General features: G+C 30.9%; 9 protein-coding genes across 23 annotated transcripts; 6 read left to right on the top strand and 3 right to left on the bottom strand.

Annotated features, from left to right (window-relative positions):
- The first annotated feature begins 5,096 nt into the window (after nucleotides 1-5,096).
- LOC109596345 (ELAV-like protein 3) lies at nucleotides 5,097-54,500 on the top strand. 9 transcript variants are annotated; one of them, XM_020011871.2, is made up of 8 exons: nucleotides 5,097-5,401; nucleotides 28,841-29,326; nucleotides 33,860-33,901; nucleotides 41,850-41,953; nucleotides 42,388-42,541; nucleotides 45,900-45,965; nucleotides 52,441-52,672; nucleotides 52,742-54,500. In XM_020011871.2, exons 2-8 carry the CDS (start codon nucleotides 29,122-29,124, stop codon nucleotides 53,064-53,066), a joined length of 1,128 nt encoding a protein of 375 aa, XP_019867430.1. In that variant the 5' UTR covers nucleotides 5,097-5,401; nucleotides 28,841-29,121; the 3' UTR covers nucleotides 53,067-54,500. The 9 variants fall into 9 exon arrangements, with proteins under 9 accessions (XP_019867430.1, XP_019867428.1, XP_019867434.1 ...); XM_020011869.2 differs by lacking the exon at nucleotides 5,097-5,401 and adding an exon at nucleotides 24,163-24,463; XM_020011874.2 differs by lacking the exons at nucleotides 5,097-5,401; nucleotides 45,900-45,965 and adding exons at nucleotides 24,164-24,463; nucleotides 48,649-48,687.
- A 9,642-nt stretch (nucleotides 54,501-64,142) lies between these two features.
- On the top strand, nucleotides 64,143-78,567 carry LOC109596347 (nipped-B-like protein). 3 transcript variants are annotated; one of them, XM_049963142.1, is made up of 16 exons: nucleotides 64,143-64,628; nucleotides 64,701-64,887; nucleotides 67,145-67,313; nucleotides 67,374-67,489; nucleotides 67,989-69,682; nucleotides 69,749-70,888; nucleotides 70,941-71,465; nucleotides 71,521-72,171; nucleotides 72,225-72,489; nucleotides 72,544-72,734; nucleotides 72,791-73,102; nucleotides 73,157-73,303; nucleotides 73,360-73,583; nucleotides 73,695-73,866; nucleotides 73,929-74,099; nucleotides 75,527-78,567. In XM_049963142.1, exons 2-16 carry the CDS (start codon nucleotides 64,824-64,826, stop codon nucleotides 75,722-75,724), a joined length of 6,039 nt encoding a protein of 2,012 aa, XP_049819099.1. In that variant the 5' UTR covers nucleotides 64,143-64,628; nucleotides 64,701-64,823; the 3' UTR covers nucleotides 75,725-78,567. The 3 variants fall into 3 exon arrangements, with proteins under 3 accessions (XP_049819099.1, XP_019867438.2, XP_049819104.1); XM_049963147.1 differs by having other exon boundaries at nucleotides 64,603-64,612; XM_020011879.2 differs by having other exon boundaries at nucleotides 64,143-64,887.
- An 8,637-nt stretch (nucleotides 78,568-87,204) lies between these two features.
- LOC109596341 (uncharacterized) lies at nucleotides 87,205-88,249 on the top strand. The gene is made up of 2 exons (XM_049961003.1): nucleotides 87,205-87,359; nucleotides 87,567-88,249. The coding sequence occupies exons 1-2, from the start codon at nucleotides 87,357-87,359 to the stop codon at nucleotides 88,170-88,172; spliced, it is 609 nt and encodes a 202-aa protein (XP_049816960.1). The 5' UTR covers nucleotides 87,205-87,356; the 3' UTR covers nucleotides 88,173-88,249.
- A 26,687-nt stretch (nucleotides 88,250-114,936) lies between these two features.
- Nucleotides 114,937-155,406, top strand: LOC109596340 (twitchin). Of its 2 annotated transcripts, XM_049965830.1 has the most exons (57): nucleotides 114,937-115,088; nucleotides 115,298-115,656; nucleotides 115,737-115,758; nucleotides 115,964-116,126; nucleotides 117,291-117,432; nucleotides 119,683-119,906; nucleotides 119,966-120,544; nucleotides 120,601-120,780; nucleotides 120,839-121,099; nucleotides 121,166-121,240; nucleotides 121,673-121,768; nucleotides 121,852-121,905; nucleotides 121,967-122,017; nucleotides 122,076-122,243; nucleotides 122,331-122,369; nucleotides 122,445-122,978; nucleotides 123,194-123,229; nucleotides 123,308-123,442; nucleotides 123,686-123,859; nucleotides 124,062-124,268; nucleotides 124,383-124,427; nucleotides 126,193-126,343; nucleotides 126,807-127,043; nucleotides 127,102-127,238; nucleotides 130,456-130,581; nucleotides 130,635-131,685; nucleotides 131,738-132,085; nucleotides 132,168-132,335; nucleotides 132,387-133,583; nucleotides 133,945-134,553; nucleotides 134,612-134,914; nucleotides 134,977-135,258; nucleotides 135,321-135,929; nucleotides 136,147-137,034; nucleotides 137,116-137,697; nucleotides 137,753-138,055; nucleotides 138,114-139,883; nucleotides 139,940-140,221; nucleotides 140,311-140,616; nucleotides 140,674-140,976; nucleotides 141,040-142,809; nucleotides 142,925-144,388; nucleotides 144,453-144,755; nucleotides 144,812-145,090; nucleotides 145,149-145,254; nucleotides 145,311-145,516; nucleotides 145,573-145,875; nucleotides 145,932-146,089; nucleotides 146,147-146,876; nucleotides 146,934-150,773; nucleotides 150,830-152,150; nucleotides 152,313-152,465; nucleotides 152,519-152,745; nucleotides 152,802-153,092; nucleotides 153,148-153,816; nucleotides 153,870-154,172; nucleotides 154,230-155,406. In XM_049965830.1, the coding sequence occupies exons 2-57, from the start codon at nucleotides 115,344-115,346 to the stop codon at nucleotides 154,865-154,867; spliced, it is 25,911 nt and encodes an 8,636-aa protein (XP_049821787.1). In that variant the 5' UTR covers nucleotides 114,937-115,088; nucleotides 115,298-115,343; the 3' UTR covers nucleotides 154,868-155,406. The 2 variants fall into 2 exon arrangements, with proteins under 2 accessions (XP_049821787.1, XP_049821793.1); XM_049965836.1 differs by lacking the exon at nucleotides 121,166-121,240.
- A 1,374-nt stretch (nucleotides 155,407-156,780) lies between these two features.
- LOC109596339 (small glutamine-rich tetratricopeptide repeat-containing protein alpha-like) lies at nucleotides 156,781-158,546 on the bottom strand. Its single transcript, XM_020011864.2, has 6 exons — nucleotides 158,410-158,546; nucleotides 158,021-158,350; nucleotides 157,561-157,844; nucleotides 157,389-157,509; nucleotides 157,274-157,336; nucleotides 156,781-157,222 (listed from the first exon to the last, which is right to left on the bottom strand). Exons 2-6 carry the CDS (start codon nucleotides 158,344-158,346, stop codon nucleotides 157,063-157,065), a joined length of 954 nt encoding a protein of 317 aa, XP_019867423.2. The 5' UTR covers nucleotides 158,347-158,350; nucleotides 158,410-158,546; the 3' UTR covers nucleotides 156,781-157,062.
- Nucleotides 158,547-161,778: 3,232 nt separating this feature from the next.
- Nucleotides 161,779-184,069, top strand: LOC109596349 (plastin-2). The gene is made up of 6 exons (XM_020011880.2): nucleotides 161,779-162,009; nucleotides 181,272-181,699; nucleotides 182,022-182,493; nucleotides 182,549-182,756; nucleotides 182,809-183,338; nucleotides 183,395-184,069. Exons 1-6 carry the CDS (start codon nucleotides 161,935-161,937, stop codon nucleotides 183,563-183,565), a joined length of 1,884 nt encoding a protein of 627 aa, XP_019867439.1. The 5' UTR covers nucleotides 161,779-161,934; the 3' UTR covers nucleotides 183,566-184,069.
- Nucleotides 184,070-184,107: 38 nt separating this feature from the next.
- On the bottom strand, nucleotides 184,108-188,134 carry LOC126264263 (uncharacterized). Of its 3 annotated transcripts, XM_049961271.1 has the most exons (3): nucleotides 187,946-188,134; nucleotides 186,910-187,878; nucleotides 184,108-184,396 (listed from the first exon to the last, which is right to left on the bottom strand). In XM_049961271.1, the coding sequence occupies exons 2-3, from the start codon at nucleotides 187,874-187,876 to the stop codon at nucleotides 184,365-184,367; spliced, it is 999 nt and encodes a 332-aa protein (XP_049817228.1). In that variant the 5' UTR covers nucleotides 187,877-187,878; nucleotides 187,946-188,134; the 3' UTR covers nucleotides 184,108-184,364. The 3 variants fall into 3 exon arrangements, with proteins under 3 accessions (XP_049817228.1, XP_049817224.1, XP_049817220.1); XM_049961267.1 differs by lacking the exon at nucleotides 184,108-184,396 and having other exon boundaries at nucleotides 186,092-187,896; XM_049961263.1 differs by lacking the exon at nucleotides 184,108-184,396 and having other exon boundaries at nucleotides 186,092-187,878; nucleotides 187,946-188,133.
- Nucleotides 184,476-185,532, top strand: LOC109596351 (uncharacterized). Of its 2 annotated transcripts, XM_049961281.1 has the most exons (4): nucleotides 184,476-184,674; nucleotides 184,741-184,843; nucleotides 184,903-185,265; nucleotides 185,326-185,532. In XM_049961281.1, the coding sequence occupies exons 2-4, from the start codon at nucleotides 184,786-184,788 to the stop codon at nucleotides 185,385-185,387; spliced, it is 483 nt and encodes a 160-aa protein (XP_049817238.1). In that variant the 5' UTR covers nucleotides 184,476-184,674; nucleotides 184,741-184,785; the 3' UTR covers nucleotides 185,388-185,532. The 2 variants fall into 2 exon arrangements, with proteins under 2 accessions (XP_049817238.1, XP_019867441.1); XM_020011882.2 differs by having other exon boundaries at nucleotides 184,479-184,843.
- A 1,639-nt stretch (nucleotides 188,135-189,773) lies between the features above and the next one.
- Nucleotides 189,774-218,376, bottom strand: LOC109596337 (fibulin-1). Its single transcript, XM_020011862.2, has 16 exons — nucleotides 218,114-218,376; nucleotides 196,578-196,740; nucleotides 196,359-196,431; nucleotides 196,101-196,305; nucleotides 195,792-196,049; nucleotides 195,431-195,739; nucleotides 195,225-195,377; nucleotides 194,939-195,172; nucleotides 194,489-194,614; nucleotides 191,582-192,178; nucleotides 191,385-191,522; nucleotides 191,161-191,321; nucleotides 190,881-191,086; nucleotides 190,563-190,702; nucleotides 190,388-190,511; nucleotides 189,774-190,335 (listed from the first exon to the last, which is right to left on the bottom strand). Exons 1-16 carry the CDS (start codon nucleotides 218,181-218,183, stop codon nucleotides 189,939-189,941), a joined length of 3,354 nt encoding a protein of 1,117 aa, XP_019867421.2. The 5' UTR covers nucleotides 218,184-218,376; the 3' UTR covers nucleotides 189,774-189,938.
- Between the last annotated feature and the right edge of the window lie 5,486 nt (nucleotides 218,377-223,862).

Genomic DNA, 223,862 nt, shown 5'->3' with positions numbered 1-223,862 from the left:
TTTTGGTGTCTCCTGATGTGATGTAACATATCCTAAAGCAAAATGAATATTTACAAAAATATAAAGAGTGTCTGGTACTTTTTTGTCATTTTAAATGCCAATAAATTTCTTATTTCAAATAAAAATATCATAAAATGTTCAAATTATATGACTTATAATTTTATTTTCCATTAATATGTTGGTTCCATTTGAAATAAGTTACTAACATTTAAAATGGGAAAAAATATTTTTCTATAAATTTAATACGAATCAGTTAAGTGAATTCATCAGTAAATTGCTTTGACGTATTTTCACACTCACTGTAATAGCGAAAAAAGAAATTTCCAATAAATATATTTATATTCTTTGTTGAAATTTATATATTTTCTATTGAGCAGCCTTAAAAAAGCCTAAATGGTGCACGATAAAAAAATTTTTTAAACACGAATCAAACTTAAATAATTCGCGGCAGTCTTCCATCGACTTAACGATGCCGAAACACGTAAAAATTCTTGAGCGCATATGGTAGGTAGGTGTTAGGAAGGAAAATCAATAACTTGCGCCATTTTAAACAGATTCCCGACGTTTCATTCATGAAACGAACCCCTGCAACCTCGCGTCGAGCAAACAGCAAGAATAAAAAAATGTGTTCAAACGATTTTCCAGCACAACACCCCGATAATTACATATTGATTAAATTTCTTTTTGTTTGCTGTATGATTTACATTTATTATTCCACATTTTCACATTAACCGGTTTTTACTTGTTGGAACTCGTACATTTTTCTGAACAATAAAATGTTTATTGTACTTTACGAGCCACGGTCGTAAAAAGTTGAATCGGCAAACACATTTTTACTGTAGAAAAATATATTGTTAACAATATCGATTATTGTTGTTAAAGTGCAAGGTTTATTATATTATATTTTCAGCCACCTATTATTTATTTTATTATAAGAGATAAAATATAACAGGAGGTCTCATTGAAAAATATACATATATACAGGATTATTAGTTATATTTTAACCCTCCCATTTTATTTAAGAGATACGAAAAATGTTTTATATAAAGCTTGTTTGATTATTTCTGAATATTAAACGCAATTAAATTTATAATGTACAAAAGGTTTCATTAAAAAATATATACACCGGATTGTTGATTATATTTTGACCCTCCAATTATTTATTTTATTTAAGAGATACAAAAAAAGTTTGATAATTTTTGGATTTTTATGAAACACATTTAAATTTATAATATACAGAAGGTTCTATAAAAATATATACACAGGATTTTTGGTTATATTTGACCCCCCAATAGATATTTTATTGTAAGACATAAAAATAGTTTTAGATTAAACTTGCACGAGTATTTCTGAATTTATATCAAACGTAGTCACATGTTTATAATATACAGAAGGTTCCATTAAAAAATATACATATATACAGGATAATTGCTTATATTTTGATCCCCCCCCCATTATTTATTTTGTTTAAGAGATACAAAAAAAGTTTTATATAAAGCTTGTTTGATTATATCTGGATTTTTATGCAACACATTTAATATTATAATATACAGAAGGTTCTATAAAAATATATACACAGGATTGTTGGTTATATTTGGACCCCCCTATTAGATATTTTATTGTAAGAGATAAAAAATAGTTTTAGATTAAACTTGCACGAGTATTTCTGAATTTTTAGCAAACGTAATCATATGTTATAATATACAGAAGATTTCATTAAAAATATACATATATACAGACTTATTGGTTATATTTTGACCCTCCCATTATTTATTTTATTTAAGAGGTACAAAAAAGTTTTATATAAAGCTTTTTTCATTATTTCTGAATTTTTATGAAACACATTTAAATTTATAATATACAAAAGGTCTATAAAAATGTATACACAGGACTGTTGGTTATATTTTGACCCCCCTAATAGATATTTTATTGTAAGGCATAAAAATACTTTTAGATTAAACTTGCACGAGTATTTCTTAATTTTTATCAAACGTAATCATATGTTAGAATATACAGAAGGTTCCATTAAAAAATATACATGTATACAGGGTTATTGCTTATATTTTGACTCTCCCATTATTTATTTTATTATAAGAGATATAAAAAAGTTTTGTATAAAATTTGTTTGATTATTTCTAAATTTTTATGAAACACAATTAAATTTATAATATACAGAAGGCTCCATAAAAATGTATACACAGGATTGTTGCTTATATTTGGACCCCCTATTAGATTTTTTATTGTAAGAGATAAAAAATAGTTTTAGATTAAACTTGCACGAGTATTTCTGAATTTTTAGCAAACGTAATCATATGTTATAATATACAGAAGATTCCATTAAAAATATACATATATACAGACTTATTGGTTATATTTTGACCCTCCCATTATTTATTTTATTTAAGAGGTACAAAAAAGTTTTATATAAAGCTTTTTTCATTATTTCTGAATTTTTATGAAACACATTTAAATTTATAATATACAAAAGGTCTATAAAAATGTATACACAGGACTGTTGGTTATATTTTGACCCCCCTAATAGATATTTTATTGTAAGGCATAAAAATACTTTTAGATTAAACTTGCACGAGTATTTCTTAATTTTTATCAAACGTAATCGTATGTTAGAATATACAGAAGGTTCCATTAAAAAATATACATGTATACAGGATTATTGCTTATATTTTGACTCTTCCATTATTTATTTTATTATAAGAGATATAAAAAAAGTTTTGTATAAAATTTGTTTGATTATTTCTGAATTTTTATGAAACACAATTAAATTTATAATATACAGAAGGCTCCATAAAAATGTATACACAGGATTGTTGCTTATATTTGGACCCCCCTATTAGATTTTTTATTGTAAGAGATAAAAAATTGTTTTAAATTAAACTTGCAAGAGTATTTCTGAATTTTTATCAAACGTAATTGTATGTTATAATATACAGAAGATTCCATTAAAAAATATACATATATACAGATTTATTGGTTATATTTTGACCCTCCCATTATTTATTTTATTATAAGAGAAACAAAAATAGTTTTGTATAAAATTTGTTTGATTATTTCTAAATTTTTATGAAACACAGTTAAATTTATAATATACAGAAGGTTCCAAAAAATATATAGACAGGATTGTTGGTTATATTTGGACCCTCTATTAGATATTTTATTGTAAGAGATAAAAAATTGTTTTAGATTAAACTTGCAAGAGTATTTCTGAATTTTTATCAAACGTAATTGTATGTTATAATATACAGAAGATTCCATTAAAAAATATACATATATACAGACTTATTGGTTATATTTTGATCCTCCCATTATTTATTTTATTTAAGAGGTACAAAAAAGTTTTATATAAAGCTTCTTTCATTATTTCAGAATTTTTATGAAACACAATTAAATTTATAAAATACACAAGGTTCCATAAAAATATATACACAGGATTGTTAGTTATATTTGGAGCCTCCTATTAGATATTTTATTGTAAGAGATAAAAAATTGTTTTAGATTAAACTTGAAAGAGTATTTCTGAATTTTTATCAAACGTAATTGTATGTTATAATATACAGAAGATTCTATTAAAAATATACATATATACATACTTATTGGTTATATTTTGACTGTCCCATTATTTATTTTATTTAAGAGGTAAAAAAAGTTTTATATAAAGCTTGTTTGATTATTTCTGAATTTTTATGAAACACAATTAAATTTATAATATACAGAAGGTTTTATTAAAAAATACATACACAGGTATTTTGACTTCACTATTAAATATTTCATTATAAGAGATAGAAAAATAGTTTTAGATTAAACTTGCATGTGTATTTCTGAATTTTTATCAAATATAATCATATGTTACAATATACAGAATTAAAAAATATACATATATACATGATTATTGGTTATATTTTATTATAAGATAATTTTTATCAAACATAATTATATCTCATAATATAAAGAAGGTTATATTAAAAAATATACATTTATACAAGATTATTTGGTTATATTTTGACCCTCTCATTATTTATTTTGTTATAAGAGATACAAAAAAAGTTTTATATAAAATTTGTTTTATTATTTATGAATTTTTATGAAACACAAAAATTCAATTAAAAATTATATAGACAGGTTTAAATTTATTTTAGGAGAAAACAAAGACAAAAGTTTCATTAAAATTTTTAGATATAAAACCTCCCTTAATAAAATAAAAAACACCTTCAAAATGTGACCCCAAGGCACACATTAATAAGAAAGCAAAAAAACCGAAATAAGCATGCACGAATCAGATAAGGATTCCGCCGAACCTATTGGGGCATTTAAATAAAATATAAGGGGGAAAGATCCGGTGCGATGGACGTGCACACGTATGTACGTGTAGGTGTATGAGGCGGAGTGAAAAGTGGCGCGTTTCGTACGAGAGGAAAGGAACGTCGGACAACCGGAGCACAAGGACCGTACGAAACGGAATATGAATGGGGGCGGCCTGGGTACGCGCACGTCGGATCCTTCCCTTCACGCACGATGCTTCGAATTCGGCAACTTTTTCCACCGATGTGGGACACGTTGCCAACTTCAAAAACCCATCAAATAATCTCAGTCCTCACTTGGAAGGGCACGAAAAATTGTTGAAAACGAGGAAATACTCCTAAAATAAAAAAAAAATGACTTAAAAAGGGTTGTGAGGATGACGCCCGTTCCTGCGAGGCCTCGCAGGAAAGTGGTGCGGGGTGGAAACGTGGCGAGGGTCTGCGCCATGTTTTTTTTTTCGTCTTGTCGGTCGTCGTTTTGGGGTTTGTGAATATTTGGGACACCGTGCAGCGTCCCGGCAAATGGCAATGGCAAAAACGGCAGGCAGCAAGCCAGCCAGCCAGCCAGCCATCTCGATCCCAGTCCGGGTCCAAAACATTGAAGAGGGATAGCGCGCGCAACCTATCGACCCAAAACCACCCCTGGCCGACACCCTTCTCTCCAAGCGCCATGCAACACCATTTAGTTATTGCACTCTCTGAATAACACTTGTGTTACGTTTGGTAGTGTACGTTATGTAATAATATCATTCCTTGCATAATTACTTATTACTAATAATTCCTACTACTATTGTCTATATTTAATCAATAGTATAATATATAAATTTCTTTATATTTATTAACGGTTTTCATAGTTCGGTTCATTATTGTACTCTAGGTTGGCTTAATAACCTGCATCATTAGAAGTTATTATATTTAATCGTCTTAAAAAATAAGTGCAATCCTTTTTAACTCTTCGTTTTAAATAATACTCGTCACTCACTACATTTGTACAATACTCATCCATTCTCATCATTACTTCGCACTCCTAGTGGATAAAACACTCTCGACTGCAATCTTTGGGATCCAACAACATCTCTTCATTGGTAAGTACCTCCAATTGTAATTGTTATTCGTCTAAACCCGCATCAGTTCCTGCTGTTCCCGCCTTCCTGCCCCAAAACCCGAGACGTGCATGCTTCACCATCAAAAAATTAAAATGAATAAGGTGCCGGTTTATAGAACGTTTTTGCCCAATTCAACAATTTAATCCATGTGTGCGACTGTAGTAAAATTATCGATGGCAGGAGCCAAAGCTTGGCGGGATAGACGTAGCAGGAGCGAAAAGTGGTGGGAAGGGAGTTTTCAAACGATCAATACCACAGCTAGCCTGGCCAAAGCCCCGTACCTCGATCATCATTTCCACGTTCCGTGTTGCTTTTCGCTGCCGCCACGTATTTTATTTATTTATATTTTTTTGATTGTTTGCCATTTTGGTGGCGAATTTGGCGGCGTCGCTGATTGACGTTAATTTCGGGTCGATCGCGTTGCGTAGGCGGAAGTATGGGGTTGGATGTGTTTCTGGAAAATAGTTTTGATGTGTTTTAATTGATTTAGGCGTTATTAACGGCCACGCAGATTTGGATCATTAAATATGAACAATAACACGAACTGCACTTGGGATGCGGTGTAGTCACGAATTTAGGTTTGGCTTGATTAATTAGCTGTGGTTCAAGTCGGGATTAAGGGAAATGTTGCCTTTTATTGACAAAGAAAGAACGTTCCTATTAAAACCACCTTTGTTTAGTTGTGTAGTATAAATTGCACTCGATTGCACCTGGTTTCATTTTGTTCCTTTATTTTTTAGGTATGTTCAACTCTTTAACGTTTCGTTGTTTATTGATGTTGGTTTTTATCATTTTAAGGTATAAACATTGTTTTCATTAATAATCCTCTCACAACATCCTACACTGAAAGTAAGAAAGTTTAAAATGGAGTAGTTTGGCCAAAATGTAACTGATCAAACAACTATTATCTCAAGAATATAAAAAAGTGAAATATATTTTACACGAAGCTTATTTTCAATCACCTTTGACATTTAAAAGCTTTTCTTTATTGACCTGTCTCTCCCTCTCAATATTTCTTCATTTTCAGGAAAAATAATGTCATAGAAAAATTATATTTTACATTTCCAATTTTTTACTAATTTATTTTATTACATTACATATTTTATACATATATCTGTCTATATTATACACTTTTAAATATTAATTAACAATCTTCACAACTCTTTAATAAAAAAAAACAAAATGTCTGGTTCAGGAGAAGCCAATTTCAAATCAGGCTAAACCACATTTAATTTTCTTATTTCAAAAATCATAAAGTTCTATTATAATTTCTTTAGATGTTTAATAATATTAATTTTTTATACTTTAGATTTTTTAACAAATTCAGATTTTACAAAAACTTAAATTTTACTTCAGTTTAAAGTAATAGTTTAAAATAAAAATAATGTTTATTTTGTTATATTTCATTTTTAATGATATCTGTTATTTCATAATATTTCAGTTTTTCTCCATCTATATCAAAAATTGTTATTATATTTCGAATTTTTAAACATTCCCTTAAATAATGAATAATATTTATTTTGTTATTATTCAGTTTCTTCATCTTCTGTATTAAACAATTTTCCTATAGATCCATCTAATATATTTAAGACTAGATTTTAACAAAAACCAAATTTGGTATATATCAAATAATATTTATTTTGTTATTATCTAGATTTTATAAAATCATACAAAGAATGATAAATAAAAGATTTATTTTGTTATATTTCACTCTTCAACATTAAAGTAGAGTTGCATCAAAGAAAACAAATAAATGACAAAAGATATTTGTTATTTTGTTATATTTCAGTTTTTTCCACTTTTTACATTAAAACTTTTATATTTTTTCCATTTTTAAAGATTTCCTAAATGTTTATTTAATGTATAAGACTAAATTTTTACAAAATGCAAATTTAATAGAGTTTCATCAAAGAAGAAATAAAATATATTTATTTTGTTATATTTCTCCACTTTTTACATTTTATTATATTTTGAATTTTTAAAGATGTTTATTTCATCTTTAATAACACATTTTTATAAAATTCAAATTTAATGGAGTTACATCAAAGAAGGAATAATAGATAACAAATGATACTTGTGATCTTGTTATACAATTTTTCTCCATCTTCTACGTTAAAAAATTTTAATATTAATAATTAATTTTAATAATAATAATAGAATAATAACATTCTTTTAATATTTATTTAAGAATAGATTTTTACAAATTCCAAATTTAGTAATGTTGCATCAAAGAAGGAATAATATACAAAATACATTTATTTTGTTATATTTCCAAATTTTTACATCAAAAATTTTATTATTTTTTGCATTTTTAAAGACTTCCTAAATGTTTATTCAGTCTTTAAGACTAAATTTTTACAAAATTCAAATTTAATGGGGTTCCATCAAAGAAAGGATAGTAAATAACAAATGATATTTGTTATTTTGTTATATTTCAGTTTTTCTCCATCTTCTACGTTCAAAAAATTTCAAATTTCAAAGATTTTCTATATATAATATATTTAACATAAATACAAATTTGGTAGTGTTGCATCAAAGGAAGAACAATAAATAACAAAATATATTTATTTTGTTATATTTCAGTTTTTCTTTATCTTCTACATTAAAAAAATTTTAAGATTTCCTAAACATTCTTTTAATATTTATGACTATAAAATCCAAATTTGACAGAGTTGTATAAAAGAAAAAAATAATAAATAATAAATATTTGTTATTTTGTTATATATCAATTTTTCTCCATTTTCTACATTAAAAATTTTTAAAATTTCCTACAAACTCTTTTAATATTATTTTTACAAAATCCATATTTGGTAGAATTGCATAAAATAAAGCATATTTAATAACAATATTTATTTGTTACTTTGTTATATTTCAGTTTTTCTCCATCTTCTAAATTAACAATTTTAACATATATTTTTTAATTTCCTATACACTTATTTAATCTTTGAGACTACACATTTATAAAATCGAAATTTGGAAAGAATAAGTAACAAATGATATTTGTTATTTTGTTATATTTTTGTTTATTCAACTTTACACATTAAATTTTTTATAAATGTTCATTTAATTTTTAAGATAAGATTTTTCATTATTAGCAATTTTATTTTGTTATATTTTACCTTAAAAAATCGTTCTAAGATAAACCAAATATCTCCTAAATTAAAATCAACGAACAAATATCTTATTAATTAAAATTGTCTGGGTTATATTTTAGATTTTCTGATTTTTTTATAAAAAATACATTAAAGAAGAGACATTTCATTTTACAATGCAAAAATTAATAAAATATGAATCTGGTGGCTTTATATTAAATTTATTTTATTATTTATTTTTACTATTAAATTAATTCAATATTTTTTTGTTCTTAAATCAAATAAAAAATTGGAGAAATTCAGATAATATAAAATAATACTTTGAATTTTTTAAAGACAGATTAAAAAAATTAAAATATAAAGAAAACTGTTTTAGTTTTAGAATTTTTAAATTTTTTAATATATTAAGTTATATTCTTAATTTGACCAAAATTATTGTTATTATTAATCATTTTTAAAATTATTTGTAGTTTTATTTAGTATATGTTGCTTATATGTTTTACACATTATTTACACTTATTAATTAATATTTTAATTATCCTTTGTACATAAATTTTAACCTATGACCATTAAAAACACTAAACACGTACTTAAACAAATTAACACGGATAGTTAACAATTGGTTTCCAATTAGTTTTTCTAAATGTATCTAATTGGAGAGACTGGCACATTTAGAAAACCTAATTGCAACAGCAACACAACGTTTTACAATCTAAATTCAAGAAGATGCCGTCCATAAAAACCGTATCCCAATGTTATTATTAAATGTACGGCGATTATTTGCACTCGCAGACTTTAATTGGCTGGCGTTGTTCGATTAAATTAAATTATAATTTCAATTCAAGGATTGTCTTTAATCAAATTATGAGCGAAACAAATAACTTGGCGTTATTCGATTCATACAATTGAACGAGTGCCGTGTCATGGGTTAAGACTTTTTCTAAATTGGATCTGTGCAACTCTAGACCAAATATACACACATACATTACAGATCTGTCGTGGTGTTTTCTGAATGGCCCATTGTTTAATGGTGGCTGATAAAGTGGTCGATTTTTTAAATAATAAACAACTTATTTTGCCAGATAATGGTTTATGAAATGTTAGGTTTTTAGTTGGATCAATTTTTGTATTACACAGGGTGTCCCACCAATTCTCGAGGTACAAATAGATGGATTTGCCTCATCTTCCTTAAAGTACAAAAACTGACAATTACGGAGATACACCTCGAGATTTTGTGGTACAATAACTTTAAGGCAAAGTAGTAATGAATGCCTTAAAAATGAACCTCAACAAGGTCGCCCTGAAAGCTTTACCAACGAAGAAATTGAGCCAAATTCTCCTTTATTTGTTTGGAAATAGGTTAATCATTAAGCTGCCATAAAATAGCCATTAGAAAGAGGCTTCAATCAATGACTTTTATCAAAAAGTTTGACAAATGGATCCATCAAACTGATGTTGATCTATTGTTTAGTTCCAAGAATACAAAATTGTTTCACTTAGCATGAATTTAGTGGTAGAAAATTAAACTTCTACATTTTCTGGTACCTAATTGGTGACAAAAGCTTCAAAAGCTCTTTTATGTTGAATTTATATGTTCTTATCAATCTACTTCTTATTGGAAAATGTTTTTGTAGTTAAAATTTATAGCTTGTACATCGTTATTAACAAAATCTGATTGACTTTAACCCAACCAAAATTGTAAGGATACATCAGTACAACAAAAAATTTAACCAGTTAACCTTAGTTAAAGCAAATGTTAATTATCAGGAATCAATGTGTTTAGAAAAAAGGAGGTACACGTATCATTTATTCATTATTCAAGCAACATGACACAAAATCGATGAATTAATGCATCCAATTTTCTCTTTGATCTCATTGGAACATTATTGAATCAATAAATGTCATTCAATCATTATCGTCTGCCGTCCTTATACTTCCACCAGTGGGTGAATCATGGACACCTTCATCCACATCCACCCCCGTCGTAATTGCCAATTTGGCCACCCCATTTTTCCAAGATGCTAAGCAAACGAACGCCTAATAATATTCCCGTTTGTTCACTTCGCTTTCAACCCCTTTCGTCGAACGAACCTTCGACGACGTTAACCGCATCTAATTCGATGTTCTGCGCATTATTCCGAATGCTAGACGACTTTTTTCCAACGCCAAGAAAAGAGATTGGCATCTTTGGAAAGGGCAAAGTATGATTTCTGTCAGGTACAGCTTCGAATGTTTCTGACACTCACAATGCGATTAGAATTTTCGAAAGGTTACGGTTCGAGTCGGCTGTTTCTTGCAAATGTCAAGACAGACGGATATTTGTGTGTAGTGGATAATAAAAATTAATTAACCGCAAGACCCACCCCCGCGGAATAGTGGGCGCGACCTCATTAACACGTTCTGGTGGTGTTAGAGGCATTCAAGCTTTTTTATATAAAGGCTTTCACGTTCCCTCAAAACGTTTATATACCTTAAATTACTTTCTTTACATATTTAAAGTTTTTAAATTATTCATTTTAAATATTTCAGCTGTTTAAATTGTTTATTTATTTAAATATATATTAACCTTTTAAACTTTTCTTTTTTATTATTTTGTATTTTTCTAGACATTATTTTTTGTTGCAAAATCAGTAGTTTAAATTTAGATTTTTTACCTAAATTCAAAAAATGCTGAACTTCTTTACTTGAAATTGATTTTAGATTTTACAAAAAACTGTAAAGTAAGTATTTTTATATTTCACTTGTTTAAATTGTTTATTTACTTAAATAAGTAATTTTCAGTTATTTTAAACTTTCTTTAGATTATTATTTGTTGTGTTTCAAGGTAATATGGTATTTATTCCTTGTTTTAATAAATCAATACTTTATTAAATTTTATATTTTCTTGTTAATAAAATTAAAAGTTACTAAAATCCTTTATTTAAAATTTAATTAATTGATTTCAAACAAGAAAATGTGTTCAAATTAATTAATTTTTAAACTAATTTAGTTTCTTTTTCAACTTTATAAATAATTCAGTTGTTCTTTAATTTTGACTGAAATGTTATTTTAAATTAATATTAAATATTTTTCAAAGTTTTTTCTTTATTTTTTCATTTCTGAGTGTAATTAATAATTTTCTTTAGATTTGATTATGTGACTGAAGTATTGAAGAATTTTTAAATTATATTTTTTAGATTTTAACTTCTTTATTTCATTAAACTTCTTAAATACTTCATTTTAGATTCCTTTGAAATCTTATCTAAATATACTAAAGTATTAAATTTTTATTCAGATTCTTTAGTATTAAATAAATTTATATTATTGATTTAAAATAATAAACAATATTAAGTTTTAACTTTCTTTAAAACAAAATTTTACAATAGTTAATAAAATTATATTATTCAAACACTGTTTTCGTTGACTGATTCAGATTTAATTTATCATAAATATTAATTAAATTATTATAATTTCTTTTGGTTTTAACAAAATTTATCTTTTTATTTAATATCCATAACTAACTTAATTAATAATTAAACGTTACTATTTAAACTGATAATATTTTATTCTTTTTTTTTTTGTTTTACTATTATTTAAATTCAAACTTTATTTATATTTATTATTAAATACTTTCTAAATGTAAATAAATGATTTATTATTTCATGAGAATTTAAAATTATGTATTTACTTTTTTGAATACCTAAATTTGAAGACTAATTCCACATTGTTATAATTATTATTATTTTTTTTTAATTAATTAAAAATTGTACTTCCCAATTGAGATTTGTCTGAATTATTATTAAAATACATATGTTTTTATATTTTTTATTACTTTATTTAAAAGTTAAATTGCATGATTACTTATTCGAATTCAGTTTATTTTATTTACTTTGCTTATTATTCATACTATTTAATATTAAATAATTTTGTTGAATTCTAAAGATTGATTTTAAATTATTAACATATATTTATTCCAACATTTATTTTGCATTGTTTTCTTTATCTGATTCATATTCAGATTTAATTTCTCTCATGAATTATTTATAAAAATATTATAATTACTTTAGACTTTATTATTTTTTTATATTCATTATCTTTAATTATAATCTTTGTTTATATTATTGATTAAACGTTTAACAGTTTTTATTTTATATATTTTTTTTGCTATTGATTAAATTCAATATTAATTTAAATTTATTATTAATTACTTTATAAACTTGAAGAATTGATTTATTATTTCTAGTCTATTTACTTTCTTAAATACTTCATTTTTGGGTATTTGAAGTCTAATTTTGTATTAATAATTAATAATTAATTAATACAAAATTTAATTAATAAATTTTTTATTAATTAAATTAAAATCAAAATTTACTTAAATTTATTATAAATTACTTTATAAATTTGAGAAATTGATTTATTATTTCTTGAGTCTTCTAAATTGTTTATTTATCTTCTTAAATATCTAAGTTTAGGGTATTTTGAAGTCTAATTATTTATTAAATTATTATAATTTCATTATTAATGAAATTAAATTCAAAATTTATTTAAATTTATTATTAATTAGTTTATAAACTTGAGGAATTGATTTATTATTTCTTGAGTCTTCTAAATTGTTTATTTACTTTCTTAATTACCAAATTTTGGGTATTTTGAAGTCTAATTTTATATATTAAATTATAATAATATCTTTATTAATTAAATTAAATTCAAAATTTACTTATTAATTACTTTATAAATTTGAAAAATTAATTTATTATTTCTTGAGTCTTCTAAATTGTTTATTTACTTTCTTAAACACCTAATTTTGGGTATTTTGAAGTCTAATTTTATATTAAATTATTATAATTTCTTTATTAATTAAATTAAATTCAATATTTACTGAAATTTATTATTAGTCACTTTATAAACTTGAGGAATATTGATTTATTATTTCTTGAGTCTTCTAAATTGTTTATATACTTTCTTAAATACCTAATTTTGGGTATTTTAAAGTCTAATTTTATTTTAAATTTTGATAATTTCTTTAGATTTTAACAAAATTTATCATTTTTTATTTAATATTAATAATTATTAATTATTAATAATTATTAATTATTATAAATAATAACTATTTTTTACTGTTTTCTTTAATATAATTTAGAACCAGATTAAATTTCTTTGTTTCCATTTAAACTGATTTTAATTAGTTTCCTTATTATTGTATAAATTCAAGATTTTCTTTTATTTATTATTAAATTATTTTCTAATTATAACAAATCTCTTGAATCTCTAAAATTATTTCTAATCAGTTACTTTCTTAAATATCTAATATTTAAATATACATATATTTATTATTTTCCAAAACATATTTTAATGTTTGAGATTATGTAAAAGGCTTTTTTCTAAAGGAAAATTTTAATTAAATCCACCGTGATGATCCCGCGTCGTTTCACCATTAAATATCCTCCATAATCCACCATGGAAATAATGCTCACTGTATCAAATTAAAATAAAAAATCGTTCCTTTGGCAACGCAAATCCATAATGATTGTACATCATCCATCCATATTAATTTCGGTCTCGATCCGCACCGTAACATAAAGGGATGGAAACGACCTTGTGCGTAAGGGCAACCACCCCAAAAATACTTAAATGTAGTCGAATAAATCACGGCACATAAAGAGGGAGAATAAAAAGCCAAACGATAACAATGGTCGGGTAGTATTGATTAAATTTTTGCAAGTTGCCGTTCGATTCAGCGACTGTTGGTCAGTTATGCCGTAGAGTATGGGGGTGATTTCGAACAAACGGCGAAAGCAGTATTATTAACACGTGCCCGATTCACATTCTGAAAACCAGTTTTTCCCTGTTCATTTTTTTTTATTTTCCTTTTTTACTGTTTCGTACCTATGTGGTAATATAATGGGTCAATTTTATCATGTCGGTGAGGTAAAATGTCAAAAACTGAAGAAGTTTATAAAATATTTATTATTACAATTTTTTTAAATTATTAGACAATATTTGCGTTTAATTATTTATCAATAATTAGACACAAATAATTTTAACTTTAAAAAATAAGCATAATTTTAAATTCTTATTTATTTAAATATATTCTTTTATCAGATTTTCATGATTTAGAAGTTGTATAATTCATAAAAAAACAGTATAATATAAAATAATCGACATATTATTTTAAATATTTAATTTTCATTAATTTTGTATAAATATTCTGTTCTTTGATTGTTTTTTAATTTTATATAAGAATACCAACAAAATTAAATTTGTTCGTATTTCTTCATTAATATATTGTATTCCATTTATTGATTTTTTTTATTTAAATATAGTACACAATATATCAAAATTAAAAAAAAAAAACTAAATTTAATAAAATAAATAAAATTAAAGTTAATTTTAACTTAATAAAATAAGAATAATTTTAAAATCTTATCTTTTCTATATCTTTCATCAGATTTTTATGATTTAAAAGTACTAATATTAAAAAAGTATATTTCATAACAAAAAACAATATAATATATACGACATAAATAATTTTAAATATTTAATTTTCATTAACGTGGAATAAATATTCCCTATTCTTTGATTATTTTTAATTTTATAAAAGAATAAGAATAGAAACATACTTAACAATAAGTTTAAATTTGTTTATGTATATTTAATTCCATTTTTTTATTTGATAATATATGAAATATTCATTTTATATTTATCGGTAATTAAGCACAAATTACAATATGATAAATATAGTCAAAATATACCATAAATAAATAATTAAATTTAAAAAGAAACTAAATCTAATAAAATAAATAAAACTTAATTTTAACTTAATAAAATATGAATAATTTTAAATTCTTATTTATTTAAACACATTTTGTATCAGTTTTTCATGATTGAAAAGTTATAAGTATTAAAATTATATTTCATAAAAAAACAATATAATATATATAATTAATCAATATAAATAGATTTTTAAATATTTAAAATCCTTTGATTATTTTGTTCATATATTTAAATACATTGTGCTTCGTTTGTTCGATTTTTTTTATTTGAATATTAATGAAATATTCATTATTATTTATCAATAATTAAGCACAAATTTAAATATAATAAATATATTACAAAATATACTATAAATAAATAATTAAATTAAAAAACTAAACTTAATAAAATATAAGTAATATTAAATTTATTCAAACATATTTTTTTAACAGATTTTCATGATTATATATATAGATATAAAATATTAATAATGTCTGTAATAAACGAAGCAAATATTTTTAAATATTAAATTTACATTAAAAAAATATATAATTTTTAACTTGTATAAAAATTTCTAATTTTAAAATAAGAATAGAAAAAATATTTGTTCATATATTTTAGATATTTAAATTATTTATATAAAAATATTTGAAATTTATTTAAAAAGCAAATTGTTAATATTCATGTATTTGTTTTTCTTTGTTGTTTCTTGGATGTCTTATTTAATTAGTTTTTTATACTTACATTTGTATTTACAATTTTATTTTATTCATAAAATACATATTGTATTTACATTTCTACGTAGTTTTTATGTTTTATTGACTATAAATATGAATATAAACCTACTTAATGCTCACGTTCATTTTATTCATAATCAATGCATTTATAATTTAAATATCTATCTTGTCTTTTAACCTATTTTCCATAAACCTTATGTTTATTTTTATACCAATCAATTTTTTTATTGACAATTCTAATGTTAAATAAATGCTAAGAATGTATGATAAAATTTTATTTAATTTGTTGGTATATTTTATCACATTTTTGGTTTTATTATTTAAATATAAATCATAATTTTTAAACTGAATTTTCCATAAAAATTTAAATAAATTAAAGATATTAAACATATTTGTCTTCACATTTATTCATATTTTTTGCTTATATTTTCTTAGTCATTAAAAATTGTAGGATGTAACAAAAAATCTTTAAAAAATACTAATTTATTTTAAAGTATAATACATATTTTGCTTCCATTTTGTTTCTATTTTTGTAATATTTCTAATGTATTTTTGTTGGAAGATTTTTGGAGAAATTAAATAATATATGAAAAAAAATCTTTTAAAATCATTCTGTTTTAATAATGTTGTTTATAATTTAAAAATTTTAACTTTATAAACTAAAAACTTTAATTTCATAATAATGAATTCGTTAATTAATTAAAGTGTTTGAATATCGAATTTAGAATCTGACATTTTTTTAGGATTTTATCATCATAATAATATTATAATAATTTTATTCAATTTATTCTCTTTTAACTTTCCTCTTCTAGCTGCAACATATCTTATATTTTATTTATTGTTATTCCATTTTATTAATACATTATTAATTGTAATTAAACAAAAATAAAAGAAACAACCACAATACATTCAAAAAACCTGAAAACACCCCAATATACGACAAAACCCGTTATTTTCTACATACATTCCTTTTCACTTTCATTCCCCCTAGAAAAAATCTGCATAACATCAAATCTCAAATATTCTACATCTACTAAGCCCATTATGCAAAGGTGGTCAAGCATACTGCCCATTGTCTTAAATTGAAAGGTGGTTGTCAAACCTAGACAGATCCGATAAATAAACATAGCAGTAGTAAAACGGGTTTTTTTTTTTAATTTTAAATACAAACCGTCTAGTAGAAGTTGCGGCACAGCACGTGTACCATATGGACAGTTCGACCCTCGTAGCGGCACGTGAACTACCGCGTCGCCACCCCTAAGTCCAAATACATGCATGCAAGTATGTGCTACTGTTGGCGGTGTTCCTGCCACCATGCTTATTATTAGACTCTAATCAATTGTGTTCTACTGTCAGGTTGTGGTATTGATTTAATTAATTTCTAATACTAATCTAAAATAGTACATTTTTTTATTAATTAATCAATTAGATTCATAAATTATTAACATGTATTTTATTATTAACTTGATACAATATACTTATGATTTTTAATTAATTAACTAAAATTATTGTAAAATTAAAAAAAATTATACAAATTTTAAAACTTTATTAAACATATTAATCATAAAAAAATATTTAAACTTTAAAATAAACAAAAAATCTATATAATTTCCAAATATTTAAAAACATTAAATTTACATTTAATAAACTTTATTTTTATTTTCAATAAAATAAACATAAAAAAGCATAAATAATATTGAAATTTATTATAAAAAAATTAATTATAAAATAATAAATAAATTTAAAAAACCTATATATAATTTTAAAATTATAAAAAATAACAAAAGTTATTTCTCGATTATATTATACATTTTTCATTATTTAATTAAATTTCATTATTTATATTAAATTTAAAAAATTGCCTATAAAATAAATTAATAATAAATAAATAAAAAAATTAAAAACAACAAATTTATAAAATAATTAAAAATAAACAATAATTGAGGTACATATTTTTTTAATTGAAGGTACGATGATTATAAAATAAAAAAGAAAAAACAATAGATAACAAAATTTATTTCTTGAATATATTATATTTTTTAAACTGTTTAATTAAGTTTTAATTTAAAATATATTTAATATAACAATACTACATCTAAAGATTTACAAAAAATAAAAATCAAAATTTAATGTTTTTTATGTGATAAAATTAAATGTAAATTATAATAAACATTTTGTATAAATAAAAAAATAAATGTTTTTTTTATGTATTAAAATTAACTGTAAATAATAATAAAAATTCTGTATAAAAAAAAATAAATTAAAAATATCAAATTTATAAAATAATTAAAAAATAAATACAATAAATAAGACATTTTTTTTTAAATTCAACATATGATTATTATAAATTAAAAAAAAAAAATAATCTAGTTTTTAAAAATATTTTCTTATCCTAAAATTATTTGTATTATTTTTGTATGTAATAGAAACATTAAATAAATTTAAACATTCTATATAAATATTAAAAAAAAATGAAAATATTAAATTTATAAAATAATTAAAAATAAACAAAAAATAAGCCATATTTTTAAAATCCAAGATATGATGATTATAAATTAAAAAAAATAAGCCATAGTTTTTAAAAATGTTTTCTTATCTTATTATTAATATCTTATAAATATTTAGTTATTTAATTTAGATTTATATATTTAATATAATAATAATTCTCATAAAAATTAAAAAAAAATATATGTATATGTATATATTTATCTTTTTTGATGAGATTTAAAAAAAAAATAAAAATTATAAGCTTAATATTTTTTATATAATAAAATTAGCTGTTAATTTAATTTAATTAAAAGAAACAAATTTATAAAATAATAAAAATTTATCTCACATAATAATATCTCTTTTTTTAAGAAATTTAGCAAAAATAATAAACAATTCAAGGTTTAATTTAAAAAACAATTATAAAATATTAAATAAATTTAAAAATTCTATATAAAATAATTATAAAAAATATTAAATAAATCTAAAAATTCTGTATAAAATAACTTAATGATAAGTCAAAAAAAAAAAATTAATATTAAAAAATATATGTTTATACCTTTTTTGAGGAGATATAAAAAATTAAAAATATATTTTTTTATTAAACATTATTGGCTCTAAATTCGTTTAAAATTTTAAAAATATAATTTTAAGTCTACAAGATTATTAATTGAAATATAATTCATAAAATATTTTATGGTACTATGATCTATCCAATTAAGATTTTCATTTAAAAACATTAAATATTTAATAATCAATTTTATATTTATATAGATATTTTATTATTTTTAATTTTATCATTATTTATTTTCATAATTAAGTCTTTTGTCTATTATGTTTAATTATTTTTTTTTAATTATTAAAAAGAGACAAAACGTACATTTTAACTACAAGAATATTAATTATAAATCTTCTTTGAAGGATTTAGGAAATTATAAATAAATAAAATTAATAGAAACATTATTAATATTAATTTTTATTTATAATTTCCTAAATCCTTCAAAGAAGATTTATAATTAATGATTTAATTTTAATGTTTTATTGCATATGAACACTTCCACAATAAAATTCACAAACTAAAAATATTGAATTAATGATTGTGTTAATTAGTATTAAATTTATGAAATAAATTAAAATAAAATAATAAAAATCATTTTTCTTTTGAAGATTTAACTCAAATGTGGTGAACATTATAGTTAATAATGAAACAATATTGACTGCACTTTACTAAAAACATATTTGGCACGAAAAAAAGTACCATTTTTGGTAAATTTTGGAGCACTTTATTTGAGCACATTTGCAATTTTTAAAAAATTTATACAGTACAGTTAATGTATGTATGTATGTATACAGATAACATTTTGAAAACAGCATTGCGACTTTCATTGATGGGTTTGCACGAGTTATCTGCATTGTTTATCAGTTCTTATTTATCACATTCCATGATAATATTTATGACAATTAACATTTGCGATAACGATAATAATCACGTAAAATATTGCATTTAGTACATACACCACTGACACAGTAAGTTATAGGTAGTGTGTTCATCCAACAGATGTTCAGTGAACGAAAGATAGCATGCTGCTCAAATACCGGGAACACCACCACGAAGTATATGGTTGTCTCCAGCAGTATAGCACACACTCACACACACACACACACACACACACACACAGACCATACTTTTATCGATAATTTCCAGCATGTAGGGGGAAGGGTACAAACTAATGCCTCGGGAGAACAGCTGATAGGAACACAAAGGCCCTTCTTCGCTCCCCTAAAATTTCGGTCTAGCATTACTCATGCTCTCGTCTACGGACACGAGGACGTTCACCCCTAGATCAGTATAATGAGCTAGGTAGTTTTTTTTTTATTTTTGGTCTAGGTGTCTGGGAGATTTTCGCAAAAAGGCCGACTTAATAATGATAAAACTGATTCGGTGAAGGTTTTGTTTTGGGTAAATCAAACAGCGGTTATCTGAGGGTAAATATTTGGGCTTAAGGCAGGAGGTCAGTGCTAGATAAATATGGATAGTGTTTAAAATGATACAACTAAAAATACGCAACGTGGGAGTATTGATAATTAGACAATGGGCTAATAAATATCTTGCAAATTTGAACTTTATCAAATTTTGCTAAATGATGCATAACATAATTAAAAAGTTGTACAAACACTCACTAAAATTATCGTATAATGACATTAAGAAAAAATGGGTATTTTTATACAATAACAATTATTTAATAATTTTAAAATATGTTATATTTTATTACAGTTACAAAATTAAACACATATTACTCAATAATATAAAATTAATTACTACATTTATTAAATGGTAAAAATACAATATTTTATTGTAATATATTTGGCATTTACTTTAATTCACTCAAATAAAAATATAAAAAATTTTAAAATAAATTTAAAAATATAGAAATATTTATTTTTTCATTAAATTAATTATTAAATCTTATCTTAACAAAATATAATTAAGTAAAACTTAAAACATAAATTTAATATTATAATTTATTTGTTATTTACATAATTTTAATAATTTTCACTGTTTAAATAGATGAAAAATTATTTTTTATAGAAAATATTTAAATTAAAATTAATAAAAAACAAAAATTATTAATGATAATCAGATATGCAATATAGTTTTAATTCAAATAAATAAATTGAAAATGAATAATAATTTAATTTATTTATTGTAAATTATCAAATAAATTCAAATCTTAGAAAAATAACAATAAAGTAATAAAAAAAAAGAAAAATGAAATTTCAATTGTTTTACTCTAAAATAGTTAAAATTGTATTATTTAGTAATTTAATATCAATTAATATAAAACATTCTATATAAAAATAAAAAATTAAGGAATTTTTATTTATTAATTATTAAAATTATTCTTCCTTGTATTACATTTAAAATAATATAACATTAAATTAATAATAAAAAAAAAAAAAATTAATTCTCATGTTGATGAAATCAATAAATATTAAATTTTATATACAAGAAACATTAAATATATTAGTAAAAATGAAGAAAATAAATATAATTGATTAGTTTAATTTTTATTCTACGTAAAATAATGAAAATGAGAAAAATTTCATGAAATTTATTAAAAAAAAAAATAATTCTCATGATGATATCAAAACAATAAATATAAAGTTTAAAAAATTAATCATACTGAAAAAAATGAAAAATATAAATTTTCATAAAAATATTTTAAATATAAATTTTTGATTATAAAATTTATATTAATTTGTATCATAATGAAAGAAATAAATATTAAAAATTATTAGAATATCTGTTGATTATTTTAAAGATAAATTTTGATTAGTTAAAATTAAATGAGTAACACATAAAATCTTGTAAGAAAAAGAATAATTCTCATGTTGATATGGAGTCATAAAAAATTAAATATACTAAAAACTCTTGATTATTTTAAATATAAATTTTAATTAATTTATTTTGTGTCATTAAAATATAAAATTTAGTAAAAAATATAATTCTCACATTGATATAAAAATAATAAATGTGAAACCAAATATAATAAAATAAGAAGTTAATAAATGTTAAAAATTAAAAAAAATATATATTAAAATGACTGTCGATTAATTTAAAAATAAATTTTGATAATATTATAAAGAATTTAATAAAAAAAATAATTCTCAAATTTTAACATTTTAAATTTTTGGGTTCTAATAATAATACAGATTAAAATAATTTAAAAATAAAATTAAAAAAAGATCTTATTTCTGATTTTAATATGAAAACAATAAATACTAAATTTTATATATAATAAACATTAAATATATTGATAAAAATGAAGGAAATAAATATTCCTGAAACTGCTTTTGATTATTTTAAAAATAAATTTGTATAAGTTTATTTTATATTATATTTCAAATAATAAATATTACTCACATAATGTATTAAATATACCGAAAATAAATGAAAAAAATAAGCATTGTTAAAAAATATTGATATTACTTTTGATTATTTTAAGCATAAATTTTGGTTAATTGATTTTGTATTATAATTAAAACATGAAATTAATAAAATAATACTAAATATATTAAATTTTACTCATATAATGCATTAAATATACCGAAAATAAATGAAAAAAAAAAATAAGCAATGTTAAAAAATATTGAAATTACTTTTGATTATTTTAAACATAAATTTTGATTAATTTATTTTGAATTATAATATGAAAATATGAAATTAATAAAAAAATAATTAGTAAAATATTAAGTAAATAAATGTTAAAAATAAAATATATATATATATATATATATATATATATATATAAATGTTAAAAATAAAATACATATATATATATATATATATATATGTATTAAAATTGCTGTCCATTATTTTAAACATAAATTTTTGAGAATGTATTATTATAATATATAAATGGGTAAAATTTAAGTTAAAAATTTAGTAAAAAAATAATTCTCTTATTAATAAAAGACTTTAAAGGACAAATTTTATTTAGTTTAATAAATTTCTAAATTCAAATAAAAATAAAGTAACAAAATATCTAAATAGTTGATTTAAATAAAAATGTTCTCTCTCAACTATACTATTAATATAAAAAACTATTTTGATTAGTCGTAGTACTTTAAATATTACTCTTATCTTAATCATTAATTATAATATCAAATATTAAATATAAATAAATAAATATGAAGATAATAAATGTTGAAAGTTTATTAATTTCTTAAAATATCTGTTGATTATTTTAAAGATTATTTTTGTTTATTTTATTTTGTTTTAAATTTAAAATAATATAGATTAATAAAATTTTAAACAATTAAAAAAAAATGATTCTTAATTCTCATGTTAATATGAAAACAATAAATTAAATTTTATATGTAAGAAACATTAAATATATTGATAAAAATGAAGGAAATAAATATTTTTGAAACTGCTTTTTATTATTTTAAAGATAAATTAGTTTATCTTATATTATATTCGAAATAATAAAGAAGGATAATGTTACTATTAATATATTAAAAATTTAATAATTTATTGAAATATCTGTTCATTATTTTAATGATAACTTTTTATTTACATTTAAAATAATATAAACCAATGAAATATTAAAAAATTTAACAAAAATTAATTCTAATATATTTAAAATAATTTAAAAAATAAAATTATTTATTTTAAAATATATAATACGGGATAAATAATAAGACACAATAGGTTGTATTTATTGTTTTGTACAATGAATCAGTTACTGATCGTCACACAAATGTTCCCGACAAATTCCAAATTATCAAACCAAAAACCAATAAATCCTCGTAAACAAATAACATTCGTCCATCAACTAAGCAAAGCAACGCACCGCCGAAACCCTCCGCATCAAGCCGACAAACGCGGCGCGCCCGCAAAAAAAAACCCTTTGTGCGTGGCCGACGCTCGCAAAATTGAAAAATCCCCAAATCCAAATCGCCGTCCGATCGACGGAACGCCGTAAAAATAGACGGCCCCTCGCTCCGGCACCGTCGCGCGGCCGACGGGCCGGCTCGTTCGATCGGTCGGCCGGTGTCGGTGTCGTTACGTAGCCCCCGCAACTAGGCGGCGCGGCGGTGGCGGCGGCGCACGCGCCCCGGCTCCTTTTTTCGAACACACGGGGACGCTTCCCACGGCGCAGAACGTTCCGCGTCCACCGCGTTCAGTACGAATCCGAACGCGCACTGGCCGGTTTCGGTTTTGATTTTTTTTTCTTTTTTTGTTTTCGTTCACTTATTAGATTTTAGTTTGGCTTCGTATATAGAGTACACATATATATATATAATACACATATATTTATATATATATGGTCCAGTTTTGTCGTACCAATTTTTTTGGCTGGTTACGCGTTAGATTTTATTTTTTTTTTAGTCGACTTTTAATTATTTTTGCGGGTGCGCTGCTTTGCAATTGATTTGGCGAGAAACGGTTTAATTTATTAATTTATTTCGTTTCGTAGTTACGTTAGGTAAGTGAGCGAGACGTCCCGACGTCCCGGCATCGATTATTATTTTATTTAATTTAGTTTTGTGTTGTGCTATTTATTTATTTTTTTGTATTACCATTATTATTATTATTTTCCGTCCACCCCGTACGTCGGGCAATTTTCATTTTCAAGTGAATTAGAATTTAAGTGCCATTGGGATTATTAATTATTGCAGACCCCTCCGTCGTAGTGATTATTTAAATTTAAACACACTCCACACACTGGCAAGTAAATTGTTAACATTTGTTTACATCATTAACAACAATCACTAGTGCTAAACAATATCTGACCTGATTTACTTCACATCGAAAATAATAATAATAATAATAATAATAGTACACAAAATTGCCACCCAGTTTATTTTATTTTTTGGTCCTATAATCTAATACACATTCTTTTAAAATTGTGAGTTTGTATATGCTTCTTAAAACTAAAATAGATCCAGGCCTAAAAATAAATTTAAATTCATGTGTGCCTTCTAATGGGTTGGTGGTTTCGGTTTATAATAAATGCTGTCAATTCCTGCAAAACATTTTTTTCAACAAAATATCGATAAAACACACAATTAACATTCAAGGCCTACACCGCACCACACTAAAATTAAAAAACGTCTCCGTCGCCGCACCAAACCATCATTTCGATCCAAATTAAAATCAATCAATCTCGATTTCGACAAACGTCAAAAATCCAAAACCACCAACTTAACATGTTATTTATTAAATCCAAATTTTTCGTGCGCTCGAATTTCCGTCGTGCCAACGGCACGAATATGCAAAAAACTGGAATACCAAATTACTAAGAACCAGACTCGTAAAATCGATTGTGCGACTTTTTGTGTGTGTTTGTTTAAAGGAGAAAAAAAAAAATTACGATATTGTAACTAAACTGCGTTAAGTGCACACGTGTGTTTTCGAATGGGACGCGGTTGCCGGGCAACGTGCGCACACTGAAAACTGGTTTCCGACTTTTGGTGCAGTTCCTTTCGTTTTCAAGTTGCGGGATTTACTGTTTGTTGTATATGGTGTTTTGATTTTGAGGGGTTTGTCGACTGCCATCGATTTTGTGTTTTGTTTATCGGGTAATCTATGCACACGTATTTGAATTTTAAAATTTTGGATGTGTCGTCGTCGGTGTTGGTAAAAATTTACTTTTTGATGGTTTCTTTTTTATTTAAGTTTGTAAACATCTTTGATGTTTTATCTATTTTTAATGAATGACATATTTTATGTTGTCAATTGTATGTTATTCTGCTCGATATCACTCTAAAATGTTACAAATTATTTGTCAAAAAATTAAAATGAACGTTTCACAATAGATTTTCCATCAATTCAATGTATTATTTAATTTCATATTATTGTTCTAAACAACAGAAAACAACTGTGATTTCAATTTATAAAAACAAAAAGTCAAACTGTGACATCATTATTAAATGCAATTATTATTTTCTTGTACACAATAATCAACTAATTAATTTAGTAATAACTATTAGACAGTATAATTATCAACTATTAAATGTTATTATAAATTATGTTTATAAATTAATTAAAGTTTTAATAAATTTAATTCATTACTAGAATATTAAATTTGATTTCAGTTTCAATTAATTTAGAAATTATTAATGTTTTAGTTTATAAAAATACATACAATTGAAGTAAAAATATTCTTAAAACTAATTGTAAGACTACAATGTGTATCATCTTGGAAATAATTATATCAATTGAATAAATAATGCATACAATTTATATCTAACATTATCTTAAATTGTTTGAGAATTTCAGCTACTTTTTTTAATTATAAATATTGTAGTTTCTTTTTAAAACCAAATTAATTATTTATCATTAAAAATATACTCTTATAAGTAATTTATTGTCTAAATTTTGTTACGAAATTTTGAGATACTTATATTAGTAATTTCAGCTGATTAATTATATAAAAATATTCTAATTTCTTATTAAAACAAATTTTGTTGCTTACCATTTAAATATAAATACTTCTTAAGTCATTTTTTGTATAAATTTTCTATAAACTCATTAAGAAACTGTGAAATAATTATATTAATTTAAAGAATAGTATATAAAATTAAAGTTAACAGTATATTAAAGAATTTCAGTCACTTTATTAATTAGAAATATTCTAAATTCTTTTTAAAACAAAATTTATTGTTTACCATTTAAATATAAATACTCTTAAAAGTAATTTTTGGTCCAGATTTTGTGTAAACTTATTAAGAAACTTCGAAATAATTGTATCAATTTAAACAATATTATATAAAATTATATTTAACAGTGTATATTAAAGAATTTCAGTTACTTTATTAGTTGGAAAAACTCTTAATTTCTTTTTAAAATAAAATTTATTGCTTACCATTACAATATAAATACTTTTAAAAGTAATTTTTGGTCTAAATTTTCTATAAACTCATTAAGAAACTGTAAAATAATTATATTAATTTAAGGAATATTATATAAAATTAAATTTAACAGTATATTAAAAAATTTCAGCTATTTTATTAATTAGAAATATTCTTTTGAAACAAAATTTATTGATTTCCATTTAAATATAAATACTCTTAAAAGTAATTTTTCGGTCTAGATTTTGTATAAACTCATTAAGAAACTGAAATAATTATATCAATTTAAACAATATTATATAAAATTATATTTAACAGTGTATATTAAAGAATTTCAGTTTTATTTATTAGTTGGAAATATTCTAATTTCTTCTCAAAATAAAATTTATTGCTTACCATTTCAATATAAATACTCTTAAAAATAATTTTTGGTTCTAGATTTTTATTCATTTAAAATATTTATAAGATATTAATTAAAAATATAATAATTAATACGTTATTTTATAACTGTGTTAATTAGAATAATTTTATGTCATACTTTTTCAATTTATTCATAATCTAAATTTGATATTTCAGGTGAAATGATAAATGGAAAAATATTTGTTTTGATGATTTTAAAATGAAGTATTTAAATATACCAAATGTTAGGCAATGTCGAAAATATATTTTCCCATTTGTTTTTGCATGGAAATATCCATTTTATAATTTATTCAGATCAAAATTTTTATAATTCAAACTTAAATTATTCAAATTTTAATAGAAACATCAACAAAAATGAAGGCAATGGAAGAAATCGAATTTTCCCACATAAATAATCACTTTCACCACTTTTATAAAAAGTTTAACATCTTCATTAAAGACCATAAGTCAAATTTAGAAAATTTGGCAAATATTATTTCGATCACCGACTAAAATATAAAATGTGTTAAACGATACACATTTAATTTTACACGCTAATCCAATTGTTTTGTTTACATTTGTAAGAATTGGCGGCGCTGTTCGTCGAAATTTGCACTTTAAAATAAACCCCAATATTATAAATAACTTCTACACAAATCTACGTTATTCCGAACGCAGGTACTTAATTATATTGGCCCATTTATCACGATTCAAATGCGTTATTTGACCATAAACTCTAAATTTAAATCTTGTCTTGTTAATTAAAATTTGTGTTTTGTATTAGGCACGGGCAAATGTAATTTGCGTTTTAAAATAGATTTTATTCAATGAAGTAATAACCATTATGATCGGTAATGTTTTGGCAAAGTTTGCAAGCACATTTGGGCCATAAGGAAACCATTCTGGGGTCTTGGAGCTGAAGGAAAGATCAAGCTCAGTTTTGGCCTCCTCTGAAGGCCGCTGGACTATGTGGTGGATGTGGTAGATCTTCCCATTTAACATTTTCAAGCTTCCTTTGAGACTCTAGTATCATAAGTGGCCTTGAGTTGTCATGAAGAAGAGGAACCCCTTTTCTATTTAGTAAAGAAGCTCATTTTTCAGCCATTTTTTCATGAACTTGGACATTTGAGTCATCAAAATCTTAAGTTAAGGTCCAAATCATTGTTCAAACCAACTCAACTCAACTAATCAAGTAAATTTGTACATATTATGGCACATTTTTAACCCAAAAAAAAACGTTTTAAATACAATGTAGGACAAAACAAATAGCATGTGTAAAAAGGGCTCTAAAGATAAAAATTTATTCAAACAAATCATGAACCAAAACGTTACTTTTCCGGTGCCCAATATGTACCTCCAAAAAAACACAGCACTTTTTTTTTAATTGGATGCTTTTTTGGCAGATGTTTTTGTACGTTACATATGCTCGTTTTTGATCATTAATTATGCGTGAGGTTGTCAACCCCTTCGAAATTAGTAAGGCACAAATCCACCCCATGCCACCCCGCCACTTTATCCCTTTAATTTATGTGAACCGGTCGATAAATATGCAAACAATGTCGGGTGAAACTGGCGTGTTTTGTCTAAAGGTGTCCGTTCTTTTGTTGCAGATTGTAGATTAGGGTAAATCGTGCGCCCTAGAAGAAGCAGAGCCGAGAAGAATCCAAAATCCAATCTTCTCGCAAACAAAAATAATTAAATTAATAAAAAAATATAACAAAAAAGTTTAGTTCAATCGACAAGTTATCATCCAGTTTCATCATCACGTAAATCCGTACGTGTAAATACGTTCCTTGGAACAAGAATTCCTGACAACAAGATAACCACAACAAGGGAAGGGACTATTTAGACCGATAGATTACGAGTTAATTTTCATTTGAGTGACGCAATCATGATGTCGAACGGATTAGATACCGGTGTTGTTGGCCAACAGAATGGAAGCAGCGGCGGCCAAGTCGGCGGCGGACAGGAGGAGTCGAAGACCAATCTCATTGTAAATTACCTACCCCAGACCATGACCCAGGAAGAAATACGCTCGCTGTTCTCGAGCATCGGCGAAGTGGAAAGTTGCAAGCTGATCAGGGACAAAGTCACAGGTAAGTTTTTGGCCCCCCCAGTCAAAAAAAAAACTAAGTCACCACTCCGTTTTCCTTTTTTACTTTAGTTACCGTTGTTTCTTTCTAGTTTTACTTTTTGTTTTGTTTTGTTTGATAAAGACTTAGGCCAGGTTGCTTATCGTGGCTGAAGGTGTCACGTTGGATGACCTTTAACAATTATTAATACCACTTTTTATTAATTGTTTTCTTTAAAACTACGAAGCAATTAATAAGTGTGCGTAATGCTGTCTTGCTGATTTTAATTGAGCTACGAAAACTTTTTGTGGGTGATTCATGCTGTTGGGATGAAATTTTGTTAAATAAGGGGGTGATAATTGTATAATAAGATTTATCGGCTAAGGCTGAATTGAAAAGTGATCACTAATAACTTGTGATTCATGCATATTAATCATCTTAATTTCTTTACCAACTTGTATTTATCAATGTGAATGTAATACAATTATTACGATTGATTCATACTTTAGTTTAAACTTTATTGTAGTTAGCCATACATTTTTTGTGACAAAATGGAACTATAATAGACTGATATTCTTTGTTTTTGTCTTACAATCAGTATAATAAATTAAATTCTCAATACAATATTTTTAAAAATATTTTTTTATGTTCAATTAGAAACTTTAATATAAAAAATTGCCCATTTCAATTTAAATCTAATATAATTTTTAAATAAAATAAATATAAAATATACTTTTTACATAATTTTAAATAAACCATTTAATATTTTAATTTATGAATTTTGCGATTTATATACCTTTGAAATTGTAGTTTTCTCAGTTGAAATAAATGAAAAATTAATAAGCATTTTAAAAATAAATTAAAATGTTTAATAAATTATTAAATTGTTGTTAATTTCAACTTAAATTATGTGTACAATTTTAAAATCACAGCCACAAAAAAAATAATTATTTCAATTTAAAATTATTACTATTTATTTAAAATAAAAGTAAAAGCTGATTTAATTTTTAAATAAAAAATGACAAAATATGCTGTTTCCAATAGTTTAAATATATTATTTATTATTTGTAAATTGAATATTATAATTAATTTATGTGAATTTACCTTTTATATATTTTTTAAATTGTAGTTTCCTCAGTTGAAATAAATGAAAAATTAATAAATATTTTGAAAATAAATGAAAATATAAAATTATATTGTTAATTTCAACTTACACAATTGTACAATTTTAAAATCACTGCCACAATAAAACTAATAATTTCAAATAAGTAGTTTCACCTTAAAATTATTACTATTTATTAAAAAAAAAAAAAAATAAAATCTGATGTAATTTTTAATTAAAAAATTATAAAATACTTTTTCCAATAGTTTAAATATATTATTTATTATTTATAAGTTTGTAATTTGAAAATTTTAACTCATTTATGAATTTACCATTTTTAATTTTTAAATTATAGTTTTCTCAGTTGAAATAAATCAAAAATTAATAAGCCTTTTGAAAATAAATTAAAATGTTTAATAAAATATTGAATTGTATTGTTAATTTCAACTTAAACTCTGTGTACAATTTTAAAATCACAGCCACAATAAAACTAATAATTTCAAATAACTAGTTTCAATTAAAAATTGCTATTTATTTAAAATGAAATTAAAATCTGATGTAATTTTTTAACAAAAAATTCACAAAATTGCCTTTTTCCAATAGTTTAAATAAATCATTTAATATTTGTAAATTGAAAATTTTATGTAGTTTATGAATTTACCATTTATATATCTTTTAAATTGTACTTTTCTCGGTCGAAATAAATGAAAAATTAATAAGCATTTTGAAAATAAATTAAAACATTTGATAAAATATTAAATTGTATTGTTAATTTCGACAAAATATACTTTTTTCCTAATTTTAAATATATATAATTTTATATATATATATATATATATATATATATATATATATATATATATATATATATATATATAACTATTTTTTATATTAAAAAAATATAATTTAATTTATTTCACTGATAGTTATATATATTTAACAAAATGCCTTCTTAAAAATGGTTTATCAAAACCTATTAACATCAAACTAATAATGAGAATAGTTAAATTTTATATAGTTTTTATCTAAAATCAATATTTTGGAATGTGTTAATTGGTTATATTTTGACAAACAAATATTTATGAACTTAAAGTATAATAATCAGGTCATTTAATATTTTATAGAAAGAATTAGCTGATTATAAAATTGATTTGTTTAATAAAAAACCAACCCCAAATTTCAAAATTTTATTCAAACAAAGTATGAATCGTCGCTGGAGTGAATCACCCTTTATAATAATTAATATTGACACCACATGTGATATTTTAAGTAAATTTAATTTTATAAAGCAGTTTAACTTTAATATGTAATATTATAATGAATTAATTGATGAAAATATATATTTATTATGAAAATGGAAAATATTATAACGAATTATTATCCTAAATAAAAATAACAACAAATTATTCCCAAAATAAAAAAATGCGAAGAAAATTGTGATGTTATGTTGTTTTTACTCTTGTTATCGGTTTTATTACAACAATTACAAAACAGATTTAATATTGCAAAACGGAAGTAAAATTGATATAACTTCGAAACTGTAAAACAAATTGCGAATATATCCTGTCTGATATCAACAGTCCTAACAAAATAGTTTAAAAATAAATTGCTTGAAAAAAAATACATCGAGTTACATAACGATTAACAACTTCCGCATTAATTGCACCATAAAAATTGTTTAATTTAAACGTTTAATAAAGTGTTGTAGTGGAAATATGGATTTGGCCCACTAATCATGACGGTCGAGACTTCTTTTTGTCATACAGGAAATGTACATCATACAACAGTGGCCACAATTATATCAACTTGTTAAAATGTTTTTACTACTTGAGCTGCACTACTATGATACGGGTTAATCTAATTTTATTCTTTAAAAAATGCCTCAATGGGAAAAATTGTAGCAACTTTTTACTTTATTGTGTTTTATTGCCCTCTGTGGATTTAAATCGATTATTTATAAGAAAGAAAATCGATAACTGGATAAAAAGCAATCCAATCTTATAGTCAAATGAAATTAAAGCCAACCTGGAGGAAATGGGACTTGCTGAAGTTAGTTCAAGGGCTGCGAGAAGATGGTTAGTGGATGGGGGTTCGTTTGGCTCCATATCTACAAGAAAAACTCTGGTTTCTACTGAATATGTGAAAGTCGAATTTTGACTTGCTTAGGATCACATTCACTAGACCACAGAGCAGTGAGGACGAGTAGTTTTAAGTCACTAGTCTAAATTTGATTAAAAAAAATAATGGTTCTGCTTATGTAAAGATCTTACAAGAAGAAAACTACACAAAAAGTTTGTTATACCCGCAGTGAAACGTGGTGGAGGTTCAATTATGATTTGGGGAAGCTTCAATTCCTCTGATGTAGGTCCCCTTAGACTGATTTATGTACCAGGGATATACTAAACAACAATTTGGTTCCATATATTGAAGAAATGATGCTCTTAATAAATGTGTTTCAACATGAAAACGATCCTAAATACAAATCCAAAATTGTGACAGATTGGTTAAAAGACCAAAGCATCGATGTTTTGTCCCAATCTTCAGACATCAACCCTATAGAAAACATGGGGGATCATGTTTATAACCAAATTCGACATAAAAATTCTACAAATTTAAATGAACTCATCACAGCAATTCAAGAAGCTTAAAGGAATATAGACTTGTCGTATATTTGGAAAATGGTCGAGTCGATGCCACAGAGATGGGCCAAAATATATGAAACAAAAAGGATATTAAACAAAGTGTTAATGTTAAATTAAATAACACAAATTTAATCATTAAAAATCCCTTTTAAAATTAAAGTTGCTGCATTCCAGCTGCAAGTCCAGCTCAATTCAAAAAATATATGTAACATTTTAGAGAATGATAATAGTTATGACTATAACTATGTACATTTTAAAAAGTTGCTACAATAATGACCACTACTGTATACATGTATATATAGTTTTTTATCGTATGCATAGTACGTTTGCCCTTGAAGTAAATATTGTTTCAACTAAAACAGATGTTCGATTTTTAGCGTTTTGCCCACAGTCGAACTCGACGAGCCAGGCATTTTTAAATTCCATTTTGTCCTGATTTAAATTGTGGTACGTGCCTCCGGTATCACGTTTCAGATCCCCCGCTTTTTTCCCTCCTAATGGAACATCTGTGGATTGTGGAATATGCACACAAAACAATTAAGAAACGATGATTTATTTTGTTCGAGTTGTTCATGATATGTACAATGGGCCAGTCTCGTTCGACTGCAACATTTTGTTTAGGGCAAGAGTGTAAAAAGCCTATTGTCGTGCGAGCTAAAGACAACCTAGCATCAAAATTTTGTGCGAATCAGACAGCTGAAATTGCTTTTATTTATTTCCACCACTGGAATTAGTTACCAGCAAGTTTGCTACAATTTTTGAAGCCTCATAATATTTGCATCGAAAAATTTAAAAATATGTATTTATTTACAGAAAATTCACCTATAATATCAAAGTTGGCGAATGGCACTGAAGGTATTGACACTGTTCTATCCTATTTTAGCGAAATTTAGGGAAAATCTGTTAATAACTCAAATCAAATATAAAAAGCAAACTTATATGTATCGGAAGAAAAAAAAAATGTACTAACAAAATAATTTTTACTAACAAAAAACAAAAAAAAAAAAAAGAGGGAGGGTTAAGAGTTTTGGTTTGGGGGTTTTATACAAGGTGTGCAGGGCTATTGGTTATAATTTGGCCCCCCTATTATTTATTCTGGTTTAAGTCATACGAGATAAAATTTTGAATAAAATTTGTGGGAGTATTTATGAATTTTTATCAGTCGTACTTAAAAACGCAGTGGCGTGCATATAGCACCGGTTCAGCCGGAAATGACATGCCCGACTCTACTCGTAAGTGACATCTGGCAGATTATAAAATAATTAGCTAATTAATTATGCTAATTATTGATAAAAATGGTGGATACTCAAGCAGAAAAAACAGCACGTTTGTTTTAATTATTCTTTATATAAATTTTCTCTTTTTATCGGCATAAATAATTATTAATTATTTCATAATTTATCACTTATGTCACTGAGTTGAGTCGGGCTTGTCCCGACAAAGGAGGCGACCGAAGTCTAAAATATAAATAAATATTATTAAATGGAACTTTAATCTCTGTAATTTTGGCTACAACTCTAAAGTGACTTTATCTATTTTTCTAAAATATTTCCAATGAACCGTCATTTCCGGTTCAACCGGATGTGATGTTAATTTTATTCTATCAAATGAAACCTTAACAAAATCGAACTTGTTGCAATTTGAATCGTCCTCCTATTTATATTTGTTTTTTAGATATTAAATTTTTCCAATTGGAATTCCATTTGAAGAAAAAAAAAAATAAGTAATAGAACATTGACAATATACAAAAACAAGAAATGTCACAGATAGCTGTAAAATGTCAGATTGGTATTTCTTTTATTTTTATATAAACCTCTAATGATCACCCTGTATGTAATATACATAATTCAAAAATAAATTATTTATAGGGTTCCATTTGAAAAAATAAGCTGTCAGAATGCTGAAAATATTTAGAAAAACAGATAATGTCACTGATAGCTGTAAAATATCAGATTAATATTTCTTTTACTTTTATATAAACCTCTAATGATCACCCTGTATGTAATATATATAATTCAAAAATATAATGTTTATAGGGTGTCATTTGAAAAAAAAAAATAAAATAAGGTAACTGTCAGAACACTGAAAATATTTAGAGAAACAGGTAATGTCATTGATAGCTGTAAAAAATCAGATTGATATTTCTTTTATTTTTATATAAACTTCTAATGATCACCCTGTATGTAATATATATAATTCAAAAATAAAATATTTATAGGGTTCCATTTGAAAAAAAAATAAGCTAAATGTCAGAATACTGAAAATATTTAGAGAAACAGATAATGTCACTGATAGCTGTAAAATATCAGATTAATAATTCTTTTATTTTTATATAAACCTCTAATAATCACCCTGTATGTAATATATATAATTCAAAAATATAATATTTATAGGGTTTCATTTGAAAAAAAAAAAAAATAAGCTAACTGTCAGAATACTGAAAATATTTAGAGAAACAGGTAATGTCACAGATAGCTGTAAAATGTCAGATTGGTATTTCTTTTATTTTTATATAAATCTCTAATGATCACCCTGTATGTAATATATATAATTCAAAAATAAAATATTTATAGGGTTCCATTTGAAAAAAAATAAGCTAAATGTCAGAACACTGAAAATATTTAGAGAAACAGGTAATGTCACTGATAGCTGTAAAATATCAGATTGATATTTCTTTTATTTTTATATAAATTTCTAATGATCACCCTGTATGTAATATATATAATTCAAAAATAAAATATTTAAGGGTTCTATTTAAAAAAAATAAGCTAAATGTCAGAACACTGAAAATATTTAGAGAAACAGGTAATGTTACTGATAGCTGTAAAATATCAGATTGATATTTCTTTAATTTCACCCTGTATGTAATATATATAATTCAAAAATATAATATTTGTATGGTTCCATTTAAAAATAATAATAATAATCAAAAGTATAATATTTATAGGGCTTCATTTGAAAAAAAAATAAGCTGTCTCAGGACACTGAAAATATTTAGAAAAAACAGGTAATGTCACACATAACTGTAAAATGTCATATTGGTATTTCTTTTATTTTTATATAAACCTCTAATGATCACCCTGTATCTAATATATATAATTCAAAAATATAATAATATTTATAGGGTTCCATATAAAAAATAAGCTAAGTGACAGAACATTCAAGATAATATAGAATCACACATAGCTATAAAATGTCAGATGCATATTTCTTTTATTTCTCTATAAATTTCTAAATGTAGATAATATATAAAATTCAAAAATAATATATACATATATATATATATATATATATATACAAAAAGTGTGTAATATATAGGGAGTCAATAATTAATTAATATAATAATTCAGAAATACTTCTACAAATTTAATTAAAAATTTTATTTCGTATGTCTTACAGCAAAATAAATAACAGGGAGGTCAAAAAGTAACCATTAACTCTGTACAACACCCTGTATAAAATCGAAATACGCCATAAAAGTACAAACAAGTGTAATTGTTTTGTGTTGTCATATTCGATTTTTTGGATGTTCAATGTCTGTGAACGTCACATTTAATTTATATTAGGATTTTTTTATATAACTGTTATAACTTAAGCAGCGATTACGTGTACCAAAGCGACGAAAAAACATGTGAAACGATTACATCGAAAATGAGTGTATGAAGTGCGTTGACTATGAATTTGTGTATAGGAGGGTTCTATTTAAAGCCTAGAGCAATAAAAATCTGGCTGTCTGACCTGCGAGTTTTTCCACATAGTTTAATGCCTACATATATTGGGCAAAACATTATCTCGATATTTCGTACACGCCACAGTATCATCGTACTTCCGTTAATACGATAAATTTGTTGTTCAAACTCGCTAAGTCGTAATGGACGGAATTTCAGACGTTTTATTCGGGGATTGACGTTTTAAAATTGTATTTTGTCTGGTTTGCTTTGCTCCTAACGTGGAATAGATTACGTACGTGTCCATTTACACTTGAATCGCTCGTTCTTTTCATGACTTTTCCTTTGATTTTATTCCATTCCATTGTAACACGGATAAATATCAGATGTCGAAAATTGAACACCTGGCCAGTGGCACTAAATACGGGTTCGTACCCCGTATCGCATACCTACAGGGTCAGAGAGCTTACGGAAATTAAATACCAGAGAAAACATATTGAAAGCAGATGATACCAAACTGGATTTAATATAAATTAACATGCACGTACTCGTACATATATTTTAAGCGAATGTGTCATAATTATTTACATTATACTCTATAAATAAATATCCGCCATTTCGGTTTTGATAAATTATGCAACGATTGTTTTTCTGTTTTCGAAATGAATTTTACATCATATTAATGATCGTACCACGGTCCGTAGCATCATATGGATTTTGTGGTTGTTTCGTTTACATTCTATTATGGTTGTAGGTGGAAGTAAACATGACTAAATGTTTAACTTTTCCCATCTCGATTCGACCGTACATGTTTAAAAATTGTTCTAAATCCATCCAATTTATCATCTTCAATTTTATTTTTAAACTGTGTTTAATTCCAGACTAATTCCAGCCAAATAATTACGTTCAAACGCTTCCTTTACGTTCCCGCCATTCACGTTCCCACATTTGATTGATCTACTGGCCAATTTTCACCCTCCAAACTTCGTCAATGAAACTAGGGGAACCTTTTCCTTTATTGTCACGTTCTATACATTTTTATCCCCCTTCGAAATCATTATTTTTGTGACACATGACTGAATTAAATCGTTTTTTGTTTTAAATAATGTTCTACATCCTTGAAGCTTGCTAAAATTGATTTTATTTTTCAATTGTATTTGTTCTTGTTGATTCTAAAATCTAAATTAGTGTATTTGATCTATCTCATCATCATAACTCTCGTGGAGTCTTTTCCTTTATTGCCACATTCCAAAAATGTTTAATATCCTCTTCAAATCATTGTTTTTAACTTTCCACGTTTGAAGTAGACTGTTTTTTGTTCCACATCCATGAAATTTACCAATTTTAATATTATTTTTCAACTCTTCAGTTATTCCAACTGAATTATTTATGTTCGAAGCTTCCTTTATGCTTCCACTATTGGAGTTCCTGTATTTGACCTATCTGACCATCTTCCATCCTTCAGACTTCATCAATGAATCATGTGGTGTCTTTTCCTTTAATGCCACTTTCCAACAATTTTTAATATTTGATCATCCTCTTCGAATCTTTCACGTTTGAATTAAATCGTTTTTTGTTTATTATAATGTTCTACATCCATGACATTACCAAATTTAATATTATTTTCAATTCTTCAGTAATTCCAACTGAATAATTAATGGTCGAAGCTTCCTTTAGGCTCTCACCATTGAAGTTCCTGTATTTGATCTGTCTGACCATCCTTCTGACATCATCAATGTCTTCCTTTATTGTCACATTCCAAAAAATTTTAATATTTTAACAAAAATCAATATTTTTAACTTTTCACATCTGAATTAAATAGTTTTCTTGGTCAAAATAAGGTTTAATGTTTATGAAATTAATAAAATTCAATTTCGTTGTTCAACTGTGTTGATTTTTTGTTATTCAAACTAAATAATTAATGTTCAAAGCCTCCTTTGTGCTCCCACGATTCACGTTCCTGCATTTGACAGACCTGGCCAATATCCACCCCCCATAACTCAATCATTAAACCGCAGGGAAAGTTTTCCCTTATTGTGTCGTCCCATAAATTTTAAATATTTGATCCACCCCCACACGAAAAGACCATTTTCAAGGTACACAATTGCAAATTACAAAGTACAAGAATTCGTCCCTCGAAAACGAGGGGGGTGCGTTGATCTCCCCTCGCAGGTTTAGTTGGGGCGTTGTCGTACAGCCACCACTAAAAATCAATACTGCACGTCCACTGTTTCGAAAATTCAAGGTAAAGATAAGTAGGGACGACTAAAGTTAAATAAAATTTAACTGTGTAATTATTAATATTTGAACTGTAGTTAGTTGAAGTTGTGAATGTCTGGAATTTGGACGCTTTCAGGTGTCGATCAGTTTACAGAAAATAATCGTTTGATTTCCTTCCTACGCAACGAGTAAATGGGGATGTTTACTCTTGGTTATACAGGAAGTCAAGTAAATGCTTTTAAATAATGCTATTTTAGTTTACTTGTAGGGAGCGTACTAACAACTCTAGGCCACTTAGACCACTATCTTTAATTGATTTATTTAGAGAGATTCTATTAAAAATAAAAAAATATATATGATTTTATTGTTCATTTTTTTTAGATTTTCGAAATTGGCCACAAAAATAGTTTATAAATCTAAAGTGCTATTTGCATCTTTGTTTTAGTCGTAGTTTTCTTCTAAAAATTTATTACAGACACTAAATTTTTTACATTTATTAAAAAAATTAATCGTATAAACAATAAAATAACATTTAATCTCTTTTCAATTAGACATATTCATTCTGTTGTATCAGTAAATATTTTACTAACATAATAGAATATACAGTGAGGTCGTAAAAAAGCTCTTTGGTTTTCTAGCTCTTTAAATTAATAGGTCATAACTCCTATTTTAGTCGGCTAAAGTGGCTTTTAATAGAGATTAAAAATACGTTTCAAACCACATTTTATATATAAAAAATAGTTGATGTGGGTTTTTTGGCACAAGTGGAAAAATTTTATTCAGTTGTCAGGGAAGAAAGACTTTTCACAACCTCACTGTATAGGGTGTCTTAAATTGGTTGTATTTGATTGTAATTGTATTTCCAGGTCAGATAGAAAAAAATGATTTTGGTGTCCAGAGCTCAATTTTTTAAAATGTTGATATCTATGACTGACTTTTGACATTTCGACAAAGTATATTTATTAATATGATATAAAATGTCTACAATTGTTTCTAAAATATATCTCATTAAGGTTTTACATATCTGGAAACCTTTTTATTTAAAATTGAAACCGTGACTGAATTTCCTTTCCAAAAACATATAATTTGTGATTTACTAAATTATATTTAGCTGAGATATAACGATTGTCAGAAAAATCATTTTGAGATATTTAACGTTGTCATTTATGGAAAGCTGATATTTTTGTTGGAATTTAGTATATTAATATAGAATTTGGATTTTAAAAACCTAAATAATATATTAAATATTAAATATCTCTAAATTTCGAGATATTTAATGAAACATTGAAAATTTAAATTTTAAAATTTTCAGTTAATTCTTCTTTATTTCATAAATGACAATATTAAATATCTCTAAATTTACCAAAAATATTAAGAAATGACGATGTTTCTGATAAATTTCGAGATATTTAATGTTGTGGTTTTTTAAACTTTGAAAATTTCTTTCAAAATTAATCTGAATATAAAATTTGGATTTCAAAAATATAAATAACAATATTAAATATCTCTAAATATACCAGAAATATTAATAAATGACGATGTTTCCGATAAATTTCGAGATATTTAATGCTGTCGTTTATGAAACATTGAACATTTCTTTGAAAATTAATGTGTGAATATAAAATTTGGATTTTTAACACATAACTAAAATAAATTAACTATATTAAATATCTCGAAATATACCAAACATATCCGTCATATCTTAGAGATAATTTAATACATCACAAATTGTATAATTTATAAAAAGATTTTCAAAAACATTAATATAAATTTTTCAGTTAATCTCTCTTCGTTTCATAAATAACAATATTATATATATCTAAATATACCAGAAATATCAAGACATGACGATGTTTCTGATAAATTTCGAGATATTTAATGTTGTTATCCATGAAACATTTTTTGAAAATTAATATGTGAATATAAAATTTGGATTTTTAACACATAAATAAAATAAATTAACTATATTAAATATCTCGAAATATACCAAACATATTGTCATATCATAGATAATTTAATACATCACAAATTGAATAATTTTTTCACATTTTAAAGGGAAATTTGACTTAAGGTTCTATTAAAAATAAAAAAATCATCATATCTCAAAATTTTTAGGGATAATTTCTTTTTTTATTGAGATATTAAGCAGAAAAATGTCTTTAGAAAGATTTTAACGTTTCTCATAAATAAATAAGTAAAAGTTAGCTTTTCCAAAATCAATTTTAAATATTCAAAATATTTCAGAAACAGTCGGAGATATCAAATGAGGGTTAAAACAATGAGCTTTAGACAATTAAGTCAGTTTTTGCCTATCTGGTCTGGAAATACTAATAACAAGTCAAGGACCACTTTGGAACACCCTGTGCACCATTTATAGAATAAATTATTTTATTTTATTTGAGAGTATAAATTTATTATGATTATTTGTAAATAATCAAAGTAGTTAACTAACATTGGTATTAACAAAGAAAATTTTATGTTCTTTTGTAAATACTATGCTTTTTATTAATTGACTAATATACTAACATAAAAAATTAATTAAAATAGTAAGTAATTATAAATGAAATAATAAATATTTCAGTTATTGTTATTTACAATTTGCAACACTGCTTTGTACTTTTTCTTTCCCTTTTTTTTTCGAATAAATTAATTTGATTTACTCATTTGAAATAAATTATTTACTATTTTAATTTGCATGTCGAATCAAAACGTGTCACGTCCCGCCACGATTTGATCGATCCGACTAAACAGACTAACCAGATACATATAAATGTCAAGAAATTTCGATTATTTTGCCGATTTTTTTTGTTTATAATTTTTATAATTTTAGTTTGATTTTGTGTTATTAACACGTATTTTTTTTCGAAATTGATTTCCGACAGTTCCTGGGGTTATCACTAGTCCATTGCTTACAGGGCAATCATTGGGCTATGGATTTGTGAACTACCATCGGCCTGAAGACGCCGAAAAAGCAATCAACACACTCAACGGACTCCGATTACAGAACAAAACGATCAAGGTAAGGATTTAGCTCCTCTCCACCTCGTTACCCACCCATCGCTGAAGGCGAATTAAATAAATTCAAACCGTCAACCGAATTATTCCGATTGTTTACAATTTCTAATTGTCCCATCGTTCGCGAGACCATAAAATACGGCACGGTGACAGGGTCATTCGGTTCGTAAATGCCTGAATAGCTATCATGACCTGCATTTGGCAGGCTAATGTTGCATTCACTTGATACACTCGACTGGCGTGTCGACGCTCATTCTTTGCATACGCCAAAAAATTATTCACGAGACCCGATTATTTATATAACGGACGCCTGTGCTTCGTTTTTTCTTCTCCCGTAAATTTAGCACGTCCAATTCGGTTTTGGTACTAACCCCACCACCACCACCGCCAACTTGAACATTAGATGGTTAATTCGGAATTGGTGTTTTTTAATTGCAGGTTTCGTACGCCAGACCGAGTTCTGAAGCTATAAAAGGTGCGAACCTGTACGTGTCCGGACTGCCGAAGAACATGACACAACAAGATCTCGAGGCGTTGTTCAGCCCGTACGGTAGAATAATCACATCGAGAATCCTGTGCGATAACATTACCGGTAAGAAAACCTTTCTACGTATCGTTCAACATACTTTTGACCAAGGTAGTAGAAGCTGTGGAACCGATACTCGACGTCGCTAGTTCTTGGACGGTAGTACGGTTTCACGGTGATCGATCCACGTCAGTCCCTGATCACGGATGAGTTTGGATTTGTGGCTTTTGACTAAAATGTAATATTCGATCAGGGACTTACGTACGATAGTATGCCACAATCACAGTAACATACATACAAAATACATCAACATACGTGCAGTTTGTTTATTGATTATGTTTTATAATCAGTAAATATTTGGTTTTTATTATTTTTGAATGTGGTAGCTTTGGTTTAATTATTAATATGAGTTACTGTTGAAATTTGGCTTTTAATATTTAATCATATTTGATGGGGAATCCGGTGTTTGGTGAATATTATTTCATGTGACCATACGTTGTTTGTGTATGACTTGTTTGGCTAGGTAAATCACATTCTCTGAAGTGTTAGAGATCACTGAATCACAAAAGAACAAGAATTTTATAATTCATTAATACAGCCGAACTTTGATAACTCTAATGAAGTCGAATTTTTTGATGAATCTTTATGTTCAGATAGAATTTAGATTTACATTTTTCAATGTTCTAACATGTTACCACACATTTATTTTTAGATATGACAAAAAGTATATTATAAAAAATATAACAAAGGTTCTCAAGATAAATACTTAAATGTATTACATGTACCTTTAATTTCTGATAAGTCAGAGGTGTTAGACACTTAAGCAATGATGTTAAAAACTTAAAAATATATATTTTACCTCTTTATTCAGGACCACTTTTTTACCCTTATATGTTTAGTAGTTTCTAGGATATGTTTTACAACCTCCAATATTTCATCATCCAGTATATTCATACCCATTTTGTAATTTATTTGAGAATTCAAAGTCATAATAAGTTGAATCTTTGAAGGGAATCCTAATTCCATTTGATAAATTCTTTTAAAAAAATATTTGTAAGCACTTTGAATGGCAAAATAAATTAACATTACACAATTTATCAGTCATTTTCTTGCTAAATTTATTAAATTCTGTTTAGCTTAATTGAAGTTTTACATTTTTCAATGTTTTAACTTATCACACAATTATGTTTAGAGATATGACAAAAAGAATAGGATAAAAAATGTGACTAAGGTTCTTAAGATAAATATTTAAATGTCTTACATACACCTTTAATTGGAAATTTTGAAAGAAAAATTGATTTTTTTTGCTAAGTTACTGATTCTAGACACTTTAGCCCATCATCTTGAAAACTTAAAAATATATATTTCACGTTTTTTTTGGGCCACTCTCCTTAATAATATTTTATACACTTGATTAGTACTTTCTAAGATATGTCTTACAACCCCCAATATTTCATCACTCAGTACATTCATACCCATTTTGTAATTTATTTGAGAACTCAAAAGTCATAATAGGTTGAATTTTTGTCTGAATTTAGACACTGTAATTAAGTGATGATTTGGAATAGCCAATATCCTTTTTAAAAAATATTTGAAAGCACTTTGAATGGCAAAAAATTAACATTACACAATTTCATAGAGCGGTTTTATTAGTTTTTCTAACGACCGATGTAAAAAATGTTTAAAATATCGAAGATGAAGCAAAGAAAACTCTTCTTTTTCTTGCTAAATTTATTAAATTCTGTTCAGTCAAATTGAAATTACAAAGTTTTATATTTTTCAATGTTTTAACTTATCACACATTTATGTTTAGAGATATGACAAAATGAATAGGATGAAAAATGTGACTAAGGTTCTCAAGATAATTATTTAAATGTCTTACATGCACCTTTAATTGGAAAATTTGAAAGAAAAATTGATTTTTCTGATAAGCCACTGATGATAGACACTTTAGTCCATCATCTTAAAAACTTAAAAATATATATTTCACGTTTTTTTCAGGGCCACTCTCCTTAATAATATTTTTTACACTTGATTAGTACTTTCTAAGATATGTCTTACAACCTCCTCCAATATTTCATCACTCAGTACATTTATACCCATTTTGTAATTTATTTGAGAAGGCATAATAAGTTGAATTTTTGTCTGAATTTAGACATTGTAATTAAGTGATGATTTGGAATAGCCAATATTCTTTTTATTAATTAATTGAAAGCACTTTGAATGGTAAAAAAATTAACATTAGACAATTTATCAGTTTCACAGAGGGGTTTTGATAGGCTGATGTAAAAAATGTTTAAAATATCGAAGATGGAGCATAGAACACTCTTCCTGTTCTTGCTAAGTTTATTAAATTCTGTTCAGCCAAATTGAAGTTACAAAGTTTTACATTTTTCAATGTCTTAACTTGTTACCACACATTTATTTTTAGAGATTCGACAAAGAGAATATGATGGAAAATATGACAAAGGTTCTCAAGATAAATATTTAAGTTTTACATGTGCCTTTAATTGGAAAATTCTAAAGATAAATTGATTTTTCTGATAAATCACTGATGTTAACATTTAAGCCATCCTATTGGAAACTTAAAAATATATATTTCACGTTATTTTCACGGCCACTTTCACTAATGATATATTTTTATACCTTTTTAGAAGCTTCTGAGATTTGTCTTATAACCTCCATTATTTAGAGAAGTCATAGTTAAAGTTATCGAAGTTCGACTATTACTACTACAAACAAATCATTAAAAAACTTTTTTTGTGTAACTATTATTTGCCTATTTATTGTGTTTCATAAACAAATAATAATTACACACACATATAATTGTATTAACAAAAAAACATAATTCCAATGTTATACAAAACGTGCAATTGATACGAAACTAGAAAAACGCTAAACAGCAAAAAAGTTCGACCTTTGACATATTTTAAGGTGATTCAATTCAATCCACGTGGTCAATAAATTTAAACCTCGTTAGTTGTGCACGTTTCATTTGAAAATTATCCGAAATATCCTAAAAATACTTATCTAAATCGCCAGATTATTAATATATTGGTGAGCTGGACCCCGAAAAATCACATACAACAGAAATAATTCACGGCTTCAGTGATCCCTGGACTGCTAAAATTTCAATCATAAACAAAATGTATTTTAAAAATAAACCACTTAGCCAAACAAAGAATTAAATTTAGATGATTTATTTATCCTATACATTTATTCCATTGTACTTTTCGTGCGTTACATTTAACTGTAATCAGTGAAAAATGCAATGATTTGTTTTTATTACAATGGTGGCAAATAATATGGAAACCATATTTTTGTAACAACACTCGCTACATTCACAATAAATGGAAACTAGCACCTGTCTTTATTTTAATTGCAATTATTTTTGTTACAATCATGATTGTTTTTAAATTTCAAGAAAATCAGAAAATCGGGATGGATTTTATGTCGGACGATGAAAAAGATATTACCGACAGCTGCGTAGGTATGGCTCAATTTTACAGATTTACGTACTCAAATAAATCAAACACGCACATTTTTTCCTGTTTTACTTTTTTTTTCTTTATTTTTTATTTATTTATTTAGTTTCCTTTCACTCTATCATCTTTTCATTGTTGTTATTTTTTTTAATTACTTTTATTAATTAATTAATAATACAAATGAACGACGATCTTTCTTTTCATCTTTTTTTGTTTGGCCGTGTTTTACTAACAAAGAAAGAATAGTAGTTACTTAATTAATTAATTGTAGGCTGGATAACTTTACCTTTATGCCATTACTGACCTTTAACACTAGTTTACATGACTGGAAACTTAAACGTAAAATTTTATGTAGAATTTCAAAATGTTTCTTTTAAGTTAGCCCCCATTTTTGAAATATCACCAAAAGGCCACACCTATCAAGTACATGGTGGCACATATTGAGTTGTAAAAATGGTTTTTTGTTAAATTTTAAATGGACGAACATTTTAAACCATTATATGACTCCATAACTATGGTAGTTCAAGAATTATGAGTAATCGAAGGTGAGATAAGGTATTTATTTCCATAGTTTCTAATTTTAAAGCTTTAAGAATCACAGATAACAGCTCAAACCCAAAGATTTCTCTCCTTAATTGTGTAGAAGGCTCTTTTAGGTTCATTTTGAGCCCTCAGACATGCCTCTAGTCCCTCACAAAGGATGTGATGTGGACATTCTACTGAAACAGTGTGTTTATACAACTTTTCCTACATTTTCCTTATTTTTATATATTATATACAATTAATTTGGCCAGAATTTAAGAAAAGAATTCAAAGTAAGTTGCTAATCCGGCTCTTATGGAAGGAAGTAAGCAGAGTAATATTAAATCTCTTCAAATAAACCTCAGCCTGATAAAAAAACTGAGTATTTTCAATATCTTATCACTATTTTTGTGAGACTGTCTTTCTAAAACAATAAAGAATGTTTAAATGTATGTTTAAGTCATCAAATCGATAAGCTGATGTTAAAAGAGAAGTTAGAGTATAAATAAAGTGAAAATGAGGCACCATCTTGGTTCTTCATGTTTTTTGAGACAAAAGTAGTTGATGATTATATAAAAATTGTTAAGAACTTACTGTTTTTAAAACTACTACGTCAGTAGGTGTCAGTATATTCTTTAAAAGTATATTTTCATCACTCCCATCAGGAAATTTTCCTTCTAATTTTGGAGCTGTTCCCCTTGTTCATCATTTTCATCAAAACTTAATTACTGTGGAAATAAGGTGTCAAAATTGATGGAAAGAGGGCAGCTAGTTATTTCAGGACTGACAGACACGAGAAACTGATTATAAGAAGTATTAAAAAAATTCAGCACACACTTTTTTCAGTACAAACTATGAACAAAAAACTGACATTAAGTTGAAAATAAAAAACATTTAAATGTAGAAAACTAAGGCGAAATTTGATTTAATTTCAGTTTCAGCACAAAACAACATATCACACTTTTCAGCTGAATTTCTGATACTAGGTATATGTTTATGGGCTCAAAATCCTCATAAAAGACACTAAGTTATTATTGACTGAATGTTGGAAGATGTGCTGAAAAATATGAAAAAGTGATTGTATTTTTACATTCTAAATCATAAAGTTCTGAAAAAAAGGTTTTTGTTTGTTTCCTGCCATTATTATTGACTGAAAGTTGGAAGATATGCAGTAAAAGATGAAAAAGTATTTTTACATTCAGCTTCCCACAGTTGCTGAACTCCTATAATTATCAAGTTGTACCATAGTTAAAAATGTTTTCCCTATAATTAAAAAAATAATCCATAAAAAATACAGTTTTTACAGACCAATATGTACATAAATATAACTTCTTAGAGGATATTTCAGCTATTTAACTGAAAAAAACGTTGACAACTTCGAAATTCTACAGAAAATTTCACCCCAGAAAGTTTGTGTTTCAGGAAATGCGTATGAAAGTACCAACAATATGTAAACTAGTGTATTTAGTCGCAGACGTAACTTTAGTTTTTTCTGTTATTAACGCTTTTAGGCCCTAATTCATCCTCATTGTTTTGTGCAATTTCAGATCAGACAAACTTTTCGTTCGTCTGCGAACTCCAAGGTTGAATCTCTTTAATTATTTTATGGCTTTAATTTGAAATTAAATTCAACTACTATTTGAAAAAAAAAAAAAAAATGGTGTATCGTTAAAGTTTTCGATAAATTTGTGCTGATTTAATTTGACACGTGATCAAACAATTGATTTTGTTTTTGTTGTTTGGTTTATTTTAATTCAAGTTATGTTGAGTGTTCACAAAGAAATAAAACAATCGAATTTAAATTGAAAGATTAAAAATGAGTCAAATGCAGATGTAGAAACTTCGTCAGAATGCATTTCTCCAGTAAATCGTCGTGGATTTCTACAGTAAATAAGGTACAGGTGTAAAATATGCTTGAAAAACAAATTAAAATTTATCCTCTTTTAAACGACACATTTTTCTACCCACTCTTGTACAAAAAAAAATCAGTTTCCATATGGTTTGACCGCCACCGTTTTTTGTTTTCCTTTTTTCAATTAACTAATTGATTGATTAACGTTTGAATTCGAGTAAAGTTCATCAATCACCGATGGTTGCCCCGAAAATTCGTCATAAATTTTTGTCTTACTGTAGCTATATTTTGAGTTTTTTTCTTCTCTTCCCTAGTACGTCAATTTGTCACGGGGGCCGGAGAGAATTTGCCTGGTACGTACCTCTCTCTACCATAATTAAAAACACCCAAATGAACACCACCCACAATTTTTTTACAAAAAAAAAAGAGTCTTAATTAATTAAATTGAATAAATCCACCTTCTGGTTATTCTGGTTGTTCTGTATCTTGCGCGTAATTACGACAAATTCCAACTAAATCAGCACTAAATTCAATAAAGAAATAAATTAAAAAATCGAGTACTTTTCGAAAAAAATAAAAAATGTCAACGATGCACCCCTCCCCCAGATTCAATTGACGAACACTTATTCCAAATTCACTAATTTCTCCAGTTTTAATTGTTTATTTTTGTTCTGTTATTTTATATATATATATATATAGATACCATGATTTCTTTTTTTATATTTAAAAGCTTCCGTTTAATTATTTTATTTATATTATTTTGCATCGTGGCATGCTGATTTTTAGTTGCTCTTTTTATGCGTTTATTTTCCTGATGTATATGAGCAGAGCAATCACTTTATCCACAAATAACACACTCAAAGAAAAGAAACCGAAAGAGTGCCGCAGCATCGGCTCGGATGCTCCGGACCTCTTCCCTCTTAGCTGTTAAGGTTTTCAACGCAACGTTCTGAAAGGCCGTTTACGCGTTGCGCTCCTCATTTTTGGTTCGTGCCGTTTATTTTCGTTGATTGTTAACTGGATTCGTGGACGGTGTAAACGGCCTTTTTCGATTCTGCGTTTGTGCCGTATGTTTAAGGATGACTAATTGAGCGGGAATCTCGATTATTATTGTAATTTGTGTATTTTGTAACAACAATGAAATTTTTAATCCAATTAACGCGACTAGATTTATTTCATTATTGTTCATTAACAGTAATTGAAGATAGGTTTATCGTAAAGACCTTTGGTACGATAATTCATTTAAAATAATGTAATTACATGTCGCTGGTGATATTATTAATTTATATTATCATTATCGTAAATATCGTGTGTTAAAATTTTCAGAACTAGATGTGAAAACAAACAATATTATTTTACATCATGTTTGTTTTTATTTTTTTGGATGTTTGTTGAAACTTCTGCACACATTATTTGTTCTATTTAGGTTGTATAATACCAATATAAATAATAATCTTGATTATATGTCATTATTCACTATGCACTTATTTATTTTTATATACAAGTTTTAAAAATAATTGCTTCCATACTTAAAATTGTTTTAGTCACTACTTTGGCAGACCAAGAGATCAATTTCATTTATTTTATTCATTTTGGGACGAAAATAAATAGTTCAGAATTAGAAAAATTATAAAAATTTATTGCTCACATTTAAAAGTATGATTTTTTTATAGTAATATTCTTAATTTTATAAATATTACAGTTTAAATAAATGTAGAATTATAAATATTTTGAATATGAATAAATCGAATAAATTAATAGTTTTTTGTATCAAGACATTTAAATTGTTATGTTCAAATTCCTTTTTAAATATAAATTTATTTTACTAATTATGAGGAGAAATAATTTATAAATTAGAAACGTTTTATTTTATTGTTAAAAAAATATAAGAATTTATTATATACATTTAAAAATATGAATTTTTTATGATAATATTTTTAAATGTTTTTTAATCTATTATATTATTTTAATAAATATTACAGTTTAAATAAATGAAGAATTTATAAATATTTGAATATAAATTGAATTAAGTAATACAGTTTTTTGTATAAAGACATTTAAATTGTTATATTTATGTTCATACGACAGAAAAATAATGTATAAATTATAAACGTTTTAATTTCTTGTTAAAAAAGCATAAAAATTTATTGCTTACATTTAAAAGTATGAATTTTTTATGTTAATATTCTTAAATATATTTTTAATCCATTATATTAATTTATTAATTAAATGTAAAATTTATAAATATTTTGAATAAAATAAATAAAATCATTTAAATTGTTACATTAAAGTTCTTATTTAAATGTTAACTTATTTTACTAATTACGAGAAGAAAAATAACTTATAAATTAGAAATATTTTAATTTCTTGTTAAAAAGTGTGTAAAATTATTGTTTACGTTTAAAAGTATGAATTTTTTATGTTAATATTCTTAAATATATTTTTAATCCATTATATTATTTTATTAAATATTATAAATATAAAATTTATAAATATTTTGAATATAAATTGAATAAATTAGTACAGTTTTTGGTATAAAAACATTTAAATTATTATATTCAAGTTCTTATTTAAATGTTAACTTATTTTACTAATTACGAGAAGAAAAATAATTTATAAATTTGAAATATTTTAATTTCTTGTTAAAAAATGTAAAAAATTAATGTTTACGTTTAAAACTATGAATTTTTTATGTTAATATTCTTAAATATATTTTTTAATCCAATATATTAATTTAATAAATATTATAATTTTAAATAAATGTAAAATTTATAAATATTTTGAGTATAAATTGAATAAATTAATACAGTTTTTTGTATAAAGATATTTAAATTGTTATGATCAAGTTCCTATTTATATTTTAACTTATTTCCTTAATTACGAGAATAAAAATAATTTATAAACTAGAAATATTTTAATTTCTTATTAAAAAATATAAAAAAATATTGTTTACGTTTAAAAGTATGAATTTTTTATGTTAATATTCTTAAATATATTTTTAATCCATTATATTAATTTAATAAACATTATAGTTTAAATAAATGTAAAAATAAATATTTTGAATATAAATTGAATAAATTAATACAGTTTTTTGTATAAAGATATTTAAATTATAACCATTTCCTATTTAAATTTTAACCTATTTCATTAATTACGAGAATAAAAGTAATTTATAAATTAGAAATGTTTTAATTTCTTGTTTAAAAAAATGTATAAATTTATTGCTTTCATTTAAAAATAAGATTTTTTTGTTAATATTCTTAAATATATATTTGTTATATTAACTTAATATTTATTAATTTAAATAAATGTAAAATTAAAATTAAATTAACTATTTTTGTGTAAAAAACATTGTTATGTAATTTTTATGTTGAAAGTACTTATTTATATATTATTAATATCTATAATTTATAAATTAAGAATATTTCTATTTACTTTTTAAAATTAGTCATTTAATTACATATTATAAATTACTATAAAATTGAATTTTCTATAATCCTGAATAAAACATTTGTTAGTTATGAATAAATGAATGAAATATTTCAATTAATATCTGAATTTGGTACTTACATAGTTTTGAAGTCGTAGTTCTCCCTGAAATAAATGAATTATTTATAAGTAAAATATACTAATTGTTGTATTAAATAAATATTTAAATAGTCATGTAATTTCTATGTCCTTGTTTAAAAATTGTATAATTTATTTTACTGGTTTTAATACCAAAATAAATAATTTCCTGAGATTTTATGATGGTCTACAGACTCAGTAGATATTATACGAGGAGGAGTTTATTAATAATAGACTACCAAAATCAATTTAATCTATGTACCTTTTAGTAGTAGATGATATTATCGATGAAAGACAGTTTTAAAAATATCCAGATTGTAATTATAATCAACCATTAAAACCGGCGTATTGAGGTCACATTCAAAGTCTTTTTATAGAATATGTCACAAAATCAATCTGATCAATAAAGCTGGTATGGTATATAAATAAGTGCACCGACGTAAAGAAGTAAACAAAACCAATACGATTCCGCTCAATTGGACAGCCTAACGAAGACGATCACCAAAGTAACTAACGTATATAAATTTTTTTCCGGTTAGGCCTGTCGAAAGGTGTAGGTTTCATAAGGTTCGACCAACGTTTGGAGGCAGAACGTGCCATCCAAGAGCTGAACGGGACCATACCGAAGGGATCCACCGAGCCGATCACCGTCAAATTCGCCAACAACCCGAGCAACAACAACAAAGCCATTCCCCCATTGGCAGCTTACCTCACCCCTCAAGCCACACGCAGATTCGCCGGTCCGATCCATCATCCAACCGGAAGATTCAGGTACTAACTAACCGACTAACCGAGACCGGTGATCTTGGTGACTGACGTCCGGCTGTTGTTTAATTGTAGGTACTCTCCGCTGGCCGGAGACCTGCTAGCCAATTCGATGTTACCCGGTAGCGCAATGAACGGTTCCGGATGGTGCATCTTCGTGTACAACCTGGCCCCGGAGACGGAGGAGAACGTTCTGTGGCAGCTGTTCGGTCCATTCGGCGCCGTCCAGAGCGTGAAAGTAATACGCGACCTGCAAACGAACAAGTGCAAGGGCTTCGGCTTCGTCACGATGACCAACTACGACGAGGCGGTGGTCGCGATACAGTCGCTCAACGGTTACACGCTCGGTAACCGCGTACTGCAGGTCAGCTTCAAAACGAACAAGAGCAAAGCCACATAGAGCGACCCATAATGAGGCGACCCCCGGACAACGGCGCGTACGCCCCAGGTCCGCGACAGATCGCCACTGTCGTCCACATCCGTCACCCGCACCAAAATGGTTTAATTGCTTTTTAGTTCGTTTTGTTTAGTTTGGTTCGTTTTTTTGATTTTTGGTCGTTGCCAAAATGGGTCGTATTTAGGTAATTTTTTATCCGACGATGATGACGACGATGATGTGGGCGTGACAGTCGTTCGTGTTGGGGAGCATGCGGCCTGCGTGCGCAAGCGCACCTCCTATTTCATAACTATTTAGTACTTATTGATAAAAATAAATGATACGAAGCTAGTCAGAAGTGCATTCGCGTTTCCTAATAGCAAAACATTTCTACGGTCTGATGTTTTCTTTTTGTATTAATTTGTGCCATCGCCGTTTTATGTGTTTTTTTGGGAAATGACCCAAAGAAAATAGCTAAACAATATATATATTTACAAATAGTATTTATTATACATTTCGTAAAAATTATTTTGATGTAATGGTAGTCTATTATTTATGTATTTATATGTAGTTGTACGTGTATTCTTAAAAATCAGACTAGTCGCATTGCTACAACCAACCAGGCAACATCATTCAAAAACCAAAGAATTCAATTATGTTCTCCCTGTCAACGGTCAAACGTACAAAGCCCCACGGTCGTTGCGTAGTTAACGAAATCTAGAATTGACAATTTTTAATGAATTTATTCGAGACTGTACTTGATAGAACCACCGTGACTTTGTACGGCGGTGACCGTTGGACGTCAGGGTGCGTCGATGTGTATTAGTTCCCTGGGCGGGTTGTATATATTTTGTATTTGTGTTCGTGGCCGGGCAACTGGAGGCGAGGGCGTCCACTCGCTTGTGATAGCGTAGATTTTAGAAATTACTTTTAATTCATTCATTTTAATGGTGACCACAGTACACGGACAGATCAATTGACTGATAATTTATTATTAACGTAGCAATTATTAATGATTGGCGAACGCCCTCCACTCTGCAGTCCGGCCATTATTTTCTTATTTGTGTGTTGTGTTTAGTTTCACGTTTACCAGATATTTCTAACACCTCAAGCTTTCAAGAGAAATTGCGTGGTTTTGCTTTCTATTTTCAAAAAATATTAATGCCATCCAATCAATTAACGACGGCAATGCTTTGGCGAGACCACAACTCTCCTATTCTCTTATTATTATTATTATTATTATTATTTTTCCTTTTTGTTTCATTTCATTCTATTATCTTGTTTAGTTTAAATTCAGGCGAGGGTCACCCTACAGAAAGTTGAGCCTCGCCGCCTCTCATTATTTTAATATTAATTTATTAATTTAGTTTTGATGTTTTATTGACTTATAATTATAGTTTTGGTTTAATTGAACTGATTGATTTCTGAATATAGATTAAAGTTTATTTATAATTTTCATTTTATTTGTTTCGTTTTTATTTACCCTCTCTTTAAGTGTCTGCGTGTGTGTGTTGCGTGTGTGTCGCGATCTTTTCAACCTAAAAAAAAAATGAACCTACAACTGCAACGCCGCAATTTTTAGTTACCCCTCTTGTTTTCTCATTAACTAAGGTACCTACCTGTACGCATTGCACAAGGACAAAAACGATGATGATGAGGGGGGGGGGGGCGCGCCCACCGCCAATGAAATAAGCTGGTGGCGGTGCTCATTTCGATGCGGTACGCGCGCCGCTGCTGAAACCGCCCCTTTGCACACTGCACCACCCACCCCCCACATAACAACAACAACACAAAACGCCGATTGTGAGATTATAACACGGACAATAATATGCCATAATTGTTTAATTAATTAATCGAAACGTCTCTCTTTCACTCTCTATTTCTCTCTCTCTCTCTCTCTCTCGTTCAGATACAACGATGTCTCCGTAATCTTACGAAACAACACGAACGACGCAACAACCAAAGCGAGGGGGCGGCGGGGGTCGTGCAGTGCGAAAGGGTGAAGAAGCGAAACAACAGACTAACCGGTCACTTCCACAAAACTAAAATAAAAATAAAACAAAAAAAAAACACTTTATTTTTTTAAACGCTCGTACCTTGAGGTCGGATAATAATTGAAGTATTGTATATCGATATGATAGATAAATATAGAAGCCATATTTGTTAAGTATTCATCTAACAGTCACGGGCGTGCCAGCCTCGCACTGACGGTGATAGTAAAATAGAAGAACGCACATGCTCCACGGTGCAACGGCCACCCGGAAACTAGTTTTGCGTGCACGGGGGGGATGAAGCGCACACGTCGACTCATCTTTGTTTTGTTTCGTTCGAATGGGGAAGGGGGGGGGGGGCGATTGGTGCACGGGAAAGTGGTTGTTCGGCGCCGTGGGCACCGTGAACCCGCCCAGCAGCGCAGAATACGAAGTGTAAATAGAAAAAATTATGTTTTATCGAATCGAACTAGGCAAATAAGTAAAATTTTTAAGACGAGATAGCTTTAACAAATAGCGGGGGCTCTTTTAAATTGGGGAGGGGGGCGAGGTGCCATAAGTATATTTTAACCAATATACACACCCTTTCTTTCCGTTTGTTATATCCAAAGTATCACCATTTAAATATATTTAAATATAAATAACTCCAATCACAAATAATGATCTTATTGATCTATGTAAGTATTATATAAATAAATAATTAGAACATGGTTGTTTTTTGGCAATAATTATTAAATGGAACCTTTGAATACTAGGAAATAATTGACTTTAATTTAAAATGCCACAAATTATAAATTAAAAATGGCAATTCAAATAATTAAACTACGAGTATTGTACAGACACCAAAATATATTCTGAAAAATGCTTTTATGAAATCCGATTTTTTAAGATATGATTTTGGTATATGCATTTTTTAGATAAAGTGAACTATATATACGCTAAAGGTAAGGTTGGCTAGTGAAATAAATTTACAAATGTACAAATAGATATAAGAATTATTAGATAAATCGGTGGATTCATCACGTGGGACCCAATTTTGATGTTAGGGTAGTGATTCGACGACACAACAAAGAAGGAAAGGGTTGCAATTGGTCACTATGGAAAATGAGCAATACATGTAGTGTTAGCCCCCGCTTCGCATGTGATATAGCTGCAACTTCGGGAATTCGACACGTTCGAGATCACGCACTTCATTTTTTCGGTGATCGATCACACAAGTTCCTGTCCAATTTGCGAAGCAGACGCATAAAATGAGTAAGCGCCCAACTGTGTAATAATGTACAATCTTATGCAGTAAGTCGGAAAAGATACTAACCCAAAATCGACTTCTCAAACACAACAATTCTTCCATATATTATCACTCTCCGATCCATCCTCAAACCAACCTTATCATTACGAATATTGGTACTGGTCTTCATCTGATGAAGCACCCGCAAAATCTTCTCAATTCGCCAAACCAACCGAATGTAACCACACACACACCCCCGGTCTTCCACTCAGATCACCTTTCGACCCAAAAACCAAAATTGAAGCAGCCACAACAATTGAGACGATTTTGGGACATTGCAAAGACACATCATGTAGGTTTTTTCATTTCAAATTTTAACCACGTTTAGCTCAATATCAGCGTACTGTAAATACAAACTCTAAAAGACTGGAACCGACGGGTATAAATCGTAGTACTAAAAAAAAATCGTTAAAAACGCTTGTTTTTGGCCTGCATACAACAACAATCGCTTTCTCCATCGCTTGACGACATACCAGATTCGGTTTTGTTGATATTGCTATTGGTGAGGTTGGATTTGACTTGCGGGTCTTAGGTGAAGCCTTGGTAACTGTGTCGTTTATGTGTTCAGGTGTGCAAAGATCAAAAATACAGCGCGATTTTTCTAGTGGTATTGAGTTGCTGATATTGGGAAGGGGTGTTTGGAGCACAACTTAAAAAAATAAATATTAAAAAAAAAAATATTACTAGCGTCGTAGGTGATGTTATTGGTTAATCAGGCCTAATCGAAACTCGTGTAGACTAATTCCATATACAGAACAACGATTCTAATTCAAATGATATTATATGTCTGTCAGCAATGCTTGTTTACCATTCTTAGCTTCTATTTGACTAGCCGTTTGCTATATATACCTTTGCTTAATGTTTTTCATTGATATTATTATTGATGGTTAATTAATGAATTATTATAATTATTATTATTATGGATTGGGCACTGGAAGTTTCCAGTCCGCATCCATATCTCTACATAAGGGTTATCTCTTTGTGTGTTGTGTAGATCTCTAGCATAAGTGTAATATAGTACATTACATATTCCTATTGGTTACTTTCTCTATGTGTAGCTGTTGTGTTGCGGGCATGCGTCCCTGAGGCACACCCTGTTTTGGTGATGGCCGCAGGGACACTTGCCCCAGGTTAGGTGGTTATTGACTCACCTGGCCCAGTTCCACTTGATTTTTAGTGGAACATAGCTCAAACATTGTTGTGACGAGATGCATTCCATTTAAAAATAAAAAAAAACCACTGATTGATATATACATATATTATATACTCATGCCTATATTCTATCTGTTTTGATAAAATTGTGGTTATTATTATAAATATCGAGTGCAAAAATTATATGTACAGAGGTTATTTATTAGGAAGTACAGTACAGTACCTCATAACTGTATAATTAATTCATGCAATAACTTATTATAAGAAAGTTCTAATTACAATATACTTAGCTTTAGTAGGTATAAGAACCGAGGTTTGTACGATTTCTATATACCATACCATACCCCCAAGATCGGGGAGTTAAACCGTCCAAGGAACGGACTAACTCCTCGACCTACGTCACCCTCACCCCTATCACGCCTCTTTCGCGTGCTAATTAGGAGTCGGATTACAACCATCGTCGGCCAATCGTCCTAAAACTAACACAACTTCTACCCACACCAAAACCGGACACGTGCAATGAAGAAGATGAAACATATCACAAGCGTGAGTCCATCCCTCCTCCATCTTCGTAAATACGTAAGAACTGAGTCTGTGATTGCACCAAATTCCCTTTTTCTAGAGTGCTCAACGTTCCCCCGTCATTGTACCATAACCCGGCTCTGATACACCCGACTAGAAATCATTTTGGAACTTGCACACCTCGACGCAGCTCCAGTTTTGGTGTAACTGACTCGCTAATAACTGTAACATAACACCAACCCACGTTGGCCGACGATGTTATAGTAAAGTAGGTGAATCGGATCACATATCAATCGTTTCTAGGTATCGGGATATATGGAGATGCGGTTTATTTTTTTGGCCGTTTACGTCCTGTCCAACCCGATACATCCAGCCCGTTATTCCAACCGACTCTTCAAATCCCAGTGTCTCGACAGGTGCAAGATGCTACCGAATAATTAAACTAAAAAACCCTCACCCACCCCACTGATGGAACTGAACTGATTATTCACTCATTGCCTGTTACAATTCATCACGGGTACTCTCTACTCAAGGTTTTCCTTTTCTTTCGTTTTGGTTTTGATGTGGTACAAGCAAAAAGAAACACCAAACAAAAATCCCCTCTTTGAACATATCAGAGCTTTCGATCAAACTTTCAGAAAATAAACTGCGATCGATACGTATTTAAAGTGGCATCTTCCAGAAGGGCAGCACGGCTGCCTTAAAAGTTCCTGTTACTGTAGACTTATATGAAATTTGGAAAATGAGTGGTTATAGTTTGGCAGTCCCATTTCAAGTTCGATCACACATTGTTGTCATTCTAAAAAGTTTAATAAAATGAACAAACAGTATTGTATGGATGAGATGAATGGTCAAAAATATTTTACAATACTGTCATTAGTTTTTGGTTGGTAACTTATAATAGATACTAACGTTAACTCATACAAGCAACTCCATCTCGAAAACTTTGACGTATTCAAAAAAGAAAAACAAGAATTCACTGAGGTATCAGCCACACAACCACCTTTTCAAAACGCGTGGTTGAGTGGTTTTTAGGTGATAGAAGGAGGTGAAGCCTTGTGTGGGGTGGCGTATCCAATATAAAGATGATTAAAAAAAAAAATGAAACACAAAATATAAATAAAATTTAACGTTACGTTATCTGATAATAACGTCGATCACACCGACCGTGAACAAAATCAATTTGTTCGACGGTGGTGTTATTGGCGGTTTATCTAACGAGCGATACGTTCTGACCGTATTTACTGGGACTTGCGACCGACATGAACACTTTTACGTTCTTAGTTTTTGTCTGTCGGAGGTCACAGTTGGACTCTCTGTCTCCAACAATCTATTTAGGTTTATTGGGTTAGTAATACGTTAATTAGTATATTATGTTAGTTATTATCTGTATTAAACGTTGATTGTCTTATTTTGCTTACTGTCCAGTGTCACAAGCCGCCGCATTTGTGTGTGTATTATTGTCATTTGATGGTAATTTGTATCTAAGTATATCTGTTTTACCTGTATTAATTGTATAAGTACTGATATTCTCATATTAGGGTCGGAACATGGAAAAACTGATCAAGGTATTACAATTAATTGTCGGGCTTCGGTGCCTCCACCAGTTGTCAATTGTTTAATCAAGTAAAGCAGCTGGAAGTGAAGAGAAATGCGTCACTTTGCCTAAAAGCACAGTATAAAGGTGAAATGGAAAAGCTAATTAGTGAAGATGAAGGGTTGAAACAAAATTGGAAAGATTGGAAGATGTAAAGACAAAATTAAACAGAATGTAGACACTTACTTGTCTAAAGCAAGCAAGCATTTAATGTAGGCATCAGTACTAATAATGTGAGTACTAATCAAAATGGTATCAGCTTGTGTTACCATAAAAAATACAGTAGTGCACATTATCCGTACATTCACCAACAAATAAGTCAAGAATTAGCACAAAACCACACCTGAATGATAAAATTGATAGCACAACAACAAAACAATATCCCAAACAAACAAACAAAACTTAGACATGCATAAAACACGTACAATTTATTAATAAATGTCTTCCCAGTACCATTTCTCTTGAGTACACTTTCAGCTTGTGATCAGATGACGATTGGTCGGAGCACCGTGCCAAGAAAAAAACTGTTTTCAAGTTGCTAAGACCGTCAGTTTTTCAATGTCCTCCCACTTAGTATTAGTTGAGTCGCTTAGTGATTCAGATTATAATTCTGATAATTATTAGGGTACATGCCGTGGACGCAGAGAAATCGGTGCAGTGTTTCGTTCGTTGTTGTTGATTAATGATTGGATAAGTGAAGACGCGTTGCAATTGGTTCGGTTCGATTGGGTTCGGTTTTTCAAAGAAATAAATAATTAAAAAAAAAATAAATAAATAAATAAGTCGATTATGGGTTTTCGAATAATTCGAATAGGCTGTGTAAAAGCTGGGAACCAGGTTGTCGGAAGTACGTAACGTAGAACGGACTGTAAGCTAATAAGCAAAATACACTGGCACTGGACACAGGCAAATAACTAGGTATGTAAGTGCAGCAATGCTGGTTGCACTTAGAAACAAATCTTAAATATAACAACACAATGCTGTTGTGTATTCCAGGCTAGTCGGTGTAATGCAATATTTGTACTTTTCCATGTTGACAAAACTCAATACAATAAAGTATGAAAGCTACATTTACAATCTTCTGATTCTTTCTAAATAATTCCTTACTTCAAATTTTGTAAAATATGATGTAAAAATAGATCTGATACATTTACGAATGCTCATTTTTTTACTGTTTTAATAACCACATCCTTTTTTATATCCACAAGTTTGTTGTTTAAGTTGTCCCAGATTCTATTTTGTTTGATTGATCGTCGACTTGTCAAATGTCAGTTGATCCCTCTAAAGTTCTTCCTTTTTTAAATAATAGAATAGTGGTATCTCAGTGTGACTACTCTAGTAATTAAAAGATCATAAAGGTAAGTATAAATTTAAATAATGCACAGTTTATATTTTTATTTTATTGTATATTCCACAAATAAATATATTTAATAATACTGATGTTACATGTGTCAACAATTTCACTTTGTATAATACCCTTTTTATTTTATAATTTTGACTCATTTCTGTGGCATAGACTCGACCACTTCCCGAATATACGACAAATCTATAGTCCTTCAACTTCTTGAATTGATGATCTCTTTTAAATTTTTAAAATTTTTATGTCAAATTTGGTTATAAAGGGGATTCCCCCAACGTTTTCTATAGGGTTGATGCCTGAAGATTGGGACGGGCAAGACAAACATCAATGCTTTGGTCTTTTAACCAATAATTTCTTCAATATATGGAAGCAAATTGTTGTTTAATATATTCCTATACATAAATGAGTCTAAGGGGGCTTACACTAGAAGAATTGAAGCATCCCCATGACATAATTAAACCTCCACCATATTTCACTGTGGGTATAACAATCTTTTTGTCTAGTTCTGCCCCTACAGGACCATATTTTTTTATAAATTAAACTCGTCACTAAAAACTACTCGTTCCGACTGTTCTTTGGTCCAGTGAATGTGCAAGTCAAAATTGGACTTTTACATTTTTAGTAGAAACCAGGGTTTTTCTTGTAGATCTTGGGGTCAAATGAACTCCCATCCACTAACCATCTTCTCACAGTCCTTGAACTAATTTCAGCAAGTCCCATTTCCTTCAGGTTACTTTTCATTTCAAGTGACAATAAGATTGGATTGTTCTTTGACATTCAAATTATCCAATTATCGATTTTCTTTCAAGATTTTCGACCTCAATTTTTGTTGTAGCTGCCACTTGGCCAGCTTCTCTAATTTTTTTAATAATACGAGAAAGAACTGACTTATTTAACCGTAAGCTCTTAGCCATATTTTCTTGTTTTCTCACACATTTTGACCAATGATTAAATAATCATAATAAGAAAAAGATTGCTAGTAAATAATCTATTTAAATTCAGAAAGCAGTGAAAGACCATAAAGTAAAAAGTTGCTATAATAATTTGTTTTATAGGCTCAAAACTAGTTCAATTGACAACAATTTACAAGAATTGTGGTATTAGTAATTTATACCAATCCATAAATCCATACTATTCTTGTTTTAATTTGATTTCATTATCTGCTAGCTATTAAAAATTATTATATTTGCTATTATCATATATTGCTACACATTATTTAATTAATTTATAATATAATTAATTTATAATTAATGTATGTTTTCAATAAATATAAATAATTAAAAATATTAAATATCTAGATGATATTAGATAGACTAAACAGATAACTAAACATTTTGAATACACACATTCTGTATTATATTAGACATTTTATACAGTGTGGCCCATTTGAAAGCCCGTTAAATTTGTATTTATTGTCCGATTTTAACTAATAAACTAAATTTTAGGCACAAAAATTAAATAAATCATACTAGCAAACTGTTTATAGCAAATCTAACTACACCATTGGATTAAACACATCCTGAAATGTGTACATACCAAATTTCATAAAAAATACGCATATTTATAATTCCGGGGAAAAATTAAAAACCGTATTTTCAATAAGCACATATTCCCATGCTTTACAATTGAAAAGAAAAATTGTTAAAATTGACAAAAAATTGTATGAGGTTGTGACAACCTTTTTAATGAGCCACACTGTATATTAGCTATTCCAAGAAATAATGTATTTTCGCCTGTTTTAATTTAACCCGGGAGTATCAAACATAACATGAATACTTGGCATTAATCTAATAGGGAATTTACAGTAATTCAAATATTTAATTTCAATCAGTCTGAGGTTGAACGCATATTTTGAAGTCACAAAAATAATAAATTCTAGGAACTACTAAGTTTATATATAAAAACTCTTACATGTACGATTTCCTATACTTGTATTTGGTGGTGGTGGGTTCGTACATTTTCTCGCTCTTGTGCCGTGGGTAATAAAAATACATGACAACAACGATGGTAAACAACATTATTTAAAAATATGTGGCGCACTCGAAGTGCTGAATATGACTGCGAAGTGATCACGTTCTGAGGTACCCATATATGCAACCCAGATTACAATTTTGCTAATCGACCCCGCCAAAACTCTTTGTTCAGGAGTTTACCCAAACCAAAACCTCATTAAAACGCAAATTAATGCTTTTAAATGCGAGGACCGTAAACGAGTTCGCCTGTCACGAAACGAATTAACCAAATCCGTTAACGACGCCGTTGAAAATCAAAAAGTAGAACACATGTAATTGTTTCGGTGGCGCATGCGCGTTCGTTTTGTGGCGTGGCATTGAACTACTGGCAATTTTCATTTGATTTTCCTCGGTTTACGTGTTTCCACATTAATTATCCCGCGGGATTCAGTTAATACCAGCGTCTGTGCATGCTTTGGCTTGATCCAGGCCACTTAAAAATGTAAATTTCAGTTATCATTGTTAATGTTTATGAATGGTTAGGCTGCGTTTACACGACGCGGTTGACGTTAAGGTGGTGCTTCAGTCGTCACACAATGTTTTTGTAAAGTATTTTAATAAATAATACAAGTAAATATGTGTGTTTTTTACGTACAAATTCACCGGGGTTCTGGCTGAGAACAATTAACACAACAATTGTGATATTTAACTAAAAATTATTGTCAAAATTGAAGACTGTCAAATTATTTTATATATAGTTTTTTTTATTAATATTTACAAGTTAACTATGTGAATATATAACAAATATACAAAATTATTTATATTATAGATTTTTTCTTCAAGAATTATTGACAAATGTACATACATACTCATGATAAACACTCAGTTACAATGTAAGAAGCAAAACGTGCAGACTTAGCTGCATGTATAAAAAGAATTAATGTATTTTAGACCTAACTATGACACTTTATACCATGACAGATACGTTTTATTTTGCACAGTACAGTAACCTACTTGTCAATAAAACTTTTTATCTATGGTTGTTTGCAAATATGACCTGTGCAGTCACGTCTAAATTTAAAATACAATTAAGCAACAACCGAAACAATCTCCATCGAATCCACAACACGTAAAACAACTTAAGCAGTACCACACGTACGTTTTTATAATGTTAGATGTGCGGGGATCAATGAATAAATTTGAATCGAGAAGTACACCGACGGCGCCATCTATCGACGGTCGCGCGAACCGCGTAGTATGAGAAGAACTGGTTAACTGGAGTTTGCCTCCCCAATCAACTGTCTGTTTGGAACGTCGCCATTCGATTACATTAATTTGTACATAAAAATGTGTGTTATTATTAAGTGGAAGTAAAGGATTCGAAGGACGATGCACGAACGAACGAAACGTAGGACTTGGAATAAGCCAGTGATGCACGAAAACTTCGGATAAAATCGTAGCGGAAGCATCCGAAAACAAAACTACATCATAGGAATAATGCATCTGTATATAAATAATGGATAGGAGAGTCTGAGTGATAAAGGCAGTGCAAACGGCTTCTACACAGTGCGCAGTGCATTAAAATGCAAGTTGTTTATTATTTCCAAATTTCTTTCTTTACGTCAAATGTCATCTAAAATGGTGTTGACAGTTATGTCATTTGTCGTTGTTTTCCTACGAAAAAGAACGTTTCTATGGTTCAGATCTAGTATGTAAACAAAACAGTATGTGCTTTTCTATATTTTACTACTTGAGACAGCAAAGTACCTTGATTAATTTTGGATTGGTGTCTTTAGGTTAGGTTTGGCTTATTATGGACTGTGAATGCTGGACTTTCTAGCCAAACTTAACAATCCAGAGAAATGAGCATTCATAATATAATCATGCTTTTTGGGTGAGGACAACGCAAAATTGTGGAGATGGAGCGTGAAGTTCCCAGCGTACCCATCACCACACTAGCAGGTGTAGCAAGTCTTACAGACTGTAAGTATCGATATTTTTTTATTTAATTTATTTAATTAATTGATAAGTTAATATTAAGAAATGACATGACAACTATTTTTTTGTAAAAAATTATTAGAGATACTCTTTGTTTTAGTGTGGGTACTGTTTGTTTATACACATGCTCAGAACTTAAAGTTAAAAGAATAAATCTTTACTTTTGTATTAAACTGTAACCTTTATGTAGAAATGTGTCTTTAATAATAAAATGTTTCATGAATACTTGACATTGACAATGTTTGTTTTTGACAGGTTAGAATTTAAAGAGATATTTTAGTACCTCGAGGTTTTTTAATATTAATTTTGTCTCCATTTGTTATAAATTTCAGCCCAACTAATTACTGATAAGTTAATCTTAAAAGGTGATAAAACATTTAATTTTTTTTGCCAAAAACCACAGCACTTACTGTTCATGTAATGTGTAATGTAATTTCATATGCCATTAGAACTTGATGTTAAATTAGTGAATCTTCACTTTTGTATTAAACTGTGACTATTGTATATAAATGTTTCTTTGTTTTAATAAATTGTTCCATGAAAACTTGACAAATACAATTTTGTTTTTAATAGGTTAAGATTTAAAGATGTATTTTAGTACCTTGAGGTTTCTTAAAGGGTGAAAAGTCAATAATTTTTTTGCCAAAAACTACTGTACTCACTATTCGTGCACTATATGATATTATATTCCATTAGAACTTGATGTGAAATTAGTAAAACTTCACTTTTGCATCAAACCACTACTACTAGTGCATTAAACAATCACCATTGCATAGAAATATGTTTTTTTGAATAAATTGTTCCATAAGTACCTGATGAGTACAACAGAATTGCATCATGACTACATAATTTAATTTTAACAGGTTAGGATTTAAAAGAGTTCTTTTAGTACCCTTAGGTTTTTTAATGTTGATTTCAGTTCCATCTATTGCATATTTTAAGCAACTAAAATAGACAAATAATTAACGTGCAAAAACAATTTGTTCAGATTATCTATCTATATAAATTAATCTAATCAAACTATAAATATAAACTGTGGTTAAGATAATTAATTAAAAATTGCCCCTTTTTCCTTGTTTATAATTCCATTTTTTACATGTAATTGTGTTTGCTTTTGATATATGTTATATATGCACTTTATAAGTTGAAGTACTTGTTGAAGAATATGTATTACTAGTCTTTGTGATGTATAGGAAAAATATTGTAATAAAAATACAGATATAGAAAAAATACTCTATATTTATTCATAATTCTTTTTTTACAAATTTTATACATTTTTAATAAAAATATGTATTTTTGAGGCCCATGAAAGGTTTTTATATGTACCATCTAAAGAAGATTGTCTTTAAATAGTTTTGTGAAGATTAATTAGAATGGCATGGAACATAAAAATTATTATATACTCTAATTCTATAACACCAGGAGGTTTTGTCAAGATTGAGTTAATTTTTCATCATATATACAAATTGTACACATTTTTAATAAATATATGTATTTTTGAGTCTCATGAAAGGTTTTAAATGTACTAGCTACTTAAATAGTCCTTTGAAGATTAATTAAAATGGTATGGCAAATAAAAATTATTCTGTACCATAATTCTATAACACCAGGAGGTTTTGTCAAGATTGAGTTAATTTTTCATCATATTTTTTATAAATTGTACACATTTTTAATATATATATATATATATATATATATATATATATATATAATAGTTCTGTGAAGTTTAATAAGAATGGTATGGCAAACAAAAATTACTCTGTACTATAATTCTATAACACCAACAGGTTTTGTCAAGACTAAGTATATTTTTCGTCAATTTTTTTACAAATTGTATACCTTTTTAATACACATGTGTATTTTTGAGCCCCATGAAGGGATTTTAAATGTATAAGCTAAAGAAGAATTTTATAACACCAGGAGGTTTTGTCAAGACTGAGTCTATTTTTGATAATATTTTTTACAAATTGTACACATTTTTAATAAAAATATATATTTTTGAGACCTATGAAATGTTTTTAAATGTTTTAAATAGTTCTGTGAAGATTGATAGGAATAGTATGGTAAATAAAAATTATTATATGCTATAATTCTGTAACACCGTGAGGTTTTGTTAAGACTGCGTCTATTTTTCGTCATATTTTCAACTATGTTGATTTTCTGTTCTAGTATCTTGTCTAAATATTAAGTTAGGCTAGGAGGTGTGTGTTATTTTTGGTGAAATAATAATGTAATATTTCAGTGCTCCCTGAAATGCCTTTGCCCACACCATCACCCCAAACATTATGCAACAAATCTCTGCTCTTTCATCCGAGAGTGGCAGAGGAAGCACAAAATTTGTTGGGTGTGAGAGATGTAACGTTAGTGCCACAGTTGGTACATTCTCTAGTACAAACGTCGGCCGATCACATGTAAGTGATATTATGACTTTAGTTGTTGTTTATTTGGTTGACGTTTTATTATCTTTGCAGAGAAGTTAAAGATAACTATGCGGTTACCGACGCAAAAGTGGAACAACAGGAGAAGATGCCTGAACTTCTTCGAGCCATGCTTGATGCCAACCCCAACGTATTCAAGGGCACATTATGTAAGTAGTTAATTTTACTTTCTAAATGTAGCCACTGAAATGATTTCTAAATATACAGTGGTGCTCATTGTTACAGCAACTTTCTAATCTGCTAAATATTGTAGTTACTGATGTTATTGTATATTATTCTATAAAATGTTACATGTATTTTTATGAATTAATTTGGATAAATGTAGCAACTTTAATTTTAAAAAGAATTTTTATTGGTTAAATGAATAACTTTTAATTTAACGTTATTACTTTGTTTTTGTTTTCTAATTTTGGCCACATCATTTCGCCATTGTTTCTTCAATATATGGAAGTAAATTGTGGTTTAATATATTCTGTGGGACGTCTATGTCAGACAGAATGGTCATTTTTAGATTTTTATAAGTTGCTACAATTATAGCTACTTCTGAAGGATTTAATATACTTCGACAATAAAAACATTCCTTTTACATCATAAAATACGGTTTGAGGAGATGATACCAAATTTGCAACGCAAAATAATTTTTTCCAGCACAAAAAACTGCAACCGTTACAAATCAATGGAACCACACGGGTCAGACGACAGTGCAAACGGCCGAACCGAAGTCGGGAACTGCGCAGGAGAGCGACAAACAAAATTCGAAATCGAACAGACCGTCCGTCATAACCGAACAAAAGGGTTTCGTGAACTGTAAAGACGTCACGTCCGACGCAACTAACACGACGTTAAGTGATCAGGACAGTAAAAATGGCCAAGGCAACATCACGTCTGACACGCAACTCGCCCAAAACGCCCAACAAACACAAATGTCCAACGTTCAATCGGATACGCAGAAGAACCAACAAAGCACCACCAACGAGAAACCAAACACGACCGACCTGCGGCAACTGAGGAGGCCGAGTAAGGGCACGCCCCCTCTGCCGTCGGGACAGGAGGAATCGAAGACGAGATTGACCCGTTCGCGGACGAAAGAGGAGTACGGAACACCCGAGGCGACGCCGACGTCCGAAACGCAGACTAAGGATGCGAAACTGACTGATCCCCAAAGCGACGACATTGACAAGCTGTTTCCCCTTATCGATGCCGCTGCACCGCATAACTCTCAGTACCCCGGCATTAAGCAGCCCATCATCAAACTGGACAGGCTCTCGACGGAGGACATACAAAAGAGCTTGAAAGAATTCACCGATAGTAAACCGAAGCTGGCCCTAGAACTGGGCTTAATTCCCCCAAAGGAGAAGAAAAGCTACAAGGAAAAGTCGGAGTCGGAAGAGGAGGGCGAGGAGCGTAGCTCCAAGCGCAAGGGCGGTAAAAGGAAAGCCGACAGTGAGGACGAATACCAACCTGCCGACTCGTTTTCCGCCTTAGTGGGCAGTACGAAACGACGAAAACTGGCACCGAAAGACGAGAAACCGGAAACACCCATCGTCGTGAAGCCTAAACTCAGACGGGTGGAGAAGAAGTTTGTCCCGGTCATAGAGAAACTGTCTCAAGAGGAACTCATGGAGACCAACACTTATTTGCGATTCAACAAGTCCGTGGAGATAGTTCTCAAGTCCGCCGAAGATTACGACTCCGCCGAGATTGGAGAGGACGGAATCATACCCGAGGAGTATTTGTTAAGCCGAACTGTGATGCAGGAGCTGTGCACGGAGACCGCCAAGCTGAAGATCCTGGGGGCAATGGAAATGATCCCCACGGATACGCTGACGCGGTTGCTGAACGTGCTGGAGGTGAACATACGCGGAGGCGACCGAGTTTCGCCGGTCGGAGACGAAGACGACAACGAGAGCATAAGGCAGCTGTGGCTGGAGTCCACCATGGAACGGGTGATGGGAGCCGCAGACGCTTCTCTGGTGTGCATGTACATCATGACGTCGCCCAACATGTCCAAGCGTGTTTATCTGGAGGACGTCATCGATCGAGTGGTGTTGTTCATTAAGTACCAGCTGCACAACACGATCTTTCCGTCGTTCGATTCGACTTATCGGTTGGATAACAAGAAGAAGGACGGCAGAAGGAAGAAAACCACTCCGGTGTCGGAGAAGAACATCTTGATGCTTTACACCAAAACGTCGGAACTGGTCAATTTGTTGGCCGAGCTCCTGAACATTCAGGTCTTGACTGACACGTCAGTTCTTCATGCTTCTTCCATGGGCGTTTCACCGTTCTTTGCGGAGAACGTGAGCGAATTACAACTCGCCTGCTTAAAACTCGTCACAACGGTAAGTAGTACAGTACAAGCTTTTTGAGTTTCATTTAATGATGAGTGGTGTTTTCTTTTCCCCAAGATTTTTACGAGGTATGAAACACATCGAAGGTTATTACTCGACGACATCCTGGCTTCAATAGCTCGTCTTCCCAGCACCAAACGAAGTTTGAGAACGTACAGGCTGAACAGCGAAGAAAATATACAAATGCTGACTGCTCTCGTCTTACAGTTAATCCAGTGTGTCGTTGCCCTGCCAGAAAATTTCAACTCAAAATATGACAAAACCCAAAGCGACAAAATCAAAAACGTAGACAAAGACGTGCTCATCTGCAACAAATACGAAAAGGCCACATCAACGGCCGGCACGTTTCTAACAGTATTCTTGAACAAATGCGGTAGCAAATCGGAGGAAATTGATTACCGACCGTTATTCGAGAACTTCGTCCAAGATCTCCTGTCGACGGTCAACAAACCCGAATGGCCGGCAACCGAGTTGTTGCTGTGCATTTTGGGTAACGTGTTGGTCAAAAATTTCTCCAATAAAGGCACCGACATGTCTTTGAGGGTGGCCAGCTTGGACTACCTAGGAGTGGTGGCCGCAAGGCTTAGGCGAGACAGCGTTTGGTCACGTTGCAAACTCAACACCATCGATCAAATGATCAAAGACATCAAACTGGAAGAGATGAAGGACAATGAAGAGATGCCAACGAAAAAGAAACAGAAAGAGGCCGACTCGGAGGAGGAACGCACTCAGTTCCTTCAGAAGGTGCTTCTTGATTTTTTAGCTGTGAACTCACAAAACGACGAAGCGTACAAATATGCCAGGCATTTCTATATCACGCAGTGGTATAAAGATCTTGTCAGCGTCAAAGCTGCAATAGCTAGCGGCAAAGATAGGAAGAAGAAGAAAGACAAGCACCGGCAAAGGCGTCACAAGTCCACATCGGATGACGACGATGACATTGACAGCGAGACGGACGATGATAAGGAACAACAGAAGGAATCCGTCGAGCAAGAAAACGCTGAAAAATTTAAGTTGCTGGAAGAAAAGAAGAAGTTTCTTATCAGTAAGATACGACCCTTCAGGGAAGACATATCAGCCGGCAATCGGGTGCAAATTTACCAGACCTACATTGACTACAACAGCGCAGAACTCATTGCTCAATATCTGGCGTCGAAGCGTTACTTTTCCCAAAGTTTCGACCACTACTTAAAACAGGTAAGACTCTTGATAGTACATTGGACGTCACCTCACCTCAAATTATTTGCAGATATTGTTCGTCCTGAGGGAGACATCCATTGCCATCAGAACGAAGGCTATGAAGTGTCTGACCATGATCGTCGAAGCTGACCCTTCAATCCTGGGGCGCCATGACATGCAAATGGGCGTGAACCATTCGTTTCTTGATCATTCTACTTCCGTAAGAGAAGCCGCCGTCGATCTGGTCGGAAAGTTCGTGCTAAGTAGGCCAGAGTTGATCCACAAATACTACGAAATGTTGTCGACAAGGATACTGGACACGGGTGTAAGCGTAAGGAAGAGGGTAATAAAAATACTCAAGGATATTTGTATCGAGTGTCCGGAGTTTCCTAAAATCCCGGAAATCTGCGTCAAAATGATCAGGAGAGTGAACGACGAGGATGGCATCAGGAAGTTGGTAATGGAGGTCTTTCAAAACATGTGGTTCACACCAACCAAAGATTCGTCTTTGCTGAGGAAAGTCATGAACATCACTGACGTTGTAGCTTCCTCCAAAGACATTGGTCTTGAATGGTTTGAACAGCTATTGTTAAGCGTAAGTGTACATTTTACGTGTGTAATTGTTTAAATTCATAGTTTCCATTTTACAGTTGTTCAAGCCAAAAGAAGACAAAGATGACTCCACCAAAATCCAAACTGAACCTCCAAAAGCCTTACTGTTAGCTTGCAGACAAATCGTCGACTGTTTAATTGAGAACGTACTTAGGCTAGAAGAAAACGACAGTTCCGGGTCTTCGGAAAGATTAGTTGCCTGTTTGACCACCCTTTATCTGTTTGCCAAAATTAGACCTCAGTTACTGGTAAAACATGCCAGCACATTACAACCTTATTTGGGTCTAAAATGCCAAACGCAAGGTGACATCCAAATCATTTCTAGTGTGGCCAAAATGCTAGAACTGGTGGTGCCCCTCATGGAACATCCGAGTGAACCCTTTTTGGCGCAGCTCGAGGAAGATGCAATAAAACTGGTGTTGGTTAATGACCGACCGATAGTCAGCAGTTGCGTCGCTTGTTTGGCATCGATTGTTAATAAGGTCACCCACAATTACAAGCTGATTAGGGATTGTTTTAAGAGATACTTCAATTACTTGGACAAGTACAAGTCGTTCTTCGTGGCAAGGAATACGGCATTGTGCAATGATGTAAAGGGTCGGCAAACATTCAGGAGGGCGTTGTTCATCTCTGGACTGCTTTTGAGGCACTTTGATTTCAAAGATCCGGCCGTCATTGGAGACCTACCTGTAAGTTACTTGCCACCAATACTAAAGTTCCAGACTAATGGTATGTCTTTCAGGCTGACATTAAAGACCAAGTGTACCACCTCATGGTATTCTACTTGCAACAAGAAGATATTGACATTCAAGCTAATGCACTGAAAGCAATTGGCTCAATTTGCATAAGACATTACGAATTTATGTTGGAGGCTGAGCTTAAGGAGTTTTATCACAAGCAGTTGACCAGCGAAGATGCTCCTTTAAAGATGAAAACCGAGGTCTTGGTTAACATCGAAAACTATCTTGTTGAAGAGGAGAAAAGAATGATACAACAAGATTTAGAATGTAAATAAAACTATTAAATCAGTGTTCATTTTCACAACATGCATATTTTTATAGGGTCCAAACGTTCAAAGCAAGAGAACTTGAAGGAAATGGGCGATGTCTCTTCTGGCATGGCGAGTACTGTGATACAATTGTATTTAAAGGAGATTATGCAGTCTTATATACATCACAATTTGAATGTAAGGAAGCCAGCGTTGCGGGTTATCCAACTTGTGTTGCAGCAGGGTTTGGTGCATCCTGTACAGGTATGAAGACTTCAAAACATCTTAATGTCCCATACCTAAAATGTGCTTTGTTGTAGATTGTCCCATACTTGATTTGCATGAGTACTGACTGTGAGAAAATGGTGTCTCACAGTGCTGACAAGCAATTACTGGAAATCGAAAAGAAATATCCTGGTTTTATACACACAAAATCGACACTTGGTATTAGATTGTCCTATCAGTTGCAATCTATATTACAAAGTGACACAATTGTAAGAGGATCGAGAGTCAAAGAAGAAGGCGAATATCCTACAGCCCTAAATGGATATTTGTATTCTATTTTACGTAATTCGAGACAACAAAGACGTGCCTTAATACTTAATATTTTGAAGCAGTTTGATGATCAAGCTGTAAGTGTATACATTTTTACATTGACAATTAATTAAAATTTTATTATTTTGTAGCGTACCACTTTATCCTACATGTTGTACCTGGCAGACAACTTGGCATATTTTCCTTACATGGTGCAAGATGAGCCCCTGTTCATTGTACACCACATAGACATAATGATCTCTGTAACAGGCACAAACTTGGTACAATCCTTTAGAGAAGTAAGCCCTTAATATTTCTTGTGAAAGGCAAAACTAAAACATTTAATTGAATCTAGGGTTTGCTGATGCCTGAGGGTCAGAAAATCATTCACGCTGAAAACGGCGAAGCAGTAAACGCCGTGTCTGCGCTGGACGAAGACGACGAGGATGAAGAGCTTCTGGTGTCGAGACTGCCGGAGGACACTTCACATTTGCAAGCCTGCATAACAGCGGCACAAGGATGTTTGCTATTGCTGATGCTGAAGCAGCACATTAAAGATGTTTATGGCCTTAGCGATGGGTAAATATACAGTAGACCTTCTGAGTGTTAAAACTTAGTTAAGATGGACACTAATTGTATTGATTGCCCTCTAGGTTTGTCTCGTTTACAAATTCTCTTATATTATTATAGGAAAATTCAACAATATTCACCATCAGATGCAGCGAAAGTTTACGAAAAATCCACCACCAGAAGATCAAATGCTCTCTTTAATCCCAAAACTTTACAAAAGTTAAAACAAGGTACACCTCCCCAATATTTGGATGAAGAAGGCAGGCGGGACTTGATTAGGCAATATATAGATGTAAGTATCGTCTTTATAAATACGGTAATTTGCTTCGGTGTTTATACAAGTTGTTGTTTCAGTTTAAACAACTCATGCTACAGTTGGATCCGGACGATCCGGATGAAGAGGAAACTGCGAATTATTTAATGAATAATATGCAATGCAATCCTAACAATTCGGTAACTGGACAAGCACCAGCGGCCACATCGATATTAACAGAGGCAGATCAAGCAACATTAGAAAATTATAAGGTACGATAATGTAACATTTCTTGACTTAATATTCAATGCATACGAAAGCTTTTTCAGTATTCATAAATATTGGTAACTGTTTCAGACAAGTTGTATGTGTATATTTTACTTTGATAACTCTTGTATACATACAGACTGTCCCAAGAAGATATTTTTAAGTGGTACAAGAGATCTCAAAAAATATATGGATATTATCTCTGTTTAAAATATTTAAAAAAATCAATATTTCCTAAAATCTGTATACTTTTACTAAAACATGTTATTTAAGTAGATAACTAATTTATGTTGTTTTCTATGAAATATGAACATAACTGTTAATTTAATTTAAGAATTAACAAAAATATTTCGAGATAATTAAGATTATTTTCTATAAGACTATAAACATAACTGATAATTTAATTTAAGTATGATGATATTTTTGGTAAATTTTGAAATAATTGATATTGATTTCTATAAAATTATGTACATAACTGATAATTTAATTTCTTTATTTAAGTAAAATGATAATTTTGGTAAAATTCGAGATAATTAATATTGTTTTCTATAAAATTATAAACAGAACAGATAATTAATTTTATTTATTTAGATATGATGATGTTTCTAATAAATTTTGGGATAACTAATATTGTTTTCGAAGAGTTACAAATAGTATATCTGATAATTTAGGTTATTTATTTAGATATGATGATATTTCTGAATATTTTCCATATATTTAATGTTATTTTCTATGAAATTATGAACATAACTGATAATTAATTTTATTTATTCAAATATGATGATATTTCTGGTAAATTTCGAGATAACTAATACTGTTTTTTAAGAATCACAAAGAGTATATCTGATAATTTGGTTTATTTACTTAGATATGATGATATTTCTGATAAATTTCGAAATAATTAATATTGTTTTCTATAAGATTATGAACATAACTGATAATTAATTTTTTTTATTTGTATATGATATTTTTGAAAATTTTCCATATATTTTTTATGAAATTATGAACATAACTGATAATTTTATTTACTTAAATGTGATGATATCCTTTAAGAATCATAAAGAGTATATCTGATAATTTGGTTTATTTATTTAGATATGATGATAATTATTTTTTAAATATTATGATATTTCTGGCAAATTTCGAGATAATAAATATTGTTTTCTAAGAGTCACAAAGAGTATATTTGATAATTTGGTTTATTTATTTAAATATGATGATATTTTTGGTAAATTTCGAGATAACTAATACTGTTTTCTAAGAGTCAGTTAATTCATTTACTTAGATAAGATATTTCTGGTAAATTTCGAGGTAATTAATTTTGTTTTTTGAGAATCAAATTTATATACCAAAAAACTTGATATAATTACAAATTTTCGTACAAATAATGGATGTTTAGGACACGTTAATAATCCATAATTCTTAATTTCAGGACAATTCGCCACCGAAAGTGCCCAAACTGGTGATATCGAATCGACGATTAGACAGTGATACGAAACGTTCTCCGCGAAGTCACCGATCGATGGAGAAAACGAAAAAACACAGACACAAAAAGAAACGGCGGAAGTTCGTGAGTTCGTCGGGCGACGAGAGTGAGAACGACTGCAGTGATCCGGACTTCATGGCTTAGGATGTCGCGTTTTTGTTTAACGGTGTTCTCGAAGTGTACAGTTTTTATTTTAAGCGGGAATTAATTGCAAAAATAACGATGAACATATTTTATTGAATGAAGAGAGTAAATTAAAAAAACAAAAAGGTTGTTTAATCAATAGACAGGGACTGAGAATGAGTTTACAAGAAAATTTTGTATGATGTAGTGTTCGCACATAGGTAAGGACATTGGACATTTATAGAGTTGTTCATTTTTGTCATGTGGTGTTTTGATTTCTCTTTTTTTATTTTCGTTTTCGACATCTCCCAGCTACTGTCGCATAGTTTATTATAAATATTATAGAGAGATATATATGTAATGAGACAGTAACTGTGAATATTTTGTATAGTTTTATGCATTTTTGTAAGTCTATATCAGGGGAATTTATACATTGTCCTTCAAGTGAGCTTCCACTTGATCAAAAATCATTTTCTTCATTAATTAATTGCAGACCAGACCATATTATTTATTTGTGCTGCTGGTTTTAAACACACATTTTTGAAAGCTCATTTCCGGGATAGATACCGATTACCACCTCTGTTGTTTTGTATTTACATTTTTTAGTGTATATAATTAGAACCAGTGATGTATATGTGATTTTCCCTAAAATTGGGAGCCAGATTTTGAGATTAAATCATTCTGGTGCGTTCAGCCCTTTAGTGAAATCCCCACCACGTTTTATCTGTGACAATTGCCCACCCACTCTTATTAATTCGGCACGTTGTCACAGACCTTAAACTTACTGGGTGTTTCACTAAGCTGGCGCATCATATTCTTGACACAGCTTCATAGATATAAAAATTTTAATAGAATTGCTATTTTAACCTCACAGTCTGGAAATTGCTCAAAACAACAAATTACAACCAACACTTCAACATACATACTTCTGTTATGTACTTTCTACCAAACAACAAGCAAGTCTAGACCGAGAAATGATTTATTTTGCAAAAACCTAGTCAACAAACTGCCCTTTTACAAACCTGCGAAACTTTTAAATCGTCCTTTTAAATTTGTTAAGATTTTTATATTTTATATTTTTTATTTGTATATATTTATAGAATTGTCGATCGAAATGATTTTTCTTTTATTCTGGGCCATACAATAATTGTTCTTTTATAAAGCCGTCGTCTCCTTCCAAGTCGTTAAGCCTGATGTCTTTTGCAAACAGGAAAATTACTACTTATGTATACTAAAGAAGTTGTAACGAATAATTAGTTTTACCCATTTTTTTGCCTTTATTGACGAAATACAATTTTTATTTGGAAATCGGATCGCATTACAGTAGCTTTAACGAGTTAATCTACGAGTAATTAGCTTACTCCATAAGTAAAGCTCGTGGACGTCTTCAACGAATGCCATTTCTCGTTCTAGACCATTTATTTTGCAAAAAATAAATCTGCATATACAGGGATTTGTTTGAAGATGTAATTTAGCATTATGCATGGAGACATATCTTTTCAATTGACTTGCAATAACTGTAGTTTCAAATTAGTGTTTTTAGGCGCCATGTTTTGTTTTTATATCTTTAAACAGTCCTGTTTAAAACGTAAGGGACATATGTAGATGTAAAATATGTAAATCACAAACTGTAAAATTAATTAATTCCAAGAAAACAATAAATAATTTTCAGGAAAGTGTAATATAATTTCTAAATGCATATATGTTAATATACGAGAATGCATATTCGCATGTATAAATTGGGATATGTACAAATTGTTAAAAAAAAAGTTCGTATTGTTTTTGGAAAGATTTTTTCTGGAAAATTGCCATCACTGATTAGAACTAGCAGCTTTCTTAGACTGTAAATTTATATTAGATCATTTAATTAACATCATAGATTGGAAATATTATTTATTATCACGAAAAAGTTACTTGAAAATGTTTACAAACAAATTTTGTTGGTTTAAACATTGTGCGCTGGTCCATATAATTTTTCTTTTCAAGTGTTTTAAACCATGGAATTTAGATACCAATGAAACAAATAGGTCACTGTATTCCTGTACATTTTGTTTTTTTACTTTTAAGTAGCCTGTTTCAAATTTAGAGAGCATTAATAACAATTTGTTTGCAAGAAATAACTAATAATTACAACTATTTTATTCGCCTCATCTATTAATTGCTTTCATTTTATTATTTTATTTAATCCACTAACCGAGACAAAAGTTCAAAACCTCATTGTAAGTTAAGGAGACTGTAATACGCATTTTAACGAGTTCTCGGCTACGAAACAAAATGTTTATTATAGTTTCAATTAGGTAATTCTTGCAAATATTAATTCTGACCGTCATAGAATTAAAACAGACTCGATTTCCAAATTCCTGTAATTTCTATCCGGCCGTTTTTATCATTCAAATCGTAATTTTTTAACTCATTAATTTTACATTCCCATATCAAAATTACGTTTGTATATTGATTAGTGCATGAGACGCATACATGCCTTGTAAAAAAAAACTTGATTCTATAAAATGAATTTTGTTATATTTATCAGTATTAAATTATATGAATTTAATCCCATATTGTATATTTGCAAGTTATACATATTCTTACTATGATTTAAATAAAAAAACTACTTAATCAAGTTTTAACAGACTACTTTAGAGCTAAATTTTTAGCAGGTTATTTATAGTAGTTTATTTATATTTATAGCCTTAGTTGTGAATTGTTAGTGAATGTGTAATATCCAGTAATAATGAATGTTTGACACCACCACCGATATAATTTTGTAAATTAATAAATATGTGGATGTTCAAACATGAATTATGCAGGGTTTTCCATATTGTAAAACTCCATTTGTATTTAAATAAATTTATATTTGTAATGAATGTGTCTTTTATTTATTATTTAATTAAAAATATAGTTCATATGTGATGAAAGACTTACACTTACATAAATCCAGTGTTCCAATTTTAACAAAATTGAACTCACTTCAATGAGGTGATTATTGCTTAAAAGGCAAGATTAAATTTATTAATCCTAATAGTCTGGATTTGTTGGAGAGCTTAATTAGATGAACGTGAACGACGTGCGAGAGGTACAGGAAGACGGTGAGAGACCCCCAACTCCACCGAAGGACTCTATAAGGTTGATAGTTACCACTTGTGAAATTGCCAACCAGTGGTTTGTAGAAGAAAGAAGGTTTATTTTTTAGGCAAAGTGTTTCCCATAGAATTTGGTTGTTTGATAGTTGTTCTCCTCTAATTTTTATTAGGAGTAATTTGACCTCGCATCGATTAATCCAGAAAACTGAGGAACCTCATGTATTGCCTTACCTTAGGGTCCTTCAGAGTCCTACTTTGGACTACTTCCAATATTCTGATGTAAATTTGTTGCTATGGCCAGCAAGACCTACGAACAGACTTTGAACATTGTGTAGAGATTGCATGGAGTGAGGTGCGACAGACAGAAATTGACCACCTCATTAGATTAATGTCAAGGCTAGTCAGTGAGTGTCTGGATCATGGAGCAAGTCCATCTAATTATTACCGCAAAAAATGATACTGCCAATACTTGTGTCTAAAGTTTTAATTACCTATTACCCTTTACTATTCCAAACTCTACATCAAAAATCAATTAAATCTGATCACAGATACAGGACTTCCATTTTCTGGCACTGAGTATACAAGTAAAAAATAAAATGAGACTATTTATGTGTTTGTTAGCTCTGGGTAGTGTCTCAAGGCTCATTTTTGAACATCTTCATTTCAAACTAAAGATAAAGATGAGTAAGATTTGCAACAAAGGAAAGTTATGATGTATAAACTAATATAATTATGCAAATAAATAATTGTACGTCTTGAATACTTATTAAAACAAAATTTATATGATTAAAGATTTAATTTCCTGTAAATTTCCCATTGTGAGTACGGAAATCAAAATTAACAGTATATCATATAAATATATAACGTACAGTATCAATTTTCAAGTCGATATACTCATTTCTTTAAATTTGGAAACTGTACATCTGAGAGCTACAGTTAATGAAGCTGGAATCCAATCAAATTTGTATAGTTCACCAAATTTTGCTGAAAAATATTGGATTTAATAGAAAATATATAATAAAATATAATTAATATTAATATTATTTACTTTTGAGTAAGGCAATATTGGTTAAATCCCAATATCATTAAGTCCCACGTTCAGTATTTAAGTATAACAATATATTGTTAAATATAAATTAAACTGGATTTTAATTTAAGTTTAATTTATATTTAACAATATTTTGTTAAATATATATTAAACTGGATTAGTATCACTGATTCGTTGAGTCTATGCCAAGAAACATGGTTTGTTTATGGTTTCTGGGTTTTGTCATACAGAATTTATGATAACAACTCAATGATATTCTGGTGAATTAAACGAAAGAATTTGTTGTGTTGGGCGAGAAGAAATAAGTAATGTAATCTCAGAAGAGTACGGTTAGTCCTAATCAGATTGTTCGTACTTAAATGCAAAAAATATAATTACAAATTGTAACATAATATGTTTAAATTAAAATAGTGTTGCCGTTATATCTCTAGGCAATTTATATATTGTAAAAAATGGAATAAAGTGACCATGTTGTATTGGTATTTCCATGCATTTTTTGTGCTCAGGTTAGACAGACACAAGGAAAATTTTCTTAGGCATTTTAAACAACATATATTTAAAAGGTGAGCTAAAGCTGCCAAAATGGAAGCAACCACCAAGTTTAATTGAATCACGTGTTGTAGAGCCTTCCAATATCTGTAAAAATCATAGATAATGTATAAAATTACATGTAAACTTAATTATATTATTAAACTTATTAAAACATTATTAAAAAATAAAATTATAAACATTATTTATCAATATTTCCAACTAAAATATACATAATGAATATAAAATACAAAAAAATGATAATTTCAACATACAATACTAAAATAGTTTTATGAAAATGAGAAAAACTGTATTGATTTTCTATCCTTTTACGTATTGGAATAAGTAATTTATATTTTTAACGTTTTATCTTTAAAACAACATAACAAATTTATTTGTCAACGTTCTGACAGCAGATTAATTCCCCAAGAAAAAAAATTCTGGGTTCTTGGAATTGAAGAAAAAACAAAGTTTTGATTTATTTTACAATATAAAAATAAATATTTAAATATATGAACCAGATGATGGATGAAATGAGCATTTTTATTTAACATTTTGAAGCTTCCTTTGGTTCTCTAATAACACATTTGGTCTTATGTTGTTATGAAGTAGCAAAACGCCTTTTCCATTGACTAAAGAAGCTTGTCTTTAATTGTACCATAAAACTTAACCTAAGAAGGTTAAGAGTTTTATGGTACTGTTCCTTCAGGTTCACCAGCTTCCACTCATTGAGCACCCAGGCGAGTGGTTGTTGATATTTTGTTAGAAATTAAAAACTTTTATAAGAATTAATCAATATTAGAATGTTTTATTACTAATATAGGTTTGAAATTATATTTTTTAATTCAGTTTTGATCCCCTCTTCAGAACTAAACCGTTTATCACATAAAAAATTGTAAAATAAGTAATAAATTAAATTAAATTTATATTTTTTAATTCAGTATTGATCCTCTCTACAAAATTAAACCGTTTATCATATAAAAAATTATAAAATAACAATAATAAATAATATCTAAATATTTGAATTAGATGATGGATGAAGTAGACGTCCTCATTTAACATTTTGAAGCTTCCTTTCGGTCTGTAATGACACATTTGGTCTTGCGTTGTCATGCAGAAGCAAAACACCTTTTCTGTTGACTAAAGAAGCTTATTTGTCAATTTACGACAAATATACGGTTGCAGTCACCAAAATCTTTCTTGAATTAGTGTACTATTTCTTCAGGTTTAAAAGTTTCAACCATCTGAGCACCGTAGTTGTAGTAGTTGTTTTTTCATTACTAATGTAGGTTTTAGATTAGATTTAAATTATATTTTTTAAAATTAAAAAAGTAGTATTATAAAATACTTTTACAATTTCATAAAATCTGAGTAAATTAATTCTGAAATCTTATAGTAGCATCATATTATTGTCTGGGATCAGCCAAGGCTGAATTAAGCAGAACCCTTGATACCCAATTAAACATTTTGCGGTTACAATTTACATGTTGCCATTTAAATAAACATAAACTGAAATCAATTAAAAAGTTTTAAATGTGTTACGCAAAACATCTTTAATTTATTCAACTAACGAAGAAATAATTTCGCTTAAGGACTGACCTTTTACAATGTGAAAATCTGAGAAAACAGTTTAATTGCTAATTGTTAGCTTATCTATAGATAAAAGACAATTGGATTAGAAGCAAACTTTCAACCTTGATATTTCATTGTATCGATGTGAATCTGCAGCTTCCAAGGTTTTAATAGTGAATTACATTGATTAGTCTGTCATTTGAGGTTTTATATTTTTTGATTGCATCCCGTTTTACTTTGGAGAATTCGTTGATTATTTAACACAAACATTTTGTGTGCGGTTGAAAACGTGTGAGTCAATGAACAACAAACAATGAAGAACGACCGCATCAATATAAACATTACATTTCGTGTGGAATATCTGATTATAAAATTATTTCCGGCCTTGCATTTCAGAACGTATAAACGATATTTATTGTTGTACGCCCTTGGTCGATATTTTTCAAATTAAAAAACTCGGTTTTTCCGTTAAAAAATCACGGGCTATCCAAAATAGCTACTTATCAACAAATCAATGAAAGAACACTTATGCAATTATATAAAAACTGGCTTATAAATTATTGGTTTTTTAATTATGCATTAGATAAGCAACTTTTATGTATTAATTTTAAAATCAAAACATTGACTTCATTAACAAGGTGATGGTTAATAAGATAATAAGAAAAAATTGAAGGAAAATTTATAACAACAATTTACAGTAAACATTAACTTGATTTTCAGCTTTGTCACTTGTTATAGTTTGGCAAAATGAATGGAAACATCTTAATATATTGTTTATTGTGTTATTTGAAAATTCTATGACGTTGCCCTAAAATCAAATATACATAAGCAATTCAGCACATTATTCACTAAAAAAATATTCCTGATCCTAATTTGTTCACTTCCTCCATTTGACGAACCTTGGATGGGTTAATAAACAGAGTCAAGAGGAAGCAAAACCTTAAAAAAACATAACATAAATAAAATCGCATAAACCGCAAATTTCCGTATTTGCTTCGTTCTCAGAAAGCAAAATATTTTTCATTGTAACACAATAAATTAATGGGATAACAAAGTCGTTTGCGGCATCTTGGTTCTGGCTTCCAATAATTAATTTGTACATAATCGTTCGTAAATTTTCTGATGTGACGTCAGTTGGAAATAAGATTTTTTTTTATTTAATTTATCGAACAATTTTTGGGGAATTTCATTATTGAATCACACAAATAAATTAGAACAATATTGATTGAACAAACCCACATGATCAAAATATTCCATGGACTATTTAATTTACATAAAATATCCAAAATAATTATTTATGTATTCGATTATATTTGCATTTCTGGACATTTTGACCATGAATTTTGTTATGTCAAATGGTTCCCTGGAAATCCACGATTATTTGAATACTAAAAAAATTACTAAAAAATGTAATGTAAATGTCGTAATGTCAGTTATTTAATTTAAATATATGAGGTACCGGAAAAAGTCATTACCATGAATCATAAATTTTTATATATATTTTAACATTTTTGTATTAAATTTGAAAACTTTTTATGCTTTTTCTAACTATGCTGTTTAATTTATTCCTACGTTATATTTAAAACATTTTTTGGATGCTGTAACTCATGGGAATTTACTTAATAAGTTAAAAATTCAGCTTGATATTGTCTGTTTAAAAATAGTAAAGAATGCATTAAAGATGAACAAAGTCAATGTCATCATGAAAACTGTACAAGAAAAGAAATTAAGCAACATCTCGTGCAAAATCCTCATGCAGCATGTTTAAAAATGAATTCATCATTATAAAGAGGCTTTATGCAATGAACTTCAAAAAAAAGTTGAACAAAACGGATTCCACATTAATTAAGTAAAGTTAATCATTGCCAATTATCTCTTTGCATGCAACGCAAATGAGCCTTTTATGTTATATTAGACCAAAAATGAGTTATTATAATACTCATCGGTCAGGATGATGTGTTGAAGCTGGTAAAGATGGCGGACAGTCTTAAACCAAGATTTTGATGACTGTATGGTAGAATGCTTACAGAATTCTACTTGCTGACTACTTACCAAGAGGCCAAACCATCAACGGAACTGTCTACTATTCACGAATTGGCCAAATTCATGACAAACTTACTCTAAGATCTTTGGTGAACATAAAAGGTGTTCTGCTTCTTCATGATAACACAAGTCCGTAACATCACATTGGAGACTTAAAAGTAGCTTCAATATGTTTAATGAGAAGTTGCACCTCATCTACCATATAGTCCAGACATTTTTCCAGGTGACTATTATTTATTTTTGTCATTTGTGTGTGTAGAGGACAACATAATTTTAAGACAACAATTAAAAACGACATTTTTCAGCAGCTAATAAAAAGTATATTTTACGGATCATCACCAAAAATGGGTTGATTATGATAATACTCATCGGTACAAGACAATGAGTTAAAGCTGGTAAAGGGGATTGAACAGTTTTAACTGATTTTGATAAGCTTTTTAGTGAACAGAAAATGTGTCCTGCTTCTTCATGATAACTCAAGATCATACAGCACATTGGAAACTTAAAGGAAGCTTCAAAATGAGGGGATCTACCTAATCCACCATGTTGTCCAGATTTAAGAAAGTGGTTTGTGAAGTGAAATCTGAATCTTTTCTTCGGTTCCAAGAATTAGGATTTCTTTCTTGTGACATGAATTTGTTTGTAGAACGTTGATTATGATAATTATTTTCTTAATTTAAAATTATTTTGAAGAAATTTATATAATTTTAAAGTAGTACCTTTAGTACCCACTAAATAAGTAAATGAACATTGGAATATATTATTTTTTCAAGTTCACAGCATCAGTGATAAAGTCATTTACCATTTTTGAGGCAGGAAATAAATATAAAAATAGAATTTGGAAAGGAAAAGAAGACCTTAACAAATTTTAAAAGACGGAAGGATATTTAAATTAAATGAATTAAAAATATTGTCATTAAATAATTTTTTAAACAATTATTTTTGTTTTTAATTAAAATTATAGTTAATGTCAGTTATTTTAACTGTGAATTATGGTTTGTGATTTATTTGAACACATTTTTATACTAATATTTTTTGAGTTTTAAATACTTTAATTCAAAGTTTAATTTAAAAATAATAATGAATGTATTGAAGATGAACAACGTCAAGGTCGTCCTGAAACCTATGTCAACGAAGCAATTAAGATCTATCTAAGTCCAGATATTTCTCCATGTTTTTATGATGTATTTTTGAATTTTTTACGTAATTAAAGGGCTTAATTTTGAAGAAGAAGTGAAGAAACTAAATTTGATCTTTTCTTCAGTTTAAAATTAAAAATTTTTTTTCATGAATTTGCTTGATACAAAATTGTTGATTATGATGATTATTTTATTGTTTCAAGAATGTTTTAAAGTTGAACAAAAATAAATGTAAATTACAGAAACTAAAATATTTATGTATAGTTCAATTCACCCAATTAAATAAATAAAAGAATATTGGAATACCTTATCTTTTAAAAAGTCCCCAAGAATTTGTTAATGAAAAGCAGAAGATAACATATTTTTAAAAGAAAAAAAAGCAAAGTTTTAAACTAATTTAATTAAAAATATTCCTATAAAAGCAATAATGTCAAGTAATTGTTTTTTATCCCAACTAAAATGTGTATCCTGACAAAACAGCTGGAAATAATTTGGTGGTGCTGCTGCGCAATTCCATGCCATTATATCTTTTTATTGTAAACAAAATCTCTTGCACCACATCCATGTTAATGCGATAGAATCATTTCTTGGACAAATGTCGCGTACAACAACAAACAGTGCAGCACAATTATGTTAATTGAAACCAGTACCAGCATCATTTTAAAACAATGTTGATAAATCCCCGCAAGTCTAATAATAGCCGCCGTCTTTTGTGATTTTGGCACGGGCAAAAACCAGAAATGTTACTGTTACCAAATCGATTTTAGTACCTACTGCATTAGACGCTGGCCATGTCCAGCCAAAATTATCTAAACCGTCCATCTAAAAAGCCATGACATAGTTATGTAATAACGCTTATAAATAATTCTTCCACAATACCAGTTTTCTAGCTTCTAGCGGAAAACAGGTTGAATCACCACAATTGGATTTGGGTGCATAATACGTACGTAAAAACAAAACCTATGACGTCCGCAGATGTGGTCCCGAATAAAGTCCAAACATGTTACGTAGGGAGTCCCCACGTTACAGTGAAAGTGACTTTCCTCATTTCCTTGTTTATATTCCGCTTAATGGTGTTGGTCTGATGTGGTGACGTCAGGGTTTTAAACATCCACTCATTGTCAACGTTGAGGGAATTTGTTTCGGATGTGTTTAACGGGAACGATGATGATGATGATGTTTGTTATTGTTGTCTGAGTGATTGGACTTTACTGATTAATTTAATTTATTGATTGTGAGACGTACTTTTTACAAAGGTTATCTGCATACAAGTAATACTATGTTTAAGACGCAGTTTACACAGATTAATTAGGAAAATATCTTATTTTTAATTTAATTAGAATTGAATTAATCTGCGTCGGGTGTTTTTTTTATTCCAATTATTTCCTGCTGTATTTATCTGGCACAAATTGGAAATGATTATTACAAATTAATGCAAATTATTATTAATTAATTTCAAGTTTTCAATAACCAATAACAAATAAAATGTGATTGAAATGTAATTAACCACATGTGAAGCTAATATCTAAAATATTCCTATGTTTTACCATAGTACATCAAAAAGTACTAACATTAACAACAAAATGAAGATATTAGGCAATACACATTTTTATTTATTGCTGAGGTCAATGAATTATTTATGTAATAAAACAAATATTAAATGATATATTGAAAAATATTAATTTATTTCAATGTAAAAGATAAAAATATTAATAATAATTTATTAAAATATTAATTTTATGTAAATGAGTAAAGTAGGACAAAAATCTAGAAAAGTATGCTTAGAATTGTTTTTATATGAACAAATTTGTGCCACAATTTGTAACTTACACATGTATAAACATAAACAATGGACCGGTTGGCAAAAGACATACTAAAACACAAAATACCTCACCGCTTAAAACTGCACGATCATTCAGAACTACAATTAAAATTAAGACAAAAAAAATTGAACCGATCCCAAGGTTACATGTGTTAAGACAGAAACCGCATTTCTTCGTATTTGCGGTTTTACTCAACTTCTTCAGTGGTAAAATTTGACAACATCGTTTGGTTTTTCCTCTGCTCAGTAATCTACTTCTACCTTACCCGCGACCGGCTTCCTACAGCTGTTTATTTCCATATATATATTTGTGCAGCTCCGATAACTAACCATTCACCAGCACATCTTCGCACAGTAAACATCGAATCATCGGTGACAATTACTTAGTTGTTTCATTGCTCGACTTACAATTACACTCAACATGGTGAGTAAAACTGTTATTAAGGTTAATTAATATTGATTTAATTGTCATTATTTTGTGCAATTTGCTCGTCCACAATTAAATAAATATAAATGACCTTTCACACTTGAACCCTGAAGATACGTTGGTAATGTTTACGATTACTTTGTAGTCAATATTTTCCTTTTAGTAATATAGATTGGGTGTATTAATTTGATTGGTGTTTTCCAGAAATCCTTCATCGTCTTGGTCTCCCTAATCGGCATGTCGATGGCCCAAAGGCCCACCTACGCCGGACTCACCCCCAAGTTGGGCCCGGAACTGCACAGCAGATTCAGAACTCAGAACGACACGGGCGACTCGAACGTGCTGCAAAACCGATTGGGCGATGGCGGCCAAAACGCCAACCTCCCAGTCGACGCCAGGGGTGACGAGAGTCTGGTCAACAGACTCAACCAGTGGCCCAGGGAACACAGACCATTCTGGCTGCTGAACGCCGAAGCCATCGAAGCGCAAAGACGTCCAGGACAAGCCCAACAAGGTGCAATCAACCAGAACCAGAACCCGAACCAGAATCAAGGATTCGCCTTCAATCAACAACCAGTTCAGGCACAAACTCAGTCGCAGGCCGGACTCGGCTTGGCCAACAGGAACAACTTCGACAACGCCGGTGGTGATGGATTTTTCGAAGTGGTCAACGGCATCCCCGGAACCTTCGACAAGACCATCGACGGCAAACCGAACGTCAACTTCCAAAACAGATTCGGTGACGTGCCGGAGACCAGACCCATCAGGCCGGAGAATCCCAGGTCCTCGTTTTTGAGGCCCATCAACTAAATTATGACTGACTGACTGACATTTGTGTTATAAGTATTATATACTTTAATTTAATAAAGTTTCCTATTTATGTTTAATTTTATTGTACTTATTTAAACCAAAAATAATTGATTGAATAAATGTTTTGACGATTTATAAGTTGTATTTGTTTTATTTGAGCCAACTTTATGGTATCAAATGAAATTAAAAAGAATTTATTCTTTGTTATTTACATTATGTCAAGGTAAGTATTCTATACAATGATGTAGTTAATTAATCAACTTACAACAATGCAATTTACCTCAAAATTTTATGTACCATGGAGAATTTAATATAAATTATATGATAAGTAAGAAAACTATTATAATAGACTATTTAATTTTTTTTAACTTTCAAAAGTTTAAAAATAATTGTTCATATCAATAGTTTTATTAATATGTATAAATTTTTTTTCTAGTAAATTTATATTAAGCAAAATAGAACGAAATAGATTGTAGTCAAAAAAGTAGTTATTGAATTGAATAATCACTGAATCATTATAATTATGTTTTTCTATTTCTCCATTAGTCACAATAAAATGAATAATTGATTAAACTCCAAATTTACTTCGAGGAAATTATAAGTTTCCAGTGACTATTACTACAGGATAACAGTACAACAAGTATTATAAATTAATTAAATAAATTACAGTAATTTGGAAATTCTAGTGTTACAATTTTTGATTAATCATCGGGTCGGTGACTGAACACAATTATTAAATGCAGCCACCAAAGGAACATGTCATTATTAAATTAATGACTTCGCAACAAGTTTCGTATTAACGTGGCGGGGAAAACCCCGGCACAAATAAAAATTGTTTTTCAAAACACTATTACCACTAGTTAGTTACGAATATTGGTATTTTTCCGTCATAAAATTTAGATTGTGCCCCCATATTATTCAAATGAATTTAATTTTAATGCCTTGAACTAGTTTTGTAACAATGAAAAACGCAAATAAAAAAGTCGGTGGCAACTGGGTTGCCTAATACTACGATTGTGTTGGAGGCACGTGGATATCCGATGCTCGGGATATTTTTAAATTGGGCTGAAAATACGGGGGAACAACTAAAGGATTTTGATTTGATGAAAAACTAATTTATGTTTTTAATATTTAATTTCAAAATAACTTTACTTCTCTTAAAACAACTTTTATTCACTTTAACACCAGCAAATTAATTGGGCAACTTTCTTCAAGTAAATTCATGTCACAAGAAGAAAAATGAAGAGAAGATCAGCCTCAGTTTTGAATTCTTTTTCAGAATAAAATCGTTTATTATGTAAAACGTTGAATAAAGACAAAATTAAATAGTAGACATATGGAGGAATATCTGAACTGTATGGTGGATGAGGCAAAACTTACCATTTAACATTTTGAAGCTAATGTATGAACTTGAGGTGCCATGAAGAAGCAGAAAGCTTCAATTCACTAGAAATGCTCATCTTTGAGAACATTTTCTTTGAACTCATTTTTTGAGTAGTACATAGTTGCTTTAATTGTTTTGCATCTTAGTAAGTAGTTAATAAGCAGAATTACATGAGCAGTTAACCATACAAGTATCAAAATCTTGGTTTAAAATTGCTACTACTAAGTACTATTGCACCACCTTTATCAGCTTCAATTCATTGTTTTCAACGATGAGTATTACCATAAGCAGCTTATTTTTCGTTGCATATAACAATATAGTGAATAAAAGACTCATTTGCGTTGCGTGCAAGGAGAAAATTGGCAACTGTCTAATGCCTAAACTTATTTTCTTTACTAAATCTATTTGCCCAACTTTTTGGTGGAATTCATTGCATGAAACCTCTTTCTATTAGGTTATTCATACCACTTTAATGACTGACCTATTTCCAAACATGTTGCATGAGGATTTTGTACAAAATATTGTTTAATTTCTTCGTTGGAACTGGTTTCAGGACGACCTTGACGTTAAGTACTATTGCATTACCTTTATCAGCTTCAACTCATTGTCTTGAACGATGAGTATTATCATAAGCAGTTCATTTTTCGTTACATATAAGAATAGAATCAATGAGAGGCTCATTTGCGTTACATGCAAGGAGAAAATTGGCAATTGTCAAATGCCTAAACTTGTTTTCTTTACTTAATCTATTTGCTCAACTTTTTGATGGAATTCATTGCATGAAACCTCTTTCTAATGGGTGATTTATATCAGTTTAATGACTGGCCTATTTCCAAACATGTTGCATGAGGATTTTGTACAAAATATTGTTTAATTTCTTCGTTGGAACTGGTTTCAGGACGATCTTGACGTTGCCCATCTTCAGTGCATTCCTTGCCACTTCTAAACTGAAGAAGCCAAAATGGTACAACTTTTCCAAACGTTTTGAATACTTCTTCTGTTGATTTAAAATGTTTTTTGAACTTATAAAATAAATTTAACATGTTAACAACAGTGTTGACCCAAAAAAATTTCAAATAACATATACACTTGCAAACATATTAAAATTTGTTTAAATCAAGCTAGAAAAAACACATAAATTACTTTTTCTGGTACCATAGAAACAAGTTGTTGGTATAAATAGTTTGTTAAATTAAACAAACAATAAATTTAACTTTCAGTCATTAAATCAAAATTAATCAAATAAAACAATCACATTTTTAAACAAGTAAAATATTTCAGTTATATTATTTTTCATTTACACAAATATTAATAATTTTAATAAGTTATTTAATATTTTCAAACCTTTATTTTATCTAAAGTAGATTTAATAAAATAAATTATTTGAAGCACTCAACAAAATAGAGTAGAAGAAAATACATAAAAAAAATAAATAATAAAAAATATAAAAAGAAATAAAATAAAAGTCTTATTTATGTAGATAATAAATTTTATTATGTGACTGGAATAACGTTCTTGTTGTCATAAACAAAATATGTTTACAGCTTCTGTACAGATGTCTTTTTTTTATTTTAAAAAGTATCAAATAACAGTTAGAAAGTTATACTAAAAATTCTTACCATTTTTGTGCTGATGTTGATTTAAGATGATTTTAATCCTTTTGGTAAAATAAAAACATTTGTGCACGGAATGAAGGGATGAACAGTTAAATAATTATATATACACAATAGTTTCAGATTTAAATGAGGAGAACATTTTATTTGACCCATGTATTCACGCCTTATAACCCTAGACAATATTGCGTTTACTGCTTTGGTGAAAGAAAAATGTCAGATGCTCCAATTATGTCTACCAGTGTAGGTTAATATGTACTGACCAACCTCGTCTGAAAATAAATCTGGGACACAAGTGCATATAATTATAGAAATATATGTAAACTCGATTGTTTGTTAGAGAGAATCTCTGAAAGCTTCAGCTAACCGAATGTAGACCAGATGAATTGATTCGGTATTTTTATGTTGTGGGTTATTAATAAACGACGTGAAATAAAAACATTCTACATTACATATCGTCGGGCTTCATTGGTGTTTTTCATAAAATTAAGAGCACACTTCAGCTAATCTCGAGATGACTTTCATCTCGTTTAGCTTGTTTAATCGCCGTTTCATTTTTTAATAGTGAACGATGCTGGGTTGAATATTATGGCCAGCATCTGATGGTGCTAAATTTAAAGGACGACTTCTAATTAAAACAACAAAAATAATATTACGTCGGTCAACAAGACTAAATATAAGCTAAGTAAAAATATGCCTTATGGTACAAAAATAGTAAATAGTAATAAACAGTCTAGACACTCCAGCTAAATAAAAACTGCCAATGTTTACTCTCCACATGGTAGATGGTTAACCCAGTAAACCTCCAGTAAGAACTTTTCGATTTATCTCCAGTATTTTGAACCTGAAACATCCAGAAAATATTTTAAAAATCGGCGATATGAGAACTGTTTTTAAGTATACGTGTTGAAAAATATGTTCCAATTATATTGCCAAGTTTTCGGTCAGTAACGCCAAAGTTTCATGATTCACTAAAAAAACCTGCAGACCAAGTTAAAAATATTAATATACTCGGATACTTTTCGTTTAATTAATATTATGTAACCCCGTTATTTTAGATGTGGTTCCCCGTTTTGCCAATTTAGAGTGGTCCGATGGTCGGTCAGGAGCTAAATTGTAAATATTTTGCGCGTCGTACACTATTTTAATGAACGTCGTGACGCAGGAACAATAAAGTGGCCAATCAATGAAGTGCAAAATGCACGATAGTTGTAAAATATTTCATAACCGGATCCGGTTTTATTTTGGGTAATATTTTATGTACCGTTTTTATTGTTATTTTATTCGTGGTATGTGGCGGCAATAACATATTTCAGTATTTTGATCATTGTGCTTTGAAATTAGTTATAGGAACCACTCAAAACAATTTTATTACGTTCGAGCTGTAACAACGATTATTTTTTACATTTGTGCTAAGAAAAATAAAAATTATTTTTAAATTTTTATGTATTTTTATATATAAAATGTTCATAACTTTATAGTTAGTTATGTAGATAAAAAATAAAAAAAAATAAATAAATATTCGATTAAAATTAACCAAATTTTATCTTATTTGTCACATCAAATAAGTTTACAACGATTTTATTATTTTATTATTTTTTAAATTTGTGTTTAGTGATAGAAAAATTCTAAATATTTTATATTATTTTTTATATCTTAAGATTATTTGATAACTTTTTTGTTTCAGTTTTACGAATTAATATAAAAGTATTTAAAACTTGTAATCTCACAAATTTTTCAGTTATGTGAGAAATAATCATTAAAATTAGTCAAAATATTTTTATCTTATTCGAGTTACATCAAATAAGTTTTCAAGGATAATTTTTTAAATATGTGCTTTGTAATATAAAAATTTTTAACATTTAACATTATTTTCTATATTTTTACATGACTTGATCATTTTTTTGTTTCAACTGTATATATAAAATATTAAGAACTGTGAAATCTGATAAATTTTTCAATTTATATGAGAAATAAACATTAGTCAAAATAGTTTTATCCCATATTAGTCACATCAAATAAGTTTTCAAAGATAATTTTTTAAATATTTGCTTTGTAATACAAAAATTTTAAATATTTAATATTATTTTGTACATTTTTAAATTAATTGATCATTTTTTGTTTCAATTTTATGTATTAATATACATAAAATATTTAAAACTGTGTAATCTAACAAATATTCACTTTATGTGAGAAATAATCATTAAAATTAGTTAAAACAGTTTTATCTTACTCGAGTCGCATCAAATAAATTTTCAAGGATAATTTTTTAAATATATACTTTGTAATACAAAAATATTAAGTATTTAATATTATTTTTTATATTTGTAAATTAATTGATCAATTTTTTCCTTTAATTTAATATATTATTCTATATAAAATATTTAAAACTGTGGAATCTGATACATTTTTCAGATTATGTGAGAAATAATCATTAAAATTATTCAAAACAGTTTTATCCCATTCTAATAACATCAAATAAGTTTTCAAGGATAAATGAGTGGTTTGTAATACAAAAATTTTAAATATTTAACATTATTTTTTATATTTTTATATTAATTGATAATTTTCTTGCTTCAATTTTATGTATTATTCTATATAAAATATTTAGAACTGTATAATCTGATAAATTTTTCAGTTCATGTGAGAAATAATCAATAAATTGGTCAAAACAGTTTTATCCTATTCGAGTTTCATCAAATAAATTTTCAAGGATAATTTTTTAAATATGTGCTTTGTAATATAAAAATTTTAAACATTTAACATAATTTTTTATATTTTTATATTAATTGATAATTTTTTTGCTTTAATTTTATGTATTATTCTATATAAAATATTTAAAATATTTAGAACTGTGTAATCTGAAACATTGTTCAGTTCATGTGAGAAATAATCATTAAAATTAGTAAAAACAGTTTTATCCCATTTTAGTCACATCAAATAAGTTTTCAAGGATAATGTTTTAAATATATGGTTTGTAATACAAAAATTTTAAATAATTAACATTATTTTTTATATTTTTATATTAATTGATAATTTTTTGCTTCAATTTTATGTCTTCTTCTGTATAAAATATTTAGAACTGTTTAATCTGATAAATTTTTCAGTTCATCTGAGAAATAACCTATTTATTATATTTTTAAGTTAATTGATCTTTTTTTGTTTCAATTATATGTTTTATTCTATATAAAATATTTAAAACGGTATAATCTGATAAATTTTGTAGTTTATGTTAGAAATAATCATTAAAATTAGTCAAAACAATTTTAGTCCATTCTAGTCAAATCAAATAAGATTCCAAGGATAATTTTTTAAATATGTGCTTTGTGATACAAACGTTTTAAATATTTAATATTAGTTTTAACATTTTTAAATTAATTGATCAATTTTTCTTCAGTTTTATGTATTTAATTTTATTCTTAGTAATATAAAAATTTTGAGTATATAGTATTATTTTTAATATTTTCAATCAATTTTTTATTTAAATTTTATGTGTTACTATAAATAATATATTTATATCAGTTCTTAGATATTAGATTTTTAATTTGTGTGAGAAAAATAATAGACTGAAATTAATTTAAACAGTTTTGTCAAATAGGTTTTTAAGGATTTTTATTTCAAATAAAAGTTTTCAAGTTATATTTTAAATATTTATTACATAAAGTATATTAAATTGTGATAATTTTTTTGTTTCACTTTTTTACTTTAAATATTTTCAACTTTGTAACCAGACAAACGTTTCAGTTTATATTATGAAATTGGTTAAAATAATTTGATCTCATTCAAGTTAGAGCAAATATTTTGCCAAAGATTATTTTTAAAATTTATGTTTAGAAATACAAAAATGTAGAACATTTAGTAATATTTTTTATTTCTTTAAACTGTGTCCACTTATTTATTTTAATTTCTTGTATGATTATAATTGTAAACTAATTAATTTCTCAGTTCATGTGACAAATAATCAATTCGAATTATTTAAAACAATTTTATTTCATCCGAGTTACAGCAAGAAATATATATATTTTTTAATTTGTGCTTTGAAATACGAACAGTTTTAGTAGTTTTTCTATTTTTTTTTAAATATAGCTTTACAATCAGATAAACTTTTCAGTTTATGTGAGAAATAATCGATTGATCTTGTTTGTGGTCGGTTGAACGTATTTTTAGCCGGCCATAAAGGTGTGCCACGAGCGCCCAAAAAATTATTATTCAGCAATTTGCAAAAATCGTGATAACCGAAATAAACCTTTCAAAAATAAACAAATTATTTGTGTTTCAAAATAATGAAAATACACCGTTTCCAAGTATATGTAAGTCGATATGGAAAACCGAAACATATTTATAGAAACACACTTTACATAACGAAATATGTTAATGTTCACTTTATGTATATATAGAATATATTAGGGGATTAGATCGGAACATTTTTTTCGCGATTGGGCAATTTGTTGATTTTAAAAATGTGATATGATGAAGGCAGAAAAAATATTATTTACGAAAGCTATGTTGCCAAAGACTTTTGCAAACTTCTAACACAGTGGCCAGGTTAAATATAGTATGTGTGCTAATTTGAGGAGCGTATCGTCCCACTGAAATATCTATCTCCCGCCCCCTTACGGTGACGTTAACTTTAAATACAGGATACTAGTGACACACAGTATTTTTTATACACAAAAAATCTTCTAGCTGAACCACTCAATTCTCAATATATTCGTACAAAACAACTGGATTTATTTAAGGTGATTGTCTGGCACGTTGGCTGCGGTCACTTCTGTTATTTTTTTTTTATTATTTAATAAATCCTTCGTCCAATCTAATTTACAATTTTTAATCTGGATGTTTTAATTCGACCCAATTCCTCGATCGAAAATACCTTAAATAAAGTGGGTCACCACACAACAATAAAAAACAAACACATAATTAATTTCTATTGACAGGGAAAGTCTAAAATAGAGTTGTGTACGCATGGAAAACAAAGTGTCACTTTTAAAATACAAATAATTCAAAAGTTAGTTGTTTATCTTGTTTAATTTGTGAAACTATTTCTCAATGTTCCCGAAACTTCCAACAGATTTTTATTTTTTGACAGTGCTGAGAGCAAAATTTATGAACGTCCACACTCAAAAAAAGTGTATATATATATGTTGTATGTATGTAATTTGACACACGTCGGTGATAAAAAAATAACCGGAAAAAAAATCTAATTTATGAGCAACAATTACAACATTTTGCCTGTGACAAATGTTTGTTATCAATATATTTTGGGACAGCAGATTTAAAATAGTTGGAAATGGAACAGTTACCTGCTGGCATTTATTTATTAATACATTCTTAACCAAAAACATATTATGTAAGCCCCGTTAGCAAACACGATAAAAAATTATTAATATTTAGACCCATTATTAATTATTTTTACGTTTAATTATGCGCACACACACACATGCTTATTTATCGAGAGAAAAAAAGTCACCTTCACAGTCCAAGTGTATGAATATTTTTGAAGTAAATTAGTTGTAACGCATTTTGCACGGTCTCAAAACGATCATAACGAAAATTAATGGAACCTATAAAATATTAATTACGTCTGCTGGCATTAATTTGTGTAGAATTTATAATAATATTGGTGTTTAAGTAAACAATAATAGGTTTGTTGATGTGATGCACTTTCATCTAGATTTTATTAAACTGTTTACCGGATTGGTTGGTTTAAGTAGACATCGATTATTGCAACATCTCCATCATGTGTATGTTTTTATCTCAACGTATACTTAACGGATGATTTGCTCTTGTCAAATTAATAGTTAATAAGTGTGAATGCCAGTTGAGTCTACAGTGGTGGCCAGAGAAATTACACGTAATCAAAGTATTTATTTAAAATTTAAAAAATAATTTCTACTTAAATTAAATTTTGGACAAAATAAATGGATAATGTGACTGCTCACACAAATGGTAAACATTTAAAAAATACACATAAATCATCTAAATTTGATAGGTTTTGGTGTTTTAATCGAGGCTTTATGTCGTTCCATAAGTTTTCAATTGGATTTAGATCCGGACTTTATGCAGGCCATTCGAGAATTCGAAAAACGATTATCGTTTAATCAATTTGGAACAACTTTGCATGCTTAGGACCATTATCCTGCATTAAAATCTATGTAACTGGTAAATTATCTTTGGCAAATGATTGGTAATGGTCCTATACCATGTCCAGAAAAGGACCCCCAAACCATAACGTTTCCTTCACCATATTTCAAAGTTTTTGTGAGATATTTAGGGTCTAAACTTTTATTTGAAGGACTGACAGGACAACATTTTGATGATGTGAAGATGGTAAAGATGATGGTACAGTATTTAAGAGTGAACTTATGATTTTGATAACTATATGGCAGATTGCTCATGCAGTTCTGATTATTTAGTACTTACTAAGAGGCCAAACGATCAATGGAACTCTCTACTACTCAAAAATTGACTAAGTTCATGAAAAAAAAACACTCAAAGATGAGTTTTTGAAGTGAATAGAGGTTTTCTGCTTCTTCATGATAAGTCAAGGTCATACATCACATAGGAGACATAAAGGAAGTTTCTAAATATTAAATAGGAAGTCTGCTATTGATAGGAAGAACATAATCAAAGATGGGCTTATGTAATAAATAGTAAAGGGGTTTTGCTTCTTCATGACAACCCATTACCATATGTCACATTTTTGTTACTGTCCAATTTTCACTTAAAAAATGATTTAGTTCTGAAAAGAAGATCAAAACTGAGGTTAACCTCTTCTTCAATGCCAAAGACACAACTTTTTTCTTGTAGTATTAATTTGCTCGTGGCACATTGGCAAAAATTGTTTATGATTGTCATTATTTTGAAGAATAAAAGTGGAAAGGGTGAGTATTCCCAACGAAAGAATATATATTTAATAACAAAAACGAACAAAGCAGTTTCAATTTATAAAAGCTTCCAAATTTCTTTTCAGAAAAATATCTTCTTCATACCTGGTCAACATGTTTGCCAAAAAGCTTGTTTGTATCTAGTGTAACTTTCAAAAATTTAACTGACCTATTAGGAACACTACTTCTTGAATCCTGTCTTGGTACACCTTCAATTAACTGTAAGAGAATTCCTCTGAGTCATTTTCAGCTTCGTTGGTGAAGTTGCCCATGGAGTTCTACCTACCAAGAAGACAAACGATCTGTACAAATACCTATTACTCAAAAATTGATTTAATTCTTGAAAACTACTCTAAAAGATGAGTTTTTATATCGAACAGAGACTTTCTACTTCTTCATGATAACATAAAGATGGGTTTCTCTAATAAATAGAAAAGGTGTTTTGCTTTTTCCTGACAGTATCAGCAGTATCATATGTCATATTAGAGACTCAAAGGCACCTCCAAAATGTTAAACTTGAAGTACTACCTCATCCACCATGTAGTTTAATTATTTCTCCTAAATAATTTTTTTTTTGAATTTTGTTTTGTCCAATTTTTATTTACCAGACGGTTTAATTCTGAAGAGGAGGTCAAAATTGAGGTTAGGATTACACATTGGCAAAAATTGTTTATAATGGGCATTATTTTGGTGAATAAAAGTGGAAAGGGAATATTTCATAACAGAAAGAAGCAATCATAAGTAGATTCAATTTGCAACAGCTTCCAAAGCTTCTTATCAAAAAGCTTCAGATGGTTCATCTCCAATTAACTGTACGAGAATTCCTCCAAGTACATTTTCAGTTTTGTTGATAAATTTAGAAGGGTTACATCTATTTATGTCATTAATATGGAGCTCAAACAATAATAGTTAGTCACAATATGGAACCTTGCAGCACTCCAATATCAACGTACTTTTTAGTAGTAGTTCTGTCTAGATGATAATATTTCAATTTTTATAAAAGCACGTCCTGAGAATTACTGTGAAACGTCTTGCTAAAATATTTTATTTAATTTTAATTCGTGTGGGCTGATGAAAAAATCAGACACATTAGGTTAATTAAATATTTTATTATTCATAAATATTTATACTGTGTAACTTACGTTCATAACATGAAAAATAATCTATTTTAAGTAAAAAATATATTTTTTAAAAGAGAGGACAATATTTATTCACTAATTATTTATATAAATGACTAAACATTTATGTATTAGAATAATTTTTGTTTAAATAGTGCACTTTAAATTATTTATAGCGTTTGCAAGGTTCTTAAAAGGAAAAGTGTAATTATTGTGATTGTTTACCTAGCGTCCTATTTACAGGTTGATTAGTAAGGTGTTGGGTGTAGCCAAATTACTTTATATAAAATCACTGTTGGGCTAATTGCCTTGCAGTAAAAATAATACATAAATCCAGACTTTGTCATAAGTAAATCTATTTTTTAATTGTTGACTAACAACATAGTTTGGTGCCAATCATCAAAATAATATTGACAAGTGAATAATTTTTTTTTTAAAGCTTTGGAATTTACTGACGCTTTATACCACACCTATTAATAATCTGTTCTAGAAATATTAGTATAGTTGGATGTGTATAATATACAAATATTTTTTTTTAGTCATTTTGTATTTAATGAGGATAATTTTAGAACACTGATTAACTCGCGTAGGATAATTGATGACCGTTAATCCCGTTCGGTTATTTCTATGCACCCAATTACAAATTTGAAATGTTCACTTAAATTATAACTCGGCGCTTAACCGACGTTAATAATTGTATAATTATTCCATACACATGGATAAAACACACACAGTTGAATAGCAAAGAATTCTGGGCATACTTGATAGCCAATAAAATATTTGGCAAAAATCTTGTTTTTTATTAGCAGCTGTGAAGGTGTCTATTTAAAGACGGAATGTGTTGAAATTTGAAAGTACTATTATATAATAATTCGAATCGTATTATAATATATTTATTTGAAACTGATTCAATTCTTAAGACGTTAACGTCTTGCTGTATAAATTTAAAACAAGTAAACAGTCTGGATAATGTAGCCGTGAAAAAATCCAGCCTACATTGTTTCAGCCGTTCAGTTTCAGTACATTGTTGTCTACACGAATCTATTTTGGGGTTTATCCAATAATCATTTTACGGACGTGAACATAAAATTACTAATTGCCTCACTAACTCTAGACAATTGAGTATACGAATTCTTGTATATTTTGTCATCGATATATTTAAATAAATTTATGATTGGAATTGTCATAAATCGACAGGGGTCATAAATATCTTTTAATTTAATGCCAATTCAAATGTTCTACGGTTTTAGAATGTGCTGTTTATATCAATTTCACTCACAGTTTGTCTTACGTTCATTTTGCCTTGTGTTTTATCATCTAAATTGTAATCTGTATTACTCTAATTCTGTATTAATTATTAATGTATATATTATATAATACAAAAATAGATGTACCTAAAAAATTATTAATAATTTGTACAGTGTTATGTTGCTCCTCCACCAAATTTGTAAATAAGTGAAAAAATTATGAAATTATACTGAAATTATTGAATTCAATTAATCAGTGAAATTTATTTTATTAGTGGTAATTAATTTACCAAATAAAATTATGAAACTATTGAACTCAATCAATATTATATCTTTTTTGTATATATAATAATTGTTATAGATTATTATCATTATCATTCTAGTAACACCTTGTGTAGAAATTATCTATTTTATTGAAGACATAGAAAAGAAAAAGACATATGCTTGAATTTACTAAAAATAAATATAATTATGAAGTTATATTGAAAATATTTAGTTCAACAAATATTAAATCTTTCTGTATATATAAAAAATGATATGGAATATCATCTTGTACAAAAAATAATCAGTTTTAGTGAAGGCACAAAAAAGAAAAACATATGTTTTAATTTATCAAATTAAAAATAAATATAACTATTAATTGTTATATTGAAAATATTTAGTTCTATCAATATTATATCTTTATGTACATATAACAAATGATATTATGAACTATTATCATTTTCCAGTGACATTTTATACATAAAATAATCAATTTTATTGAAGGCACAATAAAAACATGTTTTAATTTGTTAAATTAAAAATAAATATAATTATGAAGTTATATTGAAAATACTGAGTTCAGTCAATATTATATTTTTCTGTATATATAACAGATGATATGGAATATTATTATTATACCAATGACATTTTGTACAAAAAATAATTCATTTTATTGAAAGCACGAAACAGAAAAACATATGTTTTAATTTACCAATTTAAAAATAAATATAATTATGAAGTTGTGTTGAAAATATTGAGTTCTATCAATATTATATCTTTATGTATATATAACAAATGATATTATGGATTTTTATCATTATTTCAGTGACAAGGCACAAAAAAAACATATATTTTAATTTGATTAATTAAAAACAAATATAATTATGAAGTTATATTGGAAATACTGAGTTCAATCAATATTATATTTTTCTGTATATATAATAAATGATATTATGGAATATTATTATTATTCCAGTGACATTTTGTACAAAAAATAATTCATTTTATTGAAAACAAGAAAAAGAAAAATATGTTTTAATTTATCAAATTAAATATAAATATAATTATAAAGTTATATTGAAAATATTGAGTTATATCAATATTTTATCTTTGTGAATACATAACAAATGATATTATGGAATATTATCATTATTCTAGTGACATTTTGTACATAAAATAATCAATTTTATTGAATGCACAAAAAACATATGTTTTAATTTGTCAAATTAAAAATAAATATAATTATGAAGTTATATTGAAAATATCGAGTTCAATTAATATTATATCTTTTGACATTTTTTACATAAAATTATCAATTTTATTGAAGACCCAAAAAACATGTTTTAATTTGTCAAATTAAAGATATACATTTTTAAATACGATAAAATTCACAAATGAAATTATAAATTTAAATGCAGTATTTAAGAGAATCAAAATAATTTTAAAATATCAGTAATAAATAAAAACATTTGATTATTTTTTAAAATTATCACTAATAATGAAAATAAACATTTTAAATTTAGTTGAGAAGTACGAAATTTTCATTAATAAATTATTAATTTCTATTTTAACACCTGAAATTGTTAACTTATATACTTAATTAAATCGACAAAATCAATAAAATGTTAATAAATCACATGACTGGATGAATGAATAAATTAAAAATTAAGTTTAAGGAGTTAATATTATTGTGCTCCTCCACCAATTTTTTAAATAATATTAATTAATATATCTATAAACAGACAATTAGTAAAAAAGAAACATACGATGCTTAAATAGATTTTTGAATACAATAAAATTAATAAAAACATTACTGAGACATTCTAGTTTAATCAAATTATAAATTTATATAAAAATTAAGTAAAATCAAATGAAATTTAAAATAATTAAGGTGTAATAATTGTAAAATAATTTTATAATATAATTAATAATTTAAATAATGAACCTTATTGTTTAATTTAATTGAAGTAACAGGAAGTAAGTTCAAAATACTATATCATAAACATAGTAATAAATAGAATTTGTAAAGTAGCTTATATAATAAAACAGAAATAAATACTAAAATTGAAGCAAGTGAATTTCTCACCAGTTCACATTTAGCTCAACCTTCGTCGTGTATATAAAGCGGTTTTGCCGCAAATTCAAACTAAATTATTAGATACAGGGCAGCCGCTTTAAGAATATCTTTCGCTCTAAATTTACAGAACCTTTGGAAATGTTAAACGAGTGGAACGACCTTGATAATTTAATGAGCACGAGTAGGTGGCAATAGAGCAGCTGTAACTTTGACACACCTAGAATTTATCCCAGAACTATTAACACGTTGCACATTTCTTTTTTTTTATTGAAGCTTAAAAAAAATGTTACAGCCGAAGTTTTTCGTTTGTTATAGTCGGTTTTCTAAACATCTGAGACACCGATTATTTATGAATGCATTAGCGTAGCTTTTCTTTTCGTTTCGGTTGTGTTTACGGTTTAAATTTGGTAAATAGAGATTTAATGGATTAAATATGCGTTAACGATCACCCGTCAATTCGAGAAGACGTTACTGCGGAGCTGAATTTCTTATAAATCTAATAATAAATTGGTTTATGTTCGCTGAAAGATAAATAATGACCCGAATCGTTTATGCTTGAACGTACACTCCAGGTAATCTAAATACACTGATTTTTGATGAAAATTTTTCGTGCATGTATTTTCTTGCGGATCTATAAATATAATTGCACAAATGTTTATAAGATACATTCTTTCGGCAACAAACAGAATACAATGAAATTCGGTATACATTAAAATCTGAAATGCGATTATTTATAGAATTTTGCTGATGTTATACGTGTTTTAAATACGGTCATAATATTTATTGATTTTTTATCTGTCTCGTACAGTTATCTATTTCTGTATCTTCTGGCCTGATTTCGAACTTTTCTTGAGTCGACTTCGTGCATGAAGCCAAATAATGTCCACCACTTATTTCAAAATATATATTTACATAAGAGAAAAAATGTTCACCTAACTGATTCATTGGTATATAAAAAATTGAAGAAAGTGTAAATCTGAAATTTTTATTGTTGCTAAGATTTGTTTTTCCAAAAATATTTTACAAATGGTGTAACTAATTTCTAATGATTGGGAAGAGTCACCTTGTACATATTTTAGGTACTGAAAAATGTAGTTTCAGTGTTTAATCAAGTGTCGAAAAGTAAAATTTATTATTTTTATTTCTCTTAAAACTTCTAATGAATCAAGTGTACCCTGTATATACTTATATAAGATTATTTTTTTTTTTTAAAAAATTTCATATGAGGAGTAACTAACTAAACTGTCTGTTTTATCAACAACAGTAATGTTAAAAAATTGATTCTTCGTGTGCAAGTTAACAAAAGAATATCCTATCAGGGGCCATTAATAATATTTCAAAATATTACACAGGAAGTTTGGCATTTTTATTTACTTTTTACTAATTTAAATATCAGTAACTGATTGGAGACTGTAAGGTCACTTCCGGCTAAACCTATTAAAATTTAGTATTTTTATTTCTCTAAGAACTTTTAAAGAATCAAGTGAATCACCCTGTATATATTTATATTAGATTATTTTTTTTAAAATATTTCATATGAGGAGTGACTAACTAAACTGTCTGTTTTATCAACAACAGTAATGTTAAAAAATTGATTCTTCATATACAAGTTAACAAAAGAATATCCTACCAGGGGCCATTAATAATATTTCAAAATATTACACAGGAAGTTTGGAATTCTTGTTCACTTTATACTAATTTAAATATCAGTAACTGATTGGAGATTGTAAGGTTACTTCCGACTGAACCTATTAAAATTTAGTATTTTTATTTCTTTCAAAACTTCTAATGAATCAAGTGAATCACTCTGTATATACTCATATTAGATAATTTTTCTTTTTTTCAAAAAATTTCATATGAGGAGTAATTAACTAAACTGTCTGTTTTATCAACAACAGTAATGTTAAAAAATTGATTCTTCGTGTACAAGTTAACAAAAGAATATCCTGTCAGGACCCATTAATAATATTCCAAAATACTACACAGGAAGTTTGGAATTCTTGTTTACTTTATACTAATTTAAATATCAGTAACTGATTGGAGATTGTAAGGTTACTTCCGGCTGAACCTATTAAAATTCAGTATTTTTATTTCTCTAAAAACTTCTAATGAATCAAATGAATCGTCCTGTATATACTCATATTAGATTATTTGTTTTCAAAAAATTTCATATGAGGAGTAACTAATTAAACTGTCTGTTTTATCAACAACAGTAATGTTAAAAAATTGATTCTTCGTGTACAAGTTAACAAAAGGATATCCTATCAGAGACCATTAATAATGTTCCTAAATATTACACAGGGAGTTTGGAACTTTTGTTTACTTTTTACTAATTTAAATATCAGTAACTGATTGGAAACTGTAAGGTCACTTTCGGCTGAACTTATTAAAATTTAGTATTTTTATTTCACTGAAACCTTCTAATGAATCAAGTGAATCACCCCGTATATACTCATATTAGATTATTTTTTTCAAAAAATTTCATATGAGAAGTAACTTACTAAACTGTCTGTTTTATCAACAACAGTAATGTTAAAAAATTGATTCTTCTTGTACAAGTTAACAAAAGAATATCCTGTCAGGAGCCATTAATAATATTCTAACATATTACACAGGGAATTTGGAATTTTGGTTTACTTTATATTAATTTAAATATCAGTAACTGATTGGAGGCTGTAAGGTCACTTCCGGCTGAACCTAGTAAAATTTCTTATTTTTATTTCTCTAAAAACTTCTAATGAATCAAGTGAATCACCCTGTATACACTCATATTAGATTTTTTTTCCAAAAAATTTCATATGAGGAGTAACTGACTAAAATGTGTTTTATCAACAACAGTAATGCTAAAAAAATAATTCTTCGTGTACAAGTTAACAAAAGAATATCCTATCAGAAGCCATTAATAATATTTCAAAATATTACACAGGACGTTTGGAATTTTTGCTTACTTTTTACTAATTTAAATATCTTTAACTGATTGGAGACTGTAAGGTCGCTTCCGGCTAAACCTATTAAAATTTAGTATTTTTATTTCTCTAAAAACTTCTAATTGGAGATTGTAAGGTTACTTCCGGCTGAACCTATTAAAATTTAGTATTTTTATTTCTTTAAGAACTTCTAATGAATCAAGTGAATCACTCTGTATATACTCATATAAGATAATTTTTTTTTTTTTCAAAAAATTTCATATGAGGAGTAATTAACTAAACTGTCTGTTTTATCAACAACAATAATGTTAAAAAATTGATTCTTCGTGTACAAGTTAACAAAAGAATATCCTGTCAGGACCTATTAATAATATTCCAAAACGTCTAATGAATCTAGTGAATCACCCTGTATATACTCATATTAGATTATTTTTTTTCAAAAAATTTCATATGAGGAGTAACTGACAAAATTGTGTTTTATCAACAACAGTAATGTTAAAAAAATAATTCTTCGTGTACAAGTTAACAAAAGAATATCTTATCAGGGGCCATTAATAATATTCCTCAATATTACACAGGGTGTTTGGAATTTTGGTTTACTTTTTACTAATTTAAATATTAGTAACTGATTGGAGGCAGTAAGCTCACTTTCGGCTGAACCTAGTAAAATTTCTTATTTTTATTTCTCTAAAAACTTCTAATGAATCAAGTGAATCACCCTGTATACACTCATATTAGATTTTTTTTCCAAAAAATTTCATATGAGGAGTAACTGACTAAACTGTGTTTTATCAACAACAGTAATGCTAAAAAAATAATTCTCCGTGTACAAGTTAACAAAAGAATATCCTATCAGAAGCCATTAATAATATTTCAAAATATTACACAGGGCGTTTGGAATTTTTGCTTACTTTTTACTAATTTAAATATCTTTAACTGATTGGAGACTGTAAGGTCACTTCCGGCTAAACCTATTAAAATTTAGTATTTTTATTTCTCTTAAAACGTCTAATGAATCAAGTGAATCACCCTGTATATACTCATATTAGATTATTTTTTTTTCAAAAAATTTCATATGAGGAGTAACTGACAAAACTGTGTTTTATCAACAACAGTAATGTTAAAAAAATAATTCTTCGTGTACAAGTTAACAAAAGATTATCTTATCAGGGGCCATTAATAATATTCCTAAATATTACACAGGGTGTTTGGAATTTTGGTTTACTTTTTACTAATTTAAATATCAGTAACTGATTGGAGGCAGTAAGCTCACTTTCGGCTGAATCTAGTAAAATTTCTTATTTTTATTTCTCTAAAAACTTCTAATGAATCAAATGAATCGTCCTGTATATACTCATATTAGATTATTTGTTTTCAAAAAATTTCATATGAGGAGTAACTAATTAAACTGTCTGTTTTATCAACAACAGTAATGTTAAAAAATTGATTCTTCGTGTACAAGTTAACAAAAGGATATCCTATCAGAGACCATTAATAATGTTCCTAAATATTACACAGGGAGTTTGGAACTTTTGTTTACTTTTTACTAATTTAAATATCAGTAACTGATTGGAAACTGTAAGGTCACTTTCGGCTGAACTTATTAAAATTTAGTATTTTTATTTCACTGAAACCTTCTAATGAATCAAGTGAATCACCCCGTATATACTCATATTAGATTATTTTTTTCAAAAAATTTCATATGAGAAGTAACTTACTAAACTGTCTGTTTTATCAACAACAGTAATGTTAAAAAATTGATTCTTCTTGTACAAGTTAACAAAAGAATATCCTGTCAGGAGCCATTAATAATATTCTAACATATTACACAGGGAATTTGGAATTTTGGTTTACTTTATATTAATTTAAATATCAGTAACTGATTGGAGGCTGTAAGGTCACTTCCGGCTGAACCTAGTAAAATTTCTTATTTTTATTTCTCTAAAAACTTCTAATGAATCAAGTGAATCACCCTGTATACACTCATATTAGATTTTTTTTCCAAAAAATTTCATATGAGGAGTAACTGACTAAAATGTGTTTTATCAACAACAGTAATGCTAAAAAAATAATTCTTCGTGTACAAGTTAACAAAAGAATATCCTATCAGAAGCCATTAATAATATTTCAAAATATTACACAGGACGTTTGGAATTTTTGCTTACTTTTTACTAATTTAAATATCTTTAACTGATTGGAGACTGTAAGGTCGCTTCCGGCTAAACCTATTAAAATTTAGTATTTTTATTTCTCTAAAAACTTCTAATTGGAGATTGTAAGGTTACTTCCGGCTGAACCTATTAAAATTTAGTATTTTTATTTCTTTAAGAACTTCTAATGAATCAAGTGAATCACTCTGTATATACTCATATAAGATAATTTTTTTTTTTTTTCAAAAAATTTCATATGAGGAGTAATTAACTAAACTGTCTGTTTTATCAACAACAATAATGTTAAAAAATTGATTCTTCGTGTACAAGTTAACAAAAGAATATCCTGTCAGGACCTATTAATAATATTCCAAAACGTCTAATGAATCAAGTGAATCACCCTGTATATACTCATATTAGATTATTTTTTTTCAAAAAATTTCATATGAGGAGTAACTGACAAAACTGTGTTTTATCAACAACAGTAATGTTAAAAAAATAATTCTTCGTGTACAAGTTAACAAAAGATTATCTTATCAGGGGCCATTAATAATATTCCTAAATATTACACAGGGTGTTTGGAATTTTGGTTTACTTTTTACTAATTTAAATATCAGTAACTGATTGGAGGCAGTAAGCTCACTTTCGACTGAATCTAGTAAAATTTCTTATTTTTATTTCTCTAAAAACTTCTAATGAATCAAATGAATCGTCCTGTATATACTCATATTAGATTATTTGTTTTCAAAAAATTTCATATGAGGAGTAACTAATTAAACTGTCTGTTTTATCAACAACAGTAATGTTAAAAAATTGATTCTTCGTGTACAAGTTAACAAAAGAATATCCTATCAGAGACCATTAATAATGTTCCTAAATATTACACAGGGAGTTTGGAACTTTTGTTTACTTTTTACTAATTTAAATATCAGTAACTGATTGGAAACTGTAAGGTCACTTTCGGCTGAACTTATTAAAATTTAGTATTTTTATTTCACTGAAACCTTCTAATGAATCAAGTGAATCACCCCGTATATACTCATATTAGATTATTTTTTTCAAAAAATTTCATATGAGAAGTAACTTACTAAACTGTCTGTTTTATCAACAACAGTAATGTTAAAAAATTGATTCTTCTTGTACAAGTTAACAAAAGAATATCCTGTCAGGAGCCATTAATAATATTCTAACATATTACACAGGGAATTTGGAATTTTGGTTTACTTTATATTAATTTAAATATCAGTAACTGATTGGAGGCTGTAAGGTCACTTCCGGCTGAACCTAGTAAAATTTCTTATTTTTATTTCTCTAAAAACTTCTAATGAATCAAGTGAATCACCCTGTATACACTCATATTAGATTTTTTTTCCAAAAAATTTCATATGAGGAGTAACTGACTAAACTGTGTTTTATCAACAACAGTAATGCTAAAAAAATAATTCTTCGTGTACAAGTTAACAAAAGAATATCCTATCAGAAGCCATTAATAATATTTCAAAATATTACACAGGACGTTTGGAATTTTTGCTTACTTTTTACTAATTTAAATATCTTTAACTGATTGGAGACTGTAAGGTCGCTTCCGGCTAAACCTATTAAAATTTAGTATTTTTATTTCTCTTAAAACGTCTAATGAATCAAGTGAATCACCCTGTATATACTCATATTAGATTATTTTTTTTCAAAAAATTTCATATGAGGAGTAACTGACAAAACTGTGTTTTATCAACAACAGTAATGTTAAAAAAATAATTCTTCGTGTACAAGTTAACAAAAGATTATCTTATCAGGGGCCATTAATAATATTCCTAAATATTACACAGAGTGTTTGGAATTTTGGTTTACTTTTTACTAATTTAAATATCAGTAACTGATTGGAGGCAGTAAGCTCACTTTCGGCTGAATCTAGTAAAATTTCTTATTTTTATTTCTCTAAAAACTTCTAATGAATCAAATGAATCACCCTGTGTATACTTATTTTAGATATTGAAGAAAGTAACTTATGTTTTCGTTACTTAACATTAGAATAACTTATCCTTAAATTTTGAGTTTTTGGAACTCATAAGAAATTTCATATGTGGAGTAACTAACTAAAATGTTTGTTTTATGAACAACTATAATGTTAAAAATTTGATTCTTGGTGTACACGTCAATTAACAGCCATTAATATTATACCAAAATATTTTTGAACCCCTTAAGCAAATTTACACAAATTATAATTTTTCATTTTTAGCTCAAAAGTTTTAAAATACAGTTAAAAAAAGCACAAAAAAGCTTTCGAATAACATGTACAGGTTAACATAAAAATGTATATGTTACATAATTTAATTAAATGACCTATGTCGAGCCTTCTAGTTGTTCAATAGCGATTATTTTAAATTTTGTATAACATTATGTGGCAAATTAAACGTTAAGGAACATTAAATTTAAGCCCACGCTATTTTGGAACGTGATTTCACCTACACATAAATTATTTTCTAAAATTCTTAATAGTGCTATATGCACAAATTGGCAAATATATCAAAAATACATTGACTGAATACTAGCGAACACCGAACAACACGTTAAATGTATCATCCTGGTTGATATTTAAAATTTGGCTTTTGCGTATGAGATTTAATTTTGCATGTTTGTTCGCTGTCATTTATTTTGGCGCTAAAATTTTTATGCAGCTGCCAGAAATCCAATATGATTATTACAAAAACAATATTATGTTTATTAGTTGTTAAAAAAATAAGGATTGGGTTACATGTTGTTTAGGTATTTTTGTAACGTCCAATTCAAACGTACCTACTTTACTACACTTTGATGTATTATTGTTTATACGAGATGGTTTCGAAATGATTTATTTTTCTTAAAACACAGTGTTGATAGTTTTCTAATAACAAATTGTGATTTTATATTAATTTATGTGAATTTATTAGTTTATAAGATATTTTACTGTTTCTTTATTTTGTTGCTAAAAATATCTATAAAGTCACATGATTAAATAAATATAAATAATATATAAAATGAATATTAAGTTAAATAATGTAATTTTTAATATTACAAACTTAATGAATCAAATAATAAACAATAAAAAAATAACTGGAAGTTTAACGGAGATGGTGAATATGTAAATATTTTCAACAGAACATTTTTAACTTACCAAAATATATTTTGATTTAGTCGTGAGTGAGAAAATAACGATTTCCTTTCTTTGTTTGGACAATAATATTTTCTACACATGTTTTTTAGTATTAAAAAATTTGTAAAAAGTTATTATAATTGTTCAATTTTAATCTAGTAACATTTCATTAAAAGAAGAAGTTACTATATTTCTATGTTAAAGAAAGAAAATATAAAATATTTAAGGTATTATGAAATTCGACACGTTTTGTTATATTTGCCACACATGGGACGATTCAGTTATAAATTGGAAGAGGTTTAATAAAAATGAGAAAAATACTTTCTTTGGATTTTCCACCCCTTTGGACAATGTCACTGTATTTATTGAAAATTTCGTGCTAGTATTTATATATTAATTTTAATACTTTTTAATCATATATAAATTTATAGGCCATATACGTGTTTTTTAACTTAATAGTTCATTAAAATAACATGTAATGTCCTATTTTGATATCAATTCTTTTGATTTCACTTATAATCACAAAATATTTTGGGATAAGGATCTAAAAGTAATGATCTTTCTTAAATTAATACTATGATGCTACAATTTACCACATATGAACTAACTGGTACGTTTACACAATGATTGAACACATAATTAGATTATTTATGAATATTTGTGACCAGACTCTATTTTGAAGGATATTTCTTAAATTATATATATATATATATATATATATATATATATATATATATATATATATACACTTAAAGGTTAAGGTACATCTTTTATTAAATATTATAAATCAATTAAAAAATAAAATAGTTCAAAAAATAAAGTCTTAGAAAGATGTCAGCATGTATTTTTAAATTTTTGGTTATTAACTGGCTTAGTAACATAAGTTATAATAATAATGTGATACATATCTTTACATTTGTAACATTTTATTTGTTAGATTATTTATGAAGATATTTGTGATCAGACTCTAATGATATTTCTTAAATTAGCACTATGGTGCTATAATTTATCACATACGAACCATTTTGTATATTTACATACACTTAAAAGTTAAGACACATCTTTTATTGAATATTATAAAGCAATTGAAAAATAAAATTTTTCAAAATTAGTGCAAATCTTAGAAAGGTGGCTGGATGTATTTTTAAATTTTTTGTTTTTATATGGTTTAGTACCATAAGTTACAATAATGATGCGATACATCTCTTTACATTTGTAACATTTTAGTTGTTAGATTATTTTTGAAGATATTTGTGATCATACACTATATTTAATGATTTTTATTAAAATAGCACTATGGTGCTACAATTTATCACTTAGGAACCACCTGGTATATTTACATACACTTAGAAGTTATGATGCATATTTCGTTACATATTATAAATCAATTAAAAAATAAAATTGTTCAAAAATAAAGAAAATCTTAGAAATTTATTCTTAAATTTTTGGGTATTAACTGGTTTAGTACCATATGTTGCAATAATGATGCAATACATCTCTTTATATTTGTAACATTTTAGTTGTTAGATTATTTATGAAGATATTTGTGATCAGGCTCTCTATTTAATGATATTTTTTAAATTAGCACTATGGTGCTACAATTTATCACGTACGTATCACCTGACATATTTATATACACTTAAAGGTTAAGATAGATCTTTTATTAAATATTATAAATCAATTAAAAAATAAAATTGTTAAAAAATAAAGAAAATCTTAGAAGGAATCAGTCAGTATGTATTTTTAAATATTTGGTTATTAACTGATTTAATACCATAAGTTACAATAATGATGCTATACTTCTCTTACATTTGTAACATTTTAGTTGTTAGATTATTTATGAAAATATTTGTAATTAGACACTATATTTAATGATTTTTCTTAAATTAGTACTATGGTGCTAAAATTTATCACCTGATGATATTTGTGATCAGACTCTATATTTAATATTTCATAAATTAGCACTATGGTGCTACAATTTACTACATACTAACCACCTGGTATATTTATATACACTTAAATCAATTAAAAAATAAAATTGTTCAAAAATAAAGAAAATCTTAGAAAGGTGTCAGGATGTATACTTTAATTTTTGGTTATTAACTGGTTTAGTACCATATGTTACAATATATCTCTTTATATTTGTAACATTTTAGTTGTTAGATTATTTATGAAAATATTTGTGATCAGACTATATATTTAATGATCTTTCTTAAATTAGCACTATGGTGCTACAATTTAACACATACGAACCAGCTGGTATATTTACATAATGTATGGTCACATAAAAATCAATATACATCTTTCATTAAATATTATAAATTAAAACATAAAACTATTAACAAATAATACCTATTTTAACTAATATTTTAATATTCTTTAAATATGTATAAATGTATAACCTCTATAGTTATCTAATTTAAAAGTTCATTAAAATAACACTTAATGTGGTATTTGACATCATTTCTTTTGATACTACTTATATCCATTCATTCGTGCTAGTGATGTTCACCAGGTGTCAGGATGTATTTTTAAATTTATAGTTATTAATTAGTTTAAAAAGTTACAATAATGATGTGATATATCTCTTCACATTTGTAAAGTTTAGATATTAGACTATTTACGAAATTATTTTGTGATAAGAGTCTATATTTAATGATCTTTCTCAAATTAGCACTATGGTGCTACAATTTATCACATACGAAGCAGCAGCTATATTTACCTAATTATTCGACACTTAAAAATTAGGATACATCTTAATAAATCAATGAAATAATAGTTGTTCAAAAATAAAGAAAAATAATTTTAATATTGTATATTGCCTTTACACTTATTTTTTCTTTCTGAATTAAAAGTTCATTATAATAACGCTTAACACTGTTCTAAGTTGGAGTATAATGTGTTAATAAATCTTTAGATTTATAATATTTTAAATGTTAGTGAAGTCATTTTTAATGATTTTTGTCAATTTAGCACCATAGTGCTATCTATAATTTACTACATACCAACTAGCTGGTAATTTTATATGATGATCCAACACTTAAAAATTTACCTTACAGCTTTCATTGAATAATATAAACTGATAAATAAATAGAAATTTAGTACCTAACCTAACCTAACCTGGAAGAAAATTTTCCAAAAAAAAAAAATCCAAAAATATTAGGGTGCAAAAATAAAAGAGCCGAAAAAAAGTTTGACGTGTGAGACGGGAATCGCGGTCCACGGTATAATGCAGCGTAAAAATCGTTTTGTGTGAGGCACCACGGGGTGGGGATTTGGGTACGTCATTGGCGTGATTGAGCAGGCGTCGCTCGTGGATAGGCGTTACTGACTAGCGTCGGCTAAAGCGTCTTTCGTACCGGGAGCTACGAGGCTGATCGTCGTAAAATCGACGCATCACACAGATAATATCAAGAGGCTTCTGGAAGAAACAGCCGAACGTCCGAGCGACCGCCGTCGTTTGAAGTCGACCCGCGCCGCCCTATATGGTTTGGCTTGATTCTCCGCCATGTATAAGATTACATACATCTCTTTTTCTACGCTCTAAAAATACTTGAGCCTTAGGCTATTTCGAGAGGATTGTATACACTTGTGGCATTATGCGGTTCCCGTCTCTTATCAATCGGAAAACAATAACAATTAGTTGAGTGGCACTCAATTTTGTTGCCGTGATATTTACCATTTATATCGATAACGATCGATACTGATGGGTCGGGATAAATTGCGTTGCAAGCCTTAGGCGTGCAGGTCTGGCTTTTGGGTGCAAGGGAATGTACTGGCATCAAAAATTGAGTATGTAGGGTTTGGAGGATTGCAAAGGTGGTTAATATTTATCGTATTGGAGGATCGGACATCAATTGTCCAAGATGTCGGCGACGATTTGAGTTCGGTATTTGGAGAGGGGAGCTCCATGGGCGGGGATAAACGTCATGTTCTGGTTTAGATTGAAGAACACATTAAGCACATTTAGTCAGTGCTTTGGAGGCCACAGAGCAACCTCTAGAATAGACGAACGACTCGACGCGTAGACGACGGGACGAAATCATAAAACGCGAACCGTACAGTGTGTGTTGTGAAGTGAAGTGAAAGCATTTTCAAAAAGCTTCACACCCCTTACAAGAAGTAAGTTCTAGAGTGAAGGCTTCCACTGTGTTTGTGTGATTCGCCAGGTGCAGTGCAAAACATTCTTGAGGATAACTCAATATTCAGTGAATTTAAATCATTCGTGTCTGTGGAGATTTTTGATTGGCGGTCACACACTAGCACAACAATTAAAAAAAAAAAAAAACAAAAAAATGTCCCACTTACTCAAATATTATTTGGAATTTTAGGGCCGGGTTAATGTCAGGATTATCGGGATAAAATAAACATAAAGGCATGGGAGTGGCGGAGGATTTCGCTCCCAGCTTCACTCAAAAGCCGCAACTCAGGCAAGAAGATGACGGTAACAAACTTATTTTCGAATGCCAGTTACTTTCTTCACCGAAACCGGACATAGAATGGTTTCGCAGCGACACACTTTTGTCCGAAGATGCAAGAACAGTGTTCAAAATCCAATCCATTGGCACTAACAAGTTCTTGGTTGTTCTTGAGTTAGATGATGTCGTCGAAACTGACGCTGGCCTGTATAAGGTCAAAGCGAAGAACAAAATGGGAGAAGTTGCTGCTTCCATCAATCTCAACTTCAGCCGTAAGTACCATTTCATTTGGCCACCAACAAATCTCTAAGTCCAAATCCGTGCAGTTATTTATGGGGATTATTTTTTTCAGCTATGGACGAACCGAAAGAAAAGTGAGTACTAAAAATACACCCTGATTCGTTATTGCACTTACTAATCACACAACCGTGATATTTTGCCAACATTTCTTTACACACAATTACTCATCTTTTTTGGAAGCGTACTACCTACGTCACGGGTCATGTTTCCATTACTAATCAACCCAAACCCAATCAAAACAATGCGGCAACTCATTTCTGATTTCTGATTGATTCCCAGACAAATCGACGGTCTCGCACCAACTTTCGCTAAGAAACCAGCGATTAGACAAGAAGAAGACGGCAAACGACTCCTCTTTGAATGTCGAATACAGGCAGATCCACGTCCTGTCGTCAATTGGTTCCACAATACCAAACCTGTCAAGGAGTCACCACGCCACAAGGTAATCAATCGTTCCACCATTTTGACGTGTGCGACTCTTGAGTTCCAATTGTTCCATGCATGTTAAAGAACATGGCACAAATTCTCTTAAGCTGATATATTATAATTCATGTATCTATTTTTGTAATTAGTTTAAGTGCTTTACTGTTGGCATCATCCGAGATCTATTTCTGAATCTGCCATATGTGACACCTGCTGTTTTGGAACTCTAGAAATCAAAAATCAAAATCCACTAAAATAATCACTGGGCAGTGGATTTGGTTTTGCCTTAACAAAAATCGCCGTTGTTTATTTGTTACGACCACGTGGCAGCGTAAACACCGCGACCAGTTCAAGAATTTTGAACCCCCCCACGTAAAGTGTAAACAAAGGAGCAATAAAATATAGGTCAATGAAATTTCAAACCGAATGGAAGAAGACCTGTTATACTCAATATTGTAATAGTTAGTTATATTTCTGAAATTTACGAAGGTCATGATGCAACGAATATCTTGGAACTTGTCCAAAAAGCCGACGACTACGAAATAGCTCATTGATTAATTAAAAAGTTTTATTAGCTGACTTGCCATACATTTTGAGGTTTTGCTGAAAACTTTTACTCTACAAAACTTTAAGGTTGACAAGACGACTAATTTACGAGGCCACCTTTCAATTTTGTAAAGTAGCAAGTTCTTCAACTCAATATTGCTCAGCTGGACCAGATATTCAGCTTCAACAACTACACCTTCATATTTTTCTGTATGAAACCTCAATAATCATCATCAGCTTTGCTTTGCATATTGCAGATTATTACTTAAACCATACAAATTGGAAAAATTCGCTGTCTCACAAAAAAAGTTTTAATTATGTAAAGAAAATCTAAAATTACGTGAATACTTTCGCAACCTATTTTAAGAATGACACAAATTCTCGCGCCTGTTTGAAAACCGTGAGACTTAAATGTTGTTCTAGTTTATAACGTGGAATACGTCCAACTGTTTTAAACTCTAAAAATAATACCAATTTCGTTATATTTCACTTTTACACAATTTTATTTAATAACGAATTAACTGAGAAGAATGAGCCAGCATTGAGTTGAAGTACCAAAAATGTTTGAGTGCTGCATGTTTAAAAAAAAAAAGGTTTTGCTTGACGCACTAACTAAGTAAACGAAATTGAATTTCAGTTGAGGATAGAAAAAGATGGCCACTCGTACTTTGCAACACTTGAAATAGAAAATGTCACGGTTGAGGATGCTGGCAAATATAAGGTGACTGCAAAGAACGAGTTGGGAGAGAGTAATGCAACCATCAGTCTTAACTTTGACAGTAAGTGGACCGTGGTATTTGATTTTTGTTGTGATTGTTGCTTTGTGTGTAAATGTGTTGTAATAGGTTGATTGTGAAGAGCTAACATCTAATGGCAGCCAGCAATAGCCGAGATGCTGATCACTTGTTTTAACACGTTTTTAACCTAGAGGAGAGGCTTGAGTTGGCGATGCTTAATAATGGCGTCATTGTAAGAGTTGAAGAGCAAGTGCAAGGAAGTGTTTTCAGCCCCTAAGTTGACACAGCAGGCAAGCATGTAATACAGATATAGTCTAAGATAGATAGACACTATAATAGACACAAACATGAACCGAACTACTACTATATACCTATGTACTTGTTACCTATGTAGATCATGACGTCAGTTAGTAATGATGATAATAATAATAATAATAAAGAGTCGCACTGCTACACTTAATGTCTAAAACACATCCAAATACTCCAGTTAGAGTATAGCATAATTGAGCCTCCCCCTGTAAAACTCCAATAAGCAACACCAGCAGCTGTTAGGGACAAGTAAGTCAGCACTCGTGCACACTACAATGGACTAACCGTCGCTTAATCTCAGCTCAGCTTTTAATTTGCAGTTTTTTAACATTTCCATTTCTAATCAGTGTACATTGAAATTCCGAAAACTTTTTGTGTGATTTAAAGCTTAGAATAGATACGATATAGAACCAGAGCAAAGCCAAGCAAACCAAAGCAAAGCAATCCAATCCAAAGCGTAGCATACTGTTGAGCTAAAGACCCCCCAAGCCGTTAAGCCGTTTGTCATCCGTAGCAGAGAGAGACAGAGAGAGAGAGAGAGAATCGAAACGAGTCTCGAGTTTGAGATTGAGTCCCTGGAAAGTAAGATCAGACAACGAGATCGGTTCGTCGATCAATTGATTGGTTGTTTTGGCCTAGGTGTGTTGTGCTGTGGCTGAAATAAATGTATTTCAGTTTTAGGCAGAACGGAACCGTGATTATCACGCCCGCCCCCTCACCATGAACACTTTTGTAACATTTAGTTTTGAAAGGCCATGTTCTTGCAAAATGTGACACTATTGTATTTCAGAGTTGTACTTGTTACTACACAACTGTTAACTGACTGATTAAGATAGATTTAGATACAAACAAATCACTTAAATAACAAACACTGTTAAGCGAGCCGTAATGATTAAAAGCTGAGCTTTATCTTTTTCGGTGAGCATTGTAAGTTGCGCGAGTGTTGCTGGCTGTCCTGTGTCATGATAGCCAGTTTAGGACAGTTTCTGCACTAGGCGATGAAGCACCCGTGCCCGAGGAAGGCATCAAACCAACATTTACTGAGCGCCCTGTTATCCGACAGACTGAAGATGGCGGCAAGATCATCTTCGAATGCCGTTGCGTGGGGGACCCGAAACCAGAGATCCAATGGTACGTATGCACACCCTCACAACCCCTTTTAGCCCTCACGCTCGAATTGATCTAGGTTCCATGGCAAAGAGGAGATCACGCTGAATAGCCGCTACACAATATCGATGGAAGTGGACCAGATACTCTACTACTTGGCTCGATTGGAGATATCCAATGTAAAAGCGAGTGATCGCGGAGAGTACCGTGCTATTGCTAGGAATAAGTACGGAGAAGGCATAGCAACGATCAACTTAAATTTCGAAAGTGCCGAACGACCCAAGTAAGACTTGGCTTTTGGTTACCCACTTAGACCACCATACCTAAGTAAAATATGTTTCACAGAATTCCGGAGGGGAAGGCACCCCGCTTCCCGAAGAAGCCAACGATCAGGCAAGAGGGCGACGTTCTTATTATGGAATGTCTGCTCGAAGCTAATCCGGACCCCGATATCACATGGTACCAGGGTGAAAAAAATATCGCAGACAGCACTCGTGTACGAATGCTTAGGAAGACTATGACCAAAGATACATATCTTCTGACTTTAGAAATAGCCAATCCTACCCGCAATGATGGCGGGAACTATAGATGTAACGCGTTTAATATTTATGGCGAAAGTAATGCAAATATAGCGCTTAACTTCCAAGGTATGCCGCGTCGAAAACCAAACCGTAGAATGTATCCAGTATCTGTATCTAATGTTTATGTCTGTGAAACGTCTCAATTCCGATACTCATTTCCAATTTGTTCCAGTGTCGCCCGAAACCAACTCTATCTCTTCGACCTGTGTCGTGTATTGTATTGTCATTTTTGCATGAGCATGGCCTTTCATCTAAAGCCTGTCTCTAGCATATCGGTAACTTATTCGTGTTACAGGTGGGGACAATGCTGCCGGTTTTGCGCCCTCTTTCATCGAGAAACCTAAAATTATCCCCAATGAAAGCGGGACCTTAATTACTATGAAATGCAAATGTAAAGCGAAACCCAAGCCAGACGTTACGTGGTTCCGTGGAACCACAGTTGTTAAAGAGTCATCTAAAATTAAAATTAATGTCGTTGATGTCGAAGAAGATATATACGAATTATTCCTCGAAATTAAGGTACCTACTCTTCTCTACCCCATTAATTCAACCCCCCAACAACGTTCTCATTATTTCAGGATCCCTCCGGACCCGACGGTGGTACCTACAGGTGCCATGTCAAAAACGAATTCGGCGAAAGTAACGCCAATCTTAATCTCAATATTGAAGCTGAACCGGAACCCGAAGGAGACGGACCAACTTTTGTCGAAAAGCCACGTATCACGTCCCATCAAGGAGGAAAGCTTGTCATTATGGAATGTAAAGTCCGCGCTAACCCCAAACCCACCATTATTTGGTACCGCGAAGGTAAACAAGTCACCGAATCCAGCAAAAACAAAATGACCTTCGAGAAAGTCGAGGAAGACGTTTACCTCATCAAACTCGAACTCAAAGACCCCGGAACCGAAGATTCCGGCCTGTACAAATGCAACATCAAAAACACCCTCGGGGAACTTAACGCCAATCTCACCCTCAATATCGAAATTATCCCCGTGATTAAGGAAAAGCCCAAAGTCATTAAAATCATTAAAAAGAAGACGGTCATTATCGAGTGCAAAGTGCTCAGCAAATTCGCCCCCGATTGCACCTGGTTCAAGGAAGCCGAGGCGGTCAAAGAGGACGCCCGTCACTCGGTGCACGTTGATCAAGTCAAAGATGTAAGACCCCCCAACACCCCGTTCTCGACCGCACCCTAACACTTTAAATATTACAGGGCGAATTCGCTATCAAACTTGAAATCAACGACGTTAGCAAAGTCGACAAAGGTATGTATAAGCTGGTTGCGAAGAACGAAAAGGGCGAGGCAACCTCCCAGCAAGTCGAAGTCACTGAGCTACCGCCAGATGAGAAGCCCAAGGGCGAGAAACCGAAACTCACCAAGTTAACCAACGTGGTACGTAATTTATAAATTTTCGTTCGTCCTTCATTTGACTTAACGCTTCGTTTTTCAGACCATTGTCGAAGGACAAACTGCTGATTTCATCTCCTCGTTGAGAATGGAAGACAAAACAGTCGTCATCACTTGGTACAAGGGCAGTACCGTCATCAAGGATTCCAGCGAGTTCAAAATTACCTTCGACGGAACCACCACACATTTACGCATCATCAAGACCAAGACCACACACTCTTCGACCTACAGGGTCGTTGCCAAGAATGAATTTGGCGAAGACGAGACATCTGCAGTGTTGACCGTCAAGCAAGAAGATGAAGAGGTAAGCACAAAGTTTTTATTGCATATAATTTACATGTGATATTCAATGGTTCAATTTATTGAAAAGGATAAAGAGGAGACTGAGGAAGAATCTGAAGCTGAGAGTGTAGAAAGTAGCAGTGAAGAAAGTATTTCTATTCAGGTACACTAACACAACCACACTTTTACCGATATCTTCGTAATGGGTTTTCAAGTTTTTACACTAACACCGACTCAATACCAAATTTTGTACTTCAGAATGGTTTTCACTTTTACACTAATATGGTCACGATAAATTTCTTTTTCTTCGCAACATAATAAACTGGATTTCAGGACTATTTTCAAAATTACACTAACATTTACGGCTATTTTCTTCTTTACTTTACAAAATTCTGTACTTCAGGATTATCACTTTTATATTAACATCTTTTTCGTCACATTAATGGAAATTTGCTATTTTTCTACATTAACACAAACACACTTTATTACTAAAGGTCTTCGACTGCTTCTTTTGCATCAACGGCTGCAAACTGATTTATCTATTACTCTTAGAAGTTAGTGTATTGATAAAATGTTAATAATATTTCCATTTTAGGAGGAAAAGAAAGAAGAGAAGAAGGAAGAAAAGAAGGTGGAGAAGAAGAAGGAAGAAGAAAAAATCGAAATCAAGGCTAAGATCGAAGAGAAAAAGGTAACCACAATATATTTGTTTATATAATTTTCATCATTTTCTTGTATAACGTTTTGTATATTAATTATTGTATAAAAATGTAGAAGGAAGAAGAGAAGAAAGTCAATGATGTTGGAAAGAAGGTCGAAAAGAAAGAGGTTAGTAATTGTATTCGTCAGTGTATGTCTCTTATTTATGTCGTTAATATGTTTTGTGTAGGAGACTAAAGTTGCTGAAAAGAAAGCTGAGAGACGTACTTCCGTGTCAAAGGTAAGCACTTTTATGAATAAGGTTCTTCATAAAGTTTAATCAACACCTTTTGAAATAGACTGAAACAAAGACAGAGTCACGCAGAAGTTCTGTGGTTAAAACTGAAGAAAAGATTGTACAAGATGGTGAAACTAAGACTGCCAGTCGTAGATCTTCTGTTTCTAAAGAAGAAGAATCTAAATCTGAGTCTAGGCGCTCTTCTGTAACTGAAGACAAGAAAAAGAAGGTACTATTTGGCTTCTTGAAAACTTGCTATCAATGCGCTCTCTATAATTTTCAACGGAACACAAAAATATTTTAATGTTTGTCGTAGGTCGTCACTACCAAGAAATTGGAATCAACTCCTGAGGTGGTAAGTATACATTTCGTACAAATAATTGTCCCATTATATGTTTGTGGCTAATTATCATTTGTATCTAAACACTAGAAAACACCAACAACTCCTACAAATAACATTGAGGAAGCATTTGAGTCCAAAAAACCATCTGGCCTTGCTCCTAAAGAACCCGCGAAAAAGGTCGAGAGCAAGGTAACAGAGAAAACAGAAACAAAAACATCACTTAAGACACCTGCCAAACCAGAACCAAAAGCACCCGAAAGCAAACCAACAACAAAGACATTGGGTTCGACACCTGCATCCAAAGAGCCCTCACCAGCTCCCGCATCCAAACTCACAAGCAAACCGGTGTCAAAAGAACCCTCACCAGCAACCACACCCAAAACACTTTCGAAACCGGCATCCAAAGAATCCTCACCCACGCCCGCATCTAAACCTGTTTCTAAAGAACCTTTATCAAAGGTACCAGAAAGCACACTTAAAAAAGAGGAACCCAAACCAGCCGAGACTAAGACACTCGGGGTAGAACAACCCAAAAAGCTGGAAACTCCCAAACCAGGTCTTAAAACTCCAGAACTCATTGTACCTGAGGAAAAGAAATTCACTTCACCTCAATTGAAAAAGGTAACTTACCAATATGGAAAGACATCACATATTCTAACTTAGTAATTAACCTCATTCCTCAATTCCTTAATCCATGTTGTCATTTTAAGAATTTGTGGTTAACTTTGTCCAGAATTAGTGTTAGTACTGAGATAAGATGTTAGATTTCACTCAATTTTGTGCCTTGTCTAATCACTTGTCTTTTTCATGTATTCCTTCGTTGTGGATTCAATTAGGTTGAACTGAAGTCCAACGAGAAAGTGGAACTTAAGGTAAGAATATTTTTTAATTAATCTTATTTTATACATCTGTAAGTTAGGCTATTATAAACGTATGCTATGTAATAATAGGAAGAAGCAAAAGTTAAGAAACGTATCCCTCCAAAACAAGAAGTTAAATCCGAAAATATTTTCAATATTCAATTGAAACCGGTTACAAAAGAGGCGAAACAAGCTGAACAAGCTAAGCTTGAGGTTGAGTTGAAGGTAACACCCCAGAGAGAGCAACTATCTTTCTTCTTTCTACTTCTTCATCTATATTTCTTTCTTTCCTTCTTTCTTTCTCTTACTATTTGCACTTGTACTTGTTTCTCTTGTGAATAATCTACTTCTATAATCTATATATATTTTTCACTAACTCTACTTGTTTCCTTTCTTTACTATGTTTCTGGCCAACTGAAACTTGCTTTAGCTTTTACTGTGATATTTAGCAAATGATTTTTTTATTAGAAAACTGAGGTAGACAAAGAGAAAAAGGGAGTGACAAAGGCCGGCAAGAAGGCCGAGAAGGCCGATTACAATGAATGGGAGAACATTCCCGACTACGAAAGGCCGGTGCTCGAGAAATACGAACCAAACGCTCCGCCAGAATATGGTGGAAGAGAAAAGACGAAGTTGAGCAAGGTAATGAGCGCCACAAATACCTGCTTTAATTGCACCAATGCATATTCTTGGCAATCTATAAGATATATCTATCGATCTAATAAATGGGTATTTATACCTATATAAAACATTCTTTGCTTAAAATCTGGCTAGCGTTCAGTGCATATTCAGCTTGCGTTCGTGTGTAACAGTACTTAGTGCAACGGATGAAATGTTACTTTAGGACTATCCGAAAGTCGAAGCGCCAGAGAAACCCGCACTGCCGCAAATCAAAACGCCCGAGGCACCCAAGTTGGTGATCGAAAAGGAAAAGACCCCCGAACCGAGGAAGAAGTCCTTGGAACCGGGCTCCGGTCCAACGAGCCGTCGCGGCTCCTTGATCCCTCCGGAGGCTATGGGACGTAGGGCCAGCATTATCATAACTGATGAGGTATGTGGAATGTCGGTTAAGATAATTGTTATTCATTTGTTTAGCTTGTCCCGGTTGGAACTTGGTGTCAGTCCAATTTGTTTATTATTTGTTCACGTCACCTAACTTTTATAGGATCATAGGAAACTGCGCCCCGGGGAAGTTTTGGACGATAAAAAGGTAACCTGTCCTGTAATCATCATTCTACGCCTGGCATCGTCTAAATTATTATTCACATTTCAGCTGGAAAATAATATCATAATATAATTTGCTTTTGTTGTATTGATTTTTTTGTAGAACCCACCACCTCCAACTTTTTTACATGTTTTAAAGTACCAGTTTTGTTTTTTGCTTTGGTGGTGGGTTCTATAACAAAATAAATAAGTGCAGCTTATTTATTTACTCAACAAACTTGTCCAATGTCCGAATCTGCATGAATTGAGGATTTGACAGCACCAGCTAGATGCAGCCATCACAATGTCTATGTACGCTGAGGTCCGAGTAATATTACACTATGTTAAATCTGTATTTTTCCAATTTGCAATGAGGACATCCCCATCTAAGTCACAGCTAAGAGTTGATATTGTCCCCGTTGCCAATTGGCTGAATATTGACAAACTGAATGACGAGATAGTTGAAAATCAGTACCTTAAACTGAATATTATGCCTACAGGGAGGAAAATTACGTCCGGGAGAGGTGCTAGATCCAAAGGTGAGATTTGTGTTCAAGAACACAAAACTGACCTTGGTATAAATTCGTACCAAATTTAACAGAATGTTTTTTTGGTTGACTTTAATTTTGCTTTTGTTTTTATTTTGTATATTATTTCCTTTTTTTATTTAAAGCTAAAGGGTAAACGTCCTGGGGAATTGGATTCTTCCGATAAACAGGTTAGCGCGGGTAGATAGATTAGAAAACAAAAAATAGAAAATTTATTTTATCTCTATGTCTGTGTCTAACGTTTTTAGATCCATCGGAATAGAATAGAGTCAATAAAAACTTGTGACTGATCTTTCGTGTCGGTTTCCTCATCAACGTGTTAATAATTTTTATGTATAGTGTAGAAGAGTATCTAATATAATGTGATAATTCCCCCTTTACAATTTATGTTAAAACCTTTTTAGCTGAATGTTATTTCCGAAGATGAACTGTAATATCAGAGTACTGCACTGCTGTGATGAATTTGTGATTTCAGTACTATTACGTCTGTTACAAAATTCAATTGAGAGAAATTAGATCAACTATTTCAACTTTAAAACATTCCAAAAGTCCGTTTTTATTTTGGTTACCCAAAATTTAATCTGTGGATTACCAGAAATACCCGCAATCTTGATTCAAAGGAAGAAAATATAATTTATCACAGCAATGTCATTGAAGCTGTTGACAACCCGTTCAAAGATAAAATTCATGATAAATGCATACAAAATTCAATTAAATTTGATTTGGAACGCATTCAAAAAACAATTTCAAAAGCGGTACCAATTAAAGTTTGAAATTATCCTGATATTACTATCTCTCAAGTGGCAAATGTATTTTGCATAGTTTTATTAGTTTAGTGTTGCTATGTAATGTGTTAATAATACAATACAATACAAGAGAAGGTTGCATAGAAGCAACAATTATTGTATACTGTTTAGTGTAATTACTCGCTAGAATAGAATTAACGCTGAAAGCTACGAAGCTCTAAATAACAGCTCTGCGTTTTTTGCTATGTTCTAAACATCATGTTCAACATTACTCACTGACCAACACTAACCTACAAGCATCTAAGTCAAAATTTGGTCTATCAACTCATTCAATCCATTAATGTTATGCTGGTACTACCCACTACGAGTAGTTCCGTACCCCATAGACCAAGTTATGAATTGAAACAACAAATACTGAAACCAAAGCACACATCTTTGTAAAATAATAGTATGAATGCTAACTAAATAAATTATATAGCGTCGCCGTCCAAGTTCAGACGTCAGAAGGCCAAGTCTGGCAGAAATGGAAGACCTCATCAACAAACCGTCGACTCCACTCAAACCATCCGGTCCCGATGGCTCACCGCCACAAATCACCGACGTCCAAGAAAGCTATTCAGCCACTGAAGGTGGGTTCTTCGATCCTGGACCCGATTACGAAATAACCCATTTCTCAATTGCATACTTTCATAGTTTTGCCAACAATGACTCACATGATTCACGTGCGGTCGAGATAATTAAACATGCGTGTTTTTGTTAATGCTCGGCTTTTCTAAAATTGGATTAAGACTTGCTCCAATACTGTATACTATTTGTTGCAGTTATTTTTGGATGTGACCTTGTATTATTTTAATGGGCACCTGAGCACATCAAGACTTAAGATTTATTTACATTGAGGCAATACCTTATTGTCTTCTTAATACTAAATATAAATGGAAGTTCACAACTCCCTTTATTTCAATGATCACCTCATAATAAACTTCTAATTTTTACTCTTGTAAATGATGGTACTAACTCTTTCTTTATGAGGCATCTACTACCATTAAGTGGGAGTAATTGACTTTGCCTAATCTCCAATGTGTTGTTTTAAAGATAAAACTGGCTACATCACTGTGGGGGTTGAGGGTAACCCAGCCCCGAAGTTCAAGTTCTACAAGGGCATGACCGAGATCATAGAAGGTGGTCGTTTCAAGTTCATCACCGATGGCGACACCAACTACATCACCCTTTGCATCCGCAAGTGTAAGCCCAACGATGAAGGCCAATACAGAATCGTGGTGTCCAACATCCACGGTGAAGACTCAGCTGAGGTGACTCTGTATGTTGCTGGTGAGTTTATTCACCTCAATAAATTTACACGATGCTCATGTAATGTTTGTGTGCAAAGGCTCCGGAGGTGTGGACTTCAGATCCATGTTGATGAAGAGGAAGTACGCCGCCTGGGACAAGAACAAGGAAGATCCAGACTGGGGTGAATTGAAGGAGGTCGAGAAGCCGATGGCTCAACTCAAGAAAGTTGAAAAGGTCAGATTTGTTCCGTTTGTTTGCTATTGTCACACTCGTATTATTACCTGATAGACATACTGGAAAAAAATGTGTCCATTAACGAAAATACCCCTTTTAGTTGTTGTATTGGAAGATTTCAGAATTGCGAAGCTGTATTGGTATATGTTTTTTTTTTTAAACTCCTCAATGAAAGGCTTGGCAATATTTTTTAAACTGTGGTCATGTGTTTATTTTTTGTAAATTATAGCCATCAGATTTCACCTGCATGACAGGGTGGTATGAAGAAGACGGAGAAATTGTTGTTATTATTGATGGACAAGTTGTTTCAAAAATTCCGGCTGAGAAACGAGGAAACGTTAATTGGAGTTGGTTAAAGGTTGGACCACACGTTTCTATACCCTCACCCTCCCCGATCCTCACCATTATTTTCCCCCAGAAAAGACTACACGAATTCAAACTTTGTGTTTGACTTTTTATATCGCCTGTGGTACGGAAGATATGCATTTTAGTAGATCTATTTGGTTATTTTTGAGATCTACCCCGTCCTTTTGGTACAATTGTCAATTTGGGCAAGCAGTTGTGCTTCTTACAAGGCCTTCTAAAGGAGATAAACTTGACGATATGACTTTAGCTATTTTTTAGTTACTTGGAATGCCTTGTACATCCACTACCCGATTTTCTAAAGAAAAGAAAAAACCTTGAAATTTATTATAAAGATACGTCTCCATGGATTTTTTCAGTGTTTTGGCCAGCCGAGGAGCAACTTGTGTCGTCCTGTGTCGTTGTTTTTTTTTGTACTGTGTAAATGAGACTGCTTTATGCTTGGGTATTGAACTTAAGGCATCAATAAAGTATACCACACATTCAATACTGCTTGTTATGTCACATTTTGACAATGCTTATACTAAATTCTTTAATTCCCACACTCTGGAACAAAATTTAAGTGACTCAGGCTGGACGTAGTGTCGTACGGCTTGAGGTACTCATTTAAATGTTGGTCAATAGTGTATTTTAACCCGAGGTCTGGTATTAGATACCGTGGACGTCTAAATTTAACGCCGTTCAGATTATTTATAGTCGTAAACTTGGACATTATTTAAAAATACGGGAGCTTCGACGATGAAAAAAATTACATAATAGCTTTATTTTCGTAGACTATTTACAATTTCACTCAAAAAAAAAAAAAAAACTATAACGTTACATTTATTTTTGGAGCAGTAAATCACTCCAACTCATTACTCAGATCTTTTTAAAACGTGATTCAACGTACGTGTAGGAGAGTTGACCGCATAAAAAAAAAATATTTTTAGAACTCCAACACCACAAACAGGTTCAAGAAATACTTGTTGGAGTCTTACACATAGAAAAGTGTTTCTTGTACCTGACCACACATAGCCAAACTGAATAATATAATATTAACTTTCTGCAGCCCCCCGAAATGAAATTTCTGAGTAAATCCGTGAGATTTTCATTGGCCAACATAGTTCCGGATTGGCCTATGCTCAAGAAAAGAGAGGTTTTTTCTTTGGCATGTTATTATATGTATTTTTTACGACAAATCTAGGTGTGATTTACTTTTTTTTACATTTTTATATCTAATACTTTATGTGGCTTTCGCTTGTTTTGGGGACGCATCTCTATATGTATGTAGAATTAGATCTCTCACACTTCTTTACTCCCATTAACTGACCTTTAATTTTAAAGTAGTATTAATGTTCTAGTTTCACGGTAGTGTAGTTACTAAATTTCATCTTCTTTCTTAATCTTGCACCTCGTTCTCTTCTCTCTAAGATGTACGTCATGTATTGATGTGATAGCTGAAGCTTGGCTTCCTCCTTGTCAAGATTTTGAAGTTGCTCAAGTAATTCATTATATGTGACGTACAATCAAGTGATGTTTTATTGATAAAGTAAAAGTAGTGCTTCGTATTTATCTCTATGTTGTTCTAACCATTTTAATATACAAAAACATTCTTTGACATCTCGATGTTTGTTACTACTAATAAAGGTGTATGTCTATTATTTACTTTACCAATAAATATTCACGCGAAACTTTGCTGTACATATAATTACGAGCTTGGTGCCTTAGACTGTACTGCTTCTAGGATGTATTCCTAATACAAAGGCGACCGTCACTCGTAGAACTTATTGATGATTGGCCTACTCTATTAAATGCTCCAAAAACTAAGGTTGGCACCATCAATTTTTAAGATTTTTTAATTTGTTTAATTTTCGACGAGTTCAATTTTTTTGACGCATAACAAGCATTAATGAATATTTATTTTTTTATTTTGGTTAAACTAGCAGAAAAAACTAATTGATATTCGTATTACTTATACCTGAAGTGGACTCAAAAGCTCAAAAATTATAAGCAAAATGGATAAAAATAGTTATAATTAAGGTATTTAATTATACTTGGCACTGATTACTAAGTTGGCAATTTTACATTTGAATAAATCAGCACTGAACTGTATAATAATGTCACTAACTTTGTCATTTATTTAAGAAAATAAAAAAGGAGTTCATTTCCGTATACCCAAAACAAATTAAATATATTCATCAGGTTTTTTTCAGCCAGTTTATAATTGTTAAGACATTAATACACCTTACTAGAACTGCTTATTTTATTAAAAAAAAAATGTTACAGCTAAAATCCCAAACAAATCTCTGAAAGGAATTCAAAAGTTTCATTTTAACTGTAGCATGCCTATTTTTATTTCAGTATGTATGTGATCGATTAAATGGTTATTGATCCAATTAGGTTTAGGTTAGGCCTGAGCTTTAGTTTTTTCTTTATAGAATCCTGCATCCTCAAGGCGGCCTTCTTTGGCTGAATTAATACCAGATTGGCCCGTTTTACATCACTTTGAGAGGAAGGAGGTTGGATGGACAAAACTTCATGTTTTTGTCTTGTTTGCACGTTACCCCAACAATGTTACCCTCCTTGACTAGAATCCTTTAGAATTAACATTACCTCTCGCTGACTCTTCCATTATAGATGTTGTCTGCATCATGGGAATATATTTTTCTATATGTACATATTGATGTTTATTTTGAATTTTTATATTTTTATACTCACATTTTTTATACATATTTTTTGATGTTTTTACAGTTTTTTTATATATTTTTGAAAGCAGCGGCTACTTGTAATATATTTTTACATTTTTTAAAATATCTATGTGTTATATGATATTACTTAAGTGTGTCAAATTTTAACGAATGATTTATCTTTGTAGAAACAAGAAACGTTCTTGAAACCCCTTGTCGACCAGTTTGCGAAGGAAGGAAAAGACAAGAAAGTAGTATTCGATGCTGGATTTTCCAAGCCCAACTGCAAGCCCAAATGGCTGTTCCGCAAAGACGTAAGTAACCCCCCCTTCGCACCCTAACGCCCTAACCAAGTTGATTGCTGCAGGAACTCTTCCAAGGAGCCAAATACAAATTCAAAAACGAGAACGACAGTTACCAACTCATCATCATGAACCCCAAGGTGGAGGACACAGGCAAATACACGATTGAAATTGGCGGTGTCCACTGTACGGCCTTCCTCACAGTAGATGAACCAGACCCGTCCTACACCTTCACCAAACCACTGAAGAAGAAGTACGACGGCTACACCAAACACGAACTCCAGATGGAGTGTACGGTCAGCAGCAGCTTGGCCATCGTCTCTTGGTTCAAGGGCGAGACAAAGATCGTCGAAACGGACAACTACCAAATCTCCAAGGACATCAACGGCGTCTGCCGCCTCACCATCAAGAGCGCCGACTTCGACGACGCAGGCGACTACATGTGCAAACTGGAGAAACAACCCGACAAAACGGTCACCAAAGTAACCATCGTCGAATTCCCCTACAAGTTCGTCAAGGTGCTGAAACACCAGCAGCACGTAGAAAAAGAGAACATCACGTTCGTTTGCGAACTGAACGACGCCGGTGGTGACGTGAAATGGTTCAAGGGCGACCAAGAGATCAAGGCCGACAAGAGGCTGGTCATAAGCAAAGACGGAAGGAAACGTAAACTGGTGATCAAAGATGCCAAAGTTACGGACGCCGGAATGTACAGGTGCGAGACCAACGCCGACAAGACCGAGGCCGAATTGGTGGTGAACTACTTGAACAGATTCAACAAGAAACTGAAAGACACCACGGCAGTGGAACGCGAAAAGCTCGTGCTGGACATCGAGCTCCAGGATCAAACCGCACCTGCCGAGTGGTTCTTTAATGGAGAGAAAATTGAGCCTTCCGACAGGATTGAGATCAAGAACTTGGGTGGTGGCAAACATCAACTCATCTTCAACAAGCTGGACATGGCCGATGATGGTGAAATTAAGTGCGTGTCTGGAAAGCTTGAATCTGCTTGTAAAATTTCTGTTAAGAAGGGTGAAAGTGTTCCCAAAATTGACTTCCCTGATTCATTTGCTGCTCCAATCAGCAAACCAATTTCTCTTATTGTACCATACAAAAGTAAGTTTGGCAATTGTAAATTACACAAACAGTTAATATGTTTTCTTTATAGTCGATGGTACTAGACAAACTCCATTGGAAGCTAAGCTTATCAAAGACGGTAAAGTATTACCTATCAAGGACGTAGATGTGGTAATTCAGGATGATAAGGTGGTATTCAAAATCAAGAAGCCATCTAGAGAACAATCAGGACCTTATCAAATTAAATTGTCCAACGGACAAGGTGAGGATGTTAAAGACTGTAACATCACAATGCAAGATGTGCCAACCCCACCACAAGACGTCGATGTCACTGAAGTCTTCCAAACCAACTGCAAGGTATCTTGGAAGCCACCAAAAGATGATGGTGGTTCTCCAATTATGCACTACGTCGTAGAAAGACAAGATCTCAGTCTTAAAGGTAAAGTATTAAAAAATAATGAAGTAATTATACCTTTAATTCCTATGTTTACTGAAAATACTTACCATTCCATTTTATCTAGCCGGCTGGGACAACGTTGGCCAAGTAAGTGCTGGAGAGCCAACTGTTTTCAAAGTTGACGGTCTCACACCTAAAAAAGAATACAAATTTAGAATTAGAGCAGTTAACAAACTTGGTACTAGCGAAGCTGCACTGTTTGGTAAACCAGTGTTGGCTAAAGATCCTTGGGGTACGTATATAATCTATTAAACCAACAACAGTTACATGTTCTTTGTTATAGATGAACCAAGCAAACCCAAGGACGTACAGGTTGTGGACTGGGACAAAGATCACGCCGACCTCACCTGGCAACCTCCAGATAGTGATGGTGGTGCTCCAATCACTGGTTACGTGATTGAGTACAAAGAAAAGTTTGCTAAAGACTGGGTTAAAGGTATTGAGGTACCCGCCGACCAACTTAAGGGAACCTGCCCGAAACTAAAGGAAAACTCCACCTACGAATTCAGGGTTCGTGCTATCAACAAAGCCGGACCTGGTGAACCCAGCGATGCCACCAAACCAATTATTGCCAAGTGCAGATTCGTAAAGCCTTTCATTATTGGTAATGACTTAGTAAGTATTATCATCAAGAAAGGACAAGTTGTCAAATACGACATCAAATACGGCGGTGAACCAGAACCAGAAGTGCAATGGTTCTTGGACAAGAAAGAAATTAAACCCGACCTGGAAGAAAGAGTCACCATTGACAGATATGAAAGAAACACCATCATTACGGTGCGTAGATGTACCAGAGCCGACAGTGGCAAATACAGATTGGTCCTGACCAACAGCTCAGGTACCTGCGAAGGTATTGGTGATGTAATTGTCTTAGACAAACCTACACCACCAACCGCCATGAAGGTCGAAGAAATTCGCGCCGACCACGTCACCATTAAGTGGCAGAAACCGGAAGACTTGGGCGGTACCGACCTTACCGGATACGTCCTCGAAAAAATGGACATGGACACTGGTAGATGGATTCCAGCTGGCGAAGTCGGACCAGAAGACAACAACTTCACCTTCAAGAACTTGACACCAAAGAAAAAGTACAAGTTCAGAGTACGTGCCAAGAACAAGGAGGGAGAGTCCGATCCTCTTGAAACAACCGACGCTATCGTCGCCAAGAATCCCTACGATGAACCCGGTGCGCCCAGCAAACCGATTATCGATGACTGGGACAACAAGAGTGCCTTGCTTAAATGGGAGAAGCCCGAGAATGATGGCGGTCGTCCCATTACTCATTACACCATTGAAATGAAGGACAAATTCTCACCTGATTGGGTCGAAGTAGCTAAAACTGACGGTCCCGAACCCACAGGAAAAGTTGAAGGTCTTAAAGAAAACATGGTTTATCAGTTCCGCGTACGCGCTCATAATAAAGCAGGACCTGGTGTTCCATCAGAAGCTACCGATAACCATCTCTGCAAACATAGGAACTGTAAGAATTTTTTGTTTGATCTGTATGAAATTAATTCATTTTTGATTGAGATTAGAATAGTTTATTACTAATATAATTTTTCTGTATTTTTTACAAACAGTCAGGAAACTTTGCTGATTGTATTTCTGCTACATCTCATGCAATATTATTATGAGATGTACTGAAGTAACGAGGCTTAGATTTTTGACTTTGTTTGTTCACAGGTGTCATCTTTTACATGTATGTGACGTTTTTATATATGTCTCATTGTATATATTTTGGAATTGTGACGTTTCTACCTTGTTATACAGATATTGTATATATCTCTTACATCCAAAACCACAATATCCATCATAACTAACTTGTACTTATTCCATTTTAGTGAAACCACGTATTGACAGGGAAACATTTAAATCTGTCACAATTAAAGCTGGTCGTACACACAAATGGTCTGTGGACATCAGCGGTGAACCTCCACCGACCATTAAATGGGTATGGAGGGACAACATTCCTTTGACAAACACTGAACGTATCAACATAGAAAACGTTGACTACCACACTACATTCATAATCACAAATTGTGAGCGTAAAGACACTGGTAAATACACCCTCATTGCTGAGAACGTCAACGGTAAAGACACTGAAACTGTCGAGCTCACCGTTCTCAGCAAACCAGGTTCACCAAAGGGACCTCTGGAAGTAACCGATGTAACATCAACCAAAGCGAAGGTTCACTTCAAGAAACCAGACGACGACGGTGGTAGTCCAATCAAAGAATATGAAATCGAAAAAATGGACACTGCCACTGGCAAATGGGTACGTGTTGGACGTGTACCTGGAGACAAAATTGGTCCAGATGGAAAGGGAGAATTCGAAGTAACCGGATTAGTCCCTGGTTCAGAATACAAATTCCGTGTAACAGCTGTAAACAACGAAGGAGATTCTGAGCCACTTGTTTCTGAGAAACCGACTCTGGCTAAGGATCCATTCGGTAAATCAATCAATTTAATCAAAATACCAAACAGATTTATGCAACGTGTGTATTTTAGATGCTGCTGGCAAGCCCGGCACACCAGAGATTACCGACTACGACAACAAAGGTGTCAACCTTAAATGGACTCCACCCAAGAGTGATGGTGGAGCACCGATTGAAAAATACATTATCGAAAAGAAAGACAAATTTAAGCCCGATTGGGAGAAAGCTACTGAAGTACCTGGAGATCAATTGGAAGCTCGCGTCGAGGACCTTAAAGAACGTGGAGAGTATCAATTCCGCGTCATTGCCGTCAACAAAGCTGGTCCTGGCGAGCCTTCAGATGCATCTCAAATGCAAATCATCAAACATAGAGCTCGTAAGTGTTCGCATCACTTTGTACACAGTTACGAAATTAATTCCTCTTTAATTTTTCCTTAGTTAAGCCTAGGATTGACAGAACCAACCTTAAACCAATTACTGTACGTGCTGGAAAGCAAATCAAATACGATGTGGACGTTAGAGGTGAACCACCACCGACCATCACCTGGTTCCACGTCGACACTGAAGTTAAATCTGAAGGCAACATTGAAATCATCAACGTAGATTACAACACCAAGATCACCATTTCCAACTCTGTTCGTAAGAACACTGGTGTTTACAGAATTAAAGCTGTAAACGAACACGGTTCAGATGAGGCAGAAGTAGAAGTCACTGTACTCTGTAAGTTAATTGAGATTTTTAATACAACTCTATATATGAACTGTGTTTATTATATTTTTCAGCATCTCCTGGTAAGCCTAAAGGTCCTCTCAAGGCCACAGACGTCACCAAGAGCGGATGCAAACTCAAGTGGCAGAAACCAGACGACGATGGTGGCAAACCAATTACTGGTTACGTAGTAGAAAAGTTAGACAAACAAACTGGTCGCTGGGTACCAGTTGGCAGAACCAGCGGCAATGATACTGAAATGGACGTGAAAGGCTTACAAGAAGGTCACGAGTACGACTTCAGAGTTAAAGCCGTTAACGATGAAGGTGAATCGGAACCTTTGGAAACTGACGGTTCCATCCTTGCCAAAAACCCATACGACATTCCTGGCAAACCTGGAACACCAGAAATTGTCGACTGGGACTCCGATCGCGTCGACCTTAAATGGACCGCACCAAAGAGCACCGGAGGCGCACCAATTACCGGATACGTCATTGAAAAGAAAGAGAAGTTCTCAACCACTTGGGATGAAATTCTTACTACCGACAGTCCTGACTGTGATGCTCGCGTTCCTGGACTTAAAGAAGGTAACACTTACCAATTCCGTGTTCGAGCCATCAACAAGGCTGGACCTGGAGAACCATCCGAACCAACTGGACAACATGTTGCCAAACCAAGACACAGTAAGTTAAATAATTATAATAGCATGACTCTGTCCAAGTTAATGATGTCCATTTTATGTGTTTCGTCCCAATGTATTTGTCTATATGTGTCTGTATTGTTTACGATTATACAGGTCAATTTAAGATAAGACTAGTTGGAACGGACACAGATATCATTAATCCATGGAAGTTGAAGTTTCCACTTTACTGGATATTCAATGTTTACCTTTCATTTCAGTGCGTCCACTTATTAACCGTGACAAACTGCACACTGTTAAAGTTCGTGCTGGTCAAATAGTCAGATACGACGTCGATGTCAAGGGTGAACCCCCACCGACTATTACTTGGAGCTTTGCTCACAAACCCTTGGAAAATGGTCCCAACACCAAAATCGAAAACGAGGACTATAACACCAAACTCACACTTTCAAACACCTCCAGAAAAGACACTGGTACTTACACCATCAGAGCCGAGAACGAATCCGGCTTTGATGAAGCTCCAGTTGAAGTCATCATTTTGGACAAACCAGGCAAACCTGAAGGTCCACTTGAAATTAGTGACGTGCACAAAGAAGGTTGCAAAGTTAAATGGAACAAACCTAAAGACGACGGTGGCCTTCCAATCACCGGTTACACAATTGAAAAACAAGATCCAACCACCGGCAGATGGGTACCAGCTGGTTTCGTAGACGCAGACAAAACTGATGCCGAAATCACCGGTTTAGAACCAAACAAAAAGTATAACTTCAGAGTCAAGGCCGTGAATGAAGAAGGAGAATCTGAACCACTCGAATCCGATGGTTCTATTCTCGCCAAGAATCCATACGACGTATCAGCTCCACCCGGTCTTCCAGAGATCGTGGACTGGGACGAACACTCCGTTAAGCTTAAGTGGGATCCTCCAGTACGCGATGGTGGCGCACCAATCACTGGATATATTATTGAAGCCATGGACAAATTCGGCGGTCAATTCGTCAAAGTCGCCGAAGTTGGTCCTCAATGCAATGGCACCGTACCAAAACTCGAGGAAGGAAACCAATACAAATTTAGAGTACGCGCTGTTAACAAGGCCGGTCCTAGTGAGCCCTCTGAACAAACTAACTGGCACACTGCCAAAGCCAGGTTCTGTAAGTGTCCCCTTTATGTTTTATGTTATTTGCTAAAGGTTGTTTTTGATTATTTTTGACAAAACTTATTTCTTTTTTTAGTAAAACCACTTATCGACAGAACCAACTTGGGTCCACAAAGTATCAAGGCTGGACTTTCTATCAGCTTGGATGTGAACATTGCTGGTGAACCTCCACCGAAAGTTACTTGGTTCTTCAATGGCAAAGAATTGGAATCAAACGATATTACTCGTATCGACAATGTAGATTACAATACCAAATTCTTTGTCCTCCGTTCCACCAGAGAACAATCTGGCAAATACACCATCGTTGCCAAGAACGAGGTCGGTGAAGACACGGCTGATGTTGAAATTTCCGTTCTTGGCAAACCAGGTTCTCCAAAAGGACCTCTCGAAGTATCCGATGTTACCAAACATGGATGCAAACTTAAATGGAAGAAACCAGACGACGATGGTGGTACTCCTATTGACCACTACGAAATTGAGAAGCTTGATCCACTTTCCGGACAATGGATACCGTGCGGAAGAAGCACTGAGCCAGAAGCAAATATCACTGGCTTGCAAGAAGGCAAACCCTACAAATTCAGGGTCAGAGCCGTCAATAAGGAAGGAGAATCTGAACCACTTGAGACAGAAAAATCCATCATCGCCAAAAATCCATTCGGTAAGTCTCTTTTAACCCTCACGTTACACAACAATGAAAAATATTTACCTTTCAGATGAGCCCAGTAAACCAGGCCGCCCAGAACCTAAGGACTGGGACAAGGACTTCGTTGAACTTGCCTGGGCGCCACCCAAATCTGACGGAGGTGCACCAATTGAGAAGTACATCATCCAAATGCACGACAAAGCTGGTCGTGGATGGGTTGATGCTGCTACCATTCCCGGGGACAGAAACACTGGAAGAGTTGAAAATGTTGAAGAGGGTCACGAATACGAGTTCCGCATTGTGGCGGTTAATAAAGCTGGTCCTAGCGAACCTAGTGATCCATCTAAACCTGTCATTGCTAAACCAAGATTCTGTAAGACATGATTAATTTTATATTTAATTTCAGTAAATTATTTTTGTATTCTTTACAGTGGCACCAAAGATTGATCGCAAGAACCTGACCAAGAAGGTGTTACGTACTGGACAATTGCTTCGTCTTGAAGCTGATGTGAAGGGTGAACCCGCCCCAACTGTGACATGGACTCTTAAAGAGCAAACTCTCAGAAATACTGATAGACTCAAAATCGAAAATGAAGACTATCACACTTCCTTCATTTTGCAAAAAGTACAACGTAGTGACACTGGTGTGTACACTGTTACAGCTAGAAACGACTCTGGTGTGGATACCGTTGACGTAGAAATCCAAGTCATCAGCAAACCTTCTAAACCAAAGGGTCCACTTAAAGTATCCGACGTCACCGCTGAAGGATGCAAACTCAAATGGGAAGCTCCTGAAGATGATGGTGGCGAACCAATCAAGGAATACGTTGTTGAACGTATGGATGTTGAAACTGGAAGATGGGTTCCAGTCACAACAACCAAAACACCTGAAGCCGATGTCACTGGCTTGACTGAAGGAAAAGACTATCAATTCCGTGTCAAGGCTGTTAACTCAGAAGGTGAATCTGAACCTTTGGTGACTGATGTACCAACCACAGCCAAGAATCCCTACACCGAACCAGACACTCCCGGAAAACCAGAAGTCAAGGACTGGTCTAAGAACCACGCTGACCTTAAATGGACTCCACCCAAAAACGACGGTGGCGCACCAGTCGAAAAATACATTATCGAAAAGAAAGACCCAGTTACTGGCAAGTGGCAAAAGGCTTGCGAAGTACCTGGTAACAAAACTGACGCTAGAGTGCCCGATTTGCAAGAAGGACAACCCTACCAGTTCAGAGTAAAAGCAGTAAACAAAGGAGGTGAAAGTAAACCTTCTGTTGCATCTGACACAATCATTGCCAAGGACAGATTTGTACCACCAAAGATTGACAGAACCAACCTTAAAGACATCACTGTTAAAGCCGGTCAACACATTAGGTTGGACGTTAAAGTTTCTGGTGAACCACCACCGACCAAGAGTTGGTTCCTCAACAAAGCTCGCATTGAGAACCGCGACGATATTAATATAGATTTGGAGGACTACAGAACCAAGTTCGTCATTCCAATTGCCCAAAGAGGACACACTGGTACTCTCGTACTGAAAGCTGAAAACACTTCAGGAAAAGATGAAGCCAGCATTGAAATTAAGGTACTGGACAAACCAGGTAAACCTGAAGGTCCACTTAAGATCAGTGACGTCCACAAGGAGGGATGTTCTCTGAAATGGAATCCACCACAGGACGATGGTGGTGTACCATTGGACTACTACCAAGTTGAAAAACTCGACACAGCCACCGGCCGTTGGGTACCAGCTGGTCGTTCCAAAGAACCTAAAATTGACCTCAACAACTTAGAACCAGGACAGGAGTACAAATTCCGTGTCTCCGCCGTAAATGCTGAAGGTGAATCCGAACCACTGGAAGCTGAACAAACCATCATCGCCAAGAATCCATTCGATGAACCTGGTGCGCCTGGTACACCTGAAGTAACAGATTGGGACAAGGACCATGTTGATCTTAGATGGACTCCACCAACTAATGATGGTGGATCTCCAATCACCGGATACGTTATTGAAAAGAGGGAGAAAGGATCACCTAAATGGATCAAGGCTGGAGAAACTGGCCCACACGAAACAAAAGGCACAGTCGACAACTTGGACGAAGGTGTCGAGTACGAATTCAGAGTACGCGCTGTTAATGCTGCAGGACCCGGCGAACCAAGCCAAGCTTCGAAATCGGTTATTACCAAACCCAGAAAATGTAAGTTACTGAATTATTTTAGTGTCAATGATTGTACTTACCGGATAACGTTTCAGTGGCTCCCAAGATCGATCGTCGTAACCTCCACAGCATTACAGTTAAGGAAGGCGAACCAATTTACATTGACGTTAAAGTCAGTGGTGAGCCTGCTCCCGATGTAACATGGTACCAAGAAGGCAAGACATTGATTCCCACCGGACACAAGCGTATTGATAACATTCCATACAACTCCAAGTTCTTCAACGACAAACCCGAAAGAAAGGACACTGGAGTTTACAAAATCCAAGCCGTCAACAAGTACGGTCAGGATAGCGCTGAAATTGAAATCACTGTTGTTTGTAAGTACATATTTACTTTAATTAATGTTTATATTAGTTAGATATTTAATTAACCAGCTAAATTATAATATTTTTTTTTTAATTTTTAGCTAAACCAGGACAACCAGAAGGTCCATTGGAAGTATCTGACATTCACAAGGATGGATGCACCCTTAAATGGAAAAGACCTAAAGATGATGGTGGTGAACCAATTGAAAATTACGTTGTTGAGAAATTCGACCCAGAGACTGGTATTTGGTTACCTGTAGGCAAAACTACTGGTTCCGTACCGGAAATGAAAGTAGACGGACTTATCCCCGGACATGAATACAAATTCAGAGTTAAGGCTGTAAACAAGGAGGGTGAATCTGAACCTCTTGAAACTGCTGGATTGATTACAGCTAAAGATCCATTCAGTAAGTAGTTTTATTCTTTCACAAAGGATTTGTTTAACTTTCTGTTTGTACTTTCAGCAAATCCAAACAGGCCTGGAACTCCAGAACCAACAGATTGGAGCGCAAATCACGTCGAGCTCAAGTGGACCGAACCAATCTCCGATGGTGGCTCTCCAATCACTGGCTACATAATCGAAATGAAAGATAAATACAGCCCATTGTGGGAGAAGGCAATTGAAACAACTAGTCCAACTCCAACAGCAGCTGTACATGGATTAATCGAAGGAAACGAATACCAATTCCGTGTAATTGCTGTTAATAAGGCTGGTCAAAGTGCACCTTCCGATGCTAGCAAGTCCTTCATTGCTAAACCAAGATTCTGTAAGTTAATTGTTAATATTAATTTATTTGAATTGATGATTTCTATGTAATATTTATTTTTAGTGGCTCCCAAGATTGACAGACGTCACTTGCACGATGTCACCTTGTCCGCCGGATCTGCCCTCAAATTTGAGGCTAACATTATTGGTGAACCTCCACCGACTGTTGACTGGCGTTACAACGGTGGTTCTATCAAGGATAACCGTGCTACAATCGACAATGTCGATTACTTCACCAAATTCGCCATGCGTCCCGTTAAGCGCGATGACACTGGTCAATACACAGTTATTGCAACCAACAGCTCTGGCAAAGACCAGCACACCATCAATGTCACAGTCACAGATAAGCCAACACCTCCAGAAGGACCATTGCAAATCTCTGACATCAACAAAAACGGATGCAAACTCAAATGGAAGAGGCCAAAAGACGATGGTGGTACTCCAATCGAATACTACCAAGTCGACAAAATGGACCCAGAGACTGGTTGCTGGGTACCATGCGGCAGGGCCAACGAACCCAACTTCGAAGTCACTGGCCTAACTCCTGGACATGAATACAAGTTCAGAGTAGCTGCCGTAAATGCCGAGGGTGAATCTAAACCACTCGAAGCTGAAGAGACCATTGTGGCCAAGAATCCATTCGACGAACCTGGACCGCCAGGACACCTCAAGGCAACCGACTGGGACAAGGACCACGTAGACCTGGCTTGGTCTCCACCCAAGGATGATGGTGGCTCTCCAATCACAGGCTACATCATCGAAAAGAAAGACAAATTCGGCGATTGGGAGAAAGCTCTCGAAGTACCAGTTGACCAACTTAAAGCTACAGTACCCGACCTCATTGAAGGTCAACCCTACCAATTCCGTGTACGTGCAGTTAACGCTGCAGGCCCCGGAGACGCCAGCAATGAAACACCAACCATCATTGCCAAGTCTAGGAACCAAGCTCCTAAGATTGACCGCACCAACTTGATCGAAGTCCGTATTAAGGCTGGAGCACCATTCAGCTTTGATGTTAAAGTCAGTGGTGAACCTGTACCAACCACCAAATGGTTATTGAAGGGCAAAGAAGTCAAATCTGCTGATGGAGTTAAAGTCCAACATGCCGATTACAACACCAAACTTAAGGTTGGAAACGCTACTCGTGCTGACTCTGGTACTTATACCATCAGAGCAGAAAACGCTAACGGCACAGACATTGCTGAAGTTGAAGTAACAGTATTAGATGTACCTAGCCCACCAGGAGGACCACTCAAGGTATCCGATGTTCACGCCAATGGATGCAAACTTAACTGGCGTCCACCAGCAGATGATGGTGGTCAACCTGTTGAATGCTACCTCGTTGAGAAAATGGATGAGGCTAGCGGTAGATGGGTACCAGTTGGAGAAACTATCGGACCAGAAACTAATATGACCGTAGATGGCCTTGTGCCCGGCAAGAAATACAAATTCAGAGTGCGTGCTCAAAACAGGCAAGGCAAATCAGAGCCTCTTACCACCGCTCAAGCTATCGAAGCTAAGAATCCATTCGATGAGCCTGGCAAGACCTCTGCTCCTGAAATTATTGACTACGACAAAGACTTCGTCGAACTTCAATGGAAAGAACCAGAAACTGACGGTGGCTCTCCAATTACTGGATACGTCATCGAAAAGAGAGATAAATACAACCCCAACTGGGAAAAGTGCGCTGAAGTTGAGGGTAATGTCACTAAAGGCAAAGTTCCAGACCTCATCGAAGGTACTCCTTATGAATTCCGTATAAGAGCCGTCAACAAGGCTGGACCTGGTGAAGCTAGTGATGCATCTAAAGTTCACGTTGCCAGGCCAAAGAACCGTAAGTATTATTTAAATTATTATAGTAATTTTATAATATTTATATCAATTTAGTATGATTTAATATTACAAATCTATTGAAAGAACAGACATAAAAGTTTTTTTTATCTTTACAGTTGCTCCCAAAATTGACAGAAACCATCTCTTGGACCTTAAAGTTAAGGCTGGAGGTACCATTGAATTCAATGTCCCAGTTATTGGTGAACCACCACCGTCCAAGGAATGGAAACACAAAGAAGATATCCTCTTTAGTGGAGACCGTTGCAAGATCAACAATGAAGACTACAAAACTCACATCAAGATTACTGATGCTAAACGTAGTGACAGTGGAGTTTACACTCTTATTGCCAAGAATATCAACGGCAAGGATGAAGCCACAGTCAACGTAACTGTGCTCGATGTACCCACTCCACCTGAAGGTCCACTTAGGGCGGACAATGTCACGAAGAACTCACTTACACTTCGCTGGAAACCACCCAAGGATGATGGTGGTTCTGAAATCACTCATTACGCTGTAGAAAAACTGGACACAGAAAACATGAGGTGGGTTCCAGTTGGAGACGCAATCGGAACAAGCATGCGCGTGGACCATTTGCAGGAAGGTCACGATTATCAATTCCGTGTCCGCGCTTGCAACAAACAAGGAGAGTCAACTCCTCTTACAACCACTGAAGCTATCACAGCTAAGGATCCATTCACCAAGCCTGACAGGCCAGGAGCACCTGTTGCTACTGACTGGGACAGAGACCACGTTGATCTTGAATGGACCGCTCCCAAGAAGGACGGTGGTGCACCAATTGAAAAATACATCATTGAAAAGAGACCTAAACATGGAACATGGGAAAAAGCTTGTGAAATTCCTGGAGACAAAACAAAGGGAACAGTACCAAATTTGACTGAAGGAGAAGAATATGAATTCAGAGTAATTGCTGTCAACAAAGGAGGTCCAAGTGACCCAAGTGAAGCTTCTGCTCCAGTTATTGCCAAGCCCAGATTCCTGGCACCCAACTTCAACAAGAACTTACTCGAAGATATTACAGTCAAAGCTGGTCAACGCTTTGGCTGGACCATTCCAATCGAAGCTTCGCCTAAACCAACGGCTAAATGGACCGTTAATGGCAAAGAAATTAAACCAAGCGACAGAGTTGATATGGCCGTATACAACAACAAAGTATCATTCGATATTTCTTCCTCTTTGAGATCTGATGCTGGAAGATACACGTTGACTTTGACTAACGATCTGGGCAGCTTCAGCGCTTCAGCTCAAGTAACGGTTCTCGACAAACCAGGACCACCACAACCACCATTAGATGTTAGTTGTGTGACCAAGGAAAGCGCAAGAATTGCCTGGAAACCACCACTAGACGATGGTGGCTCTCCAATTCTCCACTACATTGTCGAAAAGATGGACGTAACCCGTGGCACCTGGTCTGACGCCGGTATGGCCACCATTACCTCCCATGATATTACCAGACTCATCCACAAGAAGGAATACTTCTTCCGTGTTAAGGCAGTTAACGCTGTTGGTGAATCAGAACCTCTTGAGACACCAAGAAGCATAATTGCCAAGAATGAATTTGGTAAGTAGTACCTATACATGTGTACCGTTCTAAACTTTAACTATTTGCTGCTCACCTGTTTCAGATGAACCATCTGCTCCCGGCAAACCCCAAGTTAAAGACTGGGATAAGGACCACGTTGACCTTGAATGGAGTCCACCAACCAACGACGGTGGTTCTCCAATTACTGGCTACATTATCCAAAAGAAAGAAAAGGGTAGTCCCTACTGGACCAATGCAGTACATGTACCTGCAAGAAAGAATAGTGCTACAGTACCTGATTTAACAGAAGGACAAGAATATGAATTTAGAGTAATCGCTACTAACACAGCTGGTCAGAGCGAACCCTCTGAACCATCTGATCTTGTTACCGCTAAAGCCAGATTCTGTAAGAAATCAAAATTATATGCCACTCATGTAAAGCTAATTAAAATTTTATTTCAGTGGCTCCTAAGATTAAGACACCGCTTAACGATATTCGTATTAAGGCTGGACTCATTTTGCATATCGACATCGATTTCATTGGTGAACCAACTCCCGAGGCAACATGGACTGTTGGAAGCAGGGACTTGGTTCCAACCGATCGTACCACGGTAACATCGATCGGTTATCACACTACCATTCATACTGTTAATGCTAAGCGCAGCGACAGTGGCTTATACCATCTTCTCATCAAGAATAACTCTGGAATTGATGAAGGATCCTTCCAAGTTATTGTTTTAGGTATATTAAAGATAGAGATGACGTTGGCAACTTAAATTAATAATTGTTTTTGGTTTAGATCGCCCTGATGCTCCTGAAGGCCCATTGGAATATGAGGAAGTAACTGCACAAAGTGTAACACTTTCTTGGAAACCACCTAAAGATAATGGTGGAAGTGAACTTACGTAAGTATTTTACTTTTTACTGAGGTTGTATACAATATACTAATATTTATTTGCAGAGGCTATGTAATTGAAAAGAGAGATTTGACCCATGGAGGTGGCTGGGTTCCAGCTGTTAACTATGTGAATCCCAAATACAACCATGCCATTGTACCAAGATTGATTGAAGGCACAAAATACGAATTCAGAGTATTTGCTGAAAATCTTCAAGGAAGATCCGAGCCATTGGAGACTTCCAAACCAGTTGTTGCTAAGAATCAATATGGTATACGTCATTTTCTTTCGAAGCTATATAATTCTATCTTGATGATGATTTTTCAGATGTTCCTGGTAAACCAGGCAAACCAGAACTGGTTGATAGTGACAAGGACCACATTAAGATTAAATGGCAAGCACCAATCAGCAACGGTGGATCACCAATTGTTGGTTATGATGTTGAAAGAAGAGATCGTGCTACTGGAAGATGGGTTAAACTTAACAAAGAACCCACCAGAAATATGGAATATTATGATGATCGTGTACAAGAAGGTCACCAATATGAATACAGAGTTTCTGCAGTAAATGCTGCTGGCCCTGGCAAACCTAGTGATGCTTCCAATGTCTTCATTGCCAAACCAATGAAAGGTAATATATTAATATATATTACATAGAATTTATAACCACCACATTGTTTTCAACAGAAAAACCAAAACTATGGTTGGATGGAATTATTGGTCGCAAGATCAAAGTACGTGCTGGTGAACCAATTAATATTGACATTCCACTATCTGGAGCTCCTGCTCCTAAAGTAGAATGGTTCAAGAACAAAATCTCTGTACCTGAATCCAACAGAGTTTACGTAAGTATTTCTGTAACAGTTTGTAAACCAAACAAATTCCACTTCAACATTTTACAGAGCGAAACAACCAGCGAACACACCAGGTTCCGTGTTGAAGTTTCCAACAGAGACGATTCAGGCACCTACACAGTACGTGCCAAGAACGAATATGGATCCGACGAAGCTGACATTGAAGTTATCGTCGTTGACAAGCCCGGTATTCCTAAAGGACCACTTCAATACACTGAAACAACCCAAGATACCGTATCGCTTTCTTGGAATCCACCATCCGACGATGGTGGCGGTGATATCACCGGATACATCGTGGAAGTTAGCGAATACGGCACAGACATGTGGCGCCCATGCCCAGGCTATTGCCCAAGGACATCATTCACTGCCCGTGGATTGCAGGAAGGCAAGAAATACGTGTTCCGCGTACGTGCAGAAAACATCTATGGTGTCTCTGAACCATTGGAAGGCAAACCCGTCATTGCCAAGAGTCCATTCGATCCTCCAGGTGCCCCCAGCCAACCAGAAGTCACTGGTTACACTCCATCATCTTGCTCCCTCAAATGGAACCCACCAACTTCCACTGGAGGCAAACCAATCACTGGATACATTGTTGAGAAACGTGAACGTGGAGGAGATTGGGTTAAGGTTAACAACTACCCAACACCCAACACTCAATACACCGTCCAAGATCTTAGAGAAGGCAATAAATACGAGTTCCGTGTTATTGCAGTTAACGAAGCTGGACCTGGTGAGCCAAGCAGACCTACTGAACCTATTGTTGCTGGACACCAAAGATGTGAGTATTAACAATTAATGTTACCAATTGTATGATACTTATATAATTGTATTTCAGTTAAACCTGACACTCCTGAGCCACCAAAGGCGGACAGAATTACCAAAGATAGCGTCACCCTTTCATGGAGACCACCAAGAAGTGACGGTGGATCCAAACTCAGAGGTTACATCCTTGAACAACGTCCAAAGGGTAAAGACGACTGGACTCCAGTCAACTCCATTCCAATTACCGATACTGTATACACCGTACCTAAACTCAAGGAAGGAGAAGAATACCAATTCAGACTTATTGCTGTTAACGATGTTGGACCGTCTGACCCAAGCAGACCAAGCAATCCAATTATTATTGAAGAACAACCCAATAAGCCCTGCATGGACTTGGGAGGTGTTCGTGACATTACTGTACGTGCTGGTGAAGATTTCAGCATCCACGTACCATACGTTGGATTCCCCAAACCAACCGCATCCTGGTTTGCAAATGATAAACTTCTTGATGAATCCGATAGCAGAGTATTCCCACAACTTGCTGATGACTACGCAAGTATCATCGTAAAGAACTCCAAACGCACGGATAGCGGACAATACAGACTCCAACTTAAGAACCCATCAGGTTTTGATACTGCCACCATCAACGTTAAAGTACTTGATAGACCTGGCAAACCTGAGAACCTCAGAGCTGATGAATTTGCTGGTGATGCTCTTACTTTGTACTGGCAACCACCTAAAGATAACGGTGGTGCCGACATTACCAACTACGTCATTGAAAAGAAGGAAGCCAGATCTCCAACATGGACTAAGGTGAGCAGCTACGTCACAGTACCATTCGTACGCATTCGTAACTTGACCCTTGGAAAAGAATACGAGTTCAGAGTATTTGCCGAAAACCAATACGGCCAATCTGAGCCAGCTGTCACATCAGAACCAATCCGTGCCAGACATCCATTCGATCCACCAGGAGCGCCTGGAGTACCTAGAGGTGTTGAAACCACCGAAGACTCCATCACTATTACCTGGGCTAAACCACGTCACGATGGTGGTTCTCCAATCACCGGTTATGTGGTTGAGAAACGTCTTATTACTGAAGACAAATGGACCAAAGCTGCCCATGCTATTGTACCTGACACCACACTTAAGTGCATCAACTTGATTGAAAACCACGAATATGAATTCAGAGTAGCAGCCGTCAATGCTGCTGGTCAAGGCCCATGGAGTTCAGCTTCTGATGCTATCTGCGCCAGAGCTGCCCCACATGCTCCTAAGATCACATCTGACTTGAGCATACGCGATATGATTGTTATTGCTGGTGAAGAATTCAAGATTACCGTTCCATACACTGCTTCACCTAAACCTAGAGAAACCTGGACCATTAACGGAGAAGAAATTCTTCCTGATGACAGAATTAAGACAGAAACTACTGATATTGCTTCTATATTCTTGAACAAGAAGGCTAAGCGTTCTGACACTGGCAGTTACACCATTAAATTAACCAACAATGTTGGATCTGATTCTGCCACTTGCAAAGTACTTGTTGTAGACAGGCCACAACCACCACAAGGACCACTTGATATTTCTGATGTTACTCCAGACAACTGTTCTCTGGCATGGAGACCACCATTGGATGATGGTGGATCACCAATCACGAACTACATCGTCGAGAAACTCGACACTAACGGCATCTGGACTAAATGCAGCAGTTTCGTACGCAATACTCACTATGACGTGATGAGTTTGGAACCCAACCGCAAATACAGCTTCAGAATTCGTGCTGAAAATCAATACGGCATCAGTGAACCTCTTGAAAGCAGTGAACCAGTCATTGCCAAGTATCCATTCACTGTACCAGAACCACCAAGTGCCCCACGTGTTACTGACTGGGACTCCAGCACTATTTACTTGTCATGGGACAGACCTACCAACGATGGAGGCTCCAGAATCCAAGGTTACAAACTTGAATACCGTGATGTTGCCCACGATGCTCACTGGATCAGTGCCAGTGACTATCTTATCAAGGATACTCACTTCGATTTGTACAACATGATCACCGGACAAGAATACGAATTCAGAGTACGTGCTAAGAACGCAGCTGGATTCAGCAAACCATCAGCTTCCTCGAGCAGATTCAAGCTCAAGGGTAAATTCAACGTACCTAGTGCTCCACAAAATCCCAAGGTTGTCAAGGTCGGCAAAGGTTACGTTGATCTCACCTGGGAACCACCAACCAACGATGGTGGATCAAGAATTACCGGATATATTATTGAAAAGAGAGAAATTGGAAGCCCCTTGTGGACTAAATGCAATGATTACAACGTCACTGATACAAATTACACTGCTCTTAACCTTACCGATGGTTCTGACTACGAATTCAGAATTTATGCTCTTAACGCTGCTGGAAGAAGTGACGCAAGCAACGTTACCACCCCAGTTAAAATCTGCGAAGTTCTGGGAGGACAGAAACCAGAATGGCTTCGTCCACTTAACAACACCGCTGGTCCTCTCGGAAAAACCGGAATTTTGGAATGTGAGGCTTATGGTAAACCAGAACCTACCTTCCGCTGGTTGAGAAACGGCCGTGAAATCAACATCAGCGGCAGATTCCGCACTGAATCCAAAGATGGAGTTGCACGCTTGTACATCCAAGACCTCCTCGACATCGATGATGGCGATTACACCTGTGAGGCAAGCAACACTCTGGGATCAATCACAACCACTGCTAGACTTAAGATTGGAACGCCTCCAAGGATTGACCGTCTTCCTGGTGACTTATACTTACCAGAAGGTGATAACACCAAGATCAAGATCTTCTACACTGGAGACCAACCACTTGACGTTACTCTTACAAAGAACGGCAGGCAAATCGACGAATCTGGACACCTTAAATACACCGTCTTCGATGACTACATTATCATCTTCATTAGAGGCATCCAAAAGGATGATGCTGGCACCTACAATCTTACTGTTAAGAATGACAGTGGTAGCGCATCTGGAAGCTTTACCGTATATATCACCGGACTGCCTGGACCACCAACTGGACCATTGGAAACCACAGATATCACTAAACACACCTGCACACTCGGCTGGAAACCACCAAGCTACGATGGTGGCTTGCGTGTAACACACTACGTTGTTGAAAGGAAAGATGTTACTCTGTCTCACTGGATAACCGTCTCCAGCTCCTGCAAAGACACTACATTCACTGTTCAAGGTCTTACAGAAGGACAAGAATATTTGTTCAGAGTTATGGCTGTAAATGATAACGGTATGGGACCACCACTTGAAGGAGTCAATCCAATCAAGGCCAAAGCACCATTCGACAGACCATCACCACCTGGTGTTCCTAAAGTTACTCAAGTTGGAGGAGACTTTGTTAACCTCGAATGGACCAAACCAGAAAATGACGGAGGCGCTCGCATCCAAGGCTACTGGGTGGACAAACGTGAAGTTGGCAGCCAAGCCTGGCAGAGAGTCAATGTATCCATATGCCTACCAACTCAGATTAACATTTCTAACCTTATTGAAGGCCGTCAATACGAGTTCAGAGTGTTCGCACAGAACGCCGCTGGTATCTCTGAACCATCATCCAACTCTACATCTGTAGTTGTTAAGGACCCACTTGCCCCAACTCCACCAGAAATTATCAAACCATTGAAGAATGCCCAATGCATCCAAAATCACAACGCCAAATTCGAATGCACAATTACTGGTGTACCAGCACCCAACATCACATGGTACAAGGGAGCGAGAGAAATCACTAATGGTTCCAGATATCACATTTACAGCGAAGGAGATGTCCATCACCTCGTTATTCACGACATATTCGGTGAAGATGCTGACGAATATGTCTGCAGAGCCGTCAACAAGGCTGGAGTCAAATCCACTCGCGCTGAACTTTTGATAATGAGTAAGTCGAATTGTTTAACTACTTCTGAAGTATTTACTAATTATGTTGTTTTTCAGCTGCACCTAAACTTAACATTCCACCACGATTCCGTGATTCCGCATACTTCGACAAAGGTGAAAATGTTGTTATTAAAATTCCATTCACTGGCTTCCCAAGACCGAAGATCACATGGGTGAGAGAAGGTGAAGTCATCGAGTCTGGTGGCCACTACCACGTGGAAGTTAAGGATAGACACGCCATTCTCACCATCAGAGATGCAAGCAAATTGGACAGCGGTCCGTACAGGATTACCGCCGAAAACGAACTTGGACAAGACACTGCCATTATTAAGATTCAAATCGCTGACAGACCAGATCCACCAAGATTCCCAGCTGTTGACAACATTGGAACAGATTCTCTTGCCTTGTCATGGAAGGCACCTGTATGGGACGGAGGCAGTAACATCACTAACTACATGGTTGAAAGACGTGAACATCCTTTGTCTACCTGGATTAGAGTAGGAAACACTAGAATGACCACCATGGCAGTTAGTGGACTGACCCCAGGACACCAATACGAATTCAGAGTATACGCCGAGAACATCTACGGACGTTCCGACCCATCAGAAGTCAGTACCCTTGTAGCCACTAAGGATACCGGCAAGAAGATTGTACCAAAGAGGAAATACGAACTTGACGAAAACGGCAAGAAGATCCGTGAATCACACAAGGAACCAGTTAAAGACTACGACCAATACGTATTTGACATTTTCTCCAAATACGTACCACAACCAGTCGAAATCAAGAACAGAAGTGTTTACGATGACTATGACATTCTTGAAGAAATTGGCACTGGAGCATTTGGTGTTGTCCACCGTTGCCGCGAACGCAAGACTGGAAACATATTCGCCGCCAAATTCATCCCAGTATCTCACGCCATGGAGAAGGAACTTATCCGCAAAGAAATTGACATCATGAACCAACTCCACCATCCTAAACTCATCAACTTGCACGACGCCTTCGAAGATGATGACGAAATGGTGCTCATCTACGAATTCTTATCTGGAGGAGAACTCTTCGAACGTATCACAGCTGAAGGCTATCAAATGTCCGAAGCTGAAGTTATCAACTACATGAGACAGATCTGTGAAGCTATTAAACATATGCACGAGAAGAACATCATCCACCTTGACATTAAACCAGAGAACATCATGTGCCAGACTCGCAGAGGTACCAACATCAAATTGATTGACTTCGGACTGGCCACTAAGCTGGATCCTAATGAAGTCGTCAAGATTTCCACTGGAACTGCCGAATTCGCCGCACCAGAAATCGTCGAAAGGGAACCAGTCGGCTTCTACACAGACATGTGGGCCGTTGGTGTTTTAGCATATGTACTGTAAGTATAAATCAGTGACTTTGGTCTCAAATTTAATTACATTGTTACATTTAAGCATAGTATATATGTGAAAGGTAAAGTTTTGTGTTAACATTGCCCTTTTGCAACAACTGATTACTGGCACTTAATTAACGTGAATGTAATGCCTATGTTACGTTTTAGATTAAGTGGATTATCACCATTCGCTGGTGAAAATGATATTGAAACATTAAAGAATGTTAAGGCTTGTGATTGGGACTTCGATGAAGAAGCATTTACACATGTTTCCGATGAAGGAAAAGACTTTATCCGTAGATTATTGCTCAAGAATAAAGAGTAAGTGATCAACGAATGTTGTTGTTGACGCAGCTAATTAAACTCAATTTCAGAAAACGTATGACTGCTCAAGAGTGTTTGTTACATGCATGGCTTAGTGGTGATCACAGTGAGAGAAGAGAAATCATTGATCAATCTAGGTACCTCAGATTGCGTGACAAGATTCGTTCTAAATACGACAACTGGGATTCATATGCTCTTCCTCTTGGAAGATTGTCTGAATATTCTTCGTTACGTAAACTGTTGATCGACAAATACAGAATTCACGACACATTCTTTGGTACGTATAAGATTTACATCACCTAAATATTGTGGTGATGTTTAATGTGTTTTCAGACCGCAGACAGGCCGCACCAAGATTCGTAATCAAACCACAAAGTGCATTCTGTTACGAAGGACAGAGTGTCAAATTCTACTGCAGAGTAATTGGCTGTGCTCCACCAACTCTCAGTTGGTACCATAACAACAGTGAACTCAGACAGAGCGTCAAATTTATGAAGAGGTACGTCGGAGACGACTACTACTTCATCATCAATAGGGCCAAATTGCAAGATAGAGGAGAATATATCATCAGAGCAGAAAACCATTATGGATCAAGAGAAGAAGTTGTCTTCCTTAATGTCCAACGTAAGATGACAAATCAGTCATGATGAATTAAATTAATAATTTATTTTATTTTTAGCATTGCCCAGGGTTGTTCCAGAATACAAACCTGAAGCCCAAATCGTCAGAAGGCGTGAACCACTTCCATACACCTTCTGGCAAGAAGAACAAGAGTGTGCACCCAGCTTCACATTCTTACTCAGACCTCGTGTTATGCAGGAACGTGATACTTGTAAATTGTTGTGTTGTCTTAGCGGTAGACCATTCCCAACAGTTAAATGGTACAAAGACAAACGTGAACTTAGCAAATATGAATATTCTATGTCGCATTCTGATGGTGTGATAACCATGGAAATTGTCGGATGTCGTCCATCCGACTCAGGAAAATACACTTGCGTAGCGACCAATCCTCACGGCCAAGATGAAACGTCTTGTGTCGTCATTGTGGAAGGAGAAACAAGCACTGAAGAACAAACTAGATTAGCACAAAAACTTTTGTATTCTGGTGATAGGAAATACATAGAACAACCTATTAAACCAGCACCTATTCCAATAACAATTAAGAAACCCGTTCCAGTTTCAAACAACCCCACACCATCATCGAACCCGCCTCAGAGGCCTACTACTCTGGCGCACTCCGGTAGCAATTTAAGTGTTGATGGCGACAAACGTTCTCCCAGGAAATACGGACGATTGGACTCCACAGGAAGTCCAAACAGATCTAGGAGTGCCACTAAAGAACTTGCACGTAAGTATCAACTTCAATTGTCAGATGAATTTGATAGTTATGGGGTTTATTAGTTCCAGCTGATGATTCCACTATGTGCGGTCCAACTTTCACCAAGACTTTGTCCGATTTAACCATCAATGATGGAGATAGTTTAACCCTGACAGCTCACGTTAAAGGAGATCCAGACCCACAAATTGTGTGGACCAAAAACGGCAAACCATTGAGTTCCTCTGAAGTAGTAGATTTGAAATACAAGAACGGTATTGCCAAGTTACATATTAATGAAGTATACCCTGAAGATGAAGGAGAATATGTTTGCAAGGCCACCAACTCTGTTGGTAATGCTGAGACTAAATGCAAACTGACTGTAAAACGTGAGTGTGTGTAGAGTATAGTGTAGATGACGTATTAAATTGTTTGATTTGTTACAGCAATGAGCAACGCCACTAATGGCAAGAAGAAGGGATCAGAAGATAAACCACCAAGGATAGTGAGTCACTTGCAATCAGGATTCGTGAAAGATGGCGAACCAGTGACACTATCATGTCGTATTATCGGTGCAGAGAAATTCGACGTAATTTGGCTGCACAACAACAAAGAAATAAAGCCCAGCAAAGACTTCCAGTACACGAACGAAGCGAACATATACAAATTACAAATCGCCGAAATCTTCCCAGAAGATTCGGGCGCCTACACATGCGAAGCCTTCAACGATGCCGGAGAAAGCTTCAGCAGCTGTACCTTGAACGTAATGGTGCCCGGCGAACAACCAAAGAGCCCTGTGTTTAAAACATTCCCGGTTTCTGCTACGGTGTCGGAAGGGGAATCCGCAACATTCGAAGCCGAAACAGAAGATGAACCTTTACAAATTAAATGGCTTAAAGACGGAAAACCAATAAAAGAAACTAGTGCCAAATATAAATTCACAGCCGACGGCAAACGTTACACCTTGGAAATCGTATCATGCGACTCGAACGACGTCGGCCAATATCAAGCCAAAGCTATCGGAAAGAAAGGAGAGACTTTCGCTGCCTTCTCCCTGAATGTAGTACCATCGGGCGAGCTCTAGAGCTCTAGCTCTGACTAATTTTTAATTACGCTCACAAACGATCGACTACGACTTGCTCCAACTTGTACTAAATACTTGTATCATATGTTTATGTATAATATGTATTTATAAGTGTTTATTTTTTATCAAGCGGCCAGAGAAGTGGCCAGCATAAGGACGCTGCTTGTCTCGCCTACAGCATCCTCAAACTTTACCATCTAACGTGTGGACGAAACAACCAGTAACTTATGCTCAGACACTTCTCGTCCAACGATCCACAATTGCATTACCGCTCATTTTGATTTCGATTTTCATTTGTTTACTCATTTCTCACATGCGAACACGGAGCAGAATTGTCGAAATTTAGTTTAACGGTATGAAAAGAGATTATTTATTGAGATTATTTATTTTATTTAGTGTGAAAGTGCTTAAGCCATCTTTTCATTATGCCATCTTTGTTCATTATTTAAGTTTTCATAATGCATTATATGCTTTTGCAAAGCCGAACCAAATTATGTCATACTATGTAAAAATAAAAAATATATTTAATTTTTAATAAACGACTTTCTTTTTCTATAACCCCCTAAGAAAGTAATTTTTTTACAGAATTGTCCTGGAATACATTAAACAACAATTTAGTTTCATATATTGAAGAAATGTATACATATACAATACGAAGAGTTTGATCCATCTGAATCCTGAAAGAGACAACATGAACAATAGAGACAGTAAGGCTCCCACCATGAGACAGACTTCTACTATCTCTGTCATGCATGATGTCTCTCTCTTAATTCAGACGTGTCAAACCCTTTTTCTTCTGTATAGCAAAAAAATCGATTATTAGATAATCCAAGTCAAGAAACAATCCAATCTTATCGTTAACTGAACCTGAAGGAAATGAGACTTGCTGAAAAAAGTTCAAAGACTGTGAGAAGATAGTTGGTTAGTGAATAGGGTTTCGTTTCACCCCAGACCTACAAGAAAAACACTAGTTTCTACTAAAAATATGAAAGTCCATTTTGATATGGTTAGGATCTAATTCACTAGACCACAGAACAGTGGGGATGAGTAGTTTTTAGTGACGAGTCTAAATTTAATTTATAAAATGATGGTTCTGTTTATATTAAACATTTTATAAAGACAAAAGGAATGTAGACTTGTCGTATATTAAGAAAATGGTCTTATCCATGCATATACATGGCCCAAATTTATAAAACAAAAAGGATATTATACAAAGTGTTAATGCTAAATTAAATAACACAGATTTAATTACAGAAAATCCCTTTCAAAATTAAAGTTGCTACATTTATGTCCAGCTCAATTCAGGAAAATATATGTAACATTTTATAGAATAACAACATAGTAAAACAATAATAGTAAATTAATATTGTTTTAACAGTTCACATTAAATAAAAGATTTATGGCAAAAATATATATATTGTTTTCATTTGACACAGTCTACAATACATAAATAAAATGCATTTAAAACTAATTTATCTTCAATCAATTCATAGTAAAAATAATTTGTAGGCCAGATAAGATTCACAACATCAATTAAACTGCACTATATCCATAAAATGTATTAAAATAGAAACTTAAGAAGAATTTTATTAGTTTTTGGCACGTATTTCTGTTCTGTTCCCAGTATTATATTTATAGAACAGCAATTTAGCGCAAAACTCCATTGAAAAGACTAAATTCAAATTAATATTGGTGACTGCAACACCTTTAGATAACATTACAGCAATAAAGTTTGACATTGACAACTTAACACCCGATAAATTAAATTTTTTATCGAAATGAATGTACGTCGCTGGAACAAAACGTTATAAATATGTGCAACATATGAAACGTGTACATATTTTCGAGACCTTGAATAACACCAAACTTATTTACTACGTACATGACGCAGCTGGATGAAATAAAAGTAAACATTCACGAAATTATGAATTTATTTCAACATTAACAATATTCTCCATTCAAGTGTAAAATGAATATGTGTAAAGAAATGTGTCAGTTCTATTGTAAATTTAAAGTAAAAATATATATTAATATATATATAATACACAAATTACTAAAATCCAATGTATATAAATATTAGGAGAAATCAAAAGCCCGATTTTGAAGATTTTGAATCTGTAGTGTTAAATTTAGAGAATTATAAAGATATTAAATTCACAGTCCAAATTTAAAATTAACCTAAATTACGCCTTCAATTAATCCTCCTTCTTGCTGGGATCTTTTTCTGTTTTATCCGCAGGCTTATCAGCATTCTCTTGCGGTCTCCAGCCAGCATTGTTGGGGACCACTTGCCTTCTAAAGTTTTCCACGAAATTTGGGTCGATGGTATTCATTCTACTCGCTAACGTTTGACCACTACAATAATAATCATTGGACAAAATCCAAACAATAAGCAATAAAACTTACGCTTGGAGGAGGGCCTGCATCCCTTCATCATCCTGGGATCCCATGCTTACAAGACCGGACATTCTGCAAAGCCCTTTTATGAAACACACAAAGCTAAAGTGTCAGTTTAACTTACACATTTCTGAAGGAAGGATCACTTAACATCTGTGTAGCCATGTTGATGAGATTGGGGTTGTTAATGAACTGGCTGATGTCAGGCATGGAAACATCTGGCTGTGATTGAGCGTTGCCCAAACCTAAAATATAATGTTTTAGTACTTCATCTAGTTGAAATTAATTTGACTTACTGTTGTATGTACTTAAGCGTTCTTCAGCCAGCTTGAGATTCGTCTCGTACATCTCGTTGTTGGGGTCGAATTTTAATGCAGTCAAATAGGCCCTGCGGGCGTCATCGAATTTGTTGAGGTTTGAATAGGCAATGCCTAGTCTGCCGTAAGCTTTGCCGTATGTGGGGTCCAGTCTTATTGCTTCCTCACTATCTGTGATGGCTTCATTATGTTTATCTAATCTACTGTAGGCCGCAGCACGGTTGCAATAATAAACTGCGCACGTTGGGTTGTATTGTATAGCCCTGAAGAGAAATGTGTCAGGTACATGTTCATGTATTAACTATATGCTGAATAATTACATAAAATATCAAGTAATTGACGTTAATTTTCAATTTATAAACATTATAAACAGTACAGGGTGACCTCAACTTGCTTAACAACTAAATAATATTATACAACAAATTAAACACATTCTTACTTTGTGTACTGATTGACAGCTTCCTGGTACAAACCCTTCTTCATGTTAGCATTGCCCTCATTTTTGAACGCTTCTGCGTTGATCTTATCCTCCTCGCTGACGGTGATCTTTATTTCTGTCGGCATCAACGACAGAAGGTTGATTTTCCTATCGACAAACTCATCTTTGAGTGACTCCAACTCAAAAGCAGTCTCCAAACATTGTATGGCGACTTCGACAGATTCCTTGTGTTCCTCGCTCAAGCTGCCCTTGTTCAATTCGTCCAGCAGGAAATCTATTATGTTGACTACGAGGAACTGCTTCCTTGGGTCCATTGATTCAGCCATGGTTCTGGGAACAGATTAGCAATGAATTATGTACATCAGTCAATATTATGGTGGTTAACTTACCCGATTGTTATAGCGTGTGTAAAGTTCGAAAGCTAATAATTGTATAAGTTTGGAGTAAACTGAACCATAGACCACTCAAACTGAACCGAGCACTTGAAACAGTTGTTGTCAATTATTTTAGGTTATGTGCAGTTTTCTTCGTTTCGCCACCGACGCCGTAACTTAATGCGAATTATTTTTTAAATTCAATTAAATAATTTGGTAGTTTATTTTTGTTGTTATCTTTATATAAACAAATAATTAAATGATCAATTTCATTAATAAATTTTGCAAATTAAGTGTGATATGGGTTGCCTACATCGTTTAAATTTGAATTGTATATAGTATATACAGTGTAGCCCATTTGAAAGCAAGACACCTCCATAAAAATTGATTTTAACATTAACTTTTTTTGGACAAAAACCAAAACCTACAGGGTAATTTTTTAGATATGGAAATTGAAGAAATCGTATCAAGAATTTTTGTTAATTACACCACTAGATTAAATATCTACTGAAATGCTTATGAAAAATTAATACTTTGCATATATGCGCAAATAATGCTGTGGAAAAAAATTATATACGAATTTCTTTTTTAATTAAGTAGCCTGTAGAATAAACAATCAAAAATAGAATAAATTATCTTATTTTTCAAGTGCATATTTTCATGTCATTGAAATTGTGAATTATTTATAAGAAATTATATTTTTGAATTTTCCCTTAATTTTGATATATTTTTTTTTAAATTTAATTGAATTAAAAGGCATTTTATAATAAATGTTTTTCATGTTGTAAATAGATAAGTTATATTTAAAAATATATATTATATTTTTCCAATAGATTAAATAATTTATTTTAGCCATGCCTCAGGATTATTATTAAATAAACTAATATAATTTTATAATTGTCGAAGTATATTAATTTTGATTTTTATTTATATTTTATTCTAATTTGAATCTTGTCCTAGTAATTGCTACAATAAAACACACTCAATGGATGGAGCACAATTAAACAAGTTGAATTATCCAAGTAAATGTCATTAACATTAAATAGATGTCTTTTATCTATATCCAGTATGCAAGACTTATCATTTTTGGGTATCATACATCCTTGCATACTTCCGGGATATATTCACTTCTATGTTATGCCTGTGATTCATTTACACATATATTTATTTTTAAATCTCAAATATTTAATTTATGAGTAGGTAGGCGCATGTTATAGTTTAGTAAAATACCAAAAATATATATAATAAAATGAATCTATTTCACAATTTAGTTTATTATTAATGTTATTATTTATTTACAATTTAAAAACTTTAATTGTTGGCACGTAAACATGTTTTCTTAGATAAAAAGTAGCAAATGCATTTAATGAAACAATTGATTATTGTAAACATCAATGACATTTTTTCACTTAATATTTTCATTATAATTGTTCGATTTTGAACAATAAACTTGTTTTGTAAGATAAAATTTTATAGGCGATGGCAACTGATAACTATACCGATAATGTATATAACGAGCAAGGACTTTTTGTTCAGTAAATAAATAATTAAAACAAAATAAGTTATAAATTTGATATCATTATCAATTATTTTATTACAGACTGTACAATTTTAATGATTCCTTCAACTGACTCATCATTAACATCTCCTGGTCTACGGGTGATCAAAATCAATATTAACGCTCGTAACCCCTCGCCAAAATAAAATCTGATATAAGGGTGCAGCCGGTGCGGAAATGCCTACCCTACGCGACAGTTACTCGTTTTAGGTGCGAAACGAGGTAAAACCAACAAAACTTATGGAATCATTTGGGTCACTGTTACTTTACCAGGAACTATAGGAAATTAGATCAAAACTGATAGGGGGGAAATTAGTCGATGAGTCAGTCATTCGTTCACTTTCGCCAGCAAAAATTTCAACCCTCATTTTATCGTCGTTACTTTTTCATTAAAATACTATTACTACTTTAGTTGTAACTTTGACGGAAATAAATCTCTACTTAGTATAAATTTACAATTATAATTAGTATTCACATGTAAAACATAGTTTTCACGTACTATATTTTAGTAATTAATGCGATAAAATCTCTCTCATAAAGATTAACAATTAGATTCTAATATATTAACATTCCCATAAAATTGAGTGTTATTAAAACAACAGCTTCCGTTAAGAATTGTTCACCTTAGCTCTCCTGTTGACACATCATTAACTCATCTTTCCGTGTTCCAGTTTATAACTAAATTCACTCACCAAACTCAATAAATTATACAGTACAATTATGATAAGAGCAACCAGGAGTCTTTGGAGGAAGGTTATGCATGACACCACAATATATAAGAGGTTGTTTATAAATATTCATGGCTTGATGTGAGTTCAATCTAGAACAATTTCCATTTATTAACTTTATTAAGATTGTTAGTTAATTTATTGTGTCAGCGCAAATAACTCTGTATGCAAATTATAAACAACGACATAGGTTTTAATTACTAAGAGTGCAACGAAAATTTTATTGATCTCTTAGATTTCAGATTCAGATGAAGACTGCATTAATTGATTGAATTATTTAATTAATTTCTTAAGAAAAAAATGTCATGACAATAGGTGGCTTCGTGAAGATTTGTTACAATTGAAGAATGTCACGAATTTAGGAGTAATTACAATGTATTAGTAATATGGCAGATAGATAAATGATTCACTATCAGAAAATGGAAAAACAATAAAAATTTAGCAATAGTCATACAATGGATGTTACACCAATAATTTATTGATAAGAAACTCCATTCATTTTTTTACTTTTACCAAAAAATTGATTATTTGAAGTTTTGAATAGCATTGCCGAAAAAATAATGAACTGCAAGGCAGACTGAAAGTAATTCTCTTCAATATTAAAGAAGTATTTATTAAAATTGATTAGTTCTCTTTCACAACTAAGTAATAAAGGTCCAAAGTCAATCAATCTGATCGGAATTTAGATCAAAGTTGTGGAACTGATGCTATTTAGGGAAGTAGCAGGTGTTACTGAGCTAATTAATCCATGTGATAACGCATGATTACTAGTCAATGTTGGCATACATTGGGCTAGAAATGGAGGAATTAATTGACTAGAAGGTCTCTCTTGAAGGAAGACTTAATTCAAAAAGCTAGTTCATTCAAAGTGGACGCCAATTTCCCCTTAAAAACGGTTTTACAAAGGCGTTAGGTGTGAGGAATAGCCAGGCAATGGAATGAGGACCATCACCGAAGAGATTTGAATGAAAGACAGGCCAGGCAAAGGCTGTAAGATTGGATTGGGAGCTTGTAGTATGGCCAGACTATGGCATGGCGGGGACTTATCGTGCTCATATAAAACTAAACTGGGGAATCGTTAGGAGCTGTAGTCCGCGTTTCACGTTCGTTGCTATCGCGTCTGTGGCGTCTGCGCTTGGCAACATCGCAGTTTGAAACAACCGCTATACACCGTTTACATTGTCAAATTACTGTTGTGCCTTTTGCGCCTAGTGCGTAAGGTTTATTAAGTGTTAGTGAAAGTGTTTATCAAAAATGGCTTCCAATGGTACGGAGATACAGCAGTTGACCGAAGAGGAACGCAACGAAATAAGGGAGAAGTTTTTTAAGGTAGGTGTACGATCTCGGTGACGGGGAGCCGAGTATGAGGCACCACTACCTGTTTCATTGATTTTATCCGGTTCGACTTTTGTTTATTTTTGTGTTGACATTTCCCTTGACACATTGCTCCGCATACTACGCCCATCTAACCACGCCGATGGGCGATTTTCTGAATGGATCGAGATTTTCATCAATTCGTCTTGGGTCTGGTTGGATAGTTGGCATTTGTTGGTGGCGACTTTGGTTCACTTAAATTTTAAATAGTCTCTTGTACACTGACTCACTCTCTGGCGCTCTTAATCATACATCAACAAAAAAAATTGGTTTATGGAGGTTGTTACTGACGAAATTAGAATCAATATTATATATGTATCATGGGTGATAATTAATTGTGATTAGATATGTGTTCAAATTTGTTCCATATTAGTTTGTCATTTTCAATTTTTTTAAAGGCGGTTATTTATTTTACTTGAAACATGGCAAGGATGTCAAGGTCTAAACCAATGTATTCAAGAATTATTTTTATGTGCATTAATTTATTATTTTGTTCTTACGCATTACTTACTTTGCATTGAAGTTAAAAATAATTCTGTTAGACAATTTTGTTAACGTAGTTTTTATAATTGTTTGTCTATATTTTATTACACTTTTTTATTAATATAAAATATTTTGTTACAATAATTTATTTAGTATTATAAATTATCGAAATGGAATAAAATTTTATATCTAGGTAAATATTTTTTGTTGATAATTATATTGTACTATTTTTAATTTATGTCTTTTTATCTAATTTATTGATATGTTTCTACTAATTGAATATTTTTCCTTTTATGAAACGTCTTAATTTTGATAATGAATGATTTGTGGATTATCTTACAACTTTTATAAAAAACTACCCTTGGTAATGTGCCCTTCTCTTGTTGGTGGTGTTTCAGATGTCAAAATTAATTCCCTAATATTCGTATACCCCATATTCCTCCAAAGTTGCCCATAACATCTCCCCCCAAACTATAATAAAACTGAATTTTTGAAACCCCATCCATAAAAACGTTCGTTGATGTCAAGCATCCCCATAAAATTCTGCCATATCCATGTAATTATTTTAAGCAACCCATTTTCCAGCAATTAGGAAGAAAGTAACCATTTGAAAATTTGATAACTCCAATAAATTAGAAAGTGTGCAGAAATTTCAGAAGCAAAAGACATTTTAGGATTATGATTAGGCCAAACTTTTATAGTTATTTTCCATTATAAAATCTGACTAATATGAATTTGTTTATTAAACTACTGTATCTAAATGTGCTGTTTTAAACTAAAATAATAAACAAATTGTTTGTTTCAGCATTTGACTCTGATGTTTATAAACATTTCCTGTAGATAAAATTGTAAAAAAATAATTTTGTTTTAAATCTTTGTCTGGAAAAATAGTGTACACAAAAATGTTGCTTTAAATGATTGTACACAACAAATTCAATTTTTTTGAATAATGTAGTATAATGAGATACATAAATTAAATCATTGTTAACAGATAATTATTTTTATCTAGATTAATCGATTAGATTAATTGAATGCCAGCCAATCTGCGTATAACTGTTGACGACTAAAAATTTCTGCAATGATTGATTGCACTTAATCACACAATAATCTATCGAATTAATAATTATAAAATAAATACTAAAACATTTCAAATATATTAATTAATTTTTTAAATTATTTTATCTAAATTTATCGTTTTGATTATTTAGGCTCAGACTGCAAGTAATTGATAGCTGTCGAATATTACTCACAAATGACAGTAAGACAATTTAAAAAAATAATTTTTTTAATTATTCTCATCAAGATTTATCGAACTGATTATTAATTTAATGTCATAACAACTCAGAAAATGAATTTTATTAATTATTTTCTGCATGTAATTCATTGTTATCAAATATTGCTCACGACTGATTAGTGTTGTAAGAAGTGACAACTCAAAAAAGTGAATTTTATTCATTATTTTCATATATATTTATTGATTTGGTTATTAATTTAATATCTATCTGTATGTAATTCATAGGTAACAAAAATTTCTCACTAATGATTAGTGTTGTAAGAAGTGACAACTCAAAAAAATTAATTTTATTAATTATTATCATATATATTTATTGATATGGTTATTAATCTGCATGTAATTCATAGTTATCAATAATTGCTCACTAATGATTTGTGTTGTAAGAAGTGACAACTCAAAATAAATAATTTTATTAATTATTTTCATATATAATTTGGTTATTAATTTAATATCTATCTGTTTGCAATTCATAGTTATCAAAAATTAATCACTAATGATTAGTGTTGCAAGAAGTGAATTCAAAAAAAATAATTTTATTAATTATTTTCATATATATTTATTGATATGGTTATTAATTTAATATTTATCTGCATGTGATTCATAGTTATCAAAAATTACTCACTAACGATTAGTGTGGTAAGAAGTGATAACTCAAAAAAATAATTTTTATTAATTATTTTCATATATATTTATTGATTTTATTAATAATTTAATATCTATCTGCATGTAATTCATAGTTATCAACAATTGCTCACTAATGATTAGTGTTGTAAGAAGTGACAACTCAAAAAAAAAATGTTTTATTAATTATTATCATATATATTTATTGATCTGGTTATTAATTTATATATTCATTTGCATGTAATTCATGGTTATCAAAATTGCTCACTAATGATTAGTGTGGTAAGAAGTGACAACTCAAAAAATAATTTTTATTAGTTATTTTCATATATATTTATTTATTTTATTAATAATTTATTATCCATCTCCATGTAATTTATAGTTATCAACAATTGTTCACTAATAATTAGTGTTGTAAGAAGTGACAGCTCAAAATAATGAATTTTATTTATTATATATATGAATATTTATTGATCTGGTTATTAATTTATTTATTCATTGTATGTATTTCATAGTTATCAAAAATTACTCACTAATGATTAGTGTGGTAAGAAGTGACAACTCAAAAAAAATTATTAATTATTTTAATATATATTTATTGATTTTATTAATAATTTAATATTCATCTCCATGTAATTCATAGTTATCAACAATTGCTCAATAATGATTAGTGTGGTAAGAAGTGACAACTCAAAAAAAAAAAATAATAATTTTTATTAATTATTTTCATAAATATTTATTGATCTGGTTATTAATTTATATATTCAGTTGCTTGTAATTTATGGTTATTAAAAATTGATCACTAATGATTAGGGCAGTAAGAAGTGACAATCCAAAAATATGAATTTTATTAATTATTTTAATATACATTTATTGATTTGGTTATGCATGTAATTCATACTTAACAAACATTGTTCACTAATGATTAGTGTTGTAAGAAGTGACAACTCAAAAAAATGAATTTTATTCATAATCTTCATATATATTTATTGATCTGGATATTAATTTATATATTCATTTGCATATAATTCATGGTTATTAAAAATTGCTCACTAATGATTAGTGTTGTAAGAAGTGATAATTCAATAAATTAATTTTATTAATTATTTTCATACATATTTATTGTTCTGGTTATTACTTTAATCTCATTATTTTGATTTAGATATATACCTGACTATTAATTTAGCTATCGGAAATAACCCACGAATTATTAGTTTTATAACTGAAAAATATTTTTTTTAAATTATTTTCATCTAAAACTATTAACCTGATTTTTAATTTGATATGAGTCTGCGTGTAATTCATAACTATAGAAAATTGCTCATGTTAGAGTTATAGATAGTGATTATTAAGAAACTTAAATTCTTTATGAAATATCAGCTTGTTGTTATCTTGTCATAAGACCCTCGATCAAAACAGTAGAAAAATAATCTCTTCACGTTATCAAACAATCAAGAGCTGCAATTACAAATTGTGTTTTATATCTGTGTCATGCACTGTACGATAATTTGTTAGATTACTATAAATATAAGAATTTATAATGCACAACGTAACATTATACGTGTATCACATATTCCGAGTAATCATTTTTGCAAAATCATGCGAAATATTTCTAGACGACGCCAACGTCACGTTGATGCACAGTCTGGAAGAAGAAAATTCAATTACATGGATAAATTGAATTTTGCCGGCGAAATTTTCCTCGTATTTTTAAATTGCCCGCTATCGCCGAGGTTATAATTAAATTATAGTTTATCGCTCCTATTTGTTTCTCAAGTCAGCACCATAATCGGAAGGATCAAATCTTATCAACAGGGAATAATTTAATCACTTTGATAACGCACAAACTTTAATATTATATAACGTTTTATATCATTATGTTTTCGAGTTGAGCTCAACTATGCGAAGGACTCGCCCACTTTTGTTAAAAAACGAGCTCGTTTGGTTCATTGTAAAAATATTGTATATGGTGTGTCAATAATAATTCTTCTATTTGTTCTTGAAATTTCTACAACGTGGCAAAGGATACGCCCACTTTGGCCATGGGCATTTAATAAAATTTTGCTGGGTAAAATGACGTTCGAGTGCTTGTCAAACACCTCTTTTCCATAACGGCCTTTGGTAATCTAAAACCCTACGGAATGTAAAGGCGATACGGCCAGTCCTAAGCCGTACTAAAAAGATAATAGTCAAAACAATTAAATCGTATCTTTATATTCTTAATCATATTTCAATTGGTGCCTATTGTTTTGTGTTATCAAAGAAAATAAATCACGCCTAATAACAAACAATAGATTTCTAATGAACACGTATTTTGATATATTTACCTATTTGCTTCGGCACGAATGTTATGTATGACAGTACGGTAATAAAGTGCCACCGCTGACATTTTAATGTTAATATGGAAACTTTTTAAAACCCAATAAAAATTGATACAATCAAAGGCAAAAAATTTCTAAGTAATGTCCACATAAAATAGCATTACTGGAAGTCGTAAAGTGTCGTTTAGTTAAAGTTTTCGAATTCCGAATTGTGCCTATTGTTTAGCATTATCATCGAAAACTAATTATAACCAAATACATACCAATTTTTTCCATTAGAAGGGAATTAAATGAGTAAATTGTTATGACGAGACATTTACGAAAGTAATTCTTGGAAGTGTAATTTGATACAATCCAATTGTCGTTAAATCAGAACTAAGTCTTCTGTTTCGTCAATTTATTGATCTGTAGTAATACCTGTTGTTTGGTTTGTCAGGTTTACCTGACAAATAAAGTGAATGAATTCTGTAGCAAGACAACATTGAATAGAGAATCAAAATACCTTTCAAATGAGGTACCACAAGACGACCATCTCCATTAAAAAAATAGTGCCCTTATTGTACATGTCAATTTCGTGACAAAATTTAGTTAATTTGACATTTTACATCCTTTTTATTCAAGGCCAATATTTTGTTCAATTCTAAAGTTATCAGATCAAATGGTTTTTATAGCACTTTTTATCATGATTTTATATTATTATATAAATTATATTATTATATAATTTGTTTTTGCACCCTCAAAGTAGGTACACACTAAGTTTAAAGAATGTATATTAATAAGTCTGTGACAATATGAAAAATACCATTTTTCTAATACAATTTTATCAACTGAACTGTCCAAATCAAGGAGTAAAATATGAATATGTCTGAGCACATCATATATTAAAAAAGGGGTGATTGAGCCCATTATGGTACATGTGAACTTTAGGACAAAATTTAGTTGGTTGACACATGTTTCTTATTTGAGGGTAACATCTTGTCTAATTCAAAAGTTATCAGGGAAGTTGTATGGCCTCACTGTATAAATTGATCTCAATAAATAATAACTATATGCTTGTCATAAAAATGTTTTTATGACATTTATCATTTTATACATTGTTAACATTTCTTATGAAAATAATGATAATAAAAGTAACTTCTCCATTAACTTCAGCACTCTTCAAAATGGGTACACACCAACTTTTCAAAATGTATATTAATAAGTCTGAGACAGTATGGAAGATCTCATTTGTCTAATGCAATCTTATCAACTAAACTGTCCTAATCATGATGTTAAATGTGATTAATCTGAGAATATTAGTTTGGTGGTTAGTAAAATATATTTAAAACTGTAAAACTGAGTAGTATGACAGGAATTAAACTAATTCCACTAAAAAAGTGGTGATAGTGCCTATGTGATACATATCAACTTTATGACAAAATTTAGTTAGATTGTCAATATTTTTCACATTTTTATTCCACGTCAATGTCTTGTCCAATTCAAAAGTTATCAGGGGGTAACTTTTTATGGCCTCACTGTATAATTTGATGTCAATAAATAATAGCTCTAAGAATAAACTCTACGCATGTCATAAAAATGTTTTTTAAGGCACATCATTTTATACATTGTTAACATTTCTTAAGAAAATAATAATAGTAACTTCTCCATTAACTTTTGTACCTTTCAAAATGGGTACACACATTCACAATTTAAAAAATCCATATTAATAAGTCACTATGACATGTCTCATTTTTCTAACGAAATGTTGTCAACTAAACTCTTAAAATCATGGAATAAATTGTGAATATATCTGATAATATCAGATACTGACTTAATCCACTTATCACAATTAGTTTAGTGCTTCTCAAAATATTTCTAAAACTGTAAAACTGAGTTGTGTCATTCGTGAACGTAGTATAACAGGAAGAAAATGAACTATTTTGTCTTGTTGACACTAAATATTAAATTAATTCCAATAAAAAAAGAGGCGAGAGTATCCATATAGTACATATGAACTTTATGTTAAAATTTAGTTAGTTTGTCAGCATTTTTCACAATTTTTATTCCACGTCAATGTCTTCTCCAATTTAAAAGTTATCAGGGAATAACTTTTTATGACCTCACTGTAAAATTTGATCTCAATAAATAATAGCTCTAAGAATAAACTCTATGCATGTCATAAAAATGTTTTTTATGGCACTTATCATTTTACACAATGTTAACATTTCTTAAGAAAATAATAATAATAATAGTAACTTTTCCATTGACTTTTGCACTCTTCAAAATAAGTATACACTAAATTTAAACAATGCATATTAATAAGTCACTATGAAATATCTCATTTTTATAATGAAATATTATCAACTAAACTGTTAAAATCATGGAATAAATTATCATCATTATCAGATGCTGACTTAATCCTCTTATCACAATTAGTTTAGTGCTTCTTAAAATATTTTTAAAATTATAAAACTGAGTACGTAATATGAACGTAGTATAACAGGAAGAAAATGAACTATTTCGTCTTGTTGACACTAAATATTAAACTAATACCATTTAAAAAAAGAGGTGATAGTGTCAACTTTTGACAAAATTTAGTTAGATTGTCAATATTTTTTTTAGTTTTTATTCCACGTCAATTCAAAAGTTATCAGGGGGTAACTTTTTATGATCTCTCTGTATAATTTGATCTCAATAAATAATAGCTCTGGCACTTATCATTTTATACATTAATATTTCTTAAGAAAATAATAATAATAATAATGACTTCTCCACTGAGTTTAGCAAGTTAGTTTAAAATGGCAACATACCAAATATAAAAAATGTGTATTAAAAAGTCTGTCACACTGTGAAAGATCTCACTTTTCTAGTGAAATCTTATCAACTAAACTAAATCATGGAGTAAAATATGAATATATCTAAGAATATTAGATACTGTCTTATTCCACTTATCACAATTAGTTTAGTGCTTGTTAAAATATCTTTAAAACTGTAAAACTGAGTAGTGTCATTAGGGAATGTAGTACAAAAGAAAAAAATTAACTCATTCATCTTGTTGATGTTAAGTTAATTAAAGTAATTTCATTAAAAAAAGGTCAATATCCTGCCCAATTCAAAAGTTGTCACGGGGTAACTTTGTGACCTTACAGAATAATTCAACCTCAATAAATAATAACTCTAAAGGCAAACTTTATGGATCCTATTTATAGCGTTTATTATTTTATATTTCTTATAAAAATAATAATAATAATTGATATCATTTTTCTAGTGAAATCTTATTAACTTAACTGTCCTAATCATGGAGTAAAAAGTGACTATATCTGAGAATTTTAGAAACTGACTTAATGCATTTCTCACAGTCACTTTGTTGTTTGTTAAAATATCTTTAAAAGTATAAAATTAAGAAGTGTTATGGAGGTAATATAGCAGATAAAAAATGAACATTTTCATCTTGTTGACATTAAAAATTAAACTAATTATGAGAGCTGAGTCACAGTCAGTGACATTTTATTCCATGAATTACTTGATAAGAGAAGTAATAGATTTATTTAAAAAGTTTTAATTTTTAGTTTTTTTCACAGACTTGTTAATATTTTTATAATTTATGTAAATAAATGTTATCACAAACCACTACCGGATGATACAGTAAATAATTTTGATTGAATCCATGGAGGATTTTTGCTGTTTTATCATTTGTTGTTCAGTGGAATCATAAATAAAACAATTACGAGGGTCCGTTATTTCAATTTTTATAATATCCATTTCAATAATCATTACTCATTCATTGTCTGTGGGTCTTTTGTTTTCTAACGACGCGATCCGACAAATACCAATCTGATTAACCTCGAAAATATTGACCACTCATTGGTTTTTAAAAGGACTAATGGCGAATTCTTTTTTTCACAAGCAATGAGTCACATAACACGTAAAATATTTATGAGGTTCTCATTTTTAAATAGAAACATGTGTTGTACATTATCACGATTCGGCTTTGTTATTGTGGCAATGCGAAATGCCCTTGGCTGCACTACACGATTAGAATGAAACGAAGTGCTTTCCTAATTATTTCGCATTTTTTATCGTCAAAACTTATATCGACCGTTCCGCGTTTAATTGACGCTAAAGAGGGGAATTAATTAAACGGTTACATAACCGCGTGATTACGTGCGAGCGTGTAACGTCCACACGGATTAACTAGGTGAGAAATTGGCCGGGCACCTCTGCGGCACCGCTTCCTGCGTCCACCCGTCATTTTTCTTCTTTATTAATGCAATTATTTCGTTTTTAATGTCCGTGCAATTAAGCGAGTTTCTCTTCCGAACGAAATCGTGACGAACGAGGAAGCGGCGTTACCCAACGCGAGGGGTACGACTCGAGGAGGAAAACCGACATCGGCACGTGTTTTTGAGTCGCACTATCGGCGAATTTATCGTAAAATAAATAGAAAACACGCAGTTCCAAACCATATATGGTCAACAAAAGGAACATCCAAGACCAATGTTTAGACGTAAGTCGGTTTTTTTTATCGGAATCTTCAATTGCTGCGTCTGGCAAGACTTTTCGCATTACAAATGAAATCATCAGTGACCAGTACTGGGATTGGCGTATGTCGTGACTCATCCACATATTAATGAGTTCCAGCAGATGGATGAGTGGTACCGGTTTGTTTGGAAATATAGGAAATGTTACGATTGTGTGTAAACTCACGTATTTATGTTATTCCCGATAGCAGGAACAAATTCGTGTGCGTGGCCCCACTCATAATTTTAAGCGTGCGTAATTATCATTTCCTTCATTGTCATGTATATCTTAATTTTATGATCGCGTGCGTTAGCTGGCACCTTTTAATTGCGGCAATACGCCGGACAATCGTGCCTTTATCCTCGCACAATAATAATAATATAAATAAAAAAAGGCGATTTTGTCATAACCAATGAGTAAACTTATTGTAACGCACCGAGTTTCACCTTTGTTGCACATTCTTGTTCTCAAGGCAATTTCCTAAGGTCAAAGATAAAGCTTTGTTTTGTTTTCAATATTACAGAAGTCAATTTTCCCATCTGAATACCAAAAGTTAATGAACTAACGGCATGTTTCTTTGTTTATGTCCATCTGGCATGATTTAATGGCCCAAACAAAATTGGTTTTTTTTTTCTCGTTCATCTTCAGTGTGTCATAAAAATTTTGTCGTAATGGGAATTGTAGTTTTCCGCTTAAATATGTTGCCCTAGAGGTTTTTCCATGACTTAACAATTATCCAATAATGGTAATAAAGGAAGCAACGATCTGGATTCAGGGAATCTTCAATGCTTAGTAGCATCATTGAGTCATAGACTCATTGTCGTAATGGGAATTGCAGGTTTGCGCTTAATTATGGTGATTTAGTAGTACTTCCATGACTTACATCATCCACCAATTATTTAATAATGGTAATAAAGGAAACAAAGATTTTGATTCAGCTAAAACATCTTAAATATTTAGTAGCATCATTGAGTCATAAACTTTTTAGCTAATTATGTTGCTTAGGAAGTACTTTCAATTTTACATCACCCATCAATTATTCAATAACAGTACTAAAGGAAGCAAATTCAGCTGAAACATCTTCAATGTTTAGTACTGTCACTGTGCCATAAACACTTAGTCGTAATTGTTCTTTTATGGTTAATTGTTTTACTTTAGAAGTACTTCCATGACTTACCATCATCTACCAATTATTCAACAATGATAGTGAAAGAAACAAAGATTTGGATAACAATTAAAGTTAGAGTTTAGCAACTACTAGAAGACTGGTCTCATTATGTTAGTTTAGAAGTACTTCGATGACTTCCCATCATCAACCAATTATACAACAATGGTAGTGAAGGAAGCAGAGGTTTGGATAACAATTGAAGTTATAGTTTAGCAATTACTATAAGTCTCTGGTAAAACTTTTAAAGATTCTTCACCTTGGTGGTAATTTTTTCTCTATTAATACATTTAGCTAAAACATCTTCAATTTTTTAGTACCAACATTGTTTCATAAACACTTTATCGTACTGAGAATTTCAATTTTACGCCTAATTATGTGGTTTAGAAGTACTTTCATGGCTTACCATCATCTATCAATTATTCAAGAACATTAGTGAAGGAAGTTAAGATTTGGATAACAATTAAAATTGGAGTTTAGCAACTATTAAAATGCCCGGGTTAAACTTTTAAAGATTCTTCGTGTTGGTGGTAATTTGTTCTCTGTTACTTTTCATCCAAAACATTTTCAATATTTAGTACCAATATTGTTTCATAAAGACTTTGTTGTACTGAGAATTTCAATTTTACATCTAATTATGTTGGTTTAGAAGTACTTCCATGACTTCCCATCATCTACCAATTATTGAACAATAGTAGTGAAAGAAGTAAAGGTTTGGATAACAATTGAAGTTATAGTTTAGCAACTACTATAAGTCTCTGGTAAAACTTTTAAACATTCTTCACCTTGGTGGTAATTTTTTCTCTATTAATACATTTTTAGCTAAAACATCTTCAATTTTTTAGTACCAACATTATTTCATAAACAATTTGTCGTACTGAGAATTTCAATTTTACGCCTAATTATGTGGTTTAGAAGTACTTTCATGGCTTACCATCATCTATCAATTATTCAAGAACATTAGTGAAGGAAGTTAAGATTTGGATAACAATTAAAATTGGAGTTTAGCAACTACTGGAATGCCTGGGTTAAACTTTTAAAGATTCTTCGTGTTGGTGGTAATTTGTTCTCTGTTACTTTTCATCCAAAACATCTTCAATATTTAGTACCAATATTGTTTCATAAAGACTTTGTTGTACTGAGAATTTCAATTTTACATCTAATTATGTTAGTTTAGAAGTACTTCCATGACTTCCCAACATCTACCAATTATTGAACAATAGTAGTGAAAGAAGTAAAGGTTTGGATAACAATTGAAGTTATAGTTTAGCAACTACTAGAAGTTTCTGGTAAAACTTTTAAAGATTCTTCGCTTTGGTGGTAATTTATTCTCTATTAATACATTTTTAGCTAAAACATCTTCAATTTTTTAGAACCAACATTGTTTTACAAACACTTTGTCGTACTGAGAATTTCAATTTTACGCCTAATTATGTTGGTTTAGAAGTACTTCCATGACTTACCATCATCTATCAGTTATTCAAGAACATTAGTGAAGGAAGTAAGATTTGGATAACAATTAAAATTGGAGTATAGCAACGATTAGAATGCCCGGGTTAAACTTAAACATTGTTTCACAAACATTTTGTTGTACTGAGAATTTCAATTTTACCCCTAATTATGTTGATTTACCATTATCTAATAATGGTCATTTGTTCTCTGTTAATTTTCATCCAAAACATCTTCATTATATAGTACCAATATTGTTTCATAAAGACTTACTGTTGAAGTTACTAGAAAGCTCTGGTGAAACTTTTAAAGATTTTTTCGACTGATAATCAGACCTCCATTAATAAATTTTCATCCAAAACTAGATTTCAAATTTCAATTATGGTATCACATCCGGTTAGTTTAGAATGTTAGTGACCTGCTTAACCAAAATCTAAACAAATTCCACCTTCAGCCATTATGTATATGAACGTCCTTCAACTTTTTGCAAGCCAAGAACAAAATTCTATGCGATGGGAAAATCAAATAAAGGATTTACCACAAACAATGCAACAATTAAAATTATTATCATCAGCAAAACAAGGAGTTGATCAAAGTTGACATTGACGAAACTGCTAATGACCAATAAACCTGAAACAGCAAACTCAGGAAGCGTCCACTAGTTTATATTTAATTTATACTGCATTAAAAAAAAGAATAGTGTCACAACATCGCATTTGTCACTGGTATAGCAATTACGTGTTTCAACTTTTGTTTACTATCGAAAGTCATTATCGTAACCGTAGTTTCGACATTTTTGTGTCATTACCAAGCGAGTCGATGTGGAAGTCATTCAAAAATGGAATTTCCCCGACTTATATGAACTGGCAAGGACTGAAGTGTTTATGTTTGAAACACATTGATGAAGCTCTACTGCAGTGTGTAAATTATTTCAAATTTATTGTCCACAGGTCTGGTTATTAGGTGATTTACCATCAAAGGAATTTTATAATTACTGTCTTCGGTATTGATAATTAATTAGTTAAAAATTATACATTAGTAATGAAATAAAAATGCAAGTTTCACAAAATAATTGTACGTACCAATGACTAGCTGTACAAGATTAATAATAATTTATTACGAATAAAAGAATAGTAATGCTCTCTATCTCTTTAATAATTTAATTCATATTACAGTTACTGCGAGGTTTAAAGTTGTGTCAACAATTTGCATTAACGCAAATTTATTTTAGTTACAAAATGTTGTGCAAAAAACACTCAGATAAGATTAAAAACTATAAAACCTTCTGTTGTATTTAAGTATGAAATGTGTACATACTTGGGAAGTGCCATTGCACCTTGAGCAACAAAATATATATTTGTAATAAATTTTAGGAAACTGTATTGATTATCAGTAAAACTACAAGCTTCCCTACTTATGATGTGAGAGTCTACGTCTAAACTAGTTAATCTGAGGCTTAAAAACATTTTTTAAATCTTATGATAATCACTAAGTGAAGATTTATGTTTCGACTTCTTCCACAAACACAAACGTTTATCATTTCTACGTAAATCACACAAGCCACAAAGCCAAACTGTTTACTTTAAAGACATCCTTCCTTCACTTAGTGTAAGAGAAAAAACTTTTGTTTATTAAAACCACATGTACGACAGCGTTAACACACTCTTTATTAAGCAAAACTACAACATGGAACTCGTTACATCCATTTTTACATAATATTCAGATTAAAGCATGCCGTTTGTTTTTCCAGTTTAATGCCGACGTTATTACATAGTTATTTGCATTTTTCTTGAAGAAGTTCAGCTCTTCTTTGCATAACTTTTTCATGAACTTGGTCAATTTGCTGGTACTAGATAGAAGATTAAGATTGCTTTTAAGTACTTTTTGTCAGCACTTTTTAGTCGAATTTAACAATACAATCAACTAAAGGCTCATTTGCATTGCGTGCAAGGAGAGAATTGCCTATTGTCAAACGTCAAATATTGTTAACCTCACCTAATTTGTGTGGAATCTATTTATCCAACTTTTTGATGAAATTTATTACAAGAAGCCTTCAACATTTTGAAGAATCTTTTGAGTCTCTAATGCAACATGTGATCTTACATTATTAGGAAGAAGTAGAACACCTTTTCTATTGTTTAAAGAAGCTTTCCTTTGTGTCAGTTTTTCATGAACTTGGACAATTTGCTGGTAGTAGACAGTTGCATTAGTCTTAGGCTAAGATTCCTGTCAAGTACTGTTCCACCACGTTTTCTAGCTTCTGGTAATTGTCCAGACCACAAAGAATTGTTGTGATCAACCCACTTTTTGTCGCAATGAACAATACTAATAAACTAAAGGCTCATTTGCGTTGCATGCAAGGAGAGAATTGGCAATTGTCAAACGTCAAATGTTGTTAACCTCACTTAATTTGTGTGGAATCTATTTATCCAACTTTGTGATGAAATTTATTACAAGAAGCCTTCTCCTTCAACATTTTGAAGAATTTTTTGAGTCTCTAATGCAACATGTGACTTTACATTATCAGGAAGAAGCAGAACACCTTTTCTATTGTCTAAAGAAACTTTCCTTTGTGTAAGTTTTTCATGAACTTGCTCAATTTGCTGGTAGTAGACAGTTGCATTGGTCTTAGACAAAGATTCCTGTCAAGTACAGTTCCACCACGTTTTCCAGCTTCTACTCATTGTTCAGACCACAATAAATTGTTGTGATCAACCCACTTTTTGTCGCAATGAACAATACTAATCAACTAAAGGCTCATTTGCGTTGCATGCAAGGAGAGAATTGGCAATTCTCAAACGTCAAATGTTGTTAACCTCACTTAATTTGTGTGGAATCTATTTATCCAACTTTTTGATGAAATTTATTACAAGAAGTTTTTTCCTTCAACATTTTGAAGCATCTTTTGAGTCTCTAATGCAACATGAGATCTTACATTATCAGGAAGAAGTAGAACACCTTTTGTATTGTCTAAAGAAGCTTTCCCTTATGTAAGTTTTCCATGAACTTGCTCAATTTGCTGGTAGTAGAGAGTTGCATTGATCTTAGGCCAAGATTCCTGTCAAGTACTGTTCCACCACGTTTTCTAGCTTCTACTTATTGTCCAGACCACAAAGAATTGTTGTGATCAACTCACTTTTTGTCGCAATTAACAATACAATCAACTAAAGGCTCATTTGCGTTGCGTGCAAGAAGAGAATTGACAATTGTCAAACGTCAAATTTTGTTAACCTCACTTAATTTGTGTGGAATCTATTTATCCAACTTTTTGATGCAATTTATTGCAAGAATCGTGTTTCTAATCGTTTATTCATGACTGACCTATTTCCAAACAATTTGCACGAGGATTTTGTTGTACAAACTATTGCTGAATTTATTCGTTGGTACAGATTTCAGGGTGACCTTGACGTCGTTCATTTGCAGCTTCTCCTCCAAACTCATTAAGAGTGTGACATGTCATTTCTGGGGCTCTAAAATGATTTTCTAACTCGATAATCCTATGTGCACACACAAACTACATGGAACTCGTTATAGAAACATCAATTTTTACATAATATCCAGATTAAAGCATGCTATTTGTTTTTCCACTCTAATGCCGACGTTATAACATGATTATTTGCATTTTTCGTGAGGAAGTTCATGCCAAGACAAATTACCTCTCGTATAATTTACGTAAGTACGTAATGGGCCGGTGTTTAAGTAATTTGCCGAAGCATGATGTTGAAGAGGTGCCAGTTTTCCGCCTTTTAATTGCATTTCCATATTTTACATTCGAGTGTTTTAATTAAATCAAACGGCGTGGGCATTTTATTCGTAAGGACAACCGCCTCGAAATGAATCACATCGTCTCTGAAATGTCAGTGCATTTAATTAGCTGTAGTTAAGTCGAAAGGGCACAGTTAATTAAATTAATTCGCGTGTAAAAAAAAATGAACATGAACCCTGCACGCGGTTTTATTTTAATTTTATTCATCGTCCCCATTGTTGGATAACATAATGGGAGTTCTCACAACTTTTCTCTTTCATTGTTTACTATTTTTTTCTAATTTATTAACGTGAGCAAATTAAATAACACCTTGACGGGAGGTTTTATTGTGATTTTCTCTCTGCAGTATTTTTATTGTGTGAATGTGTCGAGCTTCAAATGCAACACAAGCTAGGCATTGTTGTGTTTGGGAATTTTTCAACCTCTATTGACTGGTGATCAGGATGCAGATTAGGACCACGTACCTTATCTCGTCTATTTGTGCTCACGAGATTTATCTACGTAACGTCCTTGAAACAGTATTAATACCGTTAAATATCGTCTAAAACTACGCTTGTAAACTTAATATTTTAAGAATTTAAAGCATCTACGATGACCAAAGCAGATAAGTCACACTGTGAAGCCTTTCATTAAACTATAAACCACATGGAACCTCAGTCAGTTCGCTGGTCAATCAGATAAACACCACACTGCATGAACGTTAAAATTGATTCACGACGCCACCATCTTGGTCCTGGCCAACCGCAGATAGCGGTCGAAATCAAGAACGTACAAATTTCCTGTACATCCGTTCGGTAAAGCCGCACTAGGCAAACCAATTAAGCCAAACGACGTGTGCGTCCTGAATTTTCAATCCCATTAACGACACCATAAGTCCGAAGTCGCCAAAATCGTAAGGTTTATTGACTCTCCGGGGCAAATATATATGCATAATGATGAACCACGCTTCAAATTAGAACCCATAAACCTGTTTTGTTCTAAGCGTCCGAAAAAATGCCGAGCTCCAAAAGCCGGGGCCAAAGACAAGAAAGATAACGGGCTCGGACGTAAATTAATTACGTGGTATTATTGTTGTAATGAAAGCGTGTTGCGCCAGATGAGGCTGAGAAATCTCCACGCCGGATCCCTTCGGCCTCTGATGGGGTTAATTAAATAAATCAGACGAATTACACTTATTAATGTGCATTAGTATAAACAAAACGAGCGTCTGTGAACCGGGAATTTCATGTGGGTAGCCAGTAATCATTCCATTTATATTATATAATGCTAAATTGAAGAAAGACGATGCATCTGCAATTGCGTTGTTGATATACGAGGACGCTTTTGAATTGAACGTCTTGGGTTTCACGGGGTCGAATATCGAAATCAGGAAGAGTCTAACGTGATGTGGTAAATTACAGATACTTATCTTAGACAAACATAAATATTAGTTCAAGCTGGAGGAAATAAAACTATTTCCACGTACTAAAATGTATTTGTAAATTACCAAAAGCTGATCAAACTTTACTAGGGTTTCTACAGCCTTGTTTAAATATATTACTCTTAACACTGGATAAAAAATCAAAGAATAACAATGGACAAAATCCAATAATGTGACTGAGTACCCAAACAATGTATGTGTAATGTAGGGCTTCAACTTTCTAGTCGTCTAATTACGCAGTTTTTTCCACTGATGAGTAATAAAACCTGAGTCAGATATCATTGCACGATAGAAATTCTATTTATTGGTCAAATTTCTCATAGTCACATTTTCTACTTAATTTGTATAGGAAAAAGTAATTTACGTTTTTAGTGTTTAACATAACCTTCTTTCAATTTATTCAACAAAACAGTTTTGGTCTCTTCTTTAGAATTATACTGTTTATTAATATAAAAATTGATAAAGAACTTTCCCTTCAATATTTTGTCGCGTTTAACAGTAGAATTAATAAAAAACCCATTTGCATTGCATGCAAGGAGAGAATTAGCAATTGTCAAACGTAAAATTTTGTTAACCTTACTTAATTCATGTGAAATTTATTTATCCAAGTTTTTGATGAAATTTATTACAAGAAGCCTTCTCCTTCGACAGTTTGAAGCATCTTTTGAGTCTCTAATGTAACATGTAGACTTACATTAGCAGGAAGAAGAACACCTCTTCTATTATCTAAAAAAGCTCTTCTTTGCCTTGATCTTAGGTTAAGATTCCTTTTAAGTACTGGTCCACCACGTTTACCATTGTCCAGACCACAAGAGTTGTGAACAACCCACTTTTTGTTGCATTTACGTTGCATGCAAGGAGAGAATTGGCAATTGTCAAACGACAAATTTTGTTAATTTATGTGGAATCCATTTATCCAACTTTTTGATGATATTTATTGCAAGAAGCCTCTTTCTAATGGCTGATTCATGACAGAATTTAATGACTGACCCATTTTCAAACAAGTTGCACGAGTATTTTGTACAAGCTATTACTTAATTTATTCATTGGTACAGATTTCAGGGTCACCTTGACGTTGTTCATCTTCAGCATCTTCTTCAAACTGAATAAGCAAATATAAATTAATTTAGAACTTCAATACATCATTTTTGACCCAAAAAACGTTTCAAATACAATATCAAAGAAATGTTAAAATAATCTACAACCAGTTTATTTTTTTCATTGACCAAATAAATTTGAGACTCAACTGAGAATCTTTACTTATCAAGACTAAGACTGCCTCGGTCACGATCAAGACACAATTTTTTTGGAATAAAATTTTATAATAAATTACTTTCTTCAGTTAAGTGTCTGACTGTCGAGAAATTTTCTAGTGTTGTTAAGGATTATTTGTTGAATAAGTGTTTTTACTCAATAGAGGAATATTTTATATAAAAATTTTAATAAGTGGATTGTAACCTAGTTTTGAAAATAATTAGTTTTATACATTGTAATCTGAATTTTAATTATACCCAAATGTCTTACATGTATAAACTATTTGAATATAACATTAATGAATTAAGTAATTATCAAGTAAGTAAGTACTTACTTGATAATTGATAAAAACTTAAGACTATAATAAATATAGTTAAAATATTAAAATATGTTTAATCAAGTTTCTAAATATTTATTTGCATCTTATCGAAATAATACGAAAATAAAAAACAAGTGTGAAAGTCGTGCTATTTAGTTAATTGTTTTATTATTGCAATATTAATTTATGATTAATAAAAAGTTAAATTACAAACCTAAAAATAAATTAGACAAGTGATATTTTCTTGCAGGTTTGAAATCTTTTGTGTTCATTGAAATGTGTGAACAATGGTACAGAATTAAGTACATTTAAATAAAATTCTTTTGATTCAAAACAAAAACCAGGACTGGTAATATTGTATTGTTCTGGTTTTCACATTATTGTAATCCAAAAACTGAAAAGAACATTTCTTTAGTACTTTTGTAAAAGCCGTGAATTTGGTCTAATGAATAACTTTCATAATTAACTAAATAGTCAAGTATCTAACAAACGTAATTTAAAATTAAAAAAATCCCATCACACAATCTCTTGTCAGGGAAAGTGCCCGCACGTTATAAAATATGAAAATATGCTATTAAAATGAAATCACCCACGTTTCCGGTATTAAATATCAATCCTGTTACAGATTGACCAAAACGGCGATGGATTCATCGACCTGAAAGAAATCAGAGACGCCCTGGAGCACATCGGCATCAAAATTCCTGGCTACCAGTCCAGACAAATAGAAGACGAATTCAAAAAGAAAGACAAATCACGCGACGGCAAACTGTCGTACGACGAATTCGAGAAACTGTGTCTGGATTTCAGGAACAAGGACGTGGCCAAGACGTTCCGGACGGCGGTTTCGAAACGCGAGAATCTTACGCACTTGGGCGGCACGTCTGAAGCTTCGAACGTGGGCACGACACATTCGGTCAGAGTTGAAGAACGACTTGCCTTCTCTGACTGGATCAATTCCAATCTGCAGCACGATCCGGACCTGAAGAATTTGCTGCCCATCGATGCGGAGGGCGTCAACCTTTACGAAAAGGTTAAGGATGGCATACTTTTGTGGTGAGTTTGCTTGCACCGAAATTCACTGAACCACGATAAATTTATGGCTTAACATTTATTGTCCCTGAGTGCCGCAGAACGAAAAGTGGTCTATATTAATTATTATTTATTACAGTTTGATATTTGCTAGAATTTGAAAATATTTCTTATTTATTATTATTATCACATTTTTGATAAAAACGTCAATCAAAATAAGTGCATTTTAAAACTGATAATAACTGATTATTGAACCTAAATTAAATTTGAAAAATTTACCACACACTTATTTTGTTGCGTATGTTTTATCGTCTACAAAATTAATTAGTTAAATAATTAATTTCAGTAAAATCATCAACCACTCATGCCCCGACACAATCGACGAGAGAACAATAAACAAAGGCAACAAAATGACTCTATACACAAAACTGGAAAATTTGACCCTTGCCTTGGCATCAGCTTCAGCCATCGGCTGCAACGTGATCAATATTGACGCACACAGTTTGGAAAAGGGAACTCCCCACTTGGTTCTTGGCCTTTTGTGGCAGATCATTCGCATCGGTCTGTTCAATCAAATTACATTGGAACATTGTCCCGGTCTGACAACCCTTCTTGGTGAAGATGAAGAGATTGGAGACCTCCTTAAACTGTCACCAGAAGCCATCCTCCTCAGATGGGTCAACTACCACCTGGAACGTGCCGGTGTGCAGAAACGTGTTCACAACTTCCAAAGCGACGTGGTCGATTCGGAAGCTTATACTCACTTGTTGAAGCAAATCGCTCCCCCAGAGGCTGGTGTTACCACTGAAGCTCTTATGGTACGTCTCCCTAACTCTTGAAAACGTTCAAGGATTAACTTGTTTTGATTTTTAGGAGAGGGATTACCTGTCTAGGGCCGAGATAATGTTGCAACAAGCTGCCAAACTTGGTTGTAGAGCTTTTGTAACTCCACAAGACGTTGTAAACGGAACCTACAAATTGAACTTGGCCTTCGTTGCGAACTTGTTCAACAATCATCCAAGATTGGAGCAACAAAACGGCACAACCGAGTTCGAGACCATCGAGACGAGAGAAGAAAGAAGTAAGTTCACACAATATAATCACAAACATGTCTAATAATTGAAACTTTGCAGCTTACAGAAACTGGATGAACTCCATCGGTGTATCCCCTCGCGTCAACTGGTTGTATTCAGACCTGTCTGACGGTTTGATTGTGTTCCAATTGTTTGACATCATTCAGCCGGGAGTGGTGGAATGGAACCGGGTCACCCGTAAATTCACAGAAAGGAAGAAGTTCATGGAGAAGCTGGAGAATTGCAACTACGCCGTGGAACTCGGAAAGAAGGTCAAGTTTTCGCTGGTCGGAATTGCTGGACAAGACATATCAGAGGGAAACGTTACCTTGACTCTTGCATTAGTCTGGCAACTGATGAGAGCTTACACACTGTCGGTATTAAAGGAGCTGGCCAAATCTGACAGTCCCATTGTCGAGAAAGAGATCGTCACGTGGGTTAACCAGAAACTTGAAGCTGCTGGCAAAAAGTCTTCCATTAAAGGCTTCCAAGATCCCATTATTGCTGATGCTAAAGTGGTTATTGACTTAATTGATGCTATTAAGCCGGGTGCTATTAACTATGATTTAGTTAAAACTGGTGGACAAGAGGTAAATTGATTGAGGTAATGTGATTTCGCTCTGTAAACTAAACGTCTTTTTTGCAGGAAAACCTCGAAAACGCAAAATACGCGATATCCATGTCGCGTAAGATAGGTGCTAGGGCATACGCTCTGCCTGAAGATATTGTTGAAGTGAAACCTAAGATGGTGATGACTGTTTTTGCCTGTTTGATGGCTCTGGACTATCACCCCAATATGGGAGATAACCGACAGTAACTTAATATGTATTCAGTGCGCATTTACACGTATTAATTTTCAATGTTACGTTTATTCACTATGATGTCATTCCAAATCAATTCATTGTGTTACTAGTCTGGACATAGTATTAGTTTTCAAAATTACATTCCGTTTTGGGTTAAGGTGCAATAATTATGTTTCATTTTTGGGCTGTTATATTGGCTCTTCACAATACGTTCATAATAATTGTGAGCATCCAGTATTAAAAAAATCGTGTACAAATTCCATTTAGAACATTCCACGCCACTTAAGCGGTTATATGTTTTGACTAATTAGTTTATTAAGTCAGAAGTTTCATATTGTTACATTATATATTAATTCTTCTAAACTTAGTGTTTGGTTTTTATTTATTATCTATAACTGACATAATACCAAGTCAAGTGCCATTTTTATACACCTAAGGATACTAATGTGAACAGTGTTATCATCATTTATACTTGTGTAATTTTATATACATTGCTTTAAATAAATAGTCATAATTCAGTTCTGTTTTATTTATTTTATTTATGATCTATGATTACCACAATTTCAGGAGTTTATATAAAGTAAAATTGTAAAAAAAAATTAAAAAAAGAAATAAATACGAAAAACATTATCTTAAAAAGAATTTCGGATCAATCCAGTCTGTTGAAGTATAATAATAATTATTTATACACTATTTATTCCTAAAATACACAAAAGTTATTTTCTAAAAGATTAAGTTAAACATTATTATTGAGATCTCGTTGCAAGAATAGGGACTTCCCTGCCACTTTAGATTGTTGGTAATGTGGGCTGCCTAAAGTTTATCCCGTAAATGAGTATGCGCACCTGTAAGAGAATTTTTAACTGAATATAACACTAAATTACAAGTTTTCGTAAACATTTTTATCAATATTATTCGATTGCAATAAATATTTAAATCAAAACTTAAAAAATCATGGAAAACTGTACTCCTTAATTTAATTGGTTAATGGTTCTGTAGAGGGCAGCACGATGTTCCAGTATTTTGCCCTTCAATTTCAAAAATATTGTTTACAAACATTTCTAACTTAAAATTAATTAACGCAACAAATTAATATCGTCCCAGACCCGCACTATAGTTTAAAGTAAGTAAATAATGAACCCAGGATAAAACATTCGACGATTCAAAGTTTAATAAAATCTGACCAAAGTGACATAACCTCACTGTTCGCGGGATAACCGGCTAGTTTGAAAATATGGAGGATAGTTTGCAGTCATCCCAAAAGGCCGTTAAAAATCTCAGCGACGAATTGGGTAAATAAACTGATTAACAGTAACACAAACTCGCACCGTCAACGTGATTTTGTTTACAGACAGTTTGCTCGATAATCTCGATCAAGTGGTGTCATCGTCGAGTTCCCTCATCGACAATCAAGACTTGATACAAGCAACTGTGACATCGCAGAAAATCGATCTGGGCAGTCCGGATGCGGTGGAGACGTTCGTGAACATAAAGAATGTGGCTGACAAAATTTTGTTGATGGACGATGACTCAGAGGTGGCACGAAAAGTTTGGCCTGAGACTTCGTCGGAATATCTGAGGCAGGCGGAGGAGAAGATTCGCGAGCTGGACTCGGCCACGGACACGGTTTTGAAAGCAATGGCCCATCTACGCGTTGCCATAATGGGGGACAAATGTAAACACGGGACACTGGAATCAACCAAGAGTGAAAGAAGTAACTTGCCTTTTTATCTGATGTTACAAGTTTCCTAACAAGTTTTTTGTATTATTTTAGGTGAAACTGATGTCAGTACTTTTGATAATGCTGTAACATCATCCCCACTTGAGAAGAAGTAAGTGATTTTGTTTATCAGAGTCAAAAATGTTTGCTACTGTATCTTATAAATGACTTTAGGAAAGTATTCAACACAAAATATATAAAGTAGGATTTTTAGTTAAAACTATTTTTGTAGAAATTTTAATAAAACAAATTGAATTTTAATATGGGATGAAATGATAGAAATATTATTTACAATACAATATTTTATTCAAGAACCAAATTTATTTACATGTTTGTACTAAATTATATTTTAAATTACATAAAATTTGGTGAAAAAATATTTATTTTATACCGACATAAAATTAATTGACAAATACGTACAATTGTAAAGTTTTAATTAATTAACTTAGAACTATATAAATTTATTTTAGCAATACATGTATATAATTTGAAGAATTTATTTTGATGGCTATGAATTACAATAAATTATGATTCCATAAATAAAAACAATATACATCATTCACAAATGCCATGATGGATGCTCATACAGAATAATTAGTAATCACAGAAATTTTGGCTACACAATTAAGTAATTTTTTGTGACTGAAACATATTACACAATAGGAATAATTACTCTGTTTATTTTTTATAATTTTTCATAGACAAATGTGATTAGCAATAACAAATAACAAACATAATTGTACATACACAATAACAAGTAAGTTGGTAAATTAATCTTACCTTTAAGTTTCCCCACAATAAGTCAAATAAATAAATAAGGTAAAATAAAAATGACACAATTTTTAAAACTTGATAACGGCGATAAAATTAAATATCTGTTATTTAAGTAAATTACAATGATACCCAATTACTAAATAAACAATTATGTGTATAATAGGTACAATAATCACCACTGCTTTTTGCAACTAAAATCTCACCTTATAATTTGATCAAAGGTAAGTAAATGAAGAATTCTAGTATTACTTTATCGATTTTTAGTCAAAATATATAAACTGCCAATGTTACAAGTTTCAGTTTACATATTTTGAATGGAGCTAATCTGGCACCAATAAATAGATTAAAACAATACAAAATTAATGAATCAAGTCATTATGTGTTGCAAGAGGCACATAACAAAAAATATTGAATGTAGTAAAATTCATAATCACCTAATCCCATAACAAAACAATCATCTTCAAAATACACACATTCAATAAAGCTATGTATACTACATTTGTAATGTGAATAATTAATGAATTCATAGATTTAATAAGATACACTAGCAATACAATTAAATAATAAAATAATTCGATTGAATTTAATAGAAGATCGATTACTAAATTAGTAATTGTGTCAAGCATTGAGGCTTGACTTGTCTCACATAATAAAATTTATATTGAAAATTCAACAATAATTATGCAGAATTGCATTCTGAGATGTCATTTAAATCGGGAAGTGCCCAATTATATTTGTTCCTTAATAAGTTATAGGCTTCAGGGGATGTGTTGTGGAAATTAGTGAAAAACTCTATATCATTAGCTGAAATAGTGTTTTGCAGCTGCAGCTCTACAATTGTGTACAATGTTGGTGGCAATTTACCTTTTAAAGTGTTTAATATAGCAGAATTGTCTGGCTCCAATAGTTTTTTCTGCTTCAACATCCTCTTAATTGTGGCTATGTCTCGGCTGTGCTGCTTAATTTTCCTCAAGTAAATCCTCCCAACCGATACGTCTGGTGACAGTTTGGTTGTTGAGGTTTTTACGGCTGATGATTTGACTGGGGTGCTTGTTTCTTCGGGTACTCCCATGTCGTCTTCAACCATTTTATCATCAATTATGTGGATCTCTTCGTGCGTTATTTCGTCTTTTTCGTATGTGTTTTCGGTTTTTATGACAAAATTCGACGGTGCTGTTTTGATTTGTGTTGACAGGACGCCGGCGGGGCCTGACTTATCTAAGATTTTGTTGAGGATTTTTTTGGGTTGGCTTAGTGGTGTAATTGAGACGGCGTTGTTTGCATTTACGACTTTCTTTTGTGGTTGTGTAACCACTTCAAACTCTTTTGTGTCCAGGACGTGGTGTAAGGCGTTGTCGTTTTCTGAGCCAGTTTTGTCTGTGTTTTTGGCCAGCCGTGAGGGCACCATTATACCATTTTTGTAAATAAATGACTCGACTTCTTTCGTTCTGTTCATTCTGTTGAATATGTCTGTTTCTAACACAAATAATGTGCCATCATCATTTGCTGGTAGCACTTGTACATCTTGTACAAGTAGCTGGTTTGTTATGCCCACTGTTTCCTCCGCATCTCCGTCCAGTGTGGGTATTGCACCCTGCAATAACCTCTTTTTCTGTGGATTTGGGAAGTATTTATTTTCGAAATGTACCGCACATATAACTTTATTTCGTAGTTGGTCTTCTTCTAGATCACAGAATTGCGGTTTATTTGCGTTTTCGATCCATATTTTGCAGCGTTCTTTATGCCTTACCGGATAGTGGAAAAAGTGTATATTTTCTGCCGATTTTGTGGAATTTGTGCAGTTTTTGTAGGAGCATCGGCATCCACCCATAGCTGAAATAAATGCGGTAACTGTGGAAAGTTCTCAACGTTAAATTAGTATAACAATGAGAACAATTACCTTTGGATCCAGTACACTTTGAATACCAACAAATTTGACACCTCCAACATAAAACGCCACTGGTTATAACGTATTTTTTTGTGGTGCTATAGCGTCGTTTTAGTGAATTTACAGAACAATATTATAAACAAAATAGCGCCCTCTTATTTATGGTAGAAAAAATTCAATTTTATTTTTTGTTTATTGAGACATAACTCATGTCGCATGATATGACTCACATTTAAAGGTCAAAGGTTGCCGGCGCCATCTGACGCGCAATAGGCATTCATAGAACGGCGGGGTTTTAAGTAGAAATCATTTTCTGACATTATATATAATTTAAGTCTAAAAATATAAAAAATAGGTATAAATCATAAATAACATCTGCAAATTTTAAGGATAAACAATTTTTAATAAATTTAATCGACTTTTTTTTTATTAAAGGGTTTTTAAAAAATTACATAGTGCTTTTTTATGGTCACTAATAAATTAAAAATATATTTTCAGTCAAGATTAAATATACACATTATATTTTTTGAACGTACGCAATCGTTATTATTAAATGAGCGTCGAGCGCTATCTGGTGTGCGGTAGTGAATATAGGATCTGAAATCTCACTGAAGAAGTGACAATATAAGGAATCTGTATTGTTTTAAGAGGTACGGGTAAATTTCGTCAAACAAAATAACTAATAAATTATTTAGAATTACTTGACTTTTATTTAACTACCAAAGATTTTCAGGAATATGAATAAAATATATTGTACTTTATACTATATGTATTAAGTAAACAATATAATAATTTGTAATGAAAATGTTATAAAATACTAAATTAATATATAAATACATTATTTGTAGTACTGTACTCAAAATAACCTTCTAATCAGATCAGTTAACTTATTTAAAAAGGAAATTCAGACACTAAAACTATAACATAAACGACGAGATTAGCAATAATAGAATTTCCATTATACAACTTCATCTCGATTTGTAATTTAGCTTCTTGTGGCTCCTTTGGACTCCTTGTAAGGTACAACATCATGGCACTAGATCCTTGTAATTCTTTCTTGAAGTACGACATGTCAATATGGTCGTAATGCTGACGATCCACATCCACTAAAGTCACAATGAACTCAGACCTTGCATGGTCCAAGTCGCTCCATATTTTAAACAGTAGTACCGGATCAAGTGTAGGCAACTCGGAATTGACTGTTATATATTGATATAAATAACTTTTGTAACTTCCAGGAATGTTCTTACACTGATACAGGCACAATTGTTTGTTCTTAAACTCTCGCACTCATCTATGTCTATGTAGGTGCTAAAAACATTTTATTTTCATCTGGTTATTATAGTGTATAGCATAAGACACAGATTTTAATTATTCGATGACGTTCATTATATAAATAATATCTTTAATAATTGTTGGAAGCCCAATGATTGGTTGAAATAATCGAATGATTGATCGAAAGGTTTCGAATACATAATATAAGCTGAGGAGCTTTTCCCTGAACTTTAGAAATATCTACTGAAAGCTCTGTTAACGATAAACTCAAAATTTACATTAATTTTAATGGATGAGAAACTATTAATCTTGTCTTGGACGTTGTTCATTACATTACTGAGAAGTATGTGGTCAAGGCAAACTCAAGACTATGTTTTTGAGGTTGGCTTACTTTTATCCTGTAGTCCTCTTATATGATTCACACTCGGTAGTAGTTATCATATATTATTTTGTGTGTATGTAAAAGGTACGTTTTATTTCGTGGAACAAAATAAGTAATAAAATTTTAAAACTACTTGACTTTTATTTAACTACAAAAGATTTTCAGGGATATGAATAAAATGTATTGTACTTTATTACTAAATGTATTAAGTAAACAATCCCAAAACACTTATGTCTTACAATATAAAAATTTGTAATAAAAATGTTATAAAATACTAAATTAATACATAAATACATTATTTGTGGTACTGTACTCAAAATAACCTTCTAATCAGATCAGTTAACTTATTTAAAAAGGAAATTCAGACACTAAAACTATAACATAAACGACGAGATTAGCAATAATAGAATTTCCATTATACAACTTCATCTCGATTTGTAATTTAGCTTCTTGCGGCCCCTTCGGACTCCTTGTAAGGTACAACATCATGGCACTAGATCCTTGTAGTTCCTTCTTGAAGTACGACATGTCAATACGGTCGTAATGCTGACAATCCACATCCACCAAAGTCATAATGAACTCAGTCCTTGCATGATCCAAGTCGCTCGATATTTTAAACAGTAGTACCGGATCAGTTATCGGCAAGTCGGAGTTGACTGTTATGTATTGATATGAATAACGTTCCGGTTCCAAAATGCATCGCGTCGACCTCGGATCGCAGTAATGAGTGGAACGTTTGCAAGCCCTGAAAAAAATGTAATTATGTGGTTCGGTTAAAATTCAGAAGGGCCACTTACGCCACGTGTTGCGTATCTTTGACATAACCAGGCGGGCAGTGCAATGGATAACATTTGTAGCCTCCTCCGTAATTTATACAAGAATCCATTGGATCGCAAACGTTTTCATTACATTCGTTTATATCTGAAAGTATCAGTTAGGTTTTTGTGGTGATTTAATAATTGGATGGGTTACCTATGCAAAGGGCTTTGTCGTTTCCCATTCTGTACCCTCTGGGACATTCACATTTGTAACTTCCGGGAATGTTTTTACACTGATAGAGGCACAATTGTTTGTCCTTAAACTTCTCGCACTCATCTATGTCTATGCAGGTTCTAAAAAACATTTTATTTTCAACTAGTTTTTGTTCAAAATTTAAATTTATTTTAATGGGTGAGGAACTATTAATCTTGTCTTGGACATGGATGATTACACCACTGAAAATTGGTCAATTTGAACTCAAGAGTAGAACTTTTATCCTTATTAATTATTATATATTATTTTAAATTTTACCGATTATCGTAGCTCAGTTGGAAACCTAGATCGCAGGCACATCTATAAGATCCCCACATGTTGACGCATTTCTGATCGCATAAGCCAGGAGTTTCAGCACATTCATTAATATCATCGCAGTTAGATCCGCGAGTTCTAAAACCTGATTTACAGTCACACTTATAGGATCCAGGTGTGTTCTCGCAGTTGGAATTGTGACCGCACGGCTAAAAATACATCACACATTAGTTTTAGAATAGTTATCCTCAAAGGATGAAATAAAACTGAAATTAATGATTACCCTGTAGTATCTGCATTCATCAATGTCCACACATCTGTTGCTGTTGCCTTGCTTGTCCAAGTGATAACCCACAGGACATTCGCAGGTGTAGAATCCCTCGCCGTTTTTACATATCTGGGATTGATCGCATTTGTGGATGCCTCTGCTGCATTCATTAATGTCTAAAAATGAAAGTTTGGAATTGCAAATGTGTCGGAGATTTGTCGGGCGGTCTGCGTACTAACCTACACATTTATCACCGGCTTCGTTAGGTTCGAAACCTCGTTTACAGGTCAGCTTCGGGAACAGGCAGTCGTATTGTCCGTTTTTGTTGACGCATTTCTGGCCCGGGGCGCAAGGATTACTTTCGCATTCGTTTATATCTGAATAAAACCCATCATTGTGCTATTACATGTTGTCAAATTAATAAAAACAATGGTACCTTCACATTGCCCCCTTGAGTTCATCCTGAAGCCTGGTAGGCACTTCTTTTGCTGGTGGATAATGGGGTATGACTGGGCTGGGCTGAGAGTGGGCAACCTCGCTGTGTAAATGGGGATGTAATACTGCCTGTTTTCTGCGTGTACAGATTGGGTGGAACGAGGAGGTGGCGTAATAACGGGTGAGTAAGCTGGGGGGACCCTCGGAGGTAAGTACGGCGGTGAATACGCCGGTATGCGTTTCGGAGGATCGTAGCTCACTTTGGGAGTCGAAGAAGGAATTACGGGCGTGATTGGCCTTAATGTTGTGGGAGGTGATGGTGGTAGCAATGGATTTTTATTGGGTGTTACCTCCGGCTCTTTTGGCTCGCAACGATACGTTCCAAATAGATTTACACATTTGAAATCGGCACCGAGTGAGTGGCAATTGTGCGTGCCTAGTGCACATTCATCGTCGTCCTCGCAAATGCCGCTGCCGTAATTGAACGTGTAACCAGTACCGCATCCGATGATTCGACTGCAAATGTAAGAGCCTAAAGTGTTGTCGCATCTTTGAACTTCGGTGCAGTCGTGCGTTCCAATTTGGCACTCGTTGATGTCTGTGATCAGAAAATAAATAATAATAAAAATATCTATTTTGTAACGATCCCTCAAATGCATCAATACAATAAGGGATGTTGTTTTCTTTTAAGTGAATTAAACTTTAGTCAATAAGGAAATAATAATAAAAATTAATATCTGGAGGAAATCAGTTAAAAAAACAATTCCTGAGATGACTTCGTTATATCGATGCCTTAGGGGGATTTAAGTGTAATAACTCTTACTAAGTAAGCTTCTTTATAATTGTAAGAGATTTTAATATACTTTTAAATAAAGGTATTTTCATACAAAAATAAGCGAATCAGTTTTCCTATAAGTACAGAGCGAATAAAAGTACTTTTTCAAACTTTCTGTCAATTATTTTACTAATATAGTGTTGTGATTTTCTAACTTCTTCTTTTTGAATTTTTCATCAAAAATATTGTTTATTTTAAATAAAAAATATTATTTTCTTTAAAAGTGTCCCCCTGACAAAATATTTTTCTCGTGGCATACTTGTACAATGTTGAAAACAAATTGATGGTTATAATAATTATAGTTTTGTTAAATAAAAACTATTTTAAAGAATATTATTAGTTTACAGGGACACTCTGTGTATATGTGAATAGACGAATTGGAGAAGAGTTTTACCCCTAGAATTCAGTTCAGGAGGTGGAGAAGTAACTAATGGTATAGGAAGACATTTCTTTCGAAACATTAGAGCCTCAAAGGGAGCTCTAAAATGTTAAATGAGAAGTTCTACCTCAACCACAATATTATCCAGATATTCCTTGATGTCTCTATTATTTATTTTTGTCATTACACAGTTTTTTATTTAATAAAACTCAAAACTAAGTTGACATTTTCTTTAGTTCTAAGAACCCAAAACATTTTTTTCGTGGCATGAATATACTTGTAGAATGTTGAAAGCAAATTAATAATTATAATATTTATTATTTTGTTGAATAAAAACTATTTTAAAGAAAATTATTATCAGTTTACAGGACCACTCTGTATATATGTGAATAGACGAACTGGGGAAGAATTTTACTCCTAGAATTCAGTTTAGGAGGTGGAAAAATGACTAATGACATTTCTTTGGAAACATTAGAGCTTCAAAGGAAGCTTCAAAATGTTAAATAAGAAGTTTTACCTCAACCACAATATTATCCAGATATTCCTTGATGTGTCTATTATTTATTTTTGTCATTTCCCAATTTTTTACTTAATAAAACTCAAAATTAAGTGACGTTTTTTTTAGTTAAAGGAACGTAAAACATTTTTCTCGTGGCATAAATTTTTTTGTAGAATGATGAAAACAAATTAATGGTTATAATATTTATTATTGGAGAAGAGTTTTACTCTTAGAATTCAGTTCAGGAGGTGGAAAAGTGACTAATGGTATAGGAAGACATTTCTTTTGAAACATTAGAGCCTCAAAGGGAGCTCCAAAAAGTTAAATGCGAAGCTCTAACTTAACCACAATATTATCCAGATATTCCTTGATGTCTCTATTATTTATTTTTGTCATTAACTCAATTTTTTACTTAATAACACTCAAAACTAAGTTAACGTTTTCTTTAGTTCCAAGAACGTAAAACATTTTTCTCGTGACACTGATTTACTTGTCAATGTTGAACACAAATTGATGATTATAATATTTATTATTTTGTTGAATGAAAACTAATTTAAATAAAATTATTATTAGTTTACAGGGCCACTCTGTATATATGTGAATAGACGAATCAGGGAAGTGTTTTACTACTAGAATTCAGTTCAGGAGGTGGAAAAGTGATGGTTTAGGAAGACATTAGATGCTCAAAGGGAGCTGCAAAATGTTAAATGAGGAGTTCTACCTCAACCACCATTTCGTCCAGATTTTCTTCATATGACTATTATTAATTTAGAAGGCCATCCTGCATATGTATTGGCCATAGTTTCATACAAGGAATGCCCAACTCAGACTATTAATACCGGAAATACTTTTAACTTATGTCATGTCTTGACTTTGATACAAGAAAGGGATGAGTTTATAACTCTTACTCTATTCCTGCACCAGTCAATGTAGTATCCTTGAGTTTTGAGTTTAACTTTTAAGCTTAAGTGTCAAAATTGACATAAATCAATACGAAGTTTATTTAGGCCTCAGTATTTTTTCATCCTCCGGTATTTCCAAATACTCAACAAGAATAACAATCAATAAATTGACCCTCATCAAAATGTAACATATCAAGAACAGAATCAACCATGTTTGCTCAGTTAATTCAAAGAAATAGAGGAAAGAATAAAATTTTATAGTAAACACGTTTTGGCCGAAAATATTAACTTACCAGCGCATGCCCCCGTTTGATCCCTGCCGTAGCCAATTTTACAATTACATACGAAACTGCCTGGTGTGTTTGTACAGGTCTGTGTACTATCGCACGCTTCAGGATCTTCGTTACACTCATTAATATCTGAAATAATAATAATAATAATAACAATAACACTAACATAAGCGATTAAACGGAAACGCACCAAGTCCGCTTAACGAATTTACAATGATAGCTTCTGGAAATATACTAAATGGATATGTAAAAGGGGTTTTGTTTGTCCTTTAACGTTTCGCAATGGATTTATTTTGTAAAGCTGGCTGAGATCAAAAGTTTCCTTTTAAAGAAATTGATCGATTGGACAAATTGGGAATACGAACGTGGAATTCAGTCGCATACTTTTATTTTTAAATTTCACTTTCCCAGTTTTCATTTTATATTTTTAAATCCATTACAAATATTACTCACCGAAGCAACTGACTCCATTGTGCCTGTAACCCTTGGGACAAGAGGCGTCCTTGACGGGAACAATGGGCTTGGGTGGGAACCTGGTTGGGCTGGCCACAGGAGTGAATTTTGAAACGGTCTCCGGTTTCTTGGTTGTGGCCGACGGATTCGGCACACAAGTGTGTCCACCCGATTCGTTAACGCACAGCTCATCCTTTTTACAGATGTCATCACTCTCTTCACACTCGTTTATATCTACATAATAGATTGATTGATCAGTTTGTCAGAGCTATACTTAGTGATATACCTTCGCAGATTTCAGTCACTATGTTCTTCTTGAAGCCTGGAGGACACGTTTTCTTGGAGGCTTTGTCCACGCAGTTGTACGAGCCTTTGGTGTTGAGGCAGACTTGGGAGTCCTTGTTACAAGTGTTGTCACCAGTTATACACTCATCAACATCTAAAATAAGTATTTATCTACAATTATAAAAGGAGATAGTGGTGGTGCCTTACCAGCGCAGTCGTTGATGGCCATTTTAAAGTAGTATCCTGGAGGGCACAACTCCCGGTCATCTCCTTTACAAATATACGACCCGATGGTGTTCTCACAGGTCTTTGGTCGTTGACACACTATGTCGAACTCGCATTCATCAATGTCCTCACAGGTGTTTGATGTACCATTAAACTTGTAACCCGGCTGACAATCAGTGAAGGGATCACCTTCTTCCAGTTCTGGTCCATAACAGGAGTATGAGCCGTCCTCATTGACGCAATCATCGCCTGGTTCACATTCGTGCACCCCTAACGCACATTCGTCGATGTCTACAACATTTTTATTACAGGCATGGTGGTTATAATTTCAGCACCCGTTTACCTTCGCAGGTTTTGTTGTCATCAGCTAGTTTATACCCTTCGTAGCAGTCACACTTAACAATTGTGCCGGTGTCGATGCACAGTTGATCGCAGGGGTTACTTAGTCTGCACCTTGAGGACTTCTTTGGGGTCTTGATGGGTTTGCAGGACACCCCGTCGGCCATCAGCACATAGTCGGGGTAACAGCTGCACTTGTATGAGTTGTTGGTGACGGTGCAAAGTTGGGCACATACATCGGTGTCGCAAATCTTGTTCAGGTCTGAAATAAACGTATTGGAAACAAATTGGCCCTAAACTTTTGTAGATTTACCTTCTAATTGCTCCGGTTTCAGAGAGGTCTTGGTGGTGGACACCGTTGGTTTCTCTGTGGTGGTGGTGGTGGTGGTGGTTGTGGTGGTTGCAGTCTCAGCTTCCGTACAACATTTCACGAAGCTTTCGCCTAAACCCAGCAGATCGTCGCAGCCTGCGCCGCTTTTACCTGTAGTTATGCCCACCTGGCAGTTTTCGCAGCACTCCTAAAAGATTTATTAACCCGTGTGTGCTGACGTTAAGTTGCTGTGTTACTCACCTTTCTTGCGCCGTCGTCGGTCTTGCACGTGCCCTGTTTCGCGTCCTCCTCACCCAAGTTACATTGAGCCTCCCTGCCAGACAATTTTTTTTTATTTCTCCTTGATTATGCTAATTATTCCCGCTTTGTTTGTACAAATTATACTCACGTCGTTTTCCATATAATTACATGACAAACAAAACGAAATTAATTCGGAATAAATTTTAATAAATCATTTACCTGATTTTCTTTTTGCAACAGACTTCGTGGGCCCGCAGGCAGACCAGCTCGTCCCGTTTTTCGATTCCTGCTATTGGCGGTTTAAAACTTTTACAGTCCAATCCAGATGATGAATAATTTTCACCCAAGGTACAACAGTGTTTCATAGTGTCGGGGCTTACACCTGAAAATAGCACGTGTGTTTAAATCGCCAAACCACACGATAACTTTGTTATTAAATTTAACCAATTACCATATAAGTTTAATTGGGTTGGGTTGCATGTTAAATTAATCAAATCGAGCATCTGTCGCTGAGAGGAGGAAAAACTAGTTAAAATTAGTTCAGATTTGGACTTTTTTAAAATTAATTATCAGTTAATTAGATGCTTAAACTTTGTCGGTTTTAATTAATGTAGTTGTGGCTACAACAAAAGCAAACACAATGATTTTGTCTATCAGTACTAGCTTTTGAGACACAAATTAATGGATAAAAGATAGTTTCTGAGGTCAAAATAAAAGTCTCATACCAAGTCCAATTAGCTAGATATACCTTGGCCCATTTGCCTTACACAACTTAGTATGTTACTGAGCTTGTGTGGCTTAAAATTACTTTATTTGTTAATGAATCACTGAAATAAAACCATACCATCAACAAGCAGACAAAATTCTCTATGAAAGAAAGTAGAAAGTCTATTTCTGACTTTAGGTGAAGGTGTTATCAATATATTTCGGCATCCATTTGGAAGTCCAGAATAATTTTGAGAAGTTCTCCTCTTTTTCTACGCAACTGAATATTTTTTAGAACTATTAAGGCTTTAATATTCTCTATACAATTTAGAAGAAAAGAACACTTTTTGATTAATTTTGATTACCACAGCTGTTCTTGAGATATCAGATTTAATGTCTACTTTAATTTTCTTCAAACACTTTTTCCATAATAATAGAATAGAAAAGAAGGGATATGAGTATTTTATTTGTTAATGAAACACTGAAATAAAACCATGACATCAACAAGCAGACATACTCTATAAAAGAAAGTAGAAAGTCTATTTCTGACTTTAGGTGAAGGTGTTATCAATATATTTCGGCATCCATTTGGAAGTCCAGAATAATTTTGAGAAGTTCTCCTCTTTTTCTACGCAACTGAATATTTTTTAGAACTATTAAGGCTTTAATGTTCTCTATACAATATAGAAGAAAAGAACACTTTTTGATTAATTTTGATTACCACAGCTGTTCTTGAGATATCAGATTTAATGTCTACTTTAATTTTCTTCAAACACTTTTTCCATAATAATAGAATAGAAAAGAAGAGATATGAGTATTTTATTTGTTAATGAAACACTGAAATAAAACCATGACATCAACAAGCAGACATACTCTATGAAAGAAAGTAGAAAGTCTATTTTTGACTTTAGGTGAAGGTGTTATCAATATATTTCAGCATCCATTTGGAAGTCCAGAATAATTTTGAGAAGTTCTCCTCTTTTTCTACGCAACTGAATATTTTTTAGAACTATTAAGGCTTTAATATTCTCTATACAATTTAGAAGAAAAGAACACCTTTTGATTAATTTTGATTACCACAGCTGTTCCTGAGATATCAGATTTAATGTCTACTTTAATTTTCTTCAAACACTTATTAACTTTTTCCATAATAATAGAATAGAAAAGAAGGGATATGAGTACTTTATTTGTTAGTTAAACACTGAAATAAAACCATGCCATCAACAAGCAGACATAATACTCTATGAAAGAAAGTAGAAAGTCTATTTCTGACTTTAGGTTGAGGTGTTATCAACATATTTTGGCGTCCATTTGGGAGTCCAGGTTAATTTTGAGGAGTTCTCTTTTTCTACGCCACTGAATATTTTTTAAAACCATTAAGGCTTTGATATTCTCTATACAATTTTGAAGAAGAAAGTACCTTTTGAGTAATTTTGATTACCACAGCTGTTCTTGAGATATCAGATTTAATGTTCACTTTAATTTTCTTCCAACATTTATAAACTTTTTCCATAATAATAGAATAGAAAAGAAGGGATATGAGTATTTTATTTGTTAATGAAACACTGAAATAAAACCATGACATCAACAAGCAGACATACTCTATGAAAGAAAGTAGAGAGTCTATTTCTGACTTTACGTGAAGGTGTTATTAATATATTTTGGCAATTTAGAAGACAATAGCACCTTTTAAGTAATTTTGATTACCACAGTTGTTCTTGAGATATCAGATTTAATGTTCATTTTAATTTTCTTCAAACATTTATAAACTTTTCCATAATAATAGAATAGAAAAAAAGGGATATGAGTACTTTATTTGTTAATGAAACGCTGAAATAAAACTATGCCGTCAACAAGCAGACATACTCTGTGAAAGAAAGTAGAAAGTCTATTTCTGACTTTAGGTGCAGGTGTTATTAATATATTTTGGCGTCCATTTGGGAGTCCAGGATAATTTTGAGGAGTTCTCCTCTTTTTCTACGCCAATGAATATTTTTTAAAACTATTAAGGCTTTGATATTCTCTACACAATTTAGAAGAAAAAAGCACCTTTTGAGTAATTTTGATTACCACACTTTAATTTTCTTCAAACATTTATAAACTTTTAAAATAATAATAGAATAGAAAAGAAAGGATAGAAATCCTCCTTTAACCTTCTTAAAACAGACATCAACTGCATTTGTTAGTTGTCTTCATTATCCAGATAATCTCGTTCAATAATTAATTTCTCTAAACTTTTATCTTACATCTGCCACAGCGCTTCAAGACATCATTGTGAAGAGTGATGACTTCTTCTGAACTCATGAAGTTTTCAGCAATACATCATTTCTATTACCACAGTTATTTTCTTCTTTTCTTAAACAGAAATGAAAGTGGCTGATTAATCTTTCTATTGAGTTTAGAATTAATCCATAAATAATGTTTATAACCAAGTATTTTTTCATGTTTCAGTCTTGCGGTTGTGTACAAAATGCCTTGAAGAAATAATGTCAAATCGGAGTGATTTATTAATATCCATAATCATTGGGGGTAGCGAAAGGAAGTTGTGGCTCCATAAATTTCATTGAAATAAACGTCAGGTTGATTTGCCGGGTAAATTTAGCAAGAATGTAGAAGGAAAATAAAACAGTTTAAATAACAATCGAACCGCCACAGAGATCTATTAGCCGTGTTTGCGCTCTGTTTCTATTGATGTTTTAAATGGATTTCTAAATTTGTGCAATTTACTTTCGGTTCAGGGAAAGAAAGTTTTCGGTAATCTGTTTTAAGTGCACTTTATAATTTAGATTATAGGGAGCATTATAAAATAGTCCGCATTCGCCAAGAAGTTAACCGTGTTACTTCATTACTTCCACTAACACACTGGCTGATTAAATTATTTGCAAATGAGTTTACAGAGACCGACCCAACATTTATTAGACACCTCATCTATTAGTTCAAAACCTGCCAGTTAATATTTAAATTTGACAACGCAAACTCATGAAAAACAGCATCGTTACTTTTTAACAAGGCTTTATTACAAACTTTTTAAATAAATTCAATTCAAACTAAAATTAGTTCAAACTTTCTCCTGAATTTTCTATTTAAAGGCAACGGTTTAAATCCCCAGGTATTCGTGTCAGTTATTATAAACAAGTAAAAAGAAAACATTTTAATTCAATTGGATGTTTTTTTTTTTACATAAAAAGTAAAATACTTGAAATAAATTAAATCTCGACTAGTACAAAATGATATTATTTTTTCCATTATAGTTTTCATTTAAAGTTACTAAAATTTAAAAGACCAATAAATGTCGTTTAAAGAAAAGGAAGGAAAAAGTATTTATTTATTGTTGTCTTTTTTCACAAATTACTGTTATATTTTTTGAAAAGTTTAATCAAACACAATTTAAAAAAATAAATAATAAAAATATGTTTTAAATTTTTTTATTTAAAAAGTACAATTGAAAGTTTCAATTCTTTCCTTGTTAACATTTTTTTGTTTCAAGTTTAAATTTAAAAGTTTAATAAACAATGTTGAAAGAGACAAAATTGGAAGATACCAATTTATCCCTGACCCTTTTTTAAAAATTATTTGTTTGTTATTGTTTACTAATTATTGTAAAAATTTGGAAAGATTGTAACAATGTTTCTAAAAAGAATTTAAAAATATCAGTTCTCAAAGTTAAATAATTAAATAAATTAAAAATATATATTAAAATAAAATAATATTAAAAGGAAAAAGAAATACTGTCTTTATCATAAAATTTTGGTAATGAGAAAAGGGTATCAATTTTAAAAGTATTACCCATGTCCCATTTTTAAAAATTATTTATTTGTTGTTATTTATTGTTTTATTTACTAATTACTGTCAAAAATTAGAAAATGCTGAATTCTTCTAAAAAGAAATTAAAAATATCAGTTCTCAAAGTTGAATCATTAAATTAAAAATACTAAAATAAAAAAAAAATCTGAAAATTTCCCTTGTTTAAAAATATATTTTATTGTCTCTATTATAAAATTTTAGTAATGATAATTTTCAAGTTTTAAATTTAAAAGTTCAATAAAAAATGTTGAAATAGGATAGAGATAGAAAGGTATCAATTTTAAAAGTATTACACCTCATCCATTTTTAAAAAGTACTTATTTGTCGTTGTTTATTGTTTTTTTTATGAATTAATGTTATACGTTTCTGGAAAAGTTGATTTAAAACAATTTTTCTAAAAAGAAATGAAAAATATCAGTTTTTCATATCGAAAATTTCGAGTCTTCCCTTGTTTAAAAAAATATTTTATTGTCTCATAAAATTTTGATAATGATAATTTTAATGTTTTATTTTTAAAAGTTCAATAAAAAATGTCGAAAGATGAAAGAGACAGTTTTAAAAGTATTACCCCTGTCTCATTTTTAAAAAGTATTTATTTGTCGTTGTTTATTGTTTTCTTTATGAATTATTGTTATACGTTTTGGAAAGGTTGATTTAAAACAATTTTTCTAAAAAGAAATTAAAAATATCAGTTTTCAAAGTTGAATCATTAAATTAAAAATATTAAAAGTGAAAAAAAATACTGAAAATTTTAAGTCTTTCCTTGTTTCAATAAGCATTTTATTGCCTCTGTTATAAAATTTTGATAATTATAATTTTCAAGTTTTAAATTTAAAAGTTCCATAAAAGTGTTGAAAGAGGAAAGAGACAGATTTAAAAGTATTATCCCTGTCCCATTTTTAAAAAGTATTTATTTGTTGTTGTTTACTGTTTTCTTTATAAATTACTGTTATACGTTTTGAAAAGGTTGATTTAAAACAAATTTTTCTAAAAAGAAACTAAAAATATTGGTTCTCAAAGTTAAATCATTAAATTAAAAATATTATAAGAATAAAAGGAATACTGAAAAATTCAATTCCTCCCTTGTTTCAAAAAGTATTTTATTGTCTAATTATAAAATTTTGTTAATGATAATTTTCATGTTTTAAATTTAAAAGTTCAATAAAAATGTTGAAAGAGAAAAGAGATAGAAAAATAACAATTTTAAAGAGTATTCCATTTTTAAAAAAATATTTTTGTTTTTGTTCTTAATTAATGGTAATTTGTACCATAAACCATTTTGAAAAGATTTTTCTAAAATTAAAAACATCAGTTCTCAAAATTAAACTATTAAATTAAAAATATAAGAAAAAAGGAAATAATGAATATTTTAATTCTTTTGGTGTCTCTATTATAATATTTTGTTAATGATAATTTTCGAGTTTCTAAAAGTACAATAAAATACTATTAAAAATGACCAAGTTAAATCATTAATTTAAAAATATTAAAAAAAAGATATACTTTCAATTCTTTATTTTAAAAAGTATTTTGTTCTGTCTACTTTAATATGCAGTTTTTGATCATTTTCACATTTAAAATTTAAAAGTTGAAAAATATTTATAGGAAAAAAAATACAGAGATATTGATTTTGAAAATTTTACCCTTTCTCTTTTTTATTTGTTGTTTGTTGTTTTTCTTGTAAATCACTGTTGTTTTTTATTAAGAAAACATTTTTCGTAAAAAAATATTAAAGAAGACATTTTTTTTCACAGTAAAACCATAAAAAATATTAAAATGCAGAAAAATTTCAATTTGTGTCTCATTTTTTATTTAATAAATAATACACAAAGCTGCCAGTCACCGATTGAAAAAAAATCGAAAGTAAAATTTGATCCATAATCATTTTTTGCCAGGTTGCACGAAAATTGCAAGCGAAATTAGAAAAATTGACGTCCAACAGAGAGTTCCGAAACTAATGTCAATTTGGGCGACCCCCAAGCGCAATAAATTGCCTTTATAAAGGCCATAAATTAAATATGATATCATTGATTCATTTTTTGTGCCAATTTCAACGGAACACAATTACATTTTTACCAATGACAGCGGCGCAAATTGATGCTATGGAGTGCTCAACAGTTAATCGGATCTAAATCCCATTACGGCGCGAGGGGACCAAAAACTTTCCACCTATAATTATGCGGCGTATTATTAAAATTAAAAACGAAAGTTTTTTTTTCGGCGACTTTTCCCGTGCACTTGCACGGGGCGCCGGGAAGCATTAACGGCGTCTTCGAAGCGTGGGAGCTTTTCGAAAAAGAATCGCCACCTTCTCGGGCACACTTGAGTTGGGTTGAGTCGCGGAGTGTTATGTGGTAAGTTGAAAAGTTGAAATTTATTTGTGAATGTACATTTGCTCAAGTAATAACGACAAAACACGTGGGCAACATCAAAATGTTTCAAACTTAATAAAAACTTAGGAATTGGATTACATCATGTAATTTTCGACTTAATATAATTACCTTGTTGGAAACTGAGCTCAAAAGAACAAAAACCCGCTTGCGCTTAATTTAACAATAATATCCCTTCAGACTTAAATAAATATTCACGGGAATTTTACATAATTTTTACCCGTCCCTATTTTATTTCGGTGCATTGCTGAAATTATTCCGAAAGTTAACACGTCTTTAACATTTTATGATTAAAGAGTTGCCGCCTCAAAGAAACGGAATATTGATTTAATTTACACACAGGCGTCTTTTTTTGTTATTAGTTTTGATCAGTTTTAAGGAACGGTGCTTGCACCCCCTGCCGGCACTTGGGTAGCGCATTTAATTAAGGCTGATTGTTTTGTTTGCCTTGTTATGGATAGGAGATTAAACGTTGCAAAGTGATATCAACCATTAATATGTGATACACTCTCTAATTAGATTTAGATTTGAATCAGGAAGCTTGGATTTGATTACTTGAGAAGCCGTTAATATGAATAATATACACTGATGTAAAGCATAGAGTTTATGCCCTTATGACACATAACGTTGAGTCAATAAAATTCATACATATTCCAAACTGCTGCAGAATATTAGCATCTTATGTGCGCAGTTTAGGAAAAAGCTCACTTTGACGTAGAAATAAACTTTATTCATCAAAGTTCGAGAACTACCCAACTGCGAATGGTTTCTGTATAAACAAGTGACTGAGGTCTATGTATACTGGGTGTCTCCGTTTATAAATCTGAAGTGAACCTTTGATTTTTGAATATTTCATAAAAAATGTTGAAAATAAATAGAGTAACAGCCGTTTTCGAGATATTTCAGTTTTAATGCTTGAAACAAATTAAATCGGTTGTGATAATCAAAATTATTAATCAGAAATTATTGAATGGAAAAAGATTATTACATGGAATTGTAGTCATGTATTTTAGGATAATATATACCAAATTTAAATTCGATTGCACAAAAGGTTACAGAAATATGAGAAATAAACAATTTTTTGAAATTTAAATTTTAGGGACTATTTTCTTCAGCAGAAACTAAAAATTCTTTTTATATTTCCCTTATTATTAGATATAAATGGTTCATGATTAATTATTATGTAATAGAAAAATTGATTTATTTTAAATAACTTTTGCAATAATTTTTAACAGATGTTGCCTAAATCCAACAAGACGAATTTTAGACTGTGGGACAAAATATGTTAATATATTAATCAAAATAATTTAAAAAGTGTTTATAAGATAGTTGGTCAAAATTTGTGACTAATAATGAAGAAAATCTAAATTATATTTTTTTCTAAATTTCAAAAATTGTTTTTTACTCACAATTGTATTTAAATTTGTTAGGTAAAATTCTAAAATATGTAATATTGTTTTTTTTAATATATATTTTTAAATATATTTAAAAATATTTTCTATTTCTTTTATTTCCCAACATATTTTACTGAATTTTTAATTTAAAATTGGAAAAAGAAAGGGAAGATTTAAAACTTTCAGTATTCCTTTTTTTCTTTTAATATAATTTATAAAGAAAATAATAAACAACAACAAATAAATACTTTTAAGAAAAGGTAATTTTAAAATTGATATTTTTCTATGTCTTTTTTCTTTTAACATATTTTATTGAACTTGAATTGAAAATTTAAAAATTATCATTAACAAAATTTTAAAATAAAAACAATAGAATACTTTTTAAACAAGAGAAATGACATTTTTAATTTCTGTGTTGAAAAATTGTTTTAATTTTAGAAGAAAAAAGACACTTTTGATAAATATTGATTATCACAGATGTTTTTAAAATATTTCAGTTTTATAGTTTGAAATTAATTGAAGTGAAAACAAATCTGAAATACTTTTTTTTTTTCAAATTGTTCAAAATGTATGAAAAGCGTACAAATTTAAAAAAATATTCAGTGACGTAGAAAACAGAACAAGAACACCCCCAGAATCAACAACATGAAAAAAGTTTATTGCATTGAATTTTTTCTTTAAATATTTTTCATTAATTTTTTATATTTTAAATTGAAAATTAGCATGAACTATTTATTAAAATCAACAAAATACTCATTTAAAATAAAAAAATAATCTTTTTTCTCTTAATATTTTTAATTTAATGATTCAACAAAAAAAGACATTTTTGATATTTTATTTTTATAAAAATTGTTTTTTAATATATATTTAAAAAAATAACAATAATTACTAAAAAACAACATATAAATATATTTTAAAAAATCGACATTTTTCTATTTTTTTTCTTTTTCAACATTTTTTATGGAATTTTTAATTTAAAATTAAAAAATTATTATAAACAAATATTTAAAATGTACAAAATAAAACACTTTTTAAAAAAGACAAGACTTAAAACTTTCAGTATTTCTTTTTTCTTTTAATATTTTGAATTTAATTATTTAACTTTGAGAATGATATTTCTCTTTTCTTTGTTGAAAAATTGTTTGTTACTTTCTCTTTTAACATTTTTTATTGAACTTTTAAGTTTAAAATTTGAAATCTATCATTAACCAAATTTTAAAATAGAAACAATAAAATACTTTTTAAATAAGAGGAGACTTAAAACTTTCAGTATTTCTTTTTTCTTTTAATATTTTGAATTTAATTATTTAACTTTGAGAATGATATTTCTCTTTTCTTTGTTGAAAAATTGTTTTAAATTTAGAAGAAAAAGGCACTCTTGATAAATATTGATGGTCACAGCCGTTTTCAAGATATTTCAGTTTAAATATTTGAAAAAAACTGAAATGAATATTACATACATATATATAATGGCCTATGTAAAATGTACCAAAATCCAAAAAAATACCTAAGAGTTCAGTTTGATGGTTTGGAGATGGGAAAACCATTTCTGAAAACCTTAGAAACTCAAAGGAAGCTCAACGAAGGAATAATTTAATTTTTAAGAGGATGTCAGAACTGAGGGGGACTGTAAAAAATTGTTAAATCAAAGCCATTTTAAAAAAATTTATAATTTTAATAAAAAAATTAGTTTTTAAAACGAATGGAGCACAATGATTGTGTTAATAAATCACTGAGCAATAAAATAACAAAACTAGTGTTATCTTTAATTAATTAATAGTCCTTTAAAGATAAAACAAGTCGATTAAATTTTAGTTATTGAGCCTTAATTCGATTTCATTGCCAACCCCTAATGATCACGGATATTAATAAATCAATCAGCTTTGACATTATTTGCCTTAAATCACTTAATTCGCCACATTCGCGGAAAGAAAAAAGAAAAACGGGGGGGGGGGTAAAATAAAAATGTATAGTTCCGAAGTAATCAGTATAATGAAAAAGTTGTTACTCCTTTCGGTCGCTTGATCGTTAATTGCTCAGCTAAAGCACGAGTTTAACTCCCGGGAGGGGTGCATAAAAATAACTTTTCACGTCAACTTTTGTTTATCGATTTTTAGCACGGCAACCATAAATTTCGTTTACCGTTTTTAGAGAGCGGGTCTCAGTGCGCTCATGATGTCCGAAAAACCGTGTAATAAAGTGAGATTGAATAAAGTCCGGCGGATTCAGTGAATGGCCGTTTCACCTGGAGACCATATCAAAGGTGCATGTCCATAAAGTCTTTCTCTTAAACAAAATTCTATAAAGATCGTTTTATTAGCGGGAATATACTGTCGCAACGGGAATACCGGAAATACCGATTTTATTCACGCCGATATAAATTATTATTCGCTACGTACGGAAAATCTTTTTAATTTTCTCCGGTTACGTGTAATTTTACCGTGTTCGGGTTCTTGTTTCGTATTTTTGCTTTGACTCGGTTTAATTTCACATAAATTATGTACGATTGCTTGTCATATTAAAACGTAAAAGTGTTTTATTTCAGTGGAATTATGTTGAGGAAATTCGTATGTTATTAAAATATTTTGTTTTGTCTTATTGCCATCAAAATATGGTTCAAATTTAAAACTTTTTTATAAAATTCTTACTTTTCAGTTTGTGCAAGGATAAAAACTAAAATTAAAGAATCTAATAATATATATTAATAAATAAAAAATTAATTTCAAAATATATAGATGGAAAATATAAAAATTAGAAGTTCACACATAACATTTTTTTATAAATCACCCTTAAATCTTAAGTTAAAATTTAATTAAAACAATTAATTGTTTCAAATAAATAATACAGAAATTTTTTGAATACGTATTTATATTTTAAATAATATTACGAACATGTAAAAAAATAAAACAAAATAAAATTTAATTATAAAAATATGTAAAAATGCTTTTATTTGTTATTATGTATTTATTAACAACATGTACAATTTAATGCATAAATATGGTGAATAAAATTTAAATTCCATAAAAATGGACGATGAAAAATCTATAATTTGTTTCCAATGTTTAGGAATTTATTTAATTATTGCTATTTCAACATTTTAAACATTTTAAAACTACAATTAAAAATTTACAATCAATTTTTTTAAATATTAATAAACTGAAAATTAAAATAAATTGAAATAATTTGTTAATAAAATTGCATTTTTAGATACATAACATTATTTATTATTTGCTGCTTTATAAATAATATTTTAAAGCTTTAATTGGAGTTATTAAAATTAAATTCAATACAAACTGTTGATAAAAAATTACAATAATTTTCAAATATTTAAGATTTTAAACATTATTTTTAAAAGTGCATTAAATAAAATAATATAATTTTTATACTTAATTTATATTTATTATTTATTTAAACAATATTTTTGAGGATTAATTTAAAAACTATTGAAAATATGTATGATTTCTTTCAAATATTTGGAAATTTATTTAATCATTGCTATTTCAATATTTTAAAAAGTTTAAGACTAAAATTAAAAATTTTTCAACATTTTTTATGATATATTAATATAATAATTAATTAATTTGAAATAATTTGTGAATAAAATCGCATTTTAGATACATAATTTATAATTATTTATTATTTATTTGCTTTATAAATAATATTTTAAAGATTTGACTGGAGTTTATAAACAATATTTTTGAGGTTAATTTAAAAACTTAATTTAATTTAATTTTAAGATTAATAATTAAATAAAAATAGTTGATAAAATATTTATGATTTGTTTAAAATATTTGGGAATTTATTTCGATATTTTAAAAATTTTAAAACTACAAAAATTTACAATTAATTTTTTTAAATCCTTTTAAATAATAATTAACTAAAAATTAAATAAGAATAATTTGTGAATAAAATTGCATTTCTTAGATACACAATAACATTATTTATTTATTATTTTGCTACTTACATATTATAATAATTTTATCAACATTAAATTGTCAAATTCAAATATTCTAGTGAAATTTACAATTAAAAATATTAAATTAAATGATTAAATCTATCTATAATAAATAAATAATCTAAATACAGACAGTATAAAAATAAAAAAAAATTTAATTAAAGTTTAAATTAAGATTCATTCAAATAAATGATTAACTAAAAATTAAATTCGATTGAAATAATTTGCGAATAAAATTGCAATTTTTAATAGTTAATTTTTAATTATTATTTAAATGTTTTAAATATTTTTGCAGTTTAATTGTTGTGATTAACAATTTTTTTGTGAATTAATTTAGAAAATTAAATTTAAGTTTACGATTTATTTCAAATATTTAAGATCTTATTTTAGATATTGTTGATATTTAAACATTATAAAATTTTTACCAACATTATAATTAATCAAAATTAATTTTTAAAACTCTGTTCAAATAAAACATTAAATTCAATAACATTTTTTGAATATTTAGGACTTTGTTTGGAACTAATTGTTGCTTTTTAAAAATTAATAGGAATTTCATTAAATAAAAAAATATTTAATATATGCCTATATATATATAAAAAAATTGAAAAATTTATAATTTGCTTCAAATATTTATTAATTTATTATTGCTATTTAAATATTATAAAAATTTTACCAATTTTATTAATTTATCAAATTATATTTCACTATAAATTTAAAACTAAACAATTTTAAATAAAATTTTTAAAAACCAAATAAAAAATGAACCAACTAAATTAAATCGATTAAAATAATTTTTGACTAAAATTGCTTTTTTAAGTACTTACAGACATTTTATTTTATTTATTTACATTTTATAAACAATATTTTTGAGGTTTAATCGATGTGAATAGGCAAATATTTACAATTTTAATTATTTATTAGTGCCTTTAAATATTAGTAATAATTTCTCAGATCCATTCAATAAAAAAATGTTTTTTGAATACTTATAAACAATATTTTATTATTAAGAATTATAGTTTAAGGGTGAATTACATTAAAATAATAATAGTAACAATAATAATAATTTAAGATAAAAAATAACATTAGGCCCTATTAAATTTTGTCTAATGTTATTAATTGATTGTTGATTTAAAGGGAATACTTTAGAAAATGTCAATTTTTTTGCCACATTTATAATTTAAATATTTATGATTAAAAAATGAATTTTATGTGATTCATTAAACTTTATGAATTTTATGAAATGAAAAATTTTGCAAATCATGTGTAACCTCGCATAACCCAATAACCTAATTAACTAAATAATGTTAATTATTCCCACATATTGTGGCAATGAAAATTGAAACAAAAGATTTTATAATAATTTCGTTTATTGTTTTCAAATTTGGCGTCTACCGGCATTTTAAAATGCCATTTTAACGCCGAGAGAAATACTCATAAAGTTATATTAAAATTTTAATTTATCATCCCGTTTGTGTTTCCTGATCAAAACTTGGAAATAGATTTCCATAAATTCCATAAAGTGGCTAATGCCGCAGCGTGCGGATTGTAATGTGCACGTCACTTATTTGGATTTACTTTCCAAGTCTATAGTTTAGTGTTAATAAATCTGTCTTGAGTTAATTGACATAGACGGGATATAAATTAATATTCCAATTTCAAAATTATGCAATTATTCCAATACTCGGGCAAGTTTTACAGGTACAGCACAAAAACATTTTAACTGATTTATCTGCATAACTGAATCTGTTTCTTAAATACATTTTAATTTAAATAAGTTTAATCGATGCCATTTCCCTTCGGTTTTCTTGACTTCCTACAGTAACAGCTTTTAACAGCTATAGTTATATGTTTGTATAGTTATATGATTGTAGTAAAATAAAATTAAAAAAATTATTCTAAATATGCGTTAATTTATATTAGGTACAAAATAATGTAATTTATGTTTTTGGAGAAGATGCCATAAAGTTGCAGGATTTTGGTTTTGTCGGTCGGTGGGCTAAGTCTGGAATTTACACATTGACTATCTACCAAGAGTACAAAAGAATTCATGAAAAATTTATTCAATGATGAGTTTCTTTAGTCAATAGAAAAGACGTTTTGCTTTTTCATGATCGTATTATTAATTGGTTTATTAAGCCAATTGTTCCTGGTTTGGCTAATAGTTTGAAGCTGGTAAAACTGGTGGAAGAGGACTTGAAAAATGGTTTTAACCCAAGAAAGATTTGAATAACTCTGTGGTGGGCTATTTCTGGAATTTTACACATTAACCAACTACCAAGAGTACAAAATTGTTCATGACAAATTTACTCAATGATGAGCTTGTTTAGCCAAAAGAAAAGGCGTTTTGCTTTTTTATTAGTACTGTTTCATGGTTTATTAAGATAATTGTTCCTGGTCTGGGCAATGGTTTGAATCTGGTAAAACTGGTGGAATAGTACTTGAAAAACAGTCTTAACCCAAGAAAGATTTGGATAACTCTATGGTGGGCTATTTCTGGAATTTTACGCATTAACCAACTACGAAGAGTACAAAATTGTTCATGACAAATTTACTCAATGATGAGCTTCTTTAGCCAAAAGAAAAGGCGTTTTGCTTTTTCATTAGTACTGTTTCGTGGTTTATTAAGATAATTGTTTCTGGTCTGGGCAATGGTTTGAATCTGGTAAAACTGATGGAATACTACTTGAAAAACAGTATTAATCTAAGAAAGATTTGGATAACTCTATGGTGGGCAATTTCTGGAATTTTACACATTAACCAACTACCAAGAGTAGAAAATTGTTCATGACAAATTTACTCAATGATGAGCTTCTTTAGCCAAAAGAAAAGGCGTTTTGCTTTTTCATTAGTACTGTTTCGTGGTTTATTAAGATAATTGTTTCTGGTCTGGGCAATGGTTTGAATCTGGTAAAACTGATGGAATACTACTTGAAAAACAGTCTTAATCTAAGAAAGATTTGGATAACTCTATGGTGGGCAATTTCTGGAATTTTACACATTAACCAACTACCAAGAGTAGAAAATTGTTCATGACAAATTTACTCAATGATGAGCTTCTTTAGCCAAAAGAAAAGGCGTTTTGCTTTTTCATTAGTACTGTTTCGTGGTTTATTAAGATAATTGTTCCAGGTCTGGGCAATGATTTGGATCTGGTAAAACTGGTGGAATAGTACTTGAAAAACAGTCTTAACTCAAGAAAGATTTGGATAACTCTATGGTGGGCTATTTCTGGAATTTTACACATTAACCAACTACTTAGAGTACAAAATTGTTCATGACAAATTTACTCAATGATGAGCTTCTTTAGCCAAAAGAAAAGGCGTTTTGCTTTTTCATTAGTACTGTTTCATGGTTTATTAAGATAATTGTTCCTGGTCTGGGCAATGGTCTGAATCTGGTAAAACTGGTGGAATAGTACTTAAAAAACAGTCTTAACACAAAAAAGATTTGGATAACTCTATGGTGGGCAATTTCTGGAATTTTACACATTAACCAACTACCAAGAGTAGAAAATTGTTCATGACAAATTTACTCAATGATGAGCTTCTTTAGCCAAAAGAAAAGGCGTTTTGCTTTTTCATTTGTACTGTTTCGTAGTTTCTTAAGATAATTGTTCCTGGTCTGGGCAATGATTTGGATCTGGTAAAACTGGTGGAATAGTACTTGAAAAACAGTCTTAACTCAAGAAAGATTTGGATAACTCTATGGTGGGCTATTTCTGGAATTTTACACATTAACCAACTACCAAGAGTACAAAATTGTTCATGACAAATTTACTCAATGATGAGCTTCTTTAGCCAAAAGAAAAGGCGTTTTGCTTTTTCATTAGTACTGTTTCGTGGTTTATTAAGATAATTGTTTCTGGTCTGGGCAATGGTTTGAATCTGGTAAAACTGATGGAATACTACTTGAAAAACAGTCTTAATCTAAGAAAGATTTGGATAACTCTATGGTGGGCAATTTCTGGAATTTTACACATTAACCAACTACCAAGAGTAGAAAATTGTTCATGACAAATTTACTCAATGATGAGCTTCTTTAGCCAAAAGAAAAGGCGTTTTGCTTTTTCATTAGTACTGTTTCGTGGTTTATTAAGATAATTGTTTCTGGTCTGGGCAATGGTTTGAATCTGGTAAAACTGATGGAATACTACTTGAAAAACAGTATTAATCTAAGAAAGATTTGGATAACTCTATGGTGGGCAATTTCTGGAATTTTACACATTAACCAACTACCAAGAGTAGAAAATTGTTCATGACAAATTTACTCAATGATGAGCTTCTTTAGCCAAAAGAAAAGGCGTTTTGCTTTTTCATTTGTACTGTTTCGTAGTTTCTTAAGATAATTGTTCCTGGTCTGGGCAATGATTTGGATCTGGTAAAACTGGTGGAATAGTACTTGAAAAACAGTCTTAACACAAAAAAGATTTGGATAACTCTATGGTGGGCTATTTCTGGAATTTTACACATTAACCAACTACCAAGAGTACAAAATTGTTCATGACAAATTTACTCAATGATGAGCTTCTTTAGCCAAAAGAAAAGGCGTTTTGCTTTTTCATTAGTACTGTTTCGTGGTTTATTAAGATAATTGTTTCTGGTCTGGGCAATGGTTTGAATCTGGTAAAACTGATGGAATACTACTTGAAAAACAGTCTTAATCTAAGAAAGATTTGGATAACTCTATGGTGGGCAATTTCTGGAATTTTACACATTAACCAACTACCAAGAGTAGAAAATTGTTCATGACAAATTTACTCAATGATGAGCTTCTTTAGCCAAAAGAAAAGGCGTTTTGCTTTTTCATTTGTACTGTTTCGTAGTTTCTTAAGATAATTGTTCCTGGTCTGGGCAATGATTTGGATCTGGTAAAACTGGTGGAATAGTACTTGAAAAACAGTCTTAACACAAAAAAGATTTGGATAACTCTATGGTGGGCTATTTCTGGAATTTTACACATTAACCAACTACCAAGAGTACAAAATTGTTCATGACAAATTTACTCAATGATGAGCTTCTTTAGCCAAAAGAAAAGGCGTTTTGCTTTTTCATTAGTACTGTTTCGTGGTTTATTAAGATAATTGTTTCTGGTCTGGGCAATGGTTTGAATCTGGTAAAACTGATGGAATACTACTTGAAAAACAGTCTTAATCTAAGAAAGATTTGGATAACTCTATGGTGGGCAATTTCTGGAATTTTACACATTAACCAACTACCAAGAGTAGAAAATTGTTCATGACAAATTTACTCAATGATGAGCTTCTTTAGCCAAAAGAAAAGGCGTTTTGCTTTTTCATTTGTACTGTTTCGTAGTTTCTTAAGATAATTGTTCCTGGTCTGGGCAATGATTTGGATCTGGTAAAACTGGTGGAATAGTACTTGAAAAACAGTCTTAACACAAAAAAGATTTGGATAACTCTATGGTGGGCTATTTCTGGAATTTTACACATTAACCAACTACCAAGAGTACAAAATTGTTCATGACAAATTTACTCAATGATGAGCTTCTTTAGCCAAAAGAAAAGGCGTTTTGCTTTTTCATTAGTACTGTTTCGTGGTTTATTAAGATAATTGTTTCTGGTCTGGGCAATGGTTTGAATCTGGTAAAACTGATGGAATACTACTTGAAAAACAGTCTTAATCTAAGAAAGATTTGGATAACTCTATGGTGGGCAATTTCTGGAATTTTACACATTAACCAACTACCAAGAGTAGAAAATTGTTCATGACAAATTTACTCAATGATGAGCTTCTTTAGCCAAAAGAAAAGGCGTTTTGCTTTTTCATTTGTACTGTTTCGTAGTTTCTTAAGATAATTGTTCCTGGTCTGGGCAATGATTTGGATCTGGTAAAACTGGTGGAATAGTACTTGAAAAACAGTCTTAACTCAAGAAAGATTTGGATAACTCTATGGTGGGCTATTTCTGGAATTTTACACATTAACCAACTACCAAGAGTAGAAAATTGTTCATGACAAATTTACTCAATGATGAGCTTCTTTAGCCAAAAGAAAAGGCGTTTTGCTTTTTCATTAGTACTGTTTCATGGTTTATTAAGATAATTGTTCCTGGTCTGGGCAATGGTTTGAATCTGGTAACATTTTTCAGTACACATAAAAAAAGACAATTTAAGCTCTTAGTTCAACAACATAAAATATAATTTGTACAGATTTTAATTAAATCATTGCCTCGTGATAAATACCACAGCCAAAATAATTCGTACAAAACATAAATACCACAAATGTATTTTTGTGACATAATGAAAAGTTGATTGAATTGTGTAGTAATTGTAAGACGCATAAATTCAAAGAAATAATATTTAGCCGTAATGAATTTATTTGCATGAAAAACCATTGTACAAACTTATTTTCGTCCTGTAAACAAGACATTATACTTTACAATTATGTTTGTGAAAAGTAGGTAAATTTTCCATTAAAGACAAAACGTTTGCAGTGCAGGCAGTTCCGCTGGCGATTGCAACAATAAAACGAAACAAACAAAATTCGGAGTTGACCCAAAAATACGAAACGGGACGGGTATCCACATCGGAAAAGAAAATTAAAGAAATCCCGATCAAAGAGATAACTCGTTAAAATAAATGCAGGCCATAATGAAAGCTTATTTTATTGGAGAACTCGGTTAATTGTAGTTTTATAAAAATGAGGCGAGCAACTTTCTGTTTGGTTTTGTTCTGTCGCTTAGCTTTAGTTGTAATTGGGTCTCTAGGTGACATTTTATTTTTCGGATAATTACTCCTCGGGAAATAAGACGGGTATTCGTTAAATCTCAACTTCACCGACACTTCTGCCCGTTAAAATATTTATATATCATTTAAATTTTTGAGCTGATAATTATAGAAAGATGGACCGGGGGAGTGCGGGTCGAATAATAAACGTGTAAAACGTGCACAATGAAATATAAATGCAGAAAAAGAACGATTTACGCGTGGTTTTACGGAATTCCAGGACTTATCCTTTAATAAAAGGATCTCTGGGGTATATTCATTATTTTAATATACAATAACATTAAATTTATGTATTGTGTTGGTAAAAACTTTTTAGCGTTCAGCTTAAAATTGACACAATTTTAATGAAGCACTTGGAATGAAACATGGTCTAAATTACATGTGAGCTGAGTTTTATTATAAATAACATTTCCCTTTATTACTATTTTGTCACCTTTTTAGTTTAATATGACTTTTGAACGTAAAATTTTTAAAATTATATAATGCATGTTATTACTTTGTTACAAAGAGTGCTGCAGATTTTTAATTATAAAAATATTCTGTAATAAAAATAAAATTTAACCAACTAATTTATAAATTATATATTTTATAACACTGCAATAAAAATTTATTTTTACTTTGAACTAGAGACGGTTTTAACAACATCAAAAACACAATAAAAAACTGAAATGAAATATTTGTATAACAAAGGTTTAACAGAAGTTTTGTTTAATTTAAAAAATATAGTAGTAATATATTTAATTTTTATACAAAAATAATTTTAATCAAAAAATTTAATATATCTCCATCACAATAAATTTTATTAGTATTATTTAATTTTACTTTGGTGTAGAGATAATTACCAATTTAATAATTTTAAAGCAATGTGCTAGAAGAAATTATTAAAATTATTTAATTTGTTTTAAATTGAATTGAAGTTTTTATTCATATAAAAATGTTTATTAGAATTTTTTTCGTTCCACAATTGTATTTTTTATAAACAACAATATTTTTTTTTATAAAACGTTAATATATCTCCATCAAAATAAATTGTATTGGCATTATTTTATTTAACTTTAATATAAAGACAATTTTATTAATTTAAAAATTAAAAAAAAGAATTATAAAAGTATATTTTAATTATTTAATTTGTATTCTTTACTTCATATTTATTATAAGTAAACTTGAAGTGACAAAATTTTCATTCATTTAAGAATATTTATTAGAATTTATTTTCGTTTTAAAACTGTGCAACTATTTAATATTTACATGAAAATATTTTTTATAAAAAATTTAATACATACCCATCAAAATAAATTGTATTGATTTTATTTTATTTTACTTTGATATAAAGACAATTTTATCAATTTAAAAATTAAAAAAAAAGAAGCAAAAAAATTTATTTCAATTATTTAATTTGTGTTTTTTATTTAAATATTTATTGTAAGTTAAATTGAAGTGGTAAAATTTACATTCACATAAAAATGTTTATTAGATTTTTTTTCATTCTAAAACTGTGAAAGTATTTAATTTTTTGCATGAAAATATTTTGTATAAAAAATTTAATACATCCCCATCACAATAAATTATATTGTTATTGTTTGATATCACTTTAATATAAAGACAGTTTTATTAATTTAAAAATTTAAAAGAAGAATGAACTAGAAAAATTTATTTAAATTATTTAATTTGTCTTCTTTATTCAAATATTTATTATGAGTTAAACTGGAGTGGTAAAATTTACATCCATATAAAAAAGTAAATTAAATTTTTTTTTCGTTCTAAAACTGTGAATATATTCAATTTTTATATGAAAATTAATAAATAATATTGATGTCATTTTACTTTACTTTGATATTAAGACAGTTCTACCAATTTAAAAAAGTTAAAGAAATAATATAGAAAAAAATATTAATATTATTTAATTTGTCTTTTTTATTTAAATGTTTATTATAAGTTAAACTGGAATGATAATTTTCATTCATATAAAAAAGTTTATTAGAATTTTTTTTGTTCTAAAACTGGAAATATATTTAATTTTTACATTAAAATACTTTTTGTAAAAAATTAAATATATCTCGATCAGAATAAATTGTATTGATATTATTTTATTTTGATTAGAGACAGGTTTGATGGTGATAAAATGTCCTTTAAAAAGAAAAGTTTATTAGTTTTTTTTTTGTTCTAAAACTGTGAATCTATTTAATTTTTACATAAAAATATTTTTTATAAAAAATTTAATACATCTCCATCAGAATAAATTGTATTGGTATTATTTTATTTTACTTTTATATAGCCAGTTTTGCTAATTTAAAAATTTCTAGGACATAATCTAGAAAAAATTATTAAATTATTTAATTTAAGTATTTATTATAAGTTAAACGGAGAGGTAAAATTTTCTTTCATATAAAAAAGTTTATTAGAATTTTTTTAGTTCAAACTGTACAAAATAAATATTGTGCATAAAAATATTTTTTATAAAAAATTTATTATTGGATACAGAGACAGTTTTACCAATCGAAAAATTTTAAAGTAAAGAACTATAAAAATTTATAAAAAATTGTTTAGAATTTGGTTAGTTCAAAAAACATGAATGTGTATTATAATATACACATAAAAATAATATTATTTTATTTAATTATTAATAATTGCATGAATATTGAATTCTTCAAAAGTTGCTATTATTTTTTGGACTAAATGAATTTAACAACATTTCATTCCATTACTTTGTCTATGGTAATTGTATTAAAAGCGTTTGAATTGCGTATATGTTTATTCAACTTACCCGAGGAAAATTCCAAAATGGCACAAAACACAATACCAAAAATAAACCGGCCGTTTTTAAACGGTACCATTTTGATAATTCGTTATCCACTGAACCAAACAAATTTACCACACAAAACGCTCGAGTAGTTATGATGCGTTTCTGGTATAAGAGCACATACTTTCTTATCGATTTGAACAAATATTAGTCAGATTTACCCTTCAAACTTGGCCACAAATGTTATATGATTTCAACGATATGCATTTCAAATGTTTACTCGGCTTCGGTTACAATGCATTTGGATTTATTCCGAATATGAGCGGCAGTATTTAAACACTCGTCTCTTTATTTCGTCTTTACCAAGGTTAAAAAATTACAATTTCGGGGACGCTTTACGCAAATATCCGAAAAATTTCACGATTCATCCGTTACAGTTCCTCAAACCTGTAAAATTTGAATTTGAATTTACATGTTCCCACTGTCTTAGATAGTATGTAAATTAAGCATCGATTTTAATTGTAAAACTTATAGTTTTTTAAAAATAGATTGTCATTTCCATTGTCGCTCATTCATGCATTAAAGTCGACTTTTAATACGTTCCATTGTACTATAAAAATTCCAAGATTAAAAATATTAAAATGAAAAATCAAACAATGTATTGCGAAATTTAAATTATTATAGAAAATATGTAATTTAGTTATCTTTAAAATTAATTTTAATCAAAATTATTGTGTTAGAATTGTTGATCTTTTTTATATAAACCATTAAAAATTCATTTTATGTCTTATTAATAATTATATTAAAAACAGCTACTCTAATTAGGTTATTTAAAAATAAAAGAAAATATTTTGAAGTAATTTTAATTAATGAATAATATTTAAGTGGCGTCCTCTAGTAAGCATTAGTGTTAGTTTGTATTTAATTAATATTGGAAACTTTTTATAAGTCATCCAGGTGTAAAATATAAATTTATTTACAACTATTCTAATTATGTTAAAGAACATGTTTTTTGTTTATTTACACTTACTAATTATGTTAAAAATAATTGAGAAATTAAATTAAGTAATTTAAAATTGATAGAAAGTAAATTTTAAGAGTCTAAATTTGGTGTAAACTATTATAAATTTAAATTATTAAAATATGATTTGATATATTTCAGATATTTTTACAGGATAATAAAAAAAAAAGAAATTACATTATTTTATTGAAATTTAAAACCATTCATTAAGTACGCCATCTAGTACAGAGTGTCGTTAGCTTATGTTAAATCAAAATTGGAAACTTTTTATAAAACATCCACATTCACAAAATCTAAATTGATTTAAAAAGTATTTTAATTTTAAATTACGTTGTTTAACAATTCATTTATTTTTTCCACTTATTAATTTTGTTAAAATGAATTAAAATAAATACTTTATTTTAAGATTTTCAAGTGATTGAATATGGACGATTTTGATTTATTGTCAAATACACCTTAAACATTTTATTTTTATGTGATAATTTAGGAAATATATTTTTATAATTTAAGGTAACAAACATTATTTAATACAAATTCAAATATATTATTGAACATATTTTTTTAATTAACTGTAATATGCATGTGCTATCAAAATTTATTTAAGGTAATTTCATTAATAATTTAAAATAATAATTTAATAGAATTTATTTAACTTTTCAAGCGTCATTTAGTGGATAGCGTGAGTAACTTAGGTCAAATTGAAACAGGAAATTGTTTAGAAATCATCTAATTGTAAAATCTAGCAGATTTTGACTATTCTAATTTTGCTCAATTAATTATTATTAATATATATGTTTTGTTTAATTTAAAAAGTATCATTTCAGTTTGGTTTTATTTTTATAATAATATAATATACAGATTAAAGTAGTTATTTAAGCATCAATACATCTAAAAATATTAATTTAAAGTAAAAACATTATTTAACTTTTTAAATGGCGAAATCTTCAATATTTTAACTATTCTAATTTTAATTAATTAGTTATTTTTAATATATATATATATATATATATATATATATATATATATATATATATATATATATATATTGTATAATGTATCATTTTAGTTGGATTTTATTTTTATAGTAATATAATATACAGATTAGAGTAGATTTCTAAGCATCAATAAATCTAAAAAATATTAATTTATGCAAAACATAATGTAAAAAGTATCATTTTAGTTGGATTTTATTTTTATAGTAATATGATATACAGATTAAAGTAGATTTCTAAGCATCAACAAATTTAAACAAATATTAATTTAAAGTAAAAACATATTTTTTAATTTTTTTAAGTGGCGACATCTAGTAAACAGCGTGGGTAGCTTAGGCCAAATTAAAACAGGAAACTGTTTAGAAATCATCATCATTTATGAAAACTTAAATTGATAAAATCAAAACTGTTTGTGCTTTTCTGATTTTAATTAATTAATTATTATTATTGTATATGTTCTGTTACATATAGTGTAAAATATACCATTTTATTAGAGTGTTTTATAGTGTATAAGATACTTTTTATAGGATAAATGTCAATAAAGGTGAAAAATAGTAATTTAAAGTGAACACGTGTAAGAAATTTTTATTAACGGAAAAAGAAACCGCTTAGTAGACGTTAAAAGCCAATAAAAGTTTTTTAAAATAAAACCCCAATATAGTTTAAGAACTATTACTTAGGTACTTAATTAGAGATTACGAAGTTATGAAATATTTCCCCTTGTTGTTATTACCTGAAAGGCAAAATTTGAAACTAAAACCGTCACGATCCTCTTTCGACTCCAATAATTCTTGATTAGAATCAAAGAATTAGTGATTCGACCGGAACCAGAAATAACGACCCACTATCGGCGGAAAAGCCGAAGAAAATCAAAACCGTAGCCCATCGTATTATAATATAATTCCCCGACGGGATCTGGACCTGAACAGACGGGAATTTCAGTTCGTGTCTTGCTTACACAGTTCAGCACTAATCACTCGATTTTTCCCCCCCGGTCCTGATTGATATTTATTTGAAAAATACACTGCAATATTCGGCCACCGAAAATCGAAGGCAATTTCGTCGATAATTCGCACGTACCATTCGGTAATTGGGACGTTGCAATAAAAAATGTAACTACACGGTGGATGGTTTATTAAGCATAATAGCAATACGGAATACGGCTTTAGATATAAATGGAATTTTCGGACTATCACCTGTGCGAACATCGCAATTATAACTATCGTATAACCCCTCAATTATCGATAAACTTTAATTGTTACATGTCAATCCATGCAAAAACAATTAACGGAGTTCGATAACCTTTCATCTCTGACATATTATACGAGAGCACGTCATAAAATACAAAACGATAGTAAAACTTTAACAACCGCCAGACATAACTAATAAAACAGTTTTCGTTTATTTTTTATTAATATTCATGGTTTCGTTTTCATTCAATGGAAAATAAGAGTGTTACGCATTTATTAAATGTTTCACTGATTTTTGTGCCCGATTTAATCAGGTTATAAACCAAATTTGCCATATTTGAGGCAATGAAATATTCAATTACAAAGTTAATGAAGATTTTTTTTAATGAATAAAATTTTTATTGTAGTTAATTAAAGTTCACAGCTCATGATGGGTCGTTGGATGGTGTTTTGCTCCCACACTTACATTTAACAATTTTTGTTTTGCTTTTTGTTGTTACTGAATTTGATTTTCCCAAGTTAAACCAGATTAAAAAATTGAAATACAAAATTTTTTTTATTAAATTGGTGACATTGTAACGCCAATCAACCTACTAAAGTCAATATTATTCATATTCGTTTAATATTCATCGTTTCATTTTATTCAATGGAAAATAAGAGTGTTGTTATGCATTCATTAAATTTGTCGCCGATTTCAAGTTCAATCTGATTAATTTCTAAACCATGTTTAAATTTGAAGTGACATAGTAAACAGTTACGAACTTGATATGTGCATATTGCGTTTTAGGTTTTGCAATTAATTAACATTTGACACAAATATTTTACTTTAAAATGTCCTCCGCATTTTTTAATTGTTTAATTTGTTAATTAAAATTTTATTTTACAACTGTGTAATAATGAGACAACTCAATAAATCTAAAAAATATTAATTTAAGGTAAAAACATATTTTTAATTTTTTTAAGTGGCTCCATCTAGTGGATAGCGTGGTTAGCTTACTTCAAATTAAAATAAAAACTATTTAGAAATCATCTATTTGTAAAATCTGAAATATTTATAATAATATCATCTATTCTAATTTTAATTAATTAATTAAGTATATGTTTTGTATAGTGTACTCTATATACTATTTGAACTTTACTTATTATTTTATTTTTTAAATAATATAATGCAAGATAAAATAGATTCCTAAATGTCAATCTGAAAACTATTAATTTACAGAAAGAAAAACTATTTATTTAACTTTTTAAAGAATGCAATTAATTAACATTTACTTTAAAATGTTCTCTGCATTTTTTAATTTTTAATTTATTAATTAAAATTTTATTTTACAACTATGTAATAATGAGACAACTTTCAGTACGGATTTAAACTTATTACCAGACTAAGTCATATTGTCATTTTTAATTAGTATCTACAGTAGTGACCACAAGTGTAGCAACAGTGGTTAAAATTAATTAACAAAAATTTGTTTTAAATAGGAAATGTAGGAAAAAAATAAATAACATAATTAGAAAGCTCAAAAAAACTTTCAAATAAAATATCCATTTTAATACAGAAATGTTAAAATATATGAAATTGCAGATAACTTTTTGGTCTCAATTTTTAATAATTTGTTACTTAAATTTGATAACAATTGTATGTTATTCTTGCTGATATAAAATGTAACAATTTGTTTTTAAAAAATCTATGTTTCAATTAGTTCCATTAATGAATTTGGATATTGTATAGATAGATGATTTTTTTATTATAATTTTAAACAATCAAATTATAAATTTGATTAATAATACTGAAAACAATTGTTCCAAATAAAAGCTATATTCATTATTAAATCGAATTACATTTATAATTAATTTCAATCTTTTGTAAATTTTAAATTAATTTCAATGTTTTCATTCGAACAAAAATAAAATTTCGTGACATTTTCATGTATGATATTCAGTTATAATAAATACGAATAATTAACTTTTTAAAAAATCTCAATTCGAATAAGTTTGATGGGGTATTATTTCATCGATTTGTCAAATTCATTGATTACATTGGTCTATTAAAATTTTTGTGTTTCTCAATTTAGAAATTTAAAATAAGCCAATTAACATTATTTAATATTTATATGATAACATTAACTATATACATTTCTAGATAATATTTATAATTTTGTAATAGTTGAAATAAAACTTCACGTCTATAACCAAATTAATTCTACATAAAAATTTTACAAATTTAAATGAACTTACGGCCAACGATAGGCCAAAATTATAAAACAGAAAAGGTATTATACAAAGAGTTAATGTTAAATTGAATAAAAGAGATTTAATCATAAAAAATCCCTTTCAAAATTAAAGTTATATAATTAATATATGTAACATTTTATAGAATAAGAATACTATAAAATATTTTTATAATATTGTATAACAAACAATAGTAAATAAATATTATTTTAACAGTTCACATTATAAAAAGAATTATGACTAAAATATTTAATATTTTTAAAAGTTACTATAATTATGACCACCACTGTACTTGGGATCAGTTTTATGGAATAATATTATTCCATCGATTCGTTAAATAA

Source organism: Aethina tumida, chromosome 1 (genome assembly GCF_024364675.1).
Source record: "Aethina tumida isolate Nest 87 chromosome 1, icAetTumi1.1, whole genome shotgun sequence".
NCBI classification, from domain to species: Eukaryota; Metazoa; Arthropoda; class Insecta; order Coleoptera; family Nitidulidae; genus Aethina; species Aethina tumida.
This window is presented reverse-complemented; position numbering and strand designations above follow the sequence as displayed.

What these genes read in the sequence shown, in the direction of transcription:
- LOC109596345 (XM_020011871.2), top strand. Translation starts at nt 29,122, where the DNA reads ATGATGTCGAACGGATTAGATACCGGTGTTGTTGGCCAACAGAATGGA. An exon ending in TACAGAACAAAACGATCAAG is followed by an intron (nt 41,954 to 42,387) that starts GTAAGGATTTAG and finishes TTTTAATTGCAG; the next exon opens with GTTTCGTACGCCAGACCGAG. An exon ending in CCTGTGCGATAACATTACCG is followed by an intron (nt 42,542 to 45,899) that starts GTAAGAAAACCT and finishes TTAAATTTCAAG; the next exon opens with AAAATCAGAAAATCGGGATG.
- LOC109596347 (XM_049963142.1), top strand. Translation starts at nt 64,824, where the DNA reads ATGGAGCGTGAAGTTCCCAGCGTACCCATCACCACACTAGCAGGTGTA. An exon ending in TGTAGCAAGTCTTACAGACT is followed by an intron (nt 64,888 to 67,144) that starts GTAAGTATCGAT and finishes GTAATATTTCAG; the next exon opens with TGCTCCCTGAAATGCCTTTG. An exon ending in GATACAACAAGATTTAGAAT is followed by an intron (nt 72,490 to 72,543) that starts GTAAATAAAACT and finishes ATATTTTTATAG; the next exon opens with GGTCCAAACGTTCAAAGCAA.
- LOC126264263 (XM_049961267.1), bottom strand. Translation starts at nt 187,876, where the DNA reads ATGGGTGGATGCCGATGCTCCTACAAAAACTGCACAAATTCCACAAAA.
- LOC109596337 (XM_020011862.2), bottom strand. Translation starts at nt 218,183, where the DNA reads ATGGTACCGTTTAAAAACGGCCGGTTTATTTTTGGTATTGTGTTTTGT. An exon ending in GGCCATCAACGACTGCGCTG is followed by an intron (nt 195,378 to 195,430) that starts GTAAGGCACCAC and finishes TACTTATTTTAG; the next exon opens with ATGTTGATGAGTGTATAACT. An exon ending in AGCCGGTGATAAATGTGTAG is followed by an intron (nt 191,322 to 191,384) that starts GTTAGTACGCAG and finishes TTTCATTTTTAG; the next exon opens with ACATTAATGAATGCAGCAGA.
- LOC109596340 (XM_049965830.1), top strand. Translation starts at nt 115,344, where the DNA reads ATGGGAGTGGCGGAGGATTTCGCTCCCAGCTTCACTCAAAAGCCGCAA. An exon ending in AATCATCAAACATAGAGCTC is followed by an intron (nt 134,915 to 134,976) that starts GTAAGTGTTCGC and finishes ATTTTTCCTTAG; the next exon opens with TTAAGCCTAGGATTGACAGA. An exon ending in AGTAGAAGTCACTGTACTCT is followed by an intron (nt 135,259 to 135,320) that starts GTAAGTTAATTG and finishes TATATTTTTCAG; the next exon opens with CATCTCCTGGTAAGCCTAAA.
- LOC109596349 (XM_020011880.2), top strand. Translation starts at nt 161,935, where the DNA reads ATGGCTTCCAATGGTACGGAGATACAGCAGTTGACCGAAGAGGAACGC. An exon ending in TAAGGGAGAAGTTTTTTAAG is followed by an intron (nt 162,010 to 181,271) that starts GTAGGTGTACGA and finishes ATCCTGTTACAG; the next exon opens with ATTGACCAAAACGGCGATGG. An exon ending in TTACCACTGAAGCTCTTATG is followed by an intron (nt 182,494 to 182,548) that starts GTACGTCTCCCT and finishes TTTGATTTTTAG; the next exon opens with GAGAGGGATTACCTGTCTAG.
- LOC109596339 (XM_020011864.2), bottom strand. Translation starts at nt 158,346, where the DNA reads ATGGCTGAATCAATGGACCCAAGGAAGCAGTTCCTCGTAGTCAACATA. An exon ending in ACGCTTAAGTACATACAACA is followed by an intron (nt 157,510 to 157,560) that starts GTAAGTCAAATT and finishes ATTATATTTTAG; the next exon opens with GTTTGGGCAACGCTCAATCA. An exon ending in GATCCTTCCTTCAGAAATGT is followed by an intron (nt 157,337 to 157,388) that starts GTAAGTTAAACT and finishes AGGGCTTTGCAG; the next exon opens with AATGTCCGGTCTTGTAAGCA.
- LOC109596351 (XM_049961281.1), top strand. Translation starts at nt 184,786, where the DNA reads ATGGAGGATAGTTTGCAGTCATCCCAAAAGGCCGTTAAAAATCTCAGC. An exon ending in AAATCTCAGCGACGAATTGG is followed by an intron (nt 184,844 to 184,902) that starts GTAAATAAACTG and finishes TTTTGTTTACAG; the next exon opens with ACAGTTTGCTCGATAATCTC. An exon ending in ATCAACCAAGAGTGAAAGAA is followed by an intron (nt 185,266 to 185,325) that starts GTAACTTGCCTT and finishes GTATTATTTTAG; the next exon opens with GTGAAACTGATGTCAGTACT.